Source organism: Acomys minous, assembly GCF_964271855.1.
Source record: "Acomys minous genome assembly, chromosome: 15".
Classification (NCBI taxonomy): Eukaryota; Metazoa; Chordata; class Mammalia; order Rodentia; family Muridae; genus Acomys; species Acomys minous.
This window is the reverse complement of record NC_140497.1, coordinates 11,796,674-12,085,031: the sequence shown is the minus strand read 5'-3', so window position 1 is coordinate 12,085,031 and position 288,358 is coordinate 11,796,674. Positions and strand designations below refer to the sequence as shown.

At 41.3% G+C, this 288,358-nt stretch overlaps 1 long non-coding RNA gene across 1 annotated transcript; it reads left to right on the top strand.

Moving 5' to 3' along the window:
* Positions 1–74,662: 74,662 nt before the first annotated feature.
* LOC311584732 lies at positions 74,663–282,273 on the top strand. The gene is made up of 3 exons (XR_014774986.1): positions 74,663–74,725; positions 103,294–103,437; positions 282,138–282,273. It is a non-coding gene; the product is annotated as an uncharacterized lncRNA (long non-coding RNA).
* The last annotated feature ends 6,085 nt before the right edge of the window (positions 282,274–288,358 follow it).

Sequence of the window (288,358 nt, the reverse complement as noted above, 5' to 3'; positions counted from 1 at the left end):
ATGGGCTTCACTGACTGCCACGGTAGCTCCACCATCACTGCCTTTACTGCCGTGACTGGCAGTCAAGCCTTGGGCATCCAGCAGTGATTCTATCCTGGAATAACAGGAATCTCAGATGGTTATGGCAAAGGAATGACACAACTACCAGAGCTATCCAGCCAATCTTTAGTTCTAAATTTTGGGCAGTGGGGAGGGGTTTGTGGGTGGATGTGTCTGATTTACTAGAGCCAGAGATGCCAGGATACTTAATCTACATGCAGTGGTACAGTAGCTCATTTAAATTCGGTACTTAATTATCCTAGGAGTGGGGGGAAGAACTTCTAGGTACAATTAAAGATCATTTGTTGGAGACGAGGCTCTCCTTAGTATAGGGTGGGAATAATCCCTAGGTGCTTGCTGAACAGGTTTCTTATCAGGAAAGGATCAGATCCCTGAGGGCTATGTGATGCTCCTTAGAGTTTCTAGGGATCAGAAAAGGGACCCTACTGAGAAAGGGATTCTGCCATAATAGACAGAACTCAGTTGGCTATGTAGATACCCCAGACTCTGAGCTCTCCAGCAGGGGCCCACAAGTTTGAATTTGGCTACAGATGTGACCTGAGAGCATTTACTGTGCTTACTAAAAAGATGCACTCATCACCCCAGGAACCCTCTCCCACCCCTGTCCTGCCCTGCTGCTGTGCTTTTCATGCCCATGACGTAAAGATCAGTTATGTGAGAACACAGCAGGAAGGCAGCCAGCTGAAGTCAGGAAGAAAGCCCTCACCAGAAACCAGTCCAAACCTTTGGGGTGGGCTTCCAGCCTTCACATTGTGAGAGACTAGGTTTCCAGTATTATTTTTTATTTTTACTCATTTATTGAAGCTACTAGTGTGCTGTTAAAGCAGCGCAACTGGAATAATGTGCTCTTTTCAGAAGGTTTTTGGTATATTTACTTTTAAAAAGCGTTTTCAAATCTATATTTTCTAATGATCGATATCAGAAATAACTTTATTGACACTTATGAAATACAGTGATAATTTCCTTTAAAAGCCATTTGGCTTTTATTGATGGATTTGAAATCTTTGCATAAAAGCCTTACTTTGCATCATAAAGTTTCCATGCCATATATGAAGTGGTATTGCATTGTTTTACAAATAAGTAATGGCTAATATTGATTGCCAATTTGAAAAGACCTAGAATCAACTTGGAGACACATTTCTGGGCATGCCGTGAAATATTTTACAGATAGGTTAGCTGAAGCAGGAAGTCCCACCCTGAACTTAGCTATCACCATTTCTTGACCTAGGACCCTGGGTTGAATAAAAAAGAAAGCTGTGCACCACTGTTCTTCAACTTCTGTTTCAGGACCTTCGACTCAACATGACTTGCTTGGGTAGGAGAGGCTAAGGGAGGGAGAAGCTGTCTGTCACAAGAGTGGTGGGTGGCTGAGGGATGGAGAAGCTGAGTTTTGGAGAGGCTGAAGGAAGGGGGAAGCTGAGGGAAGGAGAGGCTAAGGGAGGAAGGCTGAGGTAAAGAGAGGCTGAGGGAATGGGAGGCTAAGGGAAGGAGAGGCTGAGGGAATGGGAGGCTGATGGGAGGAGAGGCTGAGAGAATGGGAGGCTGAGGGGAGGAGAGGCGGAGGGAATGAGAGGCTGAGGGGAGGAGAGGTGGAGGGAATGGGAGGCTGAGGAAAATGGGAGACTGAGGGAATGGGAGGATAAGGGAAAGGGATAGTGAGGGAGGGAGATGCTGAGGAAAGAGGGATGCTGAGGGAAAGGGGAAGATGAGGGAAGGGGAGGCTGAGGAAATGAGAGGCTGAAGGAAAGAGAACATGAGTGAAGGGGAGGCTGAGGGAAAGGGAGGGGTGAAGGAAGGGAAGGATGAAGGAAGGGGAAGATGAGGGGAGGGAGAGTTTGAGGGAGGAAGAGGCTGAGGGCAGGGGAGGCTGAGAGTAGGGGAGGTTGAAGGAAGGGGAAGGATTATGCAGGAGTGACTCTAGGAAGGTATGCTTGTTGGCAGGGGACTATAGATTCAGGTAGGAGTGACTGTAGGCCATGTCTTGAGCCAGGCATGGGATATTAGTAACTTTTCTATTGCTGAGATAAAACACTATGAGGAAGACAATTCATAGGATGGGTTTACTTGGGTTTGTAGTTTGTGAAGAATGGGAGTGAGGGGAGCATCACAGTAACTTACATCTTAAACTGCAAGCAGAAAGCTGAGAGCAAACTAAAAATGGTGCCAATATTTTAAACCCTAGAGCCTGCCTCAAGTGACATACTTCTTCATACAAGGCCATAACTCCTAAGTTTCACCAAACAGCACTACCGATTGAGAACTAAGTGTTCAAAGGTCCAGCACTATGGAGGAGATCTCATTCAGACCTGTGCATGGGCACAGGCCAGAGTGGCTGCAGTCAGAACTGGCTACAGGCATGCCTGCAGGTGCGTGTGGCTGCAGGTGCGTGTGGCTGCAGGTTCATGTGGCTGCAGGTGCATGTGGCTGCAGTCAGAACTGGCTACAGGCATGCCTGCAGGTGCATGTGGCTGCAGGCAGGCTTGGCAGTATTTAGACGAGGTTGCTTCTAGGTCCTTAGTGGGACTGGCCAATGGTAGAATGCATGTCGCAGGAACAAATCCGTCATGAGCACATTCTTGTGGGGGTGCACAAGTGGCCACGGAACTAGGGGAGGTTTTCAGATGACAGACTGGAGATGGGAGGAAAAGGACACGACGACAGAAGCGTACAAAAGTATAGTGCCCCATGAGGCTGAAACCTCTCTTGGGCCACTGCCTGCTGGATCTCTATGAAAGATGTCTGGTCTCTAACCGTGAGCTTAGCATTGGGAGTCTCTGCGCATGTGTGGGCAGGGCGTGCCCAAGCTGTTGCTTTATTCATGGCACTGATTGGGCTTTTGTTCTTCAGCCCAGTCACTCCTCCCATTTGAGAAAAGCTGAGTTTGGGAATGTGCTTTGGACTAATAGACCAACATACGCAACTTTCCCCACATCCCAGGCGGAAGCTGTGTCCTCAGAGGTAGAACTTGAGCAGACGTAAATTATGGCGGGCTACGCTCTACCCCTGCCGAGACAGCAGCTTGTTTTCTTTGGGGTTTCTACTGGAATGTTTGTGGACATGAGGTCACCTTTCTACATTCCACTGCTTTCAAATCTACACCCTAGGTGTGTGGCTGCCCCTAGTCCAGTAACTGGTCATAAAATCAGTTCTTAAGAACTTGTCCTGGAATTCAAGACTGGGTATAGAATTTTACACCATAAACCTCTCTGCTCAAGACACTGGAAGGTTATCTGACATTAGAATTTTTTTTTTAATCTGAATGTAATTTGATTTTTTCATTCTGAGTCATTGATTTTTTTTTCACTTTCAAATCTGATGTTTTTATTTTTTTTCATTTTTCTTCAATTATGGAGCATCCATGGATTGGCTCCTCAATATTCATTTTATTATAAAGTAATTATGTGGCCCTCTGAGAGGAGTTTCTGTGGTGAATGGGTCCCATCATTCATTCCAGGATTTTGTTCTTCTCTCCCCAGCATTCTTGCGTGTCTATGTGCTGTCCGAGGCTTTCTCTGTCTCCTGTCCATCTTCCCAGAACTGGTACTCTGAGATTATGTCTGCCCCTTTGTCTTCCTGACTCACGGACACAGGCTGTTGCTCAGGTGTGTCCACTTTCCTGAATTAGTTGTCCGCAGTCTTGGTTTCTGCTCATTCCTGAATGTGTGGCAGGTTAGACGTCTGTCATTACAGCTCTATTGCCATGAACTACAGTCTCTTGACCCCTTGTTATCCTGCCCCTCTTTTGTGTTTTGCCTTGATGGCGTCTCTGTTGTTCCACTGTCTCACGGGGCGCACACGTTTTTAGCTCCATTTTCTGTGGGAAGTGGAAAGCTTGGAAGGCAGATGCTGGAGGGTCTCACTCTCCCCTCTGCCCTGTTCTCACTCTCTTTGCTTTGATTTAACCTCTTTCATTGAGCCTTCTTCATCCACTTGCCAATCTTTAAGTCATGTTAATATTGCTACCATCCAGCGCTTCGCCCAGAGAGGGCATACCTGACCTCATGGGCTCTCCTGATGCCGCCCCCCTGCCCCCCTTGCCTCCCTGACTTTCACAGGTGCTCACTCTAGTCCAGGTCCTAGCTCTTCTGTCCAATCTGAGCAGGCAGCTGTTGGCCTTGCCCTGTGATTATGACTAAAGGAGGTACCATTTTCTACAATTGAAGTAAAACCTGGTTGAGAAAAATAGGTAGAGTCTCTTATTTGATACCTGGATAGACTAATTTCCAGAGGAAAAAAACTGCATGAGTTCTCACTTCCTTGGAAAATAATTGACTTTCAGGAAACTGCTCCGAAGTCAGTCAGGGTCACAGGAAGGAATAACTATGGTGAATAATTAGAATACCATGACCCTGCTCCCCAGAATACAGATCATCCACAAGTCAAGAAGAGCCAGTGTTGCCTTACACTGTGTAAAATTTCAGTTTAATTTTAATTATGCAGCACCTTCTATTCAAATAGTTCTCTCAGACATATATCAGGAATAAAGGTGTAACAGTTAATTTTGAATTTCAGGTAAATGAAGTTTCTTTTATTTTGGATGTATAAAATATGATACCGTGGAGTACATGAGTGTTTATCTGAAATTCAAATTTCACTGTGTATCATAATTTCATTTATCAAATATGACAATCTTATATCAGGAATACTTTAAAATGATCCATGTAAAATGTGTCTTGTAAATAATGTATGAAATATTTTATTATTTGGGGATTGGAACAATTAGATTTTGTTTCATCTAATTTAATTTTTTCCCCATTTGAAGGCAAGAAAATGGAATTTCTAAGAGAGAAACCCACTGACCTTTGAATTAAAGCGGGATGCTCTGCATAGCCAATAATAGCATTTCCAGTGAAGAAGGCTATGCAGAGGAGGAATCAACATTATAACGAGCAAGCGTTCTCTGCAGCAGTACCTGCATTTCTTTAAATTACTCCTTCCTAGTGCACATTGTTCTGTTTTCTGAAAACCTAGGGTTTTCCCCCTTGAGACAGTTTCTCTGTGTATCCCTAGTTATCTTAGAACTCGCTCTGCAGACTGGGCTGGCTTGGAACTCAGAGATCTACCTATGTCTGCCTCCTGAGTGCTGGGATTAAAGGAACTCGTCACCACCAAAACCTAGATTTAACAAGCAGACAGTTTTCTCTTTGGTAATATCAATTTCACGACTTTACTTGAGAGCTGGGGGGACATGAGGCTGTGGCACTGGCAGCCTTGTTGTCACCCTGTCTGTGGCCTGGGAAAGATGGGTAAATATTTCTCTAACCCCGTTCTCTAGGCACTGGGAGTGCTGTGGAGGAGGAACGTGGGCGTAGATGGTGTTGGTGGTGATAAATCTTGGCCAGGTTACTGTGTGATGAGCCAGTCAGGAGTGAATAATGCAGGGTGTCAGAGAACACCACAGAGCCCCTCTTCCTACAGAACCGGGGCTACTGCAGATGAGAACACAAGGCTAAGGAGGGCAAGCAAGCCAACACCGTGTTACAAGAAAGAGATCACGCCTCCTTTGCCACGTCTGGGTTGGGAGTGTGACATGTCCTGGAGGAAGGCCTCTGAGGAGGTCCCTGGTCTAGACGAGGATGGAAGCAGTCAGGGCCCGCACCTAGAAGGCAGAGAACCTGGAAATTGGGCTTGGGGTAAACAGTTGCCACTCCGTGGTGGGACCAGAGGGCTTCCAGCAAGAGGTGCTGGTACCGGGAACTAGTGTGATTGCTGCTACGGTGCCATATGGCTGTTACCATCAGACACGATCGGCCTTGTCATGGAGACAGCACTTTTGCAGTGGGCTACACGAGGAGCAATAAGTTCCAGCATGGAGATGATGTACTTGTCAGCGTGGAGGAACAGGAGAAAGCATGTCATGGCCTTTGGCACTTGGGGGCATTTGTGAAAGTGGTGAATCAGGAGTACCAATACACGTCTGTAGGGTCCTTCCTTCCTCTCCAGTCTGTAAATGCTCTCTGTGGAGCTCGGCATGCCGCTCTGGTTCACTGGACACAAAGGTCCAAGATTTTAACTACGCACTTCAGCATACAATAGTCCTAATTAAGGATTATCAAGTTAAAGGAGGATTAGTTGAATACAAGCAGTGAGACGTCATGATGTCGATCAGATAAAGCCCACTAAGTGACTCATGGGAAGGATGTGCTTACAGCGTGGCTACATTGGTCAAAGGCAATGTGTGCTCTGGGTGGGAGCAGTGGGAGAGAGTGAGATTCCTTTTCCCTTTCCAGAATTATACATGATTTAAAGTTTATGAATTGAGTTGAAGAAGAGAGGACTAAAGCCAGAATTTCTGATTATCGTTCACTAGTGCGCTCTCCCTCTCTCTCTCTCTCTCTCTCTCTCTCTCTCTCTCTCTCTCTCTCTCTCTCTCTCATTCTAGCTACATGGTTAAAATTTCCTTCTCTAAGACTATCCTCACCCTGGGAGAATCTTACCACAAGATCTTTCATGTTTTCTGTAACTGTGTAGAAAGCCAAACACGCCAGGTAAGCTTCTCCAGTACAGCAGCTTATGGCTTAGAGGGAATGGCGTCTTTCTAAGTTTCTGTGACCTCGTCTTCTGTCTTCTCACAGAAGTTCAGCTGCCTCAGTAAATGTTTCCTGTAAGATAATTTCCTGTCCCTCTTCTTGCTGCTTGAATCAGCAAATTGTGACTGGTCGTCATTAGGCTAGGTGCTCAGGATTCCGAGACATGAATACTAAGTGATTTTTAAAGGTAGCATGTCTTCATTTTTCTCTGTATGCAAGGTTTCCAAGGATAATCATTACAGATGTTTGAGGATGTGGGATCTTTAGAATCCAGTAACTGATAACTATTAAGGAGTCATAGAGATGGGTTTATAGCTAGCATTTTAGAATATGGACCAAAGCAAGACATTCCAATGCTAGGACACACTTAACATCATAGATGAAGAAAGCAAAATAGTTCTGAGGGAAAGAGGGAGGGAAGAAGGAAGGGAGAGGAAGGGAGAGAAGGTGGGAATGGGGGGGGGAAGACTGGGTCTCTGAACTTGTCTGTTACTGGCCCCAGTGACCTTGAAGAACAGGAGTTTGTGTTTATCCATTTGATAAGATACCCAGGAACCAGACCTTAAAACATCAAAGTCATTGTAATTCTAGACAATTCACTTACATGACATTTTCTTTTCTTTTTCCTGAGAATAATGTGGGCCTGACTTTTCCTTTGTGATGCCTTCCTCAGTTTTTGGCAGCTGGCAAATTAGCTGCTCAAATTATTCCTTCATTACTTACTTCCTGTAAATGTCTAATATTATTACAAATTTGAGAGCCAAAAAGAAATTCACCAGTGAGATAGTCTTGGTGGCAAGGGCCTTTAATCTGAGCACTCAGGGAGGCAGAGGCAGGCCAGAGGATCACTCTAAGTTCAAGGCCAGCCTGGTCTACAAAGTAAGTCCAAGAAAAAACAAAAAAGAGGAATTCATCTGTGAACCCCTTTTGGCATACATTTTTTGTTAAAGGATTGGTAAAAGATTGATGTGCATATGACTATGTGTATGTGTGTGTGCATATTGCTTGGGAGGTATGTGTGTGTGTACATGTGCAGCTCCACTGCTGATGCTGGTGATCTCCCTACACCTTACACAGTGAGGCATGGTCTCTCACTGAATTCAGCTGCCTGAATCTTCTCACTGGCCAGCTTGCTCAGTAGGCCTAGACCTCCTGGCTCTGCCTCTTGCTGCCAGCTGGGATTATAGGTGAACCATTACAACTCTCTGACTTTTATATGGGTGCTAGGACCCCAACTCAAGCCCTAGTACTTGTAAGGCAAGCCTTTTACCTGCCGAGCCATCTCTTCAGCACTAGAGGTTTTATGTTATATATCTAACTTTTTAAACTTACCAGTTTATTGTTTTCATTTGCAGTAGGGTTGATTTGTGTGTTTCTTTCTAAAATGTATCAGTTTTACCTAAATGTTCATATTTGTTACAAAGGTTCATCCATAAATATTTTCACAACAGCATATCAAGTTTGTCAGATACATAGTAGTGTATGTTATTTGAATATTCAGTGTCTTTTCATTTCTGGTGCTGGTGATCTGTACATTGTTTTTTCAATAATTTGTGTGTTTATAATTTTCCTTATTTTGTTTTAAAGAACAAGCAAAGGACTTATTGCCTTGCTTGGAGTTTCTCGTCTTTGTCATTCAGTTTGGGTCTCTATTGTTTTGCTCGTTTTGTTTTGTTTTGATTTGTTTATTGTCAATATTTTCAACACTGCCTGTTTTACATGTGTTTAAGGTTACACATTTATTCCTTTTTTTTTTTTTTTGAGCTTTCACCTATTTTATTTAGGTTTCTTTTTTTTCCAAATTCCAACGAGAAGCTAAATACAAATGGAAACCAGTAAGCACCAGTTTTACTCCAAAGGAGTGAGATCATTCCAATTTACTCCAGTAAAAATATGCAACCCTTAAGCCAAGCTTTTCTTCATTTAAAAGAAAGCAAAACAAAACAAAACAAAAAGCTATACAGTAGTCTTTCCTTATGTTCATTGCACAAATGGGCTCTGCTTCCATAACTCTTGACACTTATTTCCTCCTTAATTGCATTTCATGGTGACTATTTCCCATAATCATTCTGTTATATATGTTCACACTCTCAATTATCATTTCTCTTTGACAGAAGGGCAGCTTGCTCCACTTCCATGTACCTGTTTGGCTTCAGGTTATCTTTTCAATATCGCCTGTGCAGTCAGAGGCTTGTTCTACGTGGTGGCAATTCCTCAAAGCTGTGTTATTTTGCTTTATTTGTCCATATGTTGCTACTCTTGGTCAGTGTCCAAGTTCACCTAAAATGTGTCCTTCTGTAGTGACCAATGACAGTGTTTCATATCTGTTGATTAAGAATGAATGCATTTATTATGCCTTTCAAAGTTCCTTTCTCTTCAATAATAGCTCTCTCTGCTTGTTCTCTCAGGTTTTGTAAAAAAATTGTTCAATAGATTTATAAAATTTGCCTCATGCATTTCAACTGCACATTTTTACTTGCATAAAATTTATAATTTGCATATTGCCTCTTGGAATAGCCACATTTTTCATTGTGAAATATTTCTCTTTATCACCAATATGCCTCTTGCCATAAATCCACTTTGGGTTATGTGAGTCGTGTCCCCATTGTTTTGAATTACAATTTTATGGCATGAATCTCTGCACTTTCGTGTTTAAGCCTTTTTTAGCCTGACAAAGTTACATCATTCTCAGCTAAAGTTTTCATATATAATAATGTTTATTTAGAGGCAAATACAATTGGATTTATGCTGCTATTTCATGACTTACCTTCTGTTTATCAAATATTTTAAGATTATTTTCCTGTTTTTTCTTCTACTTCTTTGAAATAGACAAATACAAATTGTGAGCATTAGTTTTTGTGAAAGAGTCTTGCTATGTAGCCCAGGCTGGCCTGAAATTCTCTATGTAGCCTGGGAGCTGCTGCCTGTACTGCTGAGTGCTAGAATTATGAGTGTATTCTATCACACCTGGCAGAGGTTTAATAAATATTTTAAAGATATGTTATTTTATTATCTTTTCTATTATTTCTTTGATTTATGATGAATTTTTTAGCCGTGTTGGTAGAAGTTGCTCACTATATGACATTCAAGACTCCCAATGACTATCAACAGATGACTGGATAATGAGCCCGTATATTTGCCTGTATTAGAGCATTACTCAGCCTTAAAAGGATTTGTGTGGGTCCAGTTTGCTGTTACCATTAAAGAGCCACTGACAGATTAAAAGGAGCATTATCTCAGTGCAAATGGCTCAGGAGTCTCTTGAGGCTGGGTGAGCTTGTTCCCGCACTTGAATTTGGGCTTCATTTGTTTGTTTTTTTGTATCTCTTCAACAAGTGCTCATTGAGCTCCTATCATCTGCTCAAGGGATGCTTTGCTGTATATGTGTAATTATGCTTCTCATGAGACAATTCAGAATCTAAGACAGACTGGTTGAGGTTGAACTCATGCCTGTGTAGGCATTGCCGTGGGTACAAGACAAACACGGGCCAAGTGTACCTGGTGGGTGAAGGAGGACAAGAAGAGGCCATAACACTTTCTGAGCCCTGGGTGGATGTAGGATGATGAGCAGAAATCTTCAGGTGTCAAGGAAAGGGAATGCTTTGTGCCTTAGTGTGCATGCAGAGTTCTAAGGAAGGGGAACCCATGCTGGGCAGTGGGTAAATCTCTCAGTCTTGGGTTATCTACCTCTTAAACTAAAGCAGTGGTCATAAGATAAGAGTGACTCTTTAGTTTGCCATTTCCCACGAACCAGGGAACATTGGGTCTGTTCCATCTCAGCAGGGTTGCTGGGTGTCCAACTTTTGACAGCCCTGTAGGTTTCTCTCCCTGATACATGGCAGGAGATGGGAAGAACACAGAAACTTCTATTAATTTAAGATTTAGATTGCCACAGAGACAACCTTTATGGTGTGGGAGTCTCATGTTTTTATTAAAATTTAGTTTTATTAAATTACATGTATGTGTGCCTATGTGGGGGTGTGTGCATGTGAATGAAGATGCCCCTGGGAAGTCAGCGGAGGGCATCAGATTCTCTGGAACTGGACTCAACAGACACCTAGTATAAATGCTAGGAATGGAATGCAGGTCCTCTGCAAGAGCAGCATGTGCTCTTAAGCACTGTGCCATCTCTCCAGTTTCCAACTGCATCATCTTTAAAGTGAAGTATCCATGTTCTGTGTGGCCCACACTGTGAAGACAGATGTGTCTGAGCAACAGGAGACCTTTCATCTATCCTTAGTTTAGTTTAGAATACTCAGCTGCAGATAGATGAAATGTTATTATGATTAAAATAAAAAACTAGTTTTCTTTGACTCCTTCCTTGTATAAATTCATGCCACTGAAAATAGGACTTAAAATTGATAGGACATGAAGATCAAGCACACTGCATCTCTTTGGATAGTAAGCACAGAACTCTAAGTCCATGCAGCTGCGGCAAATGCCAGCTTCTAGAAAACCTTCTGCTGTACTGTCCTCTAAAGGGACCACTGTCATGGCGCTAGTGGTTGAAGCTCTGGAGAGGTAGAAGCTCACGGGGAAGAAGTTCTCAACTCACTGGGATGTGCACTTAAAAGGGATTCTGGGTCCCTGCTGTGAGGGGAACAGGCTTCCTCCACCTGTCTTTCCTGTGCTGTGCTGTCCCCCGCACTGGCCCAAAGCAACAGGACCGTTTAGTTCTGGACGCAAGCATTCAAAATGGGGGGCTAAGTAAAACCTTCCCTTTTTCCAGTGGGTTAACTCAGATGTTTTGTTGTAGGAATGGAAAGCTAAGGCACACTGTGGTGGACTATCTGCTCTGTGCCATGGAAGAGGATGAGAAGCACACGACCCAGATCTAGCTTCTTACTCTTCTGGAATTAGATGAGACCATGTTTGGTTAATGACTGTGCTCCCTTTGGAACCACGTGGCAAGTCATTCATAGAATAAGAACACACTCAAACAAAATTATAATTAATTTTCACTTAATCTTCTCAGGATCACTAGCGCCACATCCATTCACCCTGCAAATTTCTCATTAGATATCTGTTATTTTTTGAAATAAAATAAAACGGTTAGGGGAAAATTATAATCAAATAAAGAACTACTTAGTCTACTTGCAAGAACTTGCAGTTTTAGTTGATAGTAGCTTACTCAGTTTATCTTTTTATCTATGGGCATGATTGTGTCTATGCAGTGTGCTCACATTCTCTAGAAGAGCCATGGACATTCATAACAAATGAGACATATTTCTTCTCTCATTAATGTTTTTTAAACAAATAATCTCTGCATCTTCAATAGTAAGTTTATAATTTGTTACTAAAAGGTACAGTCTTTTCCATATCCATCCTATGTCCGTTGGGTCTTCTTCTAGGATCTGGTTAATAAATGAATAGTAAACCATTCCCACCTCTACAAGCTCTATGGCTTCACTTAACTCTGGTCTGTTGGAAAAAAACAAAACAAAACAAAGCAAAGCAAAACAAAACAAGCAAAAAACCCTCCATGAATGGTCATTGATCCCAAAGTATCCAAAAACTTAACATTAAGTTATCAAAAGTCAGTGTCCTAAAACAAATATTTTAATGCACATTTTTCATTTGATGTTGCATAGTTTATGCAAGTGACAAGTGGCTAAGATTAATCACATGTTTGGAAACCCTGTGTGCTTGCAAGGTAAATAGGACCTTTAGGATAAAACTGGCTTCACAAGTGCCCAGGGAGAAACACACACCTCTTGCCAGTACAATGAACTGCTTGTGCTGTGAGACCCATGAATGGTGCCAAGAAGTTTTGGCCTGTCTATAGGACTCACCCTGTAGAGCTGGTGTTACAATACTGTGATCGTATCTTTTCCTGCTGGTAAAGGATTGTCAGATGGTCATTATGCTTAGAGATTCTAATTTCTGAGTTGAGTCTGTTCAACTTGGCAATTGAACATGTACAAACCATAGCACAAATAAATGTTGATTAAAATAGTGTGCCCTGCAAACATGGGAGGGTGCACACATGTGTTAAGAGAAGAGAGGGCTGGGAAGAAAGTTGTACTCCAATGATTGGCAGCTAAATAGAGACAATGCAAGGAAATTTAAATAACAATGCATAGAGTACAATTATAGTGTTTGGAAGGCTAGCAAAATTCAATTATTGCTATTAAAAATCCAGATTTATTTTCTCGTGAATTCTCATCTTGGTAGATGAAGTGAGATACATAAATTGTACATCATTAACAGTTGATGCTATTTTACTTATGACCTCACAAGCTTCTCTTTAGGTACAGTGAAGCAACATCTATCTTCTGTGTCCGGTGTTTGGCAAATGTGTCATTTTTGACTCCTGTTGACCTGTTAGAGGGAATTGGTTATATTCAAGGTGCTATTTTGATTTGCATTGCCAAGGCCCTGAAGTTTGTTATTAAGAATTATTGGGTGTTAAGAAAGGGTATAAAGATCAGAGAGATGAGTAAAGACGCCCCAGTGGGCACTCGCCACATCTGCTGTCACCCCTTGGGACTATGCTAGAGCAAAAATGACAAATACCGGACCTCTTTCAAAGGGCTCCAAGTCCCCTGGCACCACATTTCAGGGTAACTTTAACTATCTAGACAGCTGTTGGGTTACAAATACAGCTGTCACATGGACCCTAAATTACGTGAGGACAGCTTTATTAAGCAGCAGGTGAAAGCACACTGGAGATGAAGTCACTCTGACCTGAATGCAGGGACACAGGAAATACCTGTGTGGAAGCTTTGGACCTCTGTGTGCTAGGGTTTGCAGGGCTGAGCAGGTCTGTCCCAGCATGAAGGTGAGGCTGACACAGCAATAGAGCTGATATGTATTAATTTAAAAAAACCAGTAATCATGCAAGCAAACAAACAAAACCGCTTCGCAGAGAAGCATCCTTTGTCTTGTTTCTGAAACAGAAATTTGGCTAATGACAGGAAGAGCAACTTCATCTCATAAGAGAAGATAGTGAATTTTATTATGTGTATCAACTTTTTAAGCAAGCATAGGAAGATTAAGAAGGGGGATTGCTGGGCATTTTAAACATAATGTCCTTGTCTCCTACAGAGAATATATTATTTTGATCTATTGGATGACAGGAGTCATATTGAAGGGCATCAGTGGCAGAGGTGTTAACATATACAAAAACACATATGCTTGCCTGTCCGGCTGCCCAGCAGACTGAACGCTGATTTTCCCACTCTGTACACACCCCAGCCTCTCTCCCCAAGTGTGGTCACAGCGAGAGAGCCAGTGGCCAGGCTCTTCCCAGCCACTGGCTGAACATGAAGACACTGACCTGTAGAGCACAGACCTAACGCAATGACGGGGGACTGGGACCTTCTCCTGTTTAGGTAGACGTTTACCCATTGACAAAACCTACCTCTTTGGAACATCTTATGAGTAAGAGTCAATTAATTCTGTCATTTTAATATTGAATGACAGTGGATTTTTGTATTGTATAAGGTACCCTTCTCTAGCTAATGTGATTCCTCAAACAAAACTGTTCATGGGTAATATAATAAATGATTTAAAATTATCTAGTGTAGTGATCTAGGAGTCATTTTCACCATCAGTTTTACCTTTGATCGAAACCAGCTTTGAGTGTGGATATTTAAGTGAACAATAACCCCTCAGTATTCTATAGTTGGTGACAAATAAGTGGTTTTCACATGAAACCAGAGAAGAAAACAGGTGTCTGTATGGACAGCCATGGACTATCATGTCCTTAAAAAAACATTGTTTGATTTAATGGAATGGTATTCAAATGTGTACTTTATGCTGCTCTTGTTATTTGCAGTTTGAATAAATTAATGGTTGTTTTTCTAAGAAGTATCTAAAATTCATCAATGTATCAATTCTGTTGTATTAAGGAGACAACAGGAACCTCAGGGAAAAGTAATGTGTAGTGGTTTGAATGAAAAAGTCTCCCCCAATAGACTCAGTTATTTGAACACTTGGCCCCCAGTTAGTGGCACTGTTTGGTGAGGTTTCAGAGGTGTGGCCATGCTGGAGGAAGTATGAGCCTGTGGGGGGTCTGTGAGACTTAAATCCTCCTACACTTTTCGAGCTCCCCCCCCCTCTCTTTTTCTCTTTCTCCCTCCCCCTCTCTCCATGCTTCTGCATTTGAAAATTGACGCATTTGAAGATGTGATTTCAGTTTCCTGCCACCTGGCATCGTGCCTGCTTCTTGCTGCCAGGCTTCCCAAGCATGATGGACTGATGGACTCTTAATCCTTCATAACCATAAGCCCCGATAAGCCCTTCCTTCTGTAAGTTATCAGAGCAACGCATAGATTCAGATGATAATATAAAGGCATTTCCATAGTGGGACAAAATAACATCAAAAGGGGACTCTGTGATAGGCTAAACATTCATCCACACAGGAGAAAATTGACTCTAAGGTGAAGTAGCAAATGCCTGCATTCGGACCCTCGATGCTTATGAGGTTGTGAGAGACATTCATAGACTTATGCAATAGTACACGCTGAGCAAATGTTCTTGATGCTTAGATACTATAGTATCTAATACAACAAGGTAGCAGGCTTCCTTTGAGACCACCAGTGAGCAATTATAAGTGCCAAGTACACATTTAAGATGATTTAGTAGGAACAAGATTTGTGTTTAGTACTACAAAGAAATGTACACAAATAAAGAAAAAGTGATCTGGGTATTTGGAGGGAAGAAAGATCAACACTGCTGTTGGCATAGACAAGGTGCCATGCCAGAGAATCCACATGCTGGAGCTCAGTGTGGGGGAGATTCCCATGATGCAATGTCACTAGTGATGTAGATTTATTTCTCAAATGAAGTCACTCCGGCTGACTCCTCAGGCAGCCATCCAAGGAGATGCACCTGCTGCTTCCCACAGGCCTCCTTTTCCCCCCACACAGGCATCTCACTGTGACAAAACCTGTTTTTGTTTGGGGCCTGCTTCTTCCCGGGGTCTCGCTTGGCCTGACAGTCTCTAGGAGAGGGGGTGGCATTGCCAATCACACTTTTCATTTGATCTCTGTGTGACTGTATCGACCGAAGCATGCCTCTATGAATCACTACAGCAGGGAGAAGCCATGCAAGAGCCAGGCCTCTGCTTCTCCAGTATGACACTGAGGAAGGCATCTGTGCGAATGACTTTTATGTGTCCTGTAAGACTTTTGCCCACAAATCTATTATTCCTTGATTTGCATACAATAAAACATGAAGAGGGAAGAGCAACATAGCTGAGGAACAGTGGCTGAAGGAGGGAGGGTCACTTTTCTTGGTGGATGTGGCTGCTGGCTGCTGGTGGATGGCCCTATGCCATGCACACATGGGCATCACTAATGGGACTCAGAAACCTCCATTATTATAATAAAATTATATTAAATAAGAGGATGTGAAGTTGGGAAGGAAGTAGGTTAGTAGGTCCTGGGGGGAGTTAGAGGAAGGAAATGGGGGGTAGATAGAGTCAAAATGTATTTTTTATATGTATGAAAATTTCAAATTAAAATGCTAAAAGGAAAATGAAGATATATTTTTTACAAGCTAAAGTTTTGCTTAGAATTTCCTCACTTATTAACCAAGTTGATAAATTTTCTTACCATAAGAATTCATAGAATATGCACTGTATTTACAGGGGAAGGAAGTGAAGATTGCACCTGCTAAAGAGCACAATTTAGTCTAGAAACTGTAGAAATACAAGGTGATGTCTTAAATATGAAGTGTACACACTTCAGAAGATTTAGTATCATGTGTCTTTTTATATTTTGTCTTAACAAAATGTTGAAGAATTAAAATATTTGAATTCTTTTCTTGCTCAGTTAACATTGATCATCTATCATAATTGTTTTCTCCACATCTTTACTTGGGGCTCATGTTTTGACCCTGTAGTTGAAGTGGCATCATACTAGAAATTAAAGTTGCACTGCCAGTATTGCTCATTGTCCGTCACTGCCTTCGGTGTGCACATCAAGAACAGGGCATGCGCTGTCTACAGGAGGCAGCAATTCTTTCAGAAGCATACTGTGCATACCTCGTTCTCAGTGACGTTGCTTGTAAAACCCTCACTTGCTGTTTACATTTATCATATCAGCTGTCAACACATTGCTTAATGAAGCGGGTACTTTTGTTCAGAGAAAATGAATGTTTCCCCTTTGATTAGCTGTTATTTAAAATGTGCTGATCAAAGCAAGTTGGTTACTTTTCAGTGGGCTGTTCTGCAGCGCTCCTAACTCTTAAAGTTGAATAATTCTCGTATATTTACAGGTGCCATGATGCCTCCTAGGGTGGCTTGTACAAACACCAGCTGGGGACAGTTTTTGGATTCATAATATGAATCGTGTTCAGTAGAATGTAGGGTCCTAATAACTATGGTCCTAAAATCTCATTTTTGGGCACTGATATTTTTGCAAGAGGCACAGTTACTCATAAATAATATTAATAAGCTCTCCTCTACTTTGAACCTGTACTCACAGTGTAGCAGTTTTATGTGACTGGTCTCTACTGTGGGTCATCATCACATGTGTGGGTGATGGCTGTTGGCTTTGTTACATTAAATACTGGTATTTGTTTTCTTTCTACCCAGTGATATATGTTATTTGTCCTTGGAAAATATAAGGCACAGTGCAGGACACTACAGTTTCTCTCTCTCTCTCTCTCTCTCTCTCTCTCTCTCTCTCTCTCTCTCTCACACACACACACACACACACACACGCACACACTTCATTTTTGTTATTTGTTTTGACACATAACCCAGAAAGTTGTTCTCAAGCTCTGTAAGTGGCTGACAATGACATTCAACTTGGGATCTTTCTGCTTCCTCTTCTGAAGTGTTGAGGTCATCAATGCATTCTGCCACACCACCTGGATTATGCAGCAATAGTCAGCTAGTGTGCAAGGGAGTATTCCACAATAGGCATTTGCGGAAATTCAGAGTTACTAGGTGTTCCCCATGTGTTCTGCAGCTGGATAGTCACAGTCACAAAGGTCATGTGTGAAGCTCCGGTAGATGAATCTAGTGGGACCCCAAGAATGTCTGAATCTGAAAACCAAGAAGGGCAACTGGACCAAAACTGGGGTCAAGGAGATCTTGTAAAGACTGCAGAGGAGCACGTTAGATAAGGATTCTGGAGAGGAGGCAGTTGATGGTGCGTAAACCAAGGGGCATTTCTCCACCGAGGAGCTTTACTATTGGTTCCTATGGTGGCAGCTGGGTTTCTGTGTCATGGCTCTGAAGATGCCTCACTGTGTGAAAAGCACAGTGTGGCAACAGGGCAGGGCTGACGGAACAGCTCCCGGGCCTTGGCACATAGGAGAACTATGGGAGTAAGCCTTTAGATGGGGAGAGGGGTCGTGAGGTGATGCCACACCAGGGAACCAGTGTGGGAAGAAGCATCTTGAGGGATCATGGCACAGAGACTGGAGTGTGTGCAGAAATGGAAGGTCAGATTTTGCCCTGTTGGGACCAGAAATCCTCAGCTCTTCTTGTCTGTCAGCATAGTGACCTTGACTCAAGGTATAAAATCTTTTTTTTTTTTTGGCCTGTTTTGTTGTTTTCAAATAAAACTGTGTCCTGTTTGTATCTTTTACCTTCATTTGAAATGACTCAAACTCAGTCTATCTATCTCAGTACCCTATCTATCAGAATGTAGGCAAGATGTGGCTGTTGAAATCAGGCGCCCCCATGGCCACGCTTCTGTCCTTGAGTTAAGCATCATCTCCTGAGACTACAGTTTAGTGTCTGAATTCACTCTGGGGCCTGTCAGACTCTCTGGGATTTGGATACCTTAAACTCTAGCTTTCTTGGAAAAGGTTTGTCTATAATTCACTCTGGCTCCATATTCTATGAATTTGCTCGTCATGGAGGTATGGGGCCTCTATGGCAGACACTGTCACCTTGGTCCCAATTCCATTCCTCAAAAATTTTAGAGAGCTTCAATAAGGCAAGATCTCTAGGCAGCCATAAGAGGTCTGTCGGATAAAGAAATGGATGCTGTAAAACCTGCTAGGTAAATGGGCTCAATTTATGTTAAGTTTCATAATGTCACTAAATTTTCAAAGGTTCTAGGGTTAATTTCCCTCCTATAGTCTTTTAAGTTAACTTTAAAATTTTTCTTTGAGGTGAAGGATAGTGGATGCAGTTACACGGCCCTACATGAAAGCCGTGTCCTTCCGGTCGCACTTTCTGGATTTCCTGCTATTTACAGCTCCTCGTTATCCTTTCCCACATATTAGCATGTGTTTTGTGTGGTGGTTGATGTCACAGGAAATCTGGCCTTCAGGGTGTCTGGCTTCTACTCTCAACGTTGTTACAAGACTGAAGCTCTGTTTCTTCTTTGCTTGTTAATGAGGTCATGACGCTTGCTTCCCAAGGCTGTTGTGGCAAGATAAGACAATGCAAAGAAAATTTGCACTTTTCAAATATAAGGTAGAGTCAAGGAGTCCTCTGATAGTGAAATTCCACATGGCACATGTCTATAAATTAGACATATCAGTAGTGTAACGGAATTGAAATTAATTCTATACCTATACGCTACTACACATGTACTTTCACTTCCAGAGACTTTCCAGGAACAAGCTTGATTATGTTAAGTCATGGTTTAGGTATATTCAGTATTTGCTTATTACAGTTTAAACTATCGTTTTTGTTTGTTTGTTTTCCTGGCACTTAAGCCCTGCTCACTGGCTCTATCTCTGCTGTCTCCAATACTGACTTCCTCCTGCTTCCCTGAGCTTTAGTCTGAGGACCACATAGCTCTGGCTTTCTGTAAAGCATGCTCCTCTGCAGGCTGAAGTGCTCCCCCCTTTCCTGTCCTGTCCTTTCCTTTTCCCCTCCCTTTTCCTCCTCCTCCTCCTCCTCTTCTTCTCTCTCTCTGTCTCTCTCTGTCTCTCTCTCTGTCTCTCTCTCTGTCTCTGTCTGTCTGTTTGTCTGTCTGTCTGTCTGTCTGTCTGTCTGTCTGCCTCTCTCTCTCCCTCTCCCTCTCCCTCTCTCTCTTATTTCACATGGACTTGAGGTTCACCAATAGACTGTCTCATCTAGAAAGAATTCTTAGACTTTGCCAGTAGGGTCTCCATCCTTCTGCTTTTGGGCACTGGCTGCATTCCTGCCACATCTCTGTTAGATAGCGTTTGACAAAGGAGGGACAGTGCTGCAATACAGGCTGCTTTACTGGCGAGAATACAAGTCCTAGGGGTACCAGTCACTACCTGGTCCTGTTTCTTCATCAGCACTGTGTTCCTTTGATGTAAAAAAAAAACCCTAAGAGCATAAAAACATAGATGTGAATGGCTCTTAAGTGTCCCCAAAACCTTGTTGAGTCAGTGATTTCCAGCTGTGGTCACATTTCTTTCTCAGGCTAAATGGAACCCTATTTACTTGACTGTGTGAGGAAACCTTTAACCAGAGAAAGCCTCTGTGTATCTGAGAGACCAAGTGAAGTGTGTATCTTTTCAATGGCCCCTTGCTGAAGAAACAGAAAGCCATGACAAAAAGATACAGGAGTAAAGATAATGAAAGGCAGGGAGACTCTCTCTCTGTTTTTGCTTCTGCAGGAGACTGGACACTGTAGAAATGAAATGTTCTCTTCCTAAAAATGCATGTGGGGATAGTGCAGTGACAGCTTTGCTGGAGAAAATTATAACCTTCTTATTTATTCATTTGCAAGCAAATGTGTTTATATGGGGAACCCAGCAGGTAGATAAACAGGAAACAATCACTGGTTTAACAGCCAAAGTGGAAAACAGAAGGGGGGAGGGAGATTCCCAGCAGAGGACGATCATTCTGTATGATTATTGCTAAGTGGGAAGACCTAGGCATGGGGGCAGTGTACTTCCTATTAGCACTAGTGGCTAACTGCTTCATTTCGCTCAGTCTCATGAGCATGCGCAGAAGCTCCACTGATTGGATTTTCATATTGCGTGTTAACAACCGATTGCTTCTTCTTTTCTTTATCCCTTCTAAATGTGTTCTGCCTTTCTTCTCTCTGCAGCTCAAGTTGCACGTCTACTGGGATAAATATGATCACTCTTAGACACGGAGGTCATAACAAAATCTCTTCTTTGGAGCTAAGGAAACAGTGCATGGTGGTGCACTTAAGCTGGCTCTATGTAAACACTTTCTGGTCTCCTAAGCAAGACCTGGTTTGAGAGAAAGCTGGTGACTTCACTGTGCTGTAGCAGCCATGTCTGCTATAGCTAATAAAAACAAGTATAGCTAGCTTTCTAAACTTCCCAGGGAGGGAGGGAAAAATGGAGGATAGAGATGATAGATAATAAATAATAAATAGATAATAGATTCATAGATATAGATAGATGACAGATAAATATTTATCCATAGATGATACATAGATACATAGAAAGATAGATAGCTAGGTGAGAGAGATTTTTTGAGACAAGTGATAAAAAGTTCAACTTGATATGGAGCTTAACCAGCTATAAATAGCTTATGGGTAATAACTGTGGTAGCACATAATCCATAATTAAGGAACATTTATTTATATTGATCTTCAGTATTTTTCACATAAGTTATTTCCCTTTATTTATGTAACAAGTATATGTTCAGTTCCACCCCTTGCTGGCTGATAATATCCATTGCAGGCATCATGTGACACATGTGGATCATGTGGCTTGTTTTGTAATTATGGTCCCATCAGTATCAACTCTACTCCTTGGGGATTACACACTTAGAAAGATGTCAACACACAAATATTTGTGAGCGCCATCCAAGCTGTATGCATCAGGGCCTTGCCATCTGGCCTGTTTGTCCAGGCTCATCTGATACCCATGGCTGCTTGGTACAGCATGCGTAGTAAGTAATCAATCGTGTAACCTCAAGGGAGCTTGCATTGCTCTTCAATACTGAGCTCTCTATTCACACATCTGCTCACTCTCCATGAAATCAAGGTGTTTTTGTTTTGTTTTGTTTTTTGTTTGTTTGGTTTTTTAGTACCACCAAAAATTAGACTCTGTGACTAAGCACCTAAAGGAGATGTGTTAGTAAATGAATGGTCATGCATGCTCTTGTAGGTCAAATCTAAAATTAACTTGGAAATATGCTATTTGGGTACCAAGTAATCCTATCCGTGTCTCATAATTCATCGTAGTCAATGAGAAGGCGTGAAGCGGGTCAGAAACGGAGCCATTCATCAGCACTTTTCTCTTACTGATGCATGCAAAGGGGATGTCAGCGCGGTAGGTCTATTTTTCTTGTGGCATTTCCCTAGGGTATTTTCAGATAAATTCTGGATATTGCAGCCTAATCTAAGTTCACTCCAGGCTCTCAGGCAGCTTGGAAGACTCTGTGGGTAGAAAGCATATTGTTTTTGCTTATGCTATCATTCCTATTGCTTTCCATTCTTAGACACATTTCTTCTCTCTGAAAGAGTGGCTGCTGCTTCTCCACGTGGGGGTGGGGCAGACAGCTGCCGACTCTGACATGCACTCTGGTGCCCATGATTTGGCCACTGCCCCTTGGCAAGATGGCCTTGCGAGCACACAGAGGAAGGGGATGCAGGCTATCCTGATGAGACCTAATAGGCTGTGGCCAGACAGTTGGGGTAGGAAGAGTGACCCCTATCAGAGGTCTAGGAATGGGGAATAGGAAGAAGAGGGAGGGAGGGTGGGAATGGGAAGATAAGAGTGAGGGGATAGCAATTGGGATCTAATGTGAATAAGTCATAATAAATAAAATATACCTTTAAAAAAGGGAAAAAAGAGTGCCTGTGAAATATGACGAATTATTATTCTGGTTTTTGCTGCTTCTTTGTGTATTTTAATTGAGCATGCTAGCTCTTAATTCTCCGGTTCTCACATTTTCAGTTGGTATTCATTAAGCAGATGCAGAGTAGCTGCCCCCTTCAATGCAGTACTCACAGGGCTGAGACAGGCACAGTCCAAGTCTATGGTAGAGCCCCATGTGTAGGGACTCAGCTTGTCTCAGATGCAAAACTGCGTGTGCTGTTGTGTCTAGTGGAGAAAAACCTTTTCACAGACCCCTCTGTTCACTGACTTCACTCAGTGTTAGTGAGTGTCCCACCAAGACTGGAGGGCATTTCTGGTCACTCTCATGGCTGTGTGCTTATATGTCATTCACTATAGTGCTGAACTTGACCACACGACAGCTTGAACTTGCCTGGACTGATAGCATCAGGTTCTGCTGTTGACCATGCCGTTTTCATGAGCACCTAAGGTCAGCACACTAGGGGCTGGGAACTTCCTGGTGTTTGAGTGTTTGAGTGACCATACTGGGAGCAAATGGAAGCCATAGTGAGGGTGTACAACATCCCCATTTCTGTTATTGTAGCCTGAGTATTGGCTATTTATATAGCCCTTCACTGGGCTATATAAGCATCTCAGTTGGAATAAAAAAAAGGGTTTCATGTAAAAAACGAACAAGAACAAGAGCACAGAGAGCTCCCAAAGGACACTACCTGGTATAAGACCATCCATCTTGCAAGCAATGAAATGCAGTGTGAGCAGAAATGCTTGAGGAGCTGGGTTAAGACACCACCAGGACTAGGATATCTGAATGTTGCTGTGGTTATGTGACAACCAGAATCTATTTTCTGCCCATATAGTTCAGAATGCGGCTTCTGGCTCATTGTCCATCATCTTTCTTATTGCTGTGAATGAAAACCTGACATAGGGAGGATAAATGGTTTCATGGAATGCAGTGAGTCATGGTGGGGACTGGGTTTTCAGGGGTAGATGGGTTCTCACCTGGCCTTGACCCGGAAGCAGAGAGCTTGGATCAGAAATTATTCAGGCCATAGCCCTCAGTGCCATGCCCGTAGTGGGTTACTACCCACGGCTGCCAGCTATACCTCCTGGCCTCCCCCACACAAGACAACAAACTGGGGTCCAATGGTTCAGACACATGAGCTTGTAGGGACTACTACAGACCCAAGCCCTAACAGTGACATCCTGGTGAGTTTGAGCCTATGCTCCAGGAGAGCCCTGGACACTCTGGTGGAGTATTACAATGACGCACATTGCCACCTGAACCGTAGCATTGTGTAGCCATGGGATTTGGAGCTAGAGAAATGCAGTCTGTAAGGACAGGAATCCCACCACTTCAGCGTGCCATCTCTGGCCACTCTTGCTCAACTGATGGGTTCTCTCAGTTCACACAAAGCTCTTTCACACCTGCCATGCTTCTCTGTCTGGTGAAGCTTTTCCTATAGGTCCTGTCTACCTGAAGAAAGCTGAGTGCAGGTGAGCTCCGGATGGCCTGGTCCTATGAGTCTACCCTGTCCTGTCAGGCAGTTATGGTGTACAGGACCTTGATCTTCCTTCATTGGTCTAGTCCTCCTGTAATGATGATGTCTCCAGCCATTGTCTTCATCCATTGGACTGTATGCTCCTTCAGGACAGACACTGTCCTTGTTCATTGTTGACTCTGAGAGAAAACCAGTGTTGATGGCTCATAGGAAGCTCTCAATATGTGCATTTACATTTCAAATGACAGACTGTCCTTTACAGACATGAATTGGGAAAATCATCCCAGTATTAGCTTTGTTATAGTGAACAATTTACTATCATTTATTTATTTTTAAAAGCTTCACACATTATATCTTGCTCATTCTTAGCCATTAGGTGTCCTTGTATTTTTTTGTTATCCTGTCTACTCTCTTTTCTTTACCAGACCCCCAAAATACATTCAAGCTATTGAAATTATTGCACATTTCAACAATTTTCTTTGTTCCTTTTACTCCTTTCTCTGTTCATTGTCTGTCAATTCTGTTATTATGAGTAAAAGTTTATTAGTAGTTAATTTTATAACATGAGATGCAATTAATTTTACTTACTGTATTTTTCACTTCAGGCACAGTATTTTTATTTTTTTAAAAATCTCCCTCCTGTCTCTACATAGCCCATTTAGCTATCCCACAGCTCCTAGAACACATGAGATTTAGTTGTAATTACTTTGTAATGTATCATTTCTTCAGTAAATCTTTCTTTTGACTTTTCTTCTCATCCCATCATACTATTTTATATATAACTGCCTCTTCATCTTTTACCTGTGTGCCACCATGTCTCCTTCATTCACTCTTGGCTACTGGCTCATGATGCCTGAAGAGTGATTTCTATGAACTCTGGGATGTGCCCATCACTCCTTCACACTTAGATGATGGGAAGAATTCTCCAGACATGGTCACAGTTCACCAATATGATTGGGGCCCCATGGAAGGTTTTGTTTTATTATGTTTGGGATTTGGAGAGATTTTTGATATATATTAAATTATATATGTAATTATATATATATATAATTATATCATGTGAAATTATATATAATCATGTATATAATTTCTTAAAGGCCAAAATTCCATGCATCCTGGGTTGGCCTGAAACTCAGTAGGTGGTCTTCTGAACCTTCTGCTTGTATCTGCATAGTGCTAGGAATATGGGTGTACACCGTTCATTCATTTTCATCTAGTTCTGGGGTTCAAACCCAGAGTTTTGGACTTTCTAGGAAAGCCCTCTGTCAACTGAGCTACAGTCTCAGCTTAACGGTATTTTTTTTCAATTTTCTCAAAATTTGGAAATATCTTAGCATTGTTGATTGGATTTCTATTCCTCTCTCCTTTGTATATATGTTAGAGGGTACACTGTGGATGCAGAAGGAGATGGTGACTCATTTATTGTCTCTCCTCCTTGGGTATTTTTGCGCCTTATTTTGAAATCATCCTGGAGACCATGTCTTCTAGGGCAACGGTCATTTGCTTAAGGCCTTGGTTTCTGCCCATCACAGAGAGCGTGTTTTTTTCTTCAGATGCTGTGCTCGTCCACAGGTTCTGTTCTGTTTTGAAACTTGTCATAGCGGGATATTCATATTCATTTCAACATTCTTGAGCATATGGAGCTTGGGTAATTAGTGGTTTTTTTTTATGTTCTCTGGGTCTCTCCTCCCTGTCATTTATAGGTATCTTTCTATACATTGACTTATAACTGTCAATGAGTTATATCACCCCACACCTTTGCATGCCTCGTAAATTTTGGTGGGATGGCAGGCAGAGACTTTTATGCTGTTTGTTCATTGGTTGCGTTTCATTAATATGCTGTCAGAGTTGACTCTGACCTGTACTTAATTGACTTATCGCCCTCTCAAGATGTCCATGTTGGCTTGGAAAAGGTCCACAGAAGCCTCAGTCCTGGGTGGGGTTTTCGGTCCAGCTAGGCTGAAGAATTTTAGCCAGTGTGCTCTGATGACACCAAAGCTCTTCCTCAGTAGCTGCAGTCACATGTGCACCCTGGGAATTGTTCAGCTTCATCCTTCTTACTGTTCTGGCTCACTGTTGGGTACTTTTCTTTCATATACATGTGAGTGATCAGACTCCAGGGACCTATCTGCACAGATCCAAAGTTGTCTCTGTCACCTTCCCACTCTTTTGGACTGGAAATGTTAGTCATTCTTCAATCTCAAATATTAACATATGTCTTCCAAACTCCTGGAAATGATCTAACTCTGTTACCCTCTGCCTTGTAACCCAAAGCTACCTTCCAATGTACAATGGTGCGAATGCATGGTACCCTTGGTTTGTTTTCCTTTTTTTTTTTTATAGAACTCTATCATTTTAAAATTCAGCAGAGTTTTTTTTTTATAAGTTTGATAGTTTTGTTTTTCTATACTTTCTAACTATGGAAGACAAATACTTGCAGTAAGCCCTTGTTCATTTGATTTGGCTCAGTTTTTAAGTCACAAGACCAGTCTTTTACAATAAGATTTATTTATTTTTTTATGTGTATGAGTGTTTTACTTGTATGTATTCATGTGCACTGTGTGTACTTGGTGCCTATGAAAGTGTGACGGGAAGATCATTTTCCCTGGAGTTGGAGTTATGGCTGGTTGGAAACCACCATGTTGGTTCTGGAAATTGCACCCATGTCCTCTGCAATCAGCCAATGCTCCCAAGAACTGAGCTATATTGTGGCCCTCATGCATGACTGATCTTTTGATGATGAACATTAGGCATATCATTACAAGATATTGTTTATATACTGCTACGGTATAATGACTTGCAGTTATGATAGAATTTTCTTTCTATATATGCTGCAGATAGTCTTTTGCAAGACTTATTTTCCTTATCTAACATCTATGTGCTTTTGATATTCATATATTGGTATTATCATAAAACATGTTGGGAAACTCCTCTTTATTTTGCTAACTTTGTATATGTATACTTTTATTTCTGCATATTATAATCAGTCTCATTCACCAGTAGAACCAATATTTTAAACTTAAGTTTAAAGCTACTGTTTTGATTCACTTATGATATATATTCTGTGAATATGCCATATTTAATTTTAGTTGTTAAAATTTAATGATAGTAATGTTATAGGCTTTCTCCAGAATCCTGTCATTTGACTGCACCTATGACTGATGCTGTGGTTGGTGGCTCCAGTGCACTAGTTACTGTGGTTAAAAGCACTTTCCAATCCTTTATGTCTTTACTAATTTATATATCTTCCCCCAAAATTGGAATGGTTTGGAAATGTGTGACCCTCCTCCTCCTTCTCTTCTTTGTATTGAGGATTGAACCTATGTTACCACTGTATCCTGAACTATTCTGTTTATATTTTATAATAATGTTTTCCTAAGTTGCTTGGTCTAACCTTGATCTTACTCTGTGCCCCAGGCTGTCCTTGAACTTAAATTCTTCTCTTTTAACCTACAGAGTAGTAGCTGTTATTATAAGCTCGTGACAGTTAATATGATCACTTTGTACATTTCTTTTTAAAATATAATTTAGTAACGTTTTGTAAATGTACCAAGTCCTACAATCATGAGCACAGTTCATTACTAGATTGCACCTGTCATTTTAATTGGCTTTCCTGTACATGCATGTGTCATTTCCTTTCTCCTTGTTCAGGTTTTATGTATTCTGAAGGTCTCTTAAGGACATGCACATTTGTGGTGGCGAGTTGCTCAGTTTATTATTATAAAATAGCCCGTTTATATTTGACAACTGCTTTTGCTATTTTTACTTTATCAGTATGAAAATAAAACTTCGCTAGACTTGGCAAGCTTACTATTTATATATTATCACTCTAAAATCCTTTTCCTTTTAAATAGTATGTCTTTTTTTTAATAAAGTGAACACTCTTAAAGACCATGTGCTTGGGTCTTTATCTTTCATGTGTAGTGAGATTACACTGTCTTTAAGATCACTGGTGTACATGCAGGGACGCATTTAAGGAAGGCCTTTGTGCCCATCAATTCAGATGTGCCTGTTAGTCTTCAGTGTCTTGTATGTTTCCTTTCAGACTGTGCCTTTTATTATCTTTTCACTCATCATACTACTATGTCCATGACACTAGAGTAGTGCAACAAAATTTCAGAAATAACCTCAGAATCGCAGGAATCCTGACACCTGAGGCCAGAGGGGAATGGTCACTGCTTGTGTCACTCCTCCCTCTACCAAAACCTCTCCTCTTTGCAAAAGGCCCTCTCCTACTGTCATGTATATTTTTGCAGCCCAAGAGTTTGACTGGCGTTGCTTTCATGGCAATGGTGGGATTACTACTTACTGGAGAGTGGCAACATCAGTGGCTCCACCTTCGCAGGGAAGTGGTGGCTCCTCTTTCAGCAAGCATGGACAGTCAGCAGTGCCTCAGAGAGAAGGGAGGGCCTCCTGAACCTCTCCCTCATCTACAGCGAACTCCGCTTCGAGGAGATCGCCACCCTGATATTTCTGTCTAAAACCTAAAAGAGGAAGTTATCCACACCGGTCTCCCCATGGGAAAATAACGCATGACCATCTCCATCCATCCGTGAGAAATATATTTTAAATGAAGGATTCTGAAGGTTAACTAAAAAAATTGAACCTTTCCCTTCCGAATTTAGAAAAAGATCACTACAAGTCTGACAGCAATTATGCAAGAGCCACCAAGGGCAAAGCCTTATAAGCGGGGCAGTTAAACGTGGGTCACCCAATCCTGCCTATTTAAAAGCAGGCCATAAAGTGAGGAAAAGTAATTAAAGAATGGGGGGAGGGTGCACTTCAGCCTTTCAGACATTGCAGGATCTGGCCCAAATATGCAAAGAAATAGAGTTGGGCAAGGAAAGCGCCTTCATACCCATTAGAAGGTAAGGCCTGGTGCTAAAATAAATCAAAGCCTGCAATGTCTATCTAGCAGGCTTGAACAAGGATGAACTTCCTATCTCAAAGCACACTGGCCTACATCACAACTCTCAAAACCATTTTGTACCGGCTTCTTTCAGAAACGAAGTCATCATATTCATGAAGTTCATTAATTAGACGCCGATTCTTTCAGCCCCTCCTGCCGAGGAGGAGGTAGTAGTGAGTATTCTATATTTTCCTTCCCTCAGCGTCTACTTTGATCAAAATTGTGCTCATAATACCTGCAGCAGCTTCCAGAGTATAAATTACAACACTGTATAATTTATACTAATGAAACTGATAAAGTAACGATCCATTCTTTGAACAAGACCAGCTAATTCGAATCCAGCAGTGTGGCAGGCAGTGGGAAGAGTTATATTACAAGCCAGAATGATAAGAAGCTTAGTGAGATCCGAGAGGCATGATTGGGCCCAGAGAGATAATTGGCTCAAATTATTTTTCACTTTTCTTTAATCTTTACTTAAATGTGATTGCCAACATCCTCAGAGGATCAGGACCGCGGCCTCAGACAGAAATGGAAGGTGTGAATATTGGAGGAATCGGTTTTCTCAAGATACCTGTAGGATATCTGGGACTCGGGTGAGAATAGTTTACGTCGCCGCTGGGCCGTGGCGTGGGCTAGGCTAACAAAGCCTCCGTTCTGTGACACAAGCAAGTGGCCGCAGTAGCATGACCTGGAATCTGTGTGTGGGCAGCAGCAGCACATACCCTTAAGGTTGAGGCACGGTGGATTGAACCTTCCTTCAGTAGCCTGAGATTCTACAGAGTGCTGACGCAGCTCTGTGTCCAAGAGGCCCCACGTTTTCAGTCTTTGTATTCCAGTTTCTAGAGTCCCAGAGTCCGGTGTCAGTCGGGTCTTCCCTCTGTGAAAGTTTTCTCTGCGCTCCACATTGCCCTAGTGTGAAAGCAGTCTTGTTCTACAGTGTAGCGGTTTCATGGCTTCCACCTTCCTGAAGATCCTCAGAGAAAGGGAAGCAAGATGAAATCACATGGCAACAATGGAACCTGGCACCAACACCTCTTTTCATAAACCCCAACCCCCACACACTTTCAAGGGTTACGGAAGGACACCAAGCACCAGCCGAAACTGTGATTGCCTCAGGTTTTTCCTGGTCCTTGGACACTGCTCCACCCCGTGCCCACTGCTGGGGCCAAGTGCACTGTGCACTCGTGGTCACGTGTACAAGCCCAGGGTGAGTTCTCTGTGTTCTCTCACATCTGGTCCCTGGTAAGTGACCTGATGCAGTGAGAGCTCTGCTTTGTGTCATGCTAAGTGACATAGGAAACACATGTGGAATGTGAGAAGGACAGATCTCTGCATAGAAAATGTAAACAGTCACAAACAGGTTAGAGGAGCCAGCAGACGTGCACTGCTCTCTCCTGTGGACTGTCTCAAGTATGGACTGTCTAAGGAGTTTATCTGAAAATACCCCCTGTGCCCGCAAGCTGAGCACCATCTCTTGGAGAGTGCTAGGTAGCTAGTTTGTCTTGGGTCATGGTATTTTCTTCTCACCTTGGCCCCCTCTTGCCTTTTGCCTTGAGATTATGCATCCTAATATTTTGCTGGCTTTTTAGCTTTGCCTCATATGTGTTTCTTTTTCAACTGCTGAGGGGAGCGGGATGGAGTTTTCATTGTCTAAAAGCAATGCTTAGAGTCGGTGGTTATGCAGTGAAACACCACTACCTAGGTTTCTCTTTTGGATACTTGCCAGGTCCAAAGGAAACTCCAAACCTCCCAAACTCCAAAAGGCAGTCTGAACACCCAGAAGTGAGCTCAACCAGGATGATGGGAGGATTTCTGGCAGGTGGATAAAAGCTAGCATCAGGAACTTGTGAAACTGGTTCCCGTCTGCTGAAAGGAGTCATTTCCCTTACCTCTGTCAGAAGGGACATAAGACTCCATTGACCTGTGCCTGTGGTGCCCACCAGCATACCAGAGCCCATGCTGGCCTCCAGGCTCCCTTGCTATCACAAGCCCCCGCTACACATCTCAAAGTTCATGCTAGCATCCCAGCTCTCCTCATCTCCTCCTCTACTCTAAGCTGCCCCCGGCTCACAGGCTTCACTCCCCACAGCTACTCATTCTCCTGATAAGCCTGCTATTCTTACGTTGTTCACACTACATTCTGCTCCTGTTTCTCTCACTGGATTTTCTCTATTCTCTATCCTCTGCTGTTATCCCCTCTCTCACAAATAGCCCTGGCCAGATCCACCCCATGTTCAGTCCACTTTTTCTTCTCTCTGCTTTGGACTCATCCAGATGCCTGTGGCTGTTCTCTCTCATATACACAAGAACATTCCCCTTAACTGTACCATGGAGCAGTCCTCTCCTCCATTTATATAATACTGAGGTGACAAGTGTGGGAGAGAATGTGTCCCTGCAGTACACTGTGAAGTAATCAAGCAATGATGATCACAGGATCAGCAGAGTGAGTTTTTTATTTGATGAACCGAAAGAATTTTGGAGAGAAAAACAACAAAAAATTTCAGTGAGCCCCAACATTGCCTTTGAAGAAGATTGTATCCTTAAGCCCAAGGAATGTGCTGTACTGAAACATCAGACTCAGCATCTGGCGGAAAGGATGAGTTCCTGGGGAAAGCCTCAGCACACAGACTGCAAAGGTCCGTGTATCAATGCCCCGTTCTCAGCAGGCTCCTGGAACTCATCTAGTGTTGCATGAAAAGTGAGCCTGGACACTGTGAGCATCTAATTCCCCGGAACCTTCCTCCTGATGGAAGAGACTTCAGGTTGCTAGAAGGAAAGAGTCTTGCCTTTCTTCGCATCACTTAAAAGGAGCATCACACAGTGATGGCTACTGACATCAAATGTTGGTCTCCCCACCAGAGAGAAGAAACAAGGCCAAGTGACACAGGTGCTGGGGAGCCTGGGCTGTTTTTAGTGGATGATACCATTGGTTTGGAGCTCATGGTGTTAGTTATAGAGGAAAGAGCATGGAGGTAACTCTGGGATAATTCAGCGGTACACACACTTTAAGGAAGTGCTCAGACACAAGCTGAGTTGTTCTTTAGGGTACTCTGGTACCTGTTGCTGAAGCTTGAAATTCAAAGAGACCAAAGGCAGAAAAAAGATGACAGAAATTCTATGGTACTATGGTTTGAGGAGAAAGTCAGAAATCTCAGGGTGAAGGAAGTAGAAGCCAGGAAATGTTTATGAGGTGAACCTGGGAGCCCATTATTGATATATTTGCTAAGAAGGTGTAGGAGACATCATTACCTTAGTATGTATAGAATGTGGATAGTGGAGGCTTAGTCTCAGATAGGAGGTAGAGCACAGACCCATGGGAAATGTCTGCCCTCCTGACTCCTGCTCTCCCTCTGAAGATTAACTTTCCCTTTCTTATTATGGCATCGGATTAAACTTGAGGCGTGAGACAGTGGTCTTACAACTGAAGCTCACCATAAGAAGTGTGTGTCACTGATCCCTGTGAGCCAGAATAAAGGGGGTACACCAACTGACACATATCTCTTTCTGGTGGTACCCCTGGATCAGACGAGCAGAATGGCCACGGGGGAGTACACTTCAAGGGCTTCCTCAACTCAAAGCTGTGGGGCTGCCCACACCCAGGGCTGAGCCGAGAGTAGTGCTTGGTAGTGGGTCATGCTGTGCTTTCATTACCTTTCTCTCCTGGGTCCTCTGAACATAGCACCAGGGGGACCATAATCCAACCTTCATATTCTTTCCAGACCTCCAGAGGCTAGAATTGTAAAGCCAAGGGCTCAGCAGGGTCACACTCTTCCTGATGATGTTCTCAGGGATAAACCTTTCTTGGATCTCTGGGTTTCCTTTGTTTCCCACCATTCCTGACAGTCCTCCTCCAGTAGACACAGCAGTCTAATCCCAGCCCCAGAAGTCATCCAGTCCCCCATGTTTCTATGTCATCTTCCCTGTGCGCATGCCCGACTTGTCCTTTAGAACAGCTCACTTCAACCTAATCCTAAAACTTATGTTGGCAAAGGCCATGTTTCCAAATATGGCTGCTTTCATAAGCGTTGGAGATTGATGGGACTTTCATATACATTTTTTGAGTTATAGTTCAACTCAAAAGCACCCAGTATATTACTAGGTTATCCTAGATTTAGCCATGAGGCTATCTTTCTAGGCAATAGTAAAAGGAAGTGTTTCTAGGGAGAAGGCCTTTGGCTAGTTCATTTGGTTATCTAGGTAAGTGATCTGATATGTAGACATACAGTCTCCCATCAGCCCACAAGGTCTGAGTTCCAGAACCCACTATGGGTATCAAAATCTGCATGTTTAAGTATCTTATGTTTGTATAGAACCTACATATGTCTTCTCATAGGATTTAAACAGTCCCTAGATCACTTGTAACATGCAATACTTTGTAAATGCTATAAAACAGTTGTTATGTTGTATTTCTTGGAGCATAATGACAAGGAAATCTGCGCACATTCAGTGTACATGCAGATTCCCCCCTCCCACAATATGTATCATCGGTGGATCATTCCATGGATGCTAGGCAGTTGGTTCTAGCTGTCAACCTGACACAACCTAGAATCACCGAGGAGAGGAGTCAGAATGAGGAACTGAAGGGCTCAGGTTGGCCTGTGGGCGTGCCTCTGGGGGACTGCTGCTGATTCATTGATGTGGAAGAGCCAATGCACTGTGGGTGGCACTGTTTCCTCGGTGTAGCGTTCTCAGCAGGGAGAAGAAAGCTGGCTGGGCACAGGCAAGCAGATCACGTGCTGCTTCTCTCTCTCTCTCTGCTACTCACTACAGATGTGGTGTTGAAGTAGTCTCCCAGTTGTGAAAATATTCCAACAGTATCACCAGCTCCTTCTTTTCAAACAGGTTCTTCCACCATGCCTGCGCTGACTTCAGGGTCTAGAATGATCTCATCCTCCTCAGCATGCAGGGACGGGGAACACAGTTTTGCCTTAATATGAAAATTTCCCAAGATCTCCTCTTTACAAGGCCCCCTTTCCTCTCTAAGGCCAAGGGCAAGTGTTGGGGGTATTTAGCTTTGGTAGAGCAGTTATCTTCCTTTAAGGCTTAAAGTCCTTGCAGTCAAGTCTGCATAAATTGTAGCCGAGTTGTTACTTTTTAGCACCCTAGGCTCAGTCACTTGAAACGGTGTAGATTTTTTCCCTTCTTCTTCTACTCTAGGTATCTTAAAGGTAGAGTGGCCTGCTACCATTTTCCAGCTCTGGGTTGCCCAATTTTAAACAGATGTGTACTACAAAATATGTGTAAGACTAGACTCTTGGGACAGCTGATTAATGAAGCTGTCACAGTTCCTGCCCTTGGCAAACTAGTGAGCACTACAAGTTAACAAAGACACATTAGGAGTATTTAAAGGATTGGCCGTGCCCAGGGTGTGCTTTGTGAGACAGGCTTCATGTAGTGATACAGAGCAGTTCTCTGGGACAGTAAGAGTACACAGCAAGTTAAGAAACTGGGACCTGTTGAAAAACAAAGTTTTCTATTTGTGTTTGTTAAAGATGGTGAAACAGGAGAGCAGGAGTGTGTGTCTTCAAGGAGATTTAAATATCTTCCTTAATGTGTCAGGATTCTGGAAATAATGAGGGAAGATAGCATATTATTTCATGTGTGTGTGTGTGTGTGTATATGTGTGTGTATGTGAACTTTCCATTTTATTTTTCCATGCAGCTATCATCCTGCATCTTTCCAGAAACTTCCACATGCCATCTTTATTTGCCACTATCCTCTGTGCCCATAACAGACATTCATACGTCTCATCTATCAGTGACACTCCTCTGACTCTTTGTCATTGCTGGGACTCATCTTACCCTTTGACCATCAGTGACACTAGCTACAGCTACATTCTCTCTTTTTTTCTTTTCTGCAGTTGAGCAAGGCACAACGGGAAGGGTCAGTGGGGAGTTACTATGGGTACGGAGTATGAAACTAGACAGAAACCTATGAGAGTGAATTAGGAGACATTGAGTGGGGAAGGAAGTAGGCACATGCGGCAGAAAATCCGGAAGGAGGTGTGGAGTGTGGGTCTACGGGTACAAAGGAGTTGAGGCAGTTGAGGAAAAAGAATGGAGATAGAGAGGAAGAAAATCAACAAAACAGACTTTGATTAAAAATATAAATGAAATACATTCTAATAAAAATTATGAAATCAGTGGAGCTGATTATGAAGAAAATATACTGTATAGTGTATAAGCTGCCATGACTGCTCCACGGTATGGGATGGTCTAATTGCAGACATGAGAGAGAACAGCTGGAGGCATCTGCATGAATCTAAAGTAGAGAGAGAAAGAAGTAGATTGATCTTGGCCCGTAGAGTAGATATGACCAGAGCTTTTTGTGAGAGAGGGGAGATAACAGGAGTTAAAGGATAGAAAGAACATAGCAAGACTAGCAGGATCAGGAGCCTAGAGTAGTGAGAACAGCCAGGTTATAGGAACGGCGAGTAGTTGGGGGTAGGAGGCTCCAGGAGACTGGCATGAGGGCATTGACATGTATAGGATGTACTTGTGAGTAGGGGCTGGGGGAGCCTGGAGGCTAGCATGGCACTTGGTTATGTTGATAGGTACCACAGGCATGTATTAACTGAAGATCCTTATTTTATTTTATTTTATTTTATTTTTGCTGGTGGTAGAGGAAGCGACTCCTTTTGATAGTCAGAAACCATCCTCACGAGTTTCTGAGGAATTCTGGCTTTTATATAACCTCTAGAAATCTTCCCATAGTCCAGGTTGAGCTCACTTCTGGATATTTGGACTTCCTTAAGAGTTTGGGGAATTAGAGTCTACTTTGGACCTGACACATGTAAGTGTTGGATCCTCAAAGAATATATAAATAGAGTGAAAATTGGAAAACAGGAAAGGAAGCACCTAACATGCTTTAGGGATTTCCAGCAACTTCTTTTTCATCGTGTGTGAATTGTGAAGCCCTCAGTGGCACCCCTACCCCTCAGTGAACTTTACCTCTTCCTGTTGCTTTTGTTTTCAACTGTAAGATCCTATCGCCAGTACTTGAACAAACCAAATGGGCAAGCTTGGGCCTCTGCTGGCTGGCCCCGCATCTGCATCACCCCATAGCCATCCCATTTGCAGGACTGTCTTCCTGTTCCCTGAGGTGGATCACACATGACACTTGACCTTCCCAACTTAACAGCCCCTGTCTTATCCTTGCATCACTCCTGACCACAGCACCACAACCACTGACCCAGCACTCTGCCCTTCGTGTTATGTTCTTTGCCATGATGATGTAATCTCCATAAGGGATCCTGGGTGCTTTCAATGATGCTGTCTCTTTACTTAGAACGGTACCTGGTGCATTTGACATGCTCCCAACACTTGCTGATCAAACCCAACAATAATTTCCAGGGCATTTGCCTGGCGTCCCCCTATTTGGTTTAAAGATTTAAAGTTTGTATTCCTGAATACCAGAGTGTATTTTTGTTTGCCTTTTTTTCTATTTCTGTGGCCTCCAGGCAGGTGCTGGGCTTCCACAGTGCTTAGGGACCCCACAGAGAGATAGAAGGAGAGTAATTATGTGCATGGTGTACAAGGGATGACTATTCAGATGTCCTAGTCTGAAAGACAATGAGCAGCCTGCACAAAGTCCTGGAGCAAATTAACACACAGCATGTTCCTCCAGAGCTCAGTGGAAATGACTTACTGTTGGAGGTCAGAGGACCACTTCGTTGAACAAGGCTCACAGCCCACAGGCAGCACCTGCCTGGATGAGGTGCAGCATATAGGAGGGTGTGAGCAAATCAAAGGCAAACCTCTGCCCTCAAATGACTTCATACCTAAGCCGCTGCTTGAACTGGTTGGTGGTGGGTGGTGAAAATGAAGGAAAGAAGAAAAGCTACTCTGTAAAGTAATGGGATCACCAATAGTTTTCTTCCAACTGCATGAAGCTCATTTGTATGTATGTGCTGACATGTTATTCCTTTTGACAATGACATAAGCAGCCATGAAGTCCAGTTGCAGTATTACTGCTTCTGAGCTTGATTCAAATATCTGCCGACAATTTGTTATTCACCACTTGCTCTCAACTCAAATGGGACATGCCAACAGTACTGCCTGAGTGTCAGAGGCAAAGTGGATGCAGCTGCTGCAAAGGGCAGTAAGGCTGGTGTGACAATCAATCAGGGTGCTGTGATATTGAAATACATGAGATGATAGATTTTAGATCTTTATATATTTTGATGTTTCCACAGGAAGGAATGAGGGAGGAGGGAGAGGGAGAGGGAGGGGGGGATAAACATGTTAGTTATTCAGGTGGGAGGTTCTAGGTTTTTATCTGTTCTGAGATCTGTTGGGCTCTACACGAGGAAGGATTGGATCTAGCGTTTTTCAGGAAGAATTTTGAAATATCCCTGTAAATATATCTGTCAAGTTCTCCCCAGTGGCTTCATGGAGATCTGAGGCCATCTGAACAAGATATTGCAGTTCCTTAGGCTGTGTCTCTGGAGGTGGAGGCAAGCGTACCGCTTGTCTAGTGGCACAGATGCCTTGTAGGGACAGTTGTGGCAATAGAGCACAGACCACAGAGCCGTGGAACTAATACAAGACTTGACCCAGAAAGCTGTGGTATGCTCATGGCTGTAGTGTGGAAAATGGCACTCATAGAGTGAGTTCCAACAGTGAAGGACACACACACACACACACACACACACACACACACGCACACGCACACGCACACGCACACGCACATACGCACACACACACACACACACACATACATACACATACACACACATATATCTTGACCCGGGATGCATAGAACTTGACTACTTCTGAGGAATAGGCTGAGGAGAATAAAAAAGAGAAACGAGGGCCTTGTAAATGTGGAAGCAGAAAGATGATTCCACAAAACTTTCTTTTGACCTCTGTACATGTTCCATGGCACGCACTCTCACCCGCCATGCCCGTTCATATCTCTCTCTCTCTCTCTCTCTCTCTCTCTCTCTCTCTCTCTCTCTCTCTCTCTCTCTCTCTCTCTCTCTCTCTCTCTCTCTCAAATGCAAAGCAAAAGAGAAGGCTCAATTACAGAGAAGGAACATGTAAAGGACAACATTGAAGAAATACATATGGTACCAGGAGTGGGGGATACAAAATGCACACAAGGACTTGTTATTAGAAGTGGCCTTTTGACTGATGATTATGCAAGGATGGAAGGAGGGCAGAGAGGTACACACTGTGTATTCATTGATATCAGGGCTTATAAGAAGCAAGAATATACAGGTGACAGTGTTTGAAGACAAAAAGCTACATTTTCTGTTTTTGCAACATGAATACCAATGTTTTTATTTCTGTAGACTATTAGTAATTTTCTTCCTTTGTTTGCATGGATCCTGCATTTTACAAGACATTTCTGTACTCTGGACAGAACAAGGCTCATTCTTTCCTTTAAAATACAGCCACAATAGTATGATCTTGTATTTGAATGGTGTTCTAAAGAAGTTTAGGAAGCTTTTGTCAGCTCTTTCAGCTCCCATTTTTTTTCTCGTAAGCCTCCAATAAGAAGACAGCTCTACCTCCCAGTTACAGGAAAGTCTGGTACTGAGCAACAACAAATGAACTGCCCAAGCTCATGACTAACAAGAGACTAGGGACAGGCCTCAAAGCTTTACTCTCCTATCCCCTAAGTTGGGGTCTCCTTTACACTACTTTGTTGCTTTGAGCACAATGGAATGGAATGTTCACACATCACTGAAAGCCAAGAACACAGTGATTATAAGTCAGTTATGTTATCTTATTAAGCAGAAATACTGAACAAGTTTAATTTTGCTTTGTGTTTTGAAGTTAAGGAAGATAAATAGGAGGAGGAAGGTGTGAAAGGGCAGGTACCATCTGCTCCTAAAGTCAACCTTCTGGGCCCATAGATGTGATTCTTGGATACCTGATGATACCAAAAGAGAAGCACCAAGGTTCCTATGTACAGTGTTACAGTACTGGCATTTAAGCTGTACATATGTTCCTGTGTAGTTGAAGTCATTTGATGATCTCTGCTGCCTAACATAAATACTAAAGAGACAGTTGCCTGCCACCATTAGGAAATCATGGCAGGAAAACACTGCTTCATCTGCAGTGCAGGTACAGTTTCTGCCCCTGGCCTTTTTGACCTGCTATTGGTGGAGTCTACCAATGGCTACATAGAGCTGACTGGCTTGTGTGGTAAATAAAAATCATCAATAGAATGATTAAGTGAAGTTGGCAATACTGTGATAGTCTACGGAAGGTCATGCCTGAGGTTCTAGGGGCTATGGCTGATGGGTACAATGACTGCAGACAGCAAACAGAGGGTTACTGCCGCAGCACCCAGAGGCAGGGGTGGTTGCTAGAATTAGGATAAACCATTACTCATGGGAAGATACTCCCCGATGTGGAAAAGATTCTCTTGTTGGAGGAATTCTTGTTATGCAATGATCTTAAAGTACAGAGGAGGAAAGATGCATGGCACCAGGAGTGGATATAATGGGGAAATGAATTTGGGTGTGAGAAGAAAGATAACACAGCCCTTAATAGATGAGGGCTAAACCCAGAATGTATGGAAACTTTTTTTTCTTTAGTTAAATTTCCAATTTTGGAGTAGAGGAAATGGCTCAGCCTGTAAAGGGTTCACTGAACAAATATGAGGACCTGCTTTGAGATCCCTAGCATGCATGCAAATATTCCAGGAGTGGCGGGCTTCCTCTGTGCTGGCAAGCATGGATACGTGGAGCCCTAGAGTTCATTGGCCAGCCAGGCAGGCTGAATAAGTGGTTCTACACTGGGAGATTGGGCCACAAAAATCTAAGGTAAAGAGTGATTGATGAAGATCATATGTGTTGACTTCTGCCTTTTACATGCATGTTCACACACATGTGCCTACACTAACTCATATAGAACACACACATACAATACTACACATGCCATCACAAAAGAGTTAAGAATCTAGCTCAATGGTAGACTGCTCATCTAGTATTGTTGAGGCTCTGGGTTCCTACGCTAGTAACAGTGCTTCCTTCTAGACGCTGGGACTCTGGTTCAGGTGTTTTAATTTTTTGTATCTTTCATCAGTCAGAAGAACTATTGATCTACTAGCAGGGATGGGTAAATTCTTTTGTGGGTGAGAAAAAAATAGGAAAAGGGCATCACGTTGGAAAGAATAGGAAATTTATAGATCAGGATTGGTTTGTTATAGGAAAATATATGAAGTAAGAATGGAAGATGTAGGGATCTAGAGGAAGATGAAACCAGGCAGAGTGAGTGTGAGTAAAAGCCTTGACTTTTATGACTTCATCGTGTATACAGTATGACTTCATTCATTTCTGCAAATCTCCTTTCTGTGGGGGCCACTGTGAGGTGGGAACAGGCTTTAACACAAATAATGAAAGGGACCAGATGCTGGTCCACTTCATCTTACCTTCAAGTGGGAAGGACGTGTCCAGTGTGAAGAGCACAGCAGAGTCAGAGCACTGGGTAGAGGGCAGGGGTGTGCCATGCTTGTCAGTGGTGATGGTTAAGTTTGCAGTGAGACTGTGGAGCAAAAAAAGCGAATGCTGCTGATACCATGTGGGGAGGTGACTAAAGACCCCCAGCTTGGCCTGGGCATCAGTGCAGAGGGAACAAAGACTGTGTACATAAAAACAGCACTTCAGGGATTGGTGACTCAGGTGTTCCAGCCAGCCTCTCACCATGCATCCATTCAGCGCAGTCATTTTAGGACACCTGTCTACTAAGTACAGACCACACATGTGCACGGTGTGCAGGCAAGTGGGACCTGGAAGTCTCTCAGAAGATTTAGGAAAACATGATATTTGAGAAGGAAGGAATATGGGAAGTAAGTTGAAGTTCTTTAGCTGTCTGCTTTCTCTTGAGCTCATGGAGGATTTTCCTGCACAGCTTGTGCTGTGATGATAAATACAGTTCATAACTTCTCTACTGCAAATAAATTATGGAGATTCACTAGGAGCAAAGTATTACACTAAAAAAGCTTGAGGTGGGGGGGAAAGAGAGAGAGAGAGAGAGAGAGAGAGAGAGAGAGAGAGAGAGAGAGAGAGAGAGAGAGAGAAGAATAGAAGAGAAGAGAAGAGAAGAGAAGAGGAGAGAAGAGACGAGGAGAGAGAGACAGAGACAGAGAGACAGTGAGACTCTAGGGAATGTGGCTGTTTGCATTTGTGCATGCATTTGTCTATGTTCCTGACAGTAAGATTGTGTGGTGTCTTGGTGTTTGTGATGCTGGAAGTAGTTGCCAGGTCTTAAGCATAGATGAGGGTTGACATTGCACTGCCTGTACAGGGTTGGTTGTTCTGGCAGCTGTGATGGAAGTGGACAGTTGTAGGGAAGGAGACAGCCTAGGCCCTGTGTGACAGCCCAGGAAGAGGAAGGCATGTGCCCATCCATGTGCAAGTGGTAGACACCAAGCAGTTCTTGGGTATAAGCCAGACTGGGCTTTGCTTCTAATTCTATAATGTACTAGCCGGGAGACCTGGCCATGCCTTTCCACCTTTCCCTCTCAATCTTCCCTCCATGGACTTCAAAACGGTGATGCAAAAATAAAATGAGATAACGATACATAAAAGCATTCCCCACATGCTTTAATTAAGCCTATCGCCAGCGGCAGGATTTTTTCAGTGAATCAAATTAGTGGGAAATTAGTTTAATGGGTCACATTCTGCCTGAAAAAAAAAAAGAACAAAATGAAGTGAGCAGGAGGCATATAATATGTAGAGATTGTTGGTGTGGAGATGAGAGCACGAGGTCCAGAGTCAGTCAGAGAGCCACTTAGAAGATGCCTGCTAGCCCGTGAGTTCATACACCTCTCCAATCCAGTTTCCTTACCTGAAAAAGATATTCTTATAGCATGAGATTTTATAATAAAATGAGGTAATGTATTTAAAGTATTCCTCAACATGATTGGTACATAGCGCACATTAGAATAATTCTTAATGAATATTATGTCAGCTTTAAGATGACATTTAGGAAATCCCTAATCATAATCCACAGCACACTAACATGTTTTATTTTACGGAATCTATAAAAATTTCTGCTTGTGTCAACATGTTCCTGTGACTTCACACTGAATTGTTTTCGTCTAAATTCTCCTGTTACCTCAGCTCTAAGGGATAGAATTGTCCCACACTGGATACATTTTAAATTTCTATATATTTTTTAGCAATTATATGGGAGTACTATGTTCACATCGTTTACTCCTCCCATTTCTCACCCTAACTTCTTACATGTCCTCCTGAGTCCTCAAAATTCATATCCTTATTTATGTGGTTACCACATAAACACATGAGAGAGAGAGAGAGAGAGAGAGAGAGAGAGAGAGAGAGAGAGAGAGAGAGAGAGAGAGGTGTGTCTCTACCTACTGAAATCATTTAATGTTGCGTATATATACACATACATACATATATGGACATGTGTACCTGTGTATCGATGTGTCTGTGCCTGCTTGGAACTGGATAACCTATGAAAGGGCTCGTCTCTGGAGCAGACTGGTTCTTCACTCAACAGTCTAACTCCTTAAACTTGGTTACCTGTAGCTCTTCATCTAGGGGCCAGGCTTTGTGAAATCCCCACCACCATGTTGGTCAACAACTGGTGTCGTCATCATGAAAACGTTGCTTCAGCAGTTGTGTTGCCAGGACTCCCTGGGTGGAGCTTCTTTGCTGTATAGAGATGACATTGTCTCACTGCAGCGGTTCTGACCCTCTGGCTCTTACAGTCTCTGAGTTCCCTGAGCCTGAGATGTAGATGCTATGTTGTAGATGGATTTGTTGGGGCTGAAATTCCCATAGTCAGCTGACTTTGGCATTTTGACCACCTGTGGCTCTCTTAAATGGTCTCCATCCCCTGAAAAGAAGTGCCTTACTTGATGAGGGCTGAGAGCATCACTTCCCTGTGGGTATAAGCGTCTAGAACATGGTTAGCCATCTGCATCACGTAGATCTTCATCTCTTTACATTGATTCTGGGATGACATAAAATAGGAAACAAAAACTTTGAAAGTGTTTTCTGGAAAACTCCATTATGAAGCCAAAGCCCCTTTCCTTGATACTGGCCTCACTTCCCTTCTCTTTGTCCACTCTGCCCTAAGGTAGCCTTAACATCCCATTAGCAGACTTCCTCAAGCCAAGTTCAGTGAAGTCAGCTTTCCAAATCCAGTCCTCCAAGTCTACAGTTTAACCATGCTCCATGGCCTGACCCATCGGCCACTAAGAGGAGGGTACCATCTTCTAAGTTACCAAGGGAATTTGCGTTCATCTCTTTAGTCAACACTGGTCACAATTCACTCTCCTGCCACACTACATCATGCACAGGACTCTCCTGTCTCTTTGAGTAGTTTGAATTTACACTTTAATTTACCTGAAAGCATGCTTGAGTGTGCTGTAAGAGTTATGAATGTTCACTTTGCTTCCCTCAGATGACTCCAATGATTCTCTGATTTCGGTTCTAAGAGCAGTGGCAGTGCGCATGTCCAAGGCCTTTGGAGACAGTCCTCTTACCCAATTTGTCTGTGATGCTTCTTCTTCTAGGCTTTTTGTCAATCTCTAGCATTCTTTTAAAACACCCCTTTAAAAAAAAATAAGCAAATGAATGATAAAGCAGGAAAAAAGCCGTTAAGTAACTTCAGGTCGCAGCACAGCTCAGCTCCTGAGCTCTGGAGGCCTGGCTGTAGCCTAACACCTCTGCAAATGATTAATCAACTGATTATTTCTGTTTATACTATATCAAAGCTAATGGTTATGAGCTTTGCCTTGATTACAGCAATTAGTAGCTGAAAATGCTTTTGCATTCCCATCGTTATGTTTACATTCCAGAGGTCTTTTCTCACAGGGGAACCCTAGACTAAAACGTCTTGTAATCAAGGCCATGGACCTAAGGCACACAGTACATCTCAGATACAGCAGTGTGCGTAATTCATGCACCCCCCCCCAAATTTTGTGCAAAGTCTTCTTACCTGATGCCACTCTGAGCAGTTCTCTAGCTTAGAGAAATCTTTTTTTTTCTTTTTTTCTTTTCTTTTTTTCTTTTTTTTTTTTTTGGTTTTTTGAGACAGGGTCTCTCTGTGTAGCCTTGGCTGCTCTGGACTCGCTTTGTAGACCAGGCTGGTCTCGAACTCACAGTGATCCACCTGCCTCTTCCTCCCAAGTGCTGGGATTAAAGGCATGCGCCATAGAGAAATCTTACCAAAAAGTGCAATAAATGGGAAGTGATGGTGTCTTTTATTGAGACAAACAAGGAATGCACTTTTATTTGTACTCTGGTTTAAAAGTGGAGGGAAAAAAAAAGAGTGTCACTAAACAGTTATAAGGAAACAGAACAAAACAAAGCAAAACACTGTGAGCACACTGTCCTACGATCTCAGAGTCCTGTGAAGTCACCACTGGTGTACTCATCTCCTTATAATTCCCAGTGAATTTCTTAAGCTTCTTGTTTCCCTACAGCATAGTCAACTAGCCTCTGACAGACTGTTTAGTGATCTCTATGTGCTGTCAGGCAGACTAACATGTACAGGTGTTTTGGGGAACTCCTTTCCTTCTGATTACAATAGCAAAGCAGAAACACAAAGCAATCTTTGTTTTTTTTCTGTTTTTGTTTTTGTTTTTGTTTTTTTTTCTGGCTAGAAATGCAGTATTTCATCTGGGAGTTTCTGGATAAGGTGTACTCACGGATCTCTGACATCAGATGCTTTTGGAAACTGGAGGAGGCAGAGGTGGAACTCTATGACGTGTTGACAGTGGCACCTGTAAAGCAGACACATCAATTATCCAGTTTTAACCCAAACCACCCTCATAGGATGACAAAAATAGCATAGCACAATTCAGCTCTACAGAGCTCAGCCACACCAGTTCCTGCTTATGGGTTGTTTCATTTCTCTCAGATTCAGCCTCCACTCTCTTTTGTGATGTAAAAATATTACATAGAAAATTAAAATAAATTTGTTAGTATTTGAGCAACCCACTAAAATAATATTTTAAATATTCTACCAAGATTTAGAAATGAACATTCTTTACTTTTGTTTATTATCTAATACAATCTCAAACAAGGTCATAATATTTTTAATGTGTTGAAAAAAGACTAAAAATTAACTGAAAAATTATTAATAAGATCAAGATAAGATTTTAACAATATACAACTTTTAAAGAAATTCAGATGGATAATTAATTATGTGTGAGAGATAACTTAATGTCTAGTACTTTATAAGATATATATTTAAATAATGATAATAAAGCTGCCATTTTTGTTGTTGCAGATTTAGTTATAATCATATATTCTAGCAATACATCAAGGTGTGCACATTATATCAAGGATTTGTTTTGAAAAGTGTCAGTGAATGATCATTAGAAAGCATTTCTTTGGAAATCCTTATTGCTGTAGAGTTCTGACTTAGAATTGTAGGATATCAGTGTGTGGTCCTGGTTGATTCACAGGGAGTTTAAACAAGGTACATAAATCCTGCATCCATCAGTAATAAAAATCCATATTTCTCATCTCATCTAAAAGTGAACCAAATGGATTTTATATTGCCAGAAAGAAGTGTGTGCCAACCAAATTCTTCCTGCTGTGGTTGGGGTTGGAGCATCCTGGGATCCCTTTAAATATGGAAGCTGATTTCAACCTTTACTTCTCATAGTTCTTAGCCACAGGCAGCTGAAATGAGTCCCCTCAGATATATTCTCAAAGGCTGTGTAGGGATAAAGCCCCTCTTGTCCCCGGGGTAGCACAGTATCTTCTGTGAAGATGTGGAGTGTGGCCGCTCTGGGAGTCCTCAACGTTATCGTCTGTGATTTGTGCAGAAGGTATTTCTGACCACTGCACAATCTTTCTACCAAAATTTCATTGTTCATTGAAATAGCATCATCATTCCCAATCCTGAGGCATCATGTAAGCTTTTGTGTATATATGCGTATTTGCATCTGCATATGTGCATGCAGGTGGCGGTGCAGAGGGTGGAGGTTGATGCCAGGCATCTTTTTCCAATCATGTCTACACCTTGTTTGTTTGTTTGTTTGTTTGTTTGTTTTTATTTGAGGTAGAATCTCCCACTAACCTTGAGTTTACTTCCTTTACCTAGGTCAGATGGCCAGTAAATCCCAGAGATTTTCCTGTTTCCACCTCCCCAGTAGTGGGATTACAGACACAGGCCACTCGCTACCTGGATTTTCTGCGGGTTCTAGGGATCAAGCTCAAGCCCTCATTCTACTGGGACAAGCATTTTAACATCCGGACCGTCTCTCAAACCCCTACTTACAGATATTTCTTACTTGCTGTTGGTGGCTTCTTGGGCCTGGCACTCTGTAAAGATACTTGGTGTCTGGTCACTGAAAACATAAGATGCCTTAAGAGAGGCAATGGGTGATATAACTAAGTAGCCGATCTTTGCTCACAGCAATGCACACTCAAGCTAGTGTGTATTATGTGTAAATGAGGCTGCAGATCTACCAGTCGGTTAGCAACGTCTCTCACAGCAAAAATATACGAGGGCCGGTCTGCTCCTGCTCATGGTTTCTCTTCAAGTCATCTTCTTCGAAAACTTTGAGCTGATTTGCACTACTTCACTTAACCTACATGTCTACATTTGAGCTAGGGACAGTAGTGTTTCCGAGCCCCCACATTTTGTTCTGTTCATATTATCGATGCCATCCTGGTGCCTTGCTCACTCGTCAGTCAGCGGTGCTTTGGTGTTCTCCACAACATTCTTGAACTCTGACCTTTGTGCGTGTGCATTTATGCACGAGCACAAGTGTGCATGCACTGTGGTGCACGTGTGGAGGTCAGAGAACAATCTCCAGGGTTGCTTCTCACCTTCGATCTTGTTTGAAGCAGAAATTCTCCCCCCCCCCACTCCCACCACTGTGCATGCCAGGCATACTGGCCTGTGGGCTGTTGGGGATCCTCCTGTGTCCACTGCCTGTCTCCATGCGAGCAGGCTGGGATTACAGATGCCCCTCCCTCAAGGCTCATTTTTTACCTAGGTTCTAGAGGTTCTCTTTTAACCACCCAGTGCCTCCCCATCCCCGTTGTCAACATTTTCACCTCACCTTAGGAATGCAGCCTGGTGGGGGAGTTCATGTTTTCTGGCCTCAAATACATAGCTGGATCTTTAGTTTTCTTAATGCTTGTCATTCAACCCAGGACCTTGAAAAACAGTTTTTCCATATCATTCTTATTTTAATGTATGTACCCTAACCTGCTTGTCCTGTGACAATAGAACTTATTCTTTTCTAGTTGAAGAATATCTAATAAGAATCATAATACATTAGAGAAGGAAGCACAGTAAGGGCAAAGGGAAACACTACCATAATTTGTAGCTAAAATCTGCATTCTGACTCTCAGACTTCTGTACACAGAAGAGACACATGTAGCATCATTGTACTAAAAACAGAACAAAAGAAAAGCACGGAGTCTGCGGTCCTTGCCTCTGTGCCAGGAGCATTCCCTTTAGAGTGCTGTGAAGCGACTCTGTCTGGCTAGGGGATTCCATTGCCCAGACACCTTGCCGATTATTTTCCTGAAAATTAAATTGAATCGTTCCACTGTGTGAGCATCATGCAGCGGTTTCCAAACTTTCTTATTTTCCAGCGTGGTCAGGTTGTAGTAACCTCATTCCCTTGTGGTCTCCTTTTTAATCTTCAATTCTGTTTCATCCCAAGTTCCATTTTAGCTCCTTAAAGTGAATTCTTTTCTCCAAGATTATAGATATTTCCATTCATGGGAACAGTGGCCGCCTGCCTCCGCATGCAGGCTATCCCAAAGCTTAATCAAGCAGGCAACAGTAAGTAATACAACCACTTGTTTAAAGTTGCTATGCAACCACTGCAGCCTCAGTGGAGGCCACGGGCTGATTCACCTGGGTGCAGCATGGCAGCAGTGGTTTCTCAGGGCAGTGCTCCTTCTGGCTTCATCTCTGACTATTTTTATGAATGCTGAGGAACCACTGGGTGTTGCCCAGAGGAGTCCCTTCATGAAGACAGTGCCAACACGGAAAAGGTGTCTTGCCTACTTGTCAATCGTTAGTGCTTTGCCTCTTCCCATAATACTCTGAAATTCTTCCTTTTGATAGACTGTCAAGGTTTCTGTATTGCTTATAGTAAACTTGAGAGTGGATCCATGGCAGATGTGAAATAACCACACACTTCCTTAAGACTAGAGGCTGTAGTCCAAGGAGGGCCATGAATGAAGGCCTCTTCGTGAGGACGCTGGAAACATACAGAGAAGCAAGCTTCTGATGACGCCCTGCTTTTCTCACATACTTCAGAGAAGAGTCAAGGTTGGAGAAGAAAGGCATACCAGCCAGATGCAGATGTGGTTCCTGCTGTGCCCTCTTTAGTATTCTGGATGCCTTTTCCCAACTGGAAACTCCAGGACAGAATTGCGATCTTCAGCTGATTGAAAAATCAGATGAGAAACACGGCCCTCCATACTTCAAGCAAAAGATTTTCAAAGCTCATGTCTGCTCCACCTTGGTGGGACTCGGAGAAACTAAGGGTTCAGTTCTCTGAGTTTCACTGTGTGAAGTAAGGCTCAGAGAGGGTGCTGTGGGTTTGCATACATGGGGTTCTTTCACAGGGGCTCTTGGGAAGTGCTGTGTGTCAAAGCAACAAAACTGCAATATCCACTGTCACTTCACAGGAAATAAACCAGACCTTCAGAGGAAGGGAAAGGAGAGATGCTGCAGTCTGAGGAAAGGCATCAGAAAGAATACCTCAGGGGTGAAGAGGATCTATTGTGTTTACTTGGAAAAGAGCTATTTCTAGCCAGGCATGGTGGTACACACCTTTAATTCCAGAATTAAGGAGGCAGAGGCAGGCAGATCTTTGTGAGTTCAAGGCCAGCCTGGTCTACAAAGAGTCCAGGACAACCAAAGCTACACAAAGGAACTCTGTCTCAAAAAACCAAAAACAGAAACCAAAAGCAAAAAGCAATTAATTCTACAGCTCTTGGGCTTAGCCAATTGATGGGTTTCAAGTCTAAGAAGCCTTGAGCTTTCACAACCCTATAGAACCTCTGCATTCACAACCTTGATGTCTGGTGTGTGTGTGTGTGTTTTCTGTCATGTAATAATATGATGTAATCATAAGGAAGTACAGTCTTTCCAATACTTGTTCAAGAAGAAGTATTTTGATTGATCACTTCAAAGCCTGTATCAGAACTGAGCCGCCAGGGAGATGTTCACTGTTATGACCACGGACCTCTGCTTCCCTCCTGCTTCTGCACACCTGCACATCCTTCAGAGGACTGTGTCTGCCTCTCAGGGACCCAGACCCTGTGATGAGCTATATTGATTGTCAGTAGGATGGAATCCAGTCTATCTGTAAAAGAATTTCATATTTAGGTTAACTGATGTTGGAAGACATACTCTAAATATGGGTGGTCCCCACTTCATGGCTTGGTGGTCCAGACTGAATACAAAGAGGAAAGGTGCTGGCCATAAACATATATCTTTGTGCTTCTTGACTATAGACTAGTGTGACCAGCTGGCTTCTGCTGCCACACCTTCTCCAGCCCAATAGATTGTGTTCCCTGTAACTGGGAGACAACATAAAACCAGCTTGCCCTCCCTCCCTCCTTCCCTCCCTCCTTCCCTCCCTCCTTCCCTCCCTCCCTCCCTCCCTCCTTCCTTCCTTCCTTCCTTCCTTCCTTCCTTCCTTCCTTCCTTCTATTGCTTTTCTCAGGTATTTTGACAAGCTGAGTAACTAAAGCAAACCCATACCTTCTTTATGATAAGAAACTCATTATATAATTATACTTACTCATGATATGGTCGATAAAACACAGGTGTAACAAATATGCTCTTCTGGAGCATAGTTTCTCATGATGAATTGTCTTCCTGGGTCTGGAGTGATGGCTAACAGCACTTGCTGTTCTTGTAGAGGGTTCAGGTTCCATCACCCACACTGTGGCTCACCATTTCCTGTGACTCCAGTGCCAGGGTGTGATCTGATGCTCTCTTCTGGCTTCCAGGGGCTACTGCATGCATGTGGTGCACACACACCAATTCAGGCCACAAACATAAACTATATAGTCTATACAGTATCGTGCATGAGTGAGGAAATATATTTTCCGTGGATATGTGTGTCTTGACAGAGAAAATTATTTACCCTAAAGAGTGAAAACATGCAAACTGTGTTTTTAATTAAAAAAATCTGCAAACTCCATGATTCCCTGGTGGAATAGTTCAGAGTCTGCACTGATTCCACATGGATATTTTTATTTGTAGCATGGGAAAAGGCAAGAGGAGACGTTGGGCCCAGGAAGATTCTTATCTCTCTTTCTACTTCTACCAGTTGGCTTTAAAGTCAAATGATGGACAAAGAATAAATCTACATTTTGCTTCTACACATATTCCTAAAATTAAAGAATAAGTAAATAATAAATAACATATATACTTGCATTACACATCAGAATGCACTTTCTTTTGTGACTAATGGAGTCTAGTTATATGAAATTATTGTAATAAGGTCACTTTATATACCCCAGCAATATTAATGTTGACATAAGTTTTTCATAGCTGCCTTCTGTTTTCACATTTATCTTGTTTTTGGGCTCTGTATATAGTTGTAGTTTCTTGGGAAACAGGCAATAAAGCAACTTGAATTGAATCCTAAGTCAGTGTTTGAAGACCAAAAATAAATAGATTTTCTTTTATTCTTTGGAAATTCTGTTAAGGTTAGGGATATGTTTTGGTATTATTTTTTGTATTTGAATGGAATGAAATTTCTCATTATGTTAAAAATATTTGTTTTGTAGAGAACAAAGTATATTAGTCCTTATTTATTAAGAAAACTATATTTTCACTTAGAATGGTGTTGGTGGCCCCTCCATGTTCATGTAATGAATGCCTGTCTTCCTCGTACATAGCTTCTAGTTCTTCATAGACATCTGTCTCATTTCTACCTAAACTACTGTTCTTTTTTTCTGTGTCTGTAGTTGGAGTCAGGAGCACTTGCCTTGATCTGATGTCTCATTCTAGCACATGTTGCTGTCAATATGTGTCATTTTGGTCTTCAAACAAAGTTACGGAGAAAAAGACCTAATACAGGAAGATATCGGTCCCACAGGGGACCAGGCTATTAGTGACCTGGCATCAGGGAGGCTCAAAACTGAGCACCCAATCAAAGATGGAGCGACTGTGTGCTGAGGCTTGTCTGTCACTGTGGAAAGAGAATTAGAATCTAAAGGAGGTAATGAATTCTCCATTCCACCACCCTAGCTTTGACACACTAGCAGAGGTCACAGAGAGACCAATAATGGCTGAGAGTAAATCCCAATTTTCCTGACACTTCCGTCCACTGCAGTGGTGCAGTGGACGCAGTCTATTTCAGCACAATCATGCATTTCCATTTACTCCAGGAACTGTCAAAATGCCAACTGAAAATTGACCTTTCAAAGTATTAAGCAACTTAATTATTTTCAAAATTTAATTTGGCCAGTCTTGTACCAACTCTCTACTGAGTCGGATGTTTCCGATTCTTGAAGTATATTGTTTATAGATGCTGAGCTCACTGCTGGTAGACATGTTGTCGGGAGGGGGGAAGAAAAGGAGGCTTTCCTACAGTGCATACCCTGGCCTTCTCTGCGCTCTCATCTTCTCATCTCAGTGTCCTGTGCTTGCCGAGCATGGCTTACCCTGTGTAATTGTTTTTTCCGGCTTTGAAACCACAATACATTATAAAAAGGATATTCAGAAAATTTGAGAGTACTTGAAAGACAGCTGGATTATATCATGTTTACTACTGATCTGTGAGTTTTACATTCATTTTTTTTTCAGGAACTTTTTGCTGTTGAATGTTGGCAATTTATTCTAAGGCCATGGTCTCGTCATCAGCATGTGGCAGCACAAACACAACTGCCGTCATTACAAGTGAAATGCGTCATCTCTTAATTACTTGAAAACAAGATTATACCTGCACACACTTGTATTTCAGGGACTAGGGAGATGGCTCAGTGGTTAAGTGCACATTCTGCTCTTGCAGAGGACCTGGATTTGGTTCCCAGCATCCAGTTGGTGGCTCAAAATCATCTGTAACTTCAGTTCCAGGGCATCCACCACCCTTGACTAGCCCATGATGGCAATAAGCATGCATGGGGTACACAATTCATGCAAACATACACACACACACACATACACACACTCAAATTAATAAATAAACCTTGTAAAGATAAATACACAGATATCTTAAAGAACATGGCCTTTGTTTGTATAATTTTTAAAATAAATGGAACCTGGTTTAGAATGAATAGGTCAAAAGATAAACATTTATTGAAGAAAGGGAAGATTTGGACCATGAATTCTAAAAATGAAAAATTACTGGTGTGAGCAGGGGTAGTCCTCCTTTTTCATCACTCTGTGTATAGACAAGTCATGCCATCTTGACTCTGCTGGCCTCCCTTAGCACCACTTGTGTTATTAGATGGATATAAAGAGATGCCTTGTCTAAAGTTGTCCAGTGTCCAGTATATTTAATTTCTTTCACATGCCATAATCTTATGCTTGCCAGGTACAGTGCTACTTCTGATTTGAACCCTATGGAGGCATGCTGACCACTGACTTATTGGCACATTCACACTGTGGACTCAGGTATCTGCAGCAGCAGCTCACACTAACACCTGTTTACTCTCAATCTTCTCTCTGTAGCTTGGTTGTTTCTTTACTGTCCTTTAGGCTGATCCCAGCATCAGCTTGCAAACCTGGCTGGATCGTCTTGCTTCTTCTTGCTGGGGTTGGAGTCAGATCTGATGTAAAATTTATTCTGGAAAGTCTGGGTTCCTGTTGGAGTCTAGGCACAGAAGAGCCAGTCGGTGTGGGGTGAGAGTCGGGAGCACATTTTAGCTTTTGCCTTTGTTGTTGTTGTTATGTATTTGATATAGCAGTGAAAAGTCTGAGTAACACAGTGGTAAATGGCAGAACAAAAACAATTTTCACTTTACTTCCCCCAAATGTAAAACATGCATAGTTTTAGGGATGGCCAAGGAGCACCAGCCCATTGGGACTAGGGGACAATTTTACTTTAGAAGCTTATTTTCTCAGGACCTGGATACCAGTGGTTCTGGATAGCTAGCCTCTGAGCTCAGTATAAAAGACCTGAAGATCCTCCCAGACAAATAGGATAATTAAGTACTGCTTTCCTCTTTTATTTTTTTTATTTTTTATTTTTTTACTTTATTAATTTATTCTTGTTACATCTCAATGGTTATCCCATCCCTTGTATCCTCCCATTCTTCCCTCCCTCCCATTTTCCCCTTATTCCCCTCCCCTATGACTGTTCCTGAGGGGGATTACCTCCCCCTGTATATGTTCATAGGGTATCAAGTCTCTTCTTGGTAACCTGCTGTCCTTCCTCTGAGTGTCACCAGGTCTCCCCCTCCAGGGGACATGGTCAAAGGTGAGGCACCAGAGTATGTGAGAAAGTAATATCCCACTTTCCACTCTACTGTGGAGAGTGTTCTGTCCATTGGCTAGATCTGGGTAGGGGTTTAAGGTTTACCGCCTGTATTGTCCTTGGCTGGTGCCTTAGTTTGAGCGGGACCCCTGTGCCCAAATCTGCCTATCATAATGTTCTACTTGTAGGCTTCTAGGACCCTCTGGATCCTTCTACTTTGCCATTCTCCCATGCTTCTCTCATCTAGAGTCCCACTAGAATGTCCTCCCCTCTGTCTCAGTTTCCTGGTAAGTGATAGGGCTTCCTCAAGACCCAGCTATTCCACTCCTTGGAATATATCCAGAAGATGCTCCAGCACACAACAAGAAAATTTGCTCAACCATGTTCATAGCAGCCTTATTCATAATAGCCAGAACATGGAAACAGCCTAAGTGTCCATCAGTAGAAGAATGGATAAAGAAACTGTGGTACATATACACTATGGAATACTATTCAGCTATTAAAAACAAGGAATTCCCGAAATTTGTGGATAAATGGATTGAGCTAGAAATGATCATAATGAGTAAGTTAATCCAGAAGCAGAAAGACTCAAATGGTATATACTCACTTATATCTGCATATTAGCCCAAGGGGCATGGCCCACGAATGCTTTCCTCTTTTATGATAGAGTGGTTTTGTTACTTAATGTAGATACTTAGTGTTTTGATATTTAATGTAGATTAAGTATCCCTAGCACCCCTAGCCCCAGTGAATCAAATATACTCACCCTTGAAACCTCCACCCTGACTGCCCGAGGTTTATAATGTCCCTAATTTACAAAATAAAGGTTTGCTTTCTCTCTCACTCCAATCCTCCATCATGACTGGCTGAGACTCATCGTTTATTCTGGGGCAGGAAGAGCTCCTTTCCTCCCCTGAACTTCTGTTCACCAGTGTGTCATGGTCAGGCAGCCACTGAAGCCTACTCCATCCCCATGAGCTTGGTGCTTGCTGGATCTCCATCCCACTGGACCTGTATCTCACTGGACCTGCCTTCCAGTTGGTTTTGGGCTTTCACCTGCACCCCTACCATTAATACAGTGGCTTAACCGAAGGGCTGTAACACAGAAGTTATCCTCACAGGCTTTTGGAATGGCTGAGTTTCCACTACCATCTGGTACCAGCAATCTCATTTTAAAAGAGCTAACTGTAACACCCAGTGGAAAACTCATTTCTACCTCTCCCAGTGAGACCTTGTCTAGCACTGGGTCTAAGCTTTGGCCTGAAGTGATTGCTCTGGAGAGAAACGGAACCTTTGAGCCCAGGGGGTTCCTCTGTTCCTGTCTGGAAGCAAGCAGCACCTGAATCAGCCCACCAGACATGGGACCCAGGCTACTGCTGGATACAGAGCGACAGGTTCCAAGATTAGGGAAGAAGTAAAGGGGCACGTGGGGGAGAAGCTTTGGCGCAAGTGACACCAGGTGACCGGATCATATTGTATGAAATAGTAGAAGTAAGATCGAGCAGCAGGCGAGGCTCCTTTATTGGGACTTCATCTCATGAGCATAAGGAAACCCATAATCTCTCAAACTTTGTTTAAAAACACCACATCAGGCCATTGCAAGAGACTCTTTACACGCTCAGAACTCCTTATGAAAGACGGGTTCTACTTGCGTTCGAGAAGGCTGGCCACACAATGACAAAGATAGGTGGCAATGCTTACCAGAGAAAAACCTAAATACGGTCTGTTGATTTTTCTTTTACTTAAAAGAAAAAACCTATTGATTTTAGAGTCTGCACTGCTAAGCAGTGTATTGCTCACACCCCACTAGCTTTGCTATAAGATAGCATCTCTCATATGTGACTATAATACCAGTTGCCTGTCTTATTGAGTGGAAACTTGAGATGGCTCAGGGAGTAAAGGCATGAGTTCTCTGTGCAGGACCCACACAGTGGACAAAGAGAATTAACTCCTACAAGGTTTCCTCTAATCTCCAAGTGCGCGCGCGCGCGCACACACACACACACACACACACACACACGCTCGCGCGTGCACACACACACACACACACTCTACAAATGTAATGTTGTAATGTCTAGAAAAGAAACATGAAGGCTGTTTTAGCTTTAAAACCTGCTCCTTCCCTGCAGCCTGTATCCATCTGATGTCTGACTAAATGGGTAAATAGCCTTGGCATCTCTGTTTCCATATTGCTTCTGTCTTTTTGCAAGTCATACTCTACTCTTTGCATTATTATAAAATGTTCTACCCATGACTGCGATCCAGGATTAACTTCCTCTACTGCTCACTGTTGCAGACACACATTTTTCTCTCCCTTACCTTTGGGCTGTCTCGGCAGCTCGTGCACGGAGAGTTCTTTGGTTCATACCAAACAATGAGGTGTAGATGTCTGGGCAATGCATGGTACCAGCTAGAAAAGAAACTCAGCAGTTTCCGGGCTAAGATGCTGGCCTGTGGGCACTAGGCTTAAGGCCAGAATGCATGTGCACAAGCAGGAAAGCACCCTTTAGAAACCGTGCTGTGGGCAATGAACAGCTACCGAACTTTAGTGTGCCAGAGAAACTCAGTCAAAGCCTGCCGCTCCCTTTGGTAAGGGAACAGCCTGCTTTCCTATTTTATAAGGTTTGTCTTTTGTCATAATGTCCCACTGAGAAGGGTGAGTCATGTGGTGGAGGTGAAAGGCTGCAGCCCAGCGAAGAGGATTTGACAGTCAGTGGGAGGACGACATGTATTGGGCAACTTTCAGCCTCCTGTAGTCAGGCATCCTGCGTGTGCATCATCCTGCATGTCTGTTACAGGTACGTAGGCTTCACTTGGCTCGTAGTAAGAGATGTGAACTCAAGAAGCATGGTTTAACTACTCTGTACTTTGGTGGCCTCTGTTAAGAACAAGGCAGCAGGATGCGGGAGGATGTCTTCTATCCTCCATGTGGTGACAGCCTCAGTTTACCTCAGAGTCAAAATCTGGAGGCCCAGTTCACAGGCCAGTGAGAGCAAAAGCAAAGTTAGAGCCGGCCCATGAGATGCAGAGCAACAGCTCAGCTGTCTGTTGGCAAAAATAACACTAACCTTATCGTAATTGTCAATGTCAACATCCGCTGTTTTTGCCTTGCCTCTGGCTTTCTCTGAACCAGCTTGGTACATGCTTCTGAAGAAACCAAGCAGAATTATGGCAATGTCTTCTTCCAAGAGGCAGATGCCTTGTCAGCACATCCTATCAGTCAGCTGGTTAGCTGTGTGTAGTAGCCATGCATGTTTTCAGATTTACTCATCTCTACCCATGTCGCTGGTGGTTTCTGTCTCACAGGAGGACATGCAGCAATGTCAAAACGCATGGCTCACTGACAGAATGGGAAGAGCAGTTAGCGTAGACAGGTTCGTGTGATTGGCAGGAAGACGGTGACACTGTAGGAAGCAGGCAGAAGTGAAAGCCATTGTCAGTGCGTTCACATGTCTATATTAATACACGACCTCTTCAGGGAATTTCTCTAAGGGGAAAAAGAGACAGGAGCTAGCGCTCCAGCAGCTGATTGCTTAGTGAGCGAATGAGCAGACATCAAATGAGCAGTTCAAACAAAGAGGGAAAAAAGTCATATTTGAACAAATGTGCCAATTTTAGTGAGGTCAAAGGGTGCATTTCTCAGCCTTCCAGTGCATAAGGCTCCTCTGATTCCTATTAAGAAGACTCAATCACTAACAAAAGCATCCATCCCCTGTCAATCAGGGCCTTCCTTTTATCTTTTCTTCTTTGTGTTTTGCAGCTGGAACTCTGCCCTCTCCTCTTTATGTGGAGATGTGCTAGGGTAACTATTTATTTACATTAAACCCCCCACACTGTGGCTCTATCTAATTTTGCATTTGAACCATCTGGAGTGTGTGCTTTGTGGCCATGGCCACCGAACTGGGTTTCTGCCTGCAGCCGAGTTCCATTTGCTCCCAAACCTTTCATGTTTTGTTCGGTGCCCTTTTGGAGTTTGGCAAAATTACTTTTAATTATCTCTGTGGCTTCCTTTAATAAGTAGCTCTGAGCAGTTTCTTAGGGTCTGCTCTAATCTTTCTGTGTGGGATCATTCTTGCCTCTCTAAAATGCATTAAAAGCAGCCTCCAAGGGCAGGCTGGGACAGCCAAACTCTAGTCTCAGAGTTGGGAGCTGGGCTCCCTTGGTTAAAGGTAGGCACCTACAGGAGACAGACTATATCCTAGGAATTCAAGATCCAAGCATCTTAAGAATCACCACAGTGAACCGGCCCTGTCCCCAGCTACATGGTCCTCTGTGCTCTGGGTACAGGAAGAGAGGGCAGAAGCCTCGGGGCTGGGATGTCATCTGAATTACTTCCTCATTCATTTTGGAACACTGGTTATTTTTATTGTTTTTCTTCTGAGATATAGCCAGATCAAAAGGGGATGCTTTCAAAAAATCACACACACACACATACACACATACACACACACCCCCACACCACACCACACACACACAGAGAGAGAGAGAGAGAGAGAGAGAGAGAGAGAGAGAGAGAGAGAGAGAGAGAGAGAGAGAGAAGAGAGAAGAGAGAAGAGAGAAGAGAGAGGAGAGTGAGCAAAGCCAACAGCAAGACACTCTGTTGCTCAGTGTGTGTGGATCCTGTCAATACAGGTTGGTAGTAACTTGTATAGCACTTGCCCCATTGTATTATAACTTTATGCTTCATTCTCTAGATAAGGCAGGTGTGTTTGAGGTTTAAAAAAATAAGGTGAATATTGGGCTGGGAAGCTTTCACGGTTATGAGCACTTCTTCCTCTTCCAGAGGACCTGGACTTATTTCCCAGCACCAACATGGCGGCTCGTAACTCCAGCTCAGGAGATCAATCGCCCTCCTCAGGCCTTTGCTCTGCTCAAACGTGGACAGACATACATGCAGGCAAAGAATTCATGCATTTAATAAAATAAAATAAAAGACAAGAGAAGCCAGTTTGCTGAGTGTAGCTAGTGGCCATCCTTGGCCTGCCCTTGGCGTTGAACAGTGCAACTGAGAAATTCACCTGTTCCGCGTGCTACACGCTGTATTCGCTCAATGTGCGTTTGGTTATCTGGTTATCAGCCCAGCCCTCTTGTTCAGAAGGCCCTTCCTCCATCCTTTCTCTTTCTCCCAGGCCCTCACTTCCTCCATATTTGTATATCCTAACCTAAAAAAAAGGCACTTAACGGCCAAACTGGTTGCAGAGCGTGAGAGGCGGATGGGTCTTCTCAACTATCCACTGATGTAATTTTTTTTTTTGCAGTGTGCTTTTCTGAAAGGGATGTTAGGAATTTATGTGGCAGCTGGAGAGATGAGCCAGACCCATGAACATGGCTTTCCCTAGCTCTGTTGTCAAGAGTCAAGTTTATCATGATACTCAACACTTTGGAAAAGAAGGTCCACAAGTGAAAATGGCTATTAGTTAAGGCTGTGGTAGTTATGCTCCATCTCAGGAAGCGATCTGTTGTTGCCAGGTGATCTTGCAGAAAGGGCTCCCTTTCTACAGTGGCAGCTGAGAGGAGCACAGCTGGGTCTGGGGCTCTCCTAGGGGGCCTTAGAACATTCAGGGAGGAGGGTATTGCATCTTACAGCTCCTGAGTTCATTGTATGATCTTCACTTTTCTCTGATTTATTTCCAAGACCAGAGTGAGTAGAAGCGCTGCCATCAGTTTCTAATTCCTTTCACCATAAGGTGAAAGGTTAGTGCATATTCAGAGTAGCCCTTCTCACCATCTCAGTTTTTCTCCATTCACTCTTGAGTCCCCCCATTCTCCCCTCATTTCCTCCCTTCACTGCTTTCTTTCATTTCCCTTTCTTCCCGCCTTCCGCCTCCCACCACCTTCTTCCTACCTCCATTTTTCTTTTCTTCCTCTCTTCTTTTCCCTCCCTCCTCTCCATCTCCTCCTTTCTTCTACTCTGCATTCTCTCTCTCCCTCTCTTTCTCTCCCGCCCTCCCTCCCCCTTCCTTCCCTCTAAGACTCTCACCACCCCCTTTCCCTCCCCCGCCAGCTCTCATTTATCTATCTTGTGTTTGTTTGGGTTTTTTCCTCTTAAAGTTAATGACTGAACCCTTTTCTATTTCCTGCTTTTTCTTGAGCTTTTGTCTATATATTTACATCTCCAGAATTTTCATGGTCGTCTGAGCTACTTCCCTGGGGAGTAACCTGCAGATACTCCTTCTAGGTCTGCCTCCAGTCCTACCGCTGTGTAGTTGCTCAGGGTCTTCATTTGAATCCTGCTGACCCTCAGCTGTCAATAAACAGGCCTCATGTGCCTTGAGGACAGCACTTCCTTGTTTCCTTACTTCAGCGCCTCATATTTAGCATTCAGTCTGCATTGAGGTTTCAGAGCCCACTTTTACATTTCTCTCAATTTTGTCTTTTAGTTACTAATGCTACCCCTATCCCCTTTTGATTCTTTAGTAAATTGGGGTTCTCTTTAAATTAAATGATGCCTCTTATACAGTAGTCATTTTCCCATTGCCTCCAGAGCAGCTTTGTGACTGGAAAAGATGTGGCCACAGGAGTCAGATGTTATTGCACCTGAGCCCTCACCTTGAATTTGCTTATATTCCCAAATTATTCTATCTCACACTGTATTTTCAGAGTTCATTGCAGAAATCATAAGGGGATGGATTGTGCCTGGCAATAAATCCCAGGGGTTAACACAATACAACACTATATCTGCACTATCTAATGCATCCAACTTGGGTTGGTTTTGCAGTTTTGCAAAGTCATGCTGCTGTACTGTTTTGTGGTAATAATTAAGGGATTTGGCTCAGAGGCCACATCAGTCATTTGTACATAATTTCACTGGCTAAATTGACCAGCAGTGCGATGGCACACAATCCAGGGCTGCCTTACAGACACCTCTGACTAAGTGGCCTTACCAAAAATTGTCGGCTTTTCTGGTGTCCAGAGATTCCATGTGAAAGGAAGAGAGTCCATTTCTGGTGAAGCCATTCTTCCTGTTATGTGGAAGGATACATGGTCCTTGTGGTGTGTGTGTGTGTGTGTGTGTGTGTGTGTGTGTGCTTTCCTCTGAGCATTGTGAAGGGGGAGGGGAGGGAAGAAAAGAGAGGAAGGCAAAAGGAGAGGAGAGGACAGAGGAGAGAAAAGGAAAGATGAGGGAAAAGAGGAAAGGAAAAGGGAGGGGAAGGGAGAAGAGGAGTGGAGAAGGGAGGGAAGGGAGGGAGGGGGAAAAGAAACGAGGAGAGGAGAAAATCTCTCCTGTTAAGCTTGTCAAATAACCACCAGTCATATCTGGCATGCTCCACTCTTAGGACTTTATTTACCCTAAATGAAGACAGTGTATGCAGATTCAGTAAATTAGGAGTTCACACTTAGTTTTTCTAGGAGTGTCCAAGCACTGTCTTGCTATTCACTGCTGCAGATACCTTTACTCATTTCAATATGGTAGTTGGATTATCTGCCACCTCTTTAAATTCTGGGTTCCCCATGTCCCCTGGATGGGGAGGCCTGGTGGCACTCAGAGGAAGGATAGCAGGCTACCAAGAAGAGACTTGATACCCTATGAGCATATACAGGGGGAGGAGGTCCCCCTTAGTCACAGTCATAGGGGAGGGGAGTAGGGGGAAAGCGGGAGGCAGGGAGGAATGGGAAGATACAAGGGATGGGATAACTATTGAGATGTAAAATGAATGAATTAATAAATAAAAAAGTTCTTGGTTCCCCCCATTTAACATGTCCTTGAGTCGCCCCCCCCCATACTCCATTTATATGATTGGCTTGGAAATCTTTCAATATTTTTCTTAGATATCTTCTCAGCTCTATGTCCAGTTTCCATCTTTACAGTCCCTTCCTTCAACAAAACTTTGCATAAAATATTTATTAAGTTCTTTGCCACTTCATGACAAGGATTATATTTGCTGTACTTTGAGTGACAGCTTAGGAGATGATACTTTACTTTTCACACTTTTGCTCGTGAATGTCCTCTAACAAAACAGCTTTTATCTTTATCCTTCTCCCCTCCCAAACCCTTCTTCGCACTCCACATTACTACCAATATTCCTGTCCCAGCCGTCCTTTTATCTCCTTTATGGAAGAAACCTGTTCCAGCCTCTGGCCACTGCCCAATTGTAAGCCACTTTCTCCACATTTAGCTATTTTGCACAGCAATTTTCATGATCTTAATGACAACTATGTGTCCGTGTTAATCTATTTAGGCACAGTGCCTAGATACAACATAATGCAACAATGGTTGCGAGAACTTGGGTTTTCAAATTACTGGAAGCTTAAACACCCCGGTCAAGGTGATGGCCACTGAGTCCTTGGTTCTGGATCTGTTGTGGATCATGCATGGCTGCTTCTCTCTGCATGTGGCATTTCACCTAAACAGGTGTGAAGACAGAAAGAAGAAGATGAAAAGGAATGACGCCTTCTTCTTAGCAACCACCATTGCTCTGAATTGCACTGTGGACTCCACAGAACAACTCCAAGAATATATGCTCCTGCTTTGTCAGGCTTGGAGTTGTAATAAGAAGAGGTATGAGCTATTTCAAGAAGTAGCAGGAAACATATATGAACTGTGTGTGTATATATATGTATTTGTGTATATATATATATGACTAATATATATTAGTGACTACTTCCTTTGTTCAAGTGCACTTTCCTAGAATGGTTGAGGTGCTTTAAATGAGACATGTTCTCCATAAGCTAAGATATCTGAGCATTTGTTTCCCAGTCGGTGGCACCATTTGGAGATGATATGGAACCTTTGGGAGATGGAATTTTGCTAGAAATATGCCATTGGGAGCCAAATTTGGTGCTTAGAGTCTTATTCCACCACCAAGTTACATGCCCTGCTTCACATTTGTGGCAACTATGTGGCCTCTCTGCTTCTTGTTCCTCACACCATGCTATGCTTCCTGGCCATACTGGGCTCTCATTCCTCTGAAACAGAAAACCCATTTAGATCCTTTCTTATATAGCTACCATGGTCATGGGGTTTTATCACAGCAACTGAACAATAACTGAGACCAGAGTCTAATTTTCTTAATATGTTCTGCAGCATATTTTATTTTGCTGTAAACTGTTGTTACAAACCTACTTATTAAACTCAGCCATTGGCTTTGATGGTAAAATTCAGTAGATGCTTTAGTGACATCAATGTCCTTCTCTATAATTTTCTATGTATTTCTGTAATAATAATATCCAATCTTTATCTTTAGGGACACCTTTTCACGGCTATTCTCTTCTTGAAACTCCCATGGATCCCTAAGTATGTAACCATGCTTCTTGACTCAATTTCCCATAACATTATATTGCAATTGCATAACAGACATAGCTTTTAATCTTAATATGCAAATTATGAATTTACCCTTTCTCTTTGAGAGTGTATGTAGACATGAGAATATGCTTGATAGGAATTTCAGAAAGTTTAGCTTTCTTTATGGGTGCTGAATACAGACACAGGTAGCTCAATGCCCACTGCTAGGTCCTAAGACAGAAATTGATAAAGATTCTAGTGAAAAAAAAACACTATATTTTGATTGGAAGATTGCCTAGTATGAAGAATGACTACAGAAGCCACTTGGTCTATAATTAGAGTTTGTTAGTTTCATTTAGAATGCATGTAAAATGAAGATAAACAAAGTGAGAACTGTGAGAGAACTTGGGCATCTTCTCAATCTTGTGCTGAGTGACTGTGGATTAGGTAGCCATCCATCACTGTTTTTCCAATTTCTTTTTAGCTCATTGTTTCTTCATAAGACATTAGTTCTACTCCATCTAATCCTTCTGAGGAGCTTCTTGAGAAGACACCAGAGCTTCTCTTTCCCCTTATTTGTGTCTCACTGCTCTCTCTACACTTCAGCATTTGATCTTGACTTTACATCCTTTCCCCATGTTGGAGATACAAGTGTGGAGTTTCATGAACTCAGGGTCTTCAATTACTGCTTCTATTCTGCTCACAAGACCTTTGTATTGGTCACTTGTTCTTCATACTCCCACCAGGTTCGAAGACTTACAATTTAAAGAACATGTTTCCTGTTTGCAATAAAGAATGCCTGGGCAATAGGCAATAATTAATTATAATCTGTGGGGTGGAGTACAGGACAGGGAAAGGCAGTGGACCTTGTGCTTGGGGCCATCACACAAAAGTTAAAAGGCACCATCTGTGTTCTATGAGTGACTATACATAGAGGTCACACATGTGTGAGAGGGATCAATTTGGAAACACATGTAGAGAGGAACTGGACACCATGAGGCATCAGGAAGATTTGTAGAGAAAACCTGAGTAGCTTAAGTTGTTATGGATGATGCAGAGCTCCCACTTGGCAACAGATGATACAACCTCACAACTGTAATTATACTCATGGGTTGTACAGACAAAAAGAAACTGTTTTACATGACAGAGATATCTACTGTCAAAATTGAAGGTTAACACTCATCTCTTTGTGACAGAACATAGAAGTTTAAAACTTACATCACTACCAAAGATACATCAACAGGTTTGGAGAGATGGCTCATTGGGGGAAGAGTGCTGCTGCACAGTCATGAGGGGCTGATATCAAGTTCTCAGCATCTATATAAAAGCCAAGCCATGGCCATGGGTGCCTTGGCACTAGGAGCTAGAGGCAGGAAGATCCTGGAAACTCCCCACCAGCTCATCTAGATGAAATGCTTAGGTTCAGTGAGAAACTCTGTCCCATGAGGACAAGACAAAGAATGACAGAATAAACATGGGTACACACACACACACACACACACACACACACACACACACCATGGCTACGTGTTCTTTCTCTTCAATAAACATTAAATACATTCTAGTATATACCATGTGCTTGGAAACAGCACAAATGGCCATGATTACCAAGGCTTGAAATCACACAACATAGGAGATGACCCTGGTGGACATGAGTGAGAACTTAGAAGCAAGCATGATGTACAGGACTGCTTAGGTTTTCTGAAAGTTCCCCACAGACCTGAGGGAGGTAAAAACCAAAGAGTCTTACTGCGGTGCAATGATGGAGGACAGAAGCCAGAGATGTAGATGTTCACTGAATCCCTCCTACAGGCTCTACCCTTGGCCTAGAGAGGGCTGCCACCTCATGGCTCTGCCCACAGTCTTTCTTCTCTTAAGACTCTCCCATTATAAGAACAGAACAGTGATAGTCAGGTTGGATGAGGTTACACTCTGATGACTCAATTGGCCACATTCTGAGGTTCTGGGAACTGGCAATTCTGTATTTGGTTCTGTAGAAGACACAATTCTGCCCACAACACAAAATAAGAAAAAAAAACCTCTCAAATTATTCAAACACTTCGAAATGCCACTGAAAACAGCTCATAAGTTAAAAAAAATCAGGTATCAGATACAATGAGAGGTATCTGAACAGCAGAATATCACAGAATCTCAGAGGCAGTGAAGCACATCATTAGCAATGCTAAGAGGTGTATTCATGGCTTTAAATGTTTATATTAAAAAACAAGAACACTTCACAATAAAAAATCTAATTTTCCACCTGAAGAAGCCATTAAAAAAGAACAAAATAAACCCAAAGTGCACAGAAGAAAGGAAATGATAAATATACGAGAAAATTAAATGACAGATAAATGATAGGGAAAACCAACAAACTAAAAAGTTGAATATTTTAAAAGTTTAATAAAATTGAGAAACCCTTAGAAGAGGGATACAAAGAGAAATTGCAGGGATGTTATTTAGTGGGAAAATGAGAGTAATCATTTAAAAAGTGATAAGAAATCCACTGTCAGGAAGACAACAGATGCAGTGTGTGTAAGCAAGTCCCCGTCTATAATACATAAAGATCAGCTACAAGACAATGATTAAAAATCTATTTTTAAAAAGAAGCAAAACCCCTAGTAGTATATATGAATATATATTATATATAGTGTATGTTTATGTGGCATATGTATGATAAATAGATTAAAAGGTTATCATCGACATTGTTACTCATTGGGAAAATGCAAATGTAAAGTGTAGCACTACGAAAGTTTACACCTAATTTTATATTGTAATAACTAAATTTTTGAAAAAGGCAAGACATACAGACAAATAGCTCATATGGATTCCTGTGGTTTTTAATGTTGCAAGTGACTGTAAATCTGTTTTATATTCACTATTCTCATGATATTGGTTATCTACCTTATGATTTAGGAATGCCACTCCCACATGTTTAGTCTTACAACAGTAACACAGAACAGCAATCAACAAGTAACAACGTGTCTTTACAGTAGCTCCATTCTGAAAAGAGCACATACGTTTTGGCTTTAGTAGGAAAAGGAGTAGATACATTGTAAATGTGTATACATGTGACACCAAAGCATGTTAAAAGGGAAAAGTTCATGCTCTAATCACTAAGTCACAGACTTGTCATACTGAGCAATTGATATCATGCACTAAAAATTTGAGGATTATTAAACTTCCTTATGACATCAGCCTGGATCATTAGCTTATCAATCTGAACTGAGCTCATTTTGCTGGCAAATAGGTGCCAAACATGACAGACAGGGCAGTTTCCATTGCTGGTTGACCAGCACTCCCAAAGAATACCAGGGACATGGGCTCCAAAGAAGCCCAAAGTGACCACCATCCTCTACTTCCTAAATAGCACAATTCTTAGACTCTTTATCTGTAGAGGTTCTCACTTGTCAAACATAACTGCACAAACCACACTAAATTAACCAGTTTTGTCTGTTCTGATCTTTTTTAGCTTTGCAATAGATACCTAAAATGCACCAGCAACACAGTGGCTGCCTGTCAGCTTATTGTTTTTCAGATCTGAATTTCTAGGGTTGGTTTAGATGTGCTGGGAGTTTTCTGTCTGAGTCTGAGCAGACGAGGGAGGGAGGAACACTTTTCCTGGCCCATGTGGTCTCTGCTGTCCCGGGCCAGTGTAGGGGATATCAGGGTTCACTGTTTATGCAGGTCATTGGCAGGAGTGTGTGGTTGCATTGTTTATGGCAGTTACATAGAGTTGTATAGCAAGGTTTGAGTTATGGAGACAAAACTGACATGTGTGTGTGCCTGAATTTGCATGAGTTCCAAGGATACCAGAAATGGTAACTCCTGGAACCCCAAGTTACAGTGCAAAGTAGGTGTCGCTCTGCCTGCCCTGGATATATTGCTACAGGAAGGGGAAGGTCACTAATTGTGGCAGTGTGGAAGCCAAAGTGTCACCCATAAACCCATTTCAAAGTTTGATCCCCAGCTGGTGGCGCTGTTTGCAAAGGCTGCTGAATGTTCAGGAGGTGGAGCATGGCTGACACAAATAGGTCCTTCGCGGCCAGGCCTGAGGCTCTTCAACCTGGGCCCACTTGCTGTTCACACCCTGCTGTAAAGGGTGTGGGTGCAATGTGACCCACCCCCCACCTGCAGCTCCTGTGATGGACTACATCTCCTCAAACTATGAGGAGGAACAAACCCTTCCTCCCTCCAATTGTTTCTTCTCGGGAGGTTTTGTCGCAGCAACAGCACAGCAAGGAGGTTTGATGGTTGTCACAGGGCCCTGTAGCTACAGCAGCCACCAGAAGCAGTGGGCAAAATGCTGAACACATGGAAGTGACTGCTCTAAGAGCGAAAGGAATTTGCAGCGGTGTACTGAGGATTCAGGTACCACATGGCAGAGTCATGAGATTTGTGTCTTCTGATGCATTGGCCTTTCATGCCCAGATCCTGCACCAAATATGACAGCCAAAAACATTTGCACCAGGATTTAATTTACTCTTCAACTTTTGGAGTCATTTGGATGTTTTCCTTATTAACATATATGCTTTTTTCAAAGCTGATCAATACAACATATTTGAGAAAGACGGACTTTTTTCTGCTATTGGGATATCATGTTGGATGTACCCGAAATCTCCTGAACTTATTTGGTGCTTCCCACCACCCATACAAGGGCCTCTTTCGGTCTTTTGACCCGTTTTGCATTGAAAGTGGATGTTAATATCCATCACCATCCTGTGTCTTAGAGTTCCTGGACCTCCTACTTTAGGACTGTGGTTTCAGAACTATTTGGTGCATGCTTTTTAGTGAACATTCTCTATTTACTATGAATCATGTCTTTTAGTAATGCATTCTTTTGTTTTTGCTCCTTGGAAGTTTTGAGCCCAAGCTCTACCTTGTCTTTATAAGCATTGTGTACACTTGTTTGTGCCCACCTTTTAGATTTTCCCAGTCACTTAGTTTTTGATACACCTCTTCCCTATGAGATAAACTTCTCTAAGAACAGTAATCTAAGGAAACCTTTTATTAATCACTGACTTTTACCCCTTCGTACTTATTCATTGACTATAAATGTTTACTGAAATTTTTAAAATCAGATTTTCAGTTTGTGTTTGCCCCATTCCCTATGAGTTTTTTTCTCCTCATGTCACCGTTTATTCTACTTGGGCAGCTGTGCCTGTTTTTCCAAAGGCTGCCTTTACCATCACAGAATAGAACGGCTGTACTCTTAGTTTTCAGTGAACTGTCTGCTATGTGCTTTGTCAAATTCCTGTGATGTCTTGTCATTGCTTAGGTGGTAACCACTGAGCAAGTGGCTTCTCACTTCTCACTCCATGTTCTTGTTCTATTTCTTTTCCTGTCACACTGTGTTTGCCCTCCTCCTGGGGAGCTGCAGCAAGGCCTATGCAAAGGACTAGAGCACAGAATTTCCTGAGTTCCTACCTTGTTTTTACATTCACACTGGCAGAAAAATTTGGGTAGCTGTAATATTTGGATTTTTATTAAATTCTTTCAGGGCCACTTTCCTTATTGTTCCCTTTGCTGTGATGCCTGCAATGACTCCATCTTCCTATTTCATGCCCTCTGGAGCTGACCTAGGCATTTTTTTCTAGAAACGTAGAAATTGTTTTTCTTCAAAGTCAAATAGATATGTTTAGCTTATGCCTAGGAACTGAACATTTGAAATAAATTTTATAAATGCCTGTTGTTTTTCAATATTTAAAGTCATGCTTAATTTTTAACAGAAGCATTAGATAATAGTTTTAAATGGTTTGTATTATGTGCTTTTACTTTCAACACTTTAATTGTAGTTGTGTACTACTTTCTTAACTTGATTTTTAGATATACTTTCTTGTTTATTCAAATATATAATTTATTATTCAATTTATTGGCTGGAGTTCTTTTCTATTCTCTAATTTACTCTTTATTAGAGTAAATTTCTCTAATTTACTCTTTATTTTAAAGACTTGTTTTATTGTTGTTTTTTTCTCTTTTTCTCTTTTCTCTTTCACACCTTGGTCTGTGAAAATGTTTCGCATTTGTGATCACTTCATTTCATAGTTGCCTGTGGCCACTCCAGGATGACTGTGGCTACCATAAAGTGTGCTACTTCCTGTCTTCTCTGTCATGCACAGGGACTTGGTATCAGTCTTTTTGTGCTGCCCTTAAGTAGCTTCATAGAGAATCTTGTTTGCTGTGTGTGTGTGTGTGTGTGCCTGTGTGTGTGTGAGTTTGTGTGTGTGTTTATGTGTGTGTGTGTGTGTGTGTGTGTGTGTGTGTGTGTGAGTGAGTGTGCCTGTGTGTGCCACTTGAAATATTTTGAGATTTAATTCTCTCAAGCTAGTAGTAGTTAGGGATATTGAGTGGAGTGGATTTTGTGTATCTTGGTTCAAGAGGCAGAGATCTTTCTTTCGTGTATTGACATCATTTCTCTAATTGATGGCATGCCTTTTTGGTATGTGTGCAGTGAATTTTCCTGATTTTATAATGCTTTTTCCCTCCCTTTTGCTTCTGAATATTTCATTTACTCCTGTTTGCCCATGAGTCTACTGAGTCCCTGGGGACTCTGCTTCACGTTGCTTTTCTCTAACTTATGAGTTGTGTGCATCTGAGGATGTCTTTTCTGAAGCCCCTTCCTTTATCAGAATTTTCTGTTCTCCTAGGAAGCCAATATTCTTCTTGATATTTTTTCGTGCATCTGCAATGACTTTTAAAGTGGTTTTATTGATATTCTGCCTCCGCTGGGCTCCTGATCTTAATGTATGGTTTTATAAAGAAAATGAAGATTTCCTGATCACATCTGTGATATTTCTTGGTGCTCATGTGCAGAACTTTCTGTAGCTCAAGTGTCAGGGCTCTTGAATGACAGAATCCAGAGGATTTTCAGTTTTCCAAGTGTTCCCTTTGAGCAATGGCAAGAGGCCAAGAAGACATCAGAGCTTGAGTAAGTAGAAGGATAGCACCACAATGGTTCTTCACTGTGATGAGAGAATAAGCAAAAGATGACATATATACATGGCTTCTCTTCAGATTGTTTCTGATATATATATGTGTATATATTATATATATAATTAGCATGTATAATATATTAATTATGTGTATAGGTATATATTTTTGAGAGGCCCATTAGCTGTCCATGGAAAAGTCTTCATGAAAAAGAAATTAGATGTACTAATTCTAAGCTCAGGGGAAATGTTGGGCCCAAGATTTATTATTTCAACTATATCAACATACCCACTGAGTTTGGCCATGCGACTGAATAAGGTCATAGAGCCCACAAGGGAAAATACACAAGAAAGGAACTTGGACATTGGATTGGAGGCACCAGTGAGGAATGTAAGGTTGTCCTATTAGGCAAGGGAATAAAGAGAGTATAGATTCCTGGGGTTCAACTTCAGAAATATTTAGCTAACTAAGTGATACAGTGAGGGTCAAATGGCCATTGGGATGAAAGTATCACATATCCATATGCTCATAAGTCTGAAGATTAGAGAGTTACCAAAGCTGTGCCTATGGGTGGTGATTTTGCTTTATGTAGGCTTGCCTTTTCATTAGAATTGAGTTTTCTCCAGTGTCCAATGGTTTCAGTTCTGAGACTGTCTTAGTTGCCTTTCTATTGCTTTAACAAAGCACCATGATCAAGGAAATTTACAGAAGAAAGCAGTTCATGGAGGCTTATAGTTTCAGAGGATGAGTTCATGACCATCAGAGTGGGGACCATGGAAACAGGGAGGCAGACATATTGCTGTATGAATAGCTGATAGTGTACATCTAAAGTAGGTGGGGGGAGAGGGAGGAAGAGAGAGAGAGAGAGAGAGAGAGAGAGAGAGAGAGAGAGAGAGATGGAGAGACAGAGACACAGAGACAGAGACAGAGACAGAGACGGGAGAGGAGAGAGCTACCTGGGAATGGACTGTGATTTGAAATTCCAAATCCCACCTTCATCCTCCTCTAATAAAGCCACACCTCCTCATCCTTCCCAAACAGTTCTATAAACTGGGGACCAAGTATTCAAATATATGAGTCTGTGGGGGCCATTCTTGATCAAAGCACCAGAGACCCAGATTGGAAGAGACAGCTCTGACTCTTGGCCTCATTTCTCATATCATTGTCAGTGTAGTTTGGCAAGTAGTTCCATGTGATGGTTTTTAAGTTATACACTTACAAATTGAAGACTGTCTTACCCATATTCTAAAAGACAAACAAACGTCCAGTGGATTCCAGTGAGATCAAAGTCAGAGAGAAGAATGTGCATTCTGTCTTTGGTGGTGTTAATTATATACTGCAGAATGATTTGCGAAAAACAGGAAACATTTAGAACACGTGAATACAAGCTTAATATCTGCAATGCATCTTAAAGGAAATTATCAAAGATATAAAATATATAAATAAAAATAAAAGTAAATTCTATAATCATTGCACCAGGAGACAGCTAACAATCCAACCCAGCCTCCACATGGGAACGTAGGCAGAGTTTGATCCAAGGAAGATAGGAAATCTGGGTCAAAGACGGAGCTGGCTGCAGATGTCAGAAAGAGTGTATAGCGTAACTGTTCTGAAAGGAATTGACACCTGCTGAGATGGAAGGCACATGTGCTCCAGGAGTGGTGAGAAACCAGAACAACTTTTGATGTCCTAGTTTTCAGTTGGTTCCGAGGAGCAGAGAAATGGCTCTAAACTAGCCACACAGTCCCTTGGTAGAGCTGAAGGTAATCCATGTCTTTATGAAACTCATGTGCCCTCTTCTCGACATACACTGAGTATCAGTCAGTGCTGAACAAAGTATCTCCTGCAGCTTGGTTCACAGCAAACCATCCAGCTGGTAAGCAGGCTTCCCAGTCCCTCCTGTTGATACTGTAATCATGAAAACCTACTTCCTTTGGGGTTATTTAATGAATGTGATTGTTCCATAGAGTCTGGAGAACAATCTCTGATCGCCTTGTTTTTGGTTTTGAATGAGTGAATTTATTAACTAAAAGCAAGCCAAAGTAAAAGAATAAATACAAAGAGACAGACAGACAGGTGGATAAGATACAAAAATGTCCTCAACTACTACTCAAAACCTGCAGCGGACTGACTGTGGAAGGCTGTTTGAGGTTCTAGATGCATCACTCTATGTAGACACCCCATGTTGTGTTTTCCGGGAAAGGTTCCAGCTGCACAGTGCTCTCCCTTTGCAGACAGGTTATCATTAACTTCCAGATGTGCTTTTCTTCCAGGGGAATGTGTTCTGTGTATGTGAAGTATTTTGCATGCTAGATACTTTTAAAGATTTATTTTTATTATTTTTAATTACGTTTTTGTGTGTATTTATTTATGCGAGGCCAGATCCTCCACAGACCTGGAGTTACAGGTAGTTGTGAGCCACCAAATGTGGGTGCTGGGAACTGGACCCAGGTCCTGTGCAAGAGCAGTACAACATGGTCTTAAACACTGTGCTAGCTCTCTGTCCCCCTCTTACCTGTTATATTTTAATGTATAATCTGTCCATAGTCTTTAAACAAATCTGTCTGTCTCATTAGAAAGAACAATTGTTTGCTGTGTTTTTCAGTGTATTATGTGGTTGGACACTGAGCATAGCCCTACAGTTAAGTTCCCTGGAAAGCTGCAAGGATTAGGTGTGAATGTAGAGATGACTCAGAGACACCGCTTAGTGGGAGCCAAGGAGCTGTTCGGATAACAGATGCTTTGAGCAGAGTGAGAGGGTGGGGATCTGTCCCTGAGTGTTTAGAGAAGGCTGGGAAGTGAAGATGAGGTCTGAATGTGACTTGAAGAGGTTTTAGGGCAGTGGAAGAAGGTAGCTGCTGATTGCATTTAGGCTTTCAGGACTCCTTTGTGGTTTTATAAAGAAACGTCTTAGAAACTGATTCCTATTTTCCTTAATTGAAAAGGGTTTCCCCGAGGTAGGACACAAAGGGTTTGGGTGAAACAACTACAACTGTGGAAGCTATGAGGTGGAAATCTGAGCGCGAGACAGAGAAGGAAGATTTAGAAGAAGGACTTCCTCATTCACAGGTCTGAGGAGGTGGCTGCTTACAAACGTGAAGGCAGAGCATGATCCACATGGTCCACTAGCAAGGGTCAGGTATTCAGGAATTCTCAGCTGAGAATGCCTCACATCTGCTGGCCTTGGCACTCAAGAAGGAAGTATAGGTTGGCGTCCTCACTGGCCGGAGTCCTGGGGAAGCACAGACTTGCTGAGCTATGGGAAGAGCAGATTAAAATCATCTTTATGGGTGAGATGATGGGTAAAAGTTCAAGGTCATTGTGAGCAAGAAAGAGAGAGAGAAAGGGAGGGAGGGAATGAGGGAGAGAGAGAGAGAGAGAGAGAGAGAGAGAGAGAGAGAGAGAGAGAGAGAGATGAGATATTGAGAGAGAATAAATGCCCATGCTCTGCTGAGACTGGACCTTGCACAGACTTACATTTTATTCTCTAACTTGCCTCCAAAGCAGACTTTTGCCAATAGTGCCATATTAAAGTGCCCTTCAAGCGGCAACTTCAGTAGAGATAACACATTCTAAAGTTCATCATTAATGAAGAATGATTGACAGGTAAACCTGATATGTATTCTAGATTCACTGTTTTGATCTCTGTGTACACTGGGAAATGATCACCACCATCTTGCCAATTAACACATCCACCCCGATATCAAAGAATACACGTGTTAACACCCATGTCAGCGCTTCCGTTTTAGCAATATTAAACAATTGTGATCTTGATCTTGCATTAACTGGCTTTTTAACACATTCTCTATGAAGCCTTGTTTGTTTCTCTTGGCAGACAGCATTAGAAGACTGCTCTAGTTTAGGCAATGTGAAAGCATTTGAACCCCATTAAAATACAAACATCTCCACGCAAACCTCCTTTGAAAATGCTTCGCAGTGAGGGGAGATCGCCAATGCATTAGCTGTTCACTCAGCTAATGGGGCACAGGGAGCCATGATCGACTTTGCTTGAGCTCTCGGCAGAAGTTGAGGGAAGAATTCCTAAAACCTAAAAATAGATGAGTAAATGCAGCCCCCTTGGAAATAAAGCATTTTAACATTTTTTTTTCCTTACTTATGTTACTGAAGTTTAAATTGCTTCATAAACACTGGTGCAGAAGTATGGAAACGGAAAATTCACTGTAAAAATAAATAAATAAATAAATAAAAGCAGGAGATGAGAGCAACACAGGAAGCTTTAAAGTCATGGAACTGGCACCCTGGGTGATCATAACTGGTCACCTGCCCTGCTACCAGGCCAGCTTCAGGGAGAGGTCCCCAAATCCACTTCTGTTCTCAGCTTCACCAAAAGGGTCTGAAAGCAAGCAGTGTCTTCATGCACAAGCAGTTTACTGGTATTTCCCAGCATGCAATCTGTTCCATTATAAGATGAGTAATATGGGCGTTGGATTTTATAGTTCGTCCCAGCACTGCAGATTCCCCTCATACAGATGACACAGTCAGATGGGCGTGGCTCATAGTGACCACTCACCCTTTCCAACTGCTCACTTGTGACTAAGATACCCTCTTCAGGAGCAATCAGCAGCCGGGGGGGGGGGGCGGGGGGGGTCACTGAGGCGTCTTAGAGATACTGTAAAGGTGCTGCCTAGCAACGGGGACCCATTCTGAGAAATGTGCCATTTGGCAGTTTAGTCATTGTGTGAATACCAATGGAAGTCTGAACCCAGATGCATCCATCACACTGCTGTGGTTTGAATGAGAAGTGTCCTCCACAGGCTTGTGTCTGAACACATGCTCCATCATTAATGGCACTGGTGGCGATGGTTATGGAATGTTTAGGAGACAGAGTATTGCTGTAGGAAATATACATCTCTGGGTGACAGGCTTTGAGGGCTGTGCATTTGTTTATCCCACCCCCACTTCCTGTTCTCTTTCTCTCTCCACTTCCTGTATGAAGACGGGGTGTTATTACCCATCTTCCATGTTCCTGCCTCCATGCCTACCATGCCCTGCCATGGTAGTGTGCATCCCTTCTGGAATAATCATAAGCCAAACCCCTTCTTCCATAAGCGTCATCTATTGGAGAACTCTATCACACCATGGAAAGGTAACCAATCCACACTCAGCCGAGAACACACTCAACATTGCCACTTCAAACATCCAATGACAAACATGTAAACCAGTGACATAGCTATGTATCATGTCTGTTAAGCAACATGTGCTGAGCCTGACTGAGTGCTGTTCTACTGCACCTACTCTGCAGGCTTCTTTCCCAGACATGTCTGTCTTTCAAGAACAGACATGGATGCATGCACTGCCATTAGCAGTCATCAGCATAGTTCCTGGTAGTGGGGGGAGGGGCAGTGGGGGGCGCTCTAAGACTTAGTTTTCTGAAAACCAGCACCAGCTCTCCTTCATGCTCTCTAGCTTCCTGGCTTCCTATGTGACATCACATCCTCCTGCTGTGATATCACTCACCACTCACCACCTCAGTACATGGGGGACCCTTATCACAGCAATGCCATGCTGATTGCTCAAGAACTGTGAGGTAAGTAAGTCTTCCTTCTTTATAAAGTGACAAACCTTGGGTGTTTTGTTATAGAAATTGAAACAGACTATAGCAGACACCTTTCCCAGAAGACAAACTAGTCAAGAAGTGAGATGTCAACCTCCACTCTGGTGGCTGGTGGAGGCATTCACAAGGCTATGGAGACAGCACGTACCTGCTCTGATTGACAGAGTAATGATAAACATGTTAAGTTGTGTAGTTAATAAATTGATTATGACTAACTTAATTTTTATGAGCTCGTTATACATTAGGTGGCAACAAGACTTATTTCCTTTATTGAATAGAAAGTGGACATGCAGTATACAAAATGTTAGAAAACTTGACCTTGAATTCTGGGAAAGAGAACCCTTCTCACTGATTGTCTGAGCAACCTCTCCCCCTTAGTTTTCCTGAGCAGTGTGACGGGATGGTTACTAGAATCTAAACCCATTTGTGAGGTCTCTGTCAGTGCGGAAGCATGAGGACCACTCCCTCAGAAGGCTTCGTGCTGTGCTCTGGCTCTCTGTGGAGGAGCGAGGGCTCCCTCTTTGCCTTGCCTCACTATTGCTCTGCTCCCTGCTCCACCTCTTATGATTAATCACCTCCTCTTGATGCCTCCAGCTCCCTACAAAATTAGGATGCAGTATAACACAATGCAGTGTGGTGTCTGGACAAGTGTGGCCTGCAGGGCACCGTGACAGGAGACTGGAGTATCTTTGTCTCTCTTTCCTTTTGCTATCTTAGGATGAGCCTTAACGTTAATTATTTGTTTATTGTAATAGACCCCATTTTCTGCTGCCAACTAAGATTTGCGAGACATCTTTGACACTAGAAAAGGCACGAGTCCTGTGTGATCATTGCTGCAGACGTGCAACTGAAAACGCAGTCGGTCATAATCTATGCAAAATGCGGGTTGTATAACTTGAATTATTCATCTGAAATAGATTTTCAGTACAGTGAGTGATTGTACACTTGACAATAAGTGATAAATAATAGTGATTTTGATAAATTCTCCAGGATGGATGGCTCATGGCAATGCATAAACAGTGGGAAGGCATTCCATCTTACACTGAGATCACTACCCCAATACAAAACAAACAGACGCTGTCACCTGGCATTTGCTGTTAACAAAAAGAATGTAATATCCAAAGCAAAGAGCTATGGTTAAAATTCAGGAGCAGCACTGGGCTTTGACCGAGTCCCAGGTAGGAAGAGGGAGGATCAGAGATGGTATGGAGCCTTGGACCTTTTGCCAGACTCTCCAATGGGAGTCATGAGGCTCCACAGCCTGCACATCACAGACCTGTGTTCCTGTGCTTAACACTGAGGAAGGAGAAATTCCAATTCCAAAGGCGACACAGGAGTGGTTATGCTGTTGATACATTAAAACATCACAGGCTAATGAAACCATTTCTGGGGCAACAGGATAAGACCAAAGACAGGCTTAATATGTTCTGGAGTTCTGATAACAACCACAAAGGGTCATCCAAAAAACATGCACAATCACAATATTGCTGTGCTATCTTGTTTGTGTCTATCAGGCAGACAATAATGCAAAATCTTTAATATATATGCTAAGAGAAAGATAAAACATACAGAAGTCATTTTCGAAAATTGATATACCTGAGCCTGTAATTTTATAGGCAGCTTATTGGGATAATTTTAGTAGCATATCAATTTTTCACGAGAGAAAAACATTGCAGATGAATTTTAAAAAGAAGCTTAGGACATAATTTTTCTCTATTCTGTACTCAAATCCCTTTTGATTCTATTCCCCTTTGTAATCTTGTCTCCTACCTTGCACTGCTGCTCATGGCTGCCTCATTTACATCCCCAGTGCCGTATCTATGATGTAGGTCACCTCCTGCCTTTTATAGCATTCAGCTGAGCAAAGGCGTATTTCCTAAGTGCCCAACTGTCTCCATATTCTACCCACATTTGTAATCAAGATGACCCCACCAATGCTAGACAATTATCACTATGAACTACATCCCACTGAGTTCAACTTTGCACCACTTAGAAAGATTCTGTACATCTCAACAACCTGTCCTAGGTCCTAGGGCTCCTCGTCTGTGCTGAGAGTGAAGGAGGTACTGTATTTACCTGGAGTTGGGTTGTAGGACTCTGATTCCAACTATGACTCACATACTGAAGACCCTCACAGACAGAAAGAGGTGGTGGGTTGCAGGTTGCATTGTCAAAACAGCATGCAATGTTATCTGTGGAATGGTGTACATGGAGACAAACAACCATACCCATACTTAAACAGTGAAATAATTGGACATAATCCTACTAAAATCAGAGATTAGAAATACACTGCTTGTATTTCTTGTCCTGTATTTCTTGTCTTGACCTTGTCCTCTAAGTCTTAAAACTTAGACTTGAAGGTAGAAGAAAATCAAAAGAAATGTTAAGAGGTAAATAATACAGAAAAAATACAAAATCTCAAAGTAATTCCATGACAAAATTACTAAAATGTACAGGGAATCTACCAAGATCAAGAAAGTACTAAATGAGGAAAACTCCAAAATTTAAAAGTGATGATATTGATATTACATTTAAAAACCATATACATTGAATAATAGTAAAATATTATAAATGAAATTATGGTAATGAAAACATTAATAAAACTGGTCAGTTCCTTTAAAATATTTTAATGGATTGATAAAGCCAGAGAGAGCTAAAATAAACAAAACTGTGTTGAGTGAACTCCATCCATGACAAAAATTTTCAAAAGGGAACTATTAATATGAGTAGCATCATTGGGTCATTGTGCCAAGTAACTAAGTAATGCAAACATATAGATATTCTTTAAAATAAGGACTGTAACTTACGTTTGTACTCATTTTCTGAAGTCAAAATACTCCAGTTCTAAAAGTTAACAAAATATTGTAAGGTAATAAACTTATAAGTATATATACATATATGAGGAATTTTGACACACTATAAATATATTATGTAATTAATATATATTAATATATTATATAATTATTATATTAATATAAGAGTATTTTAATATATTGAATAATATAATATATAAATATGTTGATATATATCAGTATATTATTTTCATTAATTATATAATATTAATTATAAATTAATATAATCATTAATTATATGCTTAAAATATGATGAAGAGTTGCTCCAGGATTGCAAGGTTGGAAAATAATAGGTGATCACTGAGTACATTAATTGCACAAAGAAATCGGGTATAACTCAATACAATCTTTAAGATGACACAATTAACCCAGGCATTATAAAAACTTTCCACAGGTTAGGAATAGAAGGTGATTTTTTTTCAGCCTTATAGGTTATATCTACAAAACAACTGTATCACACATCTTTGTTAAGAGGAATTACTGAGTAGTTTCTCTCTATAATTGGGACTAGATAAAGGATAGTATTCATTACTCATTGTGTTTAACAATAAATGGAGATCATGAACATACTTTAACACTAGAAAATAAATATAACTCATAGTTATTGGCAAAGAAGACACCAATTAGTTGGTAGTACAAATTGTTATGTACAAGATAACGAGGAATCAACAAATAAATCTCTGTAACAAGAAACTGCTCAAATGAAATGTCACATTCGGTTCATGGAGAGACCCCATGTCCATGGGTAGGAAGATGGCTTTATTTACTTTCTTAGTGCAATCATTGTCAAAAGACCAGGAACATCCTGGGAGAAAGAAATTTGAGTTGTTTGTTTTAAAAACATTTATGGAATTTCAAAGGAGTTTACATAGCCAAACAAGCAGAGGATGAGGAAGAGCAAGCAGTGCTTCAGCCTTCCTGTTTCCATTGGTTCACAGTGAGGAGACAGGGGTGGACAGGGAAGGGGAGGAGCCAGACAGATACAGACCAGTGTCTACATCATCAAATATCTTTTAATGACAAGCAAGAGCACTTCCCTTCCTGCAAAGAATGGTTCTGGAAATCCTGATTTCTGTACAGGAGAACAAGCAACTGAAAAGACACCTTATACTTAAAAAAAAAAAAGAATGAAATCAGTCACTGTCCTAAATATCAACCTCCTAAGCTTTGTAAAAGAAAATCGAAATAAAAATTTTTTGTGGCCTTAGAAAAAAGAAAACATTTCAGGAAAGCTTATTAAAATCGCCAACCAGAAGAGGGGGAAATGAAATATCAATTGCATGAATATAAAGCTGACTTACCTGTTTTCTGTCCTTGCTTCACCTTAGGTTGTGATTGATAAGTTTAATGGAATTTCATAGGTGTGTACTGTGGGGGATCTTTGATATAATTATCAGAAACCTTAGATACTAATTTCCTAAGAGCCTTATTGAGATATGGTTATCCCATGGTACATAAAATAGGCAACTGGACAATCTAGGACTTGCAAATCCGGTAGATGGATTTTTGTTTTGTTTTGTTTTGTTTTGTTTTGTTTTTTTTTTTTGATCCCTTTAGTTAGCCTATGCCTTTTGATTGGAGAATTGAGGCCATTAATATTTAAAGTTTTTATTAAAAGTTATGTGTTGATTGCAGTCATTGTGTTGTTGGGTTTTGGTGTGTTATCGGTGGTATTTTGTGTCTCGGTAATTATAGCTCTGTTTGTTTTCTTTCTACAGTCTCTTTGCTATGCTCATTCTCTCCTCAATCCAAAGTATTGCTCCCTGCTCTTTCCTTGGGTTTGTTCTGTTGGCTATGTTCCTCAGGCATGTTCTGTTGGGGCTGTTGCCTTTTACCTCTAACTATGGAAGATAGTTTTGCTGGGTATATTAGTATAGGTTGGCAGTCATGATCTTTTAGGACTTGGAGTACATTTCTTTTGTTCCTCTGGCTTTCAAAGGCTCCAAAGAGAAATTGGCTGCTGTACTCATGTGTGTTTCTTTCTATCACTTATTTTTCTCTTTTCAATGCATTTTCTTTATTCTGTATACTTCATGTTTTAACTATGATGTGCCATTGAGATTTTTCTTTCCTGGCTTGTCTAGTTGATGGTCTGTGTACACCTTGTATCTTCTTCCAGTTTGGGGAACGTTTCTACTATATTCCTGTTGAAAGTCTGGTCTATGTCAATGGCCAGAGATTCTTCTCTATCATCTATTCATATTACAGTGTTTGATATTTTCCTGGTGTCCCAAGTTCCTGTATGTTCCTTTTTGTGTGTGTGTCCATGTGTGTACACACACATATGTGCATATGTGCATGTGTGTTTATTTCATATTCTTTGCTTATTCCATTAGATATTACACATTATCTTTATACACTAATATGCTATATTCTGTTTGCAAGATTTTTGCTTGAATTATCTAGTTTAGTTGTATTATCAGGTTTTACAACTCCATTTTAGATTGAGTCGCCTTCAATACTTCTGTTTCTTTATTGAATTCCCCCCCCCCCGTCTCTCTGTCTGTCTCTATCTCTCTGTCTCTATTTCTTTGTCTCTGTCTCTCTCTCTGTTTGTCTGTCTGTCTCTCTCTCTCTCTCTCTCTCTCTCTCTCTCTCTCTCTCTCTCTCCCTCTCTCTCTCTCTCTCTTTTGTAATTTATCAGGATAGGATTTCTCTGTGTACATAGCCCTGGCTGTCTTGGAGCTTACTTTGTAGATCAGGCTGCTCGAGAACTCTCAGAGATCCACTTTCCTCTGTCTTCCATGTCTACCTTTCACCTTCATGAATGCTGGGATTGATGATGTACATCAACATGCCCAGCAAGTTCTCTTTTTAAATGCTGGATTGTCATTGTCATTTTCATCAGCCTTTTTGTTTGTTTGTTTCCTCAGGCATCTCTTTGACATTTATTCTCTTTAAATTCATGCTTTAAGTTCATCATGCTGTTTCTTTGTGTCTTCTTTATGTCCCTTAAATTCTTTGGTCATGTTTTCTTTTTAATTCTGTGGATTGGGGATCTTCTACACAATTCTCATAAGATAAGATTTCTGTAGGATAGGAGAGGCTTTTTGGCGGGGGAGAGGGGTTGATGCTGTGCTAGACTTTCACATTATTTGTATTTTTGTGATGAGATCTGGAAATATGGTCTTGTTTAATTTATTTTGTGTCTGATACAGATATAGCAAGTTGGGGCAGAGCGTAGTATGTGGGGGCCATGTTGAACCTGGAGGTTGGGTACAGCTGAGGTAGAATGAAGTCAAGTAGATACAGGGGTCTGGTCGACATAGGAACGGACTGGCATGTAGGATGTGTGTTCTGGTTGAAATCTCAATGTAGTGGGAGGAGATAGACCTGGAGGTTGGAATGGGTGCCTGGAACAAAAGATTAGGTGAACTCACTGAGCTGAACCCTGGTGAAGGATATGAAGGGTCTGACTGGGCAGAGAAATTGGGTGCAATGCATCTAATTGCGCATCCTTAATTGCATCTTTTGTGAAAGCAATTTATTACATTTTCTTTTCTTTCCTTCACTTATTAATTATGACCCTAATTAATTTATTTAATTTGCTGTACTGGAGATTAAGCACAGAGTCCTGCTTGTGTTATGTTCTTCCTGCCAGGGAGCTTTGTCCTCAGCCTTATCATATCCTCATTTTTTGGAATTGGTTAATAACCTTCTCTTCTTGATATCTGCTATGATGGTTTATCTGTGTTGTCTGTTTAATAGGACTTGCACTTGCCATGCAAAGAAACTTTGTTTCTTCTCTATATATTAATTTTCTCTGGATCATTATTTTCCACATATATTTATTTACATTTTTAGGTGGATACTAATTTTATTAATTTGGGAATTTCATTCCAGTGCCATGGAGTGCATATAACTCTTTTTGTTTTCTAGATACTTAATACATGGTACAAGAATGATGTTTAGATGCATTTATTTTCATGAAGAATCAGAAGAAAGATGTTCTTTAACTTAATATTTATTAAGAAATATCTTATTTTCTAGATACATTATTTTTAACTAATCTTTGTATTGGCTAGTTATCTGTTTCATATCAAGCTTATGAAATAAAAAAGAGCAGCCTTGATATACAGATTCTACTCAGATTTGCTGATGGTTTATTATAATACTACAGTATCAATTCAATTTTCTTGATGTTGCAACTCTTTGTAAAACGTGTCTTTTTCAGTGTTGTCTGCACCATTTATAGTTTCCACTTATAAATATGTCAATCATAATGATTTAGTGTCTCACATACTTATTTGTCTGCTTTCAGGAAATCAAATGCTGTGGGAAACGTGTACATCTCCCACTACAAACTTCTTCAGATTGTTCTGTTTATCCTTATAGATCTGTCCACATCTTGAAATATAAATGTCTAGAATTATTTTGCTTCCCTAGCTTGTGGATTTAATAGTTTGAAGTGATTCTTTTCAGACAGCTTGGCTACCACCATTACAGCATACATTTTGCTAACTGGAGCTTCTTCAAATACAGTGGATAAACCAGAGCAAAATTTGAGAAAATATTAATCCCATGCTCATTCATGTATGTTTGCACCTGAGAAACAATGAGTAAAATTTCACCTGTGAACAAAGAATAGAACATATATTAGGTACATAGACCACACAACATGCTACAGCCCAGATGCACATTCCACCACACATGCCACACACCAACTGCACTTTGTACACGCAGACACCACCCCCAGCCCACCATGTCACACTCTTTATGTAGCACCACACCAAACCCACAGACATAAGCACACCTTGGGCTTGGACTCTCCACCCACTTCTTTCTCAGGAGCCCTGGGTTGTCTGTTTTCCATTTAAAACTTACAAACTCGTGAAATCAGCATGGACTGTTGTTGTTCCTTCTGAACTGAAATCTTTTGAGTGATACTAACATCAACGTTTGATATAGGTTTTTAAAAAATTATCCATCTCTTTGCTTTCCAGTTTTGTATATATGCATCGCAATTTGTATCATAAAGAACATGAGTTGCAAAAGCTTCTATCCAGCCTGACTCTTTTGCTGTGTAGCTGAAACACGCTTTTCTCCAGCTGCCGTTGATGATGCTTCAGATTGAAAGAAGCTCTCCATACTGATAGCCACCATGCTGTGGTACCATGTGCTTATCACAGTTTCCTCTTCCTCACTTCCTTCTATTGACCTCTTTCCCAATATTGCTTTTGTCATTGTTATTAAATAGAATTTTTAAAGCTTTTTGAACAGTTTCTGGCTCATAACAAAAGGTAGGAAGAAAGAAGAGACCCCCTTTCCTGCCTTCCCACATGCATGCACTCGCCTACTACTAGTGCCCTCAAATCACCATGGGAGCATTCTCAAAATCAATGGATGAGTTTGTGTCTATACACCCTTCATTACTCATCAATTTTATCTGGGGTCCACTCTTGATGTTGTTGCTTTTTCTATGGGGATTGACAAGGACTTTTTCTGTCTGGAAGTCAATCTAGTTATTTTACTGTCATTACAGTTCTGAGTACAGCCTGTGCCTTAGCTCGATGTTAAGTGAGAGCTGCTTGCTCACCCCAAGATTTCACCTGTGTCTTCCATGATCTGCCTTCATGATCAAGATGCGGTGAATCCAGGTCTCAGACCCTTCAAAGAGGCACTGTGATTTTAGAATAAAATCTGTCCACCAAAATAAAATTTTGGTGGAACTACATGTTAGTAGCTATCAACTCTTTTTTATTTTTGGGTATTTGGGTTTGAACCTTTAGAACTTTCATTAATGCATGTGTATTTCAGCAAACATCCTTTAAAAAGTTACCTGGAGTTGTCTTCAACTGACTTTATTTCTCTTGGAAATGTAATTAAATATAGAACTTTAGGCTGGTAAAAAAATTTGTTCAGATATTGAATATATCAGCCCTGTGTGTTATGACTCCTGTTGTTAAAGAAGTTGATTGTCAACGAAGCCATCGCTCCCCTGAAGGAGCTGTCATCTTAATCTTCATTTTCTGTGATTTCAGTATGAGATGTTTACATGTTTTCATTTATGGGACTCAGTGGGCCTCTTCAGTCTATTTATAGATTCATCTATTTTGAAATGTTCTCATAGATTCTCTTTCAGTGTTTTTATCTTCACATTTGATTTTGCTGCCTAGACAATTTTTTCCCAATGGAGGTTATGATGCATCTATTTTCTCTTTATCTTTCTCTAAAGCGTTTGGAGCTTATCTTTTCCATTCTTAGTTTTCAAGTTTCTCCGCCCCCTGCCCCCGTGCATGTATGTATGTGTATTTTATTTTCACCACTTCCTGTTTCTCAATTTTACTATGTTGTTTTATAGTACGTTTCTTCCACCCGTATTTCCACTTTCTTTCTTTCTTTTTTTTTTTTTAATTTCAGTGCGGTGAGCATATCTTAGCAAGCTTCTTTTTTTCATTTATTCTTAGTGTTTATTGTTTCTCATTATTCTGGCACATGGATCTCGTTCTTTCTATTCTGACTTGGGGAATTCAGTATTATTTTCAGTAATAGTGTGAGTTGTAAAACTCAGACTTCAGTTCTGTTCCCTGCCCACTTCTCCCTGTTTGGTTGGGAAACCAGAGCCTTGGAAGCAGCAGTCTGGCTTTGTGGATTGTAAAACTCCCAGACCCTGTGTCAGACACACTGGGCATGCGCGTTGATGCACACACTGGGCATGTGCATTGACGCACAGGAGGACTAATCCCTTTCCCCTTCCTCTAAGAATGTGGAGTTAAGACAGCAAAGAGGGGCTGCTTATTCCAGAAGACTGCCACATGAAACCTATGAAAGGGTTGGAGGATGGCCCTCAGGAAATCTGAGAGCTGCACATGTCACGTGGGGCTTCTGCGATCCATTAAGAAGGACCAAGGAAGGACAATATGCGACTATTCTCTGGAGACCTGACACTGGGCACCTGGCCTCTGGAGGCAAGGGCTTCTCCTGTCTGCCATTGACCCAAGTGGAGAGCAGGTAGGGAATGGAGGACCCTGGTTTCCTCCTGCAGAAATAGAAAGAAGACTGAGAAAGTGTTAAAGATGTGCCTCAGCCCGATATCCAGTACTTGAGGCTCAGGGAGATTTTTCTGGCTCACAGAGTGAAGTGGCACCAAGCTCATGACTCTTGCTGTCTACAACAGTCCTGGTCTATGCAAACTTGGCCTCTTTCCCTGTGCAAGTGCAATTGGTCCTTTCCTGTTTAACTGCTGTTTCTACAGGAATGGCAGCTGCTCTTGGGAGGTGGGCAGTTTGACTGTTGGCCTGCCTTCTCTGAGTACTAATTCTGTAATTTTGCCTTATCCCATGTCATTTTGATGCTTTACACATTTGATAAACTTATTTTATTGTGCACGAGGTATATGTCTATGTACGTGTTTCTTGTGGTACACACATGTTGAGGATACATATGGGTGCATATGTGGAGACCAGAAGTTGACACCAGTGTCTTCTTCTGTCGTTCTCTACCTAATATTTTGAGACAGAGTTTCTCCCTGAATCTGAGGCTCACCAACTCAACTAGATTGGCAGGAAACTCTGACAGTCCTTCTAATTCCCACCTACTCCTCTCAATTCATACTTCTGGACCTGCATTCTTGATCTGGGTTCTTGACCCGGGTTCTTGACCCGGGTTCTTGACCCGGATTCTTGACCTGGATTCTTGGGGTCAGACTGAGGTCCTCTGGCTTTTGTGGCAAGCATGCTACCTATAACAGTATCCACACACCATTTTGCCCATGTTTTAAGTTTTCCTCATTGAGAATGTTAATAACAATTAATGTGCTCACTTTTTAAAAATACCTTATTTATTATAATACATTCAAATTACATCCCGATTGTCATCCCCATGCTCTTATCTTCCTGGTCCCACGATTCCTCTCTCTTCTGCCCTTTTTTCCTCCCCTAGACCTCTGACAGGGATGGCTCTCCTCCCACACTGTCTGGCCACAGCTTCTCAGGTCTCATAAGGAGAGCCTGCATCCACTTCGTCTGTGTGTCTGCATGGCTGTCCTGCCAATCACCACTTACCTAGGCAGATCACTTCCATGCCAAATAGTTTCCCAATCCTGACTGTCAAAGACGATTGTGAACCTCATAGAATTAGGTTCATCACCAGGGGAAGAAAGCTTGTACCCAAAACAACACTGAAACCACCTACATAGAAAAAGTTAATAATTAACCCAAGATACACTATGTATATTTGACTCAAGAATTTAGAAGGAAAGGAAGGCATGTTTTTTATTTTAGCCTTGTTTTTGTTTGTTTAATTAGCTAGTACAGAATTTTATATCTCTCCTTAAAATATCCACCTATGGGGAAAAGTGTCCCATTTGAGATTTTTGAAAGAAAATTTGATGTAAGATGTAAACTCTCCAGAATTGAAAATATAAAATCAGAGACATTTATGGGAACATCCCCTTTGTTGGTCATTCTTCCTGTTCGGCACACCTTGGTGCTGAAGTCATGGAGCCTGAGAGTTGGTAGGTAAATGCACATTGTTTATGTATAACTATCCTTTTGTATCCTTATCCATGGGGACCAGTTCTGAGATACCTGAATACCAAACACAATACCACACCACTCACAGGAAAGGCTTGGGACTTGTGTACAACCTATACCTTTCACTAATATCTTCCTAGTAATGGTTAATATGCTACATGCAATATGCACATAGTTGCTTTTAAAGAAATAGTGACAAAAATCTATTTTATCAGGAATATATTTTTTCAAACATTTTAAGTTCCTAAGTGGTTGAATCTATGTGTGTAGAGCAAAAGGCAGTGTGTTAGCAGTCTGAGAGATGTCCAGCATGATGAGAGACACATGCTTTCAGAACTAATTGAAATTCTAGGGGAATCAGAGGTTTACTGTGAAGAAAGGATGAGTATGCTTATGTTGTATTCTGGCAAAGTCGGCATGAACCAGTTGTGAGACTCTCAAACCAGAGGGTTTGGTTCTCTCTATGATTTTTTGTTGGTGTTTGTTTGTTTGAGCTGGAGGAAACAACTTTTCTGAGTGCAGCGTGTGCATGTAAAACCTCAAATTCTGAATTTGTAGCTCTCTGACATCTGGAACAGTTCATAATCCAGAACACGTTGAGCACTGAACTGATGCTGCAAGTGGAAAATCCCACACTTGGCTTCACATCATAGGCTTCTGTGAAACCATAGGCTCATTAAAAAAATATGAAATTACATTTGGGGCATCTCCACGTGGTATAATATATAAATGAATTTCAAAATGGCGGTTGAATGGTTTGCTATTTGTAAACTGATGGGTACCCTGTCTAAATAACCAAATGTCAAGGAAGGAAGGCAGGCATAGACAGCTGTGTGGAAGTGCTGCTTTACTGTCTTGTATCGTGGCAGGACGTTAGGAGATAGGCTAGATGAGGCAGTCATTTGTTGGTGGGCAGTTCAGGTTGATCCCAGCTGGAGAGTCTTTGATTCTACTTGTTGGGGAAGGTATGGCTGAGATCCTGAAGAACCAGGACAGACCCTTGAGCATCTGATGTAGTTGCTAAAGATGGGTGATTGCCTACATATGTTTTCTTGCTTGTATGACTTACACTTTTGGAAATCCTTATCTTTGGGTGATAATTATCTTAAATCAGGGCTTAGGTGTCAAGGTTTGTACCACCACCCCATTTCCGTCATAGACCAACTAAATATCTTTGAGTAAGTCATTATGCTCTTTAAGGCCCTTTAGCTTCCTTATAATAATTGGGTGAGGTGTAGTGTGATGGGTGACTTTTAAATGTCTGAGTTCTTGTCTTCTTAAAAGAAAAAATTCAGTGTACAAATGGCCACTGTTGAACTCCCTAGCCTCTTTCATGTAAGTTAATCTAACAAATCGTCTTTATAATATATATATATATATAGTGTGTGTGTGTGTGTGTGTGTGTGTGTGTGTGTGTGTGTGTTTTACTGGTTCTGCTCCTTCAGAGAACCCTGACTGATACATTGCTAAGAAGAATAGGCGATAACAATGGCTTTTAATTCAGCTCTTCATCTCACTTTACAGTTGAAGGAAACAGCACCCAGTGAACTATGGGATTTGTTTCCATATTACAGCAGACCAGTTAGAAATTTACACTGAGCCCGAGGATTCCCGCAGCTTAGCATTGTTTGTGCTCCCATCTTCCTCTTCACCTGCCCTTTAACATGAAACATCAGTATGTAAAAGGCAGTGCAGACATGGTTAGAAACCTGACATCACACATGGTAGATGTGATTTGAAACGAGAATCTGAGTGTTGGTTACTGCTCTTGTTGGGACAAAATGCCTGACAAAGCAAGTAAGAGGAAGGAAGGGCTTGTTTGGGCTCAGGGTTTAGGGGTGTAGTCCCTCGGGTCAGGGAAGACTTGTGGCAGGAACATGACGGACCTGGTCACATGAGCCCACAGTCAGGAACACAAAAGAGATGAATGCTGATGTCCAGCTCACTTTCTTCTTTTTATTCTGTCTGGGACCCTAGCCCATGGTAGGATGGCCTACACATTCAGCATATATATTCTCCCCTTAGTTAGATGTTTCTGGAAACATCTTTAAAGACACACCAAGGGCTGTGTCTCCATGTCAACCTTTGATGGTCTACCTGCTTGAATGGAACATCCCGATACTGGAACAAAATCCATGTGAAAGCAGTCAGCACACACTTACAAGTTCAGTACTTCCTGAAGGAATACCTGGAAAGTTCTAGAGCAAGTCTTTTTGTATCTGTAGCACATAATATTATTCAAACATGAGTGTGTATAGAAAGATTTTTCAAAGTGGTTGTGTGTACAGGAGACATGTTCAATGAAGTTAATCACTACTTGAAGGCAGAATATCAAGCTATCCCTACTAGTCTGGCCATCTGCCATGCATCCATGGAAGCTGTGGCCAGCAAGAAACATCCATCTGTGGAGAAGTGAGGAGAAGGCTGTTGTCAACAGAAATCCTCACAGGCAGAGAGCAGCCCCGTGCAGCTACTCTCATCTGGTAGACACTGAGCAGGTAGCCTTTCTCTGGTCTGAGAATTCATACAAGCTCTGTCATCACTGTTATTTTTACTAAATTTATTACCTTATTTATTTGTGAGTGTACATGTGTGCATGTGTGAGTGCTAGCGTGTTCCCGTGGAAGTCAGAGAGAAACCTTTGGGACTTGGTCCTTTCTACCAACCATGTGTGTCCTGGGTCAAACTCAGGTTCTCAGCCGTGATAGCCAGTAGCATTATCCACTGAGCTATCTTGTAGGCCCTCATTTTTTTTTATTCATATTAGAGGTGAATATTCTCCTTGGACAGACAGAGCATTTTCAGATTAGGCCACCAAACACATTTTTAGATTTTGTTTAATGGGGACACATTATGTTATTACAACTTTACTAGCTGGATACAAATGCAGGTTGTACTTTGAAACACGAGGAAATGGCTCTCCCTTGCGAAGCCCATCCCTTACTTGTGGGACTCTTACCTCTTACCTCTGTGACTCTTGCATTGCTTCCGTGTCCACATGCTCAGATATGCCTTATTTCCTCTGAACACCTCTGTTTCTTTCCATCCTTCTGATTAAGCCTATCTAAAATATGATTATTAAAATCCCCAGCCATGTTCTACAAAAAATTGGCAATTAAGTATGCTAGCAACTTGTTGCTAGTTCTGAGATTCTCTGAATTAGGTTATTAAAAAAAGATGTAAAATTTAGAGAATTGATTAAAAAAATCATCCTTTTAATCTAAATTTTCCCCTTGACATATTATACTAAACCTTTGGTCAGAGAACAGGAGTACCTGGACTTTGGTGGGTTTGACGTGAATGTATGGTAAATTTGGAGTTGTCTGAATGGTAAGAACCGTGTAAGTTAATTTGTGGATTAATGCTCCCAGATGAATCTCTGTGAGCGCTCGTCTCTTTTGACTCTGCCTTGCTTCTTATCTGTTTAATCACTTAATTTAAAAGGATGGTGTAGAATATTCATCAAATAATCTTAACGATGATTTTATACACGCTGCAATTTACTGAGCCCTGGCCATTTGACAACAAAGCAGGGCAGACTGTACAGCTCAACATCTTGAGTTATTAGATTATAGTCAGAGAAAGCACACATGTATGTGCTATGAGGAAAAATCCACCATGGGAGCACATTGAACTCATCACCAGTAGCTGTGAGGGAAGTGCAAATTCAAATAAGATTGCCTGTCACCCATCTTCTTATTTCAGTAGCATTATGGTACAAGGCAGCATCTCATTAAAGAGATTCCTGCATCTTTTCCTTTAGTGTCCTGGGACAAGGTGGCATCTTGTTAGAGGGACCTCACGAGCATGGGTATGTGAGAACTATCATTTGGAGAACGGACTCAGTGTTTTCTTGTAAATTCACTGGGATCTAAGTACACTGTGCCTTTTTCAAGGGTATGCAGCTCACTCATGGCAGTGGACTCTGCAGCACCCTTCTGTTCCTCTCAGTGGTGTTTTTCCCTACTCCTGAGCCTAGATTCAGCATAGCTCAGATATGGAAATGACCCTGAGGGGAGGGACAGATGGAGAGAGGGAGAGAGGGAGAGAGGGAGGGAGGGAGAGAGAAGGAGAGAGAGAGAGAGAGAGAGAGAGAGAGAGAGAGAGAGAGAGAGAGAGAGAGAGAGAGAGAGAGAGAGAATATATAACAATGAAGGCTTGAAAGCTTATTTAGTTCTGATTGAGGAGCATAAAACGAATCCTTGTTTTGTGTCGTATTCATATCACACTCTATTCTAAAACTTTACTGAGCACAACTCTTCAAGTGTTCTTCCTGTGTTGGGAGAAACAATGATGTTCCTCTAAGCGTCAGCTTGTCAGTACCTGCACAACCAGACTGTCACCATAAGCATATCTCTATCACAAGCCCCTCTGAAGCACCTATAAATAATGGTCTGTGCATACAACCTCCCAACACTGTGTGCTGTCCCATGACAACAGTCTGTAAGAGAGACCTTAGATCGTCAAAGATTAGCCTGGTACTATTTTTCAAAAGGTTGAAGGACAAGGAGTTCCCATTGAGACATTGCTATGTTGATTCCCTCGGGATAACCACACTTGACTTGTCTGTCTTCACCCACCTCCATCCTTGACTCCTTGCTCCCCTGTGAGCAGTGTGCCAATTTCTCACCTGTAAGTAGGCTGACCAACGTGGGTGTGCTGCTGGCCCGGCGTGACAACAGAATCACTTCCTCGCTGATTATTTTTCATAGAACAGTCTGATTTTCCTGCCTTGAAATGTCAGAAGCTCTCTCCATGTCTGATAAAAAAATAAAATAAAGTCCCAGTGGCCATGAAAGGAAAATAAGACAGCGTCTAATGCTTTCATTTAGTGATGGGGAATGGATCTCTGTCTCTAAGTGCCCCTCTGCCTTCTGGTCACCTGGAAGAGGCAAGGGGCAGGCGCTACTTCATCTGGGAGTGAAGCAAAGGTCACCATGGTGGGAGTAACTTTTGATGAAGAGAGAGATTGCTCCTCCTGTGACTGCATGCTCGGACCTAGGCTTTTCTGCCTGTTGCCCTGACCTGATTACTTTGAAATTCTATTATTCAAGTCTTTAACACCCATGAAAGTGCCCCCGCACACTTTCCCAAGGTGGAGTGATAGGAAGATGGAAACATCTTTTAAGAGAAGACCTGAGGTTTTGTGTTTTGATTGCATGTGTTAGCTCCTCCCTGCAGTCCGCTTGCCCAGGAGAACATCTTTACCAATATCTACATGTCAGTCTTCCTCTGTCCATTTGGTTCCTGGTTATGATGGTTGTCCACGTGTCATTGGTTGGGTTAAGGGATGCCCAGACACCCGGAGAAGCACATTATGGAATGTTTCTGTGGGAGACTGCTGTGTTTACTCCTGCAAGTGACAGCAGACACCCCATTGAGCTTGATCATTCATCTTTCCTCACCCTTGTATGTGGTTCTCCTGGCACTTACACTTCTGGAATGGTCTCAGTACCACTCACAGCTCTCCTGGTTCTGCTGTCTGCAGACCTCAGTGTGGATCCTTGTTGATTCTGATTCTTCAGGAACCCCTGATACGATATAGTGTGAGAGTGTAGGTCCACTTATAGCCCAATAATTCTAGAACTTTCTCCCTACTTTCACTGTGAGAGCTTTGAATTTGATGTCACCTCTTTGCTTCATTTTGTGTAGAGGAACAGTTAAGAGGAGACTGTAGTGGGCAGCTTTCCCCTGCACAGATCTGTAAGTGTACATACATACACACTTATACCATCATCATGCACATATATGTGACTGCCCTCACACCTACATTTAGTTACAAGATATTTCGGTGTTTCTTGGAAATCAACTATAATTTTTATCACCATATGAATTTGAGCCCAAAATGGTGAATTCAGTTTTAATATCTATTTCTCTTTGAAGATGGACAGCCCCAAGTACAATGCCTGTTAATAAAAGTAGCAACATTGATTAAATTATGCTTTTAAGATTCTTTTTTTAATTTTATTTTTAAAAATTTATTGACTTTACATCCCAATCATAGTCCCCTCCTCTTTTCCTCTAGATCCGACCCTCCCTTCCTCTTCTCCTCATTCTCCTTTCTTAGTCATCAGAGAGGGGGAGCCCATCTTCCCTACCAACTGATCCCAGCCTATTAAGTCTCATTAGGGCTGCCTGCATCCTCTTCCTCTGTGACATGGTAAAGCACCCTGCTAGGGTAAAAATGATCAAAGTTCACACAATGGAGTCCATGGCAGGGACATCTCCTGCTCCCCCTAATAGGGGGACCATATGGAGACTGAGCTGCCTACCAGGTCCTCTCCATGCATGGTCCTTGTTTGTTGCTCCAGTCTCCGCCAGACTTTTTGGCTCTTGTCCCCTCTGGATCCTTCTCCCCATCTCCCTACCCCCACTCATGCATAGGACTCCCTGTGCTTTGTCTAAGGTTGGCTGTGAGATTCAGCTTCTGCTTTTATCTCCTGCTGGGTGGAGTCCTTCAGAGGACAACTCTGGTAGGCTCCCATCCTGTTCTCTCTTTTCCTAAGCTTCCAGTGTCTATTCTATTTGCCCTTCTGAGTGAGAATTAATCATCCTCCCTAGGGTCTTCCTTGTTACTTAGCTTCTTTAGGTCTGTGCACTGTAATATGGTTATCCCGTATTGTGGGAAATATCTTCTTATAAGTGAGTACATACCATGCGTGTCCTTCTGGGTCTGGGTTACTTCACTCAGGAGGAGCTTGTCCAGCTCCATCCATTTGCCTGCAAATTTCGGAATGTCCTTGTTTGTTTTTAAGATTCTGATTGGAGGTTGCGCAGCCGTTTCTAGGTGAAGGGAGTTTTTGCTTTCTTCTGAGAGAGAAACTATATTAATATCTGATTTCTACCATGGATATCTATGTGCTCAAGTTCATGGATAGATGTCATGTTAGGCACTACAGAAGAGCCTGAATGTCTTTAAGTAACATATTCATCCTTGACTGAGATATCAGAAACTAAATGGAAGGAGTTGAAGAAGAGATATATCTGTGGAGGACCCATTGTTTAATCTGTAATGTTTGGCAGAGATATAATGTCATTAATATAAACTGTATAAAAACAAGACTGGTTATTAGTCTAATGGTCTAATAAACATGAAAGATAGCAGATCCATACACAGAAGAATCTCTCTCTCTCTCTCTCTCTCTCTCTCTCTCTCTCTCTCTCTCTCTCTCTCACACACACACACACACACACACACACACACACACACACACATACACATCCCACATATAGCACAGACACAGATACACACTGCTCCCAAATGCAGACAGACACATAGAACTACCATTCTGACACTTAAGTTTTGACTAGTCTTTGATCCATGCTTTCATGGGTTTTCTCTGGATGTGTTCATGATATGAGCTGCGCTTGACTCTCATCATCCCTGTGAGCCCAGCCCTCTCCCTCTTCCTCTAGTGCTGGTCCATTGAATCAGTCAGCCCTGTAGCCCTCATGTAAGACCTGCATCGCACCAAGACCTGCAAATCACACCAAAAGCAGGTTACTGTTCACTTAAACCCCAAACATTGCAGCCAGGGACAGTTATAGTCTTCCAACTCTTTCAGACTTATTCTCGTGGATGCCTCTTTTCCTCCTAATCAAAATGCCACATGTGGATTGATGGAGCCCAGTCTCATTCTTGTATAGAACTCATGCGCTTAACAACCTGTAACCAGGCTGTACCCCCTTTCTGCCCATCTCCTGATTGTTCTTGTCTTCTTTAATGTCCCTTGTGAGTGCCTTGGGCTCGTTCTTGTAGTCAATGATAATTTTCCTATCTTAAAGGGTTAGTCAGTAGTTTTCTTTTCATTTGCAAAGTCTGTATTGACTTGTAGTATAATATAAACACAGGCATAATATAGGGGTTCCAATTTATGCCCACCACAATCTATAATTCTTTCTATCCAACTAAACAATAACCGTAAACTAAAGTCAAAGTGGACCAATATAAAACACAGGGCCTAGTGGGCACATTGGTATCTATCTGACAAGTCTAAGGGTAAGTTCATTTGGGTGGTTCTAGCCAGACCTGTAGACTTGAGATCTGCAATCCCCACCCCCTCCACTCACCCCTCCCTCCCTCCCTCCTTCCGTTCTTTCTCTCCCTCCCTGCCTTTGCTCCACTGTTGCACAGTTACACTGTGTGGTACACCTCCGGGCCCCAGGTCTCCTTTCACAAAAGAACAAATGCAGCTCATACTCTCTGCACTTGTAGCCCGCTCTGATCCAAGTCCCAGAGCAGACTCTGTAATGGTTGCTTCTAGTCTGTTCTTTCTCATCCACTCTAGACAGGGAGATCAGAGAACCGAACGATGAAGGTTGGAAGAGATTTATCCTGGATAACTAGACAGTGGCTCCCTCACCTCTGTTGGATTTCAGGGACAGAGGTAAAGTGGCTCCTTCAGGAGAGTTCTTGGGTCCTACCATCTACTAGATCTGCTTCTGTGGCTGCTTCTGCAAGTCCATTTGACAACTGGACACATGACAACACAGCTTAAACAGGTCCTACTGATAGTTCACTCTCAAGTACTACAGACATGTGAGTGAAAAACCTCTGCCTCTTTCCCCAGTGGTGGTGCAGTTTTCTGACAGGGACACTTGCAGGGAACATGGCTAAGCACTTCTGCCATGGCTACACTGTCTCAACTGTGTACTGAGATCGGCTGGAGCACTGACTGTTCTGACATCAGTGGGAGCATTGACTGTGTTCTGAGATCGGCGGGAGCACTGCCTGGGTCCTCTGCTCTCTAAACTCATTTACTTGTCAGAGCTCAAATTCATAGTGTGGCATATACAAAATAAAACATCATCAGCCACATATTTCCCTAAGTGGCCCATACCTCTTCACTCTTTCAGGTTCTCACAGATACAATGAAAACCATTCAACTGCTAGAAACAGAGCTGGAAGTAGACAGAGGATTAAAAATAAATTATCTCTGCCCTTTCGTCTTTGTTAGCAGGGGAGCCGTAGAGAACTCAGGGCTCAGAGGACCTGAGCCTTGACTACTAAGCTTGCTGACAGGATTTTGGCCTAGACAACATATCACTTTCTTCCCAGGTCTCTCTAGTGAATGCTGTCAAATTAGCAGAAGCCACTGCAATGTATCAGCTGGCAAGTGAGTCTTTGTTCTGAAGAGTGACAGCCCTGAAAAGCCACTCTGACTTCTCTCACACCCCAAGGGTGGGTGTTGACATCCTGTTGTCAGCGCGGAAGGAGATGGTCTGTTCCAGTGGGAACAGTTTGTAGCAGGTAGGAAAGCAAGGGGCAGATGGAAGAAGGTTCTGCAGCAGGGACCCGTGGACTGTTTAGAGGGTGCTGTGCAATTCCGATGACGAGGGCCATATCACTGAGGAAACAAATGCCACATGTGTCTATACCACAGCACACCTGTGTGTTGGATGTGTGTAGTAAGGGTCTGCTGATCAGTTGGCTTCAAGGTTCCACCTCCCTCTGCCCCCCCTCAAAGTGCTGTGTTTACAGTCACAGACTACTTAGTCCTGGCTTTGGTTGGGCGCCACGGATGTGAACTCATGCTCAGCAGGTACATTAGCCACCAGAGCCATCTCCCCTCTCCCCACCTTTTAAGCTTTTAGAGATGCACTTTCTGTCAGCACAGCCGCTGGGGAGAGAGCTCCTGATGGGAAGTCTCCGGCCCTCTGTGGCAGCTGGCAACCTCCCAGGTTTTGTTGCTTCCAGTACCTACTTCACTTCTCAGTGTGAAGCACATTTGCTAGGCTTTTTTAAAAATGTGTTTGTATTTTCTTTAAATCTGTATCATCTGCCTTGGGCTGACTTGATATTACAGAGAAGGACATCAAAACATTTGCTGAGTGAATCAAGCATATGCCAAACAATGACCTATTTATATTATTCCGTTGCCTTAAAGAACGTAGTAGTTTTTCTCTCTACCACTACTTTGGTCCTTGCCTTTAAGTAAACACTGCTTGATAACAGCACGAACAAGAGCAGTTTTTCTAAGCATATCTGTTCTGAGATGTAGCCCAGGCTTGAACTTACCTTGTAACTGAGTGTGGCTCTGGCCTCCTAATCTTCCTGCTTCCCCTCCACCAGTCTGGGATTACAGGTGTTGGACAGCAACACACCCGGCCATAAGCACATTTTATATTACACTTGCCTAGAGACTAGGCTCCATATGAGATAGTTTTAAAAAGGAAATAAATATAATCCTGTGCCCAGGATGGGGCCTTATTCGGACAACCCCACCATTGCTAATGATCTTATTAACTGCATAGGACACCTCTGAGCTTCTGCTCCTCAGAGTCTATCCACAGCACCTAGGAGTACTGGCTGTTTCCCCTCCTGCCTGTTGTTGCAGGTCTGCCTGGGTAAGAGCTTCCTCTTGGTAATCACAGGGTGTGTAGTGTTTCCTGGTAGGCTGCTAGTGAATGTTCTAGGACCAAGTCTTGTAACACACAATATAACTGATGAGCGAGGAGCCTCTTGATTTGCCAGAACAAGGACATGGGAGCATGGGATCAGTAGCTTATCCTTGGGGTGCTAGAAGTTGACTATAACATGTTCTGGGCCACTTCCTGCTTCTGTGCGATGTGCAGATGGACAAATCCTCAATGTATTCCAGAGCCTTTGTGATCAGCATCAGTGCTTAAACCAAGGAAACATAATCAATCGCCAAGCAATTAGGAGTATTCACCTGCCCCAGATCCTGCTCCAGAGGGACACTTGAATTCTTCTTTGATGGCAGATCTTGGCAGGGTGCTCGGGAGTGGCATGGGGGTGGGGTGGGGTGGGGTGGGGTGGGGGAGGGTCTTCAGCCTGGCTCAATCACAATGATGGCTTTTTGCATTGCGATCCCATTTCACTATAGCCACAGATCATAACGTTTGAGTGAAACTCACAGAAGCAAATAGAGGATGTATCCCTGTCTGGGGATGACACTAATAGTAAATACATAGCTCATGTGCCAAGGACAGAACCCATGTTTTTAGCTTTCCTTTCAACAGAAAGTTAGGCCTGATTTCCTCATGCAGAGATCTAAAAATGTGGCAGAGATAGCTTCTCATACAAGGTTTCAGGCCATGTGAATAGTGCAACCAGGTTTTACAGTTGAGGCTAGAGCCTTTGTGCTCTCTGCTCAACACAGACACTGTTAATTACCAGGGGTGACACAAAGCATGCCTGACTCCTTCAATGTAGTCTCCTTTGTCAGTTGCAGGCATGGCGACTACTTCTAGGACTGACGGTGACACTTCTTAATTACAGCTGCAGATTTCCTGCCATCTTCCTCAGCTGTTTCTTGTTACTCTTTCCAGTGCTTTGTCTTGTGGAAGACTGTTCCATAAAGCGAGCTGTTAGTGGGTTAGAGCAAGGGTGGGCAGGGTCATCGATTGACCTTCTGGTCCTATGTAGGTGCCTGTGAGACAAGAGGACAATAAACCTCTCTGAGAGGGCCAGGGAATTGACCAGCACCTGTGCCCTGCCAGTGGGAATATGCTTTCCACTCACTCAGGCAAGCTCCTTGAAAGATCAATAAAAATCCTGCCTGCTGTGTTAGGAAACTGAGGCATGGCACAGGGTTGTTAGCATCTTCTCCAAGGTCATACACTTTAAATGGCAGGGCTGGGACGGAGTCTGGTTATTTGAATCTGGACTCTTTTTTTTAAAAAAATATATTTTATTAATTTATTCATGTTACATCTCAGTTGTTATCCCATCCCTTGTATCCTCCCATTCCTCCCTCCCTCCCATTTTCCCCTTACTCCCCTCCCCTATGACTGTGACTGAGGGGGACCTCTTCCCGCTGTATATGATCATAGGATATCAAGTCTCTTCTTGGTAGCCTGCTATCCTTGCTTTGAGTACCACCAGGCCTCCCCATCCAGGGGACGTGGTCAAATATGGGGCACCAGAGTTTGTGTGAAAGTCAGATCCCACTCTCCACTCAACTGTGGAGAATGTCCTGTCCATTGAGTAGGTCTGGGTAGGGGTTCAAAGTTTACTGCATGTATTGTCCTTGGTTGGTGCCATAGTTTGAGCAGGACCCCTGGGACCATATCCACCTGTCATAATGTTCTTCTTGTAGGTTTCTAGGACCCTCTAGATCCTTCTATTTCCCCATTCTCCCACGCTTATCTCACCTTGTGTCCCAATAGGATGTCCTCCCCTCTGTCCCACTTTCCTGATAAATGAAGACATTCATGAGACATGCTCCTTGGGCGAGTGTGCAGTTGACTCTGGACTCTTGAATGCACTCTATTTCATGGAGAGGCTCACTATGGAGCTACTACTGACCTGAGAAGGACACTTGCCCTAGAGGAGCTGCCCAGGGACACTGCTGACATCACGGAGGCTGCAATTTGGGAAATTGATCCTAATGCCTCCCCTGAGCCTTCCCCAGGAAGCCCCAGAAACTAAACATGACAATGGGTGTAATGTAGAACAGCTGATCAGCAAACAGCTACTGAAATTTTACATAAATGAATGAATGATTCTATTAATACAGAGAAGTGGGTAATTAAGTAGATTTCCATACCCCAACAATGGAACCAACTGGAAAAAAATGGAGACAACTCAGTGAGCAGGAAATCTCAGTGTCCTAAGAAGAAAGCTTAGTACTAAAAGAATGGGATTTGTGTATTCTTCTTAGAAAAAAATAAAGATCCAGTCAACATTACAAATGGTGGGACATATTTGAAAATCATTTGTGGATTACCATGGTAACCAATCATCTCTGGTCCATAAGCAGGTGCTGCAGCATACAGAAGGAGACTGTAATTTAGAGCATCCTGGGTGGACTCTTCCAGCCAGCACCATTAGTAGCTCTTCTGTAGTTGCCTTTGGAGCCATATCCAACTCCACAGGTGTCATTGTTTTGAAAGATTTCAGAATTCCTCATGAACACACTTGTCATGCCTGATTTCTTTCCCCTTTGAAGTCATAATGGCTTCACCTCCACTTTCTGTGCTATTAGGATGCTAGGAAACATCCAATCACTGGGGAGGTGAACATCTGCCCACTGGTTCAAGATGCGGTTCTTCTTACTCATCCTCCTATTTGTTAACAGCTTACTCACTCTTCATATGGTTTTGACAAGGATTTTTTCATTTTGAAATGACTCACATTTCTATCTGAATTGTTGACTGCTTTCAAACTGCCAGCTTGTGCCTCTGGGAAAGCACTGCAGGTCCCCCAGTGCCCATTATCTGCCCTGCCCTGGCCAGAATTTCTAGGCACTTTTAAGGGCCTCTTGTGCCTACTGGGATGCTCCTGTTCATTTCTCAAATGCCATCAAGATGACACTAAGATGTGCGAGTATGAGCTCCAGTTTGGGAAATGACTTCAAGCTCTTTTCCTTAAAGCAACCATTCACTGGAGTACACAGAGAATTCTGAGACAGTTGGGAAATTTACTTTAGTTTTCTGGGTAAATTTCCATTACATTTCTTCAGTTTGAAGAAGTGTCTTGTTTGTCATGGAAACATTCATTTTGTTGTGACCAGAAGCTCCAGCGTGCATATTATGCATATATTTATATTTAATTAATTATAAATGAGAACACCAATGGCTGCTTGTATAAAGTTTTAATTTGATCTCTCCCTTCCTCCCTCCCTCCCTCCCTCTCTCCCTCCCTCCCTCCCTCCCTCCCCCCTCTGTGTATGTGTATGTGTATGTGTGTGTGTTGTACATCTTACATATATGTCACCCATATGCATGAAGATTTTAAAAAATAATTTTTGGTGTTTGTGATTGGATCTCAGGATTTCATACATTTTGAGTGTGTGTTTGTGTGTTGTTCCCCTGAGGTACTTCAAGAGAATTACAGAAAGCTGTTTAAAAGAGGCTCTAAGGCTTTCAAGATAGTAAACACCATAGGATACTGGTAAAGGAAGCCAGGCATTGCAGCAGAGGAAACGCGTTTCTGGCATTGGATGCCTTGCATCTTAGATGGGCTCTTATGAAGAACCATAAGAGCAGAGGTGAAACAGCACTGCTGTCTGGATGTGAATGGTATGTGCAGGCGAGACAGGATTTCATGTGGAGGTTGTAGGTGATGGAGCCAGATATACAGATGCCGTGTAATCTGACCTTAATGATACCCTTAATTTGTTACCCAGAAGCACAGATTTAAAGAGTGCCAACAGTAGATGGTAGAAATCCTAAGGGACTCCAAGGTCCAGCCAGGAAAAGAGTCTCTGCACCAGGCCACATGGAGGAAGTGGGAGTGAAGAGAGACATTTGATAATGTCACAGTATAGCAAAGTAGCCATGGCAGAGTATGGGTCAGGTTTACATATTTAAATGCCACACCCTTCTTTTCAAGGAAAAGATTTTTTTAAAATTTATTCTTGTTATATCTCAATGGTTATCCCATCCCTTGTATCCTCCCATTCTTCCCTCCCTCCCATTTTCCCCCTTACTCCCCTCTCCTATGACTGTTCCTGAGGGGGACTTCCTCCCCCTGTATATTCTCATAGGGTATCAAGTCTCTTCTTGGTAACCTGCTATCCTTCCTCTGAGATCCTGTCTTCAGATCTCTAAGGTGCAGTTGTACACAATTCACTCTTAAAATATGTTTCCCCTGGAGATAGACCCAGGGAAATGTTCATTTGAGCTAGGGCACCACTAATGGGGCATGGTTTTTGTCTTCATACTGTTATAGATTGGCTAGAATGAGTTTGATTTTCTATATAGTGTAAGAAGCTATTGACATGACAATGTACTGCATTCAAGCTGAGAAAGCATTTAAAGGGATTTTAGACAATGATTCTTTTTCTTGTTAAACCATTATGTTCTCAAATAATGTTATTTCCCCCCTTGGTGATAATGTCAGAAAATTAAAAAAATATTTAAAATATATCATGGAAAGCAATAGAAAAAAACATTGCTCAGGATGATGTTTTCACATTGATTGTGAATCTGGGTGTAAATTCATGCAGTCATAACAAGACTGCATTTTGGTACAGCATTCAGTGTTTTGACCCTAAACAGCAAGTCAGCACAGACAGCCTTTATCACTAATATTCTTTTGGAATCCTCCAAGAAACAAGAACTTGTCAGGTTATGGAGGAGTAGATTACAATTCAGTCAATTGTCACAGTTCCCCCACGTAATTCTGTAAACTGAAGTTTCCTAGTTTTTAACAAAGGCACTACCCCCACTAGACACCTCTTCCCCAGTGTTCAGCATCCATCACCACTTGGGTGTCTCTGTCTGCCCTTTTAAGTTGGACATCTAAAAAAAAAACACATTTCCTAAAGGGCTGTTGTTGTTCCTTTTCATTTGTTCAATTTCCACTTATTGATCTGAATATATAGTCTCAAAGGCCTTTCGAAAACTTTTTAAATGGGAAGGGCTTTAAGACAGAGACATTCACTTTACTTTGTCTTTTTATGGTTTTCCATTGCACCTGGAGGGCCAGTGGCCGCTAGAACTAATATTTCTTTTAAAAAGAAATATGCAAAACATATAAGAAGCCAATTGAATTAACCTAGTATTCAGAAGTAAATCAAAGCTTTTTATTAGGGTTGAATTAAGACATATCATGAGCTAAGCAAGCAGAGAAATGATATTCAATACGGGACACAAGGTTATCTGAAGAAACCCAAGTGAGTCATGAGGTTTCCTTACATATAGGGCATGTAGATTTGTGACAAGTGGTGTGGCTTGGGCTGTGGGGAAGCAGGGAGCATTAAAGCTAATGCTGGACTCCAGGCTCCCTTAGTGTCGCAAGTACCTGTTGTTTCAAAGTCCGTGCTAGCATCCTAGCATTTCTTACATTCTCCCCTACCCTAAACTCCCTTCAACTCAAGGGAACCCAGGTCTTTCCTCCTCCTAGCTACTCATTTCCTTATAACCCTGGTATTTTGGCTATTCTCTCTCTCTTTCTCTCTTGCTCTCTCTCTCACTCTTGCCCTCTCACTTTCGCTCACCCTTTCCCTCACTCTCTCACTCTGCTCTGCTGCTTCTGTTCCTCTCACTATGTTTTCTCTACTCTCTATCCCCTCTGTTCTCACCTCTCTCACAGATAGCCCTGGTCAGGTCCATTCAGCTGGCCGTGTTCTGTCTGCGTTGTCTTTCTGTTCTAGATTCTTCCAGATGGCCCTGACTGTTTTTTTTCCTCTCATATCTACAATAAAAACTTCCCCCAATTCATACTAAGTGTCTTTCGTGCCAGCAGTTTATACAGTGGGAAGGATCGTTGCTTCTGGGTGGGAGGGCGGCAATTCAGTAATGTCTGAAGGCAGGCACACTCATGGATCTGGGGAGAGAGCGCTTATGTGACTCTAGGAAAGAGAGCAGAGCTCAGAGTCGTTCCTGGAGGTTAGGGATGCAGTTGTGAACGCTGTCTTCATGTTAGGAGGTCCCCAAGGAGAGGGACTGCGTCAGGATGCTCATGTTTTGATACAGCATTGTGCTGAATATGCTCTAAAATGGCAAAGAGGCAAGAAGGGCAGCAAGAAGGACCTTGTGGGGGATCTCCCGGCGAACCTCGTCCTTGACTAGTGTTTAGTCATGGAGTTTTCAGAAACAAGTGAATCCCAAACACATTTTTTCCAAGTATATATTTTGAAAAAAAAAAGTAAATATTTTAAGAAAGAATTTTATGATACATAAATAGGTCCGTTTTTATATTAGCTGTTAATGTTTTACTGGATGCATTTTGACTATTTCTCTTATGCATGTGCATATTTGCGTAAAACATGTTTGTGAGTCTTTGGCCACAGTGTACAGGCAGCACACTATTTCTATGTGTCACCTGATTGCTGCCTATGTGACTTCAATATTTATGCTCAAATACTGTGCCACAGTCAACATAATTTGTATAGACATGTCTGATAGTCACTTCACATTCATGTATTTTAGAAACTACATCTTATGGCTTATTTCCATGGTGGTTAGCACTGACTGTCAATTTAATAGGTTGTAGAATCACCCATGAGATGAGCCTCTGGGAACACTAGTGAGAGATTACTAGATTAGATTAACCTCTGGGCCTGCCTCTGAGGACTTTCCTCATTAGATTAACTGAAGCAGGAGGACGTGTTGGGTATGTGGGTGGCACTTTCTGGTGGTGGCCCTGGTATATGGGGATCTCTGGGGAAAGGCCTCACATGATTGCCAGCTGGCCTTTGTGTCCCTGGCAAATTCATCTGTTGTGTTGCTGCTGCCACTGCACTGCCACAGTAGCTGCTTCCTTCACCAATATTAGAACCCAATGTCTTTGGCTTTCCAACAGGACTGAAAACAGCAGTTCGCCAGGAAACCCTTCAGACCATCAGTGTGAGACTGCCGAGGCATCCAGACTCTTGCTCCCAAAAGCTCCTCATTGTCGGCCTCACCTGTGTGAAGATAGCCACTGCTCGACCACGCGGACCACTCTGTAAGTCAGTCTTCACATACATTCATTCATTCATTCATTCATTCATTCATTCATTCTATCTGTTCTCTTCAGAACCCTGAATATACAGTTTTTAGTAGATGGCGTTTTTTTTTTATTTGTGCAACATAGCAGAAACGTCTCCAAACTTCACACATCTGCTCTGATTGCAAGTGTGTTCTTGTGGTCAGGGCAATGCTACCTGCGAAATAATACAAACAGCCCTTGGCCCTTCATTGCAGAGTTGTAGCTGATAGGGCTTGCTGTAGGGGAAAGGAAGAAAATTAGCCTTTAGAGGAGTGCCAAGGTGTTTGGCCTGAGCCACACTAGACAAATGGACTTTCTGTTCATGATTAGAAGTTAAGAGTGCAGGAAGAAGGCTGGAGTGGAGATTGAGTCTAGAAATCCTCTGCATATCATTGGTCTTTGTAGGCAGCCAATGAGATGACATCACCATAAAAGGAAAAAATGCCCAAGGCCAAGTCTTACGGATCTGCCAATTGAAGAAGCCAAATAAACGAATCAGATAAAATTAAATGAATCTTCTCCCCCTCAAAAAAAAAAAAGTTAAAGCTAGAGGGCAGGAGTTTGGACAGGAAGGAGGTGGAGTGAGTAAGTCCTGGTTGCCCTGGCTTCACAAAGAGCTGCACTAATTCCAGGAGGAGAGTGTTCATTCAGACCACAATCTGCGGAGATGAAAGCAACTTCAGTTTAAGGACTGTTAACTGACAAAACAGGATGTGAGAAGCCAAATCCCAACTTAGGGAGGGAAGAATAGATGTGAAGGGGTGATCTTCACCAAGGATAGGACTGGTAGAGTCCAATTCAAGAGATAAGGTGTGTATTCAACAAATATTTTCAACAAGTAGGTTGTTTTTACTCTTTCTATCAGCTTGGCAGGCTACAGTACCCAGATTATGGTTCAAACACAAGTCTAGATAGCTCTACCATGGTGTTTGAAAGAAAAGACCAACTCAGTCAAACTTCTAACATGGCACCCAAAGGAAGAGGCAGCTTTGTTTCTATCATCCTCCATAACCCACCATTTTATAACCCAGATTGTCAAAACTAATCTCTCTCCACATATGTGTGTGCACTTAGGTGTGTATACATATACACATACATTGCGTTGAATCCTTTCTGAAAGCAATAAGACCTGGGAAATTGGTTCACACATTTTCTTTGTGTAGGAATAACAGGGTGGGGTCTCTTTAGTAGCTGACGGACATATCTGCTGATGACATCAATGGCTGAGCAAGGCCAGCTTTCCTCTGGTCCTTCCTTTAGGTGAACTAAGACCCATCACCAACTTGCATGTTCACTTTTATCATATACATCCCACTGATATGGCACAAATTGTCAAAGGTTCATTTAAAGAGAGTGGAAGTCAACCAAAGGGACATTAAGAGTAATGGCTCAAATCATGCTCTCTGCAGTCTAAGGAAGGGGGCATAGAGTTGTGGAAGAGACAGGGGTAGAGGGGGCAGCATGAAGCGTTAGGTCTCGGAAGTGATGGTGTCCTTCTGTAGTTGAGATCCAAATAGCAACTAGATCCTGGGCAGAGCATGTAGCAAGACTACAGTGCATGAGACTATGAAGGACTCGAAGAATCTGTGAATGGTAAGCACTCAGGTATGTCCATGGCATTAGATGAGTTAAGCATGTGTGTTCCCATGATAATGAGAGTAGTGTTCAGGCATAGAGTAGAGAGAGACTTGAAGGATTGTGGCCATGATTCAGGGATAATGTCATCAGGAAGGAAAGAGGGAAGGTTGAGAGTTCAGTAGCTGACTGAATCCATCACTCATGCTTACTACAATGCCAGAGGGGTTTAGGAAGAAGGAAAGGGGATCACTTCATATTAGCCACAAAGAGTACAAAGGCTTTGTAGAGTGGCGTGTGCTTCTAAATCATCTTAATCTCTAGGATTTGCTTCTCATGTTGTGGAAGGCAATTTGCAAGCGTGATGAAGATTAGCTTTCCTCAGATGGGGTTTGTAAGGGCAAGGGTCATTAACACTGAAGGTCACTTCTTGCCTTTTGCTAGAGGGAGATGTGAGACTGTAGAGAGTGGTCAGGGACCAGCAATGTGCCAGCTTTGAAGATGGATGAAAGGGACCATGTGCCCAGGGATGAAGCTGTGAAAATTTTTGGAAATGACTTTCAGCTCACATAAAGCGAAGATGGTAACATGGATGCCACAAACTCTGGTGACAGATTTTCACATAGAATCCATACAAAGAAATCTGAACTTCCAAACGGTTCTTTTAACCATCAGTACCCATATTGGATTTATGACTAGCAATAAGAAACAAATACATAACTACATCTACTCCACTAATGATTACACATGTGCTAAATACCAAGTGTGGAAAATAAACCACACACCACTTAAGAAAGATGTGAAGTGCATTACGTCACCCTTGTGTTCTAATTCTTGAAGCTTGAATTATTCTTGGGACCACCACAGAAATTTCTCAGTGTGCTTCCTAAACAGGTATGAGTGTTCTGAGAATACATCCATAGGACTGACACCTCCAGAAAACTCTGGAAAGAGGATGTACACATCCTTGCTATTTCATCTTGAGCAGTTCTTTTGGAATATTCCCTATCTCCCCAATAATATACAAAACTATGTAATGCAAGAAAGAATTTGGAATTCTTTTCATAAGTTAATGTTTTCCTTAAAATTCTTCTGCTGAACTGATGGTATTTCCTCTGATTTACACAGGGGATAATACACAGTTTACACAGTTCTCAACCATCTCTGCTCATGTTCATTGGTATCTGTCCCCCCTTCTCTCTCCATCCAGCAATTAAGTCATCATTCATTGATTCCTTTTCTGCTATCATTTTCCCCAATGGCTTGCAATTGAATTTTGAAAGAAAAGAAGAAGAAAACAATGTTTGATATTTTTCCCCTTTGTCTTGAGCATTCTTTTCTAATCATTGCCTGGTTCATACTTATATTTTAGATATGACCCACTCATAGGTGCAGATCCCCCAAATAGGGCAATTAACTCATGTTCTATGTTCTAGTAGCTCCATTGGCACCATAAAACATTTATCAGTACTGCAATTTGTAAGGTAGGTTCATAATCCTAAAAGGCACAATATTCAGGGCGTTAATGTTTAGAAACTGGTATTATGTGCTCCAAAATTGTGGTTTGTCTGGATGTATAAGAGATGGCATTCAACATATCTGGAACAAAATAGTGAGACATTGTCTTAAATCATAGAAGAACATATGAAATAAATATGGATGTATTCTACAAGGGAGCCATGTTCTGAAAGACAAACTGCCATCCGTTGACACACAAAGCTTTTTTAGTTTAAGTCATGAGCCAATACAGTGTACTAGCTCTTGTGGGCTATCTCTGTGCACTTGACACAGAGTCCATCCCTTTTATTAACTTACTCAAGGAAAACAGTTTTCTTTTTAGTGTTTTAATGCATTTCCTTCTTTACTTTTAGTTTTTTCCAACTGAGTTGTTGTGGTGGTTTGAATAAAAATGGTCCCTATAGGCTCATATACTTGAATGCTTAGGGAGTTAAGTGTGACACTGGTGGTGGGCTTTGGGATTTCAGAAGCCCAAGGTAGGCTCAGTGGCTTTCTCTCTCTCTTCCTGCTGCCTTTCGATCTGCATGTAGAACTCTCAGCTCCCTCTCCAGCACCATGTCTGCCTGTGAGCTGCCATGCTTCCTGCCATGACGATAATGGACTAAGCTTCTAAAACTCTAAGCTAGCCCCTCCTTTATGAGAGTCGCGGTGGTCATGGCGTCTCTTCACAGCAATGACTAAGACAGTTGTCAATATTTTTCTTCAATTTGCTGTTATACACTTTCTGTCTTCACATCACTTTCGTTAATAGGGTTGTAAATATCACAGCTATCTCAGACAGTTGTAATACATTTTGTGCATTCCTTTTTAAAAATCTGACTTCGTAGAAGTTTAACATCACAGGTCAATGTTATGTCTAAGCATCAGGTGTATATGTAAAAGAATGTACACCTCCTCCCTAAATGGAGAAGTGACATATCTACATCTACACTCATAGGCAATAAAACTTCTTTTTTTTTGAGGCAGGGTTTCTCTGTGTAGCCTTGGTTGTCCTAGACACACTTTGTACACCAGACTGACCTGGAACTTGCAGCAATCTGCCTGCCTCTGCCTCCCAAGTACTGCCCCACCAGGCAGGAAATAAAACTTCTTATGCTTAAGACATAACTGTGGCTGACTGTGGGTGCAGTGGTGCCCCATTGTGGTTTTGAGGTGTCTCATCTAAAACCTTAGATACCTCATCACAGCATTTCGTGTGTTCTTGGTTATGATAGTTGGTATGTGAAAGCACTATGCTCAGTGTTATATTTTTATACACTTTATTTTTCCCTTTTTTATCCAAAATTAAATTTACATATGTATGTGTATGCATGGGTATATGTGTGTGCATACCTGAAGGAATTAGTTCTTTTCTCCCACCATGTGGATTTCAAAATTAAGTGGTGCACCTTGGCTACAAATGTCTATATCCACTGAGCCATTTTACAAACCCATCTATTTATCTGTTTATCAGATATATGTTCTGATGTCATATTGCATGTTTATGGTTACTGACATAAACATGGAATCATTACCATCCTTTATAAAGTGATCCATGAAATATTTGGTGATGTTTTTTACATACATTTTCATTTAAATCCTGTTTATAAAATGTAAGTAAATGTTGTGTAAAGAATTGAAAACTGTCTTCCAAAATATTTTTGAATATGTTTATGTTTGAAGGATTCAAACTTAAGGAGTTTCAGAATGGGGGAATATAGAATTTAAAAAACTTCTGAGATTATACCCCAAACTAATGGCATTGTATTTGCACTTACTTGGTTAGACGTGATTAACTTCCTGCCTGCTCCTCTAGGCCTTGTGATCTAAATGCAGTGTCTCTTCTGCCTCCACTATCCATGCCTCAGCCTGGGACTCAGACACTTGAGGCTCTAATCTATGAACGAGTGCATAGTGAGTGCTCCTAAGAAGGTTGTGCTCAGCCCCAGAGCTGACACAGCTGTGTGCTGATAAAGCCAGGGAGAGCTCAGGTTCCTCATGAAAACCCACGGCCACCTGTAACTAGAAAACTAGGACCCAGAACAACATCTGCAATCTTTGGAATGAGTATTGGGATGGTGAGGTAGCTGAGAACAGCACTGACACTCAGAAAACTAGTCATCACTTCTATGACTTGGGGAAATGAGTGGAAGGTCTTGCCTATATGACATGAAGGACATAGCCAGGATGACCCCACCCATGTTGCCACATTTCATGAGCTGTACGTTAGGGCTTCAGTGGAATGATCAGTGTGTTTAAGCCAATGCTGGGAGTCTTGGTCGGTGTTGGATATTTTTCTAGACCCCAGTTTACTTGCCCTGTGTCTGCTTTGAACTGTCTGGAGTCAACACACTTTGCCCACTGTGGGCTCTTTGGAGTCTGGAGTTAGTGTATGTGTGAAAGACTCGGTAAAGCCTCACATGCATGGCCTCTGTCACTGGCTTTTCCAATTATTTCAACATGTGCTCTCTTCTCTCAAAATTTGACTGGTAATTTTATGTTTTGAAGTCACTGACTTTTGAGAATATTTGTGGGTGAATAGTGTCTTAATTCAGAAAGCAGGAGGTAGAGAGAGATGTGAAGACACTTTCACGGTGCATAGAAACATTTCTTAGTGGCTATAACAGGCTCCGGGGAAGACACTGTGGGTGATAATAATGAAAAGTAATAGCCACTATCTGTCTGTCACCTGCTGGCTTTGTCACATGGATCAGGCCACTGTTGTGCTTTGAAGATATATCTCCAGATTCCTGGGTTGAGAAAGTGAAAACCCAAAGGAGTGCTGTGGAGAGGCAGGGTTGGGCTAGAGGTCTTTCTGTGACGATAGAGGGGTTCATCCTGGTATCAGGCTTTAGTTCCCATAAAGGCAGGATTCAGTGCTTGTTTGCTCTTGTCCACCTGTCACCCCCTCCCCAGACACATCAGGAAAGTCCTCATTGGTTGCCAGTGCCTTGTTCCTAGTAATATAAGGGGAAAACTGCTCTCTATCTCTTGGGTGTTCTGTTACAGTCACCTAGAATACACCAAGCCATCCCTTTATTCCTCAGAAAACCCAGTCAGTGGCAGAAAACCAAAGCCTGCAAGTGTTAATGCTCCAGGGCCTTGTAGGCTAATAAGTATCTAGAAATATCATGTTTAGTTATCTTCTTTATTCCCATTTTTCACCCAGATCAAATTATCCTATCGTTCAAGTTAATTGTGATTTTTCCAAACACTTAATCTAGTTGGGAGTTGAGGAAGAAGTAAGAGAGATAAATAAGATATTTATTTTGAGAACAAAGACAAATAGCATTGCCACTGAGGACAATATTTTGAATGCTTATTTCATTTCTTTGGAATGAGGAAAATCCTCCTGTCCTGCTCTGGGGAATCCCTGCGGTAGACTTCAGGAAGGGTAGAAAGATAAAGAGGGAAACATATAAATCAGCATTATCCTCCCTGAAATAGGTACCCCTGAACACAGGTACAGAGAGCCAGGAGCATCCAAGTCCCAGAGAACAAGATTACCGTGCTCATGGCCTGCTCAGAGATCACTTCACCCAAGTCTTCCCTATACGCAGCAGGATGCAGTGTGCTCTGCAAAGCCTCTGTCTTTTCAGGCAGGTCCTCTACGAGCCCTCCAATTCCTGTATCCAGATGTGACCTGGTGCTTGGAGAGTTTACAAATCCAGGCTTAAAAGGCACATATCTGAACTGCGCCAATGTAACTAGTTAGATGACTCATGATTAAACCATAGGCCTCCCTGCTAGAAATTGCCACAACTCGGGAACCTTCAGAAGAGAATTAAGACAGACAGAGGGTGACATTAGCATTGACTTAACAGATGTTGGAAGGCGGGTCAGTCGTCTTCCGGGAGGGCACGTGATGGAGCTAGATGAGCTTGTGGTTTTTCCCTGTTGTGGCATGCCGTATAAGTACCACCATGACACGCAAGACCCTTTGGTGATTTTGGTGTACGATTTCCCTACAACATAAGTAACATTTGCTGCCATGTTCTGTTAAAATAGTTATGACAGTCTGAATCCTTTAATTCTATTTGAAGTTCAAATGGCCTGTGATTATAGTATATAATTATTAAAGGAAGATTCTCCCATTAACTAATAACAAGACATTACATATCAAAAATAAAAACAAGATACTTAAGTGTTAAAATGTACTCCATTTTCAATGACCTTTTGTATTTGCTTTATAGTTCTTGCTCTTGTTGATTTTAAGCAGGAGCAAACTTGACTCCCTCATTTTCAGACTGACAACAAATAGTGAGAGGTCACTATCTGGAGTATTGGTGACACCTGCCTGTCTCCTCATTCGTCAAGTTGTCCTATCCAAGTGTGTATTCCCTTAAATCGGTTTGCCTGCCATTCCAGTGGGAAAGCATGGACCTTACAAGGAAGTATTAATCTATAAATTTTCCAATATAATTAGCCCAGAGCTCAGTTGAATAATTTGCAAATAAATCATTCCATACGTTATCCACAACCTTGGGAATGAAAAGCTGTTAGTATTGGAAAATTTTTATTACATTATTGAGTGGAATACCAATTTTGATGTTTCTGATGGAGGTAGATGAAAGGGCCCCAGATGTCTGATATCCGCAGATCTTTGCAGCCCTCCAGTTGTTACTGAAAATTCTTTCGTAATTTAGGATCTGAGGTGTAAAGTGTCATGACTGTAGATGGGATTATAAAACACATGAGAGTTTGGAGCAAGAGAGCCCTGGGTTTAGATTCTTCTGCTTGTTTGCATCACAGCTCTCCTACACGGAGTCAGATATTTGTATTGCTAGCATGGGTTTGGTGAATACCCCTGGTGCCCAAGGACAGTCCACTGACATGATAACCCACCTGCCACCTTGTGTACACTGCCTCGGTATGAAAATGCTCAGAGCTGGGAACCCTCAGTGGAGAACATTGGAGACAGCAGTGATCATCCTGTCTCTCCTTTAAGATCAGCACAAACATTAGTGGTAGATGTGAAATGTGAAACTTGGACCTTGAGCTCCAGTTCCAGATCAGCCCTTTTTGAATTACACCAAAAATTACTGCAATGGGGAATATCCAGTAGTCAGCAGAAAGCCCTCACCTGCCTGCAAAGAGTACAGACAAAGGGAAATCCTCCAGGGCGTTTCCAAGTATACTTTCCCCTCAGGTATCTGAAGTGCCATTATCACAGCAAAGCATATAATATTAGCAGCTTGCAGCCCTGTTTTCCTCTGTGAATAAGCACATGTACTTAAGTTATGCATCCTCTGTGCTCCATAATCCCAAATAAAGGGCCGTCAGCAGAAAAGGGAGCATTACCTCACTCAAGAGCTAAGGCCCTGTACACTTTCTTTGCAAAAATATAAGTGGGTATTTTTCAAGGATGGTTTGAAAAACACTGCAATCTCAAGGCAACCGTAATTCCTATGCCATAAAGCCTATATTATTTTGCTACTTAGTTTCCGCGGTAAAGATGGCATCAGGAAGTGACTCTCCAGGGTGGTCGTCCATGTTTCTACTTTTTTAGTGACTTGTTTCTGATTGACGAATCACTGTGGGTGAGGTGTGTGTACCCATGTGTGCATTTACACAGATGTGTATGCATATGTGTACATGTGGATGTGGGGGCAAGAGGGCTATGCCAGGTGTCATCTTAAATCACTCTCCACCTTTTTGTAAATCACTTTCCACCTTTTTGTTTGACACAGCAACTCATTGACCCTGAGCCTCACTGATTATTTTATAATGGCTACCCCAGGGTACTCCAGAAACCAGACTGTCTCTGTAGTCCCACAGCTCTGCAATTACAGATGCATACTGCCCTGTGTGGATGCTGAGTCCAGACTCAGGTCTTCTTGCTTGCTCCATAGGTACTCTGCTACCATAGCCATCTTCAAAGCCCTAATTATTATAATTTTAAGGTGTTCATTTATAAGCCATTTGATAATACAAATAAATTGAACTTGAAGTGATAGAGAAAGAGGAGTGGAAAATGCACACACACACACACACACACACACACACACACACACACACACACACGCAAAGTGCTTGGTGATGGTTGCGAATCAGATATTTTTTTAAAAAATAAAGAAATCCAGAATTAGTGTCATTTTCTAGTTTCTGGTGCGGTCTATCTAACTGTTATGTCTCAGAACGTAACACTTGTTATATTTTTATGGTTTACATTATCATGTAAATTTAACTTCCTTCTATTACTGGCAAATGATCATTATTTTAACTATAAATTGTTCAAAATTGACCCCAATTGGGAAGCAAAGGTTTCAAACCTTTAAGAGTAGCTTTTAGTTCCATTGTATTGTTGTCTCCTTCCAGGCCTTCTTAAGATGATTATCCTAAGAGGTGTAAGGAGGTGAACTATGGCTTGTGTAAAGATTTAGTTGGGAAGTCTGTGCTTTGTTCTAATAGACAGCATAGCTCTGCTGCATACAGAGAAGGAAGTGAACTCCTTAGACTGTAGACTCATTTGGTGCGGTAGAAATAGCATTTTTGTTGTCAGTCAAATGAGACAACAAGGGTTGTCTGGCAGAGCATTGTATTGCTTGCATGTGAGTGTAGGCTGGTGGTGCATGGGGAGAACAGCCACCATAGGTTGCCTAGGTTGTTATCAGTGACAGGAGAATGGGAGGAACATCGTTGCTGCCATCTGTTTTGCTAATACACAGAAGGTAGGCTTTACCACAGATAACAAGACCCAAGCCACAGCTCTTCATGTATGCCTTTCTCTCTCCTTGTGGTTGGGAAAGACTCTCAACGCACAGTGCTCAATCTTCTAAGGATTTTTGTGCTTTCCTAAGGCAGCACATGCTGCACGTGTCTTTATCACCAGCTTGCCACCCAGAATACTTGTGATTAGACATGCAGAAATCCCACAGGGATACCAAGATGGCTCCAAGCAATCATCAAAGACACAGGGTCCTCTCTAACTGATCACATGAGACCAGTAGGATGAACATCCTGTATGGAATATGCTAGGGACTTACTCCTGTTTGCAGGTAGATGTGCTCCGCAACCAAAGTGCATTTTTTCTTTAATTTCTTTATTTGTTTTTCTGTCCTGAGCTTTTCCTGAGATAGAGTTGCCCAGGAAAGCACACAGAACAAGAAACTAATCTCCCTCCTAAGGTATCAGTGAGTTCTGAGTCTTCCACAAAGAAATAAGGAGTGAGTTGTGCTTGGCTGATGAACATTAATCCAACCAATAAGTACTTCAAATATGAGAATGTCACATTTGAAGCCTGTGGAAGGCAGCCAAGTGTGCATGAGGTTTAAACGGCCAATTATACACTGCAATGACTGTACTGGTAAAACGCCACATGTCCTGAAAGCGATCAAAGAAATTTAAGTGGGAATTTTGGGGAAAGAACTGCTCACATTCCCAGGATGAATGCAGCTAGATAAGCCATCCAATGATGCATTTCCCACATAAAACCCAGGATGTGTGTCTGTCTTCAAAGGGAAAGGATCTTAACCACACTTAACTATGACCAAGCAAATGATGCTTACTGTATTCACATTGAGCCACTTCTGTGGGAGAAAGGTGGCTTCTGGGTATCTCTTTATCACTTGAATAAAACCCTGAGTTTTTCTTGAAAAGCAGGACATTCTTTCAGAAAGAAATATATTTGTGACAAAAGAAGACCCAGTGAACTAGAGCCTCTCAGGCACAGCTTGATAATTCCTGCATTAATACTGAATATACACATCTTTCTTCCTCCAAACAGCGGCAGATATGGTGCTTTCCTCCAACAGTTTAGCTAATCCAGAAGGTCCTGGCCTGTTGTCTCTTACACTGATCTTGACTTCAGGGTCTGTTCTAGTTTCCTTTTTGTTGCTGTAATATCTTGAAGGAAACAACAACAACAACAACAACAACAACAACAACAAAAACAACAACAGTAACATAAGGAGCAGAGGGTTAATTTGGCTTCCAGTTCTCAGTTCCAGGCCACCCCTGAAGGAAAGTCATAAAGCAGGTGCTTGAGAACCTTCATATCATATCTAGTCAAGAGCAGAGGAAAACTAACGTGGTTTCTTTTGTTCAGCCAGTTTTATTCACTCTTACGGAGTTCAAAGCCTCATCCTTGACCTAGTACCTCCTGCATTCAAGGAGCATCTTCCATCCCACATCAGTGAGGAAAACCAAGACAGTCCCACACATACTAATGATCAAGCTGATGGCATCAGGCTAGTCACAGCTTCTGAGTATTTTCCACGCAATTGAGACCCTTTATCCGCCCTTCTCTCTTTTATGTTTTTTTCACCCAGAGCTTTAGAGCAAAGAAAAATGTAGACACGAAAAATTTAATAATTGTTAGCATAGACCTATATATAATTCCAATGTTCCTGAATCCTGAGACAGGAGAATCGTGATTTTGAAGAACTATCTCAGGAGAAAAAAAAGCCAAAATATTTTATCAAACTATGTTACAAAGAAACATGAGGAATGTGACACAGCTCAGTGGGTAAAGGTATTTGCCACTGACTCAGCCGGACAGTCTCATAGCCCGTGGACTCACATGTGCTTGGAAGGAGTCTTCTGACTTATGCACACCCATGCCATTGCACACGGAGTACCCCAACACCATCCTAAGCAGAAAAAAAAATAAGAAGATGTATATAGGAGGCGTGATAATCTTTAAAATGCCCATTTCTTCATCCTTTCTCCAAATACAGTGGAAATTTATTATTATGAAAAGGAAATGGAGATTATTTTTTTCACACTCAGATTCAGTGGTTAGCAGTGACTCACTAAATGTGTCACAAAATGACTGAACAGGCAGGAGAGATCCTGGACCTTGTTTGTTTGTCTGTTAGGACACAGACAAGTGCCCCGCAGATCACACTGCGTGGATGGCTGAGTGAATGGCAGGTGGCTATCTCTTAGCACCTTGGCAGAGAGAGTCAAGCTGTGCACATTAGGGGCGAGTAGCCCCAAGCCCCTGCAGAACAGCACGGAAAGCCCGTAGGTCTGTTCATTTCACAGTGGCTATTCAGAACCCAGGTGGTGGTTCCCTGTGGCCTTCGCTGAGTCTTCCTTCTGTGTTGGCTAACTCAGCAGCCTGGGGGGAAACACACGTCTTCTGGCCAATGACACAGGGTGACATCTTCCTGATAATGGCGTTTCTCGCTGTGCAGAGAGATGAATTAGTCTCCTGAGCTGAAATCAACATTAGGTCCCTCTAATAAATGGGGATTAAATTTGGTCAGTAACTTTTTTATTGTTGCTTCAGGAAAGAATTAAAAATAACTAGAGATTATTCTCAGCCTCAGAGCAACATGAGAGTAAACACCATTACCAAATAAAACCCAGAAATGCAGGCTTGGTTCTGCCCTAATGATCACCTACACTCAATGACAGAGTGGTGCAGTGTGACCTTGGCTGGTCACAGGGATGCTTTCGTTCATGGAGAAATGTGGGGGTAACCCTCATCACTCAGGAAGAAACACAGGTGGAAAATCAAACAAAAAATAACAAGCAAATTCTCCCTTCTGCCCCGTGAGCAATGCGTATGTTGACATGAAAACCCAAGTGTGTTGAAGATAGTTAAAGATGGGAATATTCTCATGTAATACACAAAGACAAATTCTTTTTCTGTTTCTCCATACTTATGAGACCTGATAGCACAACAGTTTCTGAGGACTGGTCAGAGCATTATGTTACCTCGGACTGAATATGAGGAGGAGGAGGGGGGCGGAGCTGCCATGCTGTTTTGGGAGTCTGGGCAAGCAGGTGGCTTCACAGCAGCATGCCAGAATCATCAAGGCTGATCAGAAGTGGCAGCTGGTAACCTGAAGCTTTGAACATAGGCACCCTGGGGACACAAGAGGGTGGGAAGAAGGCTTGAAGGAAATCAGATCTTTCAATTGCAGGTCTCTGAAAAGTACAACTCTCATTGAAGATCTGAACTCAAATCTGTGTGTGTATGTGTGTCTGTCTGTCTGTCTGTTTCTCTCTGTGTGTCTCTGTCTCCCTCCCTCCCTCCCACTTTTCTTCCATTCTCTCCTCTATTGATTTGTGTGTCATTTCATCACGCTTGTGAAGTAATTTATTTGTGCCTAGTCGTTCTTTGTAATATAAAAACTCACATAGTAAATAAAATCCGTTAAAAATATCCCCACATGTTTTCCTATAACACTACACCTCAGCTCCTGCCTTTCTATGTCACCTGTGTTGTCTGTTTATCTTTCCAATGTGCAGTGTCTATTGGTGGCATGTTAGTATGGGCAGAACTGTGTCATCACAGGGAAAGGTGTGAAGCTGAGTATATCTAATTAGATAAGGAAAAGAGGATGGATGAGAAAACATTCATGAAGGAAAAGGACTGATATTCTGGGTACGTGAGTACGCCTGTGTGTACGTGTGTGTTTCTGTGTTTGTGTGTGTGTGTGTCTGTGTATATGGTGCCTTGTGTACAAGTATGTGTGAGAGTGTACAGATGTGTGCATATGACTTTGTGTTTGTGTCTCTGTGTGTACATGTATGTGTAACTGTGTACACACATGTGTCTGCACATCAAAACCTCAGGCAACTATAGAGTTGTGAAGTCCAATGAATTTTTGGATGGCAAGAAGGAAGGAGATTATTTTGGGCGATGAGACATTCTGCATCATTTGACATCTAAGTCTATAGATTTAGTGATGATGGCTAAGACTACAGATTTACAGGTAAAGTAGTGGAAGCAGATGAGCAGCACACAGGAATGAGGTCCTGGTCTTTACAACTGCAGCAGGGAATGACTGATGTGAGTCAGGTTCCAAGGACAGCAAGAAGTGTGGCCGATGCTCATGGGGAAGGTCACCATGAGAAACTCGTCAGGAATCCGCACAGCTGAAGAATTTCTGTATCTGGGCTTCTTTCTGGCTTGCTGTTACTGTCAGCAGTAAAATGCAGCGGTGTTGAAGATTGTAAATTAATGCCACTATCCTGGCTTTACACACTTCAGTTAATATTGGAGATTTAAAGAAAAACAGTCATTGAACTTCTGTCAATAACAGGAAAATAGCAAGCCATAAAAGATGAATCAAAATTAAATTCCCATGAAGTCTACAAAGTGAAGGGCAATTCTTGTCAGGAGCTGTGAGGGTGTAAGGGTGATGCAGAGGTAGGGATGGGCTAGCACTTACAGACCTGCAGCAAGTCTAGAGAGGAGGAAGGTGGCTCCCAGCTCTACCTGTCTGCCTGTCAGGGAAGTTCAGATTCTAGCATCCCCAGGACCTACTGGTACATACAAGAGCATTGTGCTGAAGCATCTTACAAACACTGAAGATCTGCCGTTCCTGTTGCAGGGGACCATTCTTGTGTATGAAGGGTTTCTCCTTAACTGTGATCCATATAACTGTCATCAAGCATGCCATGATACAGGCAGCACAAGGTCCTTGCTGACTTCTGCAAGGCCTGTGGTGTGCACAGAGGCCATAGCAGATCCGAATCCTGAGATGTGGAATCCTGAGGCCCTGTTTCCACAGCTACATTTGTGGAAATATATGATAAAATGCAACAAATATTTTATAGCATGATATCATGGGTTAAAAACAGATTTGTTTTAGGTTTTTCTTTATAATGTAAAATAAATGTATGTGTATTAAAGCAATGGCTAATTTTATAATGGCCCTGACATTATAAAAGCTCCATTGTCATCACTGCAGGGAGTGGTCTGGGATGACATCACTATAGGGCTAGAACTCTTACACCTTGTGCTGTCACCTTTTCAGATAAAGGCATAGGCACGGGGAGGCAGAGGAGCAGTTTGAAAGGATGGAGGTAGGCCAAGATCTTACCACTATCACTTTCTTCAACTGCCAATTCTACAGCCAAAAAAGCAATTATTGGACAGAACAAGAATCCTGATTTTCTCCCGTGTGCAACAGTGGAAACCACACACCACCTGCACGTGGGTGGAAGAGAATCATCACAGTTGGTACAGAGGCATCCCCATGGTGAGCTGAAGATCCTTTGCATGCAATCACACCAGGAAGGAGCCACACACACAGAGGCCGTTGCTCACCTGTCATCTCTACAACCACGGGGAGCTGAGTGTCAGCTGATTGCATCTGTAGACAGAGGTGGAAGGTGTTTTCTGGATTGGGCTCATCTGATTTGCATACTCCAGGTGCCCCTGTCATAGGTATGCTGTTTATAACACAGCTTCTCTGGAATAGAGAACAACACGGGGTAGATAATATATACCTTCTCTTGGCCTCATCTGAGACTCAGTGACAGAAAGCCTCCAGGGAAAGATCAAAGGGGTTGGGGCTAGAAATTTCTCAAGCTTCCCGGTCACTGGCCTTGGGCAGGTGTGAGAAGCAAAACTTTCACTATTGCAGGTCGATATGTGCAATCACACATTGAAAGAGCGTCCATTTGTATCTAGAAGTGTCAGGTGAATCCTGTGGCTCTATGACTCGGAAGCCCCTAACCTACTCAACTTCTATACAAGTCTGTACGATACATCTTCATCACAGTGTTTTCTTTAGTATGGCAAGAGCGCCACAGGCATCAACCAAAAAACAGTTCTTCCCTCAAAGGTGATTTAATACAAAGCCAAATATGAGTGACCACAGCCCAGGAACACGGGTTCAGGTTGTCCGAATCACCATGTTCCAATGAGGTAGCAATTGCATGAAGCTCTTATAGGGACAGACCAAAGCAGGCCGTAAATCACCATGCTTTACAAATACATGTCCGGTGGGACCCTCAGGCCTGCTTCAGCACAGCAAGGAAATCTCTGCTTTCAGCCTCAGATACGAATTACATTCTTAGCCATTGGTTGTCAGGACTGTTTGAACATTCCGAATAATTTACACAGGTGTCACAAAGATGTTAGGTCCCATAGGAAGGAGAGTAATAAGTGGTTATTAAGGGGCCTAAAGATGGCCCAAGATAATGTGACTTTGGGCTGACAACATCTCCATCCTCGAGGATGCAATGTGTGTATCAGCTGTTGTGGTTACAGCTTCTTTTCAAGCATCCTTGATCGAGTGGGTATCTGAAACCCAGAGGGAGGAGGAAGTAGCTTCTTTCTGTTAAACTGGTCTGCTGCAAAAGGATGCCTTTGGTTTCTCCCCCAAAGCACAACAGCTTCCCTCAGGTTGGAACACTTCCCACACAGAGGCTGCGTTTTGGTCTAAGAAGGAGGTGCAGCCTCTATCTGGGCAGGGCATTCACCTGTGTCAATCAACTGTGACTGTCATAGGTGGCTTGAGGGTTTAGGTGAAAGTTGAGTCAGTTGAATGCTGCTTTGGGACTATAAGGACAGGACAGGACAGGATGTCTTTAGTTGCCATCTGACGTTCCATTTGAAATGGCCAGTGAAAACCCGCAAGTCCACACAAGCTCTGAGTCATTTTATAGTGGATGCTCTGTGCAGCCAAACATTGGGGAACATTCATTTTCCACTAAAGGATGACACACTGAAGGATGATCTGGCCTGCATATAGTGAGAACATTACCTAATCTAAGATAGGGAGTCCAGTGAGCAGCTTTGTATCTGCAGGTAGGAAATGTATGCACCATCCAGAGGACAGATAAGGATCATCTCTTATCCAGGTTATAACTTCCCTCAAATGAAACAAAACAAAATTGGCAAGAGAATTAGTTGTTTTCTGCTTAAGTGCTTTTCTGAACTGGGTAATGCTGCTTACTCTCTTAGAAACCTCACAGCCCACTCACAGTGATGCACTTCCTCCAGTCCAGCCACACCTATTCCAACAATGACATCCCTCTTGATCCTTTCAAATAGTGCCAGTCCCTAAGCATTCAAACATAAGAGCCTGTGGGGTCATGCTTATTCATACCACCAAGATGCGCAAATGTAGTAAATGTGTTCAGTTCAAGCACAAAAAGAGAATGAAAATTTTCTGTTACTAGAAAGAAGAACATTGGAAGAAATAGAACTTTTTTAAAAAGTAACTTTACTGGCTAGAGATAGGCTTAGTGGTTAAGCGCACTGGCTGTTCATCCAAAGGACCCAGGTTCTATTCCCAGCACCTACAAGTAGGCTCACAATTGTCTGGATCTCCGGTGTTAGGAATCTGACATCTTTTAGCTTCCAAGGTCACCAGGCACATACATGCACAGGCACATATACAAGTACAACAGCCCTATGCACAATATTTTTACATCATTGAAAAGGTAACTCTAAACTTGGAAATCCTTATACTAGCAACAATACCAGTCTTTTCTCAGACATTTATCAGAACAACTTGAGGCATGCTCAGGAGAGCAAACTCTGGTAGAAGACAGACTGACAAAAGGGTGTAATAATACATTATTGATAAGGCTGTAGAGATTTAATGAAAGTTGTTTGATTATTTTTTCTGAGACAGGGTCTCTCCATGTAGCCTTGGCTGTCCTGGACTCCCTTTGTAGACCAGGCTGGCCTCAAACTCACAGAGACCTGGCTGCCTCTGCCGCCCAAGTGCTGGGATTAAAGGTGTGTGCCACCACACCCGGCCGAAAGTTGTTTGATTAGAAAGTAAAGTTAGCCTTCTGTGGTCATAGAGTTCCAAACGCAGGTTCAGTCCACTGTAGATCAAGAATATATGAAATAATTTCACTTACATTGAACATAAATGTGTGCACAGACCTTTTGTGATGATTCTGTTAAAAGTGTAGGTTGCTAATTACATGGAATTTCCTTTGCATGATGTATCTGTTGTAAGTAATATCCAGGTGGTCTGCCTAGTTACTCAGGGGTCCCAGATCTCTGGTTGGGTTCCATAGCCACCCAGGCAACAGTGGAAGAACAAGGACACACCATGAGAGAAGTAGACAGGGATGACGTCTTTTGAGAGGAAGATATTGAGATGCTACATGCCATGGCTTTCAGGTGACAATCATAAATTTCAGGTTAGAGCTATTATTAGGCAGGTCCGATACTCCCATAATGTCACAATGATGACCCCAAGAGTACACACAGTGTTCTGAGGATCTACTTATGCTTCTATCTCCCCCACTAAGGTCTAAGGTCTTGAAAAATCAGCAGGTATCTCCTATGTTCACTCACAAAACAAATCCTGCTCTTAAGTCAAGGCACAATCGGGGGGGGGGGTGCTGTGAGTTCACACCAGTCCCCATTTGCTTTGGCTGAGACTGTGTGCTGAGGTAGAGGAAGCACTAAGCTAACAGCCAAAGGAACCAGCTTTGCCTCATACCTCAATTTGCACAGTTACTTCATGTTGGGGAAAAATATCCCCTGTTGCCCTTAGCTATGGGATTTACTTCTGTGAAAAAATCCTATTGATCCACTCCACACACACTGTGTTACATATATATGATGTGAATTGTCATTTTGTCAGCCTCAAAACATTTTGGAAGTTGTCAATCAGGCTGGCATTTTAGTGCAGACTAGAGAAGATCAGAATGAAACTCTGTGACAACAATTCAGTGATAGGGATGAGTACCTTATTGCTTGAAAATTTCCCTATGACACTGATGGCCATGAAGTAGATCACAAGTGCTGGAAGGAAAAAATAAGAGAAGAATTTATTCAAATATGAAGTAGATGGAATGCTTGAGTTTGATATTCCTGTAAAATGAGTGTGTCATGATCTGTCCAGGAAACTGTAGCATGGCTATGAGTAAGGAAAACACTTCTTTTTTCTAGGATGAGGTTGTAAGAAAGAAATAGGGTATTTGGTTCAAAACACAGGAAAGTATTGAAGAAGAAAGTAATTCCATCTTTGCCCAGACATGAGAAACACTGTATCTTCATGTCCTGATGGTATGGCTAAGTGGTGTGTGTGTGACTGCCACACCTTGACCCCCTGACTTCTACATCATAGGTTTAATTGGCTAATCTCTTTCTGTGTTTGTCACAAGTAGGTGTCCTGTCGTTTGTGCTCTTGTAATCCATATGATAGTGCAGTGTGACTGAGGAGTTAGCCCCGTTCTTGTGTTTAGTATATACTCTAGATCCTGAGGTGATTTTCTTGGTCCACTCATTTTCAGGCCAGAATAGTGATTTGTAATTTTTTTTCTCAGCTCTGAACAGGTTACAGAGAAATGATCACTTGTAGTGACCACTCCGGGTGAAGAAGGGAGATTTGTCTCCATGTGACCAACACAGAAGAGTTGTCCCAAAATTCTGCCCTGAGGACAGTCACCGTACACTCTGTGGTGTCTCTCCTTCTCATATTTGGTTCCTTCTAACACGCCTGTTCACTAATGAGGGTGAAGTGAGCTAGTTCAAATAAGGAGCTTGTCATTGTCGCATAGCATATACCTAGCACACAGTAAAGACTGCTACCATGACCTCCTTCATTTTTATCCACACTTACCCTCCAGAAGAAATGAGGAAGAAAATAGCACCCAATGCCTGGGCTGGTTCAGTCCAGTTATTCATATTCTTAGAAATAGCAAGGCTCACTATCACTTGAGAGACCAGGACCAGAGGTCTATCTCATCCAGAGGCCTCAGGACCCAGGTGAGGAAGTTTATTTTGTGATCCATGTTGAATGCCCGGATGCTGCACTGTGGGCTCATCCATGCATGTGGCAATATGTACTCTGGGAGATATGTGCATCTCCCTGCCCATGTCTCTAGTAAGAACCTGGCCAATGTCTTCCAGACAGCACTGTTGTCATTGACTCTGTTTGAGAATTAGTCAAGAGCCAGGGGACTCTAAGATATCCAGAGTCTGGCGAGCTTGTTTTATTTAGTGAGTTGTTCTCCTGTGACATAATTTCCTGAGACCTAGCATACAGTTCTGAGTTTCTTTCTTCCCTGTTCACTGGGAGGGAAGAATAATGAAAATACTCTTTTCATGTTGGACTAACTAGTCAGAGTATCTAAGGAGCTAAATTCCTGAATGGTCCCACATCCTTTGAAAGAATCGCATTGTATGGTTTACATTTATTGCTGTGAAGAGTATCTGTAGGAGGCCCCACGGGACTGGGAGGGTGTTGCTTCCTTTTATTTGAAGTCCTATTTGATGCTGGCATCCTCCACCACCTTGGTCACCTCAGAGCCATACATGGTGTCCCAGATGGAATAAAGGGTAGAAAGTTAGCACAGCTCCATCCTTCCTTTGTTCTACCTCTCAGCTCACTGTGGCATGGACTGTACTATACTACTGTCCTTCATGCCCAAGTCACCCTGATAGACTGAAAACTCTGATACTGTGAGGTAGGATAACGTTGCCTCTGTAAGTCACTTCCTTTTGTATTTGATTGCATTAGTGCAAAAGTAACCAAGAACATGATGGTGTATTAGCATTTGAGGGTGAAAAGAATTGAGTGTGTCTTCAGTCATCATTGTAAACTCTAGAAAGCAATAAATCTGTATTAATTAATATTCCACTGTCATTTCACAATTTAACTATACACAACAGAAATTTCCATGGCGATAAGATGCAACAGATTTTTGTTTTTGTGTCTGTTTTTTCTAGACTAGCCTTTGATGTTGGTATAGATCCAATTTTGCCTTCATCCTAAATCAACGATTTTCATTTTTAGAAACCTTAGTATTTATTTAGCTCCCACTAAAAATGATATACCTCTGTTTGCTTATTTTTCTAATCAGCTAAGCCTCAGGGGTGCCTCTTCCCTTCCTGTGCTGTTTTTTCATTGACCTTGGGCATTTCTTTCTTTCCGCCGAGGCACAAGCTCAACCATTCACTGGCAACATTTCCTCGAAGTTGTCCCAGCATCCTGCAGATTCTGAAAAATGTCAGACACTGGAATTTGTTTGGCAGATGGTCCAGAGAAGGAACCCGTAATAATTAGAATATGCTAAGAAACTCAGAAAGGCCAGTGTGTATTCTGGCTTAGAAACAATTACGTTAAAAATATTTATTCATCTCATGTATGTATGTGCATACCTGAATGTGTATGTGTGCACCATGTGTGCTTAGTATCTCACAGAGTTCAGAAGAGCATCAAATCTCCTGGACCTGGGCAAAGAGATGTGTGTGAGCCACTATTACCATGTTGGGAAATGAACCCTGATCTTCTGCAAGAGCAGTAAGCTCTCTTAACCAACGGGCCACTTATCTAGCTCCCAGGAATTATGTATTTTAAAAGAATGACTATGAACCAGTACTTCTGCAAGCACATCCTTAACCTTTAGTCACTTGCAATAGGTTTTTCACTTCTGGATTTTTGTATTCTTATTTCCTTCACCTAAGAAAAGCCACAGTGTTGAAGTAAGTTTTCAACATCTCACAGCACAAAGAACAAAGCTGATAAAGCTCGGATGTAAATACACTACAACCGTTCCTTCCTCTTGAGATACTTTTCTGTAAGTTTATAAGTAGGTGGCAGTGCTGCGGCTCCATCCTGAGTCCTTTGTTCCTATTTAAAATGAATTAGACCTTCACCTCACAAGTGTTCTGAACTTTACAAGCTGCATGAATGGGGACATTGAGATTATATTTACAAAATATATGAGTACCCCTGAGTAAATCTATGTTCTAGGGTTCTGATCCACGAAATAAGCCATAGATGATACTCAAGCAATTACTCCATGGCATATGAGCACACTGCTTCCTCTGAGCTTTGTGGATGGATAAAAGAGGAAAAAATTCTCACGGGCAGTTGCTACAGGCAGTGCATTAAGAGGTAAAGCAACACAGCTCAAAAATACCCAGGAGAGGGAAAAATTAGGATCTTAAATGGGTGCTTAATGCTTCCTAAATACACTGAGTTTTTACCCAATAATGTCATTGATACTTGAGGCTGACACAGCCTCTGGCCACCTGCTGCTTAAGCCTCTAGGAGCTGAGAGGCAAAGGCTCAGTCCTAATATGAAAGGCCACCTGTTGATACCGCAATGTCTCATGTTTAAATGATGTGTGGTATTATTAGTTTTAGTTCCTCTACTAGCTGTGAACAATGGCCTTTCCTCACCAGCACACTCAGAGGCAGTGTACTTCTGCATGTGTCAGTTTGAAGCTGGGGAAAGAAACCAACTCATTTACACACCGATGAACATACTCTGTGGTGGTGGGGGTGCCTGGGCCCCCTTATAAATACATAATACAGATATGAGTACTGACTTCTGTCATGACATTCTCATCTTCTGTATCCATAAGTTAAAGTTTAAAATTCATCTTTTTGTTGTTGTTTTGTTTTGTTTTTGTTTTTGTTTTCAAGACAGGGCTTCTCTGTATGGCCCTGGCTAGCCTGGACTTACTTTGTAGACCAGGCTGGCCTTGAGCTCACAGAGATCTGCCTGCCTCTGCCTCCCAAGTGCTGGGATTAAAGTTGTGTGCCCCACACCCAGCCTAAAATTTATCTTTATTGGCAGCTTTAAGCCTAAAATTCTTGCTTCTCTGTAATTTTATTATTTGTTTAAGAGAAATGTTTTCTTACATCTCTTTCTGACTGCTTTTGTGGAAGAGGCCATGCCAGGAGATCCCACCTACTAGGATGGTTCCAGAAGCACCTTCATTGTGTTAGCACATCGAGTCTGCACAGAAAGGCTGCAACTGGAGTTGACAACCACATTTCCCTGATGGGAAGTAGAGGCAGAAATATCTGGCTTATACAATTGCATGAACACAAAACAATGAGGGTTCAGAACCCCCAAATGAGTTTGCCACCTACCCCTGTACCCTCTTCCCACATCTTCTAAGCACAAGAGTATTCCTGGTGGCTTTAGTGGCACCATGGCAGATGCTTTATATGGTCGGTTAATTTTCAAAGATGTGGGGAAAAATTAATGTAATCATTAAATCCTTCTCATTTGGACCTGGCGCACCAGAGGATGTCTGTTAAGATGTTCATCCTCAAAAGTTAGAGCTACATGTTTGAATGTTTATTAATAAGAGACCAGGATTTTGGCTTGGACTACAAACTCTCTGCTGGCCCATTTGTTACAGTGCTTTAGTTCGGAGGTATCTTCAGAATGTCAGAGAGCTTAATGGTTAGTATTATCAGACACGCTATGGCAATTAAAAATGTGCTAATTGTACTAGGGTGCACTCCCACAGAGAAAGCCTGTACTCTGTGGGGAACCACAGACCCTTCGCTATAAGCTGCCAAGTATTATTTTGGGCAGATTGCTGTCACAGACTACTCCTAGGAGACATCTCTGGTAGATAGTGAAAACTGCAAATGGTAATTCGCTCCTTTAGTAATGATGACTTTGAGCAGAACCCGGAGTACAATGTAAACATCGAATGCTCAGCCTTATTTATTAGCCTTGGTTTTCATTGTGCAAAACCATTCAGATGATTTTAGGTGGGCTGTGCAGAAAGATTTCTTAATTGCATGTTGTTGTTGTATGTGAGTGAATATGTTCTTTATGGGATATAAAGTATGAATACTTGGAACTCTGCCATAATCATTTAAGACAGAATGCCTAGTCAATATGTTGGCTACCGCAGGAACAAGTTAGAGGAGTGGGCTTGTAGGGTAACTTGAGCATCTGGTCCATCCCCACACACATGGTTTGATTTCTTCTATACACTTCATTCTGTGGTGGTTTGTTCTCCACTGCTTGGTTTCTCAGAGATGTCTGTCTATCACTCCTGCTAAATAGAACCTCTATATGAGTAGTAACTCTTGTTGGCCCTCCATCTGTCCAGGTATGAAACTCCCTGCTGCATCAGCATCCAGCTATGGTCTTTCTCTCTCATCTCCTCATTGCACCAACTGGTATCTTCTCCTGATCTCACTGAGATTTACGTTTGGCTCATCCATGCTTTTCCAATTTCCCTTTGATTCTCTCAACATCTGATCCTGAGTTTGCTTAGTCCAACAGATGAGGTGCAAAGCCGTGTGTCAGCAAATCTCCAGAGCATGGCACACACATGGCAATCATAACCCAAGCTTGATGAACCTTCTCAGCAAGTAGCAATGCATGGATGTTGTTGAAGAAAAACATGGCATTATGGGTAATACCAAGGAGAGGAACAATGCTGTGATTTTAGTATTCTTTCAGCAGTCCTGGCTTTGACTTGAGAGTTAGCTCAGGAATTTTCAAGGTATTCTCTATTTAGTACCATCTGTTTTGGGATACTGTCACATGACTGACCCATGAACCACTTAGATTCTAACAATGTGCCCCACATACTCATATAATTATTAAGGAACTTACTATAAAAATGTAAGGTAAGAAGAAACCAAGGAAGGAAGAGAGTGGCAAGGGCGTGTAGGAAGACGGAGAGGGAACTCACAGAGCCTTACCGTACCTGAGTAAGATGTGCAGTAAAAATGCAACACTTTCTTGTATACAGTGGCCATCATTTTCCCTTTCTGAGTGTAATTATTGCCAAGTGATCATTGCAACGGGGAACAACAAATAGAGATTCCGCTCAATGGTAAAAATGACCACAGGGCAATGCCCTTATCTTAAGGATATTCGACACTGCGTTGGGTTTTACTGTAAACTGGTCCTAGTGCCGTTTTTCTGATATGGCAATTTGAGGTGCGGCACACCTGCCAGAACAGGCTGTCTGCACCCAAGACCTCTTTGTTGGCTTTGAGAAACTCTATTGTTTTCCCAAAATGAAAATCAGCTCAGATATGGAGGCCAGGGTGAAACAGCTTACCGGAGGAGGAAAGCATCTAACAGTGGGAAGGGAAAACGTCTCTGATACGGGTATGAGACATACTCTTCACCCAGAGGAAAACCCGCTTTTCTATTTGTAGGTTACGCCACATGAGTTCTTCAGCCTACATTGTAGAGTTATCAAGAGGGCGCCCGTCAGTAATGACAGATCGAAATCTAGCTCCTTGTAAGGAATTTTCTTTCTTTATATGGACCACTAAGATGGGAACTTCCAGGCAGCGTTCCTCAGCTCCTGCCGAGGTTGGAATTGAAATTTTTTCCTCACAATTACAGAGCTGCAGGTGAGATATCAGACTCGCACTCTATGGGCGAGGAAAGCTGCATGGAACTGGGCTTGCTATGGATTTTTCTCCAGCAAATTAAAATCCACCTCCCTTCTCAGGGCCACAGAGAGAATGTGGTCAAGTTTCGCTGTGTGTTCCCGGGGCATCACTCACTCCTGCCACTTTCAAAGGGTTTCTTCAAAGCTTTTCTGACAGATTCTCTTTAAGGGTTGGCAGGAATACCCCGAAGCAACGAAATCACCATTAAAGAATGGGTAATGTATCAACATCTAACGCCGGAGATTCTGACAGTGACAATGGTCAGTGCTCCAAGGAACAAATCAAGTGGCTGGCTCATTTAATCAACACAGACCCGTGATTTGCTTCTTTTACCCTCATAGGATGTCTGCTGTACACACGCTGCAGTTCACATCATCTGTTGGATACAAAGAGGACTCAGTGTGATCTGCTTCATGATGTCTCAAACCCAAATTAGTGTTGGCTCGAGGGTCCAAGGAATTGTAGAAATGGCCTAATAATTGCACAATGTATGTTGTTTTTGTTGGTAGAAAAAAAAAAAAGCAAAGAAAACTGAAAAAAAGAGCTCTGCCTCACTTGGTTCTGGAAACTGACCATTTCTGTTTCATTAACAGGGACATTAAAAGAGACTTTCCATCATGAAAGCTTATATTATCCTGGAGTATGTGTGTTCTGTGCATATGTGAGAAGAATGCTGAGCATCTCACAGGGCATCTCTTCTTAGGGCAGGACACAGGTCCCTGTTCTCAGACCAGAAACGCATCTCAGGGCAGGAAAGATAACTTAGCTTCAGGTGCCTTATGAGGGTCTCATAATGAGACAGTGACATGCATGAGACCTTGGGGACCTTCACAGATTGCTTAGCTCAAGCTTTTTTTAGAGACTATTGAACATACACGCTTAGGAAGTCCTGTGTGGTACTGTGTGATTTTTTGCCATCATATCTGGCATCTATTTGTCATCTGATGTCTATCCATCCCTCCATCTAGCTATGTTTCTGTTATGTATTTATCTATTTGAATTTCTGTCATTCATCCACCCACCCACCCACATATAAGTAGAGCTTGCTGTTCTAGTCTTTTCCTGGTCCTGCTGTTTGTATGAGTCCCCAAAAGGGAATCATTTGTTTTCTTCTTCTGTTTTCTCTGTCAAGGCCTCTTCCGATCCACTGTAGTGGACCACTTCCTTCTGACAGGTTCCGCTACAGACTTCATGAGAGAGGATCTTTGTTTTCTTCTCTGACCTAAATGAATTCAAGTGTTTCTGGGGTCTGTATTGTTTGCTGTAATTACGGTTAGATCTTCCTGAGGTCATCTCCCCATCTGTCCTGGGAACCAGTCCTAGCGGAGCCTCCGACACCAGGACGGCACTCCTCTAATCAGTATCACACAGCTTATGCTGCTCTCAGAGCCATCTGACAGACTCACACGTATGTCACAATTACACCTGCCGTGTACATTGGCTGAAAATAGATTCTCTGTTTTCCTCCTCATTTCCTGATGACGTTCATGTGACTTGGGGATGTAATAGACAAGGGCAATCCTGGACCAGCCTGTCTTTTAGAGAGCTTGGTGTGGCACAGACAGTTCTGTGTCCTCACAGTGTCTTAAGGACAACTATAGCTTCTGGGCAACTGTAGTTTCTGTTTTACAGGCAAGGAGTCTGAGGTACATAGAAGAACTGCCGTATGACGGTTTGCTGAATGCTGCATTGGTACTATGAACCTTGCTGATCTCACTCAAGGTCCGTGTTGTCTGCAGCCATTTTTATTTCTAAGAGTCTAGTCTCTTAAAATAAGTAGCAACAGGAAAGGGACTACGGAAGAAGCAAGTAAGGGTCATGGCAAGATCGGTGCAACTTTGGTCAAACCCATGGACCTCTTGGTTTTCAGTGCATTCAGTCAGACCCAGTGGGTCTGGACAGGGCCTTGAGACTCTGCATTTGGGGTTGCCCATGTTGACATCAGGAGATAGAACTCTAGCCAGAGAGTGCTGGGGCTGGATTGGAAAGCTTAATCTAAGCCATTATCTGAGGTCACGAATGGGAGAGAGGGTGCTGCTGCAGACTACAGTTACTGACAACTATTGACAGATTGGCAATGGGTGGTGAGGACTCAAAAGGGAAAGATGACTCGGGGTTCTCCAGCCTGGGAGATGCTTCTGACTCTCCAGAAAAGCAATGAGGCAAACTGGGAGGCACCTACTCTGTGTTAACACCTTAGAGTAAGGAATGCCCACTTGGAAGTTCGTGTGTGACATGACCGTGGTGTGACTGTGTAGAGAAGAGAGCAAATGGAGTTGAAGTCCAAGAGTAGGACCTTGGGATAAGATGGACTTAAACTATCACAATGTAGGATACTTGGAGAACAGGAAAGAACTGAGAAGAAATCTGCATGGTAATTCTAAGGAAAGTGCCACATAGAAATTCAATGGCATTCCTCTTTTTACTTTCATTCCCTGGGCTGTAGAAGTCGATGATGTCATCAAAGAACACTGATCTTTGGGTAACAGAGTCAGGAGAGGCAAACGCAGTCTCATGGAAGTTCAAGATCACTGCTGGAAGGAAGTAAAGGAAATCTCCTTTTTTTTCTAATTTCTGTCAGGATGTCCAAGTTGAAATGGGTCATCAAAGTCCACGTTCTTTTTGTGTATTTATGTGTGTATGTGTTTTCATGTGAATGTATGCACATGATCTGTATGTGAGAGTGCAGGTTCCCACATGCCACAGAATGTGTGTGGAGGTCAGAAAAACCCTCAGAGAAACTTTGAGAGTTGCTCTTCCTTGCCTTCCACATCTGTTTGTGGCACAGCTATTTGTGGTGTCTTTCGGTTGCTATGCCAGTGCCAGGCTAGCTGCCCATTAGCCTTATGGATATCCCCTTGTCTCTGCTTTTCATCTTATGACAAGAGCCATGGGATTCTGCAGATTCAAACTCAGGATGGGACCTCATGCTTGCAGAAAAAGTTCTTTCCCCATCCAGTCAATTTTTAAAAGTGTATCTTTTTATAACATTGCTGGGTCCCTTTATCTATGTTCATCAAAACCGCCAGCTCTTGTCCTTCTTGATGAACACCAATATTCATTTGCCTTTTTGTAAATTAAAATTCAGCCAAGCACACTTGATTCATAATCCTTTGGGTTACGTCTGGTCACAGTCTGGGTCATCAGAACTGTAGCATCAGGGGAGAAATTAAAAGTCGTTTGTCTCTTGGCTCAAGGCAAGTGCTGAGAATAGAAGACTAAGTTTGATAAAAATCTTGAAGTGGTTCATCTGAAAATTGATTTTTCTGTAGCAAAAGACCATGCTATCTGTATCTTTTGAAGTAGAAGCATGGAAATTGTAAACTACTACTACTACTACTACTACTACTACTACTACTACTACTACTAATAATAATAATAATAATAATTATAATAAAGAACTATGCAGTGCTTTCCTCCATTCCTAAGGATCCTGAGGTGTGACTCAGTTTCCCTAGGACCTGCAGGTTCTAGTGGAAGAGGAATACCAGAATAGGTAAGTCCCATTTGCCAGAAGCTAACAAGGAGCTCAGAACTAGGATTTGCAAAGTTAAGAGACAAAGATGGCTAACTCCAGGGTTCCTTTGCCAGCTTTCTGCTGGATAGCTTTCTTGAGTATTTTTTTTTTTACAACAGACCTGCCCTGCCACTGCAAGCCAAATATGGTAGAAATTTATCATCTTAATACTTTTGTTACCTACATGATCTGTTTTCTTTCTCTCTTCTGTTAGCTTTTTCTTTTCAGCCTTGAGAATGGAATCAAAGGCTGTCAAGTGAATCACTGCATTTAATTCCCCTGCCCTTGAACTTTCTGCTTTTTTTCTTATTCTTTGATCATATTCTTGTTTACTCTCTTCCTCTTTTCTAAGAAGCATACGTAAATAAACTTCCAAGAGTGCATTAAGAACATAATCAGGCTATTTTGTCTAAACCCAGAATGCACAGAGTGTTTCAACATCTATGAAAAATATAGCCAAACCCCCAAGTATTCGTTTGATTAAGTGCATTTTCTTCTGTTTTTGTTGGGCTTACCAAATTGCTCCCATTAACGTAATGTTCTCATGCATTATGTAACAGCTGAGAGCAAAGTGTAAACTCGGGAGAGTCCCACGGTGTGAGAAGCCGTATCACTCCCATAGAAGGTGGGAGCACTATGGACCAAATCCCCACAGGCTAGAATTCAGTGTACCTGGAATGTGGCCACAAATAGCCCAGTCTCCAACTACAGCTCATATCAAAAATATTTCACCAGAGTTAATTAAATTCCCCAACATTTCTTTAGAGAAGAACAAAGTATTGTGATTTTTAAAAATAGATCCGTAAACAGAAGTAATAAAGAGTTTGGAACACTGAACTTAATGAAACAAGAAAGGGAGAAACGCATTAAGGGAACTATTGCAATGAATCATAGGCTGTGGGGTGTAAGCTCTCTTCAGGGACTGCTTGAGCTCCACTGCTGTTACGTAAGGTTACAGAGCATCATCTTGCTGCAGATTCCTGCTCCGTTGACTTAACTTTAGATGTTAGGCACTAGAGATGCTCCATTCATTTTTAGCCAGCCAGGGCACTCTGAAATGGTAACATCCCTACAGTGATCTTAAGTCCAGAGGCTGTCAGACCATGTAGAAATTAAGCTGAGCCTTAGGAATTGCTCAAATGGTCTAGGACCCGGGGTGCTCAAACTTATAGTTCTGGAAGCTTAATTTTGATCATTTACCCAGAAGTGGTCAAGCTCTGGGAAACAGACAGATGCTAAACTGATTTGTTTATTATTGAAAGTTGGACTCTGTATGTGAATGGACTTTGTAAAACATGCGGAATTGCAAGCATGGGAACAAGACCAGGGAAAATGAAAATAACAGTAATTATAAGCAGCGTTGCCCCTCATATCAAAGTCCATGCAGAAATTCTCGTTTTGCCCGAGACATTTCTGCTAATGTTATTGCCTTGAAGATGCCCGGATCTTCTTCCACAGGCTGAAGTGCAACTAACGAGTTGCTGAAAACTACCCACTTGGGAATGGTGGAAGAATTTAACCATGCCTTGTTGGGTAGGAAATGATACAGTGGAAAGTATTTTGGTCAACACCCTTGGGATGTGGGTTCTAGTCTCCAATGAGGTATTTTGTGCTTACATAACTCAGGGGAAACTGAGAGAATCCTCTGAGCTTCAACTTGCCCAGCTCTAAATGGTAGAAGTTCTTCCCAGCACCAACAGTGTGAGACTTCAACGAAATTTCTAGCACTGTAACCCCTTCTCGTCTCTCTGTTTACCACTACTCCATTTATCATGATCCTAGGATAACAGAGACATAAGTTAACCATACTGGCCAGGATCTCCTGAAGAGTAGATTTGAGTCACAGAGCACAATATTGACAGTGTCTTTGGCGACCTAGAGCTGGAGACTCGAGAGTGGGATGAGCAGTAGCATAGCAACAAGGAGCAGCAGCTGACTCAACTCAGGGATGCTGCGTGGAGGATGAGCAAGGAGAACATGTTCCTCAGAGTACTCCCCAGAGGGAGCATGTCTGTCTGTACTGCCTGGGAACAGATCCCCTTCCGTGCCCAGGTGGCTTGATCCAACTGTTCAAATCACACCAGAAGACATACTGGACTCTTAGAGGTCTCATTTCCTCTTTCTGGTCTGAATGCTGTGACATGGGTCTTGGTTTTAGTTTACTCTGGAGAAGAGAACACCATTTTCTTGTGGGAGGTGGGGGGAGAAGAGGATACAAATCCAAGTATACAGCTAATTCTTCCCTTCTGGAAGCTTATGGTTCCTGAGACCTTCTACAAATATCTGAATAAAGGTTTTGGGAACAAGCTGAAGTCCCTGTAGCTGTGATTGGTCCAAGCTCATACATGATACTCCCTTCTCTCCCCTTGACAACCTATAAGAGGTTCCCCTTTGTCCCTTTGACCTGCCTAGGCCCCTAGCACACTAAGTTGACACAGATATGAATATCTGAAAAAATCTACCAATCTCTTACCACAAAGAGCTACAAGTGGCCAGAGCTAGCTACAGTTGTCACTGTAGAAGAATCCATATTGTCTCCAGAAGTGTTTTGCCTTCCTTTTAGGAAGGCGGAGCACTGATGAGTGAGTCCTGGGCTGCAGCAGGAAGATCAGATGCTGAAGGTGTGTCCTTGGGTGTGATTCTGGCAGGCCACTTCTAAACTATGCTTTGGTATGGGGCCTTTAGGTCATGGCATGATCCTGTGTGATACAGATTTGGGACAAATTGCCCTCTCGTTGCCTGGCTTCTTTTCACTCTCCATCCAAGCTGGGCACAGCAGTGGTGTTTTCTATCCTTAGTTGTCTGAGCCTTTGAGCAGTTTGAGAGGAATACCGTGCCCACTGCATGGACACATCAGAGAAGTGGTGGTGCACTCTTCTCTGTTTCACAAGACTGTTTCCAGCGTGCACATAGAGAGAATACTGTCTAAATATTCATAGTGGTGGTTGCTGTGTCTGAGCGCCATGTGATTATTATACGCTGCTTACTCAGATGCTCATCTGTCTGATTTCCGGGAAGGCATACGGTATGATTCACTGTCGCAAGTAGGTACAGCTGCCCACTCCACTCCTCCTTTCACTGCTGAGGTCACAGCTTGGTTCTGATCACAGACATGGCTAGCCCCTGACCTTTGCTTTTTGGAAACTCTGAGATCCCTAGTAACCCAGAGTCCCAGATCTGCCACAGTGGCTTTGCCAGTTCTGTCAGATTGAGGCTGGGCAGCATTGTTTTGTTAAAGATGCCAGGTGCCTGTCCATGCCTTAGCGCCTGTCCTCTGGGCTTTATCTATAAATCCACTCTGACCTCCTTGCATTCAGACTTTTCAACCCTTCCTCACACTATACTGAAAAACCTTGATAGACCATTTCCCTTCCTGTCCCTCAGAGAGCTTCCTCAAACATTTAATTCTAATTTTAGAATTCCTGACAGGGCGTCGAGTTCAAATCACAGATGAATCCCCTGTGTTGAGAATTCTCTATGTTCAGTCTCCCTTCTGCCTACCTCGGCACTTTTGCCTGTGGTTGTGCCAGATCCTCTCATATAAGCATATTGATCCTTCAGCGTCCATGTGCTTCCTCATTCTGTACTCTGGTTTCCCTCCTGGTGTGATAAACCTGGGTCGAAGCTGAGACTTGAGTACAAGAAGAGCCCTAAGGTGAAGCAGCTACTCCAAGCAGAACAACCATGTCACCTTCAAGCTAATGTAGTCTTCCAGAGACGATTGCAGCCCACAGTTCAGTCTGAGACACAGAATACACCCAGCGGGTTGGATGCTCCACAGGGAGACCACCAAAGCCAGTGGATTTGGACCTGGGTGGGGGAGGCTGCACAAATTGATGCACCAACCAAAGACAATGCATGCAGAGAACCTAGACCCCCCTGTTCAGTTGGGTGGGGGTGTAGTGGTGACTGCCTCTGACATGAGCTCTGGTGCCCAAGATCACTTCCCCTTGGTGGGCAGCCTTGAGGGCACACAGAGGAAGGGGATGAAGGCCATTCTGATGAGACCTGATAGGCTGTGGTCAGATGATAAGAAATGAGGGGCCCTTGTCAGAGGTCTAGGGGCATAGAATAGGGTGGAAGAGGGATGGAGGGTGGGAACGGGAAGATATAAGTAAGGGGATAACAATCGGGATGTAGTCTGAATAAGTTATAATAAAAAATTTAGAAAAAGAAAAGAAAATGTAGTCTTTGTCTTCTGGCCAGGAGAAGATCTGCTTATTAGTGGAGGGCCCAGGAGAAGTTTGGAGTTATATTCTTTAGGGTTGATTTCTTGAAATTTCTTCACCTTAATCCCAATGCTCTTTTTTGTAGACTCATGAAGTAATCCTAAAATGCTGACTTTCTTCCTGGTTGTCTGTGCAGCTAGTCTGGCACTGGGAACAACCAGGCCTGAATTAGTGACATCTCTTGTTGCTTTGTGAATAGACCCAACAAGAAACAGCACGGGGAAGGAGGGACTTATTTGGGTTAATATTGGAGGGGATATATTTTCTGTCACAGAGAGGAGTGTATGGCAGCAGGAATTTGAGTTGACCGGCCACATGGTGTCCCTAGTTAGGGAACAAAGGAATAAAAGAAAGCAAGAGGGCAGGCTATGATACCTCAAGACCTCCTCCTAGTGATACATTTCTATAACTGAAGCTCCACCCACAAAGGGTTCCACAAATTTACCAAACAGCTTGCACAGGGGAGGATGCCGAGTTCAAGTGTGGGAGCCTGTAGGGATATTTCACATTCAAGTGACAACATGGTCCTCTCCTAAAGATGTCTACAAGCTTTAGACTCCGTGGCCTACTGTCTTAGACTGTGTTCTGTGCTCCTTGTTTTTAGTTTCTCTGGAGCAGACTCCTTCCTTTATACAGCCAGTGTTTCCCCTTGATATAAAATTAATTGAAAATAGATGATTTTGTGGCCACTGAGTCAGCCTCGTTTACTCATCTCTAATGGGAAGCACACTAACACTACCACCAGCAATCTGCATACATGTGTACACACATTCTTAGTCGTGTGAGCACACACACACATGCACACATACACACACACACACACACACACATACACACATGCTGAACCATTTTAAGTGTGCAGCTCAGGAGTATTAAATAAATTTTAAAACCTTTTTTACATATACATATTTATTATTACACATACATATTATATACAATAAACTGCCTATAGCAAAAAGAACTGTGACACAATCAGGAATGATATCAATGTTACATTCTTAGTGTTTTGGCTATTTGTATTTGACAGCCTTGAAGAAAACATCTTTCCTATCTTGGTGCCTCTAAAATTCTGAATGTAAATCAATCTCCATCACATCTTGTCATTATCAACTTAAAACATCTATTTAGACCTAAGTACATCTTAACCCATTAACAACTAAGCTTCATTGTAAAACTAAGCTACCTGGTCTTCAACTCCTTCAGAGACTAGAGAAGGAATAAACTTGATTACCTGGTGATGCCAGAAGTGCAGGTTAGTGGTTTTCCAACTGAGAAGATGACAGAGACAGTTTTTTACCTGAGTAGTCACCAGAAAGTCTCTATAATGTTAGAGCATCTTCTTTAGCCTTCTGGCCCAATATATCTGACAATTAAATATCTTTATATCATTGCACAGTTGATTTCTAGGACACCCTTACCTTTTAGAACCTACACTGTCTCCTCATTCTTTGTCCCCAGCACCTGACAAGCACCATCTTAGCTGCTAATTCTGACTGGTTAATATAGCTCACTAGAATGAGTTAGTATGGCATTTTCACTTTGGTTCTTTTACTTGTATTAACTGGATAGTATATCAAGGCTGATCCAGGTGGATTTTTTCCTCCTTAGAACAAATATGTGTGTGTGTGTGTGTGTGTGTGTGTGTCCACCACTTTGTTTAATTGAATCCATCATTTATTTAATTGGAACTAGACACTTGGATTGCTTAGAGTTCCTGGTTACTGTGACTCATATTGCTATGAACACAGACAGGACTACAAACACATCTTTAAGATCTTGCCTTCAATTCTAGGTTCAAACCAGCCTATTTACATAGGTGTTGAACTCATAGACTATATCGTATAGAAATTCTTTATTATTTGTTTTCTTTTTTCTTTTTTTTATTGAATATTATATCCTTTATTTGTATACAGTCATTGTGTGAGCTTCATAAGGATATGTCATTTAAGTATGGCGTGAACTAGGACAGTGCTTCCCTCCACCTCCTCTCCCTGGCCCATTCCCTTACTCCTTCCCATCTGCTAGTCATCTTACTTTCCCCAACAGTCCTCTTATATTTTAATGTCAAACCTATATATGTCATGTGTATGTTATGAGATGCACATATAAAAGAATAGATATGACATTTATCATTCTGAGGCTGTATTTTATACTCCACGTAAGATTATAAGAAATAGAGATTTTGCTTATAGTCATGATCTGAATATTTCCTGCACCTGAGAATTTCCCCCAAGGAAGAGTTGATCACATTATACTCAGGAATGAAATTTGAAGTGGCGTTAAGAATAGAGCAGAGGAGAGGAGAGCCATGTAGACTGCATGAAGAGGAATCACATGAATTATGATATTACACAGCCACTAATAAGCTTCACAAGGATTCCTTGCTTGGTGCTGAGCTGGGTGACTTCTGTGGAAAACAAATAAGATAAAGCCAATCTCCCCACACAGATTGACTCAGGATGAAAATTCATGTTGGCCAAGGGATTCTTTTGATATCAGTGTTAACGAGAAGAATGATATGAAAACTCTTCCATCATAGAAAATTAAAGACCAACTGGTTCTGAAAAATTAGCTTGTTGTCTTCAAATCTTTGAAATAGTTGATGAACTTCCAAATAGCTGAAAAAAATATGTGGGAGTATAAAGAATATGCAATATAAAATAAGATATAATAATTAAAATATAGATAGATGATAGTAAGATAATACAAACAGATAGGTGGTTAGATATATAGTTATAGATTATACATATATAATAGGTGGATAGATTTAGATGACATATAAATAAATATAATTGATGGATATGTGTAGAAATAGATATTGATGGTAGATATATAATGGGCATAGATAGTAGGTAGCTTCATATGGTAGATGATAGCTATGTAGATAGATGATAGGTGAGACTTAGAGGTGGAGATAAATGTATAAAGTAGATATATAATAGATTCAGATGGTACATGGATTGATGATATGTTATAGCTAGGTAGACAGTCATAAAGGTAATAGGTAATCTATGAGAGCTAGAGAGATGGATGAGTAGGTAGGTAAACAGATGATAGAAATACACTTAGCATATACACAGGGCTGGAGAATGGCCATAAATATTTAGTATAAAAATTGTTTTCATTGTTTTCATACAGATGAATGAACCACTTTTTAACAAAATAGATCAAAACTTATGGAAAGCTTGGTAAATAAGAAGTGGAATATAATGGCCTTTTTTTTTTAAGTCTTGAAGCGATCTGCTGTAAATATATTTCACAGTGTGCAAAATGTCATTAAAATGAGCAGTAACAAATAAGTTAATTAATGAATGAAAAGATAGTCTCCATCCAGCAAAGGCAATATAAAGATTTCCTCTCTATGATTTTAATTTATTTGTCCATTATTGTTACATCATATGGACCATTAAAAACTGCCCGCCTCAGAGATAGAGTTCTCCTGTATGTGTTTTGAATGACCGAACTCACTGGCCACTCATCTCTCTGGTGTTTGGAAGATGGTTGAAGGCCATCACACCCACCACAGGCAGGTTTTTCCACACTTGATGTCATTTTCCAGGAACTCTGTGGCCTAAAGTTGAAGTGTATTGTAAAAGCCCACAAACTTTAAACTCAAACAGTATGTTTGGTTTTTGTTGTTGTTGTTGTTGTTGTTTTTAGCATGGGTCAATGGCCACAAAATATATCAGAATAAAGTAATATACTCTTGAAAATGTTGTTACTTGAACCTCCTGTAACACCTTGAGAGAGAGAGAGAGAGAGAGAGAGAGAGAGAGAGAGAGAGAGAGAGAGAGAGAATGAGAGAGAGAGAGAGAGAGAGAGAGGAGAGGAGAGGAGAGAATAGGACAATCACAGCACTGAGCCAAGGAAGCAGCATTGGAGTGCCAAGCTGTTGCAGTTTTGTTGATTGTCTTTGCCTGACAGTCTGTCTCTATTTGTCCCTGTTAGAAAATTCCTAGTCTACTCCATCAAGATCGGGCAACTTGCCCTGAAAACTCATGCCATCGTTGACTCAGATGCAATTAGCATTTTGCTTTAAAAATTATCAAAGCTCCAGAGTTTGGGGTCAAAAGAAAAGCAGCTTAAAGACATGGCTGTTGCCACTGGTGGTAGAAGTGTTTGGAGGAGAAGGGATGAATCCAAGTCTTGAGATGTTCTATTTAATGGCTTGTGATAAATTGGAAAGGTCACTGTCACAAAAGTTGAAGCCATGCTTTTGAGAGGAAAAGATGACAAAGCTCAAATTGAAAAACGTACTCAAGCAATCACTGAGCAGTGGCATTACAACCAGAGAACATGGCAAGGAGAAGCTGAGTGAGCAACTGGCTTAACCTGCCGATGGATTAGCTGGGCCTGTGGCTGAGGAAACCAGTGATGTTGAGGTGGATGAGAAGAAAGTTATAGAACACCTCAACGCTACGAGAGCAGCTCTTAAAGGTGGTATTCTACTCTGCTTTGGTGCATCCCGCACGGGATTCATTAAAGCCTTTTCAAGAAGATCAGAAAATTGGTTTAGAAATTAGCACTTAGCATTTTCTGCCCTGACTAATTCTAAGAACACAGGTGTTGAAAGATCTTTGGTAGCTGAGAAAATTCTCGAGTTTTTCAGAAATTGATAATATTATCATGCTCAGAGATTGGGTGAGCACTGTAGAAAAGGGAAGCCTTGAACAAACAAAGGTTACAAAAACTGCTTTACTGGCTACTGCTAGGGTGGCCTCTCTGCTAAGCACTACAGAATCTGTAGTCAGAAATTCCCAAGGAAGACAAGGATCCTGGATTGGGTACAATGGGTGAAATAGGAGGCAACATGTTCTAACTCAGAACAGTGCTTTGCCCTTGTCAGTGAACTGTGCTGGAAGCTCAAGGTAGGTAGGTGTCCCTCACCAAAGCTTCCAAGAAGCCACTTAGATAAAAAATGGCTGGAGAAAAGGCCGCCTAATCACTGTATCTGTTATTTAATGGTTTCAGATGGCAAATATAATGGTTTACTGCATTCATTACCCATGCTATTGATAATTTCTTTTATATTGTGAATAAAGACATCTGGACATTTTTGATACTTGTATGAGAGACATATATCAGAGTCTTGCTTTCAGTTGAAACCACTGAAACATTTCTACTGATCTGTCACAGTTAAGGCCCCAGTGCTTGCCACCACCATGTCAGAAGCAATTTTTCTGTGGAAAGTAATAATAACTGTATAGATAAGTCATGGAACATAGAGAAATCAAGCTGCTGACAGAGCCTTTGCCCCTACGCTCTAGTGTCTTGGTATAGGAAGATACTCTGCATGCCAGTTAAACAACATGCCTACTTCAAATCCTTTCCAGTGCTGACCTGCCTGCAAGATATGCTAATCATAGCATAAAGCTTATGACAGTGACCAATATTAGATTTGACTTATGGCCCACTCACGAGATGGAACCCATGACTGAAACTGTTTAGGTGCCTAAGAACTAGAGACCAGATAGCCCGGGGATGTAGGGTAAAACCAAATACTACTGGTCCAAAAAGTGTAGCAGTAACATGACTTCTAATGACATTTAGCTATGTGTATAGTTCAGTGTCTTGCTCAGCTATCATCAGAGGCTTCCTCATGCAGCAGATGGAAACAAATATGGAGACCCACAGTCAGAGACCATGCAGACAATGAGAGATCTTGGAACACAAAGGCCTACATGGGATGTCCCTGCCAAATTCCTCCCCTCAGGGGTGAGGGAACCCCATAGATGAGGAGAAAGAAAGAGTGTAAGAGCCACAGGGCATGGGAGATACCAAGAAAACAAGGCGTTCTAAATCACCATGAGCAAAGTTCACATGAACTTACAGAGACTGAGGTGGCACATGCAGGGCCTGCTCAGGTCTCCACCAGGTCCTCTCTGCTTAAGTTATACCATTAGCTTATCTTTTAAAATGCCTATTACCATAATTTGCACACTTTTTTTTCCAAGACAAGGTTTCTCTGTGCAGCCTTGGCTGTCCGAGACTCACTTTTGTAGACCTGACTGGCCTTGAACTCACAGAGATCTGCCTGCATCTGCATCTGCCTCCCTGAGTACTGAGATTACAGGCATGTACTACCATGCCCAGCTAATTTGCACAGTTTTAATTGTACTTTTTATATGTTATGTATTTAGTGAGTAGAAACAACATCATTTTTACAATAAATAAATGAGGTAAAATGATTCAAGATGGCACCAGAAACCTTCTGAATTTTATTTTTTAAGTTAAGATATAATTACATCTTTTTTCCTTTTTCTTTTCCTCTGTCTGAGCCCTCTCATGCCCTCCGCTTCCTCCCTCTCAGCTTCATAGCTTTTTTTCTACTTTTATTGCTAGTCTACACACACACACACACACACACACACACACACACACCTGATGATATACCTAATATGTCTATTTAGTGTTGCTTGTATGTAAATATGACTTTAGGGGTGACCACTTTATTCTGAATGTCTACTTATTGGCTCATCCCTGGAAAAACGAATTTTCCCTCTTAGCATTCCTTAATTGCCTATAGTTCTTTGTCTGGGAGCGGGACCCCAGGAGACTCCTCCCTTCTGTGTTAGCATTTTTAGTTAGTTAGTATCATCGGCGCTGTATTTAATCAGGTCTTGCTTAGGGAAGCACGTAGTTGGGGTGTGATGGGTGCAGCTTTACTGCCATTTCTAGGAGACACAATCTTACAGAACACTTTCTGCTTCTCTGAGTTTTGGAACCTTTCCATACCTCTTCTGCATCGTTCCCCGAGCCTCATGTGCAATAGTTGTGCCGCCATTGTCTCCCATCGGGCTGAGTACCCAATGATGAGTCATTCTCTACATCTGGACCAGTATTGGTTTTACCTCTTGTCGGTTGCCGAAAGAACTTCCTTTGGTGTGGGCAAGAGGTACACTTATCTGTGAGTCTAGGTATTTAACGTGTCAAGAATTATGCTGTTTTAGTAAAGTGGCAACAGGAGATTTTCCTCTTAGATCCATGGTCTCACCGTCCTGAGTAATTGTCTACGTCTCCAGTGCCAAGTATGACTCACTTGCCACTATTGAGCATGCCTTGATCCTAATTAGACAGCTATTGCTTACCACCAAGATGTGAATGCCCCTACTGCACCTTAACATCAGAAAACTTTTTTTGTCCAAAAGGCAACAAAGATGCAGACACATTTTTCATCTAAGCCTTTGGTTACTTTTAAACGTTTCCCTTGCACTTTTAATACATTCTTCATATTAGCTCTCTGTCATGAATATCTGGGCATGTTTATCTTTCTGTCTCTTCACTGATGGCAATTTCCTTTCTTCAATCACATCTTCCACAGGTATTCTCTCAACACAAACAGAGGTCCCTGGGTGGCTTCGGAAAATGCTTAAATTGTTCCTGAAGTCAGCGTCGTACCTAAGGTTTCCACAGAGAGCAAGTTAGGTGTGGGTTGGGGTTGGGAGAGCTGAGAGAAATTCTCTCAGCATCAACCACAGGGGCTTGAAACTTTCATGCCAAACGGAGAACCCTGAGTTTACAGTGACCATCCTTGGTTGCATATGAAGCTTTTCAGCTCAGAGTCCTGGCTCACAATTTATGGAAGCCTGGCATTTGTATGGCTTCACAGCACTTGAGATCCTCCAAGATGTGTCCAGCACCCCAGCCCCAGCACCCCAGCCTCCCTGGTGATGGTTTGGACCTTTGTTTATTAAGGCAAGGGATGATCTGGGCCCAGAGTCTCCTTAGTAAAAGAAAGGAACAATCCCACAACTGCCTATGAGGTGTCTTGTAAGCAAATGTGGAATATTTTGAATAGAGATTTCTGAGCAGGACCCAACAGAATGATTGAAAAAAAAAAAAACCAGATATACTGAGAGATATTATCTGAGAAAATTTTACTATTTAAAACCATTGTTTTAGGCCTAGTGGTTTTACAAATAATAATAAAAGTAGGAAATGAAAAAGGTAGGGAACTTGTAATTGGTTTTGGAGCTCTTTCCATAGTGTCAGCCAAAGTCACCTGGCCAAACAGGATCTAGTAGGAGGCAGAGCTCCAAGCTACCTTTTCCTGTTGCCTTCACTGGGAGGGGTGGGGGGAGGAGGTGCAGAGTAGAGCTGTTTACTACACACATGCAAACCCTGGTCCTGTTGAGCAAAGGAACCGATGTCCTCCATACCTGTATTCAGAATGTGCATTTATTATGGAAGATGTGGTGAACAGGATCACAGGAAGCCCATGTACAGCTGACATACAGAGACAACTGTGTTCACGGTTCATTTGCGTTCTTCTTTTTTTTACGTTTATTTATTTGTGACAACATGTGTTTATGTTGCAAATTGTGATATACTTCCCGCTTTTTCCTTTTAGTTCAACGAATTTTATAACAACATCATTTTAAGTTAATCTAAGAATTTAAATGACTTGTTAAATTAACAGTATAATAAAAAAAAAGAATCCCAGTCGGCAAAAGCATTCTTTTTTTTTTTAATGAAGAGTTTACTACTGGAAATTTAATTTGTCATGGAAGTTTAAAAAGCTGTCACATTGTACATTACACATGCCAATTATTACCTTATTAAATCCGTAGAGGTGAACCTCATAGTTCATAGGATTTTATTACCAAATTCTTTAAATGACACTCAAATTTTGATTCCTAACAACAATATATAAACTTTCCCCTTACTTCATTCATATCTCTGTGAGAGAGTGAGCATTAACAAAATATGTGGCCCTGTTTACAGTGGAAAATAGAACCCTATTTTACTTGAGTCGTGATTTTTTTTTAATAGCTATTAAAGCTAATTCAAATTTACTCAGTTTCCCTAGTTTCTGAAAGAGGAAACACTGTGTTAATAATTACCTACTCACCACAACGATCCTCTCAACATGACCTAGGGAGATGACTGGGCATTTCTGTGTAGCTCCCTGTAGAGGGTCTCAGTGCCCTCCATATCCGGATTCTCTGCCTCCCCCTGTCTTGGGCCACAGATAGCACTCGCAAAGCTCAGAGCAATCTCACAAACCAGTACACTGTAGGGAGGCTTGCTGAGTAGGACACCTTCCTTTAATGGCTGTTGTTACTGATTTGTGGCTAGAGCTGTCTGTGCCTGGAAGACAAATAGCACACCAAAGTGAAGCTTATAAACAGCAGCTGACTTTCTGGAAAAAGTTCTCTCTCCTTGTAAAGTTTCAAACATCTTGTGCCACAGCCAGTTCCCAGGCACTAGGCTCACCCCCTATATTGCTTCTGTTTGCCAAGAACCCGGCATGGGTTAGGCTCCTGTGGACACACCCACTCCCCAAACAGCAGAGAAATGATTGGCAGGTGAGGGGAGACAGCACCTCTATTGATGAAGGAGTGTAAAACTCCCTCAGACACCTGTAAACTGCAACTCTGGGTTCCTGGAAATGGCCTGTGATCTGCTTGTCTATGCTAGTGAGTTCTAAGCAAGTGATGATGGTAGACTCTGATGCTGGGAGATTTTGTTTCTGTAACCCTGACTGTGCTCACATGAATTTGGCATCTTCAGAACATTCGCCCCACCCCCATCCAACACCCATACCGCATTAGCTAAATGGCTTCCCTACAGAATTGCTGAACTTCTCAGATCAGTCTTCCTTAGGCTGTGGCTTCCAGAGAGAAAGGGAGGGTTCAGGGAGAGGAAAGGAGGGAGGAAGGGAAGGGAGAGAGAGGAGAGGAGAGGAGAGGAGAGGAGAGGAGAGGAGAGGAGAGGAGAGGAGAAGAGAGAGAGGCAGTTTTGCTGTATGTTCAAGGACTCAGGACTTTCCCCATATTAGTTAAGTGAAAGTATGGTTCTGAGCCCTGTAAGTAAATCTAATGCCTAGGAAAGTTTGAGAGCCATTGCTGCCACTCAACATCTCATTGAATCCTTGGGAAACGCAGAGCAGCATTAAGGGTATCAGTGCTCTTGAGGAGAGTATCGCTCCTCAGAAAGCATCCACCAACATCTGTATCACACATCTTTTGATAGTTTTTATGTTTTTTTTTCTTGGTGATTTACCTAGTCTTTGAGGATTTAATACATGTGTATAAGTATTTTGCTCACATCCATCCTCCTTTCACTGAAACTTTCCCCACACTGCCTTTACCTCTCTTTTCCAACTTCATATATTTTTTGTTTATAACCCACTAAGTTCATTTAGTGCTTTGCATATGGGCACATGTCTAAGACCTTCCTTTGGAATGTGGGCAAACTGTGAGATGCCACACCCATAAGGAAAACTAACCATGTCGTCCTCAACTGTCATCAAATGCCAATAAGTGGTCATTCAGGGTATGGAACATCTTGAACACCCGCCATCCATGATGAAATATTTGCTGTGCAATATTTCATCTTGTGCAGTCTGCTGGAGCTGCTGTGAATTTATAAGTCCGTTGGCCAAACCATGTCTAGAAGATAGTTTCACCCCAGTCCTCTTCCACAGGTGGCTTTTAATCTTTATTCCCTCTCTTAAGATTTGTTCCCTGAGCTCTTACATAAGAGGAGATAGAGATGTTACATTTGTGCCTGAGTGCTCCACAGTTGTTTACTTTGTGTGTTGACTGATTGTGAGTCTCTGTGGTAACAACCATTCACCTCCACGAGAAGCTTCTCTGATGGTGAGCATTGCACTAATCTATGGATATTAGCTTACATGTTTAGAAGGCAGATTTGACATGTACATTTATCAAACCAACAGTATATGCTTTCCTGGTGGTCTTCTAAATCCCGCTCTACTATCTGTTTCTCCTGTACCAAAAGAAAACGAATCAATACTTTAACTTCTTTGGATTGAGAATTGAAAAAAAAACCTGCTTCTTTGGGAAATGCAAGTATCAGTCAAGCTCCTTCAGAGCCAGACTAAATTTTCATTATTGATAAATGTTATACCTTTACTAGACAAACTTGATTGATATCAGTCCCCTTACCACATCTGGGAAGGGAAATCAACAGTGTTCTCTTTAGAAGAATAACCTTGACTCCTACGAACAGTTTCTAGACAGCTTGTAGTCACTGTCAACAACAAAGTACTTGCCTTTTCACTTTCAGCCAACTGTATGGTGATGGAAGTTGACTTTCTGTTGCTAGTTTCTCATGTTTTCAGAAGCATTAATTTGTCATTAACTTTTGGATGGGTTTTTAAGTGTGCCATTTGGCTTATAGTTCACAACAAGCTGTACATAGGATTTTTCAAAGTTTGTACTACATTAATATAAAGTAATTCAGTAGCTAGATTCAAAGAGACTTTCATATTAACCTTTTGTTGGTTGCCATGCATTCATAAAGCACACTCTTCCTACCCAAGCAACAGACTCTACTTAGTTATCTCTTTCTCAATTTTCTCCATCTACATTCTCAGTGAATTCAAATAACAACAGGTTAGCATGTGTTGGTAAGTATAAATAGCAAGATATATCTCTCAACAAGTTATAAAGAGAGAGAAGGAACAACAAAGCAACAGATGACAGACATGGTACGTAAGGTGATACTACACACGTTGATTCTAGACAAACACACTCAGAATTTCTCAGTCCTGTTGAGCAGGCCATACTCATTGTGTGGCTGTGTAGACATGTAAGTGGTTATGTAAGTGGTTTAAATCAGCTGCTAGATAGGCATTTCTAGATTCCAAAGAACTTGGCAGGGGAACTTGATCTCATTGAGTTAATTCTTTGGTGCTTAGTCACTGCACCAACTGGAGAAAATTCTTAGTGTTGTTTGGCTAAGCCCTAGGCTTGTGACAGTCTGTTCATCCATGTCATGATTTGGGCTCTTCTACCTTGTCACCATAGAATCTCCTGTTCACATTTATTCAGGCAACACTTTTATCTTGGTTACCAGCTATGTGCTAAGTGCCTAAATATATTATGAAGAAGGATGCACCACAATTCACTCAATCCTGACCAGAATCAACCCCATACTCTGAATCTCTTTGACTCTGCTCTTCTTCTATTCGTGCCTCTATTTGATGTATCACATTTTAGTGTAATTTGGAAGTGAACCTTGAATCAGAGTGTCTTCTTAGCATTCAATCATAAGATCATGGCCAACCACCAACTTTCTTCATAGACACTGTAGGGCTATTCTAAGGGCTCTGTGAGATAGCAAGCACAGGGCTCTTGAAGAAGAATCTAGAAGACTTCACGACTGTGGCAATCATCCTTATTTTTTCAAAATGTCTGGGCCAGGGTAACTCTGATATGTAGAAATAACCGTGGGTATCGAGCCCTGCTGCGGGAAGCACTCATGGCCTGTTTGTGTCCTCAACCACTGGGGATTAACAGATAGTTTTGTCACCCCCAAAAGGCTATAGAAATTTCTTTTTGATTAAGATGAAGATTATTTTGATTTTGGGGTGGGCAAATTTGGAACAGATTTTGTAGTAAGACTGTCTTTGGCAGGGTTGAGGTTTAGAGTTTTTCCTGAAGAGAACCCTAAGGCAACTTTACCCAGGTCCTCATATCATTTACATTTCTCCTAAAAGTCAGAGAAGTCTTCATTAAATTCTGTGCACTCCCTTTCTTTTGGAAACCATTTTCACACCATGCCTCTGAGGCCACAGTGGACAGTGAGAGCTCAGGATGCAGGCTGCGCGTGCATTCTAATGTATGTAACTCAAGAGAGAACTGCAGTGCTCTCTACAAAGCAGCGTGATCCGTCCATCCCATCGTCTACTTTCACGCATGGCAGGAAGCTCCACTTCCACTCCTGACAAGTCCATTTCAAACAGCTCAAACTGATGAAGAGAGGCTATTACCGGGTGGGCATGATGGGGAGACAGCTACAACAGGTGGCCAAGCAGAACCCAGAAGTGGGCCATTGTTTATGGCTCCCGATGCAGTGAATCTGAATTTCAAAACGAGCACACTTTGAGGCAACCTGGAAGGAGGGAGTAAAGTTTGATTTTTTTGAAGTAAGCAGGGAATGAAGATTTCTTAGCAAATCTACATTCCTTCCTCCTCACCCTTCTCCCCAAGAGGTCCCCTGCCTGAAGGGCTGCTTTCCTCTGAGCGCTGCGAGCTGTCAATCCACCCGCAATTTCAAAAGCTGGGCACTCACAGCCAGTCAGTGGAAATGGAGCTGTCAGCACTGAAAATTGAGACTCTTTGGTAGGAATTACATAACAAAGTAGGCGAATGTACGGCCGCTCTCCGTAGGTCCATGCTTGATAATGTTATTCATACCATCTTCTCCTCACTCCAGCAGCAAACTCATTTTGAAAAACAATTGTCAATATGTGCAAGACTGCTGGGACTAAGCCTGCAGTTAGGACTGCTGGGACTAACCATGCTGGCAAGAGCTGAGATTGACATGGGATCTTCAAAGCTGCTTCCCTTAGAATCTTCTCCTCCTAAAGTTCTTGTATGTCAAATAACTTTTCCTTCCTCTGCAAGCAAAGGGCATATGGAGGCTCACCTTTTGTGCTGGTGATGCCCTAATAAGGGCATTATTTTCCTGCCCCATGGGTTTCCTTTCCTCTTGAGGATGATGGGGGAGATTGGCATCCAGGTGGCAATGGTCCAGTAACAGATGCCTTACTACCTGTGCCTCAGAGTCTCTGGGATCCCAAGCTTGTTGAGCTCCCTGCTAGGCATGCATCATTGCTGTTGTTACTTCTGAAACTGTTATTTTGCCTTCTTTTATCTACTACCCCAGTAGAATCTGCTTGGCGATCTCATTTAGTCATCATTAGTCATGAAAAGTCACATCAATAGCAGAAATTCCCTGGAGTACACTGCATTCTAAAGAAAATTCGGTTGTTTGTGTGTATCCGAAAGTGGTCATTTTCACATAGTTTCTCCAACCATCTTTATTTCCCCAGGTTTTTCTCTTCTGTCTTGTTGTCACCTCAGATTGTCTCTAAGAATCAATGGTCTTCAACTTTCATAGTGTACAAGGGCTTTTACTTTGTTATCCTGTTTTATTTTTACTTTACACTGAATTTTGATTTTTAGGTGGGGGGGTCTTATATATGCTCAGCTGGGCTAGAACATACTTTATAACTGAATGTGTTAGTCAACGTTCTCGAGAGGAGTGACCCAATAGAATGAATACATATTAAGGGGGATTTGTTAGGTTGGCTTATGCACTATAGTCTAGGTAGTCTAATGGTAGCTGTCTCATATCAAAGAGCCTAAGAAGACAATCTGGTAGTGGTTTAATCAAAGAGGCTGGATATGTCATAGTCTTGTGTGAGTGTCAGGATATTTCATAGAAGTCTGCTGGTCTTCTGTCCATGTTGGAAGCCTGCATAATCTGGTTCTAATCTCAATGAGTGAGTAAGCAGTGGCAGCACTGGGATAGATTAACACGCCAGCAAGAGTAAAAGCAAGAAGGCAAAACAAATATTTTTTTCTTCCATCTCCCTCTTATCTTGGCCTCCAGAAGGTCCTGCCCACACTTGGGGTGGACCATCTGCCTCCTTAAATTAGTGTGATTAAGAATATCAGACCAACTTTGAAGTCCTGATCCTCCTGCTTCTCCCTCCCAAGTGCCAAGATTAGAGGAACACCCCACCACAGCTGCAATAAGACCTTCCCTCTCAACTCACCTCCTCACTCCAAGTACTTTCTGCTACAAAACCCTTTATGGATTTTATGTTCTCAGATGGAGTTGTAAAGAACTATAGATCTTTCAGTTTTGAAGGTATAATCACATGTAATGATATGCTGACCCAAATGCATTGAATTGAAACAAATCTTGAGTGGTAAAAAGGAAAGAAAGGTGTTTTTTAGGGAGTTGAGATTTCAAGAATTTTTTTAAAAAAATTCATTTTTGTCTATGCGGTACGTACAACTAAGGGGGTACTTACAGAATCCAGCAAGGGTGTCCAGCCCTCTGAAGCTGGAGTGATATATCATTGTGAGCTGCTCAATGTGGGTGCTAGGAACCAAACTATGGTTTCTCTGCAAAATTAGGCAGTGTTCTTTTTTTTTTCCTTCTGGTAGCTCCTTTTTATTTTTTTATTACATTTTTTATTAATTTATTCATATTACATCTAGATTGTTAGCCCTTCCCCTGTTTCCTCCCAATCTTCCCTCCCTCCCACTTCTCCCCTTCTCCCCCCCCAAGTCTGTGATTGAGGGAGCCCTCCTCCCCCTATATATGCTCTTAGAGTATCGAGTCTCTTCTTAGTAACTTGCTATCCTTCCTCTGAGTGTTGCCAGGCCTCCCCATCCAGGGGACGTGGTCAGAAAAGGGGCACCAGAGTTCGTGTGAGAGTCAGATCTCACTCTCCACTCAACGGTGGAGAATATCATGTTCGTCGGCTAGGTCTTGGTAGGGGTTCGAAGTTTACTGCCTATTTCTCCTTGGCTGGTGCCTTAGTTTGAGGAGGACCCCAGGACCCAGATTTGCCTGTCATAAAGTTCTTCTTGTAGGTTTCCAGGACCCTGTGGGTCCTACTATTTCCCCATTCTTCCATGCTACTCTCGCCTAAAGTCTCAATAGGATGTCCTCTCCTCTGACCCACTTTCTTGGTAAGTAAAGTTTTTCATGGGACGTATCCCTTGGACTAGTGTTTTGATATCTTTGACCATGTCCCCTGGAGGGGGAGACCTGGTGGCACTCAGAAGAAGGACAGCAGGTTACCAAGAAGAGACTTGATACCCTATGAGCATATACAGGGGGAAGAAATCCCTCTCAGAAACAGTCATAGGGGAGGGGAATAAGGGGAAAATGGGAGGGAGGGAAGAATGGGAGGATACAAGGGATGGGATAACCATTGAGATGTAACAAGAATAAATTAATAAAAAAGGGAAAAAAATAAGTGAGCATATACCGTTTGTCTCTTTTTGCTTCTGGGTGAACTCACTCATTATGATAATTTCTAGATCAATCATAGGCAGTGTTCTTAACCGAGGAGGCATTTCTCCGAACCCCAAGTTTCAATGTTTTTAATACCATTTGGGTAACTGAAGGTATCAGAGACCCTTGTCACCGAATCTGAGCTTAGCAAAGACATGACAGGATTTGTGAAAGGAAGACTCTGTTCTCTACTTCCTGTTTTTGTCTTTGGGTCTCTGCTATCCAGTGGAGTCTTTGCACTGCAGCTGGCCTTGCTCACATCTTTCCTGGTTTCTCTTAAAACTCCTTTTCCTGTTTTAGAACTGTCATTATGCTCCATGTTCCCTGTGACTCTTCATCCTGGCCTCTTTTTCCCTCTGTTCTTCCAGTATTCAGAAACATCCAGGAGTATACCAACATAATGTGCAACTGAGTATTAATTATTTAAAGTATCTGCACTACTCACGTCAACTCCTTGCCTTTTCATCACACTGGTTCTCACCATCAAAGATGCCTTGTGGGCTGCTCTACAGAGATCACCTAATGCCCACTCATTCATCAGGACCCACCCAAAGCCCCCTTCTCCCATCTCTTGTAGCAGGATAATTGCCTGTCTCATCTGTTTCTGTGCTGACTCATGAAACATTTCACACCTTGTATTGCCTACAGGACTTAGACCATGTTTTGTATGTCTCTTTGATCCCTGGATCTAATGTGGCATTGTCCAATGATCATCACTGAAGCTATCACTCATCTTATAGATATTTTAACTTATATGTAAAACTGAGAGAAATGGAGAAGGAAACAGGAAAGGATGAGTGAGAAAGATGGTGTCATTGTGGGAGAAAAGTGGAGGGGGAGAAGAGAGAGAGAGAGAGAGAGAGAGAGAGAGAGAGAGAGAGAGAGAGAGAGAGAGATGGAGGGAAAGATAAACAGAGAAAGAGAGAAAGATGAGGAGAAAGATACAGTATGAGAGGGAAAGAAATTGAGATTGTACGTATGCATGCATATAGAGAGGTTGCATGGGGAAGCAACGTAGAAGCAAAACAAAATCCTTTAAAACTTTATCAGAATGGCAGGCGGGTGCGAATGAAAGGAGGTGAGGAAGAGGATTATAATCAGAATGTAATGTGAATAAATTATAAGAAAGAAACTTTATCACAGAAGATATCAGAACACAAGGAAGAAAGACCACTGGATATTGTCTGCCAGAGTGTAAGTGAGGCATGAGCAAGTTCCAGAGAGACAGATTGCTGAGGAGCTGCACTTTGGGATTGCAATAGGATCAGGGATGTGTGTATAATTAGGGATGCTGCACCCCTCACATGCTACCTTGTCTCTAACACATAATTCCCACATCCACTTGAAGGAGTCAGTGGTGTTAAGTGTCAGATGAGGTCACACAATGATCCTTTTCTGAGGATTGTGAGAGAGGAGGGAATTATGGGAAGGCAGCAAGAGCATAATTTTAATAAGACCCTTTGCACCATAGTCACATCCTTGCATTGACTTTGGTTACCAGCAACACCACAACAGTTGATGTTCTACTCGATGGGTTATTACACTGAATTTCGATGCAGCTCACATTTTAAATGCTGGTGGGGGCCCCTAAATTATTTTCCTTCCTTGGGGGAAAGGCTGGCTTCCTGCAAAAAGTTTTTTTTAGATGACAAATAGAAGTCCCCAGGCTTGGGTCTAGTTCATCCATAATAGTGTATGTTTATCATGCATCTCAGGCAAACTGAAGAATCAGGCACTTACTTCTTTTAAAAAGAATATCTATTCTTCTTTTTTTTTGTTACTATGCAGTTCAAATATTTTAATATCCTTCATTAATCCATTCAGAAAATACAGGAAAAACTCTATGAATTTGCATGGCTTGAGCAGAATGATAAAGAAGCCCCTGCTCTTGTTGCCAGGTGACAGGAGCCCCTCTTTACTGTGCAGAGAACCACAAGAGAAGGAGCCTGCTGCAGCTGCAGGTGCTAAGGTGTCCTTGGCCTAAGGTTTGTCTCTGGGCATCCCTAATATAAGCACTGGAGACAGAACCTAGCAGAAGTTGAGGATGCCAAGATATACTTGGCCTGTGTTTGGCGTGGTCTCAGAGCATCTATCGCTAAATTGGTTGGCTCTTTACTGCGTGTTCTCAGTTTAACAAACAAGGTACTGATAAGCATTTAACAAACTTCTCCTTGACTCAGAAAATAATTAAAATACAACACATGGTACTAAGAAAACGGTTAAAGTACCATTCAATTATTTAATTGTACACTCCCCTGATACTTAGGAATAATTATTTGTAAATTTATATTGAATCCTTATGTTAGTGAAAAGTCATGTTAAAAAAGAGGAGAATGCGGCAGTCATAGGGGATTTAGAAATTCTCCTACAGGTTTTTCAACCATATTACGGTTCCTTGGCAGTAGTCTCTAATACATTCAGAATATTATAAATAAGTTTAAAAAGAAGAAATGAATGTTGTGTAAAGTAAAAATGAAAGATTTCTCTTAACCTCTTGAGAAAAACAGCTTTCCAAAGTAAAAGTAGTTAAATATTTCCTGTGTACTGTCCTAGCCTATTTATAAACACTTTCATCTCTAGATGGCAAAGCAATCTTTATCTCATTATGCCATTTTCAATATTGGCAGCATAGAATATTTCTTACCTAACAAAGACCTAACTGTACATACATTTTTGGATTTAAGTTTTCTCTATGACATTTGCAGGTTATTTTTCTAGACTTTTACTTCTTCAGCAGTATCATAGTACCGTTACCTGTCAGAGTGCTGTCATTTAGTAATTCTATTAATAGAATTTGGGGTATTGATGAAGATGCTTATTATGCATCAAACACATTTGTGTGTTTTTTCATGATGAGCATAAAAACTGAAAAAAAAAAAGATGAATGACACTCTTTGGTAATATGGAATGTTTAAAATGCCAGATAGGAAATCCAACTGGGGGATTGATGCAATAAGGTGGGATGGAGTCCAGGGAGACCCACTGAGCAACCACTGCAATCACAAGTAAGTAAAGGGCTTTTTTTTAAAATAAAGAAGTTCTTAGTTACCATAGAAAACTCTGTATTTCACTGTGGTTTCTTAAAAGCAAGGGAGACTTACTTTGACTTACGGCTTCAAGGCATATTCTTTCAGGGTAAGGCTTGTGGCAGGATCATCTGTGGCTATGTTTTGAGAAGCCTGAAGCTGGTTGATCACATCTCAATGTATCAAGAAATGAGAGAACTAAATGCTGGTGCTCAGCTTGCTTCCCTCTTCCTCTTATTCATCTCTACATGCGTACATTGCCTTACTCAGGATCCGACTATTACACAGGGAAGGATGCTCAGGAGCCATCTCTGTTTTCCCAGTTGTCATGCATCTTAGAGTAGGGTGGCTCTGAGAGCAGAGAGTGGGGGTAGGACTGTGACTAGCCAATATGAAAACTATTCTTGGTTTGTAATATGTTCTCTACTTTGACATATTTTGTACCTTTTTGATTAGATTACAAATTATATTACCAAATATCTAGAAACAGAGGTTTTAAAGGTAAAACTGAAAATTAAGGAATTAGGAGCCAGAAATTTCTTTAATTTCTGACCTAAGTATTTCCATGTTTCTGTGTGAAACAAGAGAACAAAGCCTCCCGGTTAGCAGTGAATGGAGCCTCCACATCTGCAGAGAGCCATTTTGAATGCACAGTGGGATGGGTTTTACTTAACAACACAGGGACTTTCTTTGTAGTCATTACAAGACATTAAAACAGAAGTCCACACATGTGAGGCCAAAGGCTCTAGGGGACTTGTTAGAGCCACTATAATAAACAGTCCATCAAAGAAAGCCACCTTCTTAATGTCTATGCTGTAGTCATACATTTGTGCTCCTCCTCACCTGGCTCAGAGACGCTTCTTTCTGAAGGTGTAACGGTTATTGCATAGACTCATAACTGGTCAAAATGCTGAGAACAAGTGACTGTGAGTTCTCAGCCATAGATGGGCCGTGGACTTTGGGGAGCATTGTAGAGGAGTGGGAAGGAAGAATGTAAGAGAATGAGGATGTGATTACAGCTGTGAAGTGTTGTCTCATGAGCATGATATGGTTGTTGCCTACATCAACTCATATTAGCTGTGCTGTGTCTACTCACAAGAGAGTAAGCCAATTCAAATTTCAACATGGATGGGAGAGGCTCCAGGGCCCTACCCCTACTAGGGGAATTCTAGACTGGGAGAATCACTTTTCGCTGCCTAATGGGTGACTTGTAGTTGGCCAATTGCCCATTAGAAGACCTCAGATCCACTTGCATGTAGTTAGAACTAACTGGACTCCAGTGGCTGTCAAAAATAGCAATAAGAAAGAACACAAAGTCAGAAGTCAGGAGGAGATGGATGAGTGGGCCTTGTAGAGAGTTTGAAGGACATTAGGAAGGGTGGACTGGCCAAAATATATTGTTTGTATGAAATAAATTTTCAAGGAATAACTACAATTATTGTTTTTTTATTCTGTCATGATTTTTTATTTTTTGACCAGGGATGAATGCACAAAATTAGATACAATAGTGAGGATGTAAAATGCATCCTCCACGGTTTCAGAATGAGTTACGGTGTAGAGAACACCACTGATGTGAATAAACTTTAGGTGTGGTTGACTTGAGTGTGTGTATTTTATTTGCAAGTTTTTTTAAATAATAAAGTTTATAAAATTAAAACCAGCCTTTTATGTATGAACCATAACATTGCATGCATTTCGTGGTGAGTCCTAATTAGTAGTAAAGAAAATATTAGCTAAAGCAGTTTGATAAGGAGAAGACAGTATGATCTTTCCAGAGGACACTTCACTAGACATTGGTGTTTGGCAACCTGTAATCTCCAAAGGCTGATGAAATCTTTTACGACAGGAAAAATGCATTAACATAACTCAGCCATGTAATGATTGTGTAAACTTCATTATTTTCAGAAGAATAAAGAAATAAAAAGAGCAAGATAGACATAAAGTGAACTACCTTGCCTGTTATTCACTGATTAATATGTGGAAATTGGATAAGAAACCATATTTTCAACATTAGAGTTATGTTTTTCTGCTTGAACACATATAGGCAGAAATTAATCCGCTGTATTTAACATGCTAATTTGACATTAAAATCTAACTGCATTAATTAGCATGGATTGAGGCAAAGTGTCTGTGAGATGGGCCAATTAATAAAAATGACAATTAGATACAAATACAGTGAATTATGACACAGTGGCTTGTATGATGAAGTACATTAACATAAACATACCCCCAGCCCTGCTAAGTGTCCTGACTAGAAGAATTTCCTTCTGTGGAATGTGTGACACTCATCAGTTGATCTGAGAACCATTTGTGTCCACACAATAGACTCTAAAAGGAGTGGTGTGCGGAATTAAGTACTTCATAATATGTATGCATTGTTGCATATCATATATTAATTGTTACAGATTCTACAGTATTTTTTATCACATATCTACTGTCCTTACTTAAGTTACAGACTCTAGGATAAGAAATCTTGTTCTTCACACAACCCATTATGTATTTACAGATGTGAACCCAGAGGGCCTTTGCTTCTCTTCCTTTAGTGGAGAGTGGGAAAGTGCTATGTGGATGCGCAGTAGGGACTTTTCAGAGCTTCAGGTCACACAGGAGGTTCACAGGCTGTGAGAGGTACCCTGCAGAGGCTGCAGTCCTGTGAGGGTGGTGGCTCAGTGCCATTCACCCTCCTCAGACAGAGTCCTGGGTTTGAGCCCATTCTGCAACGAACAGAGCAGACCTGCTTCACAACAGCAGCAAGAGGTGTTGCTTCCATGTATCCTGACAATTTCAGGCATGAAAATTAAACTAAGGATGGTCAGTCGGAACAACAAGGAGCAAGCCTCTAACTGTGATGCTTTGGTGATGTCGTGGGCTGTGTTGGGTGTTATTGGTTTGTTGATTTTCCAGTTGTATGGCCCAACCGCATGCTAGGCTAATGGTTTACCCTCTGCACTACCTTACTAGCTTGCACAGTTGGGCTCTAAGATAGAAAAACTCCAGCCACGATTATGTGCAATGTCCCTGCCTAGGTCTTGTCGAAATGAGCTATCAGGCTTCTCACTCTTCCAACAATCCTACCTCAACCTCAGGCGGTCAATCCATGAACCCCGTTGCTGTAGAACGTGCCCTAGTGTTTCCGTTGGGAACCAAGGAGCACCATACACAAGGCTATCAGCACCGCTACACTAAGGGATGCAGGTATTGTAAAATAAAACAAGCCAAAACAAACCAATCACATTAGTGAGACTAGAAGCTTTACTCCCCGCTCTGTGCTGAGCATCAGGAAAGTGGCCCATCCTCTGAGAAGTAAAGGCTGGGGCTACATAGACTGCACATTGCTCCTACCATACAAAAGCTCCTAACGTTGTTTGTCAGTGTATTCGTGATCACAAATAGTTACTTAGATCGGTAACTTATTGTGCTATTCGAATGAAATACTTCATGGAAGCACAGTTAGAATAACAACGGGCTTATTAGTCTCATCATTACTTCTGTTGCTAGGTATGTTGTAGAATCTTCCTTTGCCGTAAGTTAAGAGATGTCTGCAAATTGGCTCTTTACACCGAAGTCACTGTGCAAACTGAAAAGATTTTATTTTCTTGGTATTTTCCTTCTACATCTAAGATGCTGTTAGCTTAATAGGTGTCATTTTGGCTCTGTATGGATTGATTGGCAGGGATGTCAATGCATTCTGTGATGAGAAGACCAAGTGTGACCTCAGGTACTTTTAAGGCATACTTAAGTAGTCAGGGATCACTAAGGACCAATCGAGGAAACAGGAAATTATAGAGTGTGTGCTAGCTGCTTCTGTGACTTCTGTATGATTATTATATTCACATACACACACACACATGCACACACATGCTCACGCACACACACACACACACACACACACACACACACACACACACACACACCTCTGCATTTATTACTGTTTCTGGCCTGCTCGGTGAGCACTTGCAGATCTCTTGATGAGGGTTTTCGAACAGTCTGAGTAATTACAGGTTTCCAGTTGCAAGCACTGAAGAGCTGCTTCTGTGAACATCCTTTGTAGTCACAAAAAGGAGGCTGTCTTCCCACTGGGGTCTGAACGCCACAAGAGCAAACATAATTCTGCTGCCTTATTCTTCACCCCAGAGGCATTCTTGGCTTAGTGGGCAGGTACGTCGTTACTCTCAGAGGGAAGATGAAGGCGAGACTTACAGTTGGTTCTGCCAGGGCTTCATCTTTAGCCAAAGTGGTGGCATCAGTCCATTTTGCACAAAGAAAGGCTCTTTCTTCCCAAAAGGCAATCCATGATGTAGATTCTCAGGTTATGTAAGTGGTGGGTCTTTTACCATTTGTGACCCAGATGTGCCTAGAGGAATAAACCAGTCATAAGACAACACTTCATGATCTCACATATGTTTAAAGCCTAAAACTGCCCCAACCTAGAAACACAGTAAAGTGGAAGTTACCATGTTCAACAAGGGGAGGGTAAGGGAGGAAGTGTGAAAAGAAAGCAGCCTACAGCCAAGTAGGATGAAAGTGTTTGTATATCTAAGGTATCACATGATTGTGGCTGGGAGTATACCCCTATGTGCTGAACATTATCCGAAAAATGAACATTATCCGAAAAATAAAAGAACAAGATGTAGGTACATACACATACACACTTGTACACAAACATACACTTATATACACATACATACACATGCACATACACACCTATATGGACATAATACAGACATATACACATGTATACAAGTATATATGTGTGTATATACATACAAAGAAGCATATCTTTCACATATACAAATATACATATATAAATATACACATAGACAAATAAGTACATATACACACATATGCAGATATACACAATCACACACACATATATAAACATCTACTCACACTTACAAATAAACGTGAATATGCACAAAGACACATGTACCTAAAAATGCACATGTACATATAAAATCCACATATATACAGGTGCACACACCAAGCATATACACATAAACTACATGCCTGCAGGTGTACATACACAGATATTCATAGACACATATGTGTCTACATACATGTGCACATACATATAATATGGAATTATACACAGACATTGCCACACATTCATATACCTGCTTGTACACAAACACACAAAGACATATATGCACCTAGATATGCATACATACATACAATATGCACATATACACTGACACATTACTTCTTACATACACTAGCCATCTATACACAGACACACCCTTAAGTAGTAATGGAGTTTGTGTCATCACCTTGCTTGCTTGTAATGATCATTTCACTGTATAGTCTATGTAACTTGTTTTTAAAAAAAAAACATACTTAAAGATAAAAAGATGAAAAACAAACTTAAAGGTTTTAATGAATTCATTGGGTGAAGGTGTGATAATGATATTCATTGTTTTGCTTTATATATGATTGCTGCTGCTCTATGGCCTGTTTACTCTTTAGTTGCTCTTTCTAGAGAGACTCTGATGATATCTTTACATGTGACAGGTATGAGATTCAGCCTCTAATGCATGAAGTATAGAAGCCAGTGTCTTCCCGAATCTTCCACTCAAGTCATTTCTCTTTCTGCCCCTGCCTGTCCTGTCCTCTCTGTGAGGAGCTCTTGCACACATCATCTCCCCCTGTGTTGATTGCCCAGTTTAGCTTTCAGCTTTGTAGCTGTCATTGTGCTCAATAAAAAGACATCTATCAATTAGGTGATACATGCTGAAGTACAGTGTGAGCTATAAAGACCAATGAAAGGATAGATGACAGCATCACCACACATTTTATCTCTCCATGGAGCAAAGATGTGTACTGAAATTTTTCTAGGTAGAATGCATATTCCATTTTAGTGTATATAGCTAACGTAAAAGACATATAAAAGGTCAGTGTGGAATGTCCCTCACAAAGCAGTCTCACAGTGCAATGGAACCAAGCAGGTTTGTTCCTTCACAAACCTTAAGTCAGTGCCTCAAATCTGTGTGAACTAACCAAATAAATAAGACAAAGCAGAATGGCTTATTTGCTAAAGGCTCTGATAGTCATAAGTGGTACAACAACTGTTTGGGATATTTATTATTTGAACCATAATGGCATAAATGGATATAGAGTAGTGTGGAGAGGCAAGGAGAGGAGGAGAGCACTGGGTCCTCTTTCTCTTGAGAGCTTTAGGAAAAGTGGCAAATCTGGTCATTTGGGGTTATCTTGAGGTATCTCCTATGAGAACCCACATTAGTATTGCTGTCATTTGAGGCTGCGTATTAGAAGAAACATACACAGCACCCAGTCACTCACTGCCTTACACCCATAATTCAATAAGGGCAAACTACAGATATGAAACTGATATTATTAAGAGCTAGGAGTATCTCAAAGCTCTCAAATCTTTGGGTTTATATTCAATGTTTACAGAACTGTCCTGGCATTTAGATACTTCTTCAATTACCTGATAACTACATGCTAAGTCAAAGAAACACACACACACACACACACACACACACACACACACACACACACACACACACACACACTGTTTAAATTGGACCATATAAATGAAGAGAATTATTCCAGACATTTGAAAATAGTATGGTGAATTCAAAAATTTTTGTACGATTTACTACTAAGACAGAAATGATGACGAATGGATCTGAATAAATAGTGTGAGATTGTGTAGTTAAGGATCCTTTTCTGCATGCCAGCATATTTAAATTCCATGCTGTAGGTGGTGGATAGGTAAGGGCAGTCTTAACAACAGCGATGATATCATAATTAACACAGGGGCGTCTTGATCACATTTCATGATTATGATTTTGTTCTAGGACTGAAGAATGCAGAACGATGGAAGAAAACTAAAAGATTATCAGATGTTAATATAATAGTAAGAGAGAAATCCTGTTGGTGAGATTAAGTCTCTCTATGTTTTTGATAAAAAATTATGTCTGTGTCTTCATAGATTTGAGGTAGACCTAATCACCACTTTATTTCTTGCATTCTTCTTTGCTTTTGGCATATAGTGATCCTATAGTTATAGAAATATCTATAAGCTGTCACAGTTCTATAGACACCAAACACAAAGATTTTGGAGCTTTGAGACACTCTGGTATGGTTATGTGTGAGCTATGATAACCCGGATAATGCCATTGTCAAATCCTGGAGAGGGGGGGTGCAGATTGTAAACCCTTTCTCTACAGAGAGATGCCAGCCTACTCTGTATTCTTTCTCACTTTCAGTGTCTTTGAGTTGGTTGGCACACCTGAGATGGGTGTATGTGTCTACCAGAAAGAAGTCACAACTGTATCATTTACAGTAACTTAAAATGACAAGATGACTGTGGGACCATGCCACCTTACAAGCAAGGAGGGAGACTGAGCTTGGAGAGGCTGATGTTTGTAGAGAGCACATATTTTCCTCTGCAGTCAACACAGCAGATTTATTCTTAATAAAAAAGACATATGGGAAAGAGACACAAAGTGGTGTATAGGAAATGGAGCCTGAGAGCTAAAGTTTCCGAGTGCCCTATACTTACAAATAGAGCTTTTAGGTTGTCACTTGAAGCTGGAAGAATACCTGTTTGCTCAGTGTCATGAATTTCTTAGGTTGCATGCTTTCTCCCAGGCGACCTTGAGCTGTTCCATTCTTTAGTGATATAAGGAGTTGTTACTTATGACATTTTTAAAATTCTGAGTTGGTATATATCTGATTCTGTCTCTTCAAAACTTTGAAAAATTCACATCTTAATGAAATTAAGAATGCTCAACCACAACAGAGCCTCTATATTCCTGAGATGGATTCAGAGAGCTGGACATCCTGGGTGAGTTTCTGTCATTTGAGAAGCTCTTGGAGCTAACAGAGGCCAAGGAATTGGGCGAGTTCCATGAAAGACAACATAATCTGTTTGAGTGAGGAAGTGGTTTGTCCGGAAGGATCAGACATAATGTGATTAAGTAGAGCCAGGCTTAGCTGCATTTGTGCCTTATGTTGGATCTTGAGACACACATGGGTAAATCCATTGCCCATGACTGGAAGAAATTAGCTACACCCCTTCGTATCTGTGATGGCTGTCCTTCCACCCTAATTTTTGGCATGAGACTAGTCCATCCTGCCTTTTCAAGAGCTTCCCAGTGTCACATTGTGTAGGGACACGGTTTATTCTAGGCTTAAAGGTTTATAGGGGAACTGGTTCTCATCCTTTGCTGCCAACTCGGTTTGATGTGTAGTGACCTCTCATGTAAGAAAGTTCTTTCTTTTATCTGCAGAGTCAACAGCCTCTGGCAGGAGCTCTTAGCCCTTTGATTATGAAGAGAGTCTCTTCATTTCTGGAAGCTTCAGGATAGCTAGCAGGTAGAACGCAGGTTGTAGGACGTGGTCGACACAGATAATGCCCGCTTTCCCTCAGCAGGGATCACAGGAACTTTGCAGAAGTGTAACTGTATAAAGGATGTGATGAGGAGTCTATCAGCTGACTTTCCCATGTTGGTGGGGAGTCACTATCCATTTAATGTGGCCCACAAGGTGACAGTGCATCAGATTAGAATGGAAAGCCAGAGAGGACAGAAAGGAACAGGGACAATGGAAGTCTCTCCACACTCACTTCACTCTCTTCTTTCTTAACCCTAACTCTCTGATGCCCTTAACCGCCTGAGACGTACTTCAGTGTGTGAGGAAAGAGATCCGTTTCTGACAGGCCTTGTGGTTTGGGGATGTTTTCATGAAGTACTTGAATTATTCCCAAGCTTTCCTCTTCTTTTCTGCTTTCCTCCTCTGCCTACTTGTCTTAATTACAGCCATCAGGTGAAAATGGAAATCCATCCACAGGCAGACTGCTCGGAGCCTTTCCTCGTGGGATTCAATACACGCCATGTCAGTCCATTAACATCACTTTCTCTTATTGTTTCTTTGGCTGTGAAAACGGGTAGGATTTAAATAGCTTCTAAATTACTTATTTAAAATCTCTCATTTCCCACTGTGTGGCGAGATGAGCAGATTCAAGCTACAAAGCCATCATCAGACCTTTCACAACAGCCTGCTCTCAGGCTGTGCCGAGGCTTCTCCTTTGCATTGCCCACTGAAGGAACAAGCAGGGAGTAACTGCTCTCTGGGCAGCAGCCAATGGGTATTCACATCCTCTGTCTTTCTGTGCTTGACAAGCTGAGAAAAGACTATCATGACACACACAGTTATTGATGGCCAGTGAATTGGCACTTCCTATCTCTGTGTCTCTATCTCTTTCTCTCTCTCTCTCTCTCTCTGACTTAGTATTTTGCACCTAATATCTCAATAAATACAGCACAAATATATTATGTGGTCTCTGTTCTTAAATGACTTTTATTTTAGTCAAAAGGGAGGCTATTCAAGCAATGCAGTGGTAACGTGAGAATGAGTACGTCAGAAGGAGTAGACAGATGCCTTATCTGAGACAAGCCCATAGAAATGGGAATTACCTGAATCAGAATCATTAAAGAGCAGAGATGCAGAATTAGATGCCTCAAGTTAGAGGCTGCTGCGAGCTGAAGGATACAGGATTGCTGCCTCGCCCTTTTCTGATGTGTCCCAGGAAGCTTAACCTACATCACACTCATGACAAAGCTGACCTCAGGCCAAGGCTTTTTATAAACACCTGGGCCAGATTGCCATAAAGACATCTGCAAGGATTCCTTTTGCATCTGTAGTAACTTCCATGGAGGTCAACAGGTGGCCAGTAATGGTGAGAGCAAATCTAGAGAACCATTCCATGTGCTGTGTATCTTTGTATCTTTGTAGCTTTCTTCAAAACACATAGACGCCCCCAGCCCAGAAATATATTGTTGCTTAGACCACTTTTCTTGGAAACCTTCATTGTGTGAGGGAACCCAGAGCCAGAAAGATAAGTGTTGACTGTCCTTTCTCATATGTGGACCTTATCTGCAGGCCTTGAGACCTGCGTGTCTGTGTTGGAGTACTCATGGAGGCCAGGAAACTAGAGAGGGGTGTAGAGGAGAACTGAGAAAGATGTTAGGTGTAGGAGGATTGGAGGACATAAGTCTCGTCATGGGGAAAAGGGAACCACTGACTGCAGTAAAGGTATCATGCCAAAGAGAGAGCAGAGGAGGGCATACACAGAAGGAGAAATAACATTACAGATGCTTTTATTTTATAAACATTTCTTAGTTTGTTCACTTACTGACTCACAAAGATTTAGAAATGTCTCTAGTTCCTTTAGAATATTCTGAACTGCAGTAGTTGCCATCATCAATAAATGCAAACATTTAGTAAGCACCCTTCCTCATACATTTGACATTTTTATTGTAAACATTTAAGGTAATCAGAGATATATTATGGCCACAAAGCATCAAGGCATTTTAAAATATCAAGTCATAGATACGATCACTTCTCCAGGGACCTGAAACATCACATTTTCAGAGAATGAACTCTTGAATACACTGGTATGCTTTATGGACTACCCCTCCTATTTCTGCAGTCCATTTTATTGTCATTTATTTTGATTTCTTCCTAGAGAATTTTATATTCATTTATTGATAAAATTGGTAATTTATAAGATAAATCCTATACTGACCAAATTATCTAGATTATTTCTTATTTTAAATCTAAAATGTGAATTTTCTTCAAATATTTCATAGTTTAACATTTTTTCTATATTTAGAAATGTGGGGTTTATGTTTGAAAGTGGTTGTGGTTTTATCATTCAGGCTGTAACAGTATGTGTCCTAGAATTCCTGGGCTCACTAGCTGCTCAGGGTTGTGGCAGCCATGTGCCATATTCCAGGTGGCTCAGAACATCAGAAATTGATTCCCTTGCCTTTATGGAAGGTCAAGGTGTTAATAGGGCTGGGTCCTCAAAGAAGCAGGTGCTGGACTGCACCTTGGTCTCTTCCTAGTAACTGCAGTGTTTTTGCCAATCACTGGCATTCCGAGGCTTGCTGCTGAATCTGCTCCCCTTCCATGACAGGCCACCTTCTTACACAAATAATGCCATTCTGGCACAGCATACCCTTTGCCCGCTGATTGCGCCTGATTTGCAGGTGAGATTACAAGCTGAGTTCCTGGGTCCTGGGATGCGAGCATGGCTTTTCTGGAACATGGAACATAATATTCATCACATCCTTGGAATTAAACTCACAACAGTGAAAACAGTTAAAGATCCAAAATTAACGTGAGCATCACAGTATTATTTTCAGATGACTTGCATTAAACGTGCAGGAAATTAGTCAATTATCTGATGATGAAGGATTCTTGTCTCTTACTTTTCAAATACTTTATTCCTTTTAGGCCATGTTCAACATGTTTAAATGTTTTTTTTTAAGTTTGAATAACTGTACTGGAGGCAGTCAAAGGCTCATCTTCCTGGGATTAGTAAGCAGTTTGTCCGTCTCCTCTCATACATCCAGGACCGGCACAAAGGAGGCAGTCTTAGGTAACCTGGAAACCACAGTTGATATGTGCACTGAACTAAGAATGTGCAGAAATTATTGCAGAAGGATAAATATAAAATAATTTATTTAGTTTTTATTCAAATGAACCTCGCAGTTCTTGCATGAGATACTCTTGGCTCTCAAACGTCATGCCAAAGGCAGCAGAAACTTTTGACACAGCTGTCAAAATCCATTGCGCCCTTAGATTAAATTGGTAAAAATATAACACCAAGAATAGTCAGAGCATAGTCTAATCCTGAATCCCTCCTCTAATGAGCACATGTGGAAAGGAATTCAGCTCAGAGAAAACTGACCAAGACTGTAACTCTGGTAGGTAGGCTAGCAAAAGCTTAGTGTATTTTCAGCACAGTGTCTGGCTTTCTGAGAATTTACGTATCGTGCGTCTCTGGTGCTCTAGATCCGGAGGTGACCAGTGTTAGGATATAGTGGAGTTACTAATTCTGGATCTCTAAAGCCTGATTAGATGGGCAAAGTGTCATGATTGTGTTTGTGGGCAATGCACGCTTTGCATTCCTGGTGCTTTCTCTTGTCCCACTACTGGCTACAGTGGTTGAATAAATTGCTATCACCCCAGGGTAGATCGTTGATGTCTGTTAGTCTCAAAGATATTTTAGAGCAGTGGTTCTTAACTTATGGATCACAGTCCCTTTAGGGTTGAATGGGGCTTTCACAGAGGTCTCATATCAGATATCCTGCACATCAGATATTTATATTATGATTCATAACAGTAGCAAATTTACAATTATGAAGTAGCAACAAAAGTAATTTTATGGTTGGGGGTCAGCACAACGTGGGGAGCTGGGCTAATGGTCGTAGCATAGGGAAGATTGAGAACTGCTGCCTTAGAGTCTTCTTTTTGAATTAGCAATTGGTCAGTACATGTCTGTGCCCACCTCAAATCCGTGGGGGACATTTTTTTTGTTCGTCTTAATGCAAAATGCTATTGAAACTAAAAGTATAATTCAGTATACCTCCAGTCATTATTCCAGGACAGGTTTCTAAAGTATAATTTTCCATAGCCTTCCAAGTAATTCTTGTTTATAAATGGCTCCCGATACTGCTTTCTCATTAATTAAGGAAAGTTTGTAGGGCTAAGGAGACACCTTGATCAGTAAAGTGCTTCTTCACATGGGTGAGAAACTACAGTCCAGTAATCCCAGCACTACAAACTAGGGGATGACTGGAAGCTCGTGGGGGAAGCCAGCCTTGGCAAGTTCCATCGCAGTCAGAGTCTGTCTCAAGCAGAAGGCAGGAGTACCTGAGAACGGACACTGAAGACTGACACTTTTTCTTGATCTCCAGATACACAAGCCACAAATGAGTGCACTGCTATGCATAGGTGTACCCCCGCCACCCGTTAAAGGATGGTTGCTATTCTATTCCTAAGTTTAATACAGGTACAATTTCTTATTTCAAGACGGAAAGATTACAGTTAATGTTCAAGCCTATTAAAAATCCTCATGTCCTTGATTATTCAGAATTCAATGGCTTTCTAAAAATTCAACATGATGAGGCCAATACTCCTGAATCTCAGAAGCCTGATAGTGCAGCACTGGACCATTTTCTGAGACTCTAGAATTAAGAAATCTACTGGGGAGAAATTAAAATCTGATGAAAAGACTGTTTTCTATTTTCTTCTTTTTCCTTTCTGTGTCTGTGGCCTTAGGCCTGGCTCATTACCACTGATTTTAAATTTTCTACCAGACTCCCTATTACAAAGTCAGCTGGATTCTAATCAAGCCGTTTGCTGGCACCTTGTCCACCCGTTCATTCATCATTTTTCCTGCAGGTTTTGGTCATTTGCTTGCTTTATTCTGGGATTATGCCAGATCTTGAGCATAGCAAGAGGAGCGAGGAAGAAAATAGAGCCTCAGCACACACAGACTTCACGATCTAATCTAAAGAATAAGAGAGCAGAGTTTTGAATATTGTGAGCTTTCCAACTCCCAACATCACAGCGAGCAGATGCTCAGCATGAGCAGAAGAGGAGGAGTGAAGCTTCATGCTACCATTCCCTGGGAAAGCTTGATGTTTACAGCTGTAAAATGTATCAGAAGTGGGCAGTTTCACAAGATGTCCACTTTGATAACAAATGTGGAAGAGGTACTGGAGACTTCAGCTAAAAGCATCTCAAAAGTGGTCACAGGGTGTCGCCATCACTGTGAGATAGTTTACTAAGACCCTTTTCATACTTCATACACATGGGTTTCCTACGAATGTGGCATTCGGCCAAGCAGTTTGAATCAACTGTGTGTGTGTGTGTGTGTGTGTGTGTGTGGTGGCTTATAATGGGAAATGTCCCCCATAGGCTCATATACTTGAACACTTAGTGCCTGTGAGGACACTGCTTGGAAAGGTGTTGGAAGCTTTGGGGCGCTCAGCCCTGCAGGAAGAAGTACATCACTGTTAGCAGGGTTTGAGAGTTTATACGCTCACAGTACCACACCACCTCTTTGCAGCTTCCTGTGTCCAGATAAAGTGTACTTAGCCAACAGCTCCCTATCCCTGCCACCATCTTGTTGTTGTGCCCTCCCAGGCATTAAGACTCTCCTCAAGCTATCTGAATGAACTCTTTCTTTCCTGAGTTGCTTCTGGTCTTGATGGTCTTTTACTGGAGCCACAGGAGTGCTCCAACCTGTTTGCCTCCATGTGCTCTGGCTCCTCCCTTCTGGTGCTCTCCCAGGAGTCCATAGTGTGCACCAGTGTTCTGTGTACTAGCAAACATCAGGCTGGCAACTTTTGTGACGTGATGAGGCAACACTTAATATTAACTATATCTAAATCCACATTAATACATAGAATTTGCAAATTAGCATCAACTGTGATTTGCAAATTGAAGTTAATTAGAAAGTCCTAATACGGTGCTTCCTAAAAAGGCCAAAACACTTTGCATAGAAATAGCCAAATTAGAAGTCTCAAGTTTCCAGTTGCCTTTTGGCAACCAATTATCATTCCTCTGAGCTGTCCTCAGGATTGAAGAGATAAACACACATGATATGAGTGAGGACACAGAACTTCCCACAAAAATTTCTCTTCCTAGGACTGACTGCTCCTCCACCATGGAGCCCACCTTTAGTAAGTGACAGAATTTAATAACTTGAAAATTTATAACAGATAATTCCTAAAAAGAAAATGGATCTTGGGTAGAGTTTAAGAAACAGCAAATACATGGTGATACACATAACATTGCTATTTTTAAAAACATTGCTTTTTGAAAACATGCACACATGCATACACACACATGTGCATGCACATGCTGATGTCTGTACTGATGCCTACAAGGCCTAAAGAGTGTATCAGATCATTTGGGTCTGGAGTTAAAGGTAATTGTATTCTTTCCATCCAACATGGTGCTGGGAGCCAAACTCAGATCCTCCACAGACCAGCCTTCTATTATTTACTTTTATTCTTTCTTCTTGTGGAATGTAATGGTGCTAGCAAAGGAAAAAGAATCAATGACAAAAATGAATTAATAGCTAATGAAACTTACTATTCAATCAAAGGCTGTAGAGAATAGAAGTAGAGGGCTAGTGCAATGGCACAGCAGGTAAGAGCACTTGCTGCTCCTCCAAAGGACTTATGTTCAGTTCCCACCACTATGCCATCTGGAACCCTGCACTCACGAGTCACACTTTACTCATATGGATGCAAAGTGAGAGAGATGCACACATAGATAAAAATAAAATAAACATTTAAAAAAGAATGTAATTAGGCACCTCAAGCAAGGAGGTCGAATTAGACATCATAAAATAATAAATATAACTTACTACATTAGCACAGTGAGAATGACTGGCATTGTAGGGGGTACGTGTTGAATGGTATATAATATGACTGGCTCTCCAATTCTTAGACAATGATAGAGAAATATCTTCAGAAATTAAAAATTGGCTTAGAAAGAAGTTTTTGTAGTTACATGTAGGCCACTATAATAAAAAATTCATTTAGAAAATTTAGGCTCATTTTGATATTTTCTAAAACAAATCAATATTTTTTTTTTAGATCAGGGAGAGAGGTTATCACATTAGACTAAGGGTCAGGGATTCAGAGAAAGCCATAAGGCACAAGAGTGAAATAAGAGAAGAACAATCAGAACACATTTCAAAAAGTCTGGACAAAATTCAATGGATGACCATTGACAGTTATCAATAAGAACTTGAAGCAAAACTGACTAACCTGGAAACATGTTCGCAGATTCAGACCAGAGAAGTCAGAGAATAACCCGCCATGGGGCAGATTGGCTTTCTCAGTGTTAAGAAGTGATTGCTGGGGCAGGGGAGGCGGTTAAGTGCTTAAGAGCACATACAGAGTTTCCCAGCACCTGAGTTGGGCAACTCACTCACAAGAGCCTGTAACTCCAACCCTGAGGGATCTAACATCCTTTTCTGGACTCTACAGAAAGCTGCACAGACCCACACACTAATGCATATACACACATAATTAAGAACAATAAACATAAATCTTAAAAAGAAGTTATTATTAGAGTAAACTATAGTCCAATACATTCAGTGCTATTATGAAAACTGGGAACTTCGGCAGAGTTAGACTTTTCAGAGAGGGTAGCATGGGAGTACACAGGGAGAAGACAACCATTCCACAGGTGTGACACAAGCACATGCCCAAAGACACCCAAGGAATCTTCCGGCCAGACTGAGCAATAAAGAGGAACATGACCCTTGACCTTCACTTGGTACTACAATCCAACTTCTAGGAACGAGAAAGGAAGCATTTTTATCACGTAAATGGCTTGGTACCCATGGTGGGGTGGGGGATGGGGGTAAGGGGAGGGGGTGTGAGGATGCTCTAATTATATCCTGCTTCCTGATGATAATCTGAGGTTTTGGAAGTGAGCATCACTCTGGTGATGATGATTGATTTTTAAATAGAAGCTGACTATATTCTAATATATGTACTCCCTCTATATGGATGTATATATATATATATATATGTAACCCCATTGTACTTAAGCATGTATGTGTCTCAGCAATACTGAAAGCCCACCTCAGGAAGCACACCACTAAATCTCCTTATGATGTCAATACAACCAGAGCTAACCATTAGATTTGCAATAATTAATAGTTGAAAACAATAATGTCATTTATCTTATAAATAAATAGACAGTTCCTATAGTAGGATATTATGCAGAATTGAGTAAGGCCAGCATTTTTGTGATGATAACTATGTATATGTGTGTTTGTGTGTAAATTTTAATGAAGTTTTATATAGAGAACCCATATTCTGTAAATGTTTTGCCTACGAGATAATATTTTCCTGAGTAACATATTCTACTGTTTTAACTGAGTATTGTCAAAGTTTTCAAACTTTTAGACAGGACTGTCTGTATCAAGGACACTGGATATTTTAGTGGACTTCAACTATGAAGTTTGATTTTAAAAAATAATTGTTTTTTTATGTCGAAAAAGGTTTTTATTGGCTTGAGTTTTTGAACTTGGGGGAAAACACAAAAACATAATTAATAGAAATTTTGTGTAGTTAAAATTTTTGGCAAGTAATCTACTGAGAATTTAGTGTAGAAACATAAATTTTACATATAGATACTCAGCCTCTATTTAACATCAATCATTATCACCAGAGCTATGCTCACTTCCCAAACCTCAGATTATCATCAGGAAGCAGGATATAATTAGAGCATCTCCTAACACAGGAAACATTCCTGTCATCTGAACCGTCTCTTAAAGACAGTGAAATACAAATGAGTTACGCTTATGGGACATACACAGAAGTTTATTCTCTAACTGAAAAAAGTTTAATAGCGTGAACTCCAGGTAAAAGATTTCCCCATGCTCAGCCCATCTCATTCTGTACAGGCATGAGATCCTGTGCGAACATGTCCACACTCCCTTGGAGTTTTATAGGTCAACACAATCATCTACTGTAGAAGAAAACAGACTTGGTAAGGATAGCTGTTGTTGTGGACATGATGGTGCGAAGTTGGTGATAAAATTCATCTGTCCAGAGTCTCCATGTCATTAGAGAACCAGGCATCCAAACTGCCATGTACTTATACTTAGTTTATTTAGGACCCTCATTCCACATGCACTGTCACCATCTATTTTGTCACTCAAACCAGGGTTCTTATCAGAATAAAAACTTGTTATCAGTGGAATTACACACATACATACACACATGCGCACATGTACACACACACACACACACACACACACACACACACACACACACAAACACAGAAACAAAACAACTTGTGCCTACCAGGGTAGATATTGTTGACCCATCACTTAAGAAATTACCATTTGCTGTATTATATAAGCCTAATGCCAGAACAAGGATAAAAATAAGGGTTCTAATAGTAAAAAATCTTTGTTCTTTTTACTTTATAGTAAGCAATTAAATTGGTTTTGGCTCATCATTGGGGAGGCTTGTTCTAGGCAATTTGAAGATTTCCCATCATAGCTGTGTCTGGGAATTTCATCCATTATGGAATAGATGGTTTGATAATAGAAAGATCAGTCCTGAAAAATTCTGTGTTCTGGGGCTGGAGGAAGGAACTGTGAATTCCTTCACTTGCTACTAAATTTATGTAGTGCTTTTTATTATACCATTTGGACTCAATATATCTTCTGAACATTGAATTAATGTCATTTTAAGCTTTTTAATGATATTGTGATTAATGTTCAGAACCACTGTTTGAAGTGTTTTTCAACCCTGAATGTTTCAAGGGCACGTTGGTGAATACACACACTCTAATTTCGGGTCCTACTTTTTTTTTTTTTTTTTACCATTTATAAACCATGAGCCTGTGAACAAACAAAGAAGGTACCCTGAACTCAAGCAACACAGTTCATTTTCTGATGATTGTGAGAACACACTGGTTGGAGTTTCTGCTTTCTTCCATGGGGTTTACAGAAAGATTTGCTAGGAGAGGTCATTTTTAATGAAGTTCCCTTTAAGCAGGAGGTAAAGATTATCAGGTAGTAGAGTATTAAAGTTTATCAAGTGCCAGGTACCAAAGCTGCTAATGCAGAGCACTTGGACTTTTTAAAAAGGGTACCTCTCTTCTCCCCTGGAAGCTGGCACCATGATTCCTTTTATGTTACAAGATTGTTGGGGCCCTGGAGAAAATAGTAAAGATACCTTAAGGCATTTGAGTGATTCTGTTTCTCTCTCTCTCTCTCTCTCTCTCTCTCTCTCTCTCTCTCTCTCTCTTTCTCTCTCTCCCTCTTGTTTTTCTGTCTCTCAGAGAGGATAAGGTGGCAGGTGGGGCAGCAACTGAATGGCCTGCTTTGAGGATTCAATATTAGAATTTAGTCTTTCTATAAATGTAAAAGAGAAAGGGCCAGTTTCTTCTATGCGTCTGTGTGAGTCAGATATTTCTGTCTGCCCCATTCCTGGCAGTCCCCCTGACAGTTAGGTTGGATCATTTCAGCATAAATTATTCTGAAATACTTTAGACATTTACACTTTCAAATAGCTCTTGCACTTATCTCTGGGACTCAGACACAAGAAGAACCCAGATCTGGGCAGGCAGCTCCAGTAATCTAGTGAAGGACTGAGATTTCACTCTCTTCCACTGGACAGAAAGCAAGCCCTCCTGTCATTGGAAGTTGCTGCGATGGTGGGATGGTGGCAGCTCTCACCAAGTCACCGTCTCACTGTGCACACTTGCCAAAGGAAGACATGTATAGTGACTTGTTTATTTTTTCAAATTCAGAGTGTTCTTGACAAGCATGTAGTACACTACTATATTTAGAAAGATTCCATCCAAGTTAGAGTCATACGGTGATTTTTCAATTACTTCATGGATGTGTTCTTCCAAGAAAATCTAGTACTGATACATCCTCTCTTTAATTTAAATTATAGGTTCTATTTGTTTTTTCTTTTCTTTTTTAATTAATTAATTTATTTACTCACTTTACATCCCAGTCGTAGCCCCCTCCATCCTCTCCTCCCAGTCTCAGCCTCCATCTATTTTCTCCCATCCCCTGCCTTGGAGAAAACCTCTGGGGTAACCTCCAGGATGCTTTGCATGATATAATGTTCAGCCATGATTTACTTACTTTGCTTACTTCAACGTGTTTCATTTATTGCATTCTTTTATAATGACGTATCACACTATTATACATGAAATGTGTTCTTAATAGAAAAAGAAGCACACACAAAACAAAAGGACCATTTCATCATTAATAATACAAGCTCCTGGTGACTTGACACTATGGTATGCTCTGTACAAGGCTTCCTACGGACAGTTCTTTCAGAACACACCCACAGGCATCCCTGCGTGAGTGTGTGCATGAGCATACACATTCCTAAAAGGATTTCTGCAGGAAATGACCTACACACGTCTACTGTACTTAAATTTGGAGTAGCAGCCATACCACTAACTTGCTTGTGTTAAGGTTTTAACATTTAATGGACTCTGTCTTTACATTATGGGAATGTGGGTTCTCTTACTTCTCCTCAAATGTGTCGGCTGTGTCTGTAGTCTTCGCTGAGCCCCATGTACTTCCTTACATATTTTAACTTGAATGGCACTCATCAGACCAACTGTTCTTGTGAGGTCATTCTTCACTGGTGCTCACGAATGTCATGCTCAAACTTCCAATGCACCTCTTCCTAAAATAGTATCCAATTTCAGTCTTTGCAGTGAGAGAAGGAACTGGTAGATCTGTGACATCCTCTTTGAGCTAAAACAAAAACCATCTTTGGATGGTGCCAGCTTGGCATCCCGTCTAAGCGGCTTGGCAACAGATCCTTACAAGCCCTGTTTCGCGTTGTCACAGTGACTTAGGCAAACCTTCTTAGTCCAAGTGCAGAGGATTGACCAGAATTCTTTTCAGCTTGCTGCCAATTCCCTAAGACACTTTTGATATTAGTAGTGATATCTAAACTTATTGCAATAAATGTAAACTTACATATTGTAATAAATACCATAAAATATAAATTAAAACATTTGGTTAGGATAGCAGTTCTTAGCTCCTGTTGTCAAATGGATGACTTAAATATTAAAATGCTGATTAAAAATACCTGTCATAACTCAGCGACTTTGACTATGTAACTAAACCAGGAATATGTACCAGTCAGAACTAATCATTCCAAAGCCTAATGTGAAGATGGTTTAATAATATCCAAAATTTCATCAACGATATCCTTTTAAAATTCAGAAGCAGTTAGGTCTCATTTTTATTTATATTTTCATTTAATAGCTTCAGTGAGTCATCTAGATTTTAGAATGTGTTTCAATCAAGGGAAAGTAACATTGGAATTTAATGACATATGTTTGGATAATTGGTATTTTTAAAGTAATTTAAAGTGAAAATTTTCAAGGGAAATTATGGATGATTGTAAACAATTTAAAATTCAGGTGCAGTGTGATAGTACATTGTATAAAATATTCATTCTAAAGTGTTCATTAGTATTTAATAAAAGTTAGGTGAAGATACCAAATCACACGAGAAAATCTAAATTTCAAAATAGCTCTGCTGCATCAAAATGCATTTTCTTGATCAAATACTTTTCAAAATAAATTCAACATTATGGAAATATATCCTTTCTTGCCCGGTTAAAGAATTTTTTGAAGCCTAGTATGAAAGCTTTTCAAGAGTAAGAAACAGCATGTGTAACAAACTCCATGGATCTAAATTATCTGCTCTAATAACAGTTTATAGAAACCAGTGCAGGCTTCACACCACACTGAAGGGTCCTCACACCAGACATCAAAGAATCTTTTTCTTTCCATAAGAAAGAAAAACTAAAACAAGATAGTTTTATTTTATTTATTTAATTTTATTCTTTTTTGAGACCATGCCTCACTACATAGGCAAGACTAGCCAGGGATATCCCCTACAGCCTACACTGGCCTCCAACTCATAATTCTTCTTCCCCTGAAATCATACATATGGGCCAGTGTCAGTGCAAATAAAATTGATTTTGACTCATGAAAACTCAGGAAATACAGCTTGATGTTAACCTTTTTGCTACCGAGCACATGAGTACTGAGGTAAGCCCACCCTGTGCATTCATGGAAGATATGTGTGTGTATGTGTGTTGTACATGTATGTGTGTGTTGTACATGTGTGCATATGTGTGTATTTTCTACAAAATTACTTGTAAGTTCAAGTACAAATCAGCTTATTTTTGTTTCTTATCATTAATAGTGATTTGGGGCCAAACAACAAAATGGCTTAGCAGATAAAGAAACTTGCCACCAAGCATGACAACTGAGTTCTATACCTGGGACCGACATGACAGAAGAGAGAACCAACATCTGAAAGTTGTACTCTGACAACACACACACACACACACACACACACACACACACACACACACACAATATTGTATGTATTTTATACAGCCCAGTGGGTGGTGCCACCAATAGTGAGTGGGTCTTCCTCACTCTAATTAAGGTGGTACCTCCCAGACACACCTATAGTCTAGATATCATCAAGTTCATAACTGATATCTAAGTCTAACTATAGCATATCTGAAAAGCTGAGTACCAGATGGACAGTATTACCCAGTAGCTTAAAGGCACTTGCCTGGTAAGGCCAAAGACCTGACTCCATCCTCAGAACACTTGTGAATATGGAGGTAGATAACTGACAGCACATCGTTGTCTCCTGGCACAACTCTCTCCCTCCATCTCCACCCACCACACTATTTCTCTAACACACATACAAATAATAAATCAAACTTTTAAATGATATCTCTCCCCTAGTAGCTAAAGCTCAGGCTTACTTAATACCCTGTATTTTTTTTTCTGCCAGCATCACCAGGAACGTTTCAGAGATGTTGTCTACCCCACTTCAGATCTACTGATCAGATCTACTGAACGAGATTCTGCATTCTCATAAGAATGTGGCTAGTTGGTCCCATATTCAGGACCAAGTGATTCTTTTCCTCTGGCCCAGTTTTCATCTGGCAGGAGACCCTAGTGGGACATCCATGAAGTCACTTGCTCCTTCACTCTCATGGTAGCTGTGGGAAATGAGTGTTTCTGAAAAAAGCTATGATCCTGGAAACTACCCATTTCTTCAAGTATCTAATTAAACCATCGTAGGGTTGCCCCACTCTCATGTTTTATCAGAAACAATTATAAAAGAAGTGTAGCTTGTGGTAGTGAAAGGTGTTACTGTGTGACAACAGGAGAGAGTTAAGGCATTTATTATTTAAATACCATTTTCTATAATAAAGGCACTTCCACTTTTCTTTATTTTATTTTTTTAGAAAAAGTACACAAATAAATGTGCAACCAAAGCCACTATGGGAGGTAAACTCTCAAGACATTTAGAGATATATGGAAACATAATTTCATGTCCCATTGGGCTGTCCTTTCCCTTATGGCCATGTGTAATTGCTTTCATTAATTACCTCAGCTCTTTTACTTCAGTGTTTATATAATAAATGGTTTCCTATAAATCAGATAAGTTCTACATTTATACAGAAATATATAAAAACATGCCCAGAGTCACAAAATGAATTTACACAACAAAACCCATATATATATATATACATATATATATATACATATATGCACACACACATACACACACATACACATACACACACATGTGCACACACACACACACACACACACACACACACACACACACACACACACACACATATTCACCTGAGTCCCTATGGACTCAAATTATTATATTTTTTAATGTGCCTGGAGATTGATGTCAACAACATGGCAGAATAGGTAGGGCCTAGCTTTTCTTCTATTAGAGAATTATAGATAATATCAGAACTTCAGGTATAGGGTTGCAAAAAACAAAACAAAACAAAACAAAAACAAAACCAACCAACCAACCAACCAAAAAACAAACAAACAAACAAACAAAACCCAGGAACAGTGAGCATCAAATTCATTAGAACTCGTGAAAATTAAAAAAAAAAAAATCTTAGAGCTGCTAGACAAACCTGGAATTAAGAAATGGGAATAGTAATATGGGAGGAAATAATGACAACATTTAAGTTTGTTCTACCCTCTACCCGTGTGGCCGCAGGGTGAGATGGTGACCGCCATGTAGACGGGCTTCTTGTTCATGAGGGGCAGCTGAATGCTGTCCTGTGTCCGTGTTCACCTGTCTAGCCACACTGGCCTGCTTACTCACCTGTACCTTCCCTCACTCAGAACTGAGCCTAGAGGGAGGCAGATAGCTGGAGCCATGTGTACAGGCTGTCAAAATCCCATGAGGGCAATATTTCAGGAAGCCTTGGCAAAGCTCGGAAAACAGCCAAAAGACCCTACCCCGTCACTGGGGATTATTCAAGCACTTAGCACAAATAGATTCTATCAGAGGTTATTAATCTTGGGTCTGGTGTGTGTGGAGACTCTGGCAGAACTGTTCATAGAAAAACACTAGACAGCTGTAACAGACGAAGATGGTGTGAAGAACGGTGCCTGTGATGGACAGCACAGAACTGTACTTTAAAAAGTTAAGTCAGAGTTGTTTGATTTGTGTTTCTCTGATGACTAAAGCTATTGAGCATTTCTTTAAATATGTCTCTGCCATTTGATATTCCTCTGTTGAGAATTCTGTTTAATTCTGAGCCCCATTTCTCAATTGGATTATTTGGTTTGGTGGTGTTTAATTCCTTGAGTTCTTCATATATTTTGGATATTAGACCTTTGTCAGACGTAGGGTTGGTGAAGATCTTTTCCCAGTCGGTAGGCTGTCACTTTGTTCTCTTGACAGTGTCTCCTGCCTTACAGAAGCTTCCTAGCCTCATGAGGTCCCATTTATTAATTGTTGACCTTAAGGCCTGGGGTGTTGGTCTGTTCAGGAAGTTGTCTCCTGTGCCAATGTGTTCCAGGCTCTTCCTCATTTTTTCTTCTAACTGATTTAGTGTCTCTGGTTTCATGTTGAGGTCTTTAATCCACTTGGACTTGAGTTTTGTGCGTGGTAACAAGTATGGGTCCAATTGCATTTTTTTTTACATGTGGAAATCCAGTTAGACCAGCACCATTTGTTGAAGATGCTATTATTTTTCCATTGAATAGATTTGGCTTCTTTGTCAAAAATCAGGTAACTACTATATGTGTGTAGATTCAACTCTGAGATTCTATCTTATACCAATCAGAATGGATAAGATAAAAAATTCAAGTGACACTACATGCTGGCAAGGATGTGGAGAAAGAGGAACACTTCTTCATTGCTGGTGGGAATGTAGACTAGTGCAGCCACTTTGGAAATCTGTCTGGTGCTATCTCAGAAAACTGAGAATAAGGCTTCCTCAAGACCCAGCTATTCCACTCCTTGGAATATACCCAGAAGAAGCTCCAGCATACAACAGGGACATATGCTCAACCATATTCATAGGAGCCTTATTCGTAATAGCCAGAACATGGAAACAGCCTAAGTGTCCCTCAGTAGAAGAATGGATAAAGAAACTGTGGTACATTTACACTATGGAATACTATTCAGCTATTAAAAACAATGAATTTCTAAAATTTGTGGACAAATGGATTGAACTAGAAATGATCATAATGAGTGAGCTAACCCAGAAGCAGAGAGAGTCAAATGGTTTATACTCACTTATAATTGGACACCAGCCCAAGGGGCAGGTCCCATGAAAGTCTTCACTTACCAGATAAGTGGGACAGAGGGGAGGACATCCTATTGAGACTCTAGGTGAGAAAAATATAGGAGATAGGGAAATAGATGGAAGAAACCTACAAGAAGAACACTATGATGGGTGGATTTGGGCCCAGAGGCTCTGCTCGATCTAAGGCACCAACCAAGGACAATACGTGCAGTCATCATCAAACCCCTACCCAGATCTAGCCAAGGGACAGAACATTCTCCACAGTTAAATGGAGACTGGGGATTGACTTTCACACGATCTCTGGTGCCCCATATTTGGTCATGTCTCCTTGTTGGGGAGGCCCAATGGCACTCAGTGGAAGGATAGCAGACAACCAAGAAGAGACTTGATACCCTAGCATCATATTCAGGGGAAGGAGGTCCCCCTCAGTCATAGTCATAGGGAAGGGGAATGGGGTAAAAGCGGGAGGGAGGGAGGAATGGGAGGATGCATGGGATGGAATAGCAAATGAGATGTAATATGAATTATTTTATTTTTCGATAAAAATGTGTTTAGAAAAAAAGTTAAGTCAGTGAGAAACCCACGTTGCACACTATTTGACACAACACAATGTGATTACATGGTTCATTCATGTTATTCTGTTCTTACCCTTTTCCTCTCTTATAAGCGTCACTCACCTGTGATGAAACACAGGACAGAGTTACACAAGTGCTCGTGACGGTGATCCTCTACAACGTCGGCGTGTTTTATCTCTGCTATTTTTTCCATCTAACAAAAATCTCTGTCTTTACACTTTTGTTTCCATATTTCATGATAAACAACGAAGTTGTGTTGAATTTTAGGTGGAAAAATTAGTTCTCGTCAGAAAGGAGCCAAACAATAACAAAAAAGCATTTTATTATATGCTATTAAACAGAGAATAATGCTTCTAAATTTGCTTAGAATTATGGAGCATTTAAATTGTCATGATTTTTGTTTATGGAAATAAGTAAATTTGTGGTTTACAGCAACACAGATTTTCACTTTGTGTTCCAATAAAGTAACCAATAAATCAGTATTTGCTAGACCATATGCAGGAGATTCCAAGTGAGGCCCTACTGGGGATTTATGTGGGTTAGAATTTATACCTTGCAAAAACAGTTGAATAATTCCATGTATGAATGAAATTAATCTCTTTGAGATAGTTTACAATCAAATGGGTCACAATTGTAAGTAGGAGATACGAATTTTTCTCTCTTCAGCAGACAATGCTAAGATATCGGAGAAGTCTTACCTTTGCTAATTTCTCAGAGTAGACATGCTTACCTAGGTTTATTGGATAAGCCACAAGAAACTGAAGATTTTTTATAACTATTGGTGATAGTAGTCATCAAAATGATTATAACCATAAACAGACATAGTATTTGTAGCCTTAGGTCATCTTGTGTTAGGCCGTACATGACCAAGAGTTTTAAGCAAGAGGCCCAGTATTTCTATACACAGCTTCAACCTTATATTCAGCTGAATAAAGTCTAATTAAATCCCAGTGGGCAACCATGAGCTGTCTGATGCAGGCTCCACAGGGCAAGTCCCACCATCTGGGAGGCTGCATGCTGGAGATATCATACCCATGCTGACAAATAAAATAAATGGAGCAACAGTTATCTAGTAGAAATGTGGCAGGGTAGAGTAATAGATTAAAGATGAATTATTAGCGTGCTGTGAGTAGGCATGTGACTTGAACACAGGGTGTGGGCATTGCAACAACATTGCTCCGACTTTGTTTCTTTCAGCTATAGCTGCAGTGGTAGTTAAAGAGGCTCCCTGCAAGTCAGGAAGCCACGTTCAGTTGCCATACTGGTTACTATGCTATGACAAAAGCAATTTAAAAGAAAGAAAGACTTGATTTGGCTCTCCAATTGAGAGAAAGGAAAGCATGCAGCAGAAATGTGAGGTAGCGCATCATGAAGTGGCCACTTTCAGGAAATAATAGGCAATGGATGCTGGGGCTCACCTCACATTCTTCTTTTATTCAGTCCTGGACCTCTGCCCACAGGATGACACCACCCACATTCAAGATGGCTCTTCCTCTTCCTTAATTAGACCTTTCTGGAGATATTCTCATGGGCACACTGATGCGTATGTTTCCATGGTGACTATAGCTAGTCAAGTTGAAGGTAAAGCTCAGACATTAAGACCATTGGGCTCCTATCTTAAAAGCTCTTCTTTAAACCCACATAGCCCTAACATTAGTATTCAGTAATCTATAGCCAAAGACTCAGGATTGAGCCTTGGGAGCTTGCCTTAAGTGGCTATATGCCAAAAGTGACTCATGGAAACTTCAGAATAAAGAGGTAAGGCTGTACACACAAAGAGGTTGAATCAGGACAACAGAAGATGAAGTCACTCTGGAAGGTTTACAGTGATTGCTGCCAACAGCTGCTTTTGAGCATGGGATGTGACGTAAGGTCCTCAGAGCTGAGCATGCTGAGGATTTTTTATGGCTATAGGGACTAGAGGTGTGCCTTGGACGAGATCTTGAGAAGGATATTGTGAAGTAGTAAGAAGGATGTCCCCATTGCTACCTAGCATGTATGAGACATTTCTTGTATGATTAGAAAGGAAGAAAGATATTGGCTCATTTGAGATTCTGCGGCTTTGGGTAAGCCCAAAACCTGTGGTATGGTGCCAAACTCTCAGTGGCATCACAGGAAATCCTGCTGTGGCTGCCATTGACCTGGGGGTTTTGGCACACAGAGTGGTGAAGAGGAGCTTGAGGATTCTTCTGGATTCTGAACTCAATAGAGAAGATGTGTGAGGCCATCTCAGAATGCCCATAAACTCACAGATTAACGACACTCATGAAGATGCTGAAGTGTAATTGAAAAACAGAAATACATACATACATACATACATACATACATACATACATACTACTCACATGCATTCATTCAAACATATTTCTACTTGAAAACTAGATACATGAATGACTGTATATAAGTGTGGATATTTTTCTTTCTAAGCTGTCCATCCACCCAAGTTGTTTACTTGACAATAGTGAAGATGCACATAGCCGTAGTTCATGGTGGCAACATTCATAATAGCACCAAACTGGAAACCCAAAAGCCCCTCCCGGAACCAAGTAAAGAACTGTGGTCAGTTCTTCTTGTGCATTGTTGCTTGTCCTGCAGAGGACCCACTGCTGGTAGGGCATTATGATCAAAAACAGAGAAAATAGGTTAACTAAAATGAGATAAATACAGAACTGTATTCTTTATCCTTTCATAGAGGAACAGGTCAAACTAAGCCACAATAAAAGAAATAGAAGGTGATTGGTCTGAGAAAATTACTGGATGTCAATCATTCATAAAAAATATGACCCAAGGATAGAATGGATGTGTTAACCGAGTCACATTTATCTGTCTAGGAGAATTCACTTTGTGTTGCTGTAATGCAATATAGGAAAAGACAACAGATGTCAGAAAATGGTCTTCTGACCTGCACACATACTGTGACATACCTGCACATATGAACACACATGTGTGCACAGACATACACATAGAAGTAAATGTAAAATAGAACTAAAAGGTGATAGTATAATAATAAAATGGAAAAGGCCATTTGTTCTGAGAAACAATTGATGAATCTATATCTCCTATCATCTATCTATGTATATTCTTTATCATTTAAATTCATCTACCTATCCATTTTTAGAAATATTCCTTGATTTAGTGTGTGTGTGTGTGTGTGTGTGTGTGTGTGTGTGTGTGTGTGTGTAAAAGAAGGAGAGAAGGAGGTAAGGGAGAGAGGGGAGGGGAGAGACCTAAGAGTTGGGCTGTGTAGCTGTAGTTGGAGAGCTGGGAAATCTCACAAGCTTCAGTCTATAAGTGTGAAGACCAGAGCAGCTCAGGGTTAGATCCTGCCCTTCCTGTTTTTGTTGTTTTATATATTTTAAAAGAACAAAAGCAACACCTCATAAGATTGCGTAATTCCTTCCCACACTGAAGGAGGTGAACGTTTGGTAAGTCAACTGATTCAGGTATTAAATCCTTCTATAGAGCCTCTTACAGATTTGCCCCACATGAGGCTTCCGGGCATCCTTTGGCTTAGTCAAATTGAAAATCATTAAACAGGATATGAAGGAAATTTAATGTGAAGGTATATTATTACTTGCATAACAAAACTGCATTAATGTAATTTTTCATCACATGTTATTCTCAGTAAAAGAAGAATAGTTGAATTTCAAAGAACAACTGTAAATCAGTCTTCAAAAATGGTCCCTTTATTGCAATAGGACTAGAGAGATTTACAAAGGAGAGATTAATATTAGCAAGCATGTCTGTTTTCATTGGTTTGGACATGACATTTGCCATTTTCAAGCTGAGCGGCTATGACTCCCTGCAGAGAGCATCATAAGATCAGGGATGGGCCTGTTACCATCTCCACATTTAGGGAGGCTGGAACTCCTCAGGGGTTATTACAGAGAACTCACCGGGTGACCTGAGATCCTTATGAGGCCCTCCCACAGGTGGTCCAAGAAGTAGAATATGGACAAGGAACAAAGCTGGGTTAACTGTAGTGTAGCCACGTTAAGTTACCCATGGGCTCTTCAGTGGAACAGCCTTTCCTTGACAGATAAATGTCAAGGGTCAGATCCTTGAGTGTATTAGTTACCCTCAAGTCATCCTGAGAACTTCCCTGAGGAAGGGCTGCCTCTGAGGATCATGGTGAACCCTGAGTGAGTCATCAGAATGGACATGGAGGAGTCTTCTCTTCAGTGCCTGCTCCATCTGGAATGATTAGATATTTCTTTATGACTCCCCAGGAATGGCAGGTCATTCTTTGCACTGTGCCACATGACTTCTCTGAAGTACAAGGTTGAGCTCATCTTTTGAAGATCAGTGTGTTTATTTTTCAGGGTATACATATACAAGTTACTTTGTCTATATTGTGTGAACGAAATTCTAAATTCTACCGCAATTTTGCACTTCTTAAAAGGCATAGTTTGTGTCCCTCTTCAGCATATATATATTTTTTATCACTTCTGATGTATCATCTACTAAATTTCAAACAAGGGCCAGCCTGCATTTGTTGAGAATATTAAGTTTAGTCTGTAGTGTCCAGGATAGGAGTATGGTGGCAAAATGTGGACATTTCAAATTTAAGAGAAGAGGTCATGAGCAACATTATAAGTAATAATTTCTTTTAATATTTATTATATTTAATATTCTATATATGAGTTTTTACTATATATACATGCATACATACCATATCTTAAATGCCCAAAAAGGCCACACAAGGGTGTTGGATCCCCTGAAACAGAAGTTACATATGTCTGTGACCCACCATATAGGTGCTAAGGAAACAATCCTAGGTCCTATACATGAGGAGCCAGTACTTCAAACCCCGAATCTGTCTCTCTAGCTCCAGAAATATTTTCTAGAAGGTGTTCACCACTGTAATTTTTACAAATTCTCTTTATTTCTGAATTCCAGAAAGATTCAATAGTGTTGGCACCATGGGTTATAGGGTAGTCATATAGTCATTTAATTTTAAAGACCATTTAATTGTTCAAGGCTTATTAAGTCCTTAATTAAAAAAAAAACACAAAGTATTCTGCGATGAGAACTTTTGCTTCCTATTGAAATACAATCTGATGTTTAAAAGCTAGGGAAATTCTTTTTCATAAGCAAGTACCAGTTGGGGTCCAGTTCAAAACCAACATCAATAATGTATTTTCTTGTATAGAAATAATTGAATGTTTAGTTCAGATATCAAACCCATGCAAAAACATTCATCTTCCAGTAGAAGTGGTTTCTGTTAGCCAATGGGCTTTTTGTTGGGTGGCAGAGCCAAGTCCTTAGCAAGTGCTGTGGTTTCAGGGTGATGTTCTTGATTCATTCAAAGCTCCCTGCGCCATTTCTAATGGAGGGTTTCCTGAATCAAACTTCGCCTAAACAAAAATAGATATTTCAAATGCTCCTAAAAGACCTCCTAGCCAGTTAGGACTATTTGGTTAGTGTTACAGTTGTGACATGTGGCTGTTCAAAAAAATGTTGGTCAAAGGCATAGAGTGTCGCACCTGTAGGATTGACTCAGTACAGCTGCTGGACACACTGGGAACCACAGAGATTGCTGAATGTATTAACTGCATCAAGGAAACCAGACAGAGTTTAAAGAAAAGAGAAAGCTCAAGGACATGTACTCAGGTTAACACCCAAGGCAACTGAGAAAGTATAGAAAGTATATCAGAATTACATTAATATTTTGGGAAATTTAATTTGTACATCACAGCAAGCAATGGAAGTGCATTGAAGCCACACAGATAAACTTCAGGATGAACAACAATTAAGGCTCAGGTGATAGATACCTTGAGAGCACGGTTCTCCACAAAGACAGGAAAGACTCTGGAGTATTTTCAGGCTACCCTCATGGGGTGCTGATGCTGTGGGAAGGTGAAACACAGTGCTGTGGGAATGTGGGGACCATGCCTCAGACATTCCTCCTTCCACACAAACCACACCACCAGGTGTGAGCAGTCGCAGGTGGTCCTCCGTGAAGACAGATCTTTTCTTCCTGAAGTCTGAGTCATTCTCGTGATATGGTAGTCACATGGTAGGAATGCCCTGGCTAAGAGTCTCAGTAGTCATCACAAGAACCCTGTGAAGTTGCTGTTACGATCTGTTTTCCACAGATGAGATAAGAGTGAGCTCAAGAGTGGCTCATAAAGAATTGAGCAAAATGGCTGGTAAGTGGAGGATCTATGTCTTTGTTTTTCATAATCTGAAATCTTTTGACAGTGTGACTAGACTGCCAGCATAATTCATTCTAAATTCCCCCATATTCTTTTCTGATAAAACAACAACTTGTAAAATCATGGACTGGGAGACCAATTTTTATTTCAATATATTTAAATGTGTATTTCCACACATATATACCTTTTTATACAAAAATAGCACTACACATCTAATTAAATAAGACATCATAAAATTTTGGTTTTGTCACCTAATGGTAAAGCTGAAGAAGAGAGGAGGGTGTTTGGATTCAGCTTTAAAGAAGCACACACCAGAGCTTGTTAGGTGGCTCAGTGGTTAAGAGCAACTGCAAATCCTGCAGAGGACCCAGGTTCAGTTCCTAGCACCCACATAACAGCTCACAACCATTTCTAACTCCAGTTCAAGGAGATCTGATGTCTCCTCTAACCTACTTCACTCAGCTCCTACATGTGTGTATGCAGGATATGTGGTATACAGATATACACTCAGGCGCACACGTGTACTCATACATAAATACTTAAACTTTGATGGAGACCTGCCCTAGCTATACTAAGGGACAAGGTATTGCTCTGTAGGACAGTAGAGCGCAAGGCAGGGTGAGATAGGCAGGACTGAGACCAGGATGGCAGCAACAAGTGCCTGGCCATGCGTCTCCGCTGCTGGATCTACTCAGGACACATTCAGTTCTGACTGAACAGCAAGCTCTCCTGTTCATCCCTATTTTGGAATGCTGTAAGTGGCCTCACTGTGTGCCCATCCCCCCACCAGGGACCAGGCTATCTTCTCCCATATGATTGCCTTGCAGTGAGCACCATTTCTGGGCACATGTACACGTCGTTTTCTTATGCTTCAGCATTTCAATTTCCAATTTGTTACACACACACACACACACACACACACACACACACACACACACTCACTCCCATGCACACGTGCTTGCACAGGTACACACATTCACATGCCCATACACACACACTCACACACACTCACATGCACATTCACACACACACTCACACACACACATGCATACATGCACACACACACTCACACACACTCATACGCATGCACATAAACATACAGACATATACGTACCTACACAAGCATGCGTGCACGTTTAAAATATATTGAAATAAAAATTGGTCTCCCAGTCCATGATTTTACAAGTTGTTGTTTTATCAGAAAAGAATATGGGGGAATTTAGAATGAATTATGCTGGCAGTCTAGTCACACTGTCAAAAGATTTCAGATTATGAAAAACAAGAACATGGATCCTCCACTTACCAGCCATTTTGCTCAATTCTTTATGAGCCACTCTTGAGCTCACTCTTATCTCATCTGTGGAAAACAGATCATAACAGCAACTTCACAGGGTTCTCGTGATGACTACTGAGAGTCAGTGTGTTCCTGGTTAGGCAGAATGAGTAAAGTGGGGTGAGTTGTCTCCTGAGAAATATTCCCAAGAGCTGAGTGCAGCCAGCTGCCTTAGAGCAATTCTGAAGCCTTGGAAATGGTTTTATTTCCGCTGGAGAATATATGACTCTAAACCAGTGATTGTTTAAAAACAATTTATTTTATTTTAATCATGTGAATATCTGCATGATTGTGCATCTGTGCATGTGTGTGAAGTTGTCTTGAAGCCCAAAAGAGGGTACCAGATCCCCTGGGAACAAAACTTAGGTCTTCTGGAAGGCCACTAAGAACTCTTAACCTGTCTCTGCATTATAGAGTATTTTTCTTTAAGTTTCTAATTCTTTTTACTCAGATAAGTATCCAGGAGAGACTACATTAGTACTCTCACTGCATTGAAATTCTGTGTTTTCTTTTGCTTCCATTTTGTATCATTTCTGAAACCAACAAGAAGATAATAGAGTGCCACCAACCTGGTTATGATCTTTAGAGTCAAAATACTGGTGCCACAACAACGTGGCCGTCAGTGGTTCCTGACATACACGAAAACGCTTCAACACAGGCTGTTGCATCTGTCAAAGTTCCATACCACGTGGGCATCTGGAACCTGGGAGGCTGTGGTTGGGTTCAGTGTTGGAAGCCTGATCTCTGCTGTTACCAGCATCTCCTGTCTTGCACAAGTTCCTTTAATTCCTTCCTTTTGTCTTCTCATGTTTTACCATTCTCCTCCAGCCTGGAGGTTAATGTTATAGTTATAAATAAGACTTCGAGTACAAAATAACCTTTATTTGTTCTTTGTTTATTCTGAAGAGGGTGCACTTTTATTTTATAGTAACTTTTGCCATTATACTTTAAATTGCACAGTCAGCTGGTGGCAACCAGTTACACGCGTGTCTTTCACATAAAAAAAATACTAGGGAGAGAATTCAAGTTGCCATACACTTGCCTTATCTACTGTGGAGAGCGGGGGTGGGGGGGCCGGCACTCAACTAGATGCACTTTCAGAAAATGTCAAGGCTGAACCATTTTGTCTTCCATAACTTTATGGTGTTGGAGACGTTTTTGTCTGAGGAGGGCTAAAACTAGGCATAGCCATCACTACCTGGACCCCAAAGGCTGAGGGTGGGAGGCAGGGCTGAATGCAGGCTTCCTGTCAGGAGTTAATGTGGCAGGTCACCATCATCCATGAAGAAGTAGGGAGAAAGAAAACGTTGACCATGAGGTGACAGGCATGTAGATTGTCACTACTGTGGTCTCATTTCACAGTGTATGAATGTTCCAGCACAGCAAGTTGCACACTTTGAATTTGTAATTAATTTCTCAATTATACCTCCACAACTTTGAAACAAATGCCTATAATAATGAGAGGCCACGAAAAAAAGAGAAGAAAGAAAAGAACAAACAAACAAACAACAACAACAAAAACCACCACAGGATAATATTGATGCTGCAGAGCACAGGCACTGAGACCTAGGTCAAATTTGGCACCAGCTGGTTCTTCATATCAAACTCCTTTTTTTAATAATTAATTAATTTATTCAGTTTACATCCCTCCCTCCTTCCTCTTTCTCCCTCCCACTTCCCCTATTCTTCAGAAAAGGGGAGCCCCCCTTCCCACTCACCCCTGATTGTAACCCCCATCCTCTCCTCCCTATCCCCAACTTGCATACCCCTCAGGGCTCCCCTTTCCTTCTCAGAGAAGGGGAGGAGGCCATAGGTATCAACTCACCCTGGCACGTTGTCACTGTGGAACTAGGCACATCCTTTCCCACTGAGGCCCAGTTAGGGGAATGGGATCTAAGGGAGGTATCAGAGTCAGAAAAGACCCCACTCCAGTTGTTGGGGGATCCGCATGAAGACCAAGCTGTACATCTGCTACAAATGTGCAGTAGACCTAGGACCCGTCCACGCATGCTCTTTGGTTGGTGGTTCAGTCTCTGTGTGCCCCCGTGCGCCCAGGTTAGTTCACTCTGTAGGTCCTCTTGTGGAGTCCTTGATCCCTCTGGCTCTCTCAATCACTCCTCCCAGCTCTTCCATAGAACTCCTCATGCTCTGTCTAATATATGACTGTGGGTCTCTGCATCTGTTTCCATCAGCTGCTGGGTGCAGCCTCTCAGAGGAGTTATTCTAGGCTCCTGTCTGCAAGCGTAGCAGAGTAACATTAATATGTCAGGTGCTGGCTCTCTCCCATGGGACTGGTCTCAAGTAGGGCCAGTCTTTTGTTGGCAGTTCCCCCAATCTTTGCTCCATCTTTGTCCCTGCACATTTTGTAGGCTGAAGGTGTTTATCAGCTGTAGGAGTTCTCTGGTAGAATTTTGTGGGTCTTTTATGCATACTTTCGTGTCATCTGCAAATAGTGATACTTCTTCCTTTCCAGATGCACCGTGAGGATGCTGCCATGAAGCAGTAGGAGAGGACAAAGGGGGAACATTTTTTCCTCCCCTCCCCTGCCCTCCCCTGCCCTCCCCTGCCCTCCCCTGCCCTCCCCTTCCCTTCCCTTCCCTCTCCTCCCCTCCCCTCCCCTCCCCTTCCCTTCCCTCCCCTCCCCTCCCCTCCCCTTCCCTTCCCTTCCCTTCCCTTCCCTTCCCTTCCCTTCCCTTCCCTTCCCTTCTCTTTTCTCCTCTCCCCTCCCCTTCTGTTCTGTCCCCCACCCCCAGAATTTAAAGTAATATCAGGAAGTAGTTTAAAGTTAGCTTTAACTATTCTCCATATTTCCACACTGGAACAGAAGAATTATGTGATATGTAGTGGATGTTTTGGTGCCCACTGTAAAGATGAGTGGCTGCGATGAATACATGCCTCCCACAAAGACATTTTTCTTCTTCTTCTTCTTCTTCTTCTTCTTCTTCTTCTTCTTCTTCTTCTTCTTCTTCTTCTTCTTCTTCTTCTTCTTCTTCTTGAAATTCCCCCTGCTCCAGCTTTAGTGTAGAATAAGCCACTGGATAATAGCCACATAACAGTTAAGTAGAATAAGAAGTGGTAAATACAAAAATCACTGAGTAAGGGAGGCAATTAAACCGCTTTGTGGGAGAATGAATTCATGTCCCCTCTCCAGTGCACAGAGAGGCTGGTTGAATGATCCTTGCTACTGATCAGCATTAACTCTGGGCAGGCGTGTCAGTAATATTCATCTTATTATTTCCAGAAGTATATGTCAAAATGTTTGTTTTTAGATGCGATTTTTAAAAATCTGTTTTGTCTTATTTTAAGAGTTTTGTCAACAATGTCTAAGTCATAACACGATAGTTCTGATCATATAAAGCTTTACGACCACAAAGCTCCTTGTCCCCTCCTTGGGTAATTGATGTTTAATTATAATTGTCATATAGATTTTGGGATACTTCCTAAGTTATGATCCTAAAGCACAGATGTTGAGCTCATCATTGACATCATTGACCCCTGATTTTCTGAAATGCAGTGTCACTATTAAAATAAAACATGCCATCTAGACTGTGGGGGCATACACCTTAAACACCAGCAGTGGAGAGGCAGAGGCAAGCAGAGCTCTGTGAGTTCAAGGCCAGCCTGTCCTGCAGAGCTAGTTCCAGGACAACCAATGCTTCACACAGTAATCCTGTCTTGATCCCTCCTCCAAATAAAGAAGAAAAATGTGCCACCAAGAATGAAAGAAAAGTGTTCCTCAGATGACCGAATGTATCCATTTTTATTATTTTTCTCATCTTTCCTTTTTCTGCTGTTTTACCCTTTGGTATTTAAAAGGACATCCAATGGTCTATCACTGATTATATGTCTTGACAAAATAAATACCTGTCCAGTATTAACTGACCCTCCTGCATTATTGTTATCAGTTAAATGAGTCACCAACAGGTAGGTACAAAAATTGGAAGATAGTACAGACATGAAAGGGACAGAGCATGAAGGAAGCAGCGAACTAATTGGTTACCGCAGTCCCTTCACATCGTGTGGTGGCTTGCGAGCTGAAGATGTTTGCCATGCAGTGTTCTGGACGCTGGAAGCTTAAGGTCAGGTAGCGTGAGCAGGTTATATTCTAGTGAAATCTCCTCTCCGCATTTGGAAGCTGCCGTTTCCTCTTAAATCCTCATATCATAGTTTAGGTGTGAAATGTCCCCACAAGGCTCATGTTCCAAGTCTTAGTTCCCACCTGGTAGATCCAGTCATCGGGCAGTGTTTGGGCGTGAGGACTGAGACACAATCGATGGGTTGGTATAGAGTAAATTCATAAATACATTCATAAGACATGGCATTACTGGGAAACGGCACCTCATTGGAGGATGTGGGTCATAAGGGATGTGTTTCTGGTACATCCAATGTGTCAGACTCCTCTTGTTGCTCTCTCTTCTTCCTGTCTGCCCTGAGGTAGGCTGCTTTATGTTTCCTCAGCTTCTCTGCTTCTATCTCACCTTGGTTTAAAAACAATGATCCCATGTAACCATGTGTTAAACCTCTGAAACCTTGAGGTCAAGTAAATATTGGTCCCTGAAACTGGGTTACCCAGATGCTTGTCATGGTAACGTCAGTGCTATTAACCACGAGATAATAAAGTGTGTGAGCTTTCTGTGGTCCCCATTAGAGGGTGCTAACCCTAGCATGTGTTGCACTCTCATAACCTAGTCACCTCCCCCAAGCCCCCAGATTTAAACAGTTATTTAGGTTAACTAATTAATTGTACGTATCTCTATTAGAGTACACATGCATGTTGTATGTACAAGCAGGTGGAACAACTGTATGTGCACAAGGAGGCAAGAAGATGACATAGCATGTCCTTTCCTATCGCTTTGCCTGTTCTTTCGAGACAGGCTCTATCATTAATGTATGGCTTGTGTTTTCTCAAGTAGTTTGGAAACCAGCAAACCTCTCCTTTCTCTGTTATCCATTGGAGCTCGGGTCACAGGGTGTGCAGAACATTCACTTTGTTATGGGGTGCTGGGGTCTGAAATCCAGTTCTCATGTCTGTGTAACGTGTGTGTGTGTGTGTATGTGAATGTGTGTGGTGTTGGTGTGGGAGGGTCATACATTTTCACAGCACATGTGTGGAGGAGCATCTTGTTTGAACAGGGTCTCTCTTGTGTCTGTTGCTGTCAGTTCTGGGTGACTCTGCTGTCTCTCCCCATCACACTGTGAGATGGTGGGTATGTACTATCACATCTGACACATTTTTGTGGGTTCTGGAACTGAATTTTGCTTGTCAGGCGTATGCAGCTACTGCTTTAACCCTCTGAGCTATCTCCCCAGCCTGAAACCCCTCACACACACACCTGAGAAGGTTAGAGTTTCAATGCTAGGACTTGAAAGTATATAAGCTTTGGGTCCTAAAAGATCCCCAGGGACACAATGGCAACAGGGGTATGCTCTGTTATAAGATTTATATCAAGAGGATGCTGTGACCTCGTAGTTGCTAAAAAAAAAAAAAAAGCTAGCTACAACCATCTTCCTGAGAGTCATTTTCCCCCTCATAGACATTTGCAGAGGAGTCTGACCAGTCAGTCTTCAAACTGGTGTAAAGCAACATGTGGTGGTGTACAGGGCCGTCCTTATGTGTGTGGTTGTGAGTTGTCTTTCCAGATGGCACTGATCCTTTCTAAGGAACACCAGCAAGGATAGCACAGAAGCTTGTCTGTGACACTCAAATTTTATAGATACTCATTGCTGAAAAAAAAAAACTGCCTGAAAAGCACTGTAATTTAATGTAGAAGATTTTTTTAAAACTTAAAGCCTTAAGGACACAGGAAACATTAAACCAATTTTATCTGAGTATGATGAGATAATCAATAAAGGTTTTAAAGCATTAAATACATTAGGATAAAATGATGCAGCATAGTGGAGGAAAACTAAAATCCAATGAGAAAATCCAACAGCCTGAAGCACTCAGGACCAGGAGAACTGGCTCCTAAACGGAGACTGGCGAGTTTCAAATTGTTATGGACTTGGGTTTTTCTGGCTATGGTTAAATTTACAGTATATTTTGTCTTAAATTGTCAGTGTTCATAATGCTGGCACTTACATCCTTTATGATTGTCCTAATCCATCACAAATATTTTAGAGCCCAATTTAGAAGGATAAATGGACATGTCATTGTTTTGAATGTCAGAGCAACAGAACGTTACCAGCTGCTGCTTTGGAGAAGAACCTCCTCAGTAGTATCCATGCTTGTGGGACAGCTGATGGTAGATAAGTGGCCTTCGATGTGCTGTCTGACTTGGTAAACACACACACACACACACACACACACACACACACACACACAGTGTGTGTGTGCAGGTGTGCCTGCATGTGTGCATGTGTGTCTGAATGTAGTTATGGACTCGTGTGTGTGTGTGTGTGTGTGTGTGTGTGTGTGTGTGTGTGTGGTCATGTGCTTATATGTATGTGTGTATGCTTGCACACATGTATGTATGTGTGTATGTGCTTGTGTACAGAGTAAGAGAAATATACAAGTAGGCAAAGAAGAAGAATATATGACAGAGAGGGGGGTGGGGAAGGGGAAGGAAAGAAAGGTGTCGGCCGACCGCTGGGATGCTCTGATACTGCCTTCTCCATGGCCTTTGTGTGAGGTAAGATGGAGACTGTGGCGTGGCAGTAACCACAAGTGGAAACTCAAGTACAGATGAGGTTATATTAAGTGGAATTAAACATTCAAATCTCTCTCACATTAGTTGTTTCCAAGAGTCTAACAGCCACAGCTTTTCTTTCCTACGGATTGGCCTCAGCCCACACCCAGGGAGAGGCGAGGGCCCCCTCCATAGGCAGAACCTCCAAAAAGGGACAAAGGGGATGAGGTAGACTGAGTGCTCCCCTCTCCTCTCCAGTACTTGACGGCAGACACAGACAGTGGTGGGGTCTCTGACACGTGAGAAGAGGAACTGGGAATTTGAACTTGTTTTTTTTTTATTTTATAAATAATATTTTAGTATTCAGACTAATAGGCACACATAAATAATGACTGGTATACTAAAAATATTTCTTTATGTAAAACACTGAATGCAGGACATAACAATTTCCTTTTTACCTGTTTAGACAATTTCTTCCTGAGATTGCCAGAATTTCCTCCACTTTCACCTTGCTGGCCAACATTGTGTTCTTTCTGGTATAACTTAATTTATCCAGAAAATGAAGAAAATATTACAGATACATTATATCATGGTATGCTTTGGACCTATTGATTTTGAAACAAACTACTATACGTCTAATATTTTTAAACGGCTGAAAAGGATAGCTATAGGTAATAAAGATTTTAAAAATATTTTTGCCAAGTTCTATAAAAATAGCATATTGGGAAAAATCAAATGGTAAGTATAAGGTGATGTGGTTTAAGATGAACTTAAAGAAAACAATACCATCTACTCATATAAAGGGACTCGCTAAATATTTCATTTTTTTCCCTAAGTGTGAAAAAGCCTCCCAATAAAAAGTTTAGAAGGGAAAAGACATTTATGAGGATAGGCATATTTGTTGTGCTGGTTAATTTTGTCAACTTGGCACAAACCTATCTATTCTTAGTTTGGGCATAAGAAGTTAGGTTGGCCTGGGCTGTATAATAGAGCAAGGTGAGCTATATAAGGTAACCAATCCAGCAAGCATTGCTCCTTCATTGGTTCCTGCTTAAAGTTCTGTCTTGATTTTTTTTCCTGGCTTCCCTCAATGATAGAATGTGAGAACATGTGGTGAAGTTGACAGAAAGTCAAGGCAGTGCGAGGAGTGGACGTCGGGCAAGTTCGGAAGCTGTACTCTAGCTACCATATTCAAAATTCAACTTTCCCTCTAGCACTATATTTATAAAAATGAGGTACCCTGAAGAAATCACTTTTTCCTTAGAAACAGAATAAAAGCAAGCTCAAGTATTTGTGTTCCATTCTTCATTATTCCTGATAAAAGTGATATGATCATTAAAGATAATTTTACTTTTTTACTAAATTATTTCCTCTGCTGGATTTTCTGTTAGGTTAAAGGTGGTACAATATATTCTAATTGGACACAAATTATAGTAATTTACTCTCAGAAAATATGTGAAAATTTCCACAAGCTATTATGAGAATTAGTTACTTCTTAATATTTAGCAGTGAAACATCTCATTTTAAAAGTCACAAATAGATTTAATTAAATTATGGAGTATGTTATCAGTGGTTAAATTGAAAATTATTTGTAAATCATATAAATTTTAATCCAAATAATTTTTGATTCATAAATTTGAATGAGTAGAAATGTCATTGAAACTACAAAATACCAAAGATCTGTGCATTAAAAGGCATTCAATGTATATACAGAAAACAACTATTGGCTCATGATAAGAAATGCTTAGCTCTGTTTATCCCAAAGGTCAAATGTTGACTTGAGGGTACTGAGGTCAGTGTTTATCTGAAGTGAAAAATAAGTAATTTTTCCCATGGAGACACATGTCAATACATGCTGTCTTACAAACACTAAAAGTGGACTGTAGGGACTCCTTAGTGTTTGCGTAATATAACAGCTTCAATGGATGTACAGTTTCATTTACTGTAGTTTTAAAAGAAATAGAATTTATGAAGATAATGGGTAACATTCTTCTCTCTCTCGCTCTCCTTTTTATCTTCTTATATATCTTTTTTCTATCATCTATCTAATATATCTATTATCTATCTATCTATCTATCTATCTATCTATCTATCTATCTATCTAAATCTATCTGTCTCTTTTCTTTTCATCCTTTGTGTCTTTTGAAGATAGGCATGTTAGCTGACACCTATATTTACGTTCATTATTTTCATTGTTAAAGAAGCCACAAATGTCTTTGTGTGTACATGTACATGTGCGAGTGCATGTGTTTGTGTTGTTGTTGTGGTGGTGTGTGTATGTGTGATGTGGTAGTGTGTGTGTACTGTGTGTGCATATGTGTGTGTCTGTGTAAAATGCCAGGCTTGTGGTCAAAAGATGCAGCTGCATACTTAGCATTATGTTGTCTGTTATTATTATTTATATCCCCTTTACCTAAAAGTGTGCCTGCATTACCAGTGTTGGGGAGATAAACCATGGTAGACTTTGCAGGACCAATTGCCACAGCTAGGGCTGGATGTGCCTGGGCTAAAGAAACTCCTTGGTATTTTCCAGGATGCAGGGCTTCATGCTCAAAAAGAGATGCCTGCAGACAGACAGATTGTCACTGCTCAAAGGACAGTGCTATACTTTGACTTCAGCTTTTGTCCTTGTGAGTGCTACATGTAGCAGTGACTGACACAGAGTTTACCGACTCTAGGGGCTCCTATGCTGTACTCTGCCCCACGTACTCTAGCCTTCCATACCTTCCATATGGCCTCCTACAGGCTTGTGGACCTCTGTGCAGTACAAGTCTGGTCTCAGATGCCTTAGTCCACTCTGTGGATGCTTGCTGAGAGAGGATGGCTATGTTTTTATGAATATGCTCAGACAGGACAGATCTGTTAACTCTAAGCTGTGATCATCATTGTGTCGCCTTCAAACTGCCCTGTTGTGGATATTAGCATAGCGGGCATCCAAGAGAACAAGGTTCATGCTTGACGTCCTAGAAGGGATTACAAGACAGAAGGTAGGGAAGGCTGGAGCTTCCAGAACAGACTTCTAGGGTGAGTCTATAGAGTGTATGGGCAGCTTTTTAATTCTCATAAAACAACTCCGTTTTTTTATCCCTGGAAGTCCTGCATCTTGGGCGACAATGAAGAGTTCTTTGGTCTCAGGCAAATTATACCCCACCTGGGTCATCATGAGAAGGCTATCCAACACAAAGGATGCTCTTAAAAGAGACAGGAACCCTTCACCCTGAGAATAACCCCACTCTATCTTCTAGGCTTGGTCAGTGGACTCAGCCTTGCAGGGTGAGGCTCAGCTTGAGCACCATTCCAAGCCTGTCATGACTTGGTCCAGATGTTGTCACTGTAGAGAGCATTTACCGCTGTGCCCACCAACATCCAGTGTCAGTGAGATGCTAGCCTTGAGAGGTCACATGTCCATGGGGATCATGAGGTACCAGGATGCTCACTGGACTAACACACTGGCTGTGGCTCCCTGAGGTATGCAAGGTTCCCGGATTTGGAATGATTTTTCTTTATATAAGTATTATCTGTCTTGCCTCCACAGAATTTACTAATGCTGTCACAGTATTCTAAACATTTACTTCTCCCAAGAAAACCAATGTTATAGAACGGAGCTACGGCCACTGAGGTGTGGATGGAGCCTCTTCCAGTAGCTGATGCCCTTTCAGGATACGATGCTGTGGTATAGGACCTGGTACCCAGGATACCATGCAAGCAAACCATAGGTCAGAGTAAAAGGAGAGAATAAGAGACTTTCTCATGAGCTAGTGTTGTGTGGTCCTGAGTAAGAGCCAACCTGGTGCAGAGGCTGGTAAGAAGCCATCAGCTGTGTTATTCCAATGATGTCACAAATCTCCCCTGAGGTAGACATCACTCTGCTATGTCTTCATGGTGAACCAGCACACCTCATTTTGCCGACATCCCTTGACAATGGCAAGTACCCACAAATACAATTTCCCCTGAGTTTAATTTACTTAGTTAATTTTGTTTGAATCACCAACAATGACTCACTCTGAGGAAGAGTCTCCCTTCCGGCTTGTGGATGTCCTTTCTGCTCTGCAGACCTGGAGTCTGTCACAACACTTCTAATGAATAGGGCCTCATGCCCAACCCCACCTGGAACCCATTACCATTTGATTTTGCTATTGTGCAGCTGTATGGGGGTGAGTGAGTCTTCTGTCTGCACAACCACAAGTCTTCTCAGCACTGGGTCAGAACAGCACTTCAGTTTGATGACAGTGTGTAGCTGAAAGCCGGAGGGAGACATTCTCACCTGCCATGTCAGTAGTGTTCATTGATTCTACATGGATCTGTGTACACTGTCAGAAACAGAGCCTGCGACGCTTGTGAAAATTTACAGCTCGGCTCCCCTCCGGCACACGCAGGATGATGCACTCGTCGTTAGTGCCACCCTATCCCTGTGCGTCTTAAGCCTTAAGGGGTCAATGGGCTTGGCTGGGAGAAGCAAGTTTGGGGTTGAATGTTGAATGTGGATCCTGGCACGTTACTGGTGATGATGCTCAGACACTAGTGCTCGAAGTCAGCACAGACTCTTTGAAAGCGTCTGTCCCCCACCGTCTCGTTTAGAGATGTTGGTGTGAAGGTGACAAGCAACATGAAAGAAGTCTGTCCTTCACCTTGACCTGTGTTGTGTACTTGATACAAAGGCCTACATTCTGTATTTTCTGCCTCCCTGACTGGCAAGGCAGACACAAAGGAGCCAGTCTCCAGACCTCTAGATCTCAGTAGGGCTGTTATCAGTGACGTTCCTGGTTCATCCCAGCATGCCATCAACCGGCTTATGCTCACCTTCCTGACATGGGTAAATTATTCATTTTGAGATTCCTTTTGTTACAGAAAATTCAATAAGACAAGCCCATTTTTGCTTAATGCACAGGTAAAAAAACATAAACAAGCTGTTGGGCTCCACAAGTGCCATCAATTCTGGCACACGGCCGTTCTCATGACAATATCTAATGCTTCTTGGCTGCGCCTCTGTAATTTCCTTTAAAAAGTGTCCTGCTGGCTTATTGTCTGCTTATGAAGAACTGCTTTCTTCTGCCTGATTTGAATTTTTTGTTAACTTTTATCTAATCCTGTGGCACAGTCATCTATCAGCTTCTCATCGAGACTGTCTTGAGGAGCTGTTGTCGCGCACCGTCTAAGTCCCCTCTGAATGATTACACTTTTCCCAGCCCCGTCTCCTTGCCAGCGGTGCACTGCAGCCCCCACTGTTCTTCCTCCTGGAAGAAAATGCCTTCATTATGCGCTGATCAGTGTATCAGCGAAGCAACTCTTGTTTGCATGGAAACCACCACTGTCTATTGCACCATTAATTTCCTCTTCCTCTTCTCGCGTTTGCTGCTGTCTTCCACGGCACTGTCCCCATTTCCCAGCCTCCCCTGGTGGTCTTGCGGTGGCGTGCTCACCTAGAGCCAAAGAACATACTTGCTGATACTTATTTTATTAAAATTCCCTCTTAAGACAGTAGATATTAGACACAAAGCAAGACTTAGACAAACATTGCATGTTTCTTTCATATGAAGAATCTAGTTGCAAATATAAATGTGTATGTGTCTACGTATATGTTTATCTATGTGATGTGAAAGCAAGGGAGCCACTTCAGGAAGAGAGAGAAGGGAGGAGGGAATGTATTGGAGGGAGAAATTGGGACAAGCTAAACGCATATGAAAAGTGTCACACTGGAAGCCCGCGCATGGACTATGTGAGGTGAAACACAGTTTTGCAGCTTCCTCAGCTCTTCGCCATTGGCCGGTTGCTAGGTCAGCAAAAGCAGAGAGCCATGAGTTCTTGGGGGAGAGTTAGGAAAGCCGAAGCCATCTGTGACTATGAGAATGGTGAGCTGTGCTCTGCGAATGAATGACGGAAGCTGGAAGCTTGAGACCTTACTGCCACGGATCACTTCCCACACAGTCCTTGGTAAGGCTATTTGCCGTGGCAAAGAACATCTATATTTCCAAATTGCACTTGTACATCTATTCGGGAGATTTCAGTCTTCAGCTCATTTCTAGGCATATTTAGATAGACTGGGTTTTTAATAATAAAAATGGTTATATAATAATACTGATTGTATCCTGTATAATACCACATCTAATATTTCAGATTTCCCACAGTATCTTCTGAGAGTAGCCTTCAGATTCATTTGAGCGCCTTTATTGTATAGACACTGAAGATGCTTGGGTCCGTCCAGCAGTTTGAAAATGCTAAATTCAAGTAATCCTTCCAATACCAGCAGGTATATGAGAAGGAAAAACCAGCTAATGGTTGATGTAGCCCAACATCCAGAGTCATCGTAAGGCTTTCAACACTGATGCATTTTGTAGTTAGCATCTCCCACGGCATCTGTTGGTCCAGCCCCAAATCATTTCCAAGTTCAACTCTTTAGAACCCGAGTGTAAAGGAAGCCTTCATATATATCACCTTGTTGAGTAGCAGCACCTCCCTGACTTGTTGAAGCAGAAGAGGCCTAAGGTTTCTTTCCAAACAACATCCATCACAGACAGGCCCCAGCTTGCAGTGGCAATAGAATTCTCTACTATAACCCTGGATGCACACTCTCTCCTCTCCTACTCCTCACTGCCACATTCTCTCTTTCTTCCTGCCGTGGTTAGTCTCCTGAGTGAGGCAGCAGAAGTTGTCATGGCAATTTAGAAGCACATAGGCTTATACTTTCACACCTAAAATCAACGATCTTTTCATGTATCACAATTCTCTTTCTTCTCTAGGATAGTGACCATCCTGTGTAATTGGCAGCGCCCTTTGGGAACCCTGGTATTGAGTTGGCTTGCTAAATTGGCCACAGGTCATGGACAATCACAGCATGTCCAATGAATATAATTAGATTAGAAGGCTGGTCACTGGGTACCACAGAAAACTGAGGCCCTGGAAATAAAGTGATGCAGGCCACACACTGTTTGAAAAGATCTATTCTAAATGAAAGGTACTCTGATTCCAGGTACTTTTTCTCAAATAACCTCTTGGTACATCCTGAACTGATCTGAAAGGGGCTTGATAGGGGCACTCAGCCATCTGAGGATTTCTTCTGCCTAAAGCCTCAAGCATTCTGAACATCATTTTAAAAATAATATTTTACATCCCAAGAGTGATTCTAAATTAGTTTGAAATTCAAAAATAAAATTTTTATTCTAAATTAGTTTGAAATTCGAAAATAAAGTTTTTATTCTAAATTAGTTTGAAATTCAAAAATAAAATTTTACTGTAAGGACATGGTGTGATTAAGTAAAATCTCAGGGGAGATGAGCGATAAGTCCACATACATATTCTCAGGGTACAGATTCCTCAAGGTTCTCAGCAACTAAAGACTCTGTTGACCATGGGAAGTCATCTGTGACTCTGGGGAATGAGACATCAATCAAAAAGATGACCTGAAGTTGGAGCAGCAGTGAGCCAGGCCTGGCTAGAAGCATCTGCCATCGATATTCCTGCTTAGGAATCAGGATGGCTTAGGAAATTGTCCTCTGGGCAGTGGACGAGACAGCAGACTCCCTAACCCTAACCCTAACCCTAACCCTAACCCTAACCCTAACCCTAACCCCAACCCCAACCCCAACCCCAACCCCAACCCCAACCCCAACCCCAACCCCAACCCTAACCCTAACCCTAACCTTAACCCTACCCTACTCTACCCTACCCTACCCTACCCTAACCCTACCTACCCTAACCCTAACTCTAACCCTACCCTAACCCTAACCCTAACCCTAACCCTACCCTACCCTACTCTACCCTACCCTACCCTACCCTAACCCTAACCTACCCTAACTGTAACCCTACCCTAACCCTACCCTAACCCTAACCCTAACTCTAACTCTAACCTACCCTAACCCTAACCTACCCTAACCCTAACTTACCCTAACCCTAACCCTAACCCTAACCCTAACCCTAACCCTAACTCTAACTCTAACCTACTCTAACCCTAACCTACCCTAACCCTAACTTACCCTAACCCTAACCCTAACCCTAACCCTAACCCCAACCCCAACCCCAACCCCAACCCCAACCCCAACCCCAACCCTAACCCTAACCCTAACCCTAACCTACCCTAACCCTAACTCAGGGGAGGGCAGGAGGGTAGCTCTGTCACTGAGGCTCTTGATTGATACAAGGATGTCTTTTTCTGAATAGTTCTATCATGATTTCTGAGAAAGCATGAGAAGTGCTTCTTACCTTGACTCTTGAACTCTCCCATCCATACTTCACTAAGAGCCCTTCTCATTGTTAACACATATGTAACTTTAGTGCACATGTACACTAATAAACACCCTCTAGCTTACCATGACACTTTATATTAAGTGCATCACAGCCACATCATGAAGTTGTGATTTTCCCATTCCCCAGCACTATCTCTGCACATTGCCCTTCACAGGCTGAGACCTAGGGAGGGGGCGATTATGGGGACCTTAGAATGGTTAGGACACTCAAGTTATGGCCAGTAGCCAAGCTTCTTTGTTCCATTTAACATGTCTCTTTGCCAACATGTAGGTTTCCACAGGATATTTCAATTAAAAAGTTATCAGAGACAGCTTCTGTTGCTCTTACTTTTGACACATTATGCTTTTTCTTTTTTAGTATAGCATTTTAAATGTATCTTTTGAGTATTTCATATACATATACAATGAAATTTGATAATGTTCAAGATCTCTCCTAACACACACACACACACACACACACACACTCCAAACTTCATGTCTTCACCTTTTTCTAAACATCCTACAGAGTCCAGTTAGTGCTTTCCATGTGCTTATGTGTGTGTGTGTGTGTGTGTGTGTGTGTGTGTGTACACTAACTCTTAATTGTTTGGAGTTAAGTGTTTGTCCTACTCAGTGTGTACCTAGAGACAAAGGCAGCATGGTGTACATAGCAGTCCCTTGGTGCCAGTGTCTCTGGGAGGGGACCGACTTAGTGGACATGGCTGTGGGCAGTACAGGCTTCCCCTGCTCACACTGATGATTCTATGGTCTGTTCACGTACATAACCACATAGAGTTCCTAGTTGAGGTCTCCAGCAAGGGAGCTGTCTCATCAGCTGATACCTCGGCACTGCTCTGAGTTTTACTCTTCAGTTGGTAAAATTTGCATCCTATCCTCTGCCACTCAGTTCTCACCCTCCTGGAAGAAATCCCTGTTACATGGAGAAATATTTCTAACTAGCCCACAACTGATTTTCTTCTAAGGATTCTAGTTTTGACTCACAGAAATTACCTGTGTTTTCTTGGGTATCTCTCCATCTGAAAATTCCATCACTTACTCACTCTTGCGAAGTCCCCATTTGTCATGTCAAATAGTGTATCCATATGGATGTAGGTATTACTGTCTGGGCATTGCTCTGCTCATATCTCCTGTTTTATAGAGAGACAAGTGCAGCAATTACATGTTCATCATACACTACAGATCAATGAAAAACAACATGGCAGAAGGCATTGAGTGAGGTCCTTGGTGCAACCTAATACAACTTTTTCAGACCTGGGTCCTGACTATCATGGACTGTTGTAGGCCAGCTTCGACATTAACCTGGGAAACTGAGGTGGGCATGGACCCCATCAGCTGGCTGGTGACTCTGCAGAATTTTTCTGAGGGCAACTTTTCAGGCTGGAGCTGATTGTTACTGGCAGTGGTTTCCACTAACAGTGGTGGACTGAGGGGCCAGAATTACACTGATGGCTGTGGGCCAGTGCTGATAGCTTCCTGGTGAGAGCTTACAGCTACCATGTAAGCAGGGAATAGGGCTGATGGCTCCTAGCAAGGCTTCCACTGATGATGGCAAGAGTCTAAAAAAGGAAGGGAAAGAAGAAGAGAAAAGAAACACACACATACACACACACACACTCACACACACACACATACACACACACACACTCACACACACACACATACACACACACTTATACTTGATGATGACATAAGACAGACTCCAGCAGGTAGGTTTCAACTTCTCTCAAACTTCTCTTACTTTACACATTTACATCTGACCTCAGCCTAAGTCTCATCTGGACTGCCTGCATCCTCTTCCTCTGTGGCCTGGCAAGGCCATCTAGCTAAGGGAAAGTGATCAACTAGTCGACACCAGAGTCCATGTCAGAGGTAGCCCTTACTTCCCATATTATGAGACCCACAAGGGGACTGTGCTATCTACCACATCTGAACAGAGGGTCTAGGTCCTCACCATGCATGGTACTTGGTTGGTGCATCAGTCTCTGAAGCATCCCCACACACCTGGATTTGCTGGTTCCTGTCCCCTCCAGGTCCTTCTATGCCTCACTCTTCCATAGGACTCCCTGTGTTCTATCCCAAAGTTTGGCTGTGAGACTCAGCATCTTCTTGGATCCCCTCCTGGGTGGAATCTTTCAGAGGACCTCTATTGTAGGCTCCCATCCTGTTCTCTTCAACCACTTCCAGTGTCTCTTCTGTTTGCCCTTCTGAATGAGAATTAAGAATTCTCCTTAGGGTTTTCTTTGTTATTTAGCTTCTTTAAGTCTGTGTATAATAGTGTGGTTATCCTGTATTATGTGGCTAATAACCATTTATAAATGAGTATATATGTGTGTCTTTCTGGGTCTTGGCTACCTCACTCAGGATGATTGTTTTTAGCTCCATCCATTTGCCTGCAAATTTCAATATTTTCCTCTTTTTAATAGCTGAGTAGTATTGCATTGTGTAAATGAACAATGCTGTACAATAAAAGATCTTCTGAAGGAATCTCCACCCCTGATCTCTAGCTGTACTAAAGAACAAAAGTAATAAAAATGGCATGGTACTAGTATAGAAACATGCTGGTGGATCAATGGAATTGAATTGAACACCCAGAAATAAACCTGCACACCTATGAACACTTGATTTTTTGGCATAGAAGCCAAAACCATACAATGGAAAAAAGATAGCGTCTTCAACAAATGGTGCTGCTCTAACTGAAGGTCTATCTGTAGACAAACACAAGTAGACCCTTATTTATCACCCTTCACAAACTAAAGTCCAAGTAGATTAAAGACCTCAACATAAAACCAGACATAGTAAATCTGTTAGAAGAAAAAGTGGGGGAAGAGCCTTGAGCTCATTGGCATAGGAGAAACTTCCTGAACAGAATGCCAATGGCTCAGGCTCAAAAGCCCTTTTTATCAGTGCTGTCTTAATTACCCCTCAACTAAAAGTCCCTCCTACACTTTAATCCTTGTCAGCTGGTTTCTTGCTCCGCTTCTTGACCTAGGGTTAACTTTACTAAATTTTCTGTACAGAAAGCTCTTAGATTAAAGGTGTGTGCTAGGGCTAGCTGAACCACACCATAATCACCTGTTTACAATAAACAGAAAGTTCTTGGATTAAAGGTGTGTGTTAGGGCTCAAACACAAGAAAAAGGGATTTACAGTTTAATCTCAGGGATCAAAATGTGATCAAAGATCCTGCAACAAAGGAGAATGTAAATATGTCTCCTAAAATAGGGACTACAGCATCTCATCCAAGAATTGCTTGCTTAGCTTCCTTGACCTTTGAGTAATAGTGGATTGCTGATACAAAGACTGCTGCATATTTGATATGTATTTGGATCCTGGGTGCAGTTATCTCCTATAAACAAGAGTAAGATCTAGTCTATAAGGCCAGCCTTGAGATGCTACAGAATTGGCTGTCAGACTCCCTGAGATTGAGTTACAGACTTCCAGCCAGAGAGCACATCTTTAGCTAAAAGTGAGCTCTACACAAGAGATTTGTGTTTAAAAGTATGGGTGACTCTAAAGACTCATGAATTTGTTTTCATAGACACAGATGACTATATTTTAAAGTTCCAAATTGTTGGAATGACCTTGCTGTTTGAGGTTGAGTTCTCCCAAGCCAGATACCCATTCTGAGCTTGGTGTTAGGTGCAGAACTTGCTCTCCCCAGCAGGGCCTTTGGCTCTTCGTCTGACTCCATCTTGAGAGTGTCTTTAGACATAGATGCCCATTTGATATATGGCCATTGACTCTACTCTCTGCTAGATCTATCCTCCATTATAGGATGATTAGGTGTTGTGTTCCCGTTCATATGATAGGATGCTGCCAAATGCAAAACAAGCATCATAAAAGTGCTGGGTTTCAACGAATTATGAATGCCAGTCCTGGAAGCCCCCACTCACTCTCCAAGGCCTATATAGCCTTTGTTCTCCCTGATGAAAGTTGAGCTAGATCCTGAAGTGGTTTTCAGAATGTTCAATCTCTGTGTGCTTCTGGCCTTCCAAGGCCCTGTGTCTCCTCTTCTGCTTCTCTTGTCTTGGTGGGCTGGTGGCCAACAGCACCCCTCCCCCACAAACCAGGGAAGAGGAGAACCACACAGATCTTGTCTTAATTATTTGGGTCTTGGAAGTCCTACATCTATACACATGTACATCATTGCTTTAAAAACTTGAGTTCTGTGAAATTCTGGAGGGTCTCTTTAGGGCCAAATTTTGGAAAATCTAATCATTTTCACTCTTTTTTCCTATGGATTTCACTTTCCTCTGTACAAAGATTTGGAAAAGATGTTTTCCCCTGAGTTCTATGTGTAGGAACATTGAGGCTTAAATCGTAGTTACAATACCCTAAAATGTGTTATAACAAATGTCCTCGGGAACATCACATTAAGTGAAGTGAGACAGACCTAGAAAGACTCACAGTAATGATGTGGTGGGGTCTGGGAATGTCAGTCAGAGAAATGCAAGTCAGAGCAAGCAAGCTTCCAGTTCTAAAATCAGTGAGTTCCCAGGACACAGCATAGAAAGAATAGTCAGTAATAGTGAGTTGTGCCTGAGATTTGCTAAGGAAATGCTTCCCACATCTTTTTTATGCACAACCACAGCACCCCAAACCCACACCTCACTCTGATGTATCCCCATCCCCCACAAAACTGATAATCATGATATGGATATATTAATTAGCAAGGTTGGACTAAATATTTTACAACATGTATTATACCTATAGCAAAACATCACCTTCTACTTTTTGAGTAAGTGTATCTTCTGTCTACCAATAATAGACAAAAGAATGGAAAAGTTAACATAAATTTTCCTGAAAAAAATAATAAAAAATTTGTAGACTTTGTAAAGGTGCTGTGTGGTATAATGTGTCACACTAGAGACTGGGCTGGCCCCTGTTTTTCACTGGTACTTACATTCACACACAAAAAAAATTATCAACAATTTTTGAGACTGGGAATGTCACTTACAAATCAAAGTGATGTTTACACAAGTGCAGGGTCCCTGGGGAACAGGCAGCTCTGTCCCTTCACACCCCACGTGTTTCACAGAAATGGGCTTTAAGCTCTGAAAAGAGAGACAGTGCTCTCCAAAATATCAGCCCAAACCACCCACTTGATTAAGTCTTATTGACCAAGTAAACACAGGCTGGAATTCACACTGGGCGGTGGTGACTCACCTTCTGCCTGATGGTGAGCTGTGTCACCTGCTGGTCTTAGTATTTTAGTTTTATCTTATTATAGTTTCATGTACTAGATACACAACAGAAACTTGACCTTCATGATCAAGGCAAACCAACCATCCAGCTACAGAGAGGGTCCCAGAGAAACAGGACTATGCCTGCCTCTAGCATAGTGCCTGATCTTCTGAGGCACCAAGCGATAAAGAGCAGAAAAGACAGTTGGAAACCCTGGCCCCACCTCTAGGGTGACGTACACTCACTAGACAAGGGCTGCAATGTCTTTTCTCTCCTCTTCCTCTCTCTATTTTTAAGGGTTTCTCTCTGTCTGTCTGTCTATCTGTCTGTCTGTCTGTCTGTCTGTCTGTCTGTCTGTCTCTCTCGGTCTCGGTCTCTGTCTCTGTCTCTGTCTCTGTCTCTGTCTCTCTCTCTCTCTCTCTCTCTCTCTCTCTCTCTCTCTGTGTGTGTGTGTGTGTGTGTGTGTGTGTGTGTGTGTATGTGTGTATGTATATATATGCATGCACACATGCATGTATGCATGCCTGTATTTGATGTCGGTGAGTGTGAGTACATTTTTGCCATAGTGGATGTGGATGTGGATGTGAAAGGACAGACCTTGGGGAGTCCTTAAAGTGAACTCCAGTGGTGTAGCTCCTGCTGGTTAGCCATCTCAGCAGGCACTTTTGCCCAACCATCAACCCAGTCATCCTTCGTGATTTTTATTGCTTGTTGTTTTTTTGTCAGAATCTCACACTAGTGTTCAGGCTCGTGGGAAGTCACCATCCAGCTTGGCCTGAAACTCAAGCAGTCCTCTAAGCACTGCCTCTCCAGGGTGGAGAAGACTGACTCTTAAACCCTGTACAGAGTGGGCTGCACCTCGCCTCTAATGAGTGTCTCAGGAGCTCTCATACATTCAAACTGCTTACAGTTATTTGTTTTAATTGTGAGAACACTTGAATCCATCATTATTAGAAAACCCTTGAGAATGAAGCACTCTCTTCTTCCCTGTTTATCATTGATTTATTTGTATTTCTTTTCTTTTTTAAAAACCATCTCTTCAAGATATGGGATACCTCCTGAATATCATGAATACTCATTCCAGTGGAGGGCTTAGCAAAGACTTGCACTTCTGTTCTGCAACTCCCTCCCTCCTTGTCATGCTGATCCTGGGCAGCATACTATAGAGGAATTTTAATTTAGAACATGGCTGCTCTGGCAAGAGATCACATCCAAAGACTTTCTAGGTCTGTGTGATCCTGCTGGAATATAAACACACCTTTAATCCAGGAGACAGAGGCAAGCAGATCTGAGTTCAAGGCCAGCCTATTATAGGTCGAGTTTCAGATAAAGTAAAGCTTAGGTCCAGGTGTGGTGGTACGTGCCTTTAATCCCAAACAATGATGGTAAATTTAGTTTGTAGAAGGAAGCACCCATGTTTGAAAGTTATGTTTAATTGAGTGGCAGAAAAAAAAAAGGAAGAAAGAAAGAGTAAATAGATTTCTGTATGAGTTTGTAATGGCACTTCTTGCTATGTAAGATCAAGTTGTAATTACAGCAAATTCTGATTTGTTGGGTGAAAACTCAGTGTGTGCAGACAATCTCAACTCTCTGGCTTCCAGTGGACTGTCAGGAACCAATGACAAACAGCTGGTTCCTGGGGAACTCCCCCAGTGTGGAACAGGCCTGAGGTCTAGCTGGGCTCACTGAGAGGCTCACTGGGTGCAAGTTACCCTGGCAGAGTGGCTAGGACTCCAGCCTCACTCACCAGTATGCACCAAGCATCCAATTGTCCCTCACCCATGCTCAGGTCCTGCCCACGTATACTGAGAAAAAGGCGATTAGGGGTCCAGAGTACTGGTTACTACTACAAATATAGAGTTATCCTGAATGCCCTTTCAAAGAGCAAATATAACTGTGACTGGAGGCACTTGAGGACACCAGAACTTTCATCTGAGACGCCATTGTGACATGAGATTTCACTTGCAAAAAAAATGGACTCACAGATAAAAGTGCTAAGGACTTTCAATATGCAATCTCAGTGTCTTTCCTAGGACCTGCACTGGAGAAGGAATTTGGTAAATCCTCAAACCAGAATCCCTCCCCCAAACACTCAATAGCATTTGGAGGCAGACTGATTTTCAAGTGGTGGGAACTACAGTGTGCTGTTTCCACAGGCAGCATTAGGGACAGCTGAGGTGAGGGAAACAAGACTTGAGAAATTTCTGCCCATTGGTGGCTCCTCCCCCACTTTCCAAATTCTCAGAACCCAGGGCAGTTCACAGGACCTATCCCCAGGGGCCTCAGAATTAGAACATAGCCTGAGAATAAATTCCATTCTTGTCTGAAAACCTGGCACTTAGGCCAGATGTAATTGAGTTAAAAGAATGGAGAAATGTGAGTGCTGTCAATCAAATTCACGCCAATTGCTGCTGCGATTCTAACTGCCTCTGCAGCTTGCCGTCTCAGAATTTGAATTTCAAGAGCTCCATTTATCGATTCCTGTTGGTCCTCCAATGTACTAGCAAAGCACACCAGGGCAGATATAATCCAATTAGATTTCAAACATTTCTTTTGGCCCCAGACAGACTGGGGACACGCCCACATCCTTACACAAATTTTGGAGAGGGTAGACATTGCTGCAGTGGCATGGAAAGAGCTTTAAAATGTTTTTTTTTATTTAATTTTTAAATGAGCAAAAGACAAACAAAATCTATAGCCAATTCAATTACTCAATAGCAGTAAAATTTAACATAGTTAAATCACAAGGTTATGAAATTACCAGTGACGTCACTTACCTGTCAAGCTCCTCTCTCTGCCTTGATTTATATTTCCGCCCTCTCTAGCAGGTTCGATTACACACCCTTTGCAGCACAATTCTACCTGGAAAATTGGTGCGGGGAGTTTGAAAGTTTTACAGGAGCTTAACTTCAATCTTCCCAATTTTAAAAAAGAAATGTTGCTAAATATTATAGTAAAAAATTTGTATGCATGAAAGTAAGTAAGTAGATAATATGCAAGAGTTGTTTCAGAAACAGGAGGGGGTTTTACATATCTGAGATAAATTTGCTGAGTCTTGAGCTTTAAAATTATCTTCAGCTAGTCCTATAAATTCGAGTGACATGGCCACTCCTGCCTTCCCTCCGTCCTCTCCCTCAGGTCTGTGTTGCTCTTGGCCAGTGTATTTCTTTTAGTCTCCCCATATACCTAACTGAGTGCATGGCTCTGCTCTGCCTGCATACCCACATAACAGCCTATTTCTCTAGTATGGTATTAGGGAAAGGGCTTTCTGGCATACTGAGTCACTGATCTTCCATCCCTGCCAACGACTCGTGATCTATGAAGAGACGAAGGATTCTGCTCCTATAGCAGAGTCCCTGATGTTCTAAGGATGGTAAAGGTGACCCGGTGGAAGTGCCTGAGCATGAACTGGAACAAGAACGCTCTGCGCACTACCCTGATGTACTGTTGTCCCGTTTGAAGCTACAGTCAGGAGAGAGAGGTTTTCTCTGTCACACCCAGGAAGTAGGTACAGGAAATGTTTGGACTATAAAAAAGAAGCAATTAAAGTGCTTATGCATTCTCAGTTCCTCTCTCTCTTCCTTAGGGAAGTAGTGAGTATGTTCACGATCATTTACAGGACACTGGGTTCTGCTTTCTCTGTCTTGCTGCTCATATTCTATCATTTATATCCTCTGAGGTCAAGAGGATTGCGTAGACTGTGATCTCCCTTGACCAGCATAGCCTTCAAATGAGCTGGTTGTTTTTATGCCTTCTCTGAATGGTGGACTCCATCTGTGTGGGGAGTTTTGTCTGTTGTTATTCACGCTGGACGGCAGCACTATTCACATTATAAATTTTGTGCTGTCCTTCCTACCTCCAGCACCTTAATTATCTGTGATCACTATACTGAGCAGGAAGCAGATCATTTTAGGAGCTACTTCCATCTTGGAAGAACTGGGTGTACACTGCATAGACCTTGATGATTGGCTTTTAAGAATATCTGTTTATCCCTGCCTGCATTGCCAGCCCTCATCTCCCAGTGCTCTCCTCTTTTCTGTAGTCATCATTTTCCAAAGCCTGCCTTTTTACAGATTTCTCCAGGCTCAGGTACAGAGTGACAAAAATGTATGAAATTCCACTTGAAATAGGTTTTGATGGAGCTTTTAGGGCTTTACCGTGAAACTACCTGTTTTCTGGCTGAGGATTCATCCATCATTCCATGCAATCCATGCAATCCATGCAATCCATCCATCCATCTACCCATGCATGCGTGCATGTGTGCATGCATCCATGCATCCATCCATCCATCTATCCATCCATTCATTTATTTCTTAACGCAGCACTGTGAGTCAGAACCACTATATGAATGGATCAGTTTACATATGTCAGTTTCCTCGGCATCAAGATGAAAATATGATGGAAATTTTCAAAGTTCCTAACACAGGAGAAGTTTCTCTAGCCCACCATGAGGTAGCCTTCAGCATATGACTGTGAGGCTGAGAACATGGGGTATCATAATGAAAAGTTTAATATGAATTCAATAAGGACTCTGTGACATAACACTATAAAAATAAGAGAGATATTTATAGTCATTAATATACTGGTGTATATAAATTGTCTTTAGCAGCTATGATTTTGCTGTACTTAAAATATATTTCCTTTAAGCAATATGTAATATACTACTTGAAATGTTATACCATATACAGTTATTATGTGTTGGCTGACTTGTCTCAGAGTTAAAAGTGTGTTCCAAGGTGGAGCTTTTATATTTTTAACCATATACTAGTCATATGGATTTTTGTGTGTTGGTTTTTGTTCTAATGTTTCCTTTGATATTTCATTGTGTGATGTGTATAATACGACATATGTACACAATCGTGTGGGAGCATGCAAGTGAATGTCTATGTGGAAGCTACGTTTAACATCGTGTGTCCTTTTGAGACACGGACTCGCATTAAAACTAGATGTCACCGATTAGCCTAGTCTGGCCGGCCATTGTCTTTCTCCATCTTGGCCCCAGGATTGGAGTGTCAGGTGTGTATCACGGTGCTCAGCTTCAGTGTGCATGCTCATGCCTATAGGGAGGTGCTTTGCCCACCGAGCTTATGTCCCCAGCCTAAAGACTTTCTTTTCTGTCAATATTATATTTTGAAGGCAGTCCACTCTGTCTGTAGATGTCAGGCAGTTAGAGCATGTGTGTGGAAACTGTTCATCTGCACTGCGCAGGGAGGTAGGAGCTACACCCTTTGTGGTAGGAGTGTTTCAGTAGCACAGAGCAGGATGCTGCTGTAGAAACACGTTCCCCTCCTCATGCAGTTGGCAGGATGCTAATAAGGGCTTTTTCCCCCCAAGAAACTCAAGGCAATATTCTGTAACCTAATATCATTGTGCAATTCAAGTGCTTGTCCCCAAAACAAAATCCACATTCGTCCAGTGATGCCGATTTTCTATTTTGACCCAATTTCCAACCGGAATGTGACTGAGGGGCCAGTGAATGATTGGCACTTGTTTTGTGAGCTGATGGTGTTGATAACGCTGCTACCTCAGGGCTGGAAAACACTAAAATATATAGATTTTTCTGCTTGGTGGATTCTTTCAAGAACTGTCACAATGATGCCACTGATTGAGAGTGACCCAACAAGAGGCAATAAGCACAAAAGGCCATAGCACCAAAATTATATTTTCCAACTGGCCTGCCTTGTTCTTCTCTTGTGCTATAATTTTTTCTTGAGTTTGACAGCTAATCTTTGGTAGGTGTGTGTGATGATTATGAGTCTCCGTCTTGCAGAAGCCAGGTTTAGAGTCAGACTGACAGTGATTATGTTTTAAGCGTTTATCATTCAAGGCTTCACAAATATCCGAATGGCTTTCTGCAGACGTATTGACACCTTGAAGCTGGAGCGCTCTCCTGTGCAGCTGCTTTCATTAGATCAGAGTTACTGAACACTGAGTGTGGAGAAAGGCAATAGATGTTCTCCTCTGTGGCCTGCCGCCCCATAGATAAGGCTGAAAATAGGGGTCCGAGGACAGTCACCACTATGAAAACAGAGTGCAAACTAATTTGCATGACAGACTGATGCTCATACATTTTATTTGGAAATGGCAGCATGCGACTGTGAACAAGACAGTGCCTGAACTTGGCATTGAAACATCTCATAATGGTATTGACTGTTGATAGAACTAAGAGAGCAATGTATGTTGGGAAATTCAGAAGATGGGGAGATGGTTTTCAGACAGTGAAAGAAATTAAAACCGAGCAAAGAACAAGCAAATACCAGGAAGAACTTTGGATAGAGTTAATCATATTGAGCTAGATTAAAAGATTAGAGTAAAACTGGACTTGTATGTTTTTTTTTCAGTACAGAGATAAATAGAAGAAAGAAAAAATACACAAACAGGCATTTACTTAGAGATTATTTAACAAATAAGTCTGAGGGTTGTTTTATTTAATAATCTTCATATCTTGGATAGTAATGAATATAGGTAGATATTTTCATTCTTATTACAACTGTTCATACAAGTTATATTGTTACAATTATACCTAAAGGAAGGAGCTAAGGCTCTAGGAAAATGAAGGGATTTACCTATGAGTGCCCTGGCAGACAACTAGCCTGGTGGGCTGCAGCCACCTGACCCCAGCCTATAGCTGGCCTTCAAACAGTAGGACTCTCTCCATCCATGGGTGGTCATGATGCAAAACTGTTGGGACATACTTCCGTGGGGTTCGACCTGACCCAGCTGTGGTTTCATAGCTGATGTTCCCTCCTCTAGAACACTTCTAGACCATGGGAGTTGCTGTGAGAATCTCACTGTGGATAGCTCCCATGCAAACAGACTTGGTCACTATAAGAAGTAATCTGTGGAGTTTAGCATGGCTTTGAAGTAATGTAAAAATTGTCAATATGACATCAAGGGGCCACATAAAGCGGTGGTTTAAATTTACATCCGACACTATGTACTTGACACTAGAGAGCCACCAGGCTAGCTGTAAAGTCTCACTACCATGCCACTCAATGTCTGTAGCTAAGTCCTTTATGGAGCCCTGTTATACGGACCCTGGTTATGCTTATCCTTGGCTGGTAGGAGTCAGTTCTCTGATATTCATGGGACCATTCAAACAAGATGGATGCAGATAACCAGTGGACATCTCATGCTGTTCAGGTCACAAAGGTGATCCATAGTACAACCTGTTATGTGCCTCTGATAAATCCCTGTGGAGTGGTGTCCTATGCTAAACACGTCTCACTACTATAGTGTTTCACTACTATGTTGAGCTAATGTCAATATGTTGGTATGGGCTGTGCTCAGTTTGGTTTGGGGACTTCATTAGTCTTCAGGTAATAAATGTCTTGGTCACTGTCCCAGGACACCATTTAACATGTAACCATCATAACTCTGGAGGTCCCTCCTGCCTATGACTATTTCTGTAACCTTCTTTGTCTTTGATGACTTTCACTGACAGCTGTCCTCATGGTTTGACCCAGTTCTTTCAAGTGATATAGCTACTATTTGTCTTTTTTGTGTGTAGCTTATTATATTAATGAAATATAATGCTTTGCTGACTGTCACCATTATTAGTTCCTTTCTCTTCCAAGGCCCTAGGCATCCAGAAATGATTGTTTAGACTTACTTCAATGTAAATGAAGAACAGATGTAATGCTTTTAATGGAAGATGGGTAGGTGCAAAATGTGTGCTTTGGGAAGAATGATCTGACATCTGTTACGCAAGAAGAAGAGCTCATTCTTTCTACAAATATTTATTAAGCACCCACAGGAATAACAGACAGTGTTTCAGGTACCAGGGCTATAGTGGTAAGTAAGACAGATGAAACAGCCACATCTTGCTCTCCCCTAAAACATATAATCTAATAAAGAGAGATGCAGAAGGTTTTAATGCAATAAAGTATAAACATGTAACAAGTCTAATAGGAAAAATTTCAATTAAGAAAAGTAAGCAGTATAAATAGAATTGAGTAGAAATGGGTGTTGGCGTTGTGTAAGACAGTAACAGATAACATTCTGTCCTTTCTTTCTTTTGGTTTTTTGGGACAGGATTTTTTTTTCTGTGTGTAGCTTTGGCTGTCTTGGACCTCACTCTGTAGACCAGACTGGCCTTGAACTCAGAGATCCCCCTGCCTCTGCTGGGATTAAAGGCGTGTGTCACCACCGCCATCACCACACAGCCAGAAAACATTCCCAACAAGCAGACATTAGAAACGAGGAAAGTTAAATGCAAGTGAGTGACTACAAGGAGAAGGAGCAGTGCAGTTCAGGAGGACATAGTTCAGGCAGGCCTAAGCACCGTTCTTCTCTAGTATAAATGAGCAACTGTTGCTTCAGCCACACACAGCATTAAACAGGTTGGCTACAGGTACCAGGGCTTATGAACCAGACACAGCCAGAAAACAGATTCTGCCTTAGGTGAAACCACGTCCTGTTCTTGGTCTTTGTGGCCATCCTAAAGTAACATCAGGTAAGCAGAAGCTCACCAGGACTCAGTTTTCCACTCAGTGTTTGAAAGCCAGCTCTTACTTGTGTTGTAGTGTCACCTGTGTATACAAGAGGCTCCCCCAGCCTTCAGCCCATCCATTTTTAACATATTTTAACAGCTGTCACTCAGCTTACCTTGTGATGATGAACACTGGGATAGTGAAGAACCAGAGAGTTGACCTAGGCAAATAAAGGAAAGAGGACAGTGTCAGAGGGAAGCTGAGTGCAGGAGGGGTGTAAAGACTGAACTAGGGTTGACGTGCAGTGCCTGGGGAATTGACGCCATGCCTCCCAGTCTCATTACTGCCCTCTGTTTTCTGTTGGGCTGGTACCTGGAATTCATCCTCCTGTGTTTGCAGTGCAGCTTCTTTAGTTGCCTGTTCTTAGGAGCTACCTCTACACTATCTGGATTTCTGTTCTGGGTTGTGGAGGGCGGGCAGCATCTCCATGGCCACAGTGATGAGGATGGGAGTAGCTAGGTAGGAAAGAAGAAGAAAGTTAGAAAAGAATGAAATGGCAGACTGTGAAAACAGAAATAAGAAAGGAGAAGGAAAAACACCAGCTCTTGTTCAGGTGAAACTCAATGTGGCCACTGTCCATGGGGCGTTATGTCCTGTCCATGTTCCTGCAAATACGCGTTTATGCTATTGTCAAATTGTGGGGACCCTGTGTGTTTAGTTCTTTCTAGATACAGGAGTACAGACTGAGCACAAGCGTGAATGACTCAGAAAAATTTTAAAAAGCTGAACATTCAGTATATTGCAGGGCTGGACCTGATTGTTGTGAAACTGGGATGATGGGGAAGTTCTGAGGCTTGCTTCTTACCCAACTGTGTGGAGTCGAAAGGGAGTGCTTCTGGCTTCTGCTGTACACCTGAGTGGCCAGTCAGTTGAGGGGCGGAGTTGGCTCTGGAGCTCTGCACTTCCAGTGTGGGGAGAGGAATGAGCAGGAGGCTGCATGTTGGCATCCATGAAGATGCAAGCAATAGAAATGCTAACAGGGAACTAGTACTCTTATCAAAACCTCTTGAGTTTCCATAGTACACAACAGCCAGGAAATCAGATTAACCCTCAACGAGTTATTAGGTGCTTAGGGGAAGTCCTCCTGCCATGAGGTAACTCACTGTTTCTCACAATAGTGATGAAACATGGGTGTGTGAGATTTATTTTAAATAACACCACAGGATTCTAGGTGAGTAATGAGATGTCTCTCTTTCTGTATTTTATATATATATATATATATATATGCATATGTGTGTGTATTGGTGTATTATAAACACACACACACACACACACACACATATATATATATTTAAATAAATTTTTCTGTAAGTCCAGGAGGGATCATGAACAGCCCCACAATTCCCATTGATGACCTTCTATCCAGCTGTATTTAGTGACTAACTTGCCACTGACAGTTCGGAAAACGGACCACTGACCCATTCTGCAAGAATTAGTGAGGCTGTTATTTAAACGCTGAGAATGAAATTCTATTAGAACATTGCCAAGAGCCAGAATTCTTGAAATCTGAATGCCTAGAAGATATTGCCAATATCAGCTTTCTAGGTAGTCATGGTGTACAGACAGCAGGGAGTGGACAAATATGAAAATGAAAATATCTTGGCATAACTCGAGACTTAACTTCAAACCTTAAGAATGCCATTTAAAGTGTGTGTGTTTGTGTGTGTGTGTGTGTGTGTGTGTGTGTGTGTGTGTGTGTGTGTGTACATGTTTGTATGGTGATTCAGAAAACAGCCTCTCCAATGGTTAGAGTGGCGAAGCATCAGGTAGTTTACTAAATAGTGTGACTATTGCCATAAGCTTCCTTGGGCCTCCATTTGTAATCCTGATAGTGAGCAAACCACACACTCTAAAAAGAATACACTGTGTGCCCTCTGAAAGGATTTCTGGAGCAGCAAGTGGCAACAATATGTGGGCGTGTACACTGCTGGATATGCTGGGGGACAGTCTCTCTTACAAGTGGCTGCATGACTTACATACAGCCCACTATCTCAGCTCACCATGACCTGAAGGTACGGACCAGTCTGCTTCAGTTATATACAAGGCTGTGTGTGGCTCCAGCAAGAAGCAAGAAGAAACTTGAGAGTTCAGAAAACCTTGCAGCTTCTCCCAATAATTTATGAGAAAGTAGAACAGAAAAATAAAAATTAAGAGGCTATAGTTGCAATTAAGGTTTTATAAAGTAGGCTCTTTTCTTTCAGTTTTCTACTTCCGGATTTAGAAGCAATAGAAATCACAGGTATAATAAATAATTAACAGGAAATCTGCCATGGCTAGTCCCTTGCTGCTGCTGGATACCTAAGGACAAGGAGCTGGCAATCAACACCAGAAGAATCTGCCCCACTGACTTGCTAATGATGAGAGCTGAGGAGCTTTGGCTGGTGTCAGAGCCTCTCCTTTGTGTTTCTGACCTGTGCCATGTTGTCAGTGAAAAACACAAGACTGGCTCTCCACTCAGTTTGCACCTTAAACTCTTTCCCAAGGCGTCATTTAAATAATGTCCTTGAGAAACAGCTCAGAGCTGGCAATACTCTTTCAAAGGGAAATTAAAAGGCGATAGGAGCACATTTTCCATGAAGCTCACACTTGTAGTGCAGATCAGAGCCTCAAAGGCTCTGCAAAATGAATGACTTGCATCCAGACCTTGGGGCATGCTGAAGCAAAGCCAGGACAAAAGCCATTGATGTTCTCGACCCACCAAAGCACCATCAGGGAAACCAAACACTTACCATAAAAGTGGTCACTGCAAAGGGTTTCTAAAGAGTTTTCTATCTTATAGCAATTTCATATAGTCAAATTCACATTGGAAAAAAATTTTATTAGTACCCATGTAGTATGTGACAAGCCAGGCTCATATGTTGTTAATATTTATTTAGTGTAAGATATCTGTGTAATTCTTCCCTGAATTCTGTTAGTAAAATAATGTCTGGTTTACAGGTGCATTTTTTCCTCCTAGAAATAACAGTACACTTTCATACAATCATTTTATTCTCCCTTAGAAACAACAAACTGCGTCTATCCGCGGCATTATGCTGTGAGCACTGAGTGTCTGTGTGTGATACAGTTATTTGATCAACTAGGGCACGGTGAATCTCTGCTGGTACTTCATTCATCACGACACGTTCCCACTTAATCTACTTAAAATAGCACCATTGTGGTAAGCTGCCATAGATGGTTCAGGGAAAGAATGAGGATATTTAATTTGCTAACAATTCAAACAATTCAAATTTCAACTTATCAAGTGTGGTAGAATGGAATGCTAAGTAAAACTGGGCTTCAATATGTTTCTTTAAGAAACCTAAAGAGGTTTCTAGGACCCTCTGGGTCCTTCTATTTCCCCATCTCCTGTATTTTTCTTACCCTAGTCTCACTCAGTAGGATGTCCTCACATGTATACCAAACTCCTGGTAAGTGAAGACTTTTGTGGGACTCGCCTTTTGGGCTAGTGCTCAATTGTGAGTATATACCATGTGAGTCTTTCTGCTTCTTGGTTAATTCACTCATTATGATCATTTCTAGTTCAATCCATTTGTCCACAAATTTTGGGATTTCCTTGTTTTTAATAGCTGAGTAGTATACATAGTGTAAATATACCACAGTTTCTTTATCCGTTCTTCAACTTTGTGATGGGTGGATTGGGGCCAAGGGGTGTCTGCTCAAACTATTGCACTAACCAAGGACAATACAATAGTAAACATCGAATCCCTACTCTGATCTACCCAATGGACAGGACATTCTCCACAGTTATATGGAAAGCGGGGACTGACTCTGACATGAACTCTGGTGCCCCGTATTTGACCACTTCCCCTTGGTGAGGAGGCGTGGTGGCACTCAAAGAAAGAATAAGCAGGCTACCAAGATGAGACTTGATAGCCTATGACCATATAGTGGGGGAGGAGGTCCCCCTAGGTCATAGACCTAGGGGAGAATAGGATGAAAGTAGGAGCGAGGGAGAAATGGGAGGACACAAGTGATGGGATAACAATTGCATTGTAATCTGAATAAATTAATAAAATGAAATTTTTAAAAAATTTAAATAAAAAAAGAAACATAAAGAGAATTTTAAAAATGCAGATAATATTACAAACTCCATTCCTAGATGAGAAATAGTCTATGAAAAACTCCCATCAATATATATCATTAGTGAATTGTAAATTAATAGAGTATCACTCCCTAGTCTCTAGGAATACACAGATTATGCATGTATCTGCAGAGGTCACCCAGCACCAAAGGCTGTGTTGAAACACCTTCAGCCTGTAGGTCCTCACCTAACCCATCCCTGTCCTACACAGTCGAAGCAATAACATCTAATGGTTCATTTTCAAAAGTGCCTGGAGCAAGCTTAGGTTAGGCTACAAATGAGTGGAAAATACTGGACTCCTGAAAATGCCTTCAGTCCAGCACTTCCCCATACCCACCCTGACTCACACTCAGACTGGTGGGTTAGAATAAAAAATTGCTAGAACCCAAGCCGACAGGGTCCTGTATCTGATGAGCTACAAAATAAACGGGTCATGAAAGGTAGAAAGGAACTCAAACAGGTTGGGGCTGAGGAAAAAGAGAAGAAAGTGGCACGTGCACTGTAAGACCTAGCAAGTGTGTAAGATTGCACACATCTGCTTGGTGTTAAGGAGGAAAGGGAGGAAGGGCCATACGTTCAGCCTTTAAGAAGAGTCCTCTATGATCCATCAGTCATTGCCCACCCTTCTGGGCTAATGACAGGCTTTGCAAAGCCATAAAATAAGCTATCTGGATTTCACCACTCCAAGTCTACAGTGCTCTTTTTTTTTTAACCCAGAAATGTAAAATCCTTTATTAAACTAATTGAAAATAATTTCTTAGTTAAAATGTTTTTAAATTCTTTTTATTGAAAACTGATTTTCTTTTTTAAATTTTATTTTATTAATTTATTCAGATTACAACTTAGTTGTTATCCCATCACTTGTGTCCTCCCATTTCTCTCTCACTCCCACTTTCATCCTATTCCCCTCCCCTAGGTCTATGACCCAGGGTGATCTCCTCCCCCACTATATGGTCATAGGCTATCAAGTCTCAGCTTGGTAGCCTGCTTATTCTTTCTTTGAGTGCCATCAGGACTCCTCACCAAGGTGAGGTAGTCAAATATGGGGCACCAGAGTTCATGTCAGAGTCAGTCTCTGCTCTCCATATAACTGTGGAGAATGTCCTGTTCATTGGCTAGATCTGAGTAGAGGTTCAATGTTTACTACAGTGCTCTTAAGATAAGGATCTTTGTCACAAACTTTCCAGTCTCCTTCAACTCATCTGGATGTTCTCTCTATCTCTGACCTCCCCCATGAATGAATTGACTTGTAGATAAATTCACAAAGGCATCCTGTTTGAGTTTACTTTCCATTGTTCTGATAAATACCAAGACATAAAACAACTTGCAGGGGTTGGGCGGGGGAGGGAGAGGGTTTATTTCATTTCATATTTTCAGTTCATAGTCCACCATTGAGGGAGCACAGAATAGAAACTCAAAGCAGGAAACTGAAACAGAAACTATAAGAAACACTTCCTATGGGCTTACTCTCTGGCTCACCCACAGTCAGCTTTCTTCTACAGCCCAGGCCAATGGGTCTTGGAACAGCGCCTTGTAGAGTTGGGCTGACCCCTCCCACATCAATCATCAGATAACCTCTCATAGACATGGCCATAGGCAAATCTTGTGGAGATAAATTTTTTTTTTCAGCTGAGGTTCTCTTTTCCCAGGTGACCTAGGTTGTGTCAAGTTGACAGTAAAATTGGCCAGACACTGACCTTCAGTCTTCTCACATCCTGAATCTATATATTAAATTTCTAGCTCAGCCTTCGCTGACCCAGGCAGAAGGCCACAGCTGTCTGCACTCTTTCTTGTTATTCTCTGCTATGCTGACATATTTCAGCTAGGAAAGCTATGGATTTTTACCTTCTCTAACAGTATACATGGTTTACCTCATCTAGCAATAAACTCACAATTAAAAATTTACATGTGACATTGGATCTGGGCATGGCAGGAAGGCTAGATGGTGATTATAGCCAATGCTGTCATTGTTTTCAGAAATAAACGTTACTTGCTTTGACTCTTCATGACACTGATAGTGTAAAGGAGTGTAGGGACATAAATTCTAGTGCTGTGTCTATATTGGGAGGCTTAAGTAAAACATTGATTTATATCAGGCTTGAGTAAATCAGACATGCAGTGTAAAGTGAGATCACTGACAATAATAAATAATAGCTAAAGTTTGTGTGACATAATAAAAATGATGGGTTAATCAGAAAGCAAGGAAAAGAGCTATGATGGTTTGGATAGAAAGTAAATATCACCCTAATTCTGAACCCTATTGTGTAGATAGAAATAGAATGTGAGCCCGACTCAAAGGGCAAGTGTTCTATAAATGCTTCTAGCGAGGAATGGCAAATATATTGACAGGAAAGTTTAGAAAAGAAATGATATAAAATAGAGGCATTAGCTACAACAAATGTGCTCAGTGCTCTATTAACTTAATGGGGATCATAAATGGAGAACATAGGATATGCTTTCTAGTCATATCAAAGGCATACATTGGGGAAGAGTAACTGTAAAAACAAGGAGTCCAGCCTCAGTTTTGTTTCACTGTTAAGTCTACTGGTAGATAAGGAAGATCTAAGTCTTGTTCATAATGATGTAACTCTAAGTAGGTAAGAGGAACATGCTGTTGAGTTAATCATACCTTCTATTTATAGGTAAGTCAGGAAAGACCCCAGCATATAACGAATGTTTTATCAGAAGAGTTTTATGTAGTGACCTCCCGTGCTGCTTGTATTCCATGTTGTTCGGTACTCACATCCCTTCCTTGAGGTAGTAAGAGACTCAACTACCATATTTTTTTCCTAGTTAAAAAAATGAGTTTCGTTGGTTCTATTTACAGGAATACAGATGAGGAATTACTTACAGGAGCAGAAATTACTCTAAAACAATTGCATCATTAAAGGCCTCCCCAACCTATATGAGAGTACCCGAACTGAAAACCTGCTCAATCTCACTGCTCAACAGATTGTAGAGTGTCCTTTCTAGATAAATCATTTGGCCTACACCCCTTCCGTGCCGATTAGACGGTTTCAGCTTCTTCAGCTGCTTGGCATGTTTCTGCTTCTTTTCTTTCTTTTTTAGTAAATATTTTTATTTTTCCACATACATTTATATTATTACACATATGTACAATAAACTACCTATAACAGGAAGAACCGTGACTCAATCAGGAATTATGTAAATGTTTTTTGGCTATCTTAAAGAAAACAACTTTCTTGGTGCATCTAAAATTCTAAATGTAAATCAATATCTATCATATCTCATCACTATCAACTTTAAACATCTGTCTAGACCTGAAAACATCTTAACCCCTAAACAACTAAGCTTAATTGTAAAACTAAGCTATCTGGTTTTCAACCCCATAAGAGACTTGAGAAGGAATAAAATTGATTACCTGAGTATACCGGGAGTGCAGTTCACTCTGTCCCATCATCTTTTCTTAGTTATGGATTTCTTCTCCAACATAAACTGTCTTGGCTCTCAGTATAGCATCATTTTGAAATTGCTCACTCCTTCCCCCAAGTTAATCCAGCAGATAACATCAGGAGGACACAGCAGTTTTCTGTTCAGCTTTACATTCCAGTCCAGAGGCTTGTCAAGGTTTTCCCTTTCTTTCATCTCAGCAATGCCACCCTTAGGATGTAATGATTTGTTAGCATTCATATTTTATTTTTACATTCCCTATTTGCATTCTTAATTATTTAATTTGAGTCTGTGAAGGATGCACAGAACTTTCCTATAGATGGGGGTCGAAACTATATTTAAATAATTATTTTTTTCATTCCCTCCTCTTGTGATTACTTCCTACTTCACCCTTCCTTTTATGCCTTTTTCTCTCACTCTTAAAAGAAAGTCATGTGCAGTTTCTAATATATGTTTCCTACAGATACACCTGGACCCTCATGGCTTCTTCTTTACATATATGATCATGTGCTATGATTGTTACTCTGGGCTTTGCTTGATTTTCTTTACACACATTCAGGAAAAAAATCATTTACTTACAGCTTATGATGATATGTTTCAGCAACCAAGTAGTTCTTCATTGTGCAGGAGCTGCACACACTTATGTACGCAAGGACCATTGCTATGCAAATGCACTCTCATCCCAGGAGTCCAGGTTGCGTCTGATGGGTCGAACTACCAGCAACACTGCAAAAGTACCATGAGTGTTTCCAGTTCTGTGCCACTGGTGTTGTGCATCCTGAGTGGGTTCTCAGAGGTAGGACTGATTGCTGAGGCAGAGGCTAAGTGTCTGCGTGCTTTTCGTATGTGCCTCAGTTTCTTTAAGCACTGGTGGCAGACGGGTGGGGTGGGATTCCCCTCCAGCTGTGCTGAGAGTTGTAATCTCATCAATAATATCCAACAGTGTCCATTTCCAGACAGCCTGACAACCAGGCTGTGTTTTCATTCAGTTTTTTTTTAAAGGTGTGCCAATGTGACAGGTGATAAATGTTTCCTCTATGTGGTTTGGGTTTGCATTTATCTATGAATGAGTGAATGAGCATTTGTCACATGTTCATCTCTGGTCTTGTGAATTGGCTGTTTGTTCCAGTTTTCCATTTTTGACTGGGTTCTCTATGCAGCCTTTACCGGTGAACATCTATACACTAAAAGCCACCCACGTTCCTTGCGTGTTGAGCCTTTTTTTCCAGGATGAGTTGTGTCTTTTATTCTTACAGTCTTTATGTCTATTTTATTTAACTCTATTATACTGTGATAAAAAAAAAACAGTTAACATTGGAATAATATTTTTACTATATTTTAATTGTCCAAATTTTTATTACTGTATTTTTAAAAAAATATTGTAAGTCTAAGCCAATGGCCAGCATTGTCCTCATGTGGGTCCTCTAGTAAGGGGAGAAGGGCCTGTCTCTGACATGAACTCTGTTGCCTGCTTTTCAGTCACGTCCCTCAGGCAGGGCTGCCTTGTCCAGCCTCAGCGGAAGAGGATGCACTCAGTGTTCAATCCTGATGTGGCTTGATGTGCTGGAGTAGAAAAGAGGATGGAGGATAGTGGGAAAGAGACAGAAGGCAAGGCCAGGAGGAGAGGAGGGAGGGGGATGTAAAGTGAATAAAAACAAACCAGGCATGGTGGCGCACACCTTTAATCACAGCACTCAGGAGGCAGAGGCTGGCGGATCACTGTGAGTTTGAGGCCAGCCTGGTCTACAAAGTCAGTCCAGGACAGCCAAGGCTAACACAGAGAGACTCTGTCTCAAAACAAATGAACCAACAAAAAACAAAAAACAAAAACAAAACAAAACCATCAGAAAACAGATGGATAGAACTTGTCCCTTTTGCTTAATTAAAACCATGTTCAGGGCTGGAGAGGTGACTCAGAGGTTAAGAGAAATGACTGTTCTTCCAAAGGTCGTGAGTTCAATTCCCAGCAGCTACATGGTGGCTCACAACCATCTATGATAGGATATAATGCTCTTTTCTGGTGTGTAGATGTACATGCAAACAGAGCACTGTATACATAATAATAAATAAATATTTTAAAAGAGCAAAAGTTTAAAAACAAAAAGAAAAACCATGTTCAAAGGGTTAATTACTGCTTATTTTGCCACCTTCCACATGCTAAAAACAACAAAACCCTCCTGAGTTCTAAGCATCGGGATGTTTTAGATGCTTCGTATAAGAACCATGGAACAACTGCCTTCTTGTGACTTATTATATCATGCAGTGTAATGTCTTCAAGGTTTGTCCATATATTGATACATACTGTGGATAAAATCACATATAGAAGAATTTTCCTCCTTTCTCCCTTTCTCCCTCCCTCCCTCCCTTCTATCCTTTCTTCTTTCCTCCCTCCCTCCCTCCTTCCCTCCCTCCTTCCCTTTCTTGTATCCTTTCTTCCTCCCTTTACTCCCTCCCTCCCTCCCTTCCTTGCTCCCTCCTTCCCTCCCCCTTCCTCCCTTCCTTCCTTGTCTGAATACACACACATGCAGCACATTCACAAAGCTTCCCACAGATAGCAGAAGATAGTGCCAGATCCCAAGATCTGTAGTTACAGATTGTGGTGAGCAAACCTACGTGGACACCGTGAACCAGAACTAAGTCCTCTGCAAGGGTATCAAGTGCTCTAACCACTGAGATTTCTCTCTGTTCCCCAGATTTTCTTAAGATTTTTAAAAGGCTGATTATTATTTCATGGACAGTCTTCAAAATTAGAATCTGAGTTATTATATGGGTTCCCTTTCTTGTTCCTCATCTAGGCTATAAAGCCACTAGTGATTGCTCTTTAATATAAAAGACATCAACTTTGGGCCTCGGAAATAATGATGTACACATACAAACATGCTCATACATGTGCATTAGATATGTTTATGTGAACTCTTATGTCTATATTTTAACATGTCTTGTATTTCATAGGATTTGGGTATTATGTCTACTTTCTAGCTTGACACTTAGCCCTGACTTTGGAGGCCAGTGAGCATCAGGGTGAGTCTTGTAAAACACAATCTGGATGGCTACTGCCAGAGATAGAGTGTTATTCTCCAGAAATGAGGTAAAGTTCTTACTGTAGAGAAAATCTTGGAGTTGACATCTAGTTGTCACCCTCACCTAGTTCTGGTCATTGCTGTCATCATCTCTGTGTTAGTAATCTGACATACTCAAGAAAGACATACCTTTGTGTCTACCTAGAAATTCCCTTTTTAAGTGAACCTTTTACCTTAGTAATTGCTTTGTTCTCATGGCACAAACTGTAGGACTCTTGATTGCTAATAGAGATCCTAATATCAACCTGCATTGACCATCATCTGCATACATTCAAGAATGGTGTGTACAAAAGTCAAACAGCATAAGCTAGACTTCAGGAAGCACTCTATGATCAAAAATAAAAGTAACAGTATACTATGTGTAGTTTATTAAGTTCATACTCTTTCATCATCCACTTGAGAGTCTCTGAAACAGGACCAATTAATAAGGCATACACTCACATCGGACATATAACTTCAGATTTCTTGTTATTGCTCCCAAATTTCCCTATTCCTTCCCCAAAATAGTCTTAAATAATTTTAGATTTAACTTTATGTATCTCTTCAGTTTCATTTCCCTATGGAACATTCAAGAAACTAGTTAATCTAAATCTGTCAGAACTCCACCCAGGTGCAAGCCTGTCTCCACATTCCATAGGGACTAAGAGTTTATTTCCATTGTGATCACTTTGGGAAATGGCAATGCTAAGGATGGCGTGTTATAATAATGACTAAGATGCCATGCAACAGATCTGGTATGAAGGAGATTTATTGTGGGATAGGAGGAAGTGGCACAGGGGGTGGGGGTTGCGGGGAGGGGGGAGAGGGGGAGGGCAGGGCACCCATGACAGAGAGACAGAGAGAAACTGAGAAAGAGAAAGACAGAGAAACACACACACACACACACACACACACACACACACACACAGAGAGAGAGAGAGAGAGAGAGAGAGAGAGAGAGAGAGAGAGAGAGAGAGAGAGAGAGAGACAGAAAGACAGAGAGACAGAGACAGAGAGAGAGCTAGGGAGGCTGGCAGGTCCCTTTTACTTGGCACACATCTGGTGCATACCTTGTGTGGGGGGGGGCAGGTGATGATTTTAGAGATTGCTAATCCCCCAAAGGAAGGTTAATGGGGAGACCTGTGCATGGCGAATATTCAGAGTCTATATATTCCTCGCTATAGACCATTGCTGAATAGATGTGCGTTAACCTGTGTATTTAGCTGCGAGGCATTTTCTGACAACTAGGTTGTTCTTGGCTGGATGTATACTTGTTAGTGCATAGTTTCACCTATTACCTGAAGTGTCCAGAACACTCTAATGATGCTGTAGTGACTTTGATAAACCTGTGCAACATGTTAAATTGGCTAGGTAATTATTCCCTGGCTGACCACCAGCCCTGAAATCCAATTTTTCAGGTAAGTCTTAGGTAAAACTTGAGCTCCAGAAAGGCAATTTTAGGCATGTTTGGGTTTTCTTTTTCAAAATATATAACCGCATAACCATCACTAAAACTAAGGTAAACTAATTTTCAGTTATTCTGAAACTTATTGTCACTCTGCAGAAATGAATCATCACCTCCCACAGGAAGCCCACAGCGACTGCTGACCTATGTTCTGTCACTATGGTTAGACAGAGTCAGGAGTGGTGCAAAATAAACTAGAGTATATGTCTTCATGCCTGGCTCATTGCTTTTGAGATTGACTCAGTTTGTGAACCCATTGGTACCCCTGAGTTGTTGAACATACCACATAACCACTCACTATAGGAGGACCACATGGACTGCGCCTCACCATTGCTCATAATTGCAAATACAGCTGCTGTCACCACTCGCTATATGTGGAGATGTTTGGTCGTGTTTTCCTAAGTATGAATGCACCAGTGGGACTGTTGGATGTTGTACGGTATTACTTCTGGGGAGATGTGAGCAAACATCTTTGCAGTTCAGAAAGAGACTTGGTGACAGAATGAAGTAAAGATAGCACTCGAGTCCAGATTAGTGATGCAATAAAGTTTATTCAGGTTCCTTACATGAGGATGGGTGAAGGGTTACTGGAACACTCAGACGAGGAATAGTACACTGAGGCTTTCTTCCAGGAAGCAATTCCTTGTGCTGGCACCTAGGCTTCTAACAGATTCACATTCAAAGGTCAGATCACCAAATCATTTTTTGCCTCTTGGACTCCCATATATGATTTTATAGAACTTGATTTGGTAATTTCAACTACTGGACATTGAGGCTGCTAAGGGAGAAGGAGAGGAAGGAAGAGGGTTTAAGGGAGAGATGTGGCAAAATTAAGCCTACGCTGAAAGGTACTGACCAGCATAATGTAGCCATTTCCAGTTTTGCTTTTTCTTGACTTTTGAGGGCCCTACCACAACAGGTGCAGGAATAACTCAGCTGCATCACCAAAAGCTCACCCCAGGATGCTAATGGCTCATGAAAGCTGGAAACCTGGGCTTCACTGTGTAGCTTGAAGACATATCAGTAGGGTAGAGTATGACCCTTTCAGGCAACTTAGCTTGTCATCTCTGCTGGTCTGAATCTCTGCAGTCCTTATTTGCTTATATAAGCTTAGAAAGGAGGAAGTCCAGTGAAACTGGCCAGCTTCAGGAACTTCCTGATGTTTTTGTGTTGTTTACTTCTTGAGTTTTAATAAGCATCCTCACATGATGGAATGTGTCACTTCTCTTTTAGGACATTTTGTTTCTAAATGAGAATCCCTCTAAGATGGAAATTTTTATCCCACCAGATCATAGTTAAATGTACTTTTAACTTTATAAGGAATTTCCAAATTATTTCCCAAATGGCGATACCATTCAACATACTCATCAGCTCCTTCTGAGCGTTCACACTTCCCTGTAGCTTTCTATCACTGTGTTAGGACCATGATTGCTGTGTTTTGGTAGGTAGCCATGTTTCAATTTGCATTTTATGATCCTCTGGCATTATTGTGCTCAGCCTTCCTCCTCTGATCAGCTGATAGATTTTCCTGGGATGTTTGCTTTTTTCGGTTCTGAGTTGTGAACATATACAATGGGCACACAATTCTACTCTGTGCTTTTCAACTATTTTCTCTCAGTGTGTTGCTGTTTCTCAGTTTTTTTAAAATAGGCTTGGAAATTGGAAGCCATGTTCTGAATAGGTCAAATGTATCCATAGTGCTTGTATTTTGAATGCATACTTTATTGTGTGCAATTAGAGTTTGACAATCACATATCCTATGAGATCTCTTCCAGGCATTCTATAGATTTTGACATGGACCTCTGACCTATTTTCAATCAGTTGAATCACATAATTTGAAGGCTCAGCTGGATAGCACTTCAATACAGCTGCCCGGTTATTTCACTGTTGTTCCTTTTGAAGACTGCTCATTTCTTACTTAATATTCTTACAACTTTAATAAAATTTACCCTGCTGAATGTTTATGGATCTCTTTCTATTTGGGTACATAACAGATAAATACTCTTTCTCCAATTACCACCCAGCCTTGATTATTTATAGCACATGGCAATACTTAGAACCTGGTAGTGCAAAGTTCTAATTTTATTCTTTAGAAAGTTCTTGCCCAAATTTGAATCTTGTGTTTGCAGTGTACACTTCAGAATTTTCTTTCTAATGTCGTCTATGATATCTAAGTATAATTTTAAATCAAGATTGCGGAGACTGTCCAGGTAAAATAGTATGGAATAGATGCCCTTATGTAACTGACTTCTGATTTCTAACTACTGTATATCTGTTTCTTAATCTTTCATTTATCTTGTGTTTGCATAATTTTAATATGGAAGTGTTCATGTTTTGTTAAATTCATCCTTAAATATTCATGTTTCAAGACAGCAGTTTTATTTCTATTTTATTTGCATTAATACATGGCTAGTATAAAGTAATAGGGTAAAAACTCAATACATTGACTTGAATTCTGTGTCCTAATGTGTTTTATATGTTTGCTTTGGGAATTTGCTATGCAAATAAAGATGAATGTATTTCTCTTTTCCTTCTGCACATCTTTTTTCATTTTTCTTCTGCACATCTTACTGGTTTCTTAACTCACTTCACTGTTTGCTTCCCTGACCCTCAGACGCATTGATTCATGTGTCCACAATCTGTTAATTCCCACTTAATCGTTTGGAGACTGAGTAGGAAGTTCTAGTTTTAATGAAGGATTCTCATCAAGAACAGGAATTTGGATGTTAAAATTCTTTCCTAAGGCTGCTTCTCTTTCATCTATCTGCCTGTCTGCCTGCTGTCTGTCTGTCTGTCTGTCTGTCTAGCTATTATCTAGATCACCGGTTGTCTAGTTTAGGCAATTCCAGTGGCTGTTGTACCTTTTTTCCTGGGAGAGGCATTGGTTCATTTTCTCTAGAGTCTCTTGTGATCTGTTCTAGGGTAGAAGGGTCAGGGTAATGTGCAAGTTCCATCCCTCCCCCCCACCCCCCGTGTTCACAGCTGCTTCTCACTCTGCCACAGATGTTGCTGAGGAGATGCTGGTCCTCATGCCTGCCCCATCTTCTCATGCTTCTGCAATGGAGCCCACGAACATGAACTCACATGAAATCCAATAGTCATGGGTCTTCTCCCGTTTTCTGAGTGACGGCTTCATTCTTTGTGGTACTAAAGGCTGCTTCCACCTATAAAACTGGGAGGTGCTTTTTGATCAGCTGTACCTTAAAATAATTTTTTGTATATATTGTAGTCTTTGCATAGTAATTTCAGTCACAAACAATGGCTTATTACTACCTCCCTCTTGACATTCAGGCAATTTCTGACACATTTGTCTTCCCTATTTTTCTCTGTCTTTTAGTCTTTAAATGTTCTTTGTTAAGTATTTTATATACATTATATGTTGAGCTATTCTGGATGGAAATTTTCTTTAGAGAGTGTGTTTAATATTCCATTTCATATTGGAGGTACCTAGCTTTTTGAGGAAGTGCCTGTTTGGGCTAAGATTAAGGTTGCATCAGGCTTATAAAAGTTTCTTTGTGTCCTTTCTCTCTCTCTCTCTCTCTCTCTCTCTCTCTCTCTCTCTCTCTCTCTCTCTCTCTCTCTCACACACACACACACACACACACACACACAGATGTTTTTCTGAACATCATGGACATATACAATTGCATATGTCCAGTGTATTAGTTAATTGTACACATTAGCAAAACCCCTCAAAATTACAATAAAGAACAACTGACTGCATGTAACACATTATTCCTTAAATTAGATACAGGTTTCCGTAAGCTGAGTCGACAAGGCTGGATTGATAGTAGGCCAAAGGATCTGAAATAAAAGTTGAAGAGTGGATGGGCCGTTTCAAAGGTTCTTTTCTATAGTATTGACACCACAGGTAAACTGAGTCTCTTATGGATTACTGCTTGAAATCTCCTGTTTATTTTGTTATTTTTGGCTAGTATGGCTCAACACTCAGCTTGATTACAGGGTACAATACACAAGTTACATGCTTCTGGGTTTTTTTCATGGCCTAGAGACAGAACAGTATCTCAGCACAAGATGATGCTCTTCATATGTACAGTGTGATGTGACCACCCTATCTCAGATGGGCTCCACACCTTTCACCTCCTGTTATTGGGAAAGAATGGGAAAGATTGAAATTAAAATCTATTACTTTATCAGATTTCAAGGATATGATTCAGAGTTATCATTGGAAGTCACTGTGCTCATGTTAGATTTCTGGGACACGGTCCTCACAGACAGACAAAATGTTATCCACACTGAGCCTCCTTGCAGCCCCTGTGATGACCTCTCTGTTCACTGCTCCTGTGAACTTTCTGCTTTAGAGCTAACATGTAAATGTGTGTGTGCGTGCGTGCATGTGTGCGTGCGTGTGTGTGTGTGTCTTATTCTGTTTATCAAAATGTCCTTCAGCCGAAAGTCATTTCTACATATTTTATTCCATTATGTATGTTAAGATTTATCAGCCAGTAGACATGTAATTACATGTAATTGTTTTCACATTGTGTTTGTGTCTCTTTGTGGGTATGCATGTGCCACCCACATGGGTATGTGAATATGTGGAGATCAAAGGACAACTTGGGAGATTCAGTTCCCTCTACTATGTAAGTCCTGGGGATAGAATTTAGCCCATAGGCTCCGTAGCAACTGCCTCTACCCTTTGGCCCATCCTGCTGGCCCAACATCTTGATTACTGGAACAATGCAAGAAAGCATAGGGTTCAGATATAAATTTGAGATTTTACTTTCAGTACTGTTGGTTAAATAACTGGCAGCTAGAATGTAAGGTGGTCATATCTTTAAGATTTTGGAATTATCCTCCATAGCTAATCTAACTTGCACTCCCAACTGTGGTACATGGCTTCTATCTCTCCACATCCCCACTCACAGGCATTGGCTTTATAGTCTTGAGAGATAGATGCCAGAAGATAGCCTATTTCCTGCTGCCTAGTGATATTAGCATCATTTCATAGGCTGGTTGGCCATTTGAATCTATTCTCTGAAGAGATATATACTTGGACATTTAGCCTATTAAAAACACATTTGTACATTTAGAATTGAGTTATAATGTACTCCTTATCTGATTTCAACATCAACCCATTATCTAAAGTATGAGTTGCCTGTACTTTTTCTTTCTTCACAAATGGTCTTTTCACATTCACATTTCCATTTTGCATACAGAATTAGAAAAAATGTATTTACTAATTTTTTCTTTTGTGTCCCATGCTTTGATGTCTGAGCAAAGAGCTAGGTCCAGTATCAAGAAATCTAAATAAAGAAGTTTTTTTTCTGAAAATGTACACACATGGTCTTTCCTTTTTTTTTTAACATGTTTTAGTGACTCAGGCATTATGTTTAAGACTTTAGCCTGCTTCGAGATGAGTTTTGTGTATACTAGGTGAGTTTCTTTTGTGAGTAGATATGAAGGCTTGTCAGTACTGTTTGTTGAATAAATTGTTCTTTAAGCCTGAGTTTGTTTTCTAGCAGTTGTGTTGAGCATATCACAAACCATCTGCAACTCCAGTTTCAGGGCATCCAAAGCCCTTGGCCCCTGTGGGAACTGGAATACACATGCCTATATCCACACACAAATATACATAATTAAAATTATTCTTTCTTTCTCTTTTTAAAATATATATTTCCTCCATAAATGTATGTGTGCCAAATGTGTGCAGTGCCCACAGAGGCCAGAAGATGGCATTAGATCCTCTGAAACTGGAGTTACCAACATGTGAGCTACCATGTGGATACTAGGAACCCAAACCCTCTGGTGCTCTATAAGAACAACAAATGATTTTGACAACTGACCTAATAAATAACAAGATTAAAATAAAGAAATTGTCATTTATCCTCAGTGTGCTTTCAGTGGTATTTTCCCCATTGGCTGCTTATATGTAAGTTTGTCTCTGCGCACTCTGCCGTGCCCAGGGGCTTATTTATCTGTTTTTCTGCCTCTGTCATGCTACTTTGATCACTTTAAGGGTTTAAATTTCAGAAGTATGATGCCCAGCTTTGGTTTTGGAGGGTGATTTGGGGGGGGGGGGCTAGTTGATGCCTTTCATGGTTCAACTTGAAGTTTACGCAAATTGGATCCACAGAAGTAGGTAAGACCTATAAGCTGTGAGCTCGGAGGGAGGATTCCATATCTGGATGGAAGTGTTTAGATATGTTTAGATATGTGTCTTTGAAAAGTGGATAGCCGGGGGCTTGTGGCTTCATACAAGTGACTGAGATCATGGTTGCACTGACTCTCTCTCTCTCTCTCTCTCTCTCTCTCTCTCTCTCTCTCTCTCTCATTCAGTCTGTTCCTTTTCTCCAAGGAGAAAGCTCATGGCCTGAGGAACTCATTCTGATGCCAAGTTGACCTTGCTGGTGTGCCATTGGTTTCCACCATTTCTGCTTAATTTTGCTTCCTCATATTGTTGCCATATCTTAAGTGTACTTCTGGATAATGAGTGGTAATGAATAGACATATATTTTGTATTTTTAAAATTTGTTCTTGCTTCATGTAAGGCTGGTAGATTTCAGCCATCAATTTTAGATATTTTTAAAAATTTAACTGTGACTTCTTTGGGTTATAAATTTTGATATTTTTAGGTTTATTTTATAGCTTGTTTTATTCCTCTTTTCTTACAATATTATATTTATTATAAGACCTCAATTTGTTTTTTATCCTACAGACATTGGTACTAAACTATAAGTTAGTTATTGTAGTTGCTGAGCTGTCCTTAGCTATAATAGGACTTCATTGCTATGGATAAGGGCAGAATAATTCAAGAGGAAGAATACATCCCTAAAATAAAATTATATATCTTCAATATACATAGTGATGCCTAGTACTTACCATGAATCCTTCCATAGTAATAGATGAATTATCTATCCACAGAACTTCAGTGGTATTTTTACTCTAATTTCATGCAGAAATATAACTGAAAAAGAAAGCCTAAGCATTTAAGAAGCCAGACTCAAAACTAGGAAATGTTTCAAAAGAGCTGTAAAATTTCTTTATGCACAAACAAGTTTTAATGTGAAAGCCTATTTCTCTTCTTTTATGTGAGTTAAGCTAAAGTAAGGGTGTTATTGAGGTAGGAGATCTGATAACAGGGGGTAAAGATATGGACATCCACCAAAACTCTTCTTAGCAAGGAACACAAAGGGTCAGAAAGTCATTGATATGACTTGCATGTCAATAATCCATATTGCCAAAACTGTTTAATTTTTAATAATGTATTACTGAATCTGCTATATGCTGTGTACATATGCATAATAATATGTGTTGATATGTTGGAATATACATACATTGGTTCCTTTTACCTTGAGGTAATTATTTTCCTTGAAATCAGTTTAAAATTCTGTCACAGCTTCCATTTCAATTTCTGTGACTAAACACCCCAACAGAAGCAACTCAATGGAGGAAGTGTTTATCTTGCCCACAATTTCGAATCCATCACATTCAAGAGCAGAGAGCCTTAAATCAATACATGACAGGCTTGAACTCACTTTCTTCAATGTTGCAAAGTTCAGCACCCTTTGCGTTTGGAATGGTGCCACCCGTAATGGGCAGGTATTCCAACTTCAGCTAACATAATCAACAAAATCACTAATTCTGCATAGATGTGCCCACAGGTGTAGAGCAACATGGCTGCTCTGGAAAGGGACCATGTCTAAAGACTGTCTAAGTCTGTGTAATCCCACTGGAATGCAGACACACACTGGATTATAGTATGATCTGGCTGAAATTCACAAATGCTCTTAATATACACCTTTAATCTTGTACTATGGAAGTAAGATTAGTTTATAGAGGGAAGTCGGCATGTTTGAGGATGCCGTCTAATTGAAGGACAGACAAAGTGACAAATCAGAAAAAGATTTGACAGAATTAGTCATAGACAGGGTATGTGCAACTCCCATGAGAGAGAGAGAGAGGTTACTTAAGAGCACCACAGAGAAAAAGTGTAAGTACAGTACAGTGGAAGAGAGTACAGTACAGGAACTCAGTGGAGTTCGTGGAGACAGTAGAACTTGGGAGTATAATACAATTCAGCACAGTTCAGTTTAACTCATGCAGTTCTGTTCATTTCCGTTCAGTTTGGGCAATCAGTTTGTGGAGTTCAGAGGCAGTTTTTCCAAGAATAGAAATTCAGTCAGAAGCTGAGAGAAGCCAACTTGAATCACTCAGCTTGGTGAGCCAGAATAGCTGAGTAGAACCAAAGCTTAGAAAGAACCAAAAAGGTACATTTATTCAGCAGTACGTCTCAGAGGATGCAAACCTTCTAGGCCTAGGTTAGCAGATGGAGGTTGGAAGCCTTCAAGGTCTGGGCTTACAGAAGATTAGATTGTGGAGAGCCTAGAAATTTCCAGACCTAGGCCTAGGAGTAACTAGGACAGAAAAAGAAATGCTTTGAGCTCAAGTGAAGCTGGGTGTTTGTACAGCTTGGGTAACACTCTCATCTCGTCGCTTTTTCTGAGGAAATAAGATGAACATTTACACACAGGGTGCCCTGATCTAGACAGTCCCACATTGGTTGAGACGATGTGATTCCATGTTGGACAATTACAGCTAGATTTTACAGTGTGAAATTTGAGGGAAGAATGTCCGATTGAGAGAAATTACAATATATATGTTTCCAATGACAAAGGAGAGTATGAAATTGACCCTGGAATTCTACTACTACTGAGTTGGGAGTGAGTCATGTAATAGTTTACTCTTACAGGTCAGAGCTACAAGTGTCCCACATTTCCATGTATCTCGATGAACTCAGCTAAATCAGAATATTCCCTCATGGTGTTTGCGCTTATTCAAACGCATGCTTGTGCAAACTCACGGCTTCTGTGTTGTGTTGACAGTCCAGCCTAAGCAATCTAATTGCTAGCTGTTATGAAGTAGTTGGCGACATTTATTGTACTCACAGTCTGCACCCAGGATTGACCACACCAGTGACCATACTGCACTGAGTGACCATGGCGACACTTTGGTAGCGAGAGGAAGGGGTGTGTAATGGCCTATGTCCTGTGATGATGTGATTAGGGAGGGCGCAAGTTGAGGCTTGCTGCCAAGAGAATAAAGATCTGTTCTTTTGATGCTGCCTGACCTCTCTTCACACATAACATGCTCACACTCTGCGGTAACATTTCCTCGTCCTATCAAATATGAAGCTAGTTATCAGAGCAGTGAGCTGGGAACAGGAAGCTTTGCTGCTGCTCTGACACTTAGTAGGTATATTTAAACTATATCCAGAAAAGTCCCATGTGCAACTAGATAAATGTACCAAGTGGTTGCTGTGCTGATGAGCTCTACCATGCAAACGTAAGGAGGAAATGATGTAACTAGTGTAGCCACAGGAGACACATAGACTAGATGGATGTGGAGCCCGTGATAGCTCACGAGAAATCTCTCCCAATAGTGTGTTGGTCCCAGAGAAATGAGTGTGTTGAGCTATCATCCATCATTAAAATGTATTTAATATACAATTCAGACTCAGGCTAGGTGCTCAACTGACTCCCACATTCTCGCTGTTGCCTCTCCAAGACTGAAATATAAATTATTTTCAACTTAAGCAGTCCCTCCATAATAGTTTGGCCTATATTGGCAAGTTATCTGTTTATTTTTCTAAAACAGGGCAACCAGTGATAATGGGCGATTATTTTTTTTCTCAGTAAGAAACTAAAAACAACACAAAACCAACTCCAGGTTATGCAACTTCTAATGAAGAAGAAAAACATTCTAAATTGCTAAAAATAAGATGGACCACTTAAGAACTTTATTACATTGTCAGTCGTTGTACTTCAAAGGTCTATAGTCATTCAAACATGACAAAAGTAATCAATTTGGTAATTGCCATCACAGTAGCTGCTGGAGTCTTATCGGTTACTATGTTTCAGGCCAATTAACTTTAAGTACATGTTTACCAAGGCACAGAATGTTAAGCCTGAAATGAGAAGAAGATATGGAACAAATGGGCTGACCAGAAAGGGCTCTGAACAGGACCAAGGGGCTCGTGTTCATAAGACCCACACTGTCTATGCACCTGCCAGTGCACATCACACTGTTCTACATCATAGAAGACTGACTTGACAATCATTACCGAATTCTAACTACTACATGTACAGAACTTCACTAATCACCAAGGTGTGCAGAATTTAAGGCAGCTAAGGAAGTGGTATAACATTTATAAACAGCACCTGTTCATTGTGTGTGCAGTCTGTGTGTGTGTGCGCGCGTGCATGCGCGCGCGCGCGCGTGTGTGTGTGTGTGTGTGTGTATCACATACTTTTCTGAGAATGGTCTCAGCGTAAAAAAGACCCTTTGCTGTAAAGAATAGTAAGAAGTGATGCTGAAGAGTTATACAACACACACACACACACACACACACACACACACACACACACACACTTGAAAAACATGACTTTAAAGCTAAATATAGACCCAGAGTAACAATGAAAGTAAACAAAGTGAATTTGCCTAGTAGCAAAACATCTCAATTTGTTTTTGAAATCTATGTAGTGTTTAGAAAGGAAACCACCAATTACAACAGCATGAAAGAATTATATGAAAAAGGAAATTTTGACCCAGTGGAATGCAGAGAAACAAAAATCCTAATATAATTCATGGCAAAATTAAGGTGAAAACCATTAGTATGTGATACTAATTCAGATACATATTCATTTAAAAATCCTAAAGTTGCATAAAAAATTAAAACTATATGCTGACCATATTATAGAGAAGGATCCAGCATGCTTAGATATTACATTTTGTGGCAGAGCAATTCCACCAGTGGGTTCAGAGGTCAGTGCTGTGGTTTGAATGTGAAGTATTCCCCACAGGCTCCTATGTTTGAATACTTGGTCCCAGAGCATTTCCAGGGCGGGTTATATAGCGAGGTCACCCGTGGTGATGACAGGATTGAGTAACTGGCCTTGTGGGAGGGAAATTTCATTTTAATCAGTCATTCATTCCTGGAGAAAGTGTTCATAGACAAGTGAGAACAACATTTACACCTAAACACAATGAAAACATGACGTATTGGCAGCCTGTGTGCAGGGCTCCATGTGCAATGCATACAGCAAAAAAAAGCTCTGCCACAGGTGAAATCTTTGTACAATAGCAACAAATCAAGGAAACAACACAAGAAAAAGAAGGCAAAATAAATCCAAGGTATTGTGGAAAAGAGTAAGGGGGAGTTTTATTTTATTTGGCAGGGAAGTGTGGATTGTAGTCCAAACTGTGCAGGATTGATTTTTCTTTTTGCTCCCTCTTTTGTTTTTTGTTTTGTTTTCCTTCAGAGTATCTCCCCGAGTGGTGACAGGACTTAGACAGGAGTTGGGAAAGCTCACCGGGGCATGCAGGGGCTCAGCACAGATTTGACACAGCTCACAGAACGCCACATTTAAATCACTGTTAAATGCATAACAGTCGATCACTGCACTAACCATTCCAGAAACCAATGAAAAGACAGGGGACTACTGGTCCTCAGCCGTGTCAGACTAAAATAAGAAGTCCAACAAGTCCATGTATTAGCAAAGATGCAGAGAGATCTGCATTTGAACATAAAGGCACTTGATTATCATGCCTTCGTCTCCTGTATCCCCAAACTGCAAACATCTCATAGAGCCATCTCAAGGGAAATCAGTTAGTGTAGCATGCTTGTATGGTAATTCAATTCATACAGCAAGCAGAGTGATGCCATAGAACTATATTCACAGAAAATTCTAGAAAGTGGGGACAAACTTGCAACAACAAGCAAGCCATTTGTTGCAGATTCCCAGGATGGAATGGCTATGGATGTGGAGCCAGTGGCATCCTCAGGATTATGTAAATGTTCTGGATTTTCCAGTGCCATGAAGGCTTTGTGGACACCCACACCCACCGTCAAAGCTTCAATGACTTCAAGCAAGTTCAGCAGGCAGGCACAGCTCCTAATACTTGAAGGTGATGGATAGGTAATTTAAATATATGAATGTCAGGCTTGATGAGATCTTAGAGGCACTTCATGGTGACAGTATCAGGGACCTTCTCTGATATGAATGATGGATACCAAACCCTAAATGTGTCTAGAACCTCTAATAATTTGATATTATGTGATTATTTGTATAGAAATTGGTATTTAAAGTATGCTAAGTTCAAAGAAAATGCTGGTATCAGAAAGAAACAAAAATTACTCCCATAACACAAATATATATATATATATATATGCCATAAAATGGCAGAAACCATGTGGAAATCTTAAAATATACTGAATAAAGTTACTTCTAATTAAAACAGAAAAACTTAATGAAAAAACAGCTTATTTTTAGAATTGAATGAGAAAGTAAAGAAAAGTATCAAACAGGTCAGATTTGGTTAAACCGTTGAATGGACAGAAATGAATAGAGAAAAACCAAGGAGGTGATTATTAATGGTGTAAGTGGTAAAGGGTCCAAAGGAAGCTGCAGAAAAGAAATAATGGGTAAGAGAAAATGAGCAGAGAGGAAATAAAGGAAATAACAGAAGATAATTATTCAAATATTAATAAGCCAGACAAAACAAATAACTCCCAATACCCCTGAGTTGGGCAGCAGATCCTAGACAGTTCTGATCAAAATGTCATGCAATAACCTCCACCTGCTGCCGTCATCACACGGTAAAATAACAGAGTGAGGAGGGCGGTGAGATGGCTTTATGAGGAAAAGCACTTGCCACCAAGTCTCCTGACCTGCATTTGAATCCCAGAACCAACAGGAAGGAAAGAGAGAGCAGACTCATGCAGCTGCCCTCTGACCTCCTCATGTGCACCAAGTCATATAAGCACATGGGAGATTAGTGCAGTTTTTAAAATCCCCAAAATAACAGAGAGGTACTGCAAAGGCTGAAAGAAAGAATAAAGAAACAGACTTTGTCAGGATCCTCGCAAAACATGTCGGACGCACTAGAGGTCACCAATGAAGCAGTGGACAGATGAACTAACCAGGACGTTTACCTCCAGTGCATCGCCAAAACAAACTGCAAGGCAAGCAAGAAGATGCGTGGGATACTTCCCAGCATAAAACTGATGTCAACATCCGTCCTCCTACTTATGTTTGGATTTTAAGAAAATATCCCAAGACATAAGCATGATAGGGGAAAACAATGGTCAGTCTGAGTATGCTAGGATGTGCCTGAGGGGTAGAGACAGGAAAGGGATAAGTTCAAGGCTCGCCTCAGCTGCAAAGTGAGTTCAGAGCCAGCCTGGGATGAAGAACCAAGGCAGTCATCAGAACTGCATTCAACCATGATATCAATGTGAGAAATGTCGCCAAGGAAAACAAGTTTGAATAGAAAAAAAAACCAAGGAGGTGATTATTAATGGTGTAAGTGGTAAAGGGTCCAAAGGAAGCTGAAGAAAAGAAATAATGGGTAAGAGAAATTGAGCAGAGAGGACATAAAGGAAATATCACAAAGTTTGAATAATAGCATAATGGAAGCATGCATTATGGGATAGAGTGTGATCCTGCAATGCCTTTGCCAGGTTTATCATGAGACTTTGCAACCTTTAGGTGGAATCAATATCTCAATGTGAGTTACCCAAACAGATATGTAAACAAAAACATACCAACCTCTACCAAATCATGCTGCCTCCAAAGGTGATGTACAAAGTGTTGTAACATGTGAACACACACAAGAGAAAGAAACCCAGAGGAAACATTTTAAAAAGCGAAAGGTTTGGAAATTCTTTGTTAACATTCAAACACAGATCAAAGTTCCACAAGCACTAATGAGGTTAACTAGTACACTTCCATCATCAGGAAAAGCAAGCAAACTCCATCATGCTCGGTGGTCTGACGGATGATGGACAGACTGGGGGCTGCGCAGCAATGTGGAGAAAACACATTCACAGGAAGTACACACACTCACGGGAACTAGGGCCACAATCAAAGTTCACATCAGAAAATATGCAAGCGAGAATACAATTGCAGGAAATCTGTAATGATCTTGGGAGAAAATCTATCAATCTATCAAGCACAGGGAAAATACTCTGTTACTCAAATGAATGGTGTGTGTGTGTGTGTGTGTGTGTGTGTGTGTGTGTGTGTGTGGGGTGTGGTGTGATTGTTGAACACAATGTTCTTACAATGTCAACTTGCATTAATATTCAGAGTATATTAGAGCAAATCAGAGCAAAACTGATTAAAACCTCAGTAAAAAAGCATTAAGACATGAGCTGTTTCAAAAAACTAGAAGAAATCACAAAGGATATATTGACTCAAACCAGATGCAAGAAAAAGGTCCAACGTAGGTTTCTCAAAAACACATGGCTTTATGATGTTATGATGTGACACAAAGCTACAGTAAATGCAATAATACAGTAGAGTAAAATAGATTTCTCTGAGATGTAGGGAAAAGTATATGTCTAGTTTATAGTGAATGATGATACAAAAGCTCTTGAAGAAAGGACTTCTTAAAAACTCAGTTGGTGCTGCTTGAGAAGCAGATATTCTTGTAAAAATAACCTCAACCCTTCATATCGCAGATACAAAATGTGTACGTGCATATGTATAGGTTTACACATACAATATACACACAAGAACATATATGCATTATTTACCAAGATTGTGCTCATTAACCAGATCAGTAAACTTGTAAAAATAAATAGAAAAACTCATGGTCTTAGCATACAGACTTCTGCCTTTATTCTCAGTTGTAGCCTTTCCACTTCAAAGAGGTCCCTTTACACTGACTTTTAATTACCCTGCCATTCCTTTTAGGAGACGTTTGAGTTATTTTCTTAGTGGTTGCCTGGGAGAGTACAGTTCCCATCTTAACGTTAAACCATCTAGTTTTGACTAATATAACTTAACACGAACAGTAAAAGGAACCTTGTTCTAATATAGCTCCATATGCATTGCTCTGCTTTGTGTTCTTGTCATAAAAAATTACACATGTGGGTGTTATTATCTCGTAAACACAGTTTTACAATCACTGCTTTATGCAAATGATGCTGAAATAAGAGAACTCAACTCGGGCCTCAGTGCTTTCATTAAGTTTGCCTGTGTGGCTGATTCTTTGTACCCCATGTGGGATTCTGTTTATTTTAATTTACTTCTTTTCCTTGTGGTTTGAGTATATGGAAGGCTGTCCAGTAGTATTCCACGTTCTCTGTTTCTTTTCTTTCTGCTGTGTTTGAAGACTGGGCAGTTTCATTCATCCTGTTTCCTGAGTTACTGTATTTCCTGCTACATCAGGTTGACTGCTGAAGCTCCAGTCTGCTTGCGCTATTGAAGAGTTCTCTGGATTTTGAAACAATTTCCACTTTTGTATTGCCAGTTTCCATTTAGTGGGGGTGGCACTCACATACTTCCTGTCCACTCAGTCTCTTAAAGGTGATTTCTATAGCTATTCAAACATATTTAGAGTGATTAGTCTAAAATTTTGTCTAGAAAATGCAATCTAGGCTTGCTTGGAGACAATTAATAATTACATTTTCCTTCTTTTGTTACCTTATTGTTTCTTCACATGATGTATAATTCTTGGAATCCATTACATTGATTGATTGATTGATTTTTAGATAAGGTTTCCCTGTGTATCCTTGGCTGGTCTGAAACTCTCATTATAGACCAGATTGCCTGAAACTCAGAAGGATCTGCCCATCTCTGCCTCCTGAGTTCTGAGACTAAAGACTTTCACCAGCTCTCCCAGGTGGAATCTGTGTGCTTTAAACAGTGTGAAGAGGCGGGGCTATAAATCAGGCTTGCTTCTCAAGGTTTGTTACTAGTGGTTGTTTTGCTGTCTTTTGGCGGTTCTGTCTCTTGTAGGCTGCAGTGAGCGCAGTCCTCAGCTACTAAGTAACAAGAAGCTTCCTTCAGCAGTCAAAATTAGGCCATCTACTAAATCAGGGCATCTACTGTTCTTTCCTGAGCGTCATTGCCTGCTGCTGACATCTCCTGTGTCCAGGCAGGCTCCACCCTTATCAAAGCCTTCAGTTTCTAATGCACGGTGACAAGGTGTACATGCCTAAGGCTCTTCATAGATGTTTTGGAAGATCATTAACATATGGGTTCCAACTGATATCTGTTTCACAGAGCTATGACATTAAATGGTCCCATTGTGTGGTTTTGTTTTTGATTTTTGTTTGTTTGTTTTTGGAAAATGCTTTGGGGCTTGATTTTTTTTTACTATGGGGTGAGCACCTGCCAGGTCAAATCATGAATATGCTGTTTGGATTTTGTTTCTAGTGTTACATGTTGAATTGTGCTCTGTAAAAATCCACAGGTCTAAGTTCCAGAGCCTAATGTTAGCATTGTTTAGTAATAGTTCCCTTGAATTTGAATTAAACTGGTATCACTTGGGTTGGTCATAATTTTTTCTGATTCCTGTTCTTGGAAGGGGAGGAAATTTAGACAAACAGGTAGACCCAATAAGTACAGACATCTCCAGAGGAGTGTCCTAAGGAAGGCACATGAGAAGCTGCTTCCTGCAATCACAGTAAGGAGACTTCTGGGAGAATCAAAGCTGGTAATATATTGACCTTGAACTTCTAGTCTTCAAAATTATTGAAATGAGTTCATATTCTCAAACAGTCCAGCCTATTGTATTTGGTTTTTCCTTTGTATTTATTTTTCTCTCATATATTGTATTCCAAATGTAATTTCCCCTCCCTCCCCTCTCCTCACCTCCCTTTTCCCTTGGACCCAACCCCTGTTCCTTTGGAAATAGCTGGTCTTCCAGGTACGTCAACTAAATACAGCATAACAAACTACAAGACCAGGCACATATTCTCACATCAAGACTGGACAAGACAGTACCTTAGAAGGAAAAGAGTCTCAAGAGCAGGTAAAAGGGTTAGAGACAACCCCTGTTCCTACTGTTAGGAGTCCCACAAGTACACCAAGATACACAACTGAGGACCTAGGTCAGCTCCACATGGGCTCCCTGACCTCTGTGAGTTCACTTGAGTCCTGGTCAGTTTATTGTGTGGGCCATGTTGTTGTGGTTTCCTTACCACTCTGGCTTCTCCAATCCTTCATCCTCTTCCTTCAAGAGAAATAAGACAACTAAAGGAGATTAAGGGGATTCAAATTAGAAAGAAAGAAGTCAAGGTATCACTATTTTGAGATGATGTGATAGTATACATAAGAGACACCCAAATTCTACCAGGGAACTCCTACAGCTGATAAACACTTTCAGTGAGGTGACTGGATAAAATATTAACTAAACAAACAAACAAACAAACAAAAAGAAAACAAAAAATAACAACAACAAAACAGTTGCCCTCTTATATACAAATGATATAGGGGCGGAGAAAGAAATTAAGAAAATGACACCCTTCACAGTAGCCAAAAGTAATATAAAATATCTTGGGATAACTCTAACCAAGCAAATGAAAAACCTGTGTGATCGAGTCTTTGAAGAAGGAAATGGAAGAAGATATCAGAAGATGGAAACATCTCCTATGCTAATGCATCAATAGAATCAACATAATAACAGTGGTCATCTTTCCAAAAGCAATTTGCAGACTCAATGCAATACCCATCAAAATTCCAACCCGATAATTTACAGACCTTGAAACAACATTATATTTGTTACAATGGCTAAAGTGAACTGGTATATCCAGCATCTCTCAGAGACCCCGGAGTGCGATTCCACCTAGGCTGGGTGTTTGGAAAAGATCCAGACTCCACTGGCCATTCCTTGGGTATACAGGAATCCAGATGACATGCCATCTGGCTGGAGGAGTGCTGACTTTCAAGGGAAGAGAGGGCATGGCATGTACACTTCTTGGCTGGATGCATTTCAGTTTCCCAGCTTTGCCATATGAGCTGAACAAAATCACCTCCATATTCATGCAAGCCCTCCCCACATGCTTGGACTCCTAGCCCCTGTAGTAACATGAGCCAAAAAAAAAAAACTTGTATTGATTTTTAAGTATCCCATCTGTGGTATTATGTGTTACCATCAGAACGTGAACTAAGACGGCTGATTTCCTTCATTCCTGTGGTCCTGCTTTCAGTGAGTCCAGGCCTCTTCTATTCAGAGTTGCTTTAGTTTCAGGGAAGGCAGTGATGGCCTCTAAAAAAGCTGGAAGACCTCGTTAACACCAAAGGTCTAGGGGATGATTCTCAGAGCTCAGGTCATATCAAGAGACAGGACAGAGGATCACCACCACAAGCCAGAGTCTTCACACCACTAAAGTAATCATTTTCTGGGTTATTTGTATCTAAAACATTTCAGATTTGTGTTTGAGATATTTGTTTTGAGTATATTTATTTGAAGACACCTTCAAAGCCATGTGGTACAAATTTACACATCAGATATCATATCGTCTATATTTTCAGGTAAAAAGATATTATTTGCTGTCATAGTTGTGTGTGGGTGGATATGGACAATGGATCTTGTGCTGGTATGGAAAAAGACCTGCACCTTGGTGGGGGAAGGAGAGAGCTCACCAAGTTACTTAGCCACTTTCTTGTGCATATTAAATATGAAAATAAAAAGATGAAAAAATAAGTATCATGCATATTTCCTTTTCTAAAACATAGTTTTTATTTTAATAATTGAAAAAAAGATCCTATTGCAACAGTCTGGTTCTATTCCATGCCTGCTGAACAGTCTCTTATATCCAAAGGGAAGGAGATGAAAGTAGACCACCTTTTTCCTTTTCCCTGCTGTTTATTGGACAGAAGATTTCATGGTGTAACCTGGCCTAGGTTTGAACACACCATGTATCTCGGGCTGGCCTTGAACTCACAATCTTTATTCTTTAGTCTCTTGGATTATTGGGATTACAGGCACCTCAAGCCTGGCTAGACTTCTAGTGAGCAGGAATTCCCCCGGCCTTTAAATAGCTTATTGAAAACAGCACTCAGCCGTCAGGCTTTCCTCCCACACTAATGCCAGCTGTGTGAGTTTCCAACACTCTGTCTGTGCCCTGGGGGCTTTGAGCATTTCCTCTAATCTCCCTCTTCCTAGATGCTCAGTAAGTGTGAGTGTCAGAGACAGGCAGAGACGGCTTTAGATGCTCTTGTGCATCTCCAGGGTACCTGTGAGAACTGATTAGAGAGGGGCTCAGCCAGAAGCTGCACCATAGAAAGTGGCTGCCATTCAACACACTCTGATGTACAAAAATGTCAGCATAAGGTGATTGAAACACAAAACAATACTCTGCTTTGTGTCATCTTAAAACTCTCTCCTAAGCATACCTAAGCTGTCGTTCTGTGTGGCTGAACCACTTTCTTCCTGCCATATTTGCTTCCTGAACCCTTATTTAAACTTGTATCTTTAGCATCTGCAACATAAACACTGTGCTAGTGAACCAGATCTCACAGTCTTCAGTCTTGCTTCCTTTTGATTCTGACATCTGCTTTTCTTCTTGCTCAGCCACTGAACATAAAGCAGACCCGGTTTTCAGAAGTCACACACTGCCTGTTGTGAGGACACATTCACACTATGGAAAGAAAGAAATTTAAGGGCAGCAAAGATGACATCCAGACTTATCTGGCTCCTGTGAGATCTATTTACCATAATATCTGTGCTTCACAAGGTTTCCCAGGAGGCCAGTGTTCGGTGCTCCAACATACGCTAGACAAGATTGTATTACTTACTCTCTTTTATACTTGATAATATTTTATAGGAAAAAATTAAAACAAGAGCCAGAGAAGAATGGTTTACCCATCTTATAGTCCCTATCTCCCTTGAAAGCCACCACCTGAACATTTATTAAGAAGGGTTAATTGCAGTGTGTGGAGTAATTCATGTTTTCTTTTTGTTTCATGTGTATATCAGTGTTTTCCTACATGTATGTACATAAACCATGAACATGCAGTACCCATAGAGGCCAGAAGAGGGCATAAGATACCCCCCCCACCAGCCAGAGTTACAGGCCCTTGCAAACATAGGTGCTGGAAACTAAACCTGGGTCCTCTTTATGAACTATAATGCTTTTAACCTCTGAACCATTTTTCTATTTCTGATGAGTTGAGTAATTCTTCTTCAGATGATATAGCTTTTCTTTCTGGCATATCGTGACCACACATAGATGAGCATGGCCTCACAGTCTAACAAGGAAATAAGCAGAACATTGTGACGATAGCCAGGTCTGTGGTCATGGTGATGAGGGTACTATCAGCACTAGCAGAAAGAAAGAGTCCCCAGATGTTTCTGTTGAGCACCGTTGACTCTGCGATGCTGCTAACCATTCCTTTCTGCCTTCCAGATGCAGTTGGTCCCTCTGCATTCTGCAGTACATAGGGAAGTCAGGGCATGCCATTTCTCTACAATCATCACCCGCAATGAGATAGGACTTTCGTATGTTGCAGTGGCCCTGAGTCACCCATGCTTCTATAAGTAACCAAGAAATCCCAGTAACTTTGTTGATTCTACTAATTCGACTTGGGTAGAACTTTGCCTTTGTTCTGTTACAAGTGCTCTAGCGGGATGTACATGAATCTCTTCATGTCTTCCCTGGAAAAGTAGTGCAACACTTAGCCATATTCCTAGGGAGAGTGAACTTCTGCTCTGTCTAAATTCAGAATCCTGTGCATTTTAGTGATGCAGTTTCTTCTGTGGATAACTGGTCCCCATACATCCAAAGATGATAAATTCAGCTCACATCTGTATTTTGCTTGAACTCTAGTCTCCTCATCAGTTGGATGAGGGTATAAATGTCTTTTGTACATGGATCTGAAGGTGATTGTGAAGGTCAAATCAAATAGAGCAGGTTTCATTGCGAAAACCACAAACGATGTGTTATTATAGCACAATTGTTGCCTTTATATTTGTAGTGTATAATTTAAATATAAGTTCTAATCTTCTGTCCAGTTGTAGTTTTGAGTTTAAAAGTAGCCGATTGGCCTTCTAAAAGTTTCCGTAATTGCATTCACTAGTGAAACTACTTTTCCTCATATTCAATTTGTCCTACTGGGACCATTTACCCATCAGTCATACTAAGCCTCTTTCGGATTTTAGAATCATTTTTAAAAGCCATAAAAAGCTCCTGTACAAATCATGTAGAACTGTTGTTCTGACAACATAAATGTTCCGTGCATCAAAAGCCACATTAAAATTATCCAAGCGGCTATGAAAATGCATTCAAAAGAGGAGCCTTTATGTGCTGCTAAGGACCCCCACCACAGTGAAAAGCATGGCTCCATCACACCCTTCTGGGAGTGAGTGGATCCAAGAATATCAATGCTAATGAGCTACAGAGGTGCCGATCATGACCAAGCAGCAAGCCTTGGGTCCAGGCCACGGGTAGGGATACTTTAGAGACAGCCATTGTCCACTCTGCACTCTTCAAATGGCATCTGTACCATTGCATGTGAAAATCTGATTTAAGAAAAATAATATTTACCCTTTTGTATTGTAAATTTATTATTTTATGGTAATTTCTGTATTGTGTGCACTCTAAGTGTGTGCGCGTGCGTGTGTGTGCATGTGTGTGTGTGTGTGAGTGAGTGTGTGATATGCACAGGCTAGAAATTGATGTTGAGTGTCTTCTCTGTTTTTCATTTTTAAATTGCATCTGTTTAGTTAGTGAATGCATACATGTGTGCATGCACACACGTGGTCCACTGCTCACATGTGGAGGCCAAAGGACAACTTGTAGGAGTTGGCTGTCTCTTTCTACCATGTCAGTCCGGTCAGAGGGATCAAACTGGGGTCATCAGACATGGTGGCGAGGTGACCCATGTCACAGACCCTGCATATGATTCCTTCAGAGAGCTGCTTTGCCTGACTCCTAAGCTCTCAGGTCTTGCTGAAACTGGCTGATCACAGAGGTCTTCTATCTCCTCCCTTACCTTAGCACTGGTATTTCCCATGCACCTCTCCATGTGCAGCATCCGTGTGGGTGATGACCTTGAACTCAGGTCCCCAGGCTTGAGCAGCGAGTACTTCATGTGCTGAGCCTTCCTCCTAACCCAGTTCTCAGTATTCCTGACTTCAAGGTCAAAGCACCTTGATTTGTTCACATTCTAATTCTGTGCATGGTCTTTTCTTTGAGAGTTCATTATGTCAACTCCAGGCTAGACTAATAACTAATCAGACCTAAAAAAATCTGTGCTTCATCCAATCAGGGGTTGTATGGGCTATGGCTCCCACAGTGGAAAGTGTTGTGGCAAGTTTTCTACAGCTGGGCATTTTCTGCAGCTCTGAATGCACTAATGGCTGCCCTGTCATGGCCTTGTCAGTGTTCCCTGTGGGAAAAATAAGCACCTCATTTCTCCACCACCAAACTCAGCTCTAGGAAAACCTACCACGAACCTCACTCGATGAGTTACTGACCTTTGATCTCTTTCCCACCAAACTTGCATCACTTGAAAACAGCAGGCAAGAAATTAAAATGTTAAGAAAATCAACAGTGTGTTTTGTTGTTGAGCAATGTGTTTTTATTGACCAATGATAGGTAGGTGAAAACCAGTGCGAGCTTTGTATGACCAACATTCCCCAGAACGTTCCTTCATAGACCCACCCTGTGTGAGTGTTTGAATGATCTTATCAAGTTGACAACTCAGATCAACCAGCATGGGTGCATGATCACACACAGGTTTCAGCCCTGGGTGTGCACTAAATATTGTAAAACATGGGTCCTAGGATTCTAGGCCTAGAATTAAACCTAAGTATCTGGATGGATTATATTTGGAACGGTTTTTTGTTGTTTGTTTTTCCCCCCTCTAGGTTAGTTCTCCAGTACTTATTAAAAGAACTTGGAGCCAGAAAGAACCTGAATTCCATTTTTAAAGTGGTTTTATCTAGATTTTTACCTACTTGGAGCCAGACAATTTAAATATTTCATCTCTATTTGGATTCCTGATGATAATAAGTGCTTTCTTTGGCAGAGCACTCATCAATTTGCAAAGTGCTCTGTTTAAATGGTAGTGTTCCATCCTCACACCAAGCCTTTTGCATAAGGACCTCAGAGCAAATATTTAATATTCTGATTTTGCAGGAAAGAAAGGATCGGTGAGAGGTTGTGGCCTGGGCACAGCTTTTATTTACAATTCAAATGAAAACCTGAGATGTGGCTTCCTTCCGAGTTGAGAGCTAATGCCATTTCATTGCCAGGGCTTATCAATACCCACACCCCTTACTGAGTGAAGACAGATTCGGCTGACCCATGAGGAGTGGAGTTGCTGATGGGCAGGGCTGCAGTCCTGGGTGTCTGTACTGGGCCTCCACAGTCTTCTCCAGTCTGGCCCTGAGAACAGTTCACCTGAGTCTGCATTTGGGGCTCACCACTCTGCAGAGCTGCCTGTCCCACTGTTGTTTATGGTGTCTCTCCCTCCTGTCCTCTCACAGCTGATAATGGTTCAATCTGTCCTTTGCTCTCCCTGATATTGTTGCAAGATCACTCTCCTATCCTTGTTATTTTCAAATGAAATATAAAAGAAAGCAGCGGAATCCCTACCGTTACTGGAACCTATCCAGCTATGGCTTTAAATTGCTCACTGGGGAGACATACAGCAAACTTTAAGACTTTATTTTATTTATTTATTTATTTTTACAACTTTTAGTAGCAGACATCTGCTTCAAAGCATATTGTAGGCCCACTTGAGTGGAAGCCATGGTGGATCCTAATCTGAAACAAAAAAGGTGAGTGAGGGCATTAATAACTTCAGAGCAGCAGAGCACCAGTGAGAAAGGAAACGCCGGGGATGCGCTGTGCTCTTGTGCAATTGTTCCCCAGTACTGTGGTATGAGTTCAGGGACTTGGACATGGTAGGCAGTCACCCTCTTTCTGAGCTAAGTCCCAGGCCCTGGCATTTTCTCTTATTTCACACTTTCTGTTTCCTTTCATATAACATGTCCTGTTGAAAAACTGTGTGAATCATCATGAATTCTGTTTTCTATACTATGTGCACACACACACACACACACACACACACACACACACCTCATGTGAACACACTCTTGCATACTTGCATACAAACATGTACATATACCACATATAAAACACACAAACACACACACATATAAATTTACCCCTCAAAGATACACACAAACACAAACACATGTGCTGATATACACACATGTGGAAACAAACACACACAAAGACACACCATTCTAGGCAGACACACATAACCCCCAACACATAAATGCTTTCCCCACATATACATGTACACAAACACAGGTACATACTCTGACATACACATGTGGACAAACACATACACAAAAACATATGCACACACAGATATGCACAGACCAGTACAGTCATACATATTTGTACATATAATTACATACATATATATACATATACCTTACACACATTCACACACACACACATACACACACAACAGTCTAGGCAGACATAGTTACCCTCCCACATCTTACATACAAGCACACAAGCAAACATGCACACATGCATGCATGTACACATAACACACACAGTCACAATACACATATGCAAACACGTATATATTCACACACATACATATGTGCACATAAATTCATCGTGTGTGCTCACAAACATGTACACCCCACATATGCACATGGCCAAAGACAGTTGCATACACACATATAGATAAATATAGATATGGATATAGATGCACATACATATTCTTATATGCACATAAACACACATGTGAATATTCCATGATTGCATACACATATGCATATGTGCAAGCACACACACTGAGCAGCAGAGTTATGACAGTGCCCAGAGGTCCTTCTTCTTGTAAAAGAAGAAACTTTTCTTAAGTTTTTAATTTCCTTGTAACTGTGAAGATCAACATAAATTTTAACCACTGCATGTCAAGTCAATCTGATGTGTATAAGGAGTCTATTTTTTACAATCTGTCTTCGAATGTTCAAAAATAATATCTGTAATTAATTGCTAGCACCTGTAGAATCCATCTGCGACTATCTCTGGATTATGAGCTGCAAGGAGCTGACTGCAGTCACCTAACCTGGCACAGCAGGAGGAGCAGACATCCTGAATACGCAAGGCCACAGGAACACATACATCAAAGCCACATACCAGGTGGCTCTCACAAATGAAATTTTTGTTAGTGGCCACTTTATCCATTATCCAGGCTTGCTTCCCAGCAAATCAAAATCCGTTTTGTAATCACTGCCATATAAGGAAAAGACACTTTCCCCCAATTTCACTTAGGTTTTTAGATATAAGTAAAATATTAGAGATGTTTTTGGGACTATGTGTCTTTAAATACAGCACCCCTAAGTGCAAAGTACGTTTCAGATTGGTATCCAACCTGGCACCAACACTGAAAAGACGATCCAGAGAGAGGAAGGGGTATGGAGATATTTGTCAATTCTTTTGTTGGGAAAGGACCACATATCCCAGGAACCAGGGCCTGATGAATGTGTGCTAATTACACACAGGCTAATGGTCCTTGTGTGCCTTGATTGTCTTCCTAACAGTCATTGCAGGGCATCCCAGGTGTCTTGGAACCAAATCCATGGTTCTATTTAGCCTGCATCCTTCAGGTTGAAGGAGAAGCTGGGCAACTTGCAAGAGTGTGCTATTTAGACCAATTTAATTTTTTCACCATACCATTTTTAGTTTCTGAAATTTTGAATGCCATCACAAACATAGAGATTTATTGTACTTACTACCCTTTTGCAGTAAAAATACTACCACATGGTTCAAAGCTCTTATTTCTTTTTTAATTTTTAATTTTTGGCAAGACTTCTCTATGTGGCCCTGGCTGTTCTGTAATGCACAGAGATCTGCCTTCCTCTGCATCTCAGGGGATGGGGGTTAAGGCTTTATCTCTTTCTCCGCTCTATTCACCAATTCCTATTTTAGGATTCTCCTAATCTTAATTAAGTATATTTTGGTGTATTCTTTTATGGATGCCTTATACTTTAGTGAATTCACCCACACACATGTATGCATGTGCTTATTATGCATCCATCAACCATAACATATATGTGTTACATGAACATACAGAGTATCAGTATAGATTTATACAATAAGTCCTAAGTGGATATTATGAAATTGGTATATAAACTTATCCTATTTACATAAAGGAAAACATAATGTAATACTCTCTTTGACATAGCTGGTTGTAAAATTTACTTTTGTAGGTGACACAAAAATTGCAGACATTAGTGGGGAATCAGGCATTTTCATAGATATTTTGAGTCATATTGAAATCAGGGCAAGCGTATCTCACATACTTATAATTGCTTTGTGATGTAAAACTTTCAAGCTCACATTTTCTAGCTTTATTTTTTATTTTTTTTTTAGTTTTGTGTGACATCATTCTGTAGTCATTCTGACAAGCACTAGACTGAGACTGAGAAAAATTATTCCCGTCCCTATGGGTCAGTTTTCTCTGTCTGTCTCTGTCTCTATATCTGCCTGTCTGTTTGTCTGTCTGTCTCTCTCTCTCTCTCTTTCTCTCTCTCTCTCTGAGTGTGTGTGTGTGTGTGTGTGTGTGTGTGTGTGTGTGAGTGTGTGTGTGTGTGTGTGTGTGTGTGTGTGTGTGTGTGTGTGTGTGATAGCTTTGCAGTCATTGTATCTTGAGCTTCGTACTCTTACCTTTTCTGCATAGCCTCTGAGGGTGCTCACGTGGGTCTCATCCAGCCTCTGTGGAGACTTGTATGAGTCTCATTTGCTTACAGAAGCTTTGGAGAAGAGCCATCTGCAAACACATGACTTCTCAATGTCTTTTTTATTTTTTAGTGAAAAAAGACAAGTTTATTTAGGGTTCACTATTCTCAGAGAACAAGGATCAGTGAAATTTCCATGCAGAGAGGGAGACAGTGGTGGGGGTGGGTGACAGAGAAAGAAAGAGAGCAAAAGAGCATGCACACACACAGGGAAGAGGGAGGGAGGGGAAAGGAGGGGGAGGGAGGGAGGGAGAGAGAGAGAGAGAGAGAGAGAGAGAGAGAGAGAGAGAGAGAGAGAGAGAGAGAGAGAGAGACTTCTCAACATATTCATAGCTACAACAAAGATCCATACTATTCATGCGATTTTCATGCTGGTTTCCTTTAAAGCCAGAGCTGAAGTATCTACTTTACATGTTCAGCATGAGGCTAAGGCCAGATGTCTAGGCAATGATGGGTCTGAGTGGCCTGCAGGGAAAGGCTTAACTCCAGAGCTTAGGTGAGAGTGGTCCACCCTTATGCATCTTGTCCAACTGTTGACTTGCTTCTGACTTTCTTTTCTTGTTCTGGAGTTAGTTAAACATTCGTCTACCTCACATAAGATGCTCATTATTTTGGAAATCAATGTTTCTAAACTTAGCCTGTACTTTTCTGAGAAAACCAGGTGGTTAAAATATGAGAAAGAAATTTTAATTATAGATGTTTAATAAATCTGGTTAGTCTCTCAGGATCATAGCTATTAAAAGATCTATTAAGTTTCGAATTTACTTTCTATTTTGCTAAGTCTCATTAGATTGAGGTGGTGGAAGGTTAATATTCATAAGAAGAGGTAGCCTGAAGAGGAACGTTACATTGTAAGGATGACTAGCAGGAATCAATGTGTGTTCAGAACTTTATTGCTGATCCTGACCTCGACAAAGTGTGAGTGCAAGTGGGGTTGAGGAAGTAGTTCAGCCAGAAGAGAGAGCACTTGGCCAGTAGACCACTGAACCCTGGCTTACATCCTCAGCGTAAACTGTGCCACCCCATAACTCAGCACTGGGAGGACAGGGAGCAGGAGGACCCGGAATTCCAGGTCACAGCTGGCTATGTATCAAGTTAAAGCCAACCTAGGCTTTGTGAGACTCTGTGTCAATAAAGCAGTACAACACCCACATACAAATGTTAGACAAGAAAGAAAACGGGAAGGAGCCCCTCTAACCTATCTTGTCACACATTTTCTTTTTTAAATAATTTATTTAAAATTATTTTAAAAATAAGAAAACAAATCACGATATTTTTTTTCTGTGCCCCACTGAGACATCGCTGTGCTGCCACATTCTAGAGACCCAAAGGGTCACAGGAGATCATGGGTAAAGAAGGCCGTGGAGAATGGGAGAAGAACTGTAAAGAGTGTTCCCAGCTACCCCTTCTATGACTGTATGAGAATTTCATGAGCCTTAGAGATGAAGCCAGTTGGCTACCAGTCAAGGGGAGATAATTTTACCCCAATAATGGTACCTAGCATGGAGTCTGTGATACGCATCCTCTCAAGCCCTTGTACTTAAAGACTAGTTGTGCCATAGACCGAGAGCTGTCTGTTGGGTTTTCGGCCCAGTGTCTCACTGAATAGTGAGGTTTCCACCTATCCTTTTAATCTCCTATTGCATGACCTCTGATGCACATTATGTTTTGGTTCATTGCTTATTATTGTGATTTTTTTTGGTCTTCCATCTTTAAGGAAATATCTGTGGGATGGCAGGCCACCTTTCTTTTCCCCTTCTGTCTGTTCCTCTCCTGTAAAGAAACCATCTTATTTCTAAAAAAAAAAAACAAAAAACAAAAACACTCAGAGGATTTCCTTAAATTTTGAGTTAATGTTGAAAGTTACAAATGAATTCACAGTGTGAAATGTTCTCTTGACAGTGGATGAACAGAAGCAGCATTAGTTAGAATTCATTAAAAAAAAGTATAATTGTCTTCACAATAAATCACAAGCATTATATAAATATGTATATATATAATTTTTATACCTATGTGAATGTATATGCATATGTGTGTGTGTGTGTGTGTATGTGTGTGTATACACTGATTCAAAGACATTTGTGCTAACTGAATGTCTGACATGGCTCCCTTCTCTGATCCCATTGGCCTGTAACACACAGCTCCAATCCAGCAGTCACACAGATGACCCTGGCTCAACTAAATTAGGTACAAAATGAAGCTGAGCATCCCGAATCTAGGAAGGAGTGGTAGAGAGGAGTGGGGTTGGTAAGGATGGGGTAGGGACAGCGAGAATGGGGTGGAGAGAGCGATTCCGATGCACTCTACACATGTATGGCGCTCTCAAAGAACTAACTTAACTTAAAGAGCTGACACTTATACCCGAAGCTCTTTATTTTGCACCTTTTCACCAAAGGTACACGTTAATTCTTGAAAGTATCTCATTATTTATGCCTGAGTCTGGGAGCCTTCTCTTGGACTACAGCAGTGCTTCTCAACCTTCCCAACCCTGCAGTCCTTTAATCCAGTTCCTCATGTTGTAGTGAGCCCCAACCATAAAATTATTTTCATTGCTACTTCATAACTGAAAATTTTCTGCTGCTGCGAATCTTAATGTAAACTCCCGTGTTTTCTGTTGGCCTTAGGCGATCACTGTGCAAAGGTCCTTTGACCTCCAAAGGGTTTGCGATCCACAGGCTAACAACCGCCAGGCTGCAGTGTCTGTCTTCTGATGCTTATTTTTTTCACACACTTCTGTCATTTGCTGACTCATTGTTAGGTGTTTGGAGTCTGTATTTATGGGGAGATTAGTGTTTGCATTTGAAAATACCTTCATGAGTTCTGATGCCAAAGTTCTTAGGTGTTCAGACTATAAATTGCCTCATGCTTTTAGGAAACAACGGTAATGAAATTGGAATTATTTTCTCCATAACTACCCAGGCTTCTCCCCCTGCTTAGATTCTGCCACTAGCAGTTATTATATTTGTTTCTGGTATTTCTTCCTATCCAGTTTTCTATACCTTCTGGCTACCCATCAGTCATCTTCATTTTAATCATTTCTATGTAAATTAAAACATCAGCCCACTTTGTTCTCAATTTCTCAGCATGCACTCTATTAACTATGATTTTTCCCCATGTAAACTGAGCGTAGGTCAGATGCATACACGTTTGGCTGAGTTCACACACACACACACACAAGCACCTCCAGAATGCAGCCTCCATGGGATATCAGACATTCCCAGCCCCCACACAGCTCTCCATGAATCTACTGGGTAAACGTTAACCCTCACTTGCCAACTGCTCTTTTAATTGTTTTTCAGTCGCTTATCACTTCTATTGTTCTTAAATTTCTACAGATGATGTGACATAGAAAGCCATCTTCTGGAGGATTTCTCTGCTCTTTGGGGTCAGCAATTTCATCTATGATATCACAAGCATCCACATTTTATGGTGTCTGGCTATTATGTTTACTTTCTATGACCACATCAGTTTGTTCATGTATTCTTGCATTGATTGACAATCATGTTATTTCCAGTTTTTTTCTGCTGTGAACAAAATTACCATAAAAATGGTTGCATAAATTTTTCCACTCAAGGCATTAACTCAATCCTTTGCTATTATTTAAATCTTATCAAGTTTTCTGTGGCTTCTGTGAAGAGCTTGTTCTTTCAGTACTATAGGGAAAAGCAGAGTTAGGGGAAGTCCCTGAGAGCAACAGGTGAGCAATCACTTGGTGAGCTAGGTCCCAAGGCTATCAACAGCCTCCAAAGCCAGGGTCAGTATCTTCTGGGTCCTTTCTCCCCCAAACTCAAAGAATGAATTTCATGCATAATGGGACAGAGTTGTAGGACGGTCTATTATAGTTTCAATGTTGAGAGACTAAGAGGAAGGAAGCAATATGTCATTTATAGCAGAATGGGCTGTCCCCCACCAAAGGACAGCTGCTCAGGTGTTTGTAAGGCATTACTAGGCTGAGGTATAGTGGCAAGGTGGACAGTGTACTTGATTCTCCCAGAGGTTTTTCTGTTCCTGTCCATCCCTGTTTGGAGGAGTGGTTCAACCACACCCTCTTGAGTAGCTTCCTGGCATTTGTGCTCACTTAGGAAATGTGAAAGGACAAGGAAAATAAGGAGAAACCAGAAGAAAAGCCTGTGCATGCCTGTAAACATTCCTGGATTTTGGCCAGGACAGATCTGTCAAAACAATCAAGTATATTTCTATGTTCTGGCCAAGGAAAAGAAACGTAACTACTCGCTCTTAAGAATCTCATCAGCTTCTATCTCTTATTCTTTTTTTAAAAATTTATTTATTCATATTACTAAAGGAAATTAACAGATTCAGTGCAATCCCTATCAAAATACCTACACAATTTTAAAAAGACATTGAAAGGTAAATTCTCAACATCATATGGAAAAACAAAAACAAAAACAAAAAAAAAACAGAAGAGCTATCTCCTATTCTTATCAACTAAGAGTTAGTTGATACTCTTAACACCTAAGAGTAAAGGGAGCTTGAAGGGCAGGTGAGATTGCTTCTTAGGATGTTAGTCCCTATCTCTTTCCTGCTGTTTGGATTTGGCTTCCTTCCTGGCATGTGGTGATGACTGCAATACTTCCCAGTGGTCAGTGCTATCAGTATCCACCTATGGCTTAAATTACTCCGAATAGCCATGGTGCCAACTTGTGCTCTAAGCAGAGGTTGCATAAGTTGTCCTTAGTTCACCTCCTCAGTAGAAGGTATGAGTCTGCTCTCCAAGAGCATCCTTGGACCTGGCTCATCTTGGCATTCCATGAAATCTCTCCTCTTTAGTAGCACTTCTCCTGGTCCATTCTCCAAACTGTGATGGGCTCCTGGTAGTTTTGACTTGTGTTTGCTGTTCTTAGTTGTTCCTGTTGTAATGACTGTATCACTATTTCAGGCCCAATCACAGTTATGCTTCATCTACTGGAAATATTTAGGCATAAAACTGAAAACTCACTTTATGTTATATGGGATGATTCTTTTACATTAACTGTCTGAGAACTTGCTAATTGAAGCCGAGATGCTGTTTAAGAACTGAGATTTCACAATCTATGAAAAACCAGAAGTTGAGGAAAATACCACAAATAAAATAAAAAGTCACAACAAATTAAGAAAATATGAATACGATATTATTATACATAAAAGTCCTTCCTGGTCAGTGTACATTGCAGCTTATTTTTTAAGATGTAAGAAGTAAAAGAGAAAAATATGGAAAACCAGGCAATGGAACTGAACAAAATATTTCATAGGGAAATATTTTAAATGTATGAGATTTATGTATTCATTATGACAAAAATTTAAATTAAACTTCAGTGAGTTTTCATTTTCTTTCAAAATAATAAAACCTCAAAGTTTAACAAAACATGTCACTAACAAGAGTATGGGACATGAGGGCCCTTCTGTAGTGAGATGGTAGTGTAGAATATCCCTTCTCATAAGTGAGGGCATTCATCAATATTAAGAAAGGTAAAGAATGCTTTAATAATTGGCACAGTGACTCCTCACTTTAGAATTTCCTTTACACACATAAACACTGCAGACACGAAGGTGACAAATGAGATCTTCTGGTCCTTGTATCCTGTTGTTATCAAAAATAAAGATTGATTGAAAATGATACAGTTATAGTAGCTATAATTCACACAAAGAAATGAACTCCATGAAATATAATATAATACTGTACAAATTTGTACCCAACTTATTGCATTTGTGTTTCTATAATTTTCCTGATTTGGGGCCAGCCTTATCTGCTGAGAATCCAGAGTGCAGTGGTTGGGTCTCTTGGTAATTAAAGCATCCCACTTCCAGGGAATGGAAACGCAATAGATTTTAAAATAATTCTATGACCTTAGTCAGTCATCGTATTAAACTCACACCCATGGGATAGTACCAATTTCTCACAAGGCAAAGTGTAAACAATCTATTATTGCTGCTTTGTTACTTTCTCTAACAGATAGGGACCAGGATGCCCCTCCCACCACCCATCCCAATATGAAGTGTAGGTGAGTCTTCAGGGTCAGGTCTTAAGGGCCATGTCAAAGTTTCCATGAGGAACTAAAGTCGGCCTCCATATTACATTTAGAACCTCTAGCTAAGATCCCAGAATTTGAGAGCAAGGCTTCCACAAGATGAACTAATAAATACTTGTCTGTCTGTCTGTCTGTCTGTCTGTCTGTCTCTCTCTCTCTCTCTCTCTCTCTCTCTCTCACACACACACACACACACACACACACACACACAGCCTTTTGAATTGTTGACATGTTCATGGTTTAAAATATGAGTTTGTCAGAGGCCTCTGATGTGAACTGTGATGCCCCCAGTTTGCCCACTTCCCCTTGTTGGGGAGGCCTGGTGGGCACACAGAGGAAAGGAAGCAGGCAATCCAGATGAGACCTGATAGGCTGTGATTATATAGTACAAGAAAAGCTCCCCTTCTGTCAGAGGTCTAGGAAAGGAGAATAGGATAAAAGAAGGATGGGAAGATACAAGTGATGGGATATTGATATTAATTGTGATGTAATCTGAATAAATTATTAAAAACAAATTTTAAAAAAGAAAATATGATTGTTAAGTACTCTAGCACCAAGAGCTAATTGGGGTTACATTCCTGAGTTGCTTTAAAGCTTGGGGATGTAGGACATCCCTCGCTTAACTCACATTTTTTTTTCAGTACAAACAACACATGGGAAAGAGCCACATGGTGCTGGTGCTGTTGCTCTTTCCGTTTGACCTTCATTATCCCAGCAGACCTGAAGGTCTGTACATGCTCTGTTTGCTAATGTTACTATCATTATTATATTTTGTAATTTTACATATAGTTAAGGTTTGCTTGATTTAGAAAAAAGTACTCTCTAGACAACACTTGAGAGATTAAACTGAGTAATAGATGCAAGATTTCCTTCCAGCTGAACACAGGAAAAAAGAAAGTGGGTTCCTGATATCTTATATTGTTAAATTATCACTGAAAGAAATTTATTATTCTTCATTCTGGTTTCTCTGTTTTAAGAAATGATGAGAAAACTTTAAAAGTATCACTTACTGGCTTAACATTTTTGAAATAAAATTCAATATTTCTTAATTTATAGATGCTCATTGGATACATTAGATATTATTTAAAACTTCAATAAACTAATTTGTCTCCCACAATGGTAAGTGGTATATAATTAAGGATGCATGTGAAAGTTTATAAAATGATTTTATAATCTTTGGCATTTTGCACTTAGAGTGAACTTAGCAGATTCTTTAATTCCTCTCATTCTAAGTAGTTTGACCCTGTGACATAGACTGTACTTCGTATTCTACTAAAGTTACCTGAATGTCTACTTACTCATCTTTTAGAAAATGTCTTAAAAGGTAATTTTTGCATTGTAGTAGACTGTTAACTTCTTTCTTAAATTTGAAGGTTGCTGTTTCAAATATACTGATAACTCATATGTTTAATTGCCCCCTTTCACATTGCCACGAACATGAAATAATATGCAACAGAGCAACTTAAAGGAGCAAGGGTTTTGTTTCTCTGGCTCATGGTTTAAGAATACAGTTCTTCATTTCAGGGAAGGCTCTGGGATCAGAAACCTAGAGGTGTGATCAGGAATCGGAGAGGGGGAAATGCTGTTGCTCAAGTGAGTTACTCCTTTTTAAATTTAGTCTGAGACCTCAGTCCATAAGATGGCACCACCCATACTTAGGGTGGGCCTCCCACTTCATTTTAACAACCCTTGAAATATCCTCACAAACACACCAAGAGACATGGCTCCAAGTGATACCAAGTCCAGTCTAGTGTGCAATTGAGAAAGACCCTCGCTGGCTTTGTTATGCAAGAGAAGCCCTTAGATGAGAAGCCAGTGGGCTATAAGAGGGAACTGTTGGAGTTCTGTTCGGGAAGTTGTCTCCTGTGCCAACGGGTTCCAGGCTCTTCCCTCTTTCTCTTCTAACAGATTTAATGTCTCTGGTTTTATGTTGATGCCTTTAATCCACTTGGACTTGAATTTTGTGCATGATCAGCAATTAATAAATGGGACCCCATGAGGCTGAGAAGCTTCTATAAGGCAGAAGACACTGTCAACAGAACAAAGCAACAGCCTACAGACTGTGAAAAGATCTTCACCAACCGTACATCTGACAAAGGACTAATATCCAAAATATATAAAGAGCTCAATAAATTAAATACTACCAAACCAAATAACCCAGTAAAGAAATGGGCCTCAGAACTGAACAGAGAATTCTCAACAGATAAGTAATTGAATGGCTGAGAAACACTTACAGAAATGCTCAATGTCTCTTAGTCATCAGAGAAATGCAAATCAAAATGACTCTGAGATTCCATCTTACACTCATCAGAATGGCCAAGATAAAAAACTCAAGTGACAGCATATGCTAGGGAGGATGTGGAGAAAGGGGAACACTCCTTCATTGCTGGCGGGCGAGCAAACTTGTACAACCACTTTGGAAATCAATCGGGCACTTTCTCAGAAAACTGGGAATAGGGCTTCCTCAAACCCAGTTGTTCCACTCCTTGGAATATACCCAAAAGATGCTCCACCACACAAGAAGGACATGTGCTCAACCATGTTCATAGCAGCCTTATTTGTAATAGCCAGAACCTGGAAACAATCTAGATGTCACTCAGTCAAAGAATGGATAAAGAAACTGTGGTACATTTACACTATGGAATACTACTCAACTATTAAAAACAAGTAAATCCTGATATTTGCAGCCAAATGGATGGAACTAGAAATGATCATCCTTAGTGAGTTAACCCAGACCCAGAAAGATATACACGGTATCTATATATATTCACTTATAATTGGACACTAGCCCAACAGAGATGTCCCCTGAAAGTCTTTACTTAGCAGGAGACTGGGATAGATAGTAGGACTTCCTACTGGGACTCTAGGTGTGAGATATGGGAGAATGGAGAAGTAGAAGTAACCAGAGTGTCCAGGAACCCTACAAGAAGGCCATTAAGGCTGGTGGATCTGGGCCCAGGGGTAGTCTGCTCAAAGTACTCTACCAACCAAGGACAATGCATGCAGTAAACCTAGAACCCCTATCCAGATCTAGCCAATGGACAGCACATTCTCCACAGTGGTGTGGAGAGCAAGGATGGACTTGTACATGAACTCTGGTGCCCCCTCTTTGGCCACTTTCTCTTGTGGGGAGACCTGGTGGCACTCAGAGGAAGAGTAAGCAGGCTACCAGGATGAGACTTGGTAGGCTGTGATAATATGTTGCAGGAGGAGGTCCCCTTCTGTCATGGACGTAGGGGAGGAGAATAGGATGAAAGAGGGAGGGAGCAGGGAGCAGGAAGATACAAATGAGGGGTAACAATTGAAATGTAATCCGAATAAATTACCTAAATAAAAAAAGAAAAATTTCCAAACATACATACACACACACACACACACACACACACATGGAAGCATTGATACAAGTGGTTGTGTGATTGTTTATAACAATCATGATGAGTCAACCAGGACAGCCAGATTCTCTTGAGAGTTCCATTGTTTACTATCAATAGTTTTGAGTTCACTGTTTATCTCAGAAATGTCCGTCTTGTGCTCTTTTACTAGCAGTAGCCATCGATGTATATTAGGCATCTCATGGTATATGTTATTTATTTATCTGGTTTTAAACACAGGCATTACTGTCATCATGATGACAGTCATCATCAGTCCTCATCTTTGGAATCTTTGCATGCCAAGAGCAGGTGCCTCATATGATGCCTTGTAACCTTCAAAATCATTATAGAGGTCACATCTTTCCTATTCCCATCCTTCAAAGAAAGACACAAGGCAAGATAACAGGTAGTGTGTTCAGTGAAAGGATTTGTAAATAGTAAAGGAGAATGGAGATCAGAATTATGATTCCATAGACAAAGCTCCCAGCCACTCTAGTGTGCAGTGTGGCTGGGTACTTTCATGACTGGTCCCAAGAAGAACATCTGTGCTAAAGGTTTTGCGTTAGCCAAATGCAGACTAAGAGTAGCAGGGCATGTGTTGGTGTCTTTATCAGGAACTTGAAAGGGGTCATGTGGAAACAGTCACAGATCATAAGAGAAATTGAAATTGTAGAAATGGAATGTCCATCTGGAAGTCTGCTCCTCAAGAAAAAGTGTAGGATGGAAAGCATGTACAGTGTGAGCTTGGAAGACATGCTAATGGGCTATTGGGTGGAAGGCTTGGTGCAAGTTCCCAGCTACCTTGAAGAGACACCCAGGACAAACCCTGCTCTGTTGTAGTACCCTTGATCTGTCTTCACAGGGATAAGCAATCTGAGTTTTGGCTGTCTTCTTTGCTTAGAATGTATCATTTCATCTATATTAAATATTTTACCATTAAAAATTCATAGGAATGCTTCCTTGTCAAGTGTTAAAAGCAAAGAGTAGGAAATACTATAATGACAACCACAGAGACAGGCTCTATGGATTGGTTTCTAAAACATGCAAGCATATTACGGTGGAATAAGGCTGAGGAAATTGTACATAGTTTGTCCCTATAATAGTACAGTGAGATAGCTTCCAGAATTCCATCTTGCCCATGACATATTAGTTGCCCCAACTTCTGACATAATTTTTAAGTTCTCACTACTAGTTCTATTATTCTTTAGATAATGTCATGTTTTCTATTCTAAAATAAAAACAAATCTAGAAAAATTTCACTCTTCAATTTGCCCTGATTTTCACCTCGGCTCTGTGCACCCAATTACAGGAAACATTTGGACCAAGTTTTTTACTATTGATTTTCTTTTTCTCTTTTTTTTTCTCCTCATATCCATTTATGTCTATGCCTGTTGTAGTGTCAATTTCACCTGAATTTAAAAGATACAAAAGTTTAGCTAATTGTTTATTTTTAATAGTCATAATGGTATCAAATATGATGAAATGTGAAGCCTAATTACTCTTTGACTTCAGTTATCTTTCTCTGATCATATGTTTTGATGACTACTCTCCGGGAAGTATCTCCATGGCATATTGATCTCCACGTTTCCACACATGATACTTTTATGGGCACCAGTGTTTTCTAGATACTACACACTCACTCATCTTACTAATCACCCTTAGTCCCCACTATGCTGGAGATCTCTCACAGGTAATATGAGCAATTTAGGCCAGAGTCTGGGCTTTGGAGTGTCCTAGTGTCTCAAACTAAACTCAATAATAAAATTAAACTTCAGTATTTTAAAAATCAAGTTGATATTGCATCTTTTCCCAACACGTGTTTCCACTATAAGAGCTTAGACTGAACTTCCCCCAAAGTTTCACATAATTATCTGATCAGTAGTTGCAATTATATGATGAGGACAAATTAAAGTACAAATAAATTATATTACTTATGACGTAGTTATGGCAGATGTATCACTTTTAAGATGAAGGGCTTATTGTCAAAAATTTAAAAATAATGTAAGAGGTTGAAGAGATGTCTTAGTGGTTAATATCACTTGTTAATCTTGCAGAGGGCCCAAGTTCAGTTCCCATCACCCACATGGTGACTCATGGCCATCCCTAACTCCAGTTCTGGGGGATCTGATGCTTTCTTTCAAGCTTCTTGGGCACTGGGCATGCAAACAAAACATCCATACACATAAAAGCAAGATCAGTTTTTAAAAACCTATGTGATATGAGGTCTTGTTCATGCCCACAAAGGACAAAAAAATAGTAGAGAAGAGATTTAGGAAGAAAAGGGGATTTAGTTTTAGGGAGTGGAGATAAGATCAGAGCATATGTAGTGGGCCTTTGATTAAAGAATATTATATGTGTATGGAATTGAAAAATAATAAAAAAGATTCTGCCACTCCACCTCTTTCAATGTATAAACACTACAATTCCATAATTCCAAAATGAATTAGCCTCATAGTAGGGAATCATGTTGGCAAATTGCTCAAGAGATCCCCATGTCAAGCAAGGGTCATGTTGTTTTCTTTACATGCATAGTAACTCTTGCTTTGTTGAGTAGAATTAAAGTTATGGTCCTGAGAAATAAATATATGGTGGCCCTTGGTCCTAGTGCCTGGGATGGAACTTTAAACCCTTATACTTCTAGAAGACTCATTGCTGACTTTCATAATCTTGGACCACATTGTGTGTTTTATCTTGAAGATGTAGCTTGTGGTGCAGCTGATGGATAGTGCTAGCAATGACAATTAGGGCAGGGATGGCTATATCTTCTTTTGGGAGATAAGCCCAGCAACTAGACACAGAACCTTGCAATTAGACAGTTGCTGCTTGTTCCATATGCCTTGTTCTCTGTCTGGACTCTGGAAAGTATAGATTCTGCAGTTCAAATTCCATACCACTGGTGGTGATTTAATCAACCATTGGTATGTAAGAAGGTCCCAATAGAAACTTTGGATAATGAGGCTCTTGAGCTTCCATATTGGTGAGTAAGTGTGTGTGTGTGTGGTTGTATGTATGTATGTGTGTGTTACCATACATAAATATCTGCAAGGCGACAACTTGCAGAGTTAGAGACCCCCTATGTTTTGGAGCCCCTAGAAGGTTTCTCTTCTACAGGTCCTTGGTGATTTCTTCTCAATCCTCTGTTGAAACAAATGGATCCATGGGTAAAGCACTTTCCTGAGTTTAAGTGTATTTCTGATAAACTGTCAAAATGAGGATGCCAAACCCCACCACTGGCTTTGTAGTCAGCTCATAGCTAGTAAGAATGTCCTTGTAGACCACTGATCTTATATGTGTGGTGTCAGAGTCTCAGGCAGAATGATAGTTTGGAGGTCCACACCTTTAATCGCTAGAAAAGCTAAGTCTCAGAAAGGCATCCATCCAATATTGATGTGATAAATGTAAATGCCTCTTGTTGACTCAAATGTAGAGTTGATAAAAACAAATTTCCATTCTTCCAAATTAATCTGACTACAGCCTTAAAGTCTTACAGAGAAACCAGAAAAATCGGTTTAACTCATAGAAGACACAGAGTCAAACTGTACAATCTTGTTTGGTTATAAAACTATCCAACTTTAAAATGGTGTTGGTCTCAATAATGGTAAAAAGGCATTTGCTAAAATTCAGAAGTCATCTGGGATTAAAACAAAAATTTTCAATAAACTGGGAAAGGAAAAATATTTCCCTCAAGCAAATTCATTTAACATAGAAAAATCAGAATTCTATTGAAATATGGATCAGTCTTCCCCCAGAGTTATGGCTTTGCACGGTTATTGATGGCTATAACTTCCATTAAACATTGAGCTGACAGTTATTGCCAGCAGAATAAGGAAAGAAAAAAATCAAGAAAACATGGTAATGGACCTCTCAAATGCACTCAATACCATACACTTATAAAGGATACAAAAGAAAAACCAACATAGTCATGGACTAAAGAGTGAAAATGAGTGAGACTGAGCCTGCCAAGCATTGGCGAGACTAGAAAGCAGAAAGCACATAGGGACTCACGTCAGATGCTGGCCCGAAGCTAACTCATGTAAGACGCTGGAAACTTTAAATTCTGCCATAGCATCATAATTCTACTCAGAGATGTTTATTCAACAGGAATGAGAACCGAATTCACCAGAGTCGGCACATGGATGTCCCTACGTGTGTTGGTTCTTATATTTTAAGGTATAAAATGGTTGGAATTGAAAAATCATTCTACAGACTAGTGAAAAACACAGAAACAGTGTCCCACAGTTACAAGAATTCCTAAGGACTAGGAATCTTTTACCTAGTGTTAGCAATGCCTGGAAACAGAGGTAAACCATGAATAATCTTCACAGAAGACGTTTAAACATGAATGACTCCTCTGCATTCACACAACTAAATTGGGAGGTGATTTTGGATTATATGAAAGCCACACAGATGTCCTGTGTTACAGTCACATGAGTCAAATGCCAAGTCCCTGAAATGCCCATCTTAATAATGAGAAATTTGACTGACATCACGGGTACATATTTTACACTTTACAATCTTTTACCACATTCATTTAGTGTGTGTGTGGGTAAGTGTATTGTGTGTCTGTGTGCCCATGCATACCATGGCCCATATGTGAAGGACAGAGGACATGTTGCTCAACTGAGGATTTGCACTCAAGTGTGGCAGCAGGTTCCTTTATCCACTGAGCCAACCATTTGGTCCTTATAAAGATGGGTACTTTAAAACCAAACTCATGAATTACTTGTATATCTGAATAGTCATATGAACTAATGAGAATGTAATAGCCACTTAAGTTGAAAATAAAATAAAACTAAAGTATACCCACCTTATTTATGTCTTTCAATTTTCATCGTAGAACCTTCAGTCTGAAAATTTTCAAGTTGGTGCTTTTATCAGTCAGTGCTTTTTAAAAAATATATTTTATTAATTTATTCATATTACATCTCAATTATTATCCCATCCCTTATATCCTCCCCTTCCTCCCTTCTTCCCATTTTCCCCTTACTCCCCTCCCCTATGACTGTGACTGAGGGGGACCTGCTCCCCCTGTATATGCTCATAGGGTGTCTTTTAATGCCACATATTGGTGTGTCAATACACACAGCAAGAAGACAAAAGTAGATATGTATTCCTATTTAAAACCTCAGCACATAGCTGCCTACCATTTTATACACAGCAAGAACTTGGCTTTGCACCTCCTTCTTGCACCTCCCAAGCACCTATTGATGTGTCAAACTAAGTGCACTAGCTAATGAGTGCACTCCTTCTTGCTGCTCAGTGACAAAAATACCCATCTCGACAGCTCTGAACGGTGGCTACTAATGACAGTTTGCCAATTATACTGAATCCTTGTAGAGCAACAGGATGCAGCTCAGCCTGGGTAGGATCCATACATTGGTACTTGCTCATTAAAAGTGGAATCACTCATCCATTCGTGTGCACTGTACTTTCTTGACAAAGTCGAGAAAATTAAGTTGACTTGTGTAGAACATTGCTGGATTTGGGTGAGAGGGGCAAATCCAGTGGAATACAGTTTAGCCCTCAGATGAAACTTAATGGCTCGCTCTGCTCCTCAGTCTGCCTTGGGGGGGCATACCATCCACACTATGGACCTGCCAGCACTATTGGCTAGAAATATGTTTTGAGTCCATGAACTGAGAAACAAACAAGGAAGCACTAAATATTGAGCTGAATAGAATCAGAATATTTGAAGAGGAGCTGGCCCCATAGGTTGGTCAGAAGACTGCTTGCCTTGTAGTCCTAAGGACTTGAGTTCCATCCCTTGGAGTTCGCTTTGATCACAGGGATTTGGGAGATAGAAGTAAACTGATAACAGTAAGGTAGTTGACTTCTTACCTCATTGAGCTTATTATTAAGCATGGAAATGACACATGTACACACACACACACATACACACACACATACACACACACATATACAGTGTTGGAACAGCAAAGGGAACAACCATCAAAACTTGGAGAGGAAGTGGTTCCTAAGTCTTCCACACAAGAACATCTCACTGCTGACTCTGTGCTATCCGCAAGCAGCCCTCCGTTCACACTACTACAGCAGAGGCTGGAGAGGTGGCCTGTGGCTTCCACATGTCACATGCCTCTTTTGTTCCAAGGTTTGCAAAGTGCCAGCCTGGACACACTCCTCCACCTTTCATGGGGATTCCCAAAGGAGCCTGGTTAGCAGTGTTACTCTTCACATTGTTGTTTTGTTGAACAAGGATAAAAAGGCAAAAGTTGTTGTCCCTTCTCCTGGTCCCTTCCTTTTCCTGCATGCAGCTTTTCCCTGTCTCAGCCTTACCCTGCATTTCTCAGAGTCATTTCTGCTCATGCCTCACCATTTTCTCTTCTTCTCCCCCTTCTCCCCCCCCCCCTGTCTTTTTCTTGACACAGTAGAGAAAATTAGGTTGATCTACATAGACCCCTCTACTGGATTTGAGTGAGGCAGAGCACTGTAGGAACAAAAGTGTTGATCAGTTAGTGGATGCCTACCCTTCCCCCATCGTTCAACAGGTGTCCCTCGGGGCAGCTTCCTTCATCTCTTATGCTAGCTTCGTAACAGGGAGGCCCTGAGCTTTTCTGTTGTAACTTCGTATTATGTTTAGATGCCCCCTATTTTTGGTCCCGGGGTAAACTTCAACTCATTAATCTTTCACCTGCAGGCTGGAATGTGCTCTGTGCCATCTATTATTACAGGCTAGGCAGCAGACAGAGTGAATGCATTGATTAATGACTTCAGGGGAACCCATGTCCTGGGGTTTGATACTCATTCCATGTTGCAGGCTCACATCATTCATCAGCAGTGACCACACAGGCCACACAGTCTGCAGTATTTTATTTCTTAATTATGTTCCAACTTTGACAAACTTGGATTTTAAGTCAGGAGAAATTTGAAAATTAGAACTTTCAATAAATATAATATGGACTATGTTTCGTAAGTGGAATGTATATAGGCACCTCTGGAAGCCACGCAGCACGTGCAAACTTTGGGGATTATCTCTAGATTTTCCTATGCACTGAGAATATTAACACTTAGGATGTGATTTGCTCTTCCTTATAATGAGGTTGCTGGTTTTGCTATGCTTGGGTACTGGAGTCAATTAATTTGAGTAATAACCTTAACAAAAAGCAGCTTTAAGCCTGTCACTGTATCATGAGACATCATCATTAACCTTTGAACTAATTTTCTTTGCAATCCTATTGAGTATGTGACTATTTCAAATGTTAATTTTAGTTAACTGTTCCGAGCACACAGTGCCTTTGGGGTTATCTCCAACTTTAGATGGATGGATTTCAGTTCCTCTAATTAAAATTATTCAATTAACTCAAGCCCAGTTGACTGCGAGACCAGACAACATTAAATTCCTGGTTAAGAATACTAAGTAATAAACATTAAATGGAGAATGGCTGATCTCCTCCTGGACAGTAGATCACTGGATATAGAATAGGATAACTCTTTACACTTTCTTTTCAAGTCATTAGTCATTTAAGAAAAAGTTTATAGAAGGATATTCATTTTAAAACTAAAGAAGATGTCAGAAATATCAGGAGATATGTAGATTTTACTTCCAACATATTGAACCCAGATGGCATGTTTTCATCTTAAGATGCATTTATGTTTTATTTTTAAAAGATTAGAATATGAACAACTCGTGTGCACATCGAAGACATAATTACTAGGGACATCGAAAGAACGGTTATGAGGGAAAACAAAGCATGTAAGTGGACATAAGAAAATCCCGATTAGCATGTGTTTCTATTACTTTAGAGATGTGTGATCAAGGAGAATTTCCAAGGATAGTTAATAGAAAGTATGAGGATAATCATGGGGCTCAAATAAAGTTACTGAGAAACAAGAATGTTTTTGATGACTTTCAAACAAGGGAGACTTGTGCAACTCTCTCACCTCTTCAGAATGACTTAGTACTTTTACATTAGAGCAGAATTTCCCATGATCAAGGGACTGCCATTACACATCAAATTCGCTTCCATCTCTGTATCAAGTGCTGCACCTTCATAGCACTGAGATTTGAAACCTGATAACAAAGAGTGCATTCTATTTATATATGGCTTCCCTACCCTTGAGGCATTATTATATTGTTTGGAAAGTGTCTCTTTTGCATTTTAAGTTAATTAAAATTAAAATCAGTTAATGGCATGGATAGCTTTTCTAGTTCTTGGTAGAAATGGTATGTGATCTTTAAAGAGGATAGGGATGGTATGTCTTGAGAAAATATTATTTTTCAGTTAATTTTTACTAGATGATTTGTTATAGGAAGAGGGAGTTCAAAGTAAAATTTATGGCTACTTCCATCCTTCATTCATTCACATGTTTGTCACTAATGGTTGGAAACTATTCCCATATCTGATAAAAAAAAAACCAAGCTTAAACTCTCTCTTTCCCTCCCTCTCTCTCTCTCTCTCTCTCTCTCTCTCTCTCTCTCTCTCTCTCTCTCTCTCCCTCTCCCCCCCTCTCTCTCTCCTCTCTCTCTCTCTCTCTCTCTCTCTCTCTCTCTCTCTCTCTCTCTCTCTCTCTCTGTGCGTGTGTGTGTGTGTGTGTGTGTGTGTGTGTGTGTGTGTGTGTGTGTGTGTGAACCAACAGCATCCTATAGCCAAGAACCATAGATCTGGATCTCTGTTCACATTGCTAGAATCTAGTTTCTGTGATGACTGCTTTCAGGCATAGCTTTTTAATTGCTTCAGCAATTCTTGTTAAGCGTTTATGTTTCTTCTGAGTATTTATTTTTGATAATTCTTCAGACGCCTGAAAGTGAAAACATATCTTACAAACTTTGTTTTTAAATATATATGAAATGAAAGAATGTGAATTTGAGGTCTTTTGATGTATTAGGAGCTAAAAATGAGAGTGGTCAACCTGTCTGTGACATTTCTAACCCAGATTTAATATTTCTTATAAAATATAGCATCATTATCCAAGTCCTTTTAGGCAGGTAATGGATCTTCAAAGTGCAAAAGTCTGTTGTACAGATGGCTTATCTTTACATACCAAATAATTAGAAGCATTTTAAAGCTGATTGCCACAGTCTCCAGTACCACCAGTGACATGAATGCCACAGTTGCATTGCCTGGTCTTGTTCCCTGATAAAATGATTCTATCTGAAGTCAAGGTAATGATTTATATCAGACCCATCATCTTCTGTACCACATGGTTCTACTCTTGGTGGTCACCATAGACACCAATCAGAGGCAATCATCTTTTCTTAAGATTCACAGAAGCGTGAAGTTTTTCATTTACGTGGGCACTAAGGGCTCTCACTATTGTAGCTGATTTTGTCTTGAAGAGAGAGTTCTCGGTTAGTAATAATCTTTTGTTGTCTCAGAGCAGGAAGCCTATTGATGACTATTTGTAACCCTGGACTCTATTAGAGGCATCCTTCCTGATTTGACTTTTTTTTTCATCTTGATACCACGTTGTTGTGCTTCTCTTTGTAGGAATGTGAGGCCATTTGTCTTTGTCATCTGAGCACCTAGAATAATTTTGAATGAATATAACCATGAGGAAAGAATCAAATGAATTAATAATGCACAAACAAATGAACAGTTGATAAGGGACTAGTTCAAATATATCAGATTTTTTTTCCTGACAGACTTTATTGGAATCTGTCTGGGGAAAGATCAATGACTCACCAAGCTCACACACACTAAGCCCCATGCAATCCACCTTTAATAAGGGCTTTCATTAGCAAAGATAAGTCACTAATTATGCATGAATGATCTTAATAACACTTAGCTCATCTGCTATAAGAGAAAGGCATATTCACATGGATATGAGTTGACCAAAGTGTAGGGTTTGAATAATTCCATGGTATACTAGATCCCAGGGCTCGCATAGGATGTGCACCTCTGAGATTCGCCACAGTGGACTTCATTTTCCCATTAACCGGAAGACCATGGAAGCAAATGTTAGTTTTTCCTCGTGTCTCTCATCAGGCACCTAGAATCTTTATTTGAAGTGGAGCACAAGAAGGATGCAATATGTGTGAGCAAAGACACGCACTCAATTGCTAGTCCATTAAGATGCAGCCAGGGCTGAGTACACATGGAGGGCTTGGAACCTGAGGGCTTACAGGGGGTAAGAAACAGTTGATTGATTAAATATTTGTCTCTGAAGCAATAAAAGAATCTTAAATACTATGACCAAAACTCCAGGATGCAAGGAGAACTGTGGGGCCCAGATTTGGGTTCAAAACCCGCAGTTGCAATTGTGCACATTGAAGTTCTAACAAGTTGTAGTGTTACATGGCCAGCTTAGGTCAATTTAATTCACATCTTCTAATAGCTACGTGATGATAGAAGTAACTTCTTCTTTTGGAGGAATTTGAAAATTTCTTGGACAGTTTCTTTTTGTCTTAAAGAGTTGCTGGCATTGTGTAATAGTTTAAAAAACTGAATTAACAGAGTGATACACTTCATTTCATTAAAAACAATAAGAACTGTTGTAAATGTACCACAGTTTCTTAGTCCATTCTTCTACTGAGGGACACTTAGGCTGTTTCCATGTTCTGGCTATTATGTATAAAGCAGCTATGAACATGGTTGAGCATATGTCCCTGTTGTGTGTTAGGGCATTTTCTGGGTATATTCCAAGGAGTGGGATAGCAGGGTCTTGAGGAAACCCTATTCCCATTTTTCTGAGAAAACACCAGATAGCTTCCCAAACTGGTTGTACTAGTTTGCATTCCCACCAGCAATGAAGGGGTGTTCCTCTCTCTCCACATCCTCACCAACATGTGGTGTCATTTGAGTTTTTGATCTTAGCCATTCTGATGGGCATAAGGTGGAATCTCAGTGTCGTTTTTGATTTGCATTTCTCTGATGCCTAACGAGGATGAGCATTTCTTTAAGTGTTTCTTGGCCATTTGATATTCCTCTGTTGAGAATTCTCTGTTTAGTTCCAAGCCCCATTTTCGCAATTGGGTTGTACATTTACACTATGGAGTACTACTCAGCTATTAAAAACAAGGAATTCCCAAAATTTGTGGACAAATGGATTGACCTAGAAATTATCATAATGAGTGAGTTCACCCAGAAGCAAAAAGAGACAAACGGTATATACTCACTTATATCAAAACACTAGTCCAAGGGATACGTCCCATGAAAAACTTTACTTACCAAGAAAGTGGGTCAGAGGAGAGGGCATCCTATTGAGACTTTAGGTGAGAGTAGCATGGAAGAATGGGGAAATAGTAGGACCCACAGTGTCCTGGAAACCTACAAGAAGAACTTTATGACAGGCAGATCTGGGTCCTGGGGTCCTCCTCAAACTAAGGCACCAGCCAAGGAGAAATAGGCAGTAAACTTCGAACCCCTACCAAGACCTAGCCGACAAACACGATATTCTCCACCATTGAGTGGAGAGTGAGATCTGATTCTCACATGAACTCTGGTGCCCCTTTTCTGACCACGTCCCCTGGATGGGGAGGCCTAGCGGCACTCAGAGGAAGGATAGCAAGTTACCAAGAAGAGACTCAATATTCTTAGAGCATATATAGGGGGAGGAGGTCTCCCTCAATCACAGACATAGGGGAGGGGAGAAGGGGGAAGTGGGAGGGAGGGAAGAGTGGGAGGAAACAGGGGAAGGGCTAACAATCAAGATGTAATATGAACAAATTAATAAAATAAAATAAAAGAACTGTTGAAGCTGGTGGTGTTGTAAAGGTACCCGTCATGCAGTAGTTAGAAGTAACTTTCTTTGTCTGTAAATGAATTGGGATACTTTCGTAAATATGATCAATATTTTTGCAAAAACCCTACCATGGTAAGTATACGTATTGTATATTGCATAAGAACCAAGCAAATTTCTCCCCTTTTTCTCATGAGTGGCTCTTTTATTGGCATCAGACTGTAGATTTATTTCTGAATTCTAATGGGCTTGTTGTTGGATTAGTGGGGAGGCATCAGTCATGTGTGGCGCATGGAGGGACTGATGGATGTCTAGCCCTGAGCGACAGCCTGATTTACATTCTTTTTCTGAATACTATTAAAAAGTAAAATACTATTTTTTTATAAGTATATGCTTTCTATATCTTTTCCAGTTCATATGAGAGAGGACCAATTATTTGAATATCATAAATCTGTATTTTCAAATGCAGAGTGTTTTTGAGATATACGGGCTATGCTAGCTTATATAACGAAACATTGATTTCCATTACAACACTCTCTTTTCAGTTGCTTATGCATTCCTCAAAAATTACCTTGTTCCAAGTTAGGAAAACTGTCTTTCACATCAATGTAGTCTTTAAAAAATTGAAGATGCTTATGACTTGTATAAATCAAAGCCAATGTAAAGTTTCGGTTTCCACTCCTAGGAAGGCACTCCCTGTTCTATTCTGTGCTGTGAAAAACACATTTTATTAACAGCAACACAAGTATTCAGTGCTTCACATAAATGTCCAGAGAGTTATCTTCATGTAAGGACCTAGTTCAGGGGAACCAATACTTATGTTCTCAGTGTGCTAGCAAATGCCTTTAAAACACTTTTTCCCATAACCAGCTAGAGTTAAACCAAATTTTAGGGACTAAAGAACATTTATTTTTTTTTCTTTCTTGTTTGCTTCTCACTGTTTTAAATTTTACAAAAAAAGTTATTTTAAATTATTATTTGTTATGCTTAATATACTACCTAAATTTTCTTTACAACTACGTTTTTTCTGTTTTTGTACTAGATTAAAAATAAATATAATTCAAATGGAAAAAATTTAGATGATAACATGGAATTATTTTTAAAGTCCTGTGTATACCCCTGTATAGAAATGACCACCACTGTCATTTTGTGGGCTATTTTGCTTGTGGTAAATATGTGTTTATTTGTGTTTATTTGTTCAGAGGCTGAACTATGACATTGTTTGGATGTGCCAACTTTAAAATGTAGTGAGATCACAGGAGGCATTGGGTCTGTATCCCCCAGGGCAGTTTGCTATAAAACCATCTGCATCTCAGAAGTTGGAGCTCCTTGCTTCTTGCTCTTTCACATTCCATCACAACCTGAACCACAGGGTCCCTGGCCTGATATTGAGCTGATGCTAGCGGAGTGGCTATGGCCTTCTCAACTTCTACAAACGTGAGAATATAAACTACCCAGTCTGGAGTAATTTGTTACAGTAACAGAAAAAGCACAATGCATGTACTGCTGAACGAAATTTGAAATGTAATAATATCAACCACAGTGTTTAATCTTAATATAGCCAGACAGCCTTTTGTGCTATGATATCTTCTTCCTTGGAGGGTTACTGGCAGGAAATGCTACCCCCTCATGTACATATAATCCCCCCCCCGTCTCTCTCTCCTGTATTCTTACCTGTCTTTCTTAGTCATTTTCAATGATAAATGAGAAGAGCTCCATTGCATAAAGAAATTACCAGATATTCAAGAGGAACTCATTATTGCCTTCATAAGCTTGGGTAAGGACGTGGTAAAGACTAATGATTACACGACTACTTACTTGCTTTGTTGTTGTTTTCAATGTATATTTTATTTATTATAATTTCTTCACTTTATATCTCAATTTTTATCCCCTCCCTCTCTCTTCTGCCTATTCCTCTTCTCTAAACCTCTGATGGGGGAGCCCTCCTACCCCAACTATCTGACAACAGCCTATTAGTCTCATCAGGATAGCCTGTACCCCCTTCCTCTGTGTACCCACTAGGCCACCTTGCCAACGGGCAGTGACCAAATCGTGGGCAGCTGAGTGCATGTCAGAGGCTCAGCCAAGTCCCCTCAACACAAACACACATGGAGAATAGACTTTCCATTGGCTATATCTGAACAGGGGGTGTAGGTTCACTGCATGCATTGTCCTTGGGTGATGCATCAGTTTGTGCAGGCCCCCTGTGTCTAGATCTGCAGGCCTTGGTGGTTTCCCTGTGGCACTCCTGCATCCTCCTGGGCCTTCCATCCCCTAAACTCGTCCCTACAACCCTTAGCGCTTGGCCCAGAGCCTAATTTCAAGTATCTGTCCTGATCCCCCACTGGGTGGAGTCCCTCAGAGAACATTTATGTTGAGTTAATATCCACATATAAGTATATACCATGTATGGGTACTATGACTAGGAATAGGGTCCCAAAAGTGTGGTTTCAACTAACCCATGAACGGGGAGCACAGACGCCAGGAAAGCCTATCAAATCTAGGTACACATTTGAAACTTTGGGACCTATGGTTTTGGTAGCTGGGGAGGGGAGCCCCAACATCCAGGACAGGGGGAGGGATCTGAAATAGGTGATAGGTGGGAAACTTAGGCTGTTGGTTGGCAGTACTTAATCTGGACTCCATTTGACCTGAGAGGTGGATTCAGGTGGGTTTCCTGTAGCTTCCAAGAATCCCTTTTAAGTTTACAAAGGGATGTCAATTTCAGACATGTTAGCACTTTAGACATGTTACCATTACCATTGTTCATAGTCTGCAGTGCAATAAGCATCGTAGAAGAAAGCAGCAGACACACACCACTTGTTAACAGCATACATGTTCTTTAAGGTGAGCTCAGGGAAGGCAGAAGCCTTACAGATCTTTCTGACATCAATGAGATGGTAATGTGTGGTGTGCTCAGGGAGGGCAGAAACCTCCTATAGAACAGAAGAACAACAGCTTGCTTGGTCTTTATTTTCTGCATAAGTACACATCATGGAAGAGAGGCGTCTTCCCTCTGTCCAGAAACCTGGATGTATGTAAGTCAGGCACAACTAGAAACAATTCAAGTCTATACTTAAAAGACAACCCAAAGGAAATTCAAATCTTGAAGCTATGATAGTGGATCATACAGTGGAATGTTTGGTTTTGTTTTTTACCAGAGTTAGATATTTAATTAAGCTTCTGTATCCTTAGGCCATTTTCCTATTTATCAGGAGAAACATGTGAGACTGCTGGAAGCAGTCACTATCCTTTAGCTAAAGGAGTAGAGAAAAGAATGTGTTGGAGACCTGTTTTTTAAGTCTGGTAACAAGGCAGACTGGTTCTAGACCTGACAGTAGCAACTCTACAAGTGAGGCTTAAGGCCTGGTCCCCTGCATATGAAGTGGACTGAGAAGGTGTCTGAAGCCTCCCCTGACAGAAGTTGGCAATGTGACCGTGGGACCTGAGTGTGTGGTTAGAACAGACCTGCAACATCACCTTGGGCTCCATGAGGGTGGAGGAGGTTGCTGAATCTGGGAGCCCTCAGTCCTCCACCAGGCCGAGGACTCAAAGGATGGAAATTTCTGTGGTGCTCTAATTAGGCCCCTGTGTCTGGGCACAGAGGGCTAGTTTGCATGGGAGCATTTCAACTTCCAGAGGCCAGTCTTCCAGCAGGCAGGGCATGGTCCATTGAGGCAGCTGTGGGGCCACTGTCTCTCCTGGCTGCATTTTACACAGGTCCCTAGTGGAGATGACTCAGGCTGGATCCAGGCAGGAGAGGGCATCTTAGACCTCTGTTTCCTCTGTGGGGATGCTGCTAGCCTCAGGGCCACAGCCAAGGCCTGGGCCTGCAGCAAAGTTTTCTGCTGTAGCTGAGCCTGTCGGGAAGGCTTCTCTCGAGGCTTTAAAGACTTTAAGAATCGTTTTTTACCAGCCCCTTTGTGGGGGTTCAGGGACCATCCTTAGGACTTTAGTTAACAAGGCAGTGAGACCACGACTATCTCAAGATTATCTACACAGACAAACTTTGTTTTCAGTTACATTTGTTTAACTCTGAAGACGTGTACAGGATGCTAAATAAAGCTTAATCCTGCAATCAATTGTATTGGTTCTTAGCATGACTAAAAATATATTTCTGAATACATTAAAGGAATTGATAATTTATAAGATCTTAATCATTAAAGACTAGGACTTTATGTTTCATTCCCGTTAGGCTTGAGCCTTAAAAATCATAAGCATAATCCATAAAGAGATTGGGACCCTTTTGACCTTTTTATGGCATAGCATTATGCAGCATTAACAGTTTCCTATATGATTTAGTTTACAAAGTGTCTAAAGCTTATTATAGAGTAGTAACAAAAGAAAAAAAACTAAACTTATTTTAAGGCAGTGATTTTTAACCTTGTGGGAATGAAGGTGTGGCATCATAACCAACATCTGATATTGTAACACATGAACACCTCTAGGGTTAACATAAAAGTATCTTTGGAATCAGCAATACAGTAGAACATTATAGAATAACCTTAAAATTACATTTGAATTTACTATACCAAACCCATTGGCCAGGAAGCCTGGAGATAAAGCCCCAGCACAGACAGCTGGCAAGAGGAGAAACAGCATTCATTTATTCATGCATCTAGGAACTAGTAAAGATATACATTTTAAATTAGCTTGTTTTTTAAATTTTAATTAATTTATTAGATTAAAACTCAATTGTTATCCCATCATTTGTATCCTTCTGTTCCTCCCTCCCTCCTGTTTCATCCTATTCCCCTCTCCTAGGTCTATGACCGAGAGGGAACTCCTCCCCCATTATATGGTCATAGGCTATCAAGTCTCATCTTGGTAGCCTGCTTATCCTTTCTTTGAGTGTCACCAGGCCTCCCCATCAAAGGGAGGTGGTCAAATATGAGACATCAGAATTCATGTCAGAGTCAGTCCCCACTCTCCACATAACTGTGGAGAATGTCCTGTCCATTAGCTTGTTAATTTGAATAGACCTTTATAACTGTGAAGTTTCACCATGATCTAAAAACATTTGAATGAGAGTCTAATAATATATATGTATACATATATATGTATATATATAATGTTATAAAAATATAATTTTTAATTTCTATAAAAGTCCATACCAATTTGAAAGGAGACTTGTTGCTTTCTTAGTCTAAAAGGAGATAAAATGATAAGCAGAACGTTCATTAGGACTATGAGGCTTTATAAATGTTGTTTCATAGCATGTGGTCATCTTAAGATGGTAGAGTCACATGACAGGTATTTAAAGCATCTGTGTTGATTTATCTTTAAGTAAGTTGCACTTAAGTTAGACACATATACACATGGAGTTGACACTTTGGCATGGTAGAGCAGAGTTTAGGTATCTGGGAATCATTTGTCTGAAGAATTTGGAAATTTGGAAAAATATAGGTCAATTATTGGCTTTGAATGAGGCCAGGTTTATTGTAGCAGAGTCCATTGAAGAGGGGAGTGCATGCAATGGCTTCTGTAGGCCAACTGAGGGAGTAGGGGTGGAGTGGCGGCAGCAAGCAGGGTCCACCTCGAGCAGGTGGAGCCGGAGCCAGGTGGGAAATCTCTAAGTAGAATTTAGGATTAGATTCACAGACAGATGGTTTGTACATACCTGAAAAAGTGGTCTGAAGAAAATAATTCAATGAACATTTAAATAGAAGACCACACACACACACACACACACACACACACACACACACACACACACACACACACACACACACACGAGGTTTGGGCTTGGATTTTCAAAACTGGGGGATGCTCTCAACTGACCCTACTGGCCCAGCAGTAACCCGTAAGTGCGTCTGTCTGAATTAGTGTCCCTTTCTTGTCTCCGTTGTTCTGAGCCACAGATAAACACCAAGCCACATGGAAGTCCTCCAAAGAAAATAAACAGCCCTTAAACCAAGGGTACATTTAATTTCAACCCTGAGAGTCATAAGTCAAATGTCTTGCAATCTAGAGAGGTGCTCTGTCCTGTCTTTGGTCTGCCTGCAACTGTACCTACTGTTATTGCACTTTGCTAGGTCAGGATCTCGTGTTTCTTTCAGATTCCCATCAAATGCTCTGCAAGAAAAGCTGACCAGACAACTAACGCACGGTGAAATCCTGGGATAATTTCCTATTTATTCCTGTGAACTGTAAATCTGGATTCCACACAGGGGTTCTTGTCTCACGAAGCTAATGGCTACGAGTTTCTACTGAAAAGGTCACTGTGAATTGTGTTGGTTTACAAACACGCCTTCCTCTGTGCTCCTCCAAGTCTGTGCAAAGGAGAATCGTGTAATCTGTTTTACGGGATCTGTTTAAATTTACTGCTGTGCAATCAAAGCTGTTCATATACATCTTTTGGTCTTCCTTCTTTTTAATTGAGGTTTTTCTGTCCTTAAACTCTAGCTAATTCCTGAAACTGTTTTGTTTTTCTTATACATTTTGGCAAAATTACCTTAAAGATTCTCATGGAAGCCGTTAACGTCCATCTTCTATTGGAACACTGCGACTCAGCTTCCTGGCCTCGTGGAGTGCGTAAAGTTCCTCCTTTCACATCTGTGATTCCGTGTCTTCATGGGCATCATGCGTAGTCAGTAGAAATGCAGGTCAGGCTGAGGTACTTAGGGATTTTTGCCTGGGCACTAGGTGATTCCCTGGGACTGTTTTTCATGCTTCTCTTGGGCAATTTGAATGTCGCCTTCCTAACACTTGGTTGGCTACTGTTTGCTCTTATCTCTGCCCTCCTGGCTGCCATGCACTGAGTTAGGAAATGAAGTCAGCGAGATACTCCCATTGCATCCACTAAGAGTAAATAGATATCAGGGAGAGGATGTGAACCCTGCTGGAAACAAAATGCATGGAATATATTTCAGAGCATAATATTGAGAAGACTGTCCCGCAGAAGCGTAGTGTAATTTAGATGCTAAAACTTTTCAGTTTTGATTTCAGGCTTCACAATGCTACTGGTTAATATATTTTTGGAGAGCCCTGGCTTGCTTTTTAAAAGTTGGGCAATTATTGAAAGCTTTAAAACTATATAGGATACTTAAGCAAACAAAAACTATCATAAGAAAATTGTAGACTCTCTAAATCTGAAGAAAAGCAATTATTTTGAAAATACTTTCAAAATTATCTTTTGATTTTTAAAAGCCGTACTGTTCACCAAACAAATACATGCATATGCAAAATATAAGCATTTTGGTCATAATAACATAATTTCTCCCGGTTCTAATTGCCTAATTCCAAGACAAATTTTTTTCTTCTTTATGAGTTCATAGTTCTATGACATATATAATTTACACTTACATTTCTATGTTCTCACTGTGGAGTGTGAATCCTTCATCTAAACATGCAGGTTGACCTCCCATATGAAGAGAGACAGGTTGTATTTTCTGAGAATATTTCCATGACTCACATACTGAATTTTGTCCTGATCCTCCAATTTTTACCCTTAATTTATTCCATAACCCTTTCAGCATCATTGTTGTTATAATGAGGGCGGCATCTCTCACCGTGGCTTCCTGCAACACTGTACCGTGTGGATTCAGTGTTTTGCTTGACATGTATGTAGCTGCCTGTTCCCATTCTCTAGGCACCAGGCATTCAGGCTGCCTTCCTAAGAAGGCTGTTTAAAGACAAGAATGCTTTAAATTCTCGAGCTTTCTTGCAGTTCAGTTCCTGAGCGACATAGTGCTTCCAAACTCTGGAAGAATTGCATTCCAAATTCCGGCTGACCAGTTACCCACTGTGGCTGCTGAACTTCTGCCACCCTCAAAGGCACTTTCCGTGGCACCTGTGGATTCTTCATGCCACTGACTTCAGATTTGATGTTGCCATAAATGACTCTGTTTGCTTTCTTGATACTTTTGGGGGACATCGTCCCAAATGATTTCTTCAGAAGAGATATATATCCAATTTATTTTGTGCATTAAATCCATCTTTACCGTCTTCATATTTTATTGTTATTTTATTCCAACAAAAAACTCTGGATTATAATTCAGTTTTCCTTGGGTTATTTCATGTTTCTTTTTTTAAAAAAAACATGTGATTTCTTTAAATATGGTGCCATATTTTGTTAGAAGAAAAGTTATTGTCATATTATGTGGGTGTGCCCATTAATACGTATCTATCCAATGTGAGTTCTATAAAGTCTATTTATTTAAACAAGTCATAGACTTTGTCTAACACAGAATTTGGTAAAAACATGATATGAGTAGATAACTATTCTAGGGAAAAATCCAGAACTAATTGGAACCAAACTTCCCATATAAAAACTCAAACAGGACCTAAATAAAAGTCCCAAGGAACCATCAGGTTAAAATCCAAAATCTTGCACATTGCCTCTTTCTGTGGTGCTGTGATTGCTCTAAATAATGGTAGTTATGTGAAGTGAGTACTGAGTATCTGGGATCAAAACAAATGTCGAAGTTAAAATTACATATGTGTGTGTGTGTGTGTGTGTGTGTGTATGTGTGTGTAAGTTACATTGTAAGGACTGTGCAGTTTGTATTTATATATTTATTTAACATCTTTTAAAAGGAAGCTATGAATTTGAGAAAGAGCAAGAGACTGTATGAGAGGGTTTGAAGAAAGAAAAGGAAGAGGAAAAATTATATTTTAATTTGAAAAAATGTAAAATTATTAATAAAACAGAACAAACTGTGGTATTTAACAAAAAAATTCTCTTCCAAGCAATTTTTTTAGATTAAGACATTTAATTTGTGCAAAATCTGGGAATGATGTCTACCATACCAAAGCTCAATTTTTTAGCTGTTGTTGTTAAATAGACAAATTAAATCAAGGGACTAGATTTTTTTAAAAAAGTCTTCTAAGTTCTTTCTGCACTCTTTGAGTAAATGCAACATGTTATGCTGCTTACTTGAAGGTGTGCTGTGGTTCATTGTATCCTCATCACAGAGATGTACCAAAGCACCCACAGTCAATTTGTGACATTTCACCATTAAAAAAATGCTATACCCTCTGCTTAGCTCTACTTAAGATGGTACATGTTTCGTAGTTCTTCCTGCTCTATGTAGTTATTTTTTATGTGTAATAATATAAATGCATATGTTAGAAAATAAACAAAATAAAAATGAAAAAAAGATTGTACATGCTTGTTTCAGTGCACATACATGGGATTATTGTAATACGTGGCCTTCTATGACTGACTTCTATCCTGCCTGCAAGGTGCAGCCAGATTGTAAGTTGCATCAGACATGCCTTCCACTTCTTCTAAGTAAGATTCTACTGTGAAGGTATACTAAACTTTGATTATCCATCCATCAATCAATGGACACTTTGGTAGTTTGTGCATCTTGGCTATTAATGCAGTGAACATTCACCTTAGGTTTTAGTACAAGACTCGTGCCTTCATTTACTTTGAATGTGGTATTGATGTACTGTTGTTGGGCCTAAGTGTAACTTTATGTGTAATCATTTAGTAAAATACTGGGATTCTGTCACCTCATCCTATTATATCCTAAGAGCCATGTGAACACTTAGTATTAGCATGCTTTAATGGAAGCCACCATGCTTATGAAGGGCAAGTTCAGAGATTTTTCGTTTCCCTGATGAAAATTACAAGTGCTTCTTTTCACAAGTGCTTGTGGGACATTTACACATCTGTTGGAAGAAATGTGTATCCACATTCTTTCATAGATGTTTGGCTATGTATATTATTAAGTTACAAGTTTTATTATATATTATATATACAAATGACTCAGATTTACAATAAATTGCAGAGATTTCCTCCCCCACCCCTACCTCTCTCTCTCTCTCTCTCTCTCTCTCTCTCTCTCTCTCTCTCTCTCTCTCTCTCTCTCTCACACACACACACACACACACACACACACACACATTGTTTTTGATAACCCTTTTGAAGGTCAAATTTTCAGTTGTAAGAGCCCATTTCTTTTTTTTTTCTTTAGTTGCCAGTGGTTTTTGGTTTATATCTAAGAATCTGTAGACGTTAATTGTAAACTCCACAGTGGCTACTGTGAAACCATAAAAATAAATTAGTGCTTACCAGCCTTTAAAAATTCAATTATTGAAGCTGGAGAGAAGACCCAGCAGTTAAAAGTGTTTATTGCTCTTAGAGAGGACTTGAGGTCCGTTCATCTCAGGCAGCTCCCAACTGCCTGTCACTGTAGCTCTAGGAAATCCTACACCCTCTTCTGGCTTCTACAAGCATTCACATAGGTATAGCATCCATGCACAAACAGACACACACTTCACATAAATTAAATGTCAATTATTTTTATTTAGTAGCTTATGTGATCTATAACACCTGGGTTCACATTCTATATAAAATAGTATTACTGCTTGTATATGGTATTATTTACATGAACAAGGTGTTTTCTATAGCATTCATTAAGAAAATTATTCAGAACAGTAGGCTACAGTGTAGCTATGCTTAAAGCATATGTAACATGGCCATTTTGTGTCTGTATATGGGTTCTTTAGACAAGATTACTCAAAATGTAATAGTGGAATTAATTTATTTTACTTCTCATTTGTAACAACAGCTGTGCTTTGAACATATATATTCTCTGTGTTTTATAAGACTTCATCTTATTCTTATGCTTAATAAATATTAAAAGAAAATCAGTCCCTGCAGTGTAGAATCTGCTTTAGGGTGTTTCCATCTTTGTTTCATTTTCTTGAAGCCTCATCATCCCCACCTGTCTTTATTTATTACCTATCAAGTGATCCTTGTCCTCCCCGCCTCTGACATTCTCACTGAACTTAGCCTGAGAGACACTATTCAATCATGTTGCCACAAATGAAGTTGTACTTGTCATTTGAGGACAGGTGCTATAATAAAAAATATGAAACAAATGTAGGAAGGATCAGGAGAAAGTAAGCAAACATGGGAGCTTGGAAGCCACAGCTTGGGGATTTTAAAGGAAGCAAAGAAGAACTGAAAGTTGATCAAGGGTCAGTTCTCAGACACAAGCAGACCGTGGATGTCACGGGGCATCAGTGTTAGAAAGGAGGGACTTTCCTATCAGAGGCAGCCACGCCCTGGCCAAGAGGAGCAAAACCCTGTGGATAAATGCCCCTTAAACGCAGTATGTACCACAGTTTCTTTATCCATTCTTCTGCTGAGGAACAACTAGGCTGTCTCCGTGTTCTGGCTATTATGAATAAGGCTGCTATGAACATGGTTGAATAAATGGTCTTGTTGTGTGCTGGAGCATCTTCTGGGTATATTCCAAGGAGTGGAATAGCTGGGTCTTGAGGAAGCCTTATTCCCAGTTTTCTGAGATAACGCCAGATAGATTTCCAAAGTAGCTGTCCCAGTTTGCATTCCCACCAGCAATGAAGGAGTGTTCCTCTCTCTCCACATCCTCACCAGCATGTGGTGTCGCTTGAGTTTTTTTTTTTTTTTTTATCTTAGCCATTCTGATGGGTGTAAGGTGGAATCTCAGAGTTGTTTTGATTTGCTTTTCCCTGATGACTAAGGACCTTGAGCATTTCTTTAAGTGTTTCTCAGCCATTCCATATTCCTCTGTTGAGAATTCTCTGTTTAGTTCTGAGCCCCATTTCTCAATAGGGTTATTTGGTTTGGTGGTGTTTAATTTCTTGAGTTCTTTATATATTTTGGATGTTAGACCTTTGTCAGATGTAGGGTTGGTGAAGATCTTTTCCCAGTCTGTAGGCTGTCACTTTGTTCTATTGACAGTGTATCTGGAATACTACTTAGCTATTAAAAACAAAGAATTTCCAAAATTTGTGGACAAATAGATTGAACTAGAAATGATCATAATGAGTGAGTTAACCCAGAAGCAGAATCAAATGGTATGTACTCACTTATATCTGGACACTAGCCCAAGGAGTATATCCCATGAAAGTCTTCACTTATCAGGAAAATGGGACAAAGGAGAAGACTTTCTATTGGGATTCTAGGTGAGAGAAGCAAGGGAGAAAGGGGAAATAGAAGGATCCAGAGGGCCCTAGAAACATAAAAGAAGAACATTATAATGGGCAGATCTGGACCCAGGGGTCCTGCTCAAACTATGGCACCAGCCAAGAACAAAATATGCAGTAAACTTCAAACCCCTACCCAGATCTAGTTGATGGACAGGACATTCTCCACTGTTGAGTGGAGAATGGAGACTCACTTTCACATGTACTCTGGTGCCCCATATTTGACCACATCCTCTGGATGGGGAAGCCTGGTGGCACTCAGAGGAAGGATAGCAGGCTACCAAGAAGAGACTTGATACCGTATGAGCATATACCGGGGGAGGAGGTCCCCCTCAGTCACAGTCATAGGGCA